Raw genomic sequence first — 288,358 nt, forward strand, 5'->3', positions numbered from 1 at the left:
GCAGGTCAACCAGACATGGTACAAATGTCAGCAATGAGGTAATTACTCGTACATTACTAACAATCCACTTCTCCCGGCTTTTGTTAGTTGCTTTAGACCCTGTAGCACTGCGACTTACATAGATCTCTTTTTCAGACTTCGCTACCCAGACCCGTCAGGGACAATTATCGAAAGATATTCTTAGGAGCGATGATTTTCTATCTCTTCAGGCTAGACTGTATATATTTTTTTATTTTTATTTATTCTTTATTGCACTTTTAAAAATTGTACAATTTGTACGACAAGTTTAATATGAGCATTCTGCCGGGAGCAATTACTCGAGAAGCAGGTCGTGCTAACCATTAGGTTAATTGATGGGCAGATGGGGAACCTGCTGCGGCTGCTGCTGCTCATAACGATGAAGGTGCGGCTTTTTACATGGTATACCTATAACGATCACTGGTGCGGCACCAGATGCGGATGAAGCTGCTGCTGCTCCAGATGCTCCGGATGCGCCACCTGCTCCACCGATTCCACCGAGTCCGGCTGCGGCAGAGCCATAAGCATTATCCCGAAGCGGAATCATGGGCGGCTGCTGCTGCAGAATTGTCTTGAGCTACTGCACACAAAATTTTATATTTTTACGCTTATATATATATATAAAAAAAAATAAACATCATTTTCCGGCTGCTGATGATTTTGTAGGACATATTAATGAATGAAAAACCCAATAGTATCCGAAAACATATAGTTATTCTGCTTAATTGCTCTTCATCTCCAGCTAATCCAGCTCCTCCTAAATAATTCCGTTTAAAGAGCTAATGGCTGATCCCAATCCTCCAAGTCCTAGTCCGCCAAGTCCCGAAGCTGCAGATCCTGCTGGGCTGCAGAAATAAATGATGGTGAACACACAACGTGATTTGATTGACTACACCAGCTGAACCTGCTGCGGCTGAGGATATTGTCCTTCTTCGACGAATATAGTTGAAGCTGCAGGTCAATTGACCCATCATGACATATTGCACCAGGAATCCGCCAATTCCGGCACCAAATATATAAGCTGCAGATCCTGCTGCGGCGGCTGCTGCCAGAATTGTCTTCGATAACGATGAATTCCGAAGATATATTGCGGATCCTGGTCCTCCTACGACTGCTGGTCCGACAACGTCGATTCCGCCTGCTCCGGCTGCTGATGAGGCGGCCGATGAGGCTCCGAGTGGTCCGAGACCTCCGTATGGTCCCCATGCTCCAAGTCCCAATGGGCCAAGTCCAGATGCAGCTGAACCTGCTGCTGCTGCTGATGCTGCTGATGTGTCCTGCTTCGATAACGATCACTGGTGCGGCACCAGATGCGGATGAAGCTGCTGCTGCTCCAGATGCTCCGGATGCGCCACCTGCTCCACCGATTCCACCGAGTCCGGCTGCGGCAGAGCCAGCTGCTGCTGCGCCTGCGCCTCCAGCTCCTCCTAATCCTGATAGTCCACCTGCACCGAGTCCGCCAATTCCGGCACCAGCGGCGCTAGCCGATAGAGCTCCAAGTGGTCCGAGTGCTCCATGGTCCCAATTCCAAGTCCTAGTCCGCCAAGTAGCTGCAGATCCTGCTGCGGCGGCTGCTGCTGCAGAATTGTCTTCGATAACGATGACAGGTGCGGCTTCCGATGCGCTAGAGGCAGCTGCGGCTGCTCCTGCGGATCCTGGTCCTCCTACGACTGCTGGTCCGACAACGTCGATTCCGCCTGCTCCGGCTGCTGATGAGGCGGCCGATGAGGCTCCGAGTGGTCCGAGACCTCCGTATGGTCCCCATGCTCCAAGTCCCAATGGGCCAAGTCCAGATGCAGCTGAACCTGCTGCGGCTGCTGCTGCTGCTGATTGTCCTTCTTCGATAACGATCACTGGTGCGGCACCAGATGCGGATGAAGCTGCTGCTGCTCCAGATGCTCCGGATGCGCCACCTGCTCCACCGATTCCACCGAGTCCAGCTGCGGCAGAGCCAGCTGCTGCTGCGCCTGCGCCTCCAGCTCCTCCTAATCCTGATAGTCCACCTGCACCGAGTCCGCCAATTCCGGCACCAGCGGCGCTAGCCGATAGAGTGTCTTCTCCAAGTGGTCCGAGTGCTTATATAAGTTAGTGCCAAGTCCCGAACTGCAGATCCTGCTGCGGCGGCTGCTAGCTGCAGCTTTAATGTCTTCATAACGATGATTGCGGCTGCTCCTGCGGATCCTGGTCCTCCTACGACTGCTGGTCCGACAACGTCGATTCCGCCTGCTCCGGCTGCTGATGAGGCGGCCGATGAGGCTCCGAGTGGTCCGAGACCTCCGTATGGTCCCCATGCTCCAAGTCCCAATGGGCCAAGTCCAGATGCAGCTGAACCTGCTGCGGCTGCTGATGCTGCTGATTGTCCTTCTTCGATAACGATCACTGGTGCGGCACCAGATGCGGATGAAGCTGCTGCTGCTCCAGATGCTCCGGATGCGCCACCTGCTCCACCGATTCCACCGAGTCCGGCTAAAAAAGCCAACTGCTGCTGCCTCCAAGTAATGCATAGTCCACCTGCACCGAGTCCGCCAATTGGCGCCTCCGATAGAGCTCCAAGTGGTCCAATCCGTATGGTCCCAATCCTCCAAGTCCTAGTCCGCCAAGTCTACGAGTCGGCACTGCAGTCCTCCCACGTCTGCTGGTCCGACAACGTCGGGATGAGGCGGCAATCCGTATGGTCCCCATGCTCCAAGTCCCAATGGGCCAAGTCCAGATGCAGCTGAACCTGCTGCGGCTGCTGCTGCTGCTGATTGTCCTTCTTCGATAACGATCACTGGTGCGGCACCAGATCCGGAGCAGGTCGTGCTACACCAGAGCTCCTCCTAATCCTGATAGCTGCTGAAGAAGCGGCCGATGAGGCTCCGAGTGGTCCGAGACCTCCGTATGGTCCCCATGCTCCAAGTCCCAGCAGAGCCAGCTGCTGCTGCGCCTGCGCCTCCAGCTCCTCCTAATCCTGATAGTCCACGCAGAGTCCGCCAATTCCGAGCAGTCCCAATGGGCCAAGTCCAGATGCAGCTGAACCTGCTGCGGCTGCTGCTGCTGCAGAATTGTCTTCGATAACGATGACAGGTGCGGCTTCCGATGCGCTAGAGGCAGCTGCGGCTGCTCCTGCGGATCCTGGTCCTCCTACGACTGCTGGTCCGACAACGTCGATTCCGCCTGCTCCGGCTGCTGATGAGGCGGCCGATGAGGCTCCGAGTGGTCCGAGACCTCCGTATGGTCCCCATGCTCCAAGTCCCAATGGGCCAAGTCCGGATGCAGCTGAACCTGCTGCGGCTGCTGATGCTGCTGATTGTCCTTCTTCGATGACGACTACTGGTGCGGCACCAGATGCGGATGAAGCTGCTGCTGCTCCAGATGCTCCGGATGCGCCACCTGCTCCACCGATTCCACCGAGTCCGGCTGCGGCAGAGCCAGCTGCTGCTGCGCCTGCGCCTCCAGCTCCTCCTAATCCTGATAGTCCACCTGCACCGAGTCCGCCAATTCCGGCACCAGCGGCGCTAGCCGATAGAGCTCCAAGTGGTCCGAGTGCTCCGTATGGTCCCAATCCTCCAAGTCCTAGTCCGCCAAGTCCCGAAGCTGCAGATCCTGCTGCGGCGGCTGCTGCTGCAGAATTGTCTTCGATAACGATGACAGGTGCGGCTTCCGATGCGCTAGAGGCAGCTGCGGCTGCTCCTGCGGATCCTGGTCCTCCTACGACTGCTGGTCCGACAACGTCGATTCCGCCTGCTCCGGCTGCTGATGAGGCGGCCGATGAGGCTCCGAGTGGTCCGAGACCTCCGTATGGTCCCCATGCTCCAAGTCCCAATGGGCCAAGTCCAGATGCAGCTGAACCTGCTGCGGCTGCTGATGCTGCTGATTGTCCTTCTTCGATAACGATCACTGGTGCGGCACCAGATGCGGATGAAGCTGCTGCTGCTCCAGATGCTCCGGATGCGCCACCTGCTCCACCGATTCCACCGAGTCCGGCTGCGGCAGAGCCAGCTGCTGCTGCGCCTGCGCCTCCAGCTCCTCCTAATCCTGATAGTCCACCTGCACCGAGTCCGCCAATTCCGGCACCAGCGGCGCTAGCCGATAGAGCTCCAAGTGGTCCGAGTGCTCCGTATGGTCCCAATCCTCCAAGTCCTAGTCCGCCAAGTCCCGAAGCTGCAGATCCTGCTGCGGCGGCTGCTGCTGCAGAATTGTCTTCGATAACGATGACAGGTGCGGCTTCCGATGCGCTAGAGGCAGCTGCGGCTGCTCCTGCGGATCCTGGTCCTCCTACGACTGCTGGTCCGACAACGTCGATTCCGCCTGCTCCGGCTGCTGATGAGGCGGCCGATGAGGCTCCGAGTGGTCCGAGACCTCCGTATGGTCCCCATGCTCCAAGTCCCAATGGGCCAAGTCCAGATGCAGCTGAACCTGCTGCGGCTGCTGCTGCTGCTGATTGTCCTTCTTCGATAACGATCACTGGTGCGGCACCAGATGCGGATGAAGCTGCTGCTGCTCCAGATGCTCCGGATGCGCCACCTGCTCCACCTCCACCGATTCCACCGAGTCCGGCTGCGGCAGAGCCAGCTGCTGCTGCGCCTGCGCCTCCAGCTCCTCCTAATCCTGATAGTCCACCTGCACCGAGTCCGCCAATTCCGGCACCAGCGGCGCTAGCCGATAGAGCTCCAAGTGGTCCGAGTGCTCCGTATGGTCCCAATCCTCCAAGTCCTAGTCCGCCAAGTCCCGAAGCTGCAGATCCTGCTGCGGCGGCTGCTGCTGCAGAATTGTCTTCGATAACGATGACAGGTGCGGCTTCCGATGCGCTAGAGGCAGCTGCGGCTGCTCCTGCGGATCCTGGTCCTCCTACGACTGCTGGTCCGACAACGTCGATTCCGCCTGCTCCGGCTGCTGATGAGGCGGCCGATGAGGCTCCGAGTGGTCCGAGACCTCCGTATGGTCCCCATGCTCCAAGTCCCAATGGGCCAAGTCCAGATGCAGCTGAACCTGCTGCGGCTGCTGCTGCTGCTGATTGTCCTTCTTCGATAACGATCACTGGTGCGGCACCAGATGCGGATGAAGCTGCTGCTGCTCCAGATGCTCCGGATGCGCCACCTGCTCCACCGATTCCACCGAGTCCGGCTGCGGCAGAGCCAGCTGCTGCTGCGCCTGCGCCTCCAGCTCCTCCTAATCCTGATAGTCCACCTGCACCGAGTCCGCCAATTCCGGCACCAGCGGCGCTAGCCGATAGAGCTCCAAGTGGTCCGAGTGCTCCGTATGGTCCCAATCCTCCAAGTCCTAGTCCGCCAAGTCCCGAAGCTGCAGATCCTGCTGCGGCGGCTGCTGCTGCAGAATTGTCTTCGATAACGATGACAGGTGCGGCTTCCGATGCGCTAGAGGCAGCTGCGGCTGCTCCTGCGGATCCTGGTCCTCCTACGACTGCTGGTCCGACAACGTCGATTCCGCCTGCTCCGGCTGCTGATGAGGCGGCCGATGAGGCTCCGAGTGGTCCGAGACCTCCGTATGGTCCCCATGCTCCAAGTCCCAATGGGCCAAGTCCAGATGCAGCTGAACCTGCTGCGGCTGCTGCTGCTGCTGATTGTCCTTCTTCGATAACGATCACTGGTGCGGCACCAGATGCGGATGAAGCTGCTGCTGCTCCAGATGCTCCGGATGCGCCACCTGCTCCACCGATTCCACCGAGTCCGGCTGCGGCAGAGCCAGCTGCTGCTGCGCCTGCGCCTCCAGCTCCTCCTAATCCTGATAGTCCACCTGCACCGAGTCCGCCAATTCCGGCACCAGCGGCGCTAGCCGATAGAGCTCCAAGTGGTCCGAGTGCTCCGTATGGTCCCAATCCTCCAAGTCCTAGTCCGCCAAGTCCCGAAGCTGCAGATCCTGCTGCGGCGGCTGCTGCTGCAGAATTGTCTTCGATAACGATGACAGGTGCGGCTTCCGATGCGCTAGAGGCAGCTGCGGCTGCTCCTGCGGATCCTGGTCCTCCTACGACTGCTGGTCCGACAACGTCGATTCCGCCTGCTCCGGCAGCTGCGGCTGCTCTGCGGATCTGGTCCTCCTACGACTGCTGGTCCTCCTGCTCCGGCTGCTGATGAGGCGGCCGATGAGGCTCCGAGTGGTCCGAGACCTCCGTATGGTCCCCATGCTCCAAGTCCCAATGGGCCAAGTCCAGATGCAGCTGAACCTGCTGCGGCTGCTGCTGCTGCTGATTGTCCTTCTTCGATAACGATCACTGGTGCGGCACCAGATGCGGATGAAGCTGCTGCTGCTCCAGATGCTCCGGATGCGCCACCTGCTCCACCGATTCCACCGAGTCCGGCTGCGGCAGAGCCAGCTGCTGCTGCGCCTGCGCCTCCAGCTCCTCCTAATCCTGATAGTCCACCTGCACCGAGTCCGCCAATTCCGGCACCAGCGGCGCTAGCCGATAGAGCTCCAAGTGGTCCGAGTGCTCCGTATGGTCCCAATCCTCCAAGTCCTAGTCCGCCAAGTCCCGAAGCTGCAGATCCTGCTGCGGCGGCTGCTGCTGCAGAATTGTCTTCGATAACGATGACAGGTGCGGCTTCCGATGCGCTAGAGGCAGCTGCGGCTGCTCCTGCGGATCCTGGTCCTCCTACGACTGCTGGTCCGACAACGTCGATTCCGCCTGCTCCGGCTGCTGATGAGGCGGCCGATGAGGCTCCGAGTGGTCCGAGACCTCCGTATGGTCCCCATGCTCCAAGTCCCAATGGGCCAAGTCCAGATGCAGCTGAACCTGCTGCGGCTGCTGCTGCTGCTGATTGTCCTTCTTCGATAACGATCACTGGTGCGGCACCAGATGCGGATGAAGCTGCTGCTGCTCCAGATGCTCCGGATGCGCCACCTGCTCCACCGATTCCACCGAGTCCGGCTGCGGCAGAGCCAGCTGCTGCTGCGCCTGCGCCTCCAGCTCCTCCTAATCCTGATAGTCCACCTGCACCGAGTCCGCCAATTCCGGCACCAGCGGCGCTAGCCGATAGAGCTCCAAGTGGTCCGAGTGCTCCGTATGGTCCCAATCCTCCAAGTCCTAGTCCGCCAAGTCCCGAAGCTGCAGATCCTGCTGCGGCGGCTGCTGCAGAATTGTCTTCGATAACGATGACAGGTGCGGCTTCCGATGCGCTAGAGGCAGCTGCGGCTGCTCCTGCGGATCCTGGTCCTCCTACGACTGCTGGTCCGACAACGTCGATTCCGCCTGCTCCGGCTGCTGATGAGGCGGCCGATGAGGCTCCGAGTGGTCCGAGACCTCCGTATGGTCCCCATGCTCCAAGTCCCAATGGGCCAAGTCCAGATGCAGCTGAACCTGCTGCGGCTGCTGCTGCTGCTGATTGTCCTTCTTCGATAACGATCACTGGTGCGGCACCAGATGCGGATGAAGCTGCTGCTGCTCCAGATGCTCCGGATGCGCCACCTGCTCCACCGATTCCACCGAGTCCGGCTGCGGCAGAGCCAGCTGCTGCTGCGCCTGCGCCTCCAGCTCCTCCTAATCCTGATAGTCCACCTGCACCGAGTCCGCCAATTCCGGCACCAGCGGCGCTAGCCGATAGAGCTCCAAGTGGTCCGAGTGCTCCGTATGGTCCCAATCCTCCAAGTCCTAGTCCGCCAAGTCCCGAAGCTGCAGATCCTGCTGCGGCGGCTGCTGCTGCAGAATTGTCTTCGATAACGATGACAGGTGCGGCTTCCGATGCGCTAGAGGCAGCTGCGGCTGCTCCTGCGGATCCTGGTCCTCCTACGACTGCTGGTCCGACAACGTCGATTCCGCCTGCTCCGGCTGCTGATGAGGCGGCCGATGAGGCTCCGAGTGGTCCGAGACCTCCGTATGGTCCCCATGCTCCAAGTCCCAATGGGCCAAGTCCAGATGCAGCTGAACCTGCTGCGGCTGCTGCTGCTGCTGATTGTCCTTCTTCGATAACGATCACTGGTGCGGCACCAGATGCGGATGAAGCTGCTGCTGCTCCAGATGCTCCGGATGCGCCACCTGCTCCACCGATTCCACCGAGTCCGGCTGCGGCAGAGCCAGCTGCTGCTGCGCCTGCGCCTCCAGCTCCTCCTAATCCTGATAGTCCACCTGCACCGAGTCCGCCAATTCCGGCACCAGCGGCGCTAGCCGATAGAGCTCCAAGTGGTCCGAGTGCTCCGTATGGTCCCAATCCTCCAAGTCCTAGTCCGCCAAGTCCCGAAGCTGCAGATCCTGCTGCGGCGGCTGCTGCTGCAGAATTGTCTTCGATAACGATGACAGGTGCGGCTTCCGATGCGCTAGAGGCAGCTGCGGCTGCTCCTGCGGATCCTGGTCCTCCTACGACTGCTGGTCCGACAACGTCGATTCCGCCTGCTCCGGCTGCTGATGAGGCGGCCGATGAGGCTCCGAGTGGTCCGAGACCTCCGTATGGTCCCCATGCTCCAAGTCCCAATGGGCCAAGTCCAGATGCAGCTGAACCTGCTGCGGCTGCTGCTGCTGATTGTCCTTCTTCGATGACGACTACTGGTGCGGCACCAGATGCGGATGAAGCTGCTGCTGCTCCAGATGCTCCGGATGCGCCACCTGCTCCACCGATTCCACCGAGTCCGGCTGCGGCAGAGCCAGCTGCTGCTGCGCCTGCGCCTCCAGCTCCTCCTAATCCTGATAGTCCACCTGCACCGAGTCCGCCAATTCCGGCACCAGCGGCGCTAGCCGATAGAGCTCCAAGTGGTCCGAGTGCTCCGTATGGTCCCAATCCTCCAAGTCCTAGTCCGCCAAGTCCCGAAGCTGCAGATCCTGCTGCGGCGGCTGCTGCTGCAGAATTGTCTTCGATAACGATGACAGGTGCGGCTTCCGATGCGCTAGAGGCAGCTGCGGCTGCTCCTGCGGATCCTGGTCCTCCTACGACTGCTGGTCCGACAACGTCGATTCCGCCTGCTCCGGCTGCTGATGAGGCGGCCGATGAGGCTCCGAGTGGTCCGAGACCTCCGTATGGTCCCCATGCTCCAAGTCCCAATGGGCCAAGTCCAGATGCAGCTGAACCTGCTGCGGCTGCTGCTGCTGATTGTCCTTCTTCGATAACGATCACTGGTGCGGCACCAGATGCGGATGAAGCTGCTGCTGCTCCAGATGCTCCGGATGCGCCACCTGCTCCACCGATTCCACCGAGTCCGGCTGCGGCAGAGCCAGCTGCTGCTGCGCCTGCGCCTCCAGCTCCTCCTAATCCTGATAGTCCACCTGCACCGAGTCCGCCAATTCCGGCACCAGCGGCGCTAGCCGATAGAGCTCCAAGTGGTCCGAGTGCTCCGTATGGTCCCAATCCTCCAAGTCCTAGTCCGCCAAGTCCCGAAGCGGCAGATCCTGCTGCGGCGGCTGCTGCTGCAGAATTGTCTTCGATAACGATGACAGGTGCGGCTTCCGATGCGCTAGAGGCAGCTGCGGCTGCTCCTGCGGATCCTGGTCCTCCTACGACTGCTGGTCCGACAACGTCGATTCCGCCTGCTCCGGCTGCTGATGAGGCGGCCGATGAGGCTCCGAGTGGTCCGAGACCTCCGTATGGTCCCCATGCTCCAAGTCCCAATGGGCCAAGTCCGGATGCAGCTGAACCTGCTGCGGCTGCTGATGCTGCTGATTGTCCTTCTTCGATGACGACTACTGGTGCGGCACCAGATGCGGATGAAGCTGCTGCTGCTCCAGATGCTCCGGATGCGCCACCTGCTCCACCGATTCCACCGAGTCCGGCTGCGGCAGAGCCAGCTGCTGCTGCGCCTGCGCCTCCAGCTCCTCCTAATCCTGATAGTCCACCTGCACCGAGTCCGCCAATTCCGGCACCAGCGGCGCTAGCCGATAGAGCTCCAAGTGGTCCGAGTGCTCCGTATGGTCCCAATCCTCCAAGTCCTAGTCCGCCAAGTCCCGAAGCTGCAGATCCTGCTGCGGCGGCTGCTGCTGCAGAATTGTCTTCGATAACGATGACAGGTGCGGCTTCCGATGCGCTAGAGGCAGCTGCGGCTGCTCCTGCGGATCCTGGTCCTCCTACGACTGCTGGTCCGACAACGTCGATTCCGCCTGCTCCGGCTGCTGATGAGGCGGCCGATGAGGCTCCGAGTGGTCCGAGACCTCCGTATGGTCCCCATGCTCCAAGTCCCAATGGGCCAAGTCCAGATGCAGCTGAACCTGCTGCGGCTGCTGCTGCTGCTGATTGTCCTTCTTCGATAACGATCACTGGTGCGGCACCAGATGCGGATGAAGCTGCTGCTGCTCCAGATGCTCCGGATGCGCCACCTGCTCCACCGATTCCACCGAGTCCGGCTGCGGCAGAGCCAGCTGCTGCTGCGCCTGCGCCTCCAGCTCCTCCTAATCCTGATAGTCCACCTGCACCGAGTCCGCCAATTCCGGCACCAGCGGCGCTAGCCGATAGAGCTCCAAGTGGTCCGAGTGCTCCGTATGGTCCCAATCCTCCAAGTCCTAGTCCGCCAAGTCCCGAAGCGGCAGATCCTGCTGCGGCGGCTGCTGCTGCAGAATTGTCTTCGATAACGATGACAGGTGCGGCTTCCGATGCGCTAGAGGCAGCTGCGGCTGCTCCTGCGGATCCTGGTCCTCCTACGACTGCTGGTCCGACAACGTCGATTCCGCCTGCTCCGGCTGCTGATGAGGCGGCCGATGAGGCTCCGAGTGGTCCGAGACCTCCGTATGGTCCCCATGCTCCAAGTCCCAATGGGCCAAGTCCAGATGCAGCTGAACCTGCTGCGGCTGCTGCTGCTGCTGATTGTCCTTCTTCGATAACGATCACTGGTGCGGCACCAGATGCGGATGAAGCTGCTGCTGCTCCAGATGCTCCGGATGCGCCACCTGCTCCACCGATTCCACCGAGTCCGGCTGCGGCAGAGCCAGCTGCTGCTGCTGCGCCTGCGCCTCCAGCTCCTCCTAATCCTGATAGTCCACCTGCACCGAGTCCGCCAATTCCGGCACCAGCGGCGCTAGCCGATAGAGCTCCAAGTGGTCCGAGTGCTCCGTATGGTCCCAATCCTCCAAGTCCTAGTCCGCCAAGTCCCGAAGCTGCAGATCCTGCTGCGGCGGCTGCTGCTGCAGAATTGTCTTCGATAACGATGACAGGTGCGGCTTCCGATGCGCTAGAGGCAGCTGCGGCTGCTCCTGCGGATCCTGGTCCTCCTACGACTGCTGGTCCGACAACGTCGATTCCGCCTGCTCCGGCTGCTGATGAGGCGGCCGATGAGGCTCCGAGTGGTCCGAGACCTCCGTATGGTCCCCATGCTCCAAGTCCCAATGGGCCAAGTCCAGATGCAGCTGAACCTGCTGCGGCTGCTGCTGCTGATTGTCCTTCTTCGATAACGATCACTGGTGCGGCACCAGATGCGGATGAAGCTGCTGCTGCTCCAGATGCTCCGGATGCGCCACCTGCTCCACCGATTCCACCGAGTCCGGCTGCGGCAGAGCCAGCTGCTGCTGCGCCTGCGCCTCCAGCTCCTCCTAATCCTGATAGTCCACCTGCACCGAGTCCGCCAATTCCGGCACCAGCGGCGCTAGCCGATAGAGCTCCAAGTGGTCCGAGTGCTCCGTATGGTCCCAATCCTCCAAGTCCTAGTCCGCCAAGTCCCGAAGCTGCAGATCCTGCTGCGGCGGCTGCTGCTGCAGAATTGTCTTCGATAACGATGACAGGTGCGGCTTCCGATGCGCTAGAGGCAGCTGCGGCTGCTCCTGCGGATCCTGGTCCTCCTACGACTGCTGGTCCGACAACGTCGATTCCGCCTGCTCCGGCTGCTGATGAGGCGGCCGATGAGGCTCCGAGTGGTCCGAGACCTCCGTATGGTCCCCATGCTCCAAGTCCCAATGGGCCAAGTCCAGATGCAGCTGAACCTGCTGCGGCTGCTGCTGCTGATTGTCCTTCTTCGATAACGATCACTGGTGCGGCACCAGATGCGGATGAAGCTGCTGCTGCTCCAGATGCTCCGGATGCGCCACCTGCTCCACCGATTCCACCGAGTCCGGCTGCGGCAGAGCCAGCTGCTGCTGCGCCTGCGCCTCCAGCTCCTCCTAATCCTGATAGTCCACCTGCACCGAGTCCGCCAATTCCGGCACCAGCGGCGCTAGCCGATAGAGCTCCAAGTGGTCCGAGTGCTCCGTATGGTCCCAATCCTCCAAGTCCTAGTCCGCCAAGTCCCGAAGCGGCAGATCCTGCTGCGGCGGCTGCTGCTGCAGAATTGTCTTCGATAACGATGACAGGTGCGGCTTCCGATGCGCTAGAGGCAGCTGCGGCTGCTCCTGCGGATCCTGGTCCTCCTACGACTGCTGGTCCGACAACGTCGATTCCGCCTGCTCCGGCTGCTGATGAGGCGGCCGATGAGGCTCCGAGTGGTCCGAGACCTCCGTATGGTCCCCATGCTCCAAGTCCCAATGGGCCAAGTCCAGATGCAGCTGAACCTGCTGCGGCTGCTGCTGCTGCTGATTGTCCTTCTTCGATGACGACTACTGGTGCGGCACCAGATGCGGATGAAGCTGCTGCTGCTCCAGATGCTCCGGATGCGCCACCTGCTCCACCGATTCCACCGAGTCCGGCTGCGGCAGAGCCAGCTGCTGCTGCGCCTGCGCCTCCAGCTCCTCCTAATCCTGATAGTCCACCTGCACCGAGTCCGCCAATTCCGGCACCAGCGGCGCTAGCCGATAGAGCTCCAAGTGGTCCGAGTGCTCCGTATGGTCCCAATCCTCCAAGTCCTAGTCCGCCAAGTCCCGAAGCGGCAGATCCTGCTGCGGCGGCTGCTGCTGCAGAATTGTCTTCGATAACGATGACAGGTGCGGCTTCCGATGCGCTAGAGGCAGCTGCGGCTGCTCCTGCGGATCCTGGTCCTCCTACGACTGCTGGTCCGACAACGTCGATTCCGCCTGCTCCGGCTGCTGATGAGGCGGCCGATGAGGCTCCGAGTGGTCCGAGACCTCCGTATGGTCCCCATGCTCCAAGTCCCAATGGGCCAAGTCCAGATGCAGCTGAACCTGCTGCGGCTGCTGCTGCTGATTGTCCTTCTTCGATAACGATCACTGGTGCGGCACCAGATGCGGATGAAGCTGCTGCTGCTCCAGATGCTCCGGATGCGCCACCTGCTCCACCGATTCCACCGAGTCCGGCTGCGGCAGAGCCAGCTGCTGCTGCGCCTGCGCCTCCAGCTCCTCCTAATCCTGATAGTCCACCTGCACCGAGTCCGCCAATTCCGGCACCAGCGGCGCTAGCCGATAGAGCTCCAAGTGGTCCGAGTGCTCCGTATGGTCCCAATCCTCCAAGTCCTAGTCCGCCAAGTCCCGAAGCGGCAGATCCTGCTGCGGCGGCTGCTGCTGCAGAATTGTCTTCGATAACGATGACAGGTGCGGCTTCCGATGCGCTAGAGGCAGCTGCGGCTGCTCCTGCGGATCCTGGTCCTCCTACGACTGCTGGTCCGACAACGTCGATTCCGCCTGCTCCGGCTGCTGATGAGGCGGCCGATGAGGCTCCGAGTGGTCCGAGACCTCCGTATGGTCCCCATGCTCCAAGTCCCAATGGGCCAAGTCCAGATGCAGCTGAACCTGCTGCGGCTGCTGCTGCTGCTGATTGTCCTTCTTCGATGACGACTACTGGTGCGGCACCAGATGCGGATGAAGCTGCTGCTGCTCCAGATGCTCCGGATGCGCCACCTGCTCCACCGATTCCACCGAGTCCGGCTGCGGCAGAGCCAGCTGCTGCTGCGCCTGCGCCTCCAGCTCCTCCTAATCCTGATAGTCCACCTGCACCGAGTCCGCCAATTCCGGCACCAGCGGCGCTAGCCGATAGAGCTCCAAGTGGTCCGAGTGCTCCGTATGGTCCCAATCCTCCAAGTCCTAGTCCGCCAAGTCCCGAAGCGGCAGATCCTGCTGCGGCGGCTGCTGCTGCAGAATTGTCTTCGATAACGATGACAGGTGCGGCTTCCGATGCGCTAGAGGCAGCTGCGGCTGCTCCTGCGGATCCTGGTCCTCCTACGACTGCTGGTCCGACAACGTCGATTCCGCCTGCTCCGGCTGCTGATGAGGCGGCCGATGAGGCTCCGAGTGGTCCGAGACCTCCGTATGGTCCCCATGCTCCAAGTCCCAATGGGCCAAGTCCAGATGCAGCTGAACCTGCTGCGGCTGCTGCTGCTGCTGATTGTCCTTCTTCGATGACGACTACTGGTGCGGCACCAGATGCGGATGAAGCTGCTGCTGCTCCAGATGCTCCGGATGCGCCACCTGCTCCACCGATTCCACCGAGTCCGGCTGCGGCAGAGCCAGCTGCTGCTGCGCCTGCGCCTCCAGCTCCTCCTAATCCTGATAGTCCACCTGCACCGAGTCCGCCAATTCCGGCACCAGCGGCGCTAGCCGATAGAGCTCCAAGTGGTCCGAGTGCTCCGTATGGTCCCAATCCTCCAAGTCCTAGTCCGCCAAGTCCCGAAGCTGCAGATCCTGCTGCGGCGGCTGCTGCTGCAGAATTGTCTTCGATAACGATGACAGGTGCGGCTTCCGATGCGCTAGAGGCAGCTGCGGCTGCTCCTGCGGATCCTGGTCCTCCTACGACTGCTGGTCCGACAACGTCGATTCCGCCTGCTCCGGCTGCTGATGAGGCGGCCGATGAGGCTCCGAGTGGTCCGAGACCTCCGTATGGTCCCCATGCTCCAAGTCCCAATGGGCCAAGTCCGGATGCAGCTGAACCTGCTGCGGCTGCTGATGCTGCTGATTGTCCTTCTTCGATGACGACTACTGGTGCGGCACCAGATGCGGATGAAGCTGCTGCTGCTCCAGATGCTCCGGATGCGCCACCTGCTCCACCGATTCCACCGAGTCCGGCTGCGGCAGAGCCAGCTGCTGCTGCGCCTGCGCCTCCAGCTCCTCCTAATCCTGATAGTCCACCTGCACCGAGTCCGCCAATTCCGGCACCAGCGGCGCTAGCCGATAGAGCTCCAAGTGGTCCGAGTGCTCCGTATGGTCCCAATCCTCCAAGTCCTAGTCCGCCAAGTCCCGAAGCGGCAGATCCTGCTGCGGCGGCTGCTGCTGCAGAATTGTCTTCGATAACGATGACAGGTGCGGCTTCCGATGCGCTAGAGGCAGCTGCGGCTGCTCCTGCGGATCCTGGTCCTCCTACGACTGCTGGTCCGACAACGTCGATTCCGCCTGCTCCGGCTGCTGATGAGGCGGCCGATGAGGCTCCGAGTGGTCCGAGTCCTCCGTAGGGTCCATATGGACCATACCCAGTAGGAACTACAGCTGGTGCTGGTACGTTTCCTGTTGGACCGTTTCTTTCAATTACAACAGTTGGTCCAGGGCTTGGTCTTGCTGATGTCACAGCTGAAGCTTGAGCAGGACGACGTCCAGCAGTACTCCTTCCTGTAACACTTTGTTGTCCTGGTTTTTTCTTTATTACAACGTCTTCCTCATAGACTGTTTCGTGACCAGATGCATCAGTTTCTATGACGAAAGTTCTGACGATCTTGTCTTCACCAGAAATATTTGGTGTAATGTCTCCATCTCTCTCGAACTTTTTGATTGTAGTCTCTTTTTCGTATACAGTCCCATTTTCGACATCAACTTCTGCTGTAGTAGTTTCACCTATCTCTATGAAATTTTCATTTTTAAAGTTGAGAAGGTTATCATCGATGGCATCTGCAGTAACATACTGAAAATAAAAAATAATGTATATTCTTATAAAAAAATATTAAAGAAAATTTGTCTTCATAGCACAATCCACACGCAGGTTGTTGGATTGATTTTATTATAGACGTTATAACCATATGACTTTTAAAATATACTGCGGACATGTCACATGTCAAGTGTTGCGTTTATTAGGCGACCCCTGATAATAAACCTCTGATTTTCTTTAGGTAACATTTGTCACTTGAGATTATATTATTAGAATAACAAAAGTACAGTATTAGAGGATTATGCCTTGTACCTCGTACCACGAGTATCACTCGTGTTACGTTGACAGATAATTTACCCAAGAGATTAGAGCAGTCGAAAGCACCCAGAGGCTACTCTCATTAGATATGTAATATCCGCGATTTCCCTATGCTTCTCAGGAGGCAGAATGTGGTGTTTTTTGCGGAACTTAAGATACATAGAGGAATTATGAACTCGTAATATGTAGGCTAAGAAACGAATAAAACTCTTTTGGATATTATCGAGACGTAGTATGTAGGATTTGTATCTTTATTACAAATCTATTATTCAAGTATATTTTATATTTAAATATCTGAGAAATGTTGAAGAGATTTAAAAATATAGGCTGGACAGTGGGTACATCTGTACCAAATACGATTTAGAACAGAGTTCATTACAAAATTATGTAATAGAAAATATGAATTTTTAAAAGAATACATAGCGAATTTAGACGATCGATATTAGTTTCAATGAAGTATTACTAACCTGCAGAGCACAGCACAAGATCACAAAGGTTGTGACTCTCATTGTGTGGTGAGAGTGGAACCGGACTGATGCCAATTCCTGCCTCTCCAGGCCTTTTTATACAACAATTCTGCTACGTTATTGACGTAATAGTCATACATAAGATATAAAGTAAATATTGACGTAATTAAAGCAAGAAAATGCTCATTTATTTAAAACAATATATTAAACGTCTGGAGAGCTCGAACAATAACACAAATTAAGGTTTGATTCAGTATTGTCAGGTTGTCAATATTATCTTAAAACTTGTTTACGCATTCGATTGTTATGCTGTACCTACATAATTTTCTAGAAATGTATAATAAATAATTCACTAGTTTTAATATTACATACACTCGACTCTAAATACCAAAAAGCTTTAAGGGCTTTTTGGAGAACCCTGAAAACAAGAAAGTAATAAGTGATTGTATTTATAAAATAATTGCGTAAGCGACTTAGTAATTTATTTAATTTATAATTAAAGAACTACTAATCAGATCATCCCCCTGATCCTACTAACAATGCGAAAGTTTGGACGGAAGGATGAAGACGTAACTTAATGGTTGTTCCTACCTTTTTCACACAAAATACCACTAAACGGATTTTGATTAGATTTTATAGTAAAGTAGCTTATACATAAGAAAAACATATAGGCTACAATTTAAAATTATGTATTATGAAAATAATAAAAATAATACATATATATTATGTATTGTGTAAATTGATAAGTATTAACTTTTAACTAACGTTGAATAATAAATGAGTCTTGTTCATGGGAGATAACAAATATTTCTCAAAATCATAAATACCACTTTTAATTTGAAATTTACTTAAACGGTAGTTAACATAAGTAAGTAGAGAATTTATCCATTTTTAATTTAGTTATTTGTTTGTGTTTTATTTAATTTGTGTCGGTAACCATTTACTATCAGATGGGCCGTAGGCTTGTTTGCCACCATAGCAGTATAAAAAAAAATAACTATTTGTCTGTGTCTGTAGCTCTATTACGCTAAAACTACTTAACCGATATATGTAATTTGGACAGATGAACTTGAACAGATGGTCTGAGAAAGGATAAAGGCTTTCTAATTAAAAAAACGGTTGTAAGGGGTAGAAAAGAGTGATTAAAGGTTGTATGGAAGTATCATCATTTTTAAGAAAATATTTTTAAGGTATTTAGTCAAAATATAAGTAAAGTAAGTGAGTAAATATAGGTCTGACAATACTTTTGTAATTAATTTTTATCCCCTTAAGTTAATGGTACCTCAGTTTCTAATTGCAAATTAATAGCTTTTCTATAAAGCATACGATGAACGTACATAATATTTCTTTTCTCTGTCTATCTGTCTGATTGTCTATTCGTTCTTGCTAATTTCTGAAACGGCTGGACCAATGTTGCCCGGACTTTCACTCGCAGATAGCTAATGTTGTAACTTAGGATAAACTTTAATTTTAGAAAGAAAGAAAGAAAGAAAGAAAGAAAAATATTTTATTCAGTGCAATGTAAAAAATACAATATAAACAACAAACGGAAAAAAAGAGCAAATAAAATGTACATATAATTAAACTTAATTTACCATAATTAAAAAATAAACATAAAATAAACAATTTTAATAATACTATTTACAAAAATCATTCTACCGAAGTCACGGGTACCAACTAGTATTTAATATAGGTCACTAAGGTCACACAATTTTTTAAAATATGACAAAATAAAATAGAATATAAAATTCTTTATTCAAATATACTTCATTTATTAGCCCTGAATCATCTTATTTTTTTTAATCTAACTATCATTGTAAAAGCTGTTGCATCACAAGACGAAAGTGCAAGAAAATTATATAATTCTTATACTTTACATTTTAAAGTTGAAAACAAACTGCCAAATAGCTTTTTTTTTCGGACTACTCAAATCTGTTGGCCGCAGCTGGCCTTTACGGCTTCACCGAACATTAGCGGGCGAGTGCCGATGGCACTCCAAACCCGCGGAAGGACTTATGGAGCGGCTGAAGGCCAACTCCTGTCTGATGGATACGACTTTAGTCTGAGGGCACCACTAGGGGTTCGAACCTCGGCTCAGGCCGTCGTAATGTGTGTGTAAAAGTGTGGTCTGGGTGGAACGGGTGTGCCAGTGGGGAGTTTGCCAAATATCAGTAATCCAATGGACACAAAAATATTTTTTTTGTTAGTATGTCCATAGTATAGTATTCGCTGATAAGTCTTAACCGATTTGAATGCGGTTTTCATTCTGCATGAATTGGAATAAACTATACCTACCCATGACATTTATGGTTTGTTTGATCCACAGAAATCCGTTCATAAAGAAAAAAATACATTAATAGGAAATAGGTATATATTAGAAAGATCCAGTCTCCTAAAAATGTTATAATTCTTCTTATTACGCTGTCATAAGAGATAAGAAAGAAGCAGGTCCAAATGAATGAGATAAGGAAGAAGCAGATGATGATTAGATAATTACAATAATTAACTAAGTACGTCGCGTAAGTTTATCAAATTTATTTTGATCAAAACACACGCAAGCTGTTCACACAAATTTAAATCTTATTGTGAACAATACAAATATAGACTTGGTTGATTGTGAAGCATTGTATGTTATGATTATGACTACAGATAAAATCTTTGTATGATATTAATATTTTACGAAATTGTAAGTCTGTTCGTATTGAGTTCGAAGTATAGTGTGCTGCACGTATACAATCTGTACTCAACTTCCAAATAAACTCTAAAATTGACACTTCGCCCCGTAATTATGTAACAATGTTACAACCATTTCTTAAGGGGAAAAGGGATTATTTGTAATGTGATCAAATAAACCTATTGTTATCAATGTACCATGTCAGTTTCCCCCTGGAAACTAGCATGACAAATTTCTGATGAATTTTGCATGATCCTCCACTGATGCCCCGCCAGCGAATACCGTTACCGCAAGCGGATGCAATTAATATTTTTTTTAATGGATGATTATGTTAACTCATACATTAAAAAAATATATTGTAACGAATATAAATCTAAAATATTGTACAAAATGCAAACCAAACCAAATTAAATTGCCTTAACTTAGTTTACATCTACAAAACTGTTAAATTTCAAAAATCTCAATCCTTGGACTTTCAAACCGTTACAATTAAGAATTATTATTAACAGCGTTACAAAATGGTAAGAGCTCCATCGACAACGCGCTATTTATTAAGAATGAATGATAAATAGACTGCAAATACCTATGCATTAGGTATATTCTCTATTAGGTAAATAAAACTTCGTATATAGTAAAATTAATTCTCTTTTAAGTCGAATTCCAATCTTTATATCTTTCTCTTGTTATGACATTGCCATGTAATACTGAATTGACTTTCCTTATGTTTTAAATTTCCTATAGAATGGGATCACACTTATTGTTAAAAAAAAATTAACAATAAGTGTGATCATGTCAGATCATGTGACAGTTTTTTCTTGTGTGCCTTCCGTTTCCCCTACCATGACAGTTACAAAGACCTTACCAAAGGGCCTGATACGCACGCTCGACGTTCTTAAAATATAATTAAAACTTCAGTGCTAGGCCCAGATATGTGCTGAACAGCACTAAGAAACCCTCAAAGCATCAATAGATATGACTGACTTAACCTCATACTTCCACATTTTCCCCTAACATCCATAAAACCGCGCGAAAATGTTATATTCCACATACAAGAATAAGTTTCATTTCTTCAATACATTTGTTCAAATATGTCTGATTGCTGTATTGAGCTGTCTCTTAACTATATATTTGCGCATGATTTTACGCATTTACGAGAAAACAAAAGCGTAATTTCGAATAATATCTTTATAACGAACACAGCAGGTATTATTATTTACAAAACAAACGAGTTATCGGTATATACTAATGTGTATTATATAAAAGCAAAAGATTCTTGATACTTCGCTTTTCATATCGTGTAAGTGGGTAGTAGTAGGTGCTTTAAACTTTCCGTTTCGCCTACTTTAATTTCGGTTTCAGTAGTTGGTAGCAATATTAATTAGCTCAAAATAGATGTGAAAATGTAAAATATATATAATTTAATATAAAAAATAAAATAAAAGATTTTATTGCCACACTAAGTTATATGGTTTTTAAAATATTATATAAAATGTTACTAATCGAAAAACGGTACAGCGTGTCTTCCGGCATAGGCCTCCTCTAAAGATTTCCATTCTGTCCTGTCATTTGCTTTGCGAGTCCATACTGGACTCTAACTTCCTAATATCAACTCATAATTTAATATTTATTATCTATATAATTAATCTCTATTAATGACCATCTCTCATTAAAATACAACGTTTCGTAGCTATAACAGGTAATATTTTTCAGTCTTAAAACTCACGATTAATTATTAATAAAATTGTATCAAATACATTTGTTTCGTAATTAATCCATAATAAAATAAATATATACAAAAACATAAATAAATACCATAAAGAGTATGTAGTGACTGCCCCGACTACCATCTAAATCGTCGTGAGTTTAAATATAACCCACACCAAAAAGAGCGTTGTGTGTGTTAACAAATGTCTCCCCGGCGTAGGAAACAAAACCAAACAACAACCAAGTGATAACAAAACAAAAAAAAACCTCGTGCACATTGCAATCAAAATATATCACATCAAGTGTTGCGTTCAGCATGACATCTACAATTGATAATTTCTCCTCCGATCGATCCCCGTCCACTTCAAACTAGGATCGAAATTACGACAGCCTGAGCCGAGGTTCAAACCCCTAGCGGTGCCCTCAGACTAGTCGTATCAGTCAAGCGGGAGTTGGCCTTCAGTCGCTCTATAATCCTTCCGCGTGTTTGGAGTGCTATCTACACTCGCCCCCTATCGTCCGGTCTAGTCTAGGACTAAACTAGCCAGATGTGGCCAACAGCATTAGATGATTCGAAAAAAAATTACAACGCCTCTGGCTATGCCATTCGTGAATATAGTCGTGACGGTATGTGTTCTATTGTACAATTTCAATAATATTATTTATACTGTTTACCGGGTCCTAACACAAATAATTTTACGATAAATAAAGATATAAAATTTTTTAACGTCAAAGATGTACTCTCGAAGTTATAAATTTCAATAATAATCATTATACATTGTACACTGTACATTTAATATCTTCTAAATGTAAACACTATTTACTTTTTAAAGTAAATTCGATAACGGTGAATCGTCTAACAGCCCTCATTGATATTTGTTACGTTTTCCCGTTGAATTTACTCAAATTTTGAGCGTTCAGTGACTGGGTAAAAAGGTTGTCACTAATGTGGAATAATGACCTCATAGCAATGTACCATGTTAAGTTGACCTCCACGCGTTTCCCCCTGGAAACCATCGTGATTAATTCCTGGAGAATTAGTCACGATGGGCTAACTAATGGTGCCCCCGTAAATCGTTAGCGTAGGCGGGTGCATCATTCCATTATCAACCATACTGTACCTTCAAAGTGTCGAATGCTGAAGTCGCGGTGAGAATGTATATTGGTACTCACTGGAGCGCCATTCGATACAGAGAGGGTTGGAAATAAAACAGGCACAAGTGATATTTTTGGCGTATTTTACATGTAGATGGCCACGAAAAAATACTAGCTGATCCCGCGACGGTGGACGTACGCTCGGTGCGTTACCAACCAATACGATTGATGTAGAATATTTTGTTTATAAACTGATAGAAATAAAACAAACACTAAATAGAGCTTACTAAAATACGTTAGTGAAAACCGAAATCAAATGCAACCGTTTCAGAAATTTACACTGAAAAGCTGACAAAATTCTAACATTCATTGTGTTAGGTTTTATACCACGTATAATAGTTTTTTGCATATATATGCAGTTCAAAGTAATAAAAAAAATACAAGTATATTACGAGTTTTATAGCGGGATTTTCTTTTATCTTTTTTTATATTTAAGTTGATTTCCAAAGTTGAAAAAATAAATAAGAATGCCGTAGATCGGTCTAAATTTGAGTTTCAACCTTCATGAAGGAGGACTACTGGCCGAAAAGGATGGTGCATCTGCGCTACGGTGGCAGATTGTCGTCATCAGTGCCGTGACCACACAGACAATTTATATGTATATTAATCTATAAGGTATTTATAATGTAGGCCATTACTCTGAATAAAATAAATAAAAATAAACTATACATATACTAACTAACTAAGTATATACAGTATAAACACATCAGAACGCCATAAAATTAAAAAAACGGTCCTTACAAAGTAAGTTGCAAGAAAGGTATGCAGTTGCAAATGTGAAATGGTGCATGATCCGAAAATTGAGAATTAAATTTGTTTCGAATAAAAATTATAGGGAAATGTCAAATAATTAAGCCTTTGGTAATACAGTAGATTATTGTAGGGAAAATGTATTTATTTTAAAAATGAAATTGATGTTTATAAATAACTGATGTGTTTAGTATCTTGACTAAAAAATTCCGGTCAGCCAGAAATATAAGTAAAAACTCAAGTCAATTTATATTTCTAACTAACTTCACAGTCATAAGAAATACTGAAAACAAACTTAAGTAATCCGAGAGACAATTGCAAACTCGCGCCATATCTATATTATCCATATATATCCGTATCCGTAAATTATCCATTTATATATGAAATACTAGCTGACCCCGCGAACTCAGACTTAAAAGAATTTTGAAGTTTGGTTGTGCAATAAATTTCTGAACGCTCCCTTTTTGACAATTTGTATGGGAAAACAAAAATGTTGTTTTTACCATTCTCCATACAATTTCTTCATATTTTATCACCGTTTAAACCTGGACTTCCATGAATACTAAAATTATTCATGGAAGTCAATTTTTTTTAGTGAAATTTCAAGACTAAAATTAGCTCAATCGGTTCAGCCATTCTCGAGTTTTAGCGAGACTAACGAACAGCAATTCATTTTTATATATAGAATATTATCCCGTTCAATTCAAATACACATAACGAAATAAAGTCAAAACAGTATTGCGATTACATTTGACAATACCTCTAACTACCTCATCTGTAATTATATCCGTGAAGGTAAATTTTAATCTCCAAACAGGTGGAAACAATAAACCACCATTTCTACTACCATTCTATTGCAGTAATCTGCAGTTTGAATCTATTTTGTATGTTTATCTGATCGAATGTGTCAGCAAGTCATACACTGTCACTAGAGCTTTATCTATCTTTCTATCAAATTGGCGAGACTCATGTTCGGTATCAGATTTTTAGTTCGTCTGCTAAAAAAACACAGTAGAACTGAAATGTACTTACGAGTAACTGGTTATATACATAGCGTGAATGAAATCAATTTGAGTGCTTTGAAAATGTTGATGAAACTGGTATTTATATTATTGGTTGGTATTTATACCACAGATAAAATTGACCATGGTTTTTTATTTATGATTATGAATTGGATTGTATGGCGGTGCACCTGACCAGTGGAAGATAGGATGAGAATGATGTGAGGTCTGTTATCTCATTCCAGCGGGGACCACGTGGAGGTCGAGATAGTAGGGAACATCTATACATCTATATCTACATATAACTAAAATTGGAGTGTCTGTTTGTAATATTGAAATAAACGTTTTTTACTACATGCGTATGAATATAAATACACCAAATTAACATTTTTTGTCTGTCAGTCTGGCTGTTTGTTCCTGCTAATCTCTGAAATGTCTAGGACCGATTTTGACGGGACTTTGTCAGGTAGCTGATGATTTAATAAGGAGTAGCTTAGGCTACTTTTATTTAAAAATAAGTTAAGTGCCACGCGGACGAAGTCGCGAGTACCTACTGCTAGTTGTTAATAAAGAAGTAAGTAATAATTCTCTCCTCCCCCACTAACCATAGTCAACTGGATTCAAATCTTAATCAGTTCTAAATGCTATGTGTATGTAAACTTTAATCATGATGTGTCAAGCCTTCAAGAGGTGAAATTCTAACAAAGAAACAAATAAGAATGAAATTCATATTTACCTATATTACTAGGATTCCATCACTCGAATGACAGTAAGAATGAATTTGGTGACGGCAAGATTCGAAGTCCCGACCATTTTTGTCTATGTGTGTGAGATAGTCACTAAGTCTCGACCCACAAAAACAAACCATTCTCAAGGATTATCGTTTGGATTTTTTATACCCGCTGGATTCGAATACCAATAATTTGCCTGTGATAAATTATTATGAAAAAGAAATACATGACTCGTATAACATATAGAAAATATTATCAATAGGTGGTATGAAAAATAGATGTTGACCGTTTCTCAGATCTACTGAATATGCATATAAATTTTCATAAAAATCGGTCAAGCCGTTTCGAAGGAGTATGGTAAATGGTAACTAACATTCTGACACGAAAATTTTATGTATACCTAAGATATTGAAAATAAATTAAAATGGAATAATCAGGTCGAAAAATGGCATATCCATTCTGCAGGATTAAAACGTTATGAACCTGTATACCGTAATTTCATTGCTTTATCTGAACCTACAACCGAAATAGCTCACAATGTTTTTGACAAAATTTAATCAACCCTCTATAGATTGTTAAGATTGTTTTAAATTAACACTACACATATGCAAATTATATCGTTCGAAGAAAATTGAACGGGTTCCGTGCAAGATTAAGAAAGGTTAAGAGGACTATTACAAAATGATGCCGCTCAACTTTAGGTTTAATCGCATGGATTTACGCACACACACAGCAATACACGCACACAGACGCAAATAACCGTGTAGCTCAATCGGTGTGGATTTAGTATGAACCATTTTGATCCTTGTAATATTTTAATTAATAATGTGATATGTTTCTACTTAACTGAGACTACTTATTGGATTTTTTAAATAACGTTATTTATCTTAATTATCAAAGTGCTAATAATGACCATATTTTTTTATTATATTATTCCTAGAGGGTTGATGTCAGGATGCTGGCCGATTGTACAACTAAAAGCCAAAACCTTAAGTAATATGAGTAACAAATAATTGGGATAAGGACAGGAAGATGAAATTACTATAACATAAATTTACTAATTAATTCTTCTTACATATTAATTCAGTTTATTTATTAATAGATACAATATAATTTATTATAAGAGTCGGATACATTATTGCCATATTCACTTGTTCTAAATATTATACTTAGCAAATAATTATTTTATTTATATATAATAGTTGTGTTTTCAAGGCTTTGTTTTGATTTAAAGGTCCCATCCTTATATGTATATTAGGTGTGTCCACGACTTCGTCAGCGTGGTATAATGAAATTGACCAAATAAAGGAAATATATTTAGATTATAACCTAAAAAAGTTTCTTTGTTTCAATTAAACAATGACGATACTTTTATACAACCTTTCATCTCCGCTTTTAATCCCTTACAATACTTTTTTCGCACTATAAAGTAGTCTATGACCTTTCTCAGGGTATACTATCTGTGTATATGTATATCTATCTATATAGACTACCTGTGTATATATATGGTAGTGAATTTACAAGGTACAGGGGAATAACACCCGAGTTTTCAGGAATGGCAACGCATGAGGGAAACAATGTGCTGATATGAACATGGCAGGTACTGCTCATGTATATAGGCGACGGTTACCCCTTTCCATCAGGAGAGCCGTCAGCTTGTTTGCCATTCTAAGTTGTAAAAAAAGCTTCAACTGCTATCATTGCTGTTCCTGCATCATTGACGTCGCCGCATGATATTGGCTGATATTGCAGCTTCTCGTTCTTGGTTGGCCGATTCTTGATTCTTGATAAATAATTAATTGTTAATGTCAAACCTTTTTATAAATTATTATAAGACGCCTCATTGATTATATGTAATGAAATCACCATGAGCTATAGAGATTTTGGACAGAACCTTAAAAGACCTTAGAAACACCTCTGCTCTCATTGGCGGGATTACTTTTATACTTTTGTTGGAGATTTCTGAAAGACTCTCTGTGTCATTAACATCGTCTCCCTTATGGACTTTAATTGAAAGTTTAAAACTACTGACAAATTTGAGAGCTCATTTTTATGGAAGCACAGATAGTGATTTCCCACACTAAATGCTCAAACTTGAGGAAGGAATTTCTCAAAAGCATGATCCAGTCATGAAATTTAAGCCCGCCGAACATGTGCAATGGCGTCCCATTGGATATATTGCTTACTAAAGAATTGAAAGACAATTTAATTGTAGACCATTATAACCGGTACGTTAGCTGGGCAACCAGCTTATATACCAAGAATACCGATGATTCCAACTGATCTGCCAATACCATTTTAACGGCTTCAATTTCCGGTTAAAATATCATCTACACATGTAATAGATCATGTATGTTTTGATCTTAAAAAACTACGCAGATTTTGATTCGTTGTTATTTAATAGACAGAATAGATAACTCAAGAGGAAGGTTTATATATAACGTCCCAATACTGTACACGGATCTTTAAACGCGCGATAACCTATATATCCCATATTCACGCGGGCGAAGCCCCGAGCTAAAAGCTAGTCTCTAAATAAAAACATTTATAATGTTGTTGACTTTTCACCCAAACACGCATAATTATTTGACATAACTGTACAGTAATGAAAGTCCAACGAGTATAATAACAGAATAGCTGCAATTTATAAATATCTGTATTGTGTAAAATAAAATAAAATTGGATAAAATATCTCTAAACATTAAGGAATATAATTTATATATAATTTGGTAATTTATTTACAATCCACAATGCATACTAGATGATATACACTATATAACACAAGACAAATGTACGTAAAAATAATAATGGTATTTTTATGAACAATAACCCTATTTTAATTTAGAAAAAAACTACAAAATAAACATAGAGTAAAATTGGTTTACATTTTTCTCTCAGATAAGCATTATTTTTAAAAATACTAAAATGTTCTCTTTTTTAATTTTAACAATTAATTGCCATTAGTGTGACGAAATACCATGCTCTTGTGCTTTTCATAGTCCAGCAGGGTAGGTAGGTTTTATTTGTAGCATAACTGTACTTTTGTCTTGGCATGCTAAAATAAATATTATTATTATATATATATATATGTATATATATATTTAACAACAACTTTAAATTAATATTCGTAGAAATAAGTATATATTAGCAAAATTAATTAAATATTACTTAAATTATCAAAATGGTTTAGTCGCTCTATACTAATGTTCACTGACGAATGTCTTATCTTAGCGGTGTTGTAAAAAATGGCATAGGTCCTACCTCGACGAGCGCTAGCGCAGCACTGAGAATTTACTTTTGGCGCAACGGAATTTATACAACTTTAAATTATTATTATTGTTTATTTTTTTCTTAGAAACTTATATATTTTTTTTATATTTCTAATTTACAAGTATATTAACTTTATTATTATGTTTTTTTTATGCAAAAATTTCGTTGTATTTATGAGAAAATTAGAAATGATTATGGCAAAGTTTTGTTGAAATTTCGGGTTTCATTATGATCAATTTTTTAGATATTTAAGTTGAAAATGAAAAAAAGGACGATGCTGTCTCAATTTATAAAGTAATTATCAAGTTTTAGTACAAATATCATATCAATTTATGTTTGTTTATTAATGAACGACGACCCCAAACTTCTGTCTCTTAGCGTTTTTGAATAAACTATTTTAGAAATTAGGAAGACTAACAAAGAGAAAATTAACATTTCAAAGATGTTGTTTTTAAGATTAGATATCTATCTATATAATTCAGGAATCAAAATGTATATCCGACTCTTAATTTCTTAGAACCAGAACCCCAAAGACACTGCTTTTAGGCCAAAAAATGTGAAAGGCCTCTTAAGACGAAGGGTTATCGGAGATCCGATCTGTTGCAAGTAGGGTGACCAACTCTCAATATAATTTTTTCGGGGTTTATTTACTTAAAAAAAACTCTTTCGTTTTTAGTTTTACTCCGTAGTTTCAAAACGAATGCACTCAGCAATGGCCATTCACAATCTTTATACTTACAAAACCCCTCCGATCTATCCCCCGTCCAATTCAAACGGGGATCAATATTACGACGGCCTGAGCCGAGGTTCGAATCCCTAGCGGTGCCCTCAGACTAAAGTCGTATCCGTCAGGCGGGAGTTGGCCTTCAGCCGCTCCATAAGTCCTTCCGCGGGTTTAAGTGCCATCTGCACTCGCCCCCTATCGTCCGGTGAAGCTGTAAAGGCCAGCTGCGGCCAACAGCATTAGAGTAGTCCGAAAAAAACTTACAAAAAAAGGTCGCCGGAGGTGTCTGTCTGTATGTTTAGATGTTTTAAACTATGTATAAGCAACGGATTTTAATGGAATTTTCAGCAATTGATAGAGTGATTCAAGAGGAAGTTTTATATTTATAATTGATGTGTATCTACACAAACATGTGTACATATATACACAAGTACAAATAATTACACTAATGATTACAAATGTCTGTCTATCGTGCGAGAATCAAACCGATCATTAGAAGTAAATAAAAAAATGTATCTAGACACGCGGTAGCGTGTCAAGCCGAGTTTCAAGTAAGGGAACTGGCGAGCAGCACCGTGTGTATATTTACACGAACCATTTGGAGCCACTTTTGACCCCCTCATAACTCAAAAACTCTTTCACATAAACCTTTCAAATTTGGTTCATATATTGAGACTTGCGAGATAAATATGTGTTCCAAATTTCATAAACATATCTCAAACGGTTATTTAGACATTAACGTCCAAATATCGTCATTTTTATCATTGATCAACTATAGATCAAAATTATAACCCACATCCAGATGACCTAGGAAGTTCAAATTTGGCATCATCATCATCATCATCGCAGCCCGGAAGACGTCAACTGAGGCCTATGTCCAAATTTGGCATGCAGATAGGTAATTAGGTGAATATAAAGGAAAAAATGGTAAATTGAAATTGGTAAATTGTTATCATTTTATTATAATTTTTCACTTTAATTGATTCTATTTCAACTTATATTGGACGATTACTAAAATTCTATGAAAACGTCGATACCACCAATTAACATTGAACCCTGGCAAAAATAGCTCATCTTGTACTGGACGGAAAGTAATATTGTATGAAAACGTCGATCATTACCAATTTACGTTGACCCCTTCACATCAGTGTCGATAACTAGCAAACTTCAAATATTGCATTGAGCGGTAAACACTAGTTGCTATAATTCAGATTCTGTCTAAAATATACTCGTACTTATAACTAAGAGTATAGTCGAATTTCGTATTTATTATGTTATTAACTGAGATTTGGTATTAATTATTGTTTCAATATTTAGCGCACATCGATAATCAAACATTTAAAAGTTACAAGAAAATATAGAAAATAACACAAAAAAAGACAATTATACCCCGTAAACATATGAAAATACAGTAGTTTATCAAAAATAATTTGGTATTAATTTAGTTATAAATAAGTACCTCGTATAATTTATGTACAAAAAGTAATGATATCCCATCAAAAACATTACAACTTACTCACATAATCCGGACAATTGACGCTCTTACGGTACGCGCGTAGGTCTCGGGATACATCAACGCCTAAAATAGGGATATCCCATTTAAATTAGCACAGTTGGTTACCCTAGTTGTAAGTTATCCGGTCAAATGGGAGTCATTGTAGACACTTTATGACTTACTTAATAGTTGAATTTTGTTTCCATAGCTTTTGTTCTTGTGTTTTAAATTGTCATTAAATTTAAATGCTATATTAGAAAGTGTCCAAGATGGCTCGATGATACGATACTAAATTTAAACAAACATGAAATGCAAACAGTATTTTTTATTATCTATACATATAAATAAAATTGAAGTGTACCGTTTTTTACTACATGCATATGAATATAAATACGGTACATACACCAAATTAACAATTTTTCACCTTTTGTCTGTCTGTCTGTTCCGGCTAATCTCTGAAATGGCTGGACCGATTTTGACGGAACTTTTTTGGAAGCTAACTGATGGAGTAGGCTACTTTTATGTTAGAAAAATAAAGGAACGTTGCAAAATTCCACACGGATGAACTCGCGCGTACAGCTAGTAGATATTTATTATAGACATAATAAAAAGAAACTTATTTATTTAATAGTTGAATTTTGTCTGTATATTGAACATAGGTTTTGTTCGTGTGTTTCGAATGGCAAAATCATTAGTCTTTTCAATCTCTGAGATATATAACTGAGTTTCGCTCTAACTTTTTTTCAATGTGATTCTTCAGAGAAAACATGTACATATATAAATTTTGTAAGGCATTCCGCCCTTGTTTTATGACATATTTAATAATAATCTCAGGACAATTCACAAAGCGCCATCTAGACCCAAGTTAAGCTAGCTAATGCTTAATTGATACTAACTATCTAACTGACACAAATACATAGAATATTTTTCATAAATACACACATATTATACATAGCAAACACCCAGACCGATACAAACAATCATGGTCATGAATACAAATATTTCTGCCGTACTAGGAATCGAACCCACGGCGGTGTGCTAAACCGTTAGATCATCGAAGCCGTCATAATGGGAGCCATAGTCGAGGTACCAACGTACATTAATTTTATTAATACCGATTCTTACGATGTACTTATAACTAAAATACTCAAAAGCCCTTATGTTTCTTATCGTTACATTCGAGTTAACAGCGACCGTTAGTTACGGAGCGTTACTCCAAGGAACCACGTAAATATGACCCCTTGGTCCCTATCGTATTGTATGAAGTGTAATGTGTGTGCAGAGGTCAGTATACGCTGGCAGATGTAGATAACAATGCCAGATGCGTGCGTTACTCCTTAGGTGACAGCTGGTGCGTTGTCTTGTCCTTAAACAAGACGGCTGTATCGAAAATAGTAGATTTGTATATTTAACTACATTAAATAATGTTTTTTATGCAACTGAAATGATAAACAGGCTGATCGTTCACCTGATGGTAAGTGGTAACCGTAGTTAATTTATTTATTATCGACGATCTCGGTGGTCTAGTGGTTTAGCACATTGCTTTACTTCCAATGGACCCGGGTTCGATTCCTCGGTAAACATTTGTATAATTGTTTGTATGTTGTTTGTATGGTATGTATTTACAAAAAAAGGTATCTATATATTTATATCAGTTGTTTAGTATCCATAATACAAACTCTGCTTACAGTGGTACTAGATGGCGCTGTGGTAATTGTCCAGTATTATTATTATTATTATTAACTAATGTACAAGTTACGGTGAAAAACTTTATTTTGAATATTAATACGAACTATAGTTTTCATAACGAAAGGTACAGGGAAACAAAAAAACAAAACAATGGTCATTTTTTATAACGTAACGTATATGCTTCGCCAACTGTTTTTTAATGATCAATCAATAGTTATGTGTCAATACAATAATACCCTACACGACGTGACGACTTGACAGTGGAATCATCAGTAAAAAATATTATTATCTTTTTTGTTTAGAAACATTCTTTTTTGTCTAAAAATTGAAAATTGCTTATGAGAAATCCCAAGCGTAGTGTTATAACTCTGTACACGACTAGAGGACTTGTTTTTCTGTAGTGGGTGATTTTTTATGATTGATAATAGAATGGTGCTCTCGTTTGCGATGATGGTTTACGCTGGCAGGGCACGACTGAAGGATGATAAAGTGAGTATGAACAGGTCAATTAGCCTATCGTGATAAATTCATAAGGAATTTATCTTGATGATTTCCAGGGGACACCGCGTGGAGGTCAACCTGACGTGGTACATTGCTAGCAATGAGGTTATTAGACCACATTACGAACAATCCACTTTCCCCTTGTAGAGGATCATTATGAAATAGTGCACCGCCTATGCTACCGGTATATGCTGGCGGGGCACCAGTGGAGGATGATAGAGTGAGCATGAGGTCAGGTCAGTTAACCCACCGTGGTAAATTCACCAGGAATATATCGCAATGGTTTCCAGGGGCACCCGCATGGAGGTCTACCTGACATGGTACATTGCTAGCATGGGGTCATCAGCCACATTTCTAACAAATTCCTTCTACTATTGTGTGTTTAGTTATAAGTAGGGCAAGATAATATAAATAGATATAAAAACAATAAATTTGTGTAACGTGCAGTAAATGACCTCAACAGGTTAGGGTTGCCCCACAAAAAAAACGGATACCTGGGTTTTGGCAAATTCCCATTAATAATAGTCAAACTTGTGAAATTTTGAATAATGAGTTGCAATATTTCTTGTAACGGTATCACAAGTGTCGAAATAAATGTAATAAAACGTTTTCAACCGAATGTCAAAAAAGCGGAGAATCCGAATTAGAACTTTTTTATATGTAGTATGAAATGAAATTTATTTATTTAAAAGTTTGCCACCATCGTAGCATAAAAAAATGGTTTAAAAAAAATAGGAGACAGTACAAAGAGTAGGTGAACTAGCCTCCTACATATGTTAATCAATACCTGTGTTTAGGAGTGTCAGCTCCATAAACATACAAATACAAACGATATCTGTATTTAAACTAAACGGATTTTGATAATTCCTGACTTCTAATTTTGTAACCCCAATTGCATTTGTAACGGACTAATATTAAAAAAAAAACACAATTCGTTGCAGAATCGGAGTAAATACACATACCATATATTAATGATATTATCATATCTTCTCTATTTTAATATCAGCTAAAAACAAATCTTTACTTGAAAAGAAATTTAAAAGTAAAAGTAAATTAAAAGACAAGTTAAACAAAAAAAATCGTCATATGTTTTGTTTAACTTGTTATTGGTATTTCCATCACTGGAAAGTCTGCCAGAATCAATAAAAGACAAATTTTATACACATTTTTTTCTATATGCTAGATTCGAACTCAGGAGGTTCGGGGGGTTCTATAAGCCAAGGAAACAACTACGCCACGACGCTCTCGACACGTAATAAAGTAAACTAAATCGCAACTAATTTTAGCGACTAGTCCAAATATTTTGCTAGTACAGTCAAGAATATGTTTGTCCATCTGTTTGAAGAGGCACACAAACATCGTAACCGAGTTCTTCGCTCGTAAACTGACCCCTATTGTCTCGACTCCTCTCTACGGGACCTTAATTAAGAGGGAAGATTTATTGCAGACTTAAGTAAGCAAGATTCAATTCCAGTATCTTTTAATCAATTTACGTTTTTAATAGAATAGTGATCGAAATTCGACAACAATTAATTTAATGGTCCGTAAGACTATAGACAAATAATATTAAAAACAAACAATATTAATCTATTCTCGATTTAACCACAAACTAAAATTTAACAAGAGAGTATACATATATGTGTGTGTATGTCAAATACATGGAAATGTTTTTTTTTTTTTATGATTTAATATATTTTTTGCATAATTTAAAAAAATGTTATATTAGTATTCTGCACTCCTTCTCTAACTATATAATTAACTAACTATATAAGTGTGCGAAATTTCATATTCCTCCGCCCGCGCTATTTTAGTCGGGTGTACAAAGTTTTTGATTCACGTATTAATATATAGATAAATTAAGAGCTGAAACATGATTATTCATATACCTAGAAAACATCTAGATCAATACAAGCAATCATACTCATCGTACGAGGAATCGAACCCGCGACCATCGGAATTAAAGCGATGTGCTAAACTACTAGACCAACGAGACCTTTAACAAATATATGAATAGCTGAAAGAACGGTTATATTATAAGTTACAAATGTTGTAAATAAGTTTCTTTTCATTATGTCTGTATATACATCTATACATACAAATAAAATTGGAGTGTCTGTTTGTAATATCGAAATAACCGTTTTTTACATAAATACGGTACATACACCAAAATAACATTTTTTACATTTTTGTCAGTCTGTCTTGTCTGTTTGCTCCGGCTAATCTCTGAAATGGCTGGACCGATTTTGACGGGACTTTTTTTGGCAGGTAGCTGATATAATAAGGAGTACTTCTCGAGTCTACTTTTATTTTGAAAAAATATTTTAGATAACTTTGAAAAATAAAGTTAAATTCTACGCGGACGAAGTCGCGGGTACAGCTAGTTAGAAATAGATATAATATACACAAAAACATATGTTTTTATGTTTAATGTGGAACAATATTAATGAGGTCACACCTGAGCCGTGCACTTGTCTCTAATGAAGTCATCTACGTCCAACATATGTCGCCCCCGTACTATGATAATGATATCCATACTTGTTCCGTCGAACGACAGAAATTTGATTAATATACGACTAGCTGTACTCGCGACATCGTCCGCGTTAAATAGTGGCCTTGAGCAAAAAATTAAAAAATAAGATAAGAGCCAATAAAAAATGTCATCGCTCTATCTTCAAAAATGACGATACTTCCATACAACCTTTAAGAAAAGCTTTAAGAAAAACAAATTCAGTTGAGTTTCTTGCCAGTTCCTCTCAATTGAATCATGCGGATCACCTGATGGTAAGTGATTACCGCCGCCCATGAGCACCCGCACCACCAGGGGAATTGCAAGTACGTTGTCGGCCTTTTAAAAAGGAATAAGCTCTTTTCTTGAAGGTTTCAATATCGTATCGGTTCGGAAATACCATTGCTGGGAGGTGATTCCACAATGTGGTTGTGCGAGGCAAAAAGTTTCTAGAAAACCGCAAAGTGGAAGACCGCCATTCATCCAGATGATCCGGATGGTATTTCAGTTTCTGGCGAGTGGTACGGTGGTGAAACTCAGCAGCTGGTATTAATCCGAACAATTCCTCAGAACACTCCCCGTGATATATGCGGTAGAAAATGCACAGAGATGCAATATCATGCCGCAAAGCCAATGAATAAATGATTTGTTACTGGTGATGATGTTTTACATATGAATGTGGATGGTTATAAGGGTAGAGGAAGACCGAAAAAGAGATGGACTGTGTGAAAGATGATATGGTGAGAAAGGGAGTAAATAACGGGATGACTGCGAACAGAGATGAATGGAAGAGAAAAACATATTACGCCGACCACAAATAAATGGGATAAGCAAGAAGCAGATGATGATGATGTTTAACTGAGCGGTTAATTTCTACAACAAATTGCCATGGCTTTACAAAGAAACTGTTTTATATTTACTTTTTTTTAAATAATATTCCATGATCTCCTTTTTGAAGTTGGCTAAGAAATACAAACAAACGTACCATTATAATAATATCTTGATAACATAATATAGGGTTGTCAACAACCAAATCGTTACTAATCGATTATCCAACTGCATCATAAACTGTTCATCAACTTTTACTGTGACTAATCAGTATTTCAAAAAAAACTATCACGTACACACCATCAAATCTCAACCTTATTCCTAAGTAATACAGAATAAAGTAGAATAACAATGATGAAGGATACCACTCCCGAATCCGTTGGAATAGATTTTTTTTTCAATTAATAAGCTATTTGCAGTCTGTTGCGGCCATTCAGTTGTAAATTGGTTGTAATGGGCTGCTACGGCCGTTATAATAATATCTAAAATACCTTAAGATACCTTAATGATTTGTTTTTTTAACCGACTGTACGACTCAAAGGAGGTAATGTGTTTATCAGCTATGTATTGTTTGTACATATGTGAGACTTTGAAGAATCTTACAACAATTGATTCTGTCAACGACCTCGGTGGTCTAGCGGTTTAGCCCACTGCTTTAAGTCCGATGGTCGCGTGTTTGATTCTGGCACGGTACTCACATTTGTACTCATGAGTATGATTGTTGGTATCGGTCTGGGTGTTTTGTATGCATCTAAATATATATAACTCAAAGGTGACTGACATGTGATCTATCAACGCACAGCCCAAACCACTGGACGGATCAGTCTGAAATTTGGCATGCAGGCAGATGTTATGACGTAGGCATCCGCTAAGAAAGGATTTTGATTAATTCTATCCCCAAGGGGATAAAAAAGGGGATGAAGGTTTGTATGAAACTTAAACGAAACGAAACGCGGGCGAAAGCTAGTACTATATATGTATTTACAAAAAAAAATATCTATGTATTTATATCAGTTGTCTAGTACCTATAACACAAGCTCTGCTTAGCGAGGGACTAGAAGGCGCTGTGTTAATTGTAAGGGTTATTTATTTATTCATTTTGTGAAATTATAACAGCAGACAAGCCGACGCCACACCTTATGATAAACAAGGATCTATAAACATTAAAAGCACTACGATATTCACGTTATCAGGTGACTCATGCGTTTGCACTTCCCAATGATTAAGATGTCATACCGCTTATCCTATAATTTCACTACCTAATCTCATCCATCCATCTTGTCCCTGACGGGTCTAAGTAGCGAACTCTGAAAAAGGACGAGCACATTAGATCTATGTAGGTTGCAGTGCTACAGGTGCTACAGTCACCTGACAATAGCCCAAACAACCCAATAAAAAAAAATTCACCCAAAAACCGACACAGCTTTTAAATTGAAGCTGCTTGGCTGAAATAGACGATACTTAAATACCCGCATCAAGTGTCATTTTACAAAGTCTGAGTTTAGACTAAATAAAAAGTTCCATCAAAATTACTTCAGCAACTTTATAAGGACCAACAAACACTAATACTTTCTTAGAAACTGTCAGGTTTATAATATTAGAAGGATCTGTCCGTTTGCAGATGACAAAACAGTACCAATTAGAACTGGGATGCTGAAGTTAGTATTAGATCTTGATACTGGAATTGAATCGATTGCTAAAGTTAGCAATACTGCCTGTATTGCTAACTTTAGCAAATCTGCGGCAAATCTGAGAGTAATTGAAGACAGTTTAAGTTCTTAACTAACTAAACTCGCTCAAGTTACGACCAACAGAGCAGTGTTTGATTAATTGTTAACTGTTTGTATTGACAACAATACGAATACAAAATCAAAATCATTTATTCACATAGGACCTTTCGGCTTATTGTAGAGGTCATATCTTTTATCAGGATCCCTACCGTCCAGTTCGGATAGTTATTTCGGGTAATTACCAATTTCAATTGAAAAGCAATGACTACTAATTACTGAAGTATAAATTTTGTACCCCTTTTTAAGAAAATTGTGCGGATGGAAGAATATGAAATTTCGCACACTTATAATTCATATAAGTAGAATAGAAGTGCAGAATGGTAACGTTTTTTTTAAATTATGCACATAAAAAGACATTGGGTAAATCAATAAATAAAACATTAAATACAGTACTTTTATTTTACATTATTATATTAGCCACCTGTCAAAAAAAGTCCCGTCAAAATCGGTCCAGCCATTTCATAGATTAGCCGGAACAGACAGATAGACAAAAATTGTAGAAAATGTGTTATTTTGATGTATGTACCGTATTTATATTCATATGCATGTAGTAAAAAACGGTTATTTCAATATTACAAACAGACACTCCAATTTTATTCATACGTATAGATGACTGATAACAAAACGTCAAAGTCAATGTTTGTCAAATCAGCGAATCGAGGTTTGTTTCTGTGCTGTTATCAAAGTAATATACTGAAGCAAGTCTTTAACATTAGAACTTTAATAATATTCAAACTTATACTTTAAATTAATTATGGTTATGGTCGAATTTCAGTCACTGTGCGAGTCGTAATAATGCTCATAGTACTTTTGTTGTCAGCCGGAATTGCTTCAGATTGAAAACAAGTCGGCCGTGTGGACTGTATCAAACATTTTTATTTGAGTGTCGAGTCGCGTCATTTGGTGTATATATTTACATATATATATATAAAACAAAGTCGCTCCCACTGTATGTTCGATTAGATATTTTAAACTACTCATTTTATTACAGTTTTCAGATATACATAAAATATATCAAGAGCAAGATTTATATTAAAAAGAAAAGCAGGGAAATTCTTAACTTACCCCATTTCCATTTTTGAATACGGTGAAACCGGCCAGTTTCATTTTCTTTTTAAAAACAAGGCCATATTTCTAACCACAGTTTTTGCTAAGATGATAGACGTCAAATTTTTTGACAGTTGACAGTCTGAAGTTTTCATGGGATTTTTACTTATGTATACCCATATTTAGAAGTTTGGGAAGGAAATAAATATAATTATTTAAACTAACTTAAATATACTTAAATATAATTATTGTATATAGATAAGTACATATGTAATTATGAAACTGGCGCGAAAATATTTAAGAATGCTGTTTGAAATGAGTTACTTAACTGATCATTAAATGAGTTTGCATAAGAGTTATATTCATTCTTCTATTTTAAACATCAGTTAGGTTAGGTTAAGTACAATTATTATTATTATTACTTATAATAATAATAATTGTACTTTGTAACTTATTATTTTCAAACGTCTTAAAAATAGGGTTGTCACCCTCGACTTAAGACGCATCCTGCTTTCTTGTAACTTGTAACCGTAGACTATGACGGCGCGTGCTGGACACGCGGCCAAAGACAACAATTTACTTTATGCTCTTGCAATATGGTCTAATTTTAATAACAAAAAAATTAAACTATAAATCTAATATATACTTTATGGTTATACTAATAAGGATTATATTTGTATAGCGTGAATTATTAAATGAGTGCCACGTTTATGGAAATTAGACACTTCCGTTCGTGTGCCAAGCGCGAGTCTTGACGTGCATTATGCCTGCATATGTTAAAGTCCAGGTGTCGGTTATGTTTGAAAATGAGCAGTCAAGTCGAAAGAGTTCTTATCGTATGTCTCATATAAATAATAATGTACCCAAACGAAAATGAAAAACGGAAAGACAGATTCATGATCCTACCACAAGATCCGATATAGGCTAATTTTTATCTCATAATAAGCCGACGAAATCGTGTGTGACAACTAGTTAATCTTACCTACAGTAAATGGAGAACAAAAGAAAGATCATAATAATTTTCTAAATAAAATCAAGAAAATAAAGAAAGTGACTCTGTTTGTCTGTCGCACTTTCACGCCAAAACTACTGAACCGATTTAAATGTAATTTGGTACACAAATAGTCTAGACTCCGTTAAGGAACATAGACTACTTTTTAATGCGAAAAGGGATGTAAATAAAAAAAGTATAATACAAAATAACAATCAAAATATTAGATCTAACTTCATTCTTCCAAATCCTGTTTACTAAATCAATATTATTAAAAAACAATATTGTACCGAATAAAACACAAAAATACGTTACAAACATTTGTCTCGTTCCAGCGCGCGTTTTTAAATTTCGAAGGCTCGTGCCATAACGTTCTCTACGCCTTCATTCAACATTTCAACAATATTCAGTAAAGGTAAACTCGGGGTCGGTAACTAACAATTTATTAATACACTAGACTAGACACACTTTTGGTAACAAGTATCTAATTATTTTGACAATAATGTATCTTTAATAATATGTAAATGTATTCTTAAATGTGAATAGTGACATTTCTACACTGTAAAATAATAAAAGAAACAATTTAGTTTAATAAATAGGCAGGTACATAAATTTGCCCAATTGATTTAAAAACAAGGGGTAGATTTATCTTATATTTAACCAAATTTACTTTCCTACCAGGAGCACGAAATATATATATTAAAAAATATATATATATAATTTAGTACAACATAAATGAAATAAATAATATAGAGTCAGTTGTACAAGACCAAAATTATATATTTTTTAAATAATTAAACTGTTACCGATGGTTAGTGCGATAAGAAAATATAATAGCGATTAACCATCACTTCTATTTTTAGTTTTTTTATATAAAGAACTTCATAATGTAGATTATATTCACATAAAATTTCATTAAGATTCATTTAGCCATTTAGTCGTGAAAAGGGAACAAACAAATAGACTGACAGACACTTTATATATTAAATAAGTATTAGTACGGATAACGTAATTTCTTTTCTTATTTATTTCCAAGTATGTACAATGTATTACATATTAAAAAATAGGTATAATTATTTGCGGGCCGCAGTTTGTCTTATGCCGCAACCTGGTATGACCGTTAAAATAAGTCACCGTGCAATACTTCCTAACCCAGGGACGTATTTAATATAAATATTTTATGTATTTTGTTTGCTTTCTGAACGAGTGGTAGAATGAAAAAGTGTTTAAAAGTTTTATTAAGTTTATTTGAATAAAGAATATTTCTATTTCTGTATTAAGTTAGAAATCCATATCAACTTTTTTGAGATTTTTTTAATAATAGAGGATTTAGGATTATTGCATAAACTTTTCAACAACATCCACTTTCAAAGAAATAAAACCGCATATACACAGATATATAGATACGTAAAACTTATAACACTCCTCTTTTGGTGTCGGAATTTGGTGGTCAGAATAGTGAGTTGTTCTTGTTCACTATTTCATAAGTAGGTATAATTTTCAAGTACTACATTTAGTATATGTTATTTCTCCAATATTAAGTGGACAATTAACATGACATCAAATCAATCAATATAAAATATCTTTATTCGTATAGGTCTATTACAGACTTATGATATGTCAAATCTACCGTCAGTTCCGAGCGCTTTCGAGCTAAGAAAAACTGACAAGAATCTCAACTCTTATTCCTTTTCTTAATATTATACACAGATACACAGATAACATAATATTACATAATATTATTAAATATTTTAATATATCAACTCTCAATGCAGCCCTGTACAAATAATCGTCTTTATGTTTACGAACAATATTAGTGATCGCAAAGAAAGCTAGCACCCTACGAAATAAACCTTTTTATAACTACTTGGCTTAAGCATATGAACTTTATTGTATAGGTCATAAAAGTTAATTTACAACACCATCGACTAAACATGTGGCTTGGCACCTTAACTGGTTGGAGTTGATATCAGAAGAACACGATTATGACCGTCGCCTTTTTCACAACAACCAAAAAGGTTAGTATTCTTTTAAGTTTATATACTTATTCTGATGTTGAATTTATTATAGTATATACTAGTATTCATACATATAGTAGTATAAAACAAAGTCGCTATCGCTGTCTGTCCGTCCCTATATGTATGATTTTGAAGCGGTTTTTTTTAAATAGATAAAGTGATTCAAGAGGGAGGTATATATATATACTATACATGTACGTGCGAAGCCGGGGCGAGTAGTTAGTATTACCATACCAAAAAATAAATTACTTTAATGTAATTAACATTGCTTATTGTGAATTCTGTTAAAATATAGTCCTAGTGATTATTAAAAAAATATCGATTGCATTAAATTTATAATAATCACCTATTACTAAATTCATAAATGGTATTTATACTTGAAATTAAACATTTCTATTTTATTTTATTATATAATAAATGTATTTGTTACAATATTTTTAAAGTAACATTAAATGTGTTTTCTTTATACTTTGTAACCATTAGTTTACAATAACTTCTTATTCCTAATTATAATAAAAACATACATCCAGGTAGAGTGAATTTTATTCACTCACTACAAAGCACCACACGGTTATCACCATTCAACTAACAAGCCAAGGGGGATTGAAGGGTCCAACGTAACGTCTTTTCGCCCCTCAAGATGCCACGCCGAGTTCCTTGTCGACCGCCACACGAGCGGGCCGGGTCTTTACCACTCCGGCGATCGGCCGCCAAATTTGAATTCGGAATTCGAAACTGAAAGGAAAATAATCAGATAAACAAACCATGTTTTAGTGTTCTAAATTTAAATGTTATTCATTTTTTCTGTGCAATCATTGTGATATTAGTGAATTTATAGTCTGAATAGGTGCTAATAAGTGTTGTTTTTTTTATAATTGTTTATTTAGGAACTTGGGATTTTATTATTTTGCGGTAAGTAAAAACTTTATAAGCGTATTTTGTTTGTCCCTGTTTTAAATATTATTAATGTGTAGTGGTTTAGCAGTATGTTTTACTGATGGTCGCGGGTTTGATCCGTCAGGTCATTAGAAACATTTGTATTCATTAATTATGTCTATTAGTGATGTAGTAGGTATCAATAATAGAAACACTGATTAGTTTGGGAAAAGATAATGCTGTATAAGTAATCCAAGGTTTTTATTTTATTATTATCTATGTATTGTCCTTGTTATAAACAAATAATATACGTGTAGCATATTTATATTTTTGTACTCGGTGACTAGCAAGTAAATGATCACTGTGTTAATCTTCTTAATCGTAGTGGTTAATAATCGATTGGTACATTTAGTCGATCGTATTCGAATACAAACCGAATAGAGATCGATTATGATTGGTGGGGAGCTTACAGTACTGTTTCGCGATTTAGTGTAGATATAATTTATACTCAATTTTGAAATTAACAATCTGGGTGATTTTGCAGTTTAGCACGGCGCCTTTCGTACGACTGATGATTGTTTGTATTAAAAAGAGTGTTTTGTAATGTTATGTTATATTAGTTCCCGCGGCCATTGTGTTTTTTTCTGTCAACAGACAAACGGGTCGCCTTTTACGAATTGATGGTTTTATTATACATAGTCCCAAACGTTGCAAAACATTTATTAAGGACTTCGGGTAATAAACAATAGTAATAGATAAATACATTTTTGGTAATGCATATAATCATACTCCAAAATATTGCACAAATATTTGTATCTTACGAGAATCGAACCCGCGACCACCAGAAGTAACGCGTTGCAGAAAACAACTGCACCACCCATCAGTTTGTTTATTTTTTTTGGTTTGGCCCATTGATTGTGTATAGACTTGTAGCAATGCGACCTATAAAGATCTATTGGGCTTGTTCTACAATATTTTAAATTTTATAGGTAAAGGTGTTTGTTTGGTAAAATTGTCGCTGGATGAAAATAGTATCTGTTTTTTTCTTATTGTTTCTTCTGTGTACACAATAAAGAGTTTATTATTATGAATATAATACGACCCTGTATTACCCTACCCTAGTTTAGATATTAGTGGTAAAGTCTCTGAAATACATGCTGCGTATTTAAAAAGAATGTATAAAATAGTTTGAGTTTGAGAATGACTGTACATTAATAAAAGCGGGGTGTTTGGGGTTCTGGTTCAATAAAATATATTATTATTATATATTAATTTGCTTAAAGTCCATCTTTGAAAATAATTTTCCATTTAAAATTTCAAAACGGGCGTTCTTAATTTCAAAAATAAAGACAAGCGTTCTTAATTTAAACAAACATGTAAATTATTGTAGATAAAACTTGATAATTACTTTATAAATTGAGCAGCATCGTCTTTTTTTTATTTTCAACTTAAATATCTAAAAAATTGATCATAATTAAACCCGCCAACAAAACTTTGCCATAATCATTTCAATTTTCTCAAAAAGAACGTTATTTTTGCATAAAAAAAAAATAATAAAGTTAATATATTGTAAATTAGAAATATAAAAAAAATATATAAGTTTCTAAGAAAAAAATAAACAATAATAATAATTTAAAGTTGTATAAATGTCCATTGCGTCGTAAATTGTTCACTGCGCTAGCGGTCGTCGGCGGACCTATGCTATTTTTTCACGCTACGGACATTGTAAACATTTGTCAGTGACATTTTTCGATACAAATATTAATTTTATTATTAATTATTAATGAATTGAAACTTTTATATATATATAAATTTATGAGCAAGACAAATGGAATTGTTCAGTAAACCTTATTATTTGAAAAACATGGTAGCATGGTATTTTTATACAGCTATTTTATGGAGAACATTATATTATATTTATTACAATCTTATTAGATTAGGTGTCTTATAAAATTGCTCTGGATTTATTATAAAAATACCATTATTATTTTTATGTAACATTTATCTTGTGTTATATCATCTCGCACGATAAAAAATTCAAATTATATATACATTATATTGCTGAATGTTTAGAGATATTTTAGATTGCAATATACTGATATTTGTATTGCAAATTTGTTATTATTCTTAATATAATTTCAAATAATTTAATAAATCGATAAGTCAACAAGTACCTTTAAGCTGGTAGGTTCACACACAGAGATATATAAATCGGCGTTTAAACGATTTTTTAACGTTATATATAAAATTTTATCTATCTATTTATATTTTATATAAAATCTGCGCAATTATAACCATCACAAATAGAACTAATCTATGTAACAATTTTAAAAAAATGGTATTGCACAGTTTAATACAAAAATTGTATTGTTCTGTTGTAAGTTTGTACACAATGACAAAACTCTCTAATTCCTAATACAAACAAAATAATGTGATAAAAAAATAGTATTAAAATTTCGTACAAAATATATTTTGATCTAAATGCCTCATACCTGTATCTGTTATATATGTATGTTGGTGAAAATGATCAATGACAAAATAATTTGTTAAAAAAAACTGTATTTCTTATAAAAAAAATCTAAGTAGGTACCCAATGCCTATATATTGTATGTCCATATAAGCAATGAGGCGTCTTGTAATAATACAAAATTTGAATTTATTATTTAAAAATCCTTTAATAATTAAATAAATAATTTTTTATTCAATCATGCGGCGACGTCAATGATCAGGAACTGTATGTCACTTGAGCTTTTTTTATAAATTGAATGGCAAAACAATATACATTTTTTAAAAATATTAGTATCATAATTTAATATATAAAATATTGATATAGATAGATATACATATCTATATCACCCTGAGAAATTGACCAAAGACTACTTTATAGTCGAAATCGGGTTCCAAATTCAAATTAATGACAGATCGTATTCAAGTATCGTCATTGTTTAAGTGAAACAATGAAACCGGGTTATAATCTAAATATATTTCCTTTATTTGGTAAATTTCATTTAATTGTCCCCGAGATTATACGATAAGGGAACTTTAAATCAAATTGAAAGTTTACTATATATATAAATGGAAAATAATTACGCGTTAAGTTTAACATTTAGAACATGTGATTTATTAAATCCATGCCGACTCTTATAATAAATTATCTTGTATTTATTAATAAATAAATTTAATTAATATATAATACGCCATAATTTACTTATGTGATAGTAATTTCGATTCCTGAAAAATTATTGTTTTCATGACTACGATTGTTTTCTATGTAGATTGTGTATTTCATTAGGAATAATATAATAAAAAAATATTTCTATCAGTTGTTTAATATAAACACAAGTTATTTAAAAAAACAATAAATATTTATGGTCTCAGTTTAAAAACAGCACACATTATTAATTAAAATATTACCGATCAAAATGGTTCATACTAAATCACACCGATTGCACTAACACGTTGTATTCATGTGTATGATTACTGTGTGTATTTGTATTAAACTGTGGTGGCATCATTTTGTATAATATGTACCTAGTTATTTAATAAAATATAATTATTATTATTAATTTGTATTTGTAAATAAAATTTAAAACAAAACGGGCGTTCTTAATTTAAAATAAAACAAGCGTTCTTAATTTAAAATAAAACAGGCGTTCTTAATTTAAAATGTATTATTGTAGATGCGTACTACACCTACAGTGTACGCCGTCACCATTGCTCTTATAATGCCAATAATTGGGGCTCATAATACTGAAAAAAGAACGTTATTTTTGTACGAAATAAAAAAGTAATGTGCTATTGATTGGAGCGCGGGGTTAATGCGCCGGTAATAACTTTATTCGAGTGCAATGTCAAGGTCGCTGTTCACGTACTACGGCCGCGGCGGCCCATTCACGGTGCTGTTCGACATTTTTCGATACAAATATTAATTTTATTATTAATTATGAATGAATTGAAACTTTTATGTAGATGAAATGAGCAAGTATGGAATTGTTCAGTAATTATTATTTTAACCATTCGGTATTTTTATACAGCTATTTTATGGAGAACATTATATTATATTTATTACAATCTTATTAGATTAGGTGTCTTATAAAATTATTGGATGCTTAAGACCCTATATTTTATATACGATTTATAATTATTCAACAAATTGAATGCGGGACTTTCATATTAGATGTATTGCAAACTTTCTTAATATAATTTCAAATAAGTGTAGTAATCGTAATGTCCAGGAGCATAGTACCTAAGGGTAGGTTCACACACAGAGCAAATGGCACGATTTTTTAACGAAAATAAAATTTTATCTATCTATTTATATTTTATATAACAGCTTTGGCAATTATAACCATCACAAATAGAACTAATCTATGTAACAACCTAAAAAAAAGAGCTTGCACAGTTTAATACAAAAATTGTTATGTTGTACGTTTGTACACAATGACAAAACTCTCTAATTCCTAATACAAACAAAATAATGTGATAAAAAAATATATTTATTTTACAAAATATATTTTCATTGTGAATAATTTGTTAAAAAAAACTGTTTTCTTATAAAAAAAATCTTTAGGTCCCAATGCCTATATATTGTATTATATAGACCAAATACAAAATTGGAATTTATTATTTGTGTTTAATAATTGAATAAATAATTTTTTATTCAATAACTTCCCCATTCCTGTATGTCACTCGAGAAATTGACCAAAGACAATATACTTTTTTAAAAATATTAGTATCATAATTTAATAAAAAAAATATTGATCTAAGCGTCCCATGCCAGTATCTATATCACCCGAGAAATTGACCAAAGACAATTCGGATCGCGTTCCAAATTCAAATTAATACGCAATCGTATTCAAGAGCGTCCAATGTTTCGTCACGTTTAATTGTCCCTCGAGATTTACATCAAAAAGGACAACATTGAAAGTTTACTATAAATTAACTGGACAATACTAATGTACGCGTTGCGGTTTGCACTAAACATGTGATTTATTAAATCCATGCCGGTATTGGACATCGACCTCGGTTGTATAGCGGTTTGACACGCCATCTTACCTAGCCTGTGGTAGTGGGTTCGATTCCTGAAAACATTTGTTTTCGTGACTACGATTGTTTTCTATGTAGATTATGTATTTCATTCACAAAGTATTTCTATTAGTTGTTTACTAACACAAGCTCTGATTACGACGGCCTCGGTGGTCTAGCGGTTTAGCACACCGCCTTAGTTCCGACGGTCGCGGGTTCGCTTCCTCGCACGGCACTAACATTTGTATTCATGAGTATGATTACTATTTGTATTAAACTGGGTGGTTTCTATGTATAATATGTATCTAAGTATTTACGAAAAAAATATCTATGTATTTGTATTCAGTAATAAATTAAGTTAGGACTAAATAGCGTCGTGGGAATGTAAATCACAAAAAGGCAGTTGGTATATCTGAAATCCTAACCTCACCATTGCTCTTATAATGCCCCTCATAATAATGTAAAAAAACCATCAACTAAATTAGTTACTGACAGTTATTAGTTCACCTACTACGTCGAGAGAGGTAAATACATTTATTTACCATAAAATTACTATAAATAAGCTCGAGGTGAATAAATTAAAAAAAAATAGATAATCTAATTCATACACACAAAAACTTAGTTACAAAATTATTCACTTTAAGACTCTATATTTTATATCTATTTATAATTATTCCAACAAATTGTTTCATATTAGATACTCTTTGAGAAACAATAAGTGTCGATTGTGCCCAAAACAATAGTAAAGAGAGGGCCAAAATTACAAAGTAAAAAACTTTCATTAAGTCCTTCGTTAAAACTGCATTATACTTTCTCATTTAACATTCGAATTGAAAGGAAGGTTCAAACTGAAAGAACCACAATCCCCTCTTGAGTTCTTTATAGAACTTACTTCGTTACAAAGTATTCGTAATATTTATTTTAAGGATTATTCCCCCCTTTTCATTGTGTTTTCTTGGAAATTTTTCATATCATAAACTTTATCTCGCAATGAAATTATATTTAAATTTGGAATACTTATGTATTTAAAAAGAATACGTAACAATTCCATTTATAATGTCTTAATAAAACCTCATTTTATTGCAGCTTCCAAATAAAACAAGGAATAAAAACTTCGATTCATTTTCATGCACACACAAAGGTCTCATAGAAAAGTCATAAACGGACTTTAGGTTTATCCCTAACATTATAAGAGTACAATGTTTCGTCACAACTCGACACATCAAAAAGGACAACATTATGCTGTAACAAAACGTGAGACTTGAAAATTCGTTTGCCAAACCGTAATATAATTCCTATATTCATGTTGAATACAATTGTACTCTAACCGTAAAAACACAAGGTTTATAATCAAATAACAAAAAAGGAACATATTACGTGTATGAGAAAATACGCGAAAAGTTTTTATTTTGTCGTTCTTACTCAATGCTTGGGTTACCACAAATTGATCTAATCTCTATTGTATTTAAAATAAGGACGACAACAGCTCGTAGGTGGTAAGAAGTAACAATAAAACGTTCGGAATTCAAACTTATTCGAAATGCGAAACGTTAAAGGTGGGCCAATAAAAAAGAAGTTAGCATCTTATGTAACGTGCCCATTACAAAAAGTGATAAAAGGATCAAAGGTGACGAACTCATTTTATTTTTTATATGCTTTTTAAATGGATTTCCATAAAGTTAATAAGCTTATTTTTTTATAAGCTATAGTTTTAAGACATTAATATAATCTATCTACATGTTTCTAATTTGTTATCCAAATAATTTGTTCTTGATGTCTAGTCAATTTCTAAAAAATGTTATTTTTTAATTCGTTTTAATAATTATATATTTACCAATTAACAATACAATTATAATTATAATAGTACGCCGTCACAGTACTAAGTATACATTGTTAATACTGCCTTATTGCTAGCAATGTCTGTCAGGTCGACCTCCACGGGGTTCCAACTGGAAACTGTTACTGGTGACTTCATCACGAAAGAATAACTGTTCTGACTTCATCATCAGATCACCATCTTCCATCAGAACTACGCCAGTATATATCATAAACATAGACAAGTGTATTATGCTAGTATCATCACTATTTTTTTTTATAAATTGTTTTAATACTTAATATGGATACAGCGTCACAGTGCCCACCTTTGTACAGCTATAATCGTAAACAGAACATTCTAGAGTTTAACGTTAGAAGCTAAAGCAAGCAAATAATAAGTTATTCCCGGCTTGAGGGTAGTCAATCTCACGCGAGTTAAGGAAGGAATTGACAACAGTTTTACGAGGTACTTTTCGGTTAAAATTACAGGGGTGACAAACTTTATGAGCGTCATGTTATCTTCACGTAAGAACGGGGTGTTCGTATTATTGACGTCACATTAGATACTGAATTGTGCTTGAATTTTATATAGTAACTAGCTGTCCCGGCAAACGTTGTTTTGCCATATAGATTAATAACGCTATATAAAAATAGGGGCTGGTGATAGAAGGGTGAAAATTTTGGGTAGTAATAAATTTTATATAAATAAATAAATTTGACCACAATATAAAAAAAAATATGTTAGGGGTGGACGACCCTTATCACTTAGGGGTATGAAAAATAGATAGCCGATTCTCAGACGTATTGAATATGCATATAAAATTTCATAAAAATCGGTCAAGTCGTTTCAGAGGAGTATGGGAACTAACATTGTGACACGAGAATTTTATATATAAGATAATATTATCCCTGGACAATTCATACAACGCCATTTTTTTTGTAAACGCATACATAATAAACATGGAATACACCCAGACCGATAAAAACAAGCATACACATGGACACAAATATTTGCACCGTACGATAAATCGAACCCGCCACCATCGGAATTAAAGCGGCGTGCCAAACCGCTAGATCACCGAACCGTCAATGAATCTCAATTAATGAATGAATATATTATTTATTTATTTAAATCTCTGTAAACATAAATGAATATAAAAATTCTGATATTATGATAATAACAATAACAATGGAGAAAAAATAATTGTTGTAGTAATTTTAATAACAGTAAAACTCGTTAAAATTAAGTTTCGTAAAATGTACTTATTTTTTAATATAAAATTAAATAGAAAAGAAATATTTATTATAATTCAAGATAAAACTAATCTACTATCAGTTCGGAATTTAGAATATCTCGGAGTATAGAAAAGAAAAACTGGCAAGAACCAGCTCTTACTTTTTTCAAACAAGATTGGACGTAATTATAATAGCAGATATACTATTTAAAAACATATTGTAATACATATAAACAATCGTCATAATTATTAAGCATCATTAAGTATCTCTTAAAACAGAATAAAGGTTTACTTTATTCTGTTTTCAGAGATGCTTAATTTTTTATGTTTTTATTTTTCTGCATTAGACTTTGCACGGGTGCATTATTTTTTTTATTAATTTCTCTACTTTTCTATATGTAGTATATATACATGAATTTATTATTCATATATAAACGTTTCTCTTGATCACTCTATCTATTGCTAAAAACAGTATAAAAATTCATTATGTAGTTTAAAAGATCTAAACAAACAGACAGCGGAAGCTACAATAGAAATGTCATTATCGCGAGGAGCCCTACACATAGTTCCTCTTGAAACGCGCGATGCCGCGGTTTATTTAAAATAAGTAATAGCACCCGCGGTTTACGACACCTGCCTTTAGTGCTATAGCAAGATGTCTTTTTTAACCACCTCCGACAAAGTTGTTGTCGATTGGAGCAGAATTTTATAATTTGTTGCAAATTGCGTTATTTTTATTGATAAAATTAATATAGTATAAATTATATATTTCATTCGCGTGGAATTTTATCTTTTTTTACTATAATAAATAAAATTAAAAAAAAGAAGTCTAAGGTATTTCTTATAACAATAGCTTACAATATTTTTTATAATGAAAATTAGTAAAGCAGTTTCAGAGATTTGCAATAACAATAACAAACAGACAATTTTTTTTAAATAATTATCCTATATATGTACTTTCTTATGCATTTTATGAATGACGGTTAATTTATCTATAAATATAAATAAAATTAGTGTTTGTTTGTAATATTGAAATAACCGTTTTTTTACTACATGCATATGAATATAAATACGGTACACACACCAAAATAATAGGTTTTACAATTGTTTGTCTGTCTGTCTGTTTGTTCCGGCTAATCTCTGAAATGGCTGGAACGATTTTGACGGGACTTTTTTGGCAGGTAGCTGATGTAATAAGGAGTAACTTAGGCTAATGTTATTTTCAAAAAATACTTTTATTTTAGAAAATTAAAGTTAAATTCCACGCGGACGATGTCGTGGGAACAGCTAGTAATTACATATAATGAGACAGTTTTTTTTTGTTTCTATAGACAATAATATAATTTTGAACGCTAACTTTTTGCTAAAAGAATACGCTGTATGTGTCTGCTCATATGTACCATTTTTTGGGAAATGTGTGCTTTTTTATTATAATTTTTATTTCTGGTCTATTCGGGTTACGAGCACTGATTACACTGTTTCCTTTTGTCAAAATTGCAATACCATATCCTGATAGTGACTGTATTCTCCCAAACTTGAATTTAAAAATGAATCTGTATTTTTGTAAACATGCACAACCTCTTTTGAAAAGACTAAGAGCTGAGTTTCTTGTCAGTTCTTCTCAGCTCGAAACCACTCTGAACTGACGGTATATTTGACGGAGAGTCTGTAATAGATCTACATGAATAAATATATATTGATAGATTTATTAATTTTTTAAATAAATTCACACCTTTGAATTTATATTTAAACTAGCTGCACCCGCGACTTCGTCCGCGTGGAATTTAACTTTATTTTTCTAAAATAAAAGTAGCCTAAGATACTCTTTATTACATCAGCTACCTGACAATAAATGTCCATTGAAAATCGGTCCAGCCATTTCAGAGATTATCCGGAACAAACAGACAGACAGACAAAAATTGTAAAAAACGTTATTTGAATATTACAAACAGACATTCCAATTTTATTTATATGTACAGATTATATGTATAGATAAATAATATAACACAAACTTATCCAGTTTATTTGTCTTACCCTAGCGAATACTAAATCAATTTTTTTTAATAAATTATACTTATTACAATTATAAATATTTTAGAAATTTTCATAAAAAATATTTCGTTTCTTTAAATATTGTATGAAATACGGAAAAAAGATATGAAGGCTATTTTTTAATGGATGATAATTGAATGGGGCACCTGCGCTAACGGTTTATGTAGGGGCACCAGTGGAGGTTGATATGATGAGCATGAGGTCACGTCAGTTACCTCATCATGGGAAATTCACCAGAAATTTATCACGATGGTTTTCAGGGGGAGCCGCGTGGAGGTCAACCTGACATGGTACATCGATATATACCAATGGGGTTATTACTCGTAATACGCGTTACTAACAATCTCCTTCACCGCAGATTTCTTAATTTGTTTTCATATTTTAAATAGTAATGTTTTCTAGGGTGAAATGGACTAGCGGCTCCCCCTGGTTTCACCTGAGTGCAGTCCGACTAAGCTAAGAAACATCATTATAATAACGGTGAGTATTTAACAAACCTACCTATTACGATAATATATACTTTAATATATTATACTTTTAAATCGCAACTGTTTGTTTTTTATTTAGGCAATATAGTATACAGCCTTCCTCAGTCTATCTTCGTGTCCATAATATACGTGCAGGTGCTAGTAGTGAAAAGGCAATAAACAGATAGACAGATTCACTTTCATATAATAGAACTATCAGACAACGAGTGATAATGCTATTGAAGTCGAATTTATCATAGGCTGGACATTTGTACATATTCTATTTTATTAAAGTTTCTACTACGGAATCGAAACCGTTGTAGTATTTCCAAACACGCAAGTATTTTATTGAATGTAAACAGGGTTGTTTAGAACACCTAACGCCATCTATTGTAATTAGTGTTTAAACTAGTCATTATGAATATGATACTTTTATTCTCATTTTGTATTTTACTTGAAAATTTATATTCATAAAAATGTACAAAACACTATTTACATCGATTAAAAACTTAACAAAACAACGTAGTAAACCAATACAAAAGTAACAGATAGATTGTCAATAGACAGCTACGAGAGGAGATTCGAGAACATGATCAAAACGTCTGTAAAAAACATTGAAAAGGAAAAAGAAAATGCAAACGAAAACTGCTGCTGAATGGCCGGCGAAGTGAACGTTGCACTTTCACGATTAATAAAATGAAAAAAAATAACCAACACGAGTTAGGAATGAACCATTGAGCGATAGTTCCTAGTTGTGCCGCTCGAGCGCTAATGTCACTGTTCCCTCGCACTGTAATATTAGTTCTGCTATCCGACGCTGCGCTGTAGTGGCAGCACCATCGTTTTTCATTATATGTGTTTCGTTAAAGTAATTTTCGTTATTTATATTTTAGTACGTTATCTATTGCCCCTAAATCGTTTATTATTTTTTATAATAACTATAATAGTTTTTCATTTATATTTTTAAGTGTTCGTGTAAGTCAAATTATAGGCAACGATATATCTCCTTTCGATATATTTTTTTATAAGAAAAATAGATAGGTAAGTACTTATATAGCTGACTTATTTATGTTATATCCATTTTAATTAGTAATCTGTGTTAATCGACTATTTAATTTAATGTTACGAAAAATATTGATGTTAAATTACAGAAATAATAACGGAATGCGATAAAGTTTTGAGAAACGCTGATCACATGATCGGTCGACAGATCGAAACGGGTCAAGCACAACAGGTGAGTTGCGGAGCGCATCAACTAAAAAATAAAATATCGAAATGCGAAAAAATAATAAAAATCAGCAAATATAGTAAATTGAAAAAAGTATAGCGACGTCCTTTTCGCGCGCACCGATTGATAGGTATCGGCATCTCTGTCGTGAGTGCGCGCACGTGGTTTCCAGTAGCCGGAGTGAGGCGCTCGGTGCAGGGGCGCGGTGTGGGGGCGCGTGTGGACTCGAGGGCCACATCCCGTCGCGGCTCGCGCCGACCGGCTGCGTTGCCCGTAACCTCCGAATGACCTGATTTTTTTTTCTCCAATGTAAATATTCGGCTCGTTTTGCCGCATAGTCTATAAGTGGTATTAAGTTCCTTCGACGGTTCGCGTTCTTTTTTATTTCGCGGTTAATTAGTGGACTCTAAATTGACTTTAGCAGTGTTGAGGACTTGTCGTTAAGTGTACAAAAATTAATATAAGTTTAGACGTACGGATTTTGAGTACTGAATTAAATTTTAATTGATAGTAGAGATATGTAAATAATATTACTGATTTGTTAAGTTAGATTGACTACTGAACTATTTGTTGCTGTTACTGTGGTGTTGGACGGGAAAATAATAAAAAAATAATGTTTATTATATTTTACTGTATTGAAGTGTTTTCGAAGACGGAAGAATTATATTAAAACTCATCACAGGTAATTAGTGCGAACAAGTGAAAGTCGTTTGTTTTTCAGTTGCGTTTTCACTGTGCATGAAAATATAGTTACTTTTGTTTATTGTATTTAAAATTTAGATATTTTCATTAACGGCCTAACTTTTAATGACTAATGAAATTGTAACAAAACTTTTAAATAAATAAAGTTGTATTTTTAAAATATGTATCCATTGCAAATTTTGTCGAATTGATATAAAAATAACACCTAATATATAATTTACCATAATTAAAATTATATATTAGGTGTTATTTTTTAAAAGTGATAGACAATTTTTATTATTCGCAAAATTAAGATACTAAAGAAATTCTAAATATTAAATTAAATCTGTTTAAATCAATAAAATGCAGTTAAATGTAGAAAGCTTTATTAAATACAGTATAATTTTGAATTTATGAGTCCGTGATAAATTAACTAAAATCTCTTATATTAAATAGTAGTTTCTGTACATTCCTATAGTATAATGTCGAAATATGAAATAATTGGTTAAACAATCTTTTTATATTGATTTGCCAGCTAGGTAATATTCAATTAATGGTAAAATATTTTAATAACTTAAAAAATATCCGGATAAAATAAAATAAACACTATTTTTATAATATTCTATTTCGCTTTTTTAACGGAGATCGTAAACCGTTCTTTTAAAAGATATATTTTGCTATTCGACCAGTAGAAGTCAAGCCACAATATTATGTTTGTAATTAACAAAGATTTCATATTTTCAGTTATTTCAATCCTTAATTTTACATTCCTTAAAAATAAAATATTGCCTAACAATTTCAATGCTATGAAAAAATATGAAAATGAATTAAACATAAAATATAACGAGTGTAATCGGTCTACTGAAATTTAAATAAAGTATATTTTGTATATAAATTTCTGATTATTTTCGGTTTGCGTTAAAAGTTCTGGATTAATTTGCAATTACCGTCATATAATATATTTTCGAGTTAATATTAATTCCATTATTTGTTGTATAAGTTAAAACTGGTTGAGTTGCAATTAAATATTGGCGAATTTTACAAAGTTTTTAAAGTAGCTAGTCGCCTGAATAACTGATATATTTAAAATGTTAAAATAGGTGATCATAATATTGTCCAAATTTTTGATAGGTATATAAGATTTTACCCGATCCCGTTCTGTTCACATTTTCGTTTACAAAAATGGTAAACGTATTACTCGGTAGTTAATACTAATCTATCTACATTGATACTCAAATAATTTTTGAAAATGTCTTATTAATAAAAAGAAATAAATTCATTTTCAACGTGGTTGAGAGTACTCATTACTATGTTTTTTCCATGTTACATGAGAAAATCTTACACAGGAAATGATTTATAAAACTAGGGTTTTTTACCACTTGCCGTTCTAGTTAAACGTAATGAAATTACGATTTAGATATTGAATTCTCAGCCATAGATTGTGTAAATATCAGGCGAGGTTCATCGACCCCGAAACAACGACAGCTGGACCGCGCTCTGATAAAAGAATCATATTAATTCATACTCTCGTCCGGTGCTCATCTGTTTACGTGTCGGCCTGCCGAGTGGCGGGCCTCGACACCGCTAGGGGTCTGAGCAAATGTTTCATTGAATTTTTTACGCTTCCATTATAATTTTTGGGAGAAAATCAGTCCGTCTGTAAGAGATCTTTCGATTAAATTTCTTTTGAATAAAGTATGAAATAAACCCTTAAAATTAAATTATACAATATATGATAAAGCTTTCGAATTTCGAAAATATTTACTTCAAAAGTGTTATAGATATATTCTATGGTATATAGAGAAAGTAAACTAAAATAAGTTTTTACCTCTGTGTATTGATAAAATTTCTTTTGCAAAACAAACATTTTTCAAATAGAAAAGTATTCCATAGCTAAAATGTCAATCAAACAAAACTATCTGATTACAGAAGTCATATCAATACAAAGATAAAAAAAGAAAAATTAAAACTAAATGATGTCACTCAATGATTCCATATAGGTATCAAAATGTAAACTTCTGCTCACGCCGAAATATTCACTGATGTATTGTTGATTACGATAATTTTTTGCGAATGACTGAATTTTATTTACAATTAACTCGGACTCGGCTCGTTGAAAGTGAAATCCACGATTCAATACTATTTAAAAATAAAACAGCTCGCCGTCATAACAGTTGAATGTACTTACTACCTATTTTTTAACAAGACGTAGGTACGTATTATATGTTTATCATATATATTACCAATATTTAAATAATATTAGTAGCTGTAGTACATGGGAGTTGTGAAAATCAGTATTAGACGTCCAAAAATATAGAAAAGATGAAGTTGCTTGTTTTAAGAATTACAAGAAGATGATCAAGACGATCAGAGAAGGGGGGCGGGCGGCCCGCCTAATTTGTCTTAGGCGGAAAAATCGCGCGCGATTACAAGTGGCTCGTAACGAAGTCGGCCCCGGGGCGGCGGGGTGCGGCTCTGGCGGCGCTGTTCGGCACCCCGGGGGGCGGGGGGGAGGCGAGCGATCAGGGTGGCGCGCCGCGTCGCGGACACGTCTCAGTCGTCCGTCTGGAGTCGCGGCGGCCGGCCGGGCCGCGCGACGCAATACACGTTCCTCGTGCTCTTGTGATTATAAATTTTAAATACATACAAAATTACAAAAAAAAAGTTAATACAAAATTAACCGCGGCTAATCGGAAATATTTTTAGGCTAAACGATTCCCGACCCTAAATTTTTTAAACCTAAAACTGTTGGCAGTGGATGAAAGTTTTTTGCGAAATTTTTAATATTTATATCGGTTACATTTGTAAAGAGATTAAAACTTTTGGCCGTTATTGAGAATATTTTTATTTGAGAATTTATTTTTCCTATCTAACTAGCGACTACTCGTGTGAACGATTGATGATAAATTAGAAGTTAAGCGTTGAATTAATAATAAGTATTTAGTCGTTTAGTAAAGTAATTATTGACTGCCACAAATATACTTGTTTAACATAGGAACTATACTTACTTTACTGATACTGTGGTTTATGGACTCTGAACTTTTTGTGCGTCACATAAGAAAAAATCGACTACCTACAATAAGGTTGACTAATATTTTTAGTATTTCTTAAGTAGATCATACGTTATTGTAGCTAGTATTAGTTTAATTTAAACTATAATTTGTTTTTGTTTTAATTTCGTAATTATAGTGCTCTTTAAATGATTCTTTTTATTTTAATTTGTATACGAATTTAAAGAAATATTTTAATGTGTAAAACTCAGAACTGTCAATATTATATCATTCATTAAATCGGCTCAATATTACTCAATGGCCGACGGATCGCAACGATTTAAATACTCTACGGAAATATTAATGAACTTTCGTTAATATTTTTTCAACGTATCGTTTTATGAGCACAATAATTTTTACGCTGTTGAGATTCATTGAATAAAATGTTATTTTATTTTGCTATTTTCATTTTCATTTGTAATGTTGTATTTACTGTGTTGTGTGTTAAATGCTTGAAATAAATTATTATTTTTCTTTTTTGTGTATTTTTTTATTTTGATACCTTGAGCTCTCGTTATTTTATTATTATTTATTGGTTACGTTGATATTAATTAGTTAATAGTTCTAGTCTTTAATTCTACATGTTCTTATTGCCTGATAAATAGATCTATTTATTAGTTTCAATTTGTAGAAATTCTATTTCGATTATCTTAAGAAATTAATGTCAAGTGTATTTTAAACTTATTCGTACTATATTAAATATTTATCTACATTGAGTTAAAATTTGGTTTCACAAGCAGAAGTTTATTTATGGTATATGGAATATTTATAATTTTGTTTTTATCAAAATAATTTTGAATGTGTAATAAACGCTAACAATTACCTTTTCAAGTTATCGAGTGTCAGATTTTTATACAGTCACTAATTTTTATTTCCTTTATCATATTTTTTATTAATTTGGCACATTAGATGTAAATTTTATATTTACTTTCCGCTTTTGTAGACGGTTTGGGACAAAATATGTTAAAATGCTGTTATGCTTTTATAGCAGTATCCGGCGGCATTACCCGCGTAGAGTTTTTGAGTTTATCCGTTACAAATAAACATACAAAAATAGTCAAATCTTTCCTCTTAAACATTAATATAAACTAGCGGTCCGTCCTGTCTTCGTATTGTATTCATGAATAGTTTTTTTTTTAATAAAATGCAACATGTTTCTGCTAATAGGTTTCTAGATGTGAAATGAATTTTATAATCGGTTTAGATTTAGTTTAGCTTAACCGTTACATATAAAACATAAAATATTTACTTTGCATAATATTTTTTTACATGTGCCTTATTAAATTATCAATCTAATAAACTTCAGGCATACAAAACCATGATGTGTAACATTCAGTATGCATCTATTAATAGTTCCGTAAAATACTAAAAGTTCTGAATAATATTATATAAGTATAATATCTCCATGCGGTTAATAAAATAAATCTTATACAATCTGTAAATTAAAAGAGCCTCATTTCCTTTTACATTCTTCAAGAATATGTTATTACAATTAATACCTATTATGTTCTCTGTGTTACTACTATTAATGAGAACAAATTAGGATGATAGGAAACAGAGTTTCATTTGATTTTATTATATTATATGCAGACTTTACTAAGGATTAAATAGAGTAGTAAGTAAGGAATTATAATTAGGTTCATTCGAGAGACGTAGAAAAGGCCTTTATATGAATACCATTTTATAAAAGAATGTTTCATTATAATCTTTTATAAAATCGTAAACGCAGTCGATTACTAATATATATATGTATATCTGGATTATTAGAGATTTTAAACGTAATACAATTTAAGAAAAATCACATGCCAATGCTACAGTTATATTTAATATTAGCTGTGCCCGCGGTATCCGCGGTATCCGCGCACCCGCATGAAATTTAATTTAATCCTGTAAAGTTTCATCAAAATCGGTTTAATCAGTAGTTTTTGCGTGAAAGAGTAACAAACATCCATCCATACCTACTCACAAACTTTTGCATTTACTTATAATATGAATAAGATATCTATCGATTACAAAACTGGCATATTTTTTCTTGATATAGCAGATATGAAATTCCATTAAAATGACAACCTCTACTTAGGTAGGCACTTACTATACGGTGTTTGAAAAAGTACAGAAATAGAATAGAAATGTAGATTTAGTTTTGATATAAGTGAATATAAGTGTGAAAAATTGAAAATAGGCATTAAAATTGTGAGTTAGTTCGAAATCAAATTTCTACTAAATTCTAAATATAACGAAAATAATAGGACGACTTATTTCCGTTGTTTGGAATACCTAATATAATGTAAATTACTAAACTCTCCGTTATGGCAATAGTCGATTACACTATTAAGTATAAAAATAATAAACATATTTGTTTTCAACTTAGGAGATATTAAAATGTCAAGTAGTATTTAAAAAAATATATTGGAAAAATAATCTAATTTTCATATTATCAAAATAGCGCCATCTTGTGTCGAGAAGTTAAACTACGGTCACCAAATTTGTACAGATGTATTAGCACAAAATAAATAGTTTGATGTTCGAAGTATAGATGGCGCTGTTTGGGCAGTCGCAAGCGCAGAATATTTAAATTATTAGCATGCTTCTGTCCTATAGATGGCGCTCAATATGGACGTAGTATTGAGTAGTATACATAGATGGCGCTTGATTAATATAGCCGCAAGCGCACGGTAATATTTAATATATATAGCGGTATATAGATGTCGCTATCAATTATGTTCTGTTAGCAACAGCTTTACGATTTATTCACACTTTCAACAAGTCTAAGTACCTATACAATATAAAGTACGCTTATAAAATGTACTATTAGTTGTTTATTTATTCATTAATATCAGTTCATTCAATCCACTATTGGATATAAGCTTTTCTCTATGCCTACCATCATGTACGTTTGCGTAATTCGTTAGCGCATCGGTTGCACTATTCCCTTCTCATTGACTTAAAAATGCGCGTTGATCTAGACAGTACTTAATGCAGAGTCTAACCTATTGCTACTTTGATATTTCCCTTAATTATTTATAGGAACATGTGTAGGTCGTTTTCGTCAAAATACGAAAGCTACGGGTTAAGTACCTACGTACTATCTTACTAGTATCTATTATAAACGTGGAAATTTGTGAGTGTTGGTAGATTGATGTTTGTTATTCTTTTACGCAAAAACTACTCAATGGATTTTAATGAAACTTTATACGTATATCAGAATAAGACATAGACTATACATTTCACGCGAGTGAAACCTATAGTTAGTATATTATAATACATGTAACGCTGTATTTTCTTTCTGTAAATGTCTGAAATTCTATCGTTATACATTATTTAGGTATGTAGTACGATTGGTCACAAAGTTATTGTAGTACATTGGTCGGTTTCTTGACTGGGCGAAGGCGATACGACTTGGGGTGGATCCTAAACTTCTAAGAAAGGCGTGGCAAGACGTAGGCGGCTCTTTGTCGTATTGGTTCACGATATATTTGATTAGGAACTTAAACATACATTTAAGTATGTAAGCGATAACAATATTTATATTATATTTATGTAAGGTTGGAATGTTGAAATTGTCTTGAACTTTTTGTAGTTACTTAAGTATACCGAGTAGTTATAAACATAAATATTTTATTGAATAGTTATTGAGGTAGGTCAATACCTATACCTATCAGTAATAACAAAATAGGATAATAAAAAAGCTATAGTAAACTATATAAGAGGTAGTACGTACCTCAATAAAAATATTAATAATAAAAATTATTTGAAAAGGCAAGAAGACACCTAGAAATATTTTTTTTTGTGCAATTTTGTTCAGTGTCAGTTTTAATTTTCGGCTAACTCTGCGGTGATGGAAAACACCGATAACAAACGAAGTTGGAGTGACAAGCATGTTGATAGTTTTATTGACGACTTTATTTATTTTATTTATTTTGTAGAATTTGTCCCTCTAGAAAGTCATGCGTTTACCATAAAACAACCACTCGTACTGAATATAATTTAAGAATGAGTGGTAAATTAAAATAAAATGCTAATTATGTTGAAAATATTACATCTACATGTTGTCACAAAGATCTGTTGGTATATTTAAATGTTGAAACGTAAATAAATAATATTGTTATATTAGAAAGTGCCTAAATTTAAGTTTGTTTAAATAAAAACTATTTAAATTTTATAACGTCTAATAAGATAGTACTAACTGTCTTATTGCTGATAACAGTCGTAAAGATAACTGTATATACAGTTTTAAATGTGGAACACAATGGGCGGATGCGGAAGCTAAGTTTTCGCCAAGACAGTGGGCGTGTGTGCGCAAGGCGGCGCCCGACGCTAAGTTACGCGCAAGACGTAGGCGGGGCGGGGCCTAAGTTAAGTCAAGTTGTATCGATGATCTATCTTCGTAGATTTTCGATCCCTATGATCAGATACCCATAATCGTAATATATATTATGCGTTACGTCAAAGAGGATTTTTTTCATTTATTTTCAAATAATAAACTAAATAAATATATAAAAAAATATATATGTAGAAAGTTACATTTTGAATAACGACTGTATATTAGTGTATATTCTACGAGGTTACTTTTGTCACTATTCTGCAATTATTTTAATAAATATTATTTCTATTTCTATCTAATTGTTACCTACGATAAATACAATTCAGACTATAACGTACTTATACCAATTTTCTTTTCAGATCCCGACCAACAACACCGAGTTGTATCAACGACGTTGTATTTAACATTGATTTAGGTAAGTTTTTTAAGTTTATTACCAAAATAGCCATTATATATAGGTATACCTATTCTATAATGGGTAGGTATAGGTATAATACCTTTAAGACAATTGTATCCATCTCGGAAAAATAAAGGAGAAATACTTCGCATGGTGCAAACATTTGTATTCATAGTTAGATTGTTTGTATTGGTCTGGATGTTTTCTATGTATTTTAAAAATATATATTGAAGTATTTATAGCAGTCATCTAGTACCCACAACACAAGCTCTGCTTAGCTTAGGATTAGATGGCACTGTGTGAATTGGTCAGGGTTATTGTGAATCATAAAATTATTCGTGTTAAAACTCGATTATCTATATTAATAGAAATAGAAAGAATATACTTAATAGAAACACTTTTTAATAGTCATAATTTTTATTCTACCAGAACGCAGTATCATCATAAGAACAACGATTTTGGTTTCACAAAGAATGAATGCGTATAGCGGTTTCTATGTCGATTATCGCATGCCTCCTACATATTAATTTATTTTTATTTAAAATAATATTTATTGGCAATTAAATAAAAAAAAATATTATTATTAAAAACTGTTTAAAATGCTTTTATTAGTGTAATCGCTAAGTCTTTTGAAATCGTAATAAATAGGTAGGTAAAAACATTGGTAGTAAACAAAGAAAAACGAGGTCGTGAGCACAGCATCTTAATGTAGAACGATGCGGCTGAAATCGCATCTCACTCGCCTTAAGTCCCTCTTAGTCTTAATGGAGAGTCAGATGCGGTCCTTTGCGTCCACAACTCCGTGCCTTTTAAAATAGTCTCTTACCTAGTGATGGAACAGTTTTATTTTCCGTAATTACACTGAACGATTCATAGTCCGTTGAAATTCTAGAAACTTCGTACCGAATTAAATTTTGAAGTATTATAGAAATATGTACTTTAATGTGAGGAGGACAGATTTGATTTTTGTTTTATCGACCGCATCGGTGGTCTAGTTTAGCACACGGCTTTACTTTCGATGGTCGCGGGTTCGATTCCTCACACAATGTAAACATTGATATTCATCATGTAGTTTGTATTACGCAAAAACCACTGAACGGATTTTTATGAAACTTTACAATAATATTCCGTATACTTAGATCAGAATAGGCTACAAATTTCAAGGATGTGAAACCGCGGGCACAGCTAGTGCATTATATAAACAAGATACGACTTAATTCGACCCGTGTTCAGGACGTTTATTACAGCATCGAAATATCGGGAGCTATAATTTTGTTTTTTCTTATATTATATTCTATTAACTAATATTATATCGTTTATATAATGTCCACAGTAATGGATAAACTCAAAAAACACTTAATCGATATTAAAAATTCTTTTCTTTTTATTTTTTTTATACAACAAATATCTTTCATGTAGAGAAACCTTTATTTTTAGCAAGTAATGACTGTATTATATTTAAAAAATACTTTATACGTATTAATATATATTTTTAAAATACATACCTACATTGAAAATCATTCACATCAATACTAATGTTTGTATTGAGCACGCATCGAATTTGTGACCACCTGATTGTAATTAAATCATTTGAGTTTGTTACCTATTAAAGAAAAGTTATTCTTATAAATTGTACAACAATTCTTCTTGTAATTTCTATTGTTTGTGTGTGAAATCATAGAGGCCTCAACCAGAGACAATAGCTCACTAACGAAATTAAAAAAAAATTGAGAGCGTTCCGTTTGGTGTAATCTCGTGCATCCACGTAGAATCATTACTTAAACCGTTTCTTTTGAATCCATAGGGTTGAATACGAACGACTCTTGAAACAGTTTAGAAAAAAATACGGGACAAGCGTGAAACGGAATGTTGGGAATGTGTTCTGTAGAAGAATTTACCTACGAGTAAAAGTTAATAATTTTGTTTTGTTTGTGTTGTTCAGATATAATGTAGCCAATTTCCATCTGTGGTACAATATATCTTTACGAAAAAATCATTGGAACATCAACGGATCTTCGTTCAGCTTAAAAGTTCAAAATAGCCTAAAAATATTGTAGGTATAGTAGCGCAGACAGACAAACAGCAATAATAATGGATGAATATTTTCCAATTAAAAAAAAAACAATTTTTAGCACACCAGTTTCCCAAGATTACGAGTATCTAGATAGGTATAGGAAACGGCTAATTGATAAATAAAAAAGCCTATTCCTTTTTATAACATTTCATGTACAGATTTCTCAAAATATTATTATTAAAAAACTATTTTGTGCCGTAAATACAGAAAATATGTTATGACTACAGAAAATTCCATTAAAAAAACACAAAACTAAACTCTACACTCCTCTAAGTGCATATAAATACGAAACACGAGTACGAGTTTTATTTTGTTATTTTAAAAAAGGAATTATTTCTGGATTACATTTTTAAAATAACAAAATAAAACTCTACAAGTATGTATACATATGAGCAGAAAAAGAACCCTAAAAGTTAAAAAAAAAGAAGTTCACGCATCGCGTCGTATTGTACGTAGACAGAAGGTGGATCTCATTAACGGCAGTAGGCAGTATGTTCGGAATCAAGAACGCGGGCGATGGAGCGGGATCTTAGCGTTCATTATGACCGCCCGCTCTATTGGACATAGTTTTATCTATGCCGACTTTTATTTTACATTTTTAAATTTAGAATGTCGTTATTTCTGTCGTATTGCAAAACAAAACATTTTTTAAACTAGTAGTATATACCAATACTTCTAGTTTAAAAATATGTTTTGTTTGTATAATATGTGTTTGTTATGTACCTATCTACAAAATATATAAAAATAATGTTTATGTAGGGGAAATAGTACTATGTGAAGTATTTGTAAATTTGCCAAATTAATAAAGAGGTCTAAATGCAAATGTGGAAAATATTGGCCACTAACAAAAAAAAAAGATGTAACATGATGATATCATAGACGGACTTTTAACACTAGGAACAATGCAATTATTATGGCATATATTAATATTTTGAAGATTTTGTCCAGCATATGCAATTAAAACAAAATATTTTTTTATTACTTTATCGAAACCAATTTATGTTTGAAATTGTGCAAACTATTATGTTTAAAAGTATTACAGGTTGTTAAATGTTTCAATTCTCATAAGGGCGGTGCTAACACTTTTAAACTGCAGTGTTAATTGTTCTATGATTATAACTAATATATAGGTATACGTATGGCTTTGGACGAGTAGTCGTCTAAATCGTAATTAATTAAAAAGGTAACATATTTATTTCATTCAAATCAGATGTAATGAATATTTGTTGTAAAAAATTAACCATATCTTTAAAGTTGTAATCAAAAGTCTGTTTATGTTTATGGTTATCTTATTTTAACTTCATATATCGCAAATAAACACTACATTTTCGAATTGTACTCTTATGAGGACATAATCTACAAAATTAACATATGCAACAAATTGTTTGCAAAATGTAGTGCTACAAAAAGTGATTACACAGATTCATATAAAAAACATTTTGTTATAATCGTCGACTCTAAGGTTTTCAAACATCAACACTATTTCATTCAGAAGTTTACATAAATCAGTTTAAAAGTACAAAAACTATTTGAAAATGGAACGCACAGAGTATTTAAATAATTAATTAATTAAATAATAAGTAAAACAATGTAGTCTATTCTTCATCTTGAAAGACACTCCGTAATCGCTTTTTCAATGTCACCGTGGGCCTAATGCGAAAACTTTGCAACTCTTTGCGACAGCTATTCGTAAGTGTCGACGCGTGAGGTGTTGTGCCCAAGTTACCGTACTAATGTGTGCTCACTTAACAGCAACACACGGGACTGTATTGCTACCGCGCACGCACTAATAATTGAAGGTAAAGAAATTAATAGATATTATAGCAACATCATCTTTTTCATTTAGAGGAATTAGAGGAAATTAATTATTATAATATTGTGTATATATACGTCATCTTTTTTTCCTATATCATGCAAACAATCTTCCGTCCTTATATGTATACTGACTTAAATGTATGTTAATATCAACGAATCAGCTTATAAGCGGATTCGTTGATATTAACAAAAAAGTAAGTCATCCGTAACTACCGTTGGCGTATGCACTCTTCCATATTTATTAATTAACAATTACTGCCTTATTGTAGCTAATTATAGATGTATTAGCTGTGCCCGTGGTTGCACCGGCATGTTATTTAACTTATGTCATATTCTGAGGTATATTTAAGTTATATTATTGTAAAGTTTTTTAAAATCCATTCAGTAGTTTTTGCATAAAAGATTAACAAACATCTATTCACACGACTGTGTATATAAATTTCGCGTTTGTAATATTCGTAAGTTTCTTTAATATATAGTGTAAGTCATGTCTTTACTGTATGTTACAAACAAAGTATATTTTATCTATCCAAAATTACCCGCAGCGGTAGCGTACAGAGTTTAATTCCGTATGTTTAGCGCATTCCATACCTCACACCTCCGCATTCAATTTGCGACGTTTCGCTCGCTAGCAATTTGCAACTTGCGAACTTGGGCCATTGTCGTATCTTTTCTTTTGTGAGAAACCGCTAACTCATCTGCTTTGGTAACGGTATGGACTAATACAAATAGTTTAGGAATATTAATTTACATTTAAACTAACATTCTAAAGAAAAATATTTGATATTTTTAGGTTTATAATGAATAAACTTAAAAAAATACTTAACGGATTTTATAAACTCTTTCACATGTAAACTAGGTTTATTACCGATGTATTTAAACCCTAGGTTTTTCTCCTTATTTTCCGCTATGCGTCTATGGCAAAGTTTATCATCGACTATTCCTCAAAGACATATGACCGATCGGAATTTTTTTGAATGGTAAAAGATGGAGGTACGAATGTTGACCTTCGATGAAGTTTTGGTCTCGATCGATCAAGCCGTTTCGGAGGTATCTATTATTTTTTTACAATGTGACATTAAAAAATTTTCACCTATATTCTATTACCAATCCCTATTTTACTAAAGCGATTTTAATATATATACCAAAACAACGTTTGCGGTGTCAGCTAACTACTATATAGATAGTATTTTATCTTCCCTTATTGTTTTTAAATAACTAAAAAGCACTGAATAAATATTCTTCTTTGTCTCTTTCTAGTATTATAAATATTTAATATCAGGTTGTAAACCGGATTTTTCATCTTACTCTATACTTAATGCGTGGCCATCGGCTCGCAGGCCGTGACGGCGCGCGATTGGCCGGCTCGCTTCCGTTTCCTGAAGTCACGGCAATTATATTGTAAAGGTTGGCACACCTGTACATAAGGATGTGTTATAATTACACGTAATTGTTGTACGTATGTAATTGTCAGTTGTTGTATTAATGGTGTTGGTAACGAGTTGGCGATTATTCGATTTTGCATTGTCATCCACAGTTATGGAGAATTGTTTAGTGTGTTTTGTTTTTTTTTTCTATAGAAAGATATTATTGATTTTAAAGTGTTTTTTTTAATTCTCTACCAATTAAATGTCTATTTTCGTAATAATACGCATTGGTTACTGGTACTATATTAAAATAATTTGTTTTCGAATTTTAATGTACGAGGCAGAAATATTAAAATATACTACAAAGTATTGACAATTTTCAGAAAATATAAGAATAAAAATATAAAGATAAGTAAATAATTATCAATAGTTAGTTAATTATAATAATATAAACATATTTGTCGGATGTCTAATAATTATTATAAAAATTAATTTTATTAAAAAGCATTATTAATTAAAATAGCAGTTGCCTAACAATTTATAGTATGACCATGCATTCTCAAATAGTTTCAGTCCACAATATCATTTTGGCCAGATTTCTGAAAATTGCCATGTTATATTTTTTTTTTATATATAACATTTAAACCCTAAAAATGACAATGATAATGCTTCACTGTTAGTAACAAACGAAAGTGGAACAGAACCGCGCCAGGGTAGGGTACTTGGCCAGGTGTTAAAGACAGATGGCAGTGACTTACTCGTTCGTATACAAAGAACGCATAGGGAATTATGTTTTCATTTGTGTTAAGTTTACGGGCATAGTGGGGTCAAAGTACATGTCGTGGTTTTATTACTTAAATATTTACGTGTTACAGACAGGTGGCAGCTTAATAACAACTTTGAAGCGTGAAGTTACAGCTTTATTAATAATAAACTTAATAGTATAGATTTAATGTAGTCAATGAACTTCCATAGACAATACAAAATTCGATAGATAAATTTTACATACATGTGTAAATGTTTTCATTTATTCTCATATTTTAATTCCCGGACCATAAATTTAAGAAATTATTTCGCTGTTTGAAACGTAAATCTTTCTGAATGACACGGAAACTGTCTGGTCTTTTCAGGACCGTCTACTAGTTTCAGTATGACTTTTTCTCGATTCTTAGATAGTCAGATTATTATTTTCAATATAATTCGTAAAGAATAATCTCATTTTATCATTATTCTAACAATTATGCGAATCACATTGAAGCTGAAAAAGAACAATAGAAGTACCAATAATAAAGTCATAGTTTTTATTATTTACAATTGTTTAAACAATAGCTGAAATAAGCAACATCAGATCTACATCTTTAACCGGGCTGGTATGCCACCGAAAAAAAATAATAATCGGCAGAAGTTCTGAGGGGGCGCCGGGCGCGTGTCCCGCCAGGTGCGAGCGGCGTGGTCCCCCTAGCTGTCATCTCTAACACAATAATACTTATTATTACCAACTCCTTATTATTTCTTGTTTTAATTGTGCCCCGACTTGCCTTTTACTCCTTTTGTTCGCGGTTAATGGCGTTTATTGTTTTGCTTCTCGTTTTTAAACGCACGCGTGCCGGTCGCGTCTGCAAGATTTTTGTTTATTATTCCTTTTTCTGTATTCGAAATTTAAAAATCTAGTCTGAAAGTACTAATTATTTTTTAATTGTATAAATAATAAGATAAAATAAAATTATTGAATTAAAAAAAATATTCTATTAACTTGAGTTTTATATCTCTATTTCAAATTAATATATAACTTACATTTGCCCGTATGTTTGTTTTTTATTAATTATATTTGTTTCTCTTCTGTTGTCTTATTGGATATGTATGTTAGTTAATATAAATATCCAATAAAAAATTAAAAGGCTTTGATACAGCAATCTTTGTCTGTCTGTCTTTGAGACAAAAGTCAAAATCTGTCTAACTACACGTCAAATTGTAGTCATTATATGGTAATAAACATACAAGATATAATTTTTATTACATAGACGTTTTTTTAATAAAATATGAAAATCCGGCATATTTTTTAAATTAAAATCACACACGAGAAAACAGTGAAGTGTAATAGATTGCTCATTAATAGTTTTCAGCAATAGCCCGCCCCCACATCTCAAGATGTTACCAACTTTAATTGCTAAATTCCGCCTACCCGCAGTATGCTATTACTGGCAACATATCGATACGGCCGTAGATTAACTATAAGACGGGTTACTCAAATATTTGGCGGGAAACAAGCTAAATAATTTACAAAACAAATAGTCGAGAATACAATAGAAACTGGGAAAAATTTGTCACAATCAGTAATATCAGTAATATGTAATAGATATAAAAGTAATTAAAAATTAATGAACAAGTTCGAATGAAACCAAATAATAATTAATGGTACATTAACATTGCCAGATGGTGTTTGTGTGTCCCTCTAAACGATCTTGTTTGTACGTCTGGTCTGCTCGTATCTCGGGTTACCGCGGCGGTCATAGAGTAAAGAGGGACCATAGGTTAAGTTTTTAATTATAATTGTATATACGTATTTACATAGTTTCAGTAAGAACATTTTTTAATGTATAATATTTATTACAAAAAGAATCATCAATATCGGTTCAGAATTAAGTGCTGACTCGCGGATTAAGTTCATGATGAAGATGCTGCTTATCCTGTAATTCTCCTGACTAATCTGATCCTACATTTGAAACACGGCTTATTTTTTTTAACTCTAGACAATTAACATAGCGCCATTCTTGTTAGTTGATAAACTAAGCTTATCATTATGGGCCATATTTATATATATATGTCTAGTACACATAACAACTTATTGTTATGAGTGTGATATTGCAGGAGCGGTGGTGGAACTTGTATATTAATTGTTACATCTTGATTTATTCTAACTTAGACTAATTATTAAGACTATATATAGATATATTAACAACTGCTTGCCCTACGTGTCGTTAGATAAAACGTACACTGGTATAATCTACTAACGAACGTGCTGATTTGCATCTCTGTATCACATGGGTATCAAAATATCATAATTGACATGAGTTAAGATATTTTGATTTGATTTAACATAATTTCAAAATCTACCGTCAGTTCGGAGTGCATTCGAGCTGTGAACTGAAAAAAACTCAGCTCTTTTTTTCAAATGAGCTTGTACATATATACGAAAATACTATTATGTCATATAACATATATTTACGTGTACAATAGATATGATACAATGAAATACCGTATTCCATTGTAGGTATAAAAAACTAGAGTTCAACGCTCTGTGAAGTGGCCTCCGCTTCACAGTGTGTTCCTGTTTGATCTATCAACAAATAGTTTCGGTTGTTCAAATGGCCAACGGTTTTGTGACTACCTAACTATGTTATCTTCTCTTTACCACCCCATTTGATATAAACATATACACATATATATGTATATATATATGTAATGATAGTTAGCTGATCGCTGTCTGTTCATGGAAGGTAACGGTAACTAGCATTTAGGAACTTTATTAACGTAATAGAAACAAGTGAGAATTTTTGTCTGTCTGTGCGTTTGTGCATGCTAATCTCAGAAGTATACGGTGCGGATTTAACTGATGTTTTTTTATTAACCAATTGGATACATTCCACCAATCGGTGTATAGCAAAAAAAAAAAATACGGCTATCAAGTTGTGAGGTTTAGTGGTCCAATGGTTTAGCATCGACTTCCTATCGTTGTAAGTTCGATTCTTGCAAACATGCAAGAATCAAACTCACAATCATTCCAACAGGAAATATTTGAATTCAAAAGTATTATATCAGTTTAAATGGTTCTAATGTATATTATGTAGGTATGTGACAAAAAAGTTTGGTAGTATGTATTTACAAATGTTTTTTAAACTTTTGTACAAAATAGCAACTGCTTGTTTCTTCCTCATTCTTCTCAAACGGATGGTAGAATACAAAAGTGACTATTCAAGAATTACAACTCATTTAATTTTACTCATCTCCTTACTCTTATAACTGTGAAAAAAAAATCTTGCTTTGTAGATTTGAGAAAAACTGTTTATTAACTTATGGCTGTATGTAGTTAGTTTCCTTCGTCTAACTTTGTAAATATGGCGTCTGTTAAAGTGCTGAACAAACATAATAATGCAAAGAATGCTGAGGTACAGTCCACCCTGTAATTAGGTAGAGACTAAGTTGTAGTACAGTCGGCTCGATATATAATATAATAGCAACGTCGAGAATTATAAATACAGTTGTTTTATATCAATAATAAAACAACTGTATTTATTATTCTCGAATAGTCCAAATACATACTAATATTATAAAAGCGAAGTGCATCTTTGTCTGCTTATTACCATTTCACGACTAAACGGCTGAGCAGATATTAATGAAATCTGACATGAAGATAGATTGCATCACGTGTACGGATATAGGCTTTTTTATCTTAAAAGTAGAGCGAATCGCGGGTAATAGCTAGCATAAAATTAACTTAGTTTTCTTGTTGTTAAAAAATGCTTTTTTTATAGCGGTTTAAATTTTTGTCAAAAGTTGTTCTAATTAGAAATAGCTGTTTATATTTACTTTTAATTGTATAGTACATAATTTATTAAGTTTAAGAGGCTGGATAACGGGCTATCACAATACCTGACATAATTTAATGTGACAGACGAGCAAAGAGATACATTCGTTTACATATTCGATTTGAGGCCCTAAAACGTATTATATGTAACATTCAAACATTACAGCTGATCTTCATTCACAAATGTCGGCAAGGTGTTCCGTTGTACGCACGAGATATCCAAAACATATGTTACAAATACACGTTGGCGGACTGGCGGCCAATACACAAACATTTGCACAAAAAACTGAATACGAAAGGTGCGTTATCTTTTTGCGGTTTGCGGACTAAACATTTTTTAGGCGTTCCTTTTGTAATCTTTTTTTATATATTTTTTATCGCGCGTGTTTGTTTGTTTGCTTAATAGCTTCCGACCGCGAAATCGTGGGCGTTTTTTTTGTGCTATCGATACGTTTTTTGGTTGCGTTCAACCCTTTACTTCCGATTTTATTATTTTATGCAGATTTTGTTTTAAGGATAATACTTTAAATGATTGCTTTATTTTCATTTAGTATGAATATTTAACAAGATTATATTTAATATTTTAGTGCTGTTACGTTATGGTATATTACTGTTTTATTGTATTTTTTTACTTACATTATCAACTAATATGTTATAAAGTTTAAATATGTATAAATAAATAAGAATAAGTGTAAATTAGCACGTCGTGTCATTGAAATGTATATTTGTAAATATATTTTTTATACAATATTATAATAGGATTTACCTAGTATGTAAACTCATTACTATACTCACTCTAATACAAAAATATATGCTTGATTTTTCCAACAAAAAGACATATAACAACTTCAATCTAATCTTATTTGAGTATTATTAACTATTCATTAGTGGCCCACTGCAGAGCACGGGTTTAATATCATAGTCAAAAGATTATCACCATGATGGCCAAGTTTTTATAAATAATGAAATAGTAGGCACCTAGTATCCAATTTAATGTAAAGTTAATACCTGAAAAAGCTACGTTATTTTTAACCTTCAAAGAGTAATACGGCTAATTTAACATAATCCAAAGTGCGGTGCAGTTAACTAACCCTCCCACCCACGATGTGATCTTAAGGAGCACATGTCGCGCTCCCCCGAGCATAAAAGACCCACTTAAGTGTTTGGGTGGGGTCACACTGCTAGCGGTAGACAAATTATGAAATAAGATCGGAAAGAATTAAAATTGTTATATAGACTTAAAGATTTATTTATGAGTAAGCCATAATTAGTATATTAAGTTAACTTAATGTATTATAAGTTGCACAAATTCTTTAATAGGTATGGATATGCATAAGGGCAGTCTTTTTAAATAGACAATAAGAAACAAGGATATAGGATATAAATTAAGCAAAAGGTTTACGCCTTATTTTTTTTGCTAGCGATATATAAATAAAAAAATAAGAAAGATATAAAATTGTAATATAGATATAAATATTTATTTATGAGTTACTTAATGTATACAAATTCTTAAAGAGATATGTGAATCTGCATAACGAGAGTATTTTTATATGTCTGACAATAATCAACATTTATATTAAACTCCGCAAAAGATTTAGAACGTTTTACTTTTTAAATTAAATAAACTAATAAGGTAACTCATAAATTAGCATATTGTTGTATCAATAATATAATCATGTTAATTTTTTCTGTAATGACGCTAAAGATATATTTTTTTTATTAAATGTCTCTTTTTTATCACAGAAAATATTGAAATGTTGTAAAATCAAACATATACTTATAACACATACTTGAACATATACTTGAAGTCAAAATGAAATTATTACCAAAATACAAATTTTCATTCAAGGCACTACATAACTGATACCAATTATCTTATATTTGCAACAACTTATTATATATTTGAACTCTCCTGCTAAATCGCTGACAGTGAGCACATACAAGCGTTTATTGCTGTTTACTCGGTGTCTTGAGAAAACCGAGGGTAAGACGATAGGGTGTGTAGGGTTGTCACGCGATCGTTTTGCGGTCTGTCCGTTTGTTTTATTACACGCGAACGCGTTAATGGCTTGTATTTACGGTAATGGGTTTATTACAACGTGTAAACATGATTTTACGATAATATTAATGTGAATCGGTAGTGAAATGCAAACGATATCTGAGTTATATTAATTGTAAGGTCGGTCTGAATTTGCTGTGATTGGTTAACTGACTTCATACATCTTAAAATCTTCCATTGATGTACTACTCATGTATATAGGTAGCACAGTCAGGTACTTCAGAGTTTGTTACTGGGTCATCATCATCATCTCAGCCCGGAAGACGTCCACTGCTGGACATAGGCCTCCCCCAAAGATCTCCACGACGATCGGTCCTGCGCTGCTCGCATCCATCGTCTTCCAGCGATCTCGACCAGATCGTCGGTCCACCTTGCTGGAGGCCTTCCTTCTTACTGGTTGACCATCTATTAAGAAAACCAACTAACTGCCCATTTGCAATAACAACCGTCACGTGTAATATTATTATTTTGTCTTTAATAATGGCCTCGGTGGTCTAGCGGTTTAGCACTTCCGATTGTCTCGGGTTTTATTCCTCGGACGGTACAAACATATGTTTTTTTTTTGCACCAGCATTAGCTAGCTTAACTTGTCTAGATGGCGCTGTGTGGATTGTCGCGACCATTGGAAGTAAAGCTGTGTGCTAAACTGCTGCTGCCGTCGACAGAACAAAAATCAAATCTGTCCTCATCACATTAGAGTATATATTTATATTTCAAACTTCGATGTTTATAATATTAGTAAGATGTGAGATTTAGACATAGATAAATGCTACTCTATACAAATTAATGAGAGTAATGGTTACTAATATATATATATCAATTATGAAGTGACAACCCTATGTTAAGCATATTTTATTTGTATCTTTGAGATTTCCTCTTCGGTGAGGGTCTTGTGATATTTTCGAATGATTATTTAATCTCACTCAATTGCCACTTTTTATAACACTTGCAGTGACAAATAAACTGGCAACCCACTTGATGGAGAGTAGGATAGCTGAGCAAAATTGGTATTAAAGATACTCTATACTAATATATAGGTACGGCTAAAGAGTTTGTTTGTTTGTATGAGAGCGTTGTTATAAACTCAGGTACGAATTTAAAAAATCATATAGTGTTGGATAGCTCATTCGAGTAAGGCTATTATATCATTATATAGTATAAAATAAAGTCGCTCTCGCTGTCTGTCCGTCCCTATGTATGCTTAAATCTTTAACTCAACTGCGATTTTTTTAATAGATAGAGTGATTTAAGAGGAAGGTTTATATGTATAATACATGTACACACGGGCGAAGCCGGGGTGGGTAGCAAGTATTATTATAAACGCGAAAGTTTATGAGTATGGGTGGAAGCTTGTAACTCTTTCATGCAAAAACTACTGAACGGATTTTGATGAAACTTTACAGTAATATAACTTATGTATCTATAAGAATAACACATACATAGGCTATATTTTGTATTGAAATTTAACGGTGAAACCGCGGGCACAGCTAGTTTCGCAGTCTATCGCAGCTACAATTGCAGAATCACTACGTACAGTTGCGCCAGCAAAAGATGATAAGTATAGAAGGAAAGTCTCAGAGATGCTGGCTGATAGGGATTTTTTTTTCGGACTACTCTAATGCTGTTGGCCGCAGCTGGCCTTTACAGCTTCACCGGACGTTAGGGGGCGAGTACAGATGGCACTCCAAACCCGCGGAAGGACTTATGGAGCGACTGAAGGCCAGCTCCTGTCTGACGGACACGACTAGTCTGAGGGCACCACTAGGGGTTCGAACCTCGGCTCAGGTCGTTATAATTTCGATCTCCATTTGAATTGGATGGGGGATCGATTGGAGGGGACTGAAAGGGATCAGTGAAAGATGACATACAGCATCGATCAATAATAATGAGATAAAAACAAGGAATAATGATGTCCGAATTACTACGTACAATACTTTCCCCTTGCTTTTTCTTAGTATTAAAAAAAATCTATTTCCGGTGAAAGTGAAACTATTTAGATATCTAAAATTGAATCAGTATAGTTTTTAAATAGGTACTTTCTAATTCCATCTCATCCCTCGAGATATTTTATGAAGATACATCCCCTTACTTTCTCTTACGTAGATTTTATTTCATAAGTAATAGATTTTAATTATTATTACTTTTTTATTGTAGATTTTTGCTTATTATAATAATAATAAGACTGGACATTGATATATTTTATGAAAATACATAACTTTCAAAATATTCTCCTATGTAGAATTGACTTCATAAGTTAATAATAGATTATAAATACTTTTTTTTATCGATTATTATTTACACTTATAATAATAATAATAACCTAGGGAAATTCATACAGCCCGATCTAGTCCCGAGCTAAGTAGAGCTTGTCCTATGGGTACTTGACATAAATATTCCGATATAAATACTCGGGTATTTTTTCTCATTATTCTTTGTAGATTTAATTTACTAAATGCAATAGATCTATTCATACAAGAATATTATAATTTAAATTAACATTTTTTCCTAATTTTTATCAAGGTCGCCAACTTTTTATATACCTATATACCTAAATCTTCCTCTTGAATCACTCTATCTACTGCATTTAAATATGTTGCGTAATTTAAGAGATATAAGCGAACAGATAGCGACTTTGTTTTATACTATGTACAGATATATTTATACAGATATATGCATTTACACCCTTTCACTTTTTATTGAAGTAAAATTAACGATTTGTTTAATTTTTTATTCTCATTCAAATCTATTCATGTTATAAATGAAAATACCCTGTAGGATATGTAGGTTTTGTTTATGTATGTTCGCGATATACTCAAAAACTATTGAAAGGATTTTCATGCTGTTTTCATATATTAATACTGTAATTTCCAAAGAAATTGTGATGGTATTTGTTTAGATTTTTATATAAATTGAAATGGTTTAAAGGTAACGTACAACATTTTCGCATTTAATTTATATATTATACTATATGTATCATATTATATATAGCATGAAGCAGCGCATAAAATAAATAGCATATAACATTCATTATTATTTAAAAGTGTAACAACCGAGCATTATGTATATTTTTATTCTACGCCGCTGTGACGTCATACGCCACATATCAAAAGATGATAAAAAAGCTAAAGCGCGCACCACAAAAAGGCAAATAATAGAAACAAAACCGAGCCGCGAAAGTTTCTCGGCGGCGAGCACATTTTGCTCGCATTATCTATCACAGATTGTGCTTCTGGGCTCATATTTAGTGCAAGCATTTATTGTTGTGTCGTAAATCATAAATAATTATTTTAATCATATCGAGTAATCTACATCACTTATGATATTCAAATTTCGAATGCTAATTTGAAATATATAAATAGAATAGAATGGAATAGAAATAAATAAAAAAATAAATATAAATAAAATGGAATAGAATTAAAATACTTTTAAAATGTTCACTTTCAATAGTTGACTATAGAACATTTTAAAATTATTTTCGTTCTATACTCTCCAGGCTTGAGTCACTAGAAATAAAATATTTTTTGTGTGAATCTGTGATACCAATATTTAGAATGTCATGTTTGTATAGATTAATTTGTAGAAATTGAAAGTTTCGTCCTCAAAAACATCAATTAAATCATAACAATTTTTGTACGAAACTTTCCTTTTTCAGGTGTAGGTATATAGATTAATACAGTTTTTTTTTTCAATTCTCAAGATAATGTCAAGTGCTATAAAATGTAGTTTGTCAGTTTACTGATACGTTAAAATAGTAAAACTATTCGAAAATTATTTTTATCTGTTTGAAATAAATTATCTAAATATTTTTGGGTGGCAGTAATATTTCAAAACAAAAGTTGCCTACTTGCCTATCTTTCTTGTCTTTTTACTTTCTCATCAAAACGGTTCTACATGAAATTTACTGGGAAGATAGATCACAAGGACGGTCATACGCTATCTATTATCTCAAAACAAGCAAGTGAACCCACAGGTAGCACCTAGCTCTAATATTACCTATTTTAGCTATTATCTTTTCTGTCTCGTTTCTATTTGAAGAAAGTTATCGATTTTATGTAAAAAGAGATTAATATTGATAATTGTTAAGAATATAGAGTTTTTCACATTTCTACAATTTATATCAGTTAGTATCGATAAAAAATAACCCAACACTATTGAGAAGACACGCTTTTAATATCCGAGGAACGATGGAGACAATCCTCTTAATCAGGGAACAGACATTGTGTGAAATCAGGCCACGCACATACGGCAATGATTAGCCGCTTTGTTGGCCGACTACCACTACCGCCCGCCGCCTACCACCTACCACCTACCACCGCTCTTTCAGTTTATACCTACTTTTGTTGTCAACTGTTCTGCAACTTTCTGTTGTGTACGCGTTGCAGTGCGTTTCTCTAGCAACTAGTTTTAAAGTTATAATGTTAATTGATAGAGTATTATAATTTCCATTGTGATAGGTGGTTCCTGATGACTGAGGGGTAACGAGGGTTTTGTGAGGAAAAAAATATGATTATAAAGTTTAAAAATTGATTGAATGATGAAATTGAAATGAAGTTAAGTTAAGTTCTGCAGGCGGGTGCACTGCAGAACTTAACTTAACTTAACAGATTACGCTGGCGGGGCACCAGTGGAGGATGATACAATGAGACTTAATGATAGTTAGCCCATCGTGGTAAATTCACCATGAATTTATTCTGATGGCTTCCAGTGGGAACCGTGAGGAGGTCAACTTGGCAGAGAACATTGCTACGGTTATTAATCCACATTAATAAATCCCGTTCTCCTCTGTCTATTATTATTACTTTAATCATTTACAAATGAAATTTGCACCAAACCATCTGTTTCTCTTCTTTACCATAAATACTCCGACACACCAAGGAAGCACAAAGAAAAATTAATACACACGAAACGAGCACATGACACTACCAAAAAACTAATTAAAAATCAAATCTCGTCAAAGACAAAGAACGCTCACCGGCGGAGAAACGTTTTATTGCGAAAAAATCATCAGAAAAGAAAAAGCCGGGTAAAACATAATAAAGAAACAATGTAAACAAGTTACGGTGTACTTGAGTGGCTCATTACGCGGCAGATGCAGCGGTATTAGCTGGTTGGTTCGAGGCTAGGCTTGTGTAGTTTGCAAACCATCTAGTTCAAAAAAGCGATCCTAAAAACGAACTACGAAACCTAAGCTAAGCAAATCTTTTGCTCTGATAAAACCGAAGTCATTTTACCAAAAGAAAAAATAAGAAAATATCTTTAAGTGAAATATACTTATAGGATGTTTACCCAGAGGTAAATCGAACAGCTAAAGCGATCCTATGACTGACACAAATAAGAATCTCACACACTACAAGTCTGGAGATTTTCCACATACTATATTTTACGCTTAAAAATATATTCTCCTTTTTTGTTAAGATTTTTCCTTTTTGTCAAAGCAAAACATCTGCAGACTATTATGCGCGTAATTAGCAAGAGATCTGCGAACTACACTGAGTGATCCCGGTCGCGAACTATTTACGCAAGACTATACTAGGTAACGCGGCTGGTTGAGCCGGGCTCGAGCAGCACGGCTCGCTTGAGCCGCGAGACCGCGAGCTTTGTGTAACCCATTTCGGTTTAGATTCCGCTTTTATTGTGATGAGCATTAATTAATCATTTTGTTGATGACGATGATGAACTTATTACTTGTTTTATAATTGATATAGAGTTGAGTAGAGAGTAGAGACTCTTAATATATTAATAACTGGACAATCCACACAGGGCCATCTTGTCCCGAGCTAAGCAAAGCCTATGTTATGGGTACTAGAAATACTTAAATACATACTTCCATTATACACACAAAAAATACCTAGACCAATACGAACGTTTGTACTCATGAGTATAAATATTTGCATCGTCAGAGATTGATTCTGCGACCATTAAACCGCTAGTCTACTGAGGACGACAGTCTTATTATCTACATATACTAATATAGTGGAGGATAAATTGTTATGTTATCTAAACTTAAAACTTATCCGCCTTATTATATGCTCACTTGACCTCCTCATTATAATTCCGGGTAATATGATATTACTGATCTAACTTTGAAAATTATTTTAATTTTCGATAGCCCATTTACCGTGAAAGACATTTCATCGTAACATCATGCTACGCTTAATAGGAACCGAACTGCAATAAAAATATTGCAAACAGTAGATGCGTAATATATTTGTGAGAATATTTACATATCTTTTTTAAATTTACATTTTAGTTTTAAATATCGAATACATAATCGTTTAAAACACAGTTGAGAATAAATTGATAGCATAATGCTGTCTACCGGTTCGTATCTCGATTGTGTCTGTACAAGTTAGCGATTAATCGAATAAGTAACTACTCGTATTCAGCTCAGTGTATTTTTAACTTGGATGCAATGTTTTTTTACTCTCTTTTGTACGTCTAACGACAATGTTAGGTTTTGTTCCGAGTGCCTCGCCTCGTTCATTATGTAACGGTCATACAGTTATTTTGATGTACGCTCCTGGAATTAATTAGAAGAGGATTTTTGTTTGCGAACTAGCAGATTTTCAACTGTATGTAGGTACGCCATTTTCGTATTGTTTTATCTTTCACAATCGAATTCACATTGGAGATTTCACGTTGGAAATGTCTGTCGTGGTCGACGTATTTTGATCCCAAAAATACGTCTTTCAATGTCGACAAAAAATAAAAGAAAATGTATGGCATTGAAGCAACTCGGTAGTGAGTTCTATCGATTGCAAAAAGCATCATAGAATAATATTTTGTGGGTTGATTTTCGACGTGATTTTATCGTAATAACATATACCTAGGTAGTAGATGACTATGTAAGACATAAGCATAATCGAAGTTTTATTTGTGTGTCCGTATTTATTGTGTTAATTTAGAAACATGATTATGAATCTATATTCTATATTAATGAAAGTATATTTTATGCGATTACAATTCTATTTGATTAAATGTCTAATGACTTTTGCTTGCAATTACTTACATAGAAAAAACACACTCGACTTGAGATATTCATTAATTTGAAAGTTTGCTGATAAAATACATATAAATATCTATGGAATTAAGAACTTCTAATAACTTTTGCATATGGATAACGTTGCATTCCGCTATATAATTTTTAATCCATCCAATTATTAATCATACTCGATGTTGTTTAACTTTGTTAATCGATTCTAGCGTCTACATATAATATAATAAAACTGAAGAGTTTGTTTATTTGTACGCACTAATCTCTGAAATCACCAGTCGGACATTTTTTTATTTACAGTAGATAGTCCACTTCTTAAAGAATTGTACGTATTTTGCAATATATTATGAACCTTATTAACCGAGCAACTAGATTAATTTTGAAGCAACACTATACACGAACAGCGTCATAGTAACGTATGCGAGTGCGGACAACTTGAGTATAATTCGCTAACCATAAGCATTAACATAACTATAAATCCCAAGAAAACAAGCGTTAACAGGTGATGGAGTAAGCGATAAGCGGCGAGCGGAAATGGCCGGACGTGGCACGGAAGCGGTAACAATACATGGCGACACTTCCGGCAGTCTGAGAGTGGAGTCACGCACCAAGGAGTCTAAAGTGACCGTGCGCGGGAATGCACAGATTACTATAGAAATTCCTTTTTATTACGATAATAGACTGTATAACTGTTATCTCTTTATATTATAAACTTCTTTTTATTTTATAGTTATTATTTACAAATATTTACTTCTGACAGACGGACATATTTTTATATTAAGTATAATTTTGGATGAATATGTAATTTAATTTATTTTCACGCCGACGCCGCTATCTTGGATTTTTTTGGGAGTCTCTACGACCGGGTGTTTCAACGAAATAGATCGATCGAAATATATGTATTATATATATGACATATATATAATATGTTATTAATATTATAAAAGCGAATGCACGCGATGTTTGTTACTCTTTAACGCAAAAATCATACAACAGAATAGAATACAACTTAGGCCATAATTTAAAAATGATATTATGTAAATTGGGCGACACATAAATATATAAATAAAGGTCAAGTAAGCGTGATACAGACAAATTGTGCGTGTAAGTAATGCATAAACTCAAAAATAACTTACACAATCAAAACAAAAATTCACCGTAAAGGTACACCGTCTCAGAATGACATAGGTTCTATTAATAGATGTATACAAAACTCACTAAATTCCGAGCATAGTTGAGGCTAGTGACTAGTAATTACATTTTGATACGAATCTTCGTGAGTGGGTAATGAACTACAAAAAAAGTATAAAAAACACCTGTTGCATTACGTTTCTACTATCTGTACAATCAGAATTTTTAAATATTATTGCACGTATTACGATATTACGAGGGTACTATGCCAGTAACTGTGGGAACGAAATGACCAGTTTCTACAAATCGTTTAAAATAATAATAATAACCCTGTATAATTAATACAGCGCCATCTAGACCCTGTAGGGCTTTAATACACAGTGTTGATAAATATAGTAAAAAACAAAAATAAAATGTGTATATATAATTAGTAAAAGTAAAAGGATCACAATATGTTAACAGGTTAATTCATGAACAATAGAAGACACCGAATACACTATCTTTCTAAATATAAAATTCTAGTTATGACTTCTATTAATAACGGCCAGATATAAATTTAACAAAGTTCCATTAATCCGTAACGTAACGTAACGTAAGCAGAGCTTGTGTTATGGGTACCTACTCTAGTTTTCATATTTAAAAATATTAAAAATATACATATATCTATTGCCGATATCTACTTTGTCCATTAAAATATAACTTGAAGATTCCCTTTTAAATAATAATTGATTAATAATAAATTTTTACCACCTGTAAGGCAAAGGGTGTTGATACTTTAATAAATATGCGCCCTAAATATTCATATCAAATTAATAAAGCAAATAAAATAATTCACCTAACAAAAGTGTTGAAAAACAAGTTTATATACAAAGTGTAGAGGAAGCGGCAAGTGTCTCACTTGTCATAATTTTCTTCATCATTATCATCATGTATTGCACCATCACACTCGGTTCCGTTATGCGATAAAGTAATTATATGTTTCTCCATCTTTAAAAATATTATACAAGGTAAAATATTGACATATACGTAATTTGTCCATTAAAATGTTACTCTAAAGGAGCGGATACCTAATAATCGATTCCCGATTAAATTATAATAGATTTATGATATAAATACCAGCTGTAAGGTGAAGGGTAAGTACTGGTTTGATACCTTAATAAACTCCCTAAACATTCATATCAAATTTATTAAAGCAAATAAAATAATTCACCTAACAAAAGTGTTTGAAAAACAGGTTTATATACAAAGTGTAGAGGAAACGGCAAGTGTCTCACTTGTCATCATTTTCTTCGAGTATCGCACCATCAATACTCGGTTCCGTTCCGTTATGCGATAGCGTAATTATATGTTTTCCGCTCATCTCTTTTGTTAGAGTCTGTGTGTACCCACCGCTTCCTGTCTTGTGCGAGGGCTGGTTGTTGTACAAATTACAAACGTTTGTGTTTTCATTTTATTATATAAAAAGTTTATATAATAAAATGTATATATAATAAATGATTAATTATTTCATTTACGAGTATGTATACATATTTACATACAATATGTATTATAATTATATCTAAATAAAGATTATATCAAGATTAGTAAAAAATGTAGATATTATATATATTAAGTTGATTTCTTTGATATGTTTTGTCAAATTATGTATAAATATCGCAATCAATTCCATTACTTAATGAAATAAACAAAATAATGTAAATCAATTAAGTAATGAATTTTTAAAGTTATTTATTTATTCGTACTAAGGTTATAAATACAAAAGTATGTTTTCAGTATGTCTCCTTTCACGAGGAAACGGCATTGATTTTAAATAAAATTTGACGTTAAACTATATTATTTTATTCAATTTTTTCTAAAAAAAGCTTACCAAGCTTTTCGTAGTAATACAGTATTACTTTATTTATAATCTTGTATTGATATTACATCGCTAATAACAATACATTTATTTAACATTACATTAATTTCACAAAATAACAAAATATATTCGGGGCATAATATAACTCCCTCTCTCCGGAGAAAAGAGGTTGCATAATTTTCAGTAGTACAAAAATTTCCGCTCAATTCGCTTATGACTTGTACAACACCGCCTATAATGAATGTATGCAGTTTAATCGAAAGGGGCGATGTGATTTAAGTTATTTTATTAGCGTCGAGTATCTATTATTGTTATAGTTGTTCAATTAATTAACGATACAATTACTAACCTACTAAGAGGGGTATTATGAATTTGGAGTATCTAAACTCTAAGCCGGTTATAGATATCAGAAATCCACAATCATTATCATCACCATCATCATCAACATCGCCGTCGTCATCATCACCATCATCATATTGTTATGTTACGTTGTCCAGGAGGCGTAATATGGGAATTTAGTTATCTATCTGTGGCTTCATAGCTATATAGATGGACCGATTTTGATGAGATTTTTTTAGATTTGACTTGATCGAAGTGGTTCTTAGTTATATCTTAATAAAATTTCTTTAGGTATTTGAATTTTCTATTCCGACAACTTTATATGACCGGTGATCTTATAACCTTTAATTTAGGTATAAAGTATATTTGCTTTATTGTATAGGAATAGGGGCAGCGGGCATCAGGGCAAAATAATATGCAAATAAAGGTATCCAATAAACAACATTGTTATTCCAAAACCGTAATGTTCAATTAAAAAACTTTCAACGAGCATTTAAGGGTTGCACCAAATGTCACACTGAGACATAACGACTATTCAACCAGATGCTGTGTAACATACTAGTATAAGGGTGGTATTAGACAATCATAATTTGACCTGTAATATCAAATTGTTACTTTAAAAAAAAAGGTCAAGTGTATTTGGTCATATAGGTTAATCGGGATAGATTAGAATAATAAAAAATTAAGCTATATGTTGTTAATTATAAAGTTGAATTTTGAATGTTAAACAATATATTCCAGGATATCAGAAAGATTGAGATAATGTTAAATTAATCCATATAACGTAAATAATAAAGTTGACTTTTGAATATCAGACATGCAATCTAGGATATTCAGAGATAATTTTGGATAATGTTAAATTAGTTTATATTATGTAAATGATAAAGTTGACTATTGAATGTTAGAATATTGTTTGTTATCGATTGTCGGATGTGACATACTGACATGCTAATGCATAACCTTGCAACATTTAATGCATGCCTAATCAATTAGTGATACTAAATTATTGTTTGCAATTAAATAGTCGTAATCATTATATTAATAAAAGAATAAAACTTTGTACCCCTCTTTATGAAAATTGCATGGACGGAGTAGTATGAAATTTCGCACACTTATAGTTTATATATTTAGAATAGGAGCGCAGAATGCTAATATTGTTATAAAATTATGCATAACAAATACATAAAATCAATAATAAAAACATAACACACTACCATTATATTACCCGACTGATAACAAAACGTCAATCATTACATAGTATAAAACAAAGTCGCTGTTGCTGTCTGTCCGTCCCTATGTATGATATGCTTAAATCTTTAAAACTACGCAACGGATTTTGAATCGGATTTTTTAACAGATAGAGTGATTCAAGAGGAAGGATTATATGTATAATACATGTACACCCGTGCGAAGTCGGGGTGGGTAGCTAATGTTAAGTATTTTTTATTTCTCATTACTATATATCTACAGTAATATTGTAATTAAAGACGCATTAGGATAATAATTTATTAAAAATTATTAAATTACGGGATTTTGTAAAAATTCGAGAAATATGACTGTGTATAACGCACCTTTTTATACATACCTAGGTATAATAATAATTAGTTTTTAAATATAGGTATTTTAAATATTTTCTTCCTTTATTATATTGTTGTAATGTACACGTCTTTACCAACGGCAATCATTGTTTTTATTCTCGTAAAAATCTTACAATTTTTATATCTCTTTCAATCTTGTAATTTTTAATGACTACGTTCTTAAGGACTGTATCCTTAAGAACGAGTTAGTCATTGAAAATTACAAACTACAAAAAACCAAGAATATAAAATATTACATAACGAGTTCTCTATGAAAATTAGACTATAGATATATATAGTAAGCTAAGAAAATATAAAAATGAATAGGAAAATATAAATAAGGATGAAATAACTAATTTCATCAATAGGTAACAATTCACAAATATAATTCGCACAAAGATGTGATCACCACTAGTCTTATTATAAATATGAAATCCATATTTAACTGTATTCTTAACAAAGCTATACCATTTACGGAATAAATCGGTCATAAACGCACCATGTGCCATCAGGCACGCGACGTTTGGTACCGGCATAGTAAAGGTGCAGACCCCTTTCTCTATTATGTCGTCACAATCGATGGATCGACCCTAGAAAGTATTTAATGCGAGAGGGTCTAACAATCGATCGAATCAGCGAACAATGGCACATCCCTAGCTTGCTAATCTCAGGAATCTTTTATTCTTATTTTGAATTCTTGCGATTGTAATGTTCAGTATACTTTTTTTACGTAAATGGAATTACAAAAAACTGACAGCCCACCTGATAGTAAGTGTTAACTGGCTATACAAGAACAGCACCAGATGACTAAGATGTCCATACCTCTGTACCCTGTAATTTCACTGCCTTATCTCACCTTTCAACCGAAACACAACACGTAAATGACTTCGTAGACAGTGTACATCAATAGCTACTACTAATGCTTGTATACTCAAGAAAACAGCTGAATGGATTGTTGTTAGCTCTTTTTTTATTTCTACAAACTTCAATTTATTCAATTACTTAGTATTTGTATTTCTTCGATTGTTATTTTTAATAAGTGAACTTATTAGTAAGTATAACCTGGAAATTGCATAAATATTGTTAGGTATTTTTATATTTCATCAAACTTAATTTGTCCGATTACTAAAATATGGAAATTGCATTAAAATAAAAGATTAATCTTCATAATAAAACACTTTTTAATACTGCAATATATAGAAACAATATACAAAGATGCATTTACTGAATGTTCTGCATTCGGCGGGAAGGCGAACTGAATCTGATTGGTTGAATTTTGTTTATTTTTTAATTACCGTATAGATAAAGGACCATGTAGGCAAAGGTTTTAGACTATAGTATATATTAGACTGTATAACAGTCTAATTGTTGTTTGTCTATAGCTATAATGTAAGTAAAGTTGCGTTTAGTTTTTGCTTAAACGCAATAAATATTATATACGAGTACTATAGTCATTACGTTTGTTATTGTGTACTAGATAAATTGAATTCACACAATGGATGCCCCAATTTCTTCGAGCGAATTCATTCAAGAATTATTATGGAAAAGCAAAAAATGATTGTACCATGCGGGTACCGCCATATGTCGGCAAGGTGTTGTCCACAATAGAAACTCTTTCTTATAGAAAGGTGCAAATTTCAAGTAGGTCATCTTGATACAGTATTTTTTGCTCCCAATCTGCGTCCTGTCAAGTTCATATTTAATATCTACCTCTATTTGGGTTTGATTGCACGTGTTCCGAACTTTTTAATACTAGTGCACGGATTCTATTTCGCATATGTATATTGATTGTAGATATATATAAAAATAACCGCAGAGCTCTATCTATTTTTTTTTTATAAAATACAACTTATAATAATTGGTGATGATTATGTAGGTCAGTTGTATTGCTGAAAGAATTATTAAAATTGGTTATGTATTTGTATATTTATCTATTACTCACAAAAGAACCTAATTTTTCCGGTGTATAATATTACTCTGTATGAGAAAAGCTTATTTAGTTTAAATATATATTGTATATATAAAGGTATGAAGACGAAATTCGTCTAGACAGTATTTCACAATTGGCGTGAGTAGATGCTGTGATGGCGATTCATATTTGGACCACAACAACAAGTTTACTCTTTTGTATACTTAAAAAATATGTACAAAAAATAAGATCAAAAATGTATCAGAATTTTGTGCTAGATAATAATTTGTATATATATCTATCTATCTATGATTCATGATATCTCTGCATAACATTAAATTATATCCTCAGAAATAAATTGCAAGAACATGTCGGCAGATGTGAAATCAATATGACTATAAATTAGCATTTATTCGCATGTTGCATCTCATTCAATAACGAGTGGTATAGGGGCGCAGTGCCTGTATAGAGAAGATCATCTTAATTTTATTTATATATATGCAAACAGTATACCCTGATTTCGTACGTTCATAATTCATATTTAGGATTTTTGCGACTGTTAAAATAAACGCACAGATCAAAAGACAGAAATTCTAAAAAACACTGCTTGGGAGTCAAGAAAGTTGTTAAAAAAAATCATATATCTTTCGTGTATAGATGAGTAATCTTCACCAAAAATATGCATTCGCAACTTGAATGGAACGCATCTGCACGGGCGCGTGTTCTACGACTTTTTGCTAAAAGATGTTTCGCGCATGATGGATGAACGATGGTTTTGTTTGACGTCTTCTACCATGAAACAGATCGAATTTCTGATGGCGATTGTTTATGGTATAGTATAATCGAATGTAAATTAATGATCTTTATCGATATCGGCCATTATTTAATATTTACTTTGTATAATATAAGTTATTTTTTTCATATTAGTCATACATGTTTTTAGTTAATTTCTCTGTGTATTTCATATCTTTTTTTAATAACTAGTTTGTTTTCATAATTTTACCTATACAACACCATTTTCTGTTTCGATGAGAATTTTAAAGAATTCTTAGTTGCCCGCTGTTTTGGAAAATAGTAGGGTCATATTTTCCAAGCAGTTTTTTCCACATACTGGTCTTAGCTGTATATTGATAGATGGTAAATACATATAAACAATTTTATAAATATACCTAAGTATATAAATCTAAGTATTAATTATAAATTTTTATTCTTGAATCTTGTTACGTCTCACAGTTACTCAATTATATTAGTAATTATGCCTACTTCTTTTGATTTTATGCTATAAATCACCGAGAATGCTACTCTGTAATACAACAATCGTGTTTATCGATCGCGATGCACTCCCCTGCCGCTGGTAGCCATCTTGCAGCTGCGTGCGCGCAGGGTCAAAGGTGGCAAGTGAGGGGTAAGTAACTATTGTACTTTGTGTAGTGGGCGCCGAGTACTTTGTCTACAGGATTACCGCCATATTGGATCGATATTTTGAAGGGCGCGTTCGATTTGTAATTCTTAGTTACAGTTTAGTTTTTTTTTTATTTTTGTTCGGATTTTGAATGTTGTATATTTTATTCTTAATGAATCGCCAAAGCATTTACGTATACTTCTTTGTATTTCTTATTAATACCATATACTGAAGATATTTAAAGTGTAACAGATTATAAATCTTCATTACTGACATACGTAATATATTAACTTTAATTATTCTCTAATCAAAATATATTAAAAATCAAAGTCAAAATAATTTATTTTTATAAAATAGTACCAATAACTTTCTGCACCTTACGTACGTTAAAATTTTGGGACATTATCCCTATCACCCAGTTACACTATCTTAATTAAAAAAAAGCTACTTAATTTTAGAACTGTCAAGTTACACAATTGTTATTATTTTTATTTTTTATCAATAGAAAAGAAACAAAAATTAAGACAATGCGTTCTTACATTACCATCACGGAAACAGGATATCTTTCTCTTTTTAACAGATGACCCAATAACACCTGGTCTGGTCTTAGGCGCCGCTTACTATGACATTTGATACGCCCACAAAACACATTAGATAGCCGGATCAAACAGCATGTGCATCGATCGTATCTCATAACACGTGCCTTGAGTTTACCAATCGAATATAAATCTTAATTCCAAAGAACAGAGTTAAGAATAGAAACTAAAATAAACTTAAGAAATTGACTGTCTTGCAAGGTTTATTGAACGCAAACGATTTCAACCTTAATGCTTTTGTATACGGTTTAAAATAGTTTTCAGTATTTGTACTATTCAATATGTCTGTATGATAACTGTATGAATATTTTTCTTTAACTCAAAGTTACAACGATGTAACAAAAAACTCTACATTAGGTATGGATATGAATACTAAGACGATTCCTACACTTATTTTTATATCCATTTCTTTTGCAACTGATTTAATATATCTATTGTCTTTCTATGCAGACACCCATGCCTTATCGCTATTACCTAGGTATACCGTATTAAAAGTATTGTTTTTAAAATAATTCATCCTAATAATAATACCAACCACTAATATAACCTTCAATAATCCAAACATAATAAATAAGTAAGAGCATTACATTACGCACAACTCATTTCTGTTGGGGTGGCCCTCTTACGGACATGTGCGCACGCGCCGCTCATACAATCACTGTAATAATATCTAAAAAATAATAATAAATCCGGGTGAAGAATAAAGAAAGCTCACCCCCCGACTCCCCTTGCCTTTATCTTGCAAACAGACTTCAAAATGTTAAAGATAATAGGGTGGTTGGACCCCCCCATTTGTGAGCGCACCTTTCGCGGGGGTTGCATCCACGCGTAATAGGGCGACGTTTGACGCGACGCGAATTTTGGCGGTTAATTTCAAATTTGGAATGCGGCGTACCAAGAAATGTTACCGGCCATCAATGACGTTACTGTATATTGTTATACTCGTTTATTGTTGTTGTTTTAAAATTCGGACAGGCGAAGCACACGGCACAAACTGCCTTAAAATATTTTGTAAATATTATGTTTAATTCTTTTTAAACTACTGATACTATCAAAAAAGGTAACAGAAAGTACATAATATAAATAATAATTAGTTATAAACAAGCACTGTAGTTCTATTAAATTAATTTTGATGTGTCTATAGACTACCGCGAGATAATCTACCTAATATGGAGAATACCCGATATTATTCATATTAATATTATATGTGTGTCTGTCTGTTACCCTTTCATGACTCAGCGGCTGAACGGATCTCAATAAAAGACGAGAAGATACCTAACAGGTAAAATAAATACCGGCTAATAAATAGATATTACAGGCGATTTACTTTCATATTTTTTAAATAAAAGAAAGCTATGTCCATTCTCTTAATAAACATTTTCGAATTTACATTGTTTCTTATTATAGTTTGCGGTTATAGTATGTATGTTTTGTTATACAGAATGTAATAAAAAACGATTCAAAATAAAAATCGTATAGAACACTCAAAGTCTATCTAAATCGAAAGTCAATTACTGAGGCATGAAACATAAGCAACACGAACGAAGGACCAAAAAGTACGAGATAGCTTTGTCATCCCATCCACCTTTGATTATCTGTGCGCCGGCCGGTGGGCAGCACGCGGACCTGACAAAGACAATACGGATTACCTTTACTTTTTTTTTAATTTTCACTTTTATGAAACTGCCAGTTAAAGCAAGATGTGTGAATTCATGTTTTATTCTGTTACTAGAACTTTTCGAATGGTATATTTTGTTTAGAATTTAGAATAATATTGAAGAGCAAATATCCGATAAATTCTTTATAATTGATTAACTTCAAATATACTGTTTTTACATAACTAGAATGGAATAAGCTGACAGCTCACCTATTAGTACCTAAGTGGTAACCATCGCCTAGACACATGAAAAGACTACGGACATCACGTGATGCCTATGATATCGCTAAGATATAATACATCCGTGTCAGAAAACGGATAATTTCCCTGTTTTATCTCACTCTTCAATCGCAATATATTTAACAAAGCGGCTGAAATAACTGAGATGTACCCACGTATACGATTTCGTTCAAAGTTTAGTTAAACATTGTTTCATCTATAAAAAACATATAATATCTAATAATTTCAGGAGAATTCACACACCACCCTCTAGACGCATGTTAAGCTAGATAAAGCTTGTGTTATTGGTATCTACTAGGTAACTGATACAAATACATAGTTTTTTTTAGTAAATACATACATATTATACATAGAAAATACCTAGACCGATACAAATAATCATACTCATGAATACAAATGTTTGTATCGTGCGAGGAATCGAACCCACGACCATCGGAAGTAAGGCGGTGTGCTAAACCGCTAGACCATCGAGGCCGTATATTACAGATCAATTAAGAGCTGGTATCATTATTTATGCAACAATTAATTTCGTCGCTTGTATATTTCAAGGAAAGAATTGACAAGCCGAACGAAGTCTGCCATTCATCTCGAAAGCATTAATTAGTCGGCCCCGATCTCGTTCCGTAATCAAGCATAAAATTAAAACTTGGCACACGACAAGCGCCCAACAAAGGTAAGGGTGTGTCCACACCGCACGTACCTTATGGCACGGCAATTTGTTCAAGACATCTGGCCTCACACCTGCCCGCGCCCCGCCACTGACACCCCTCGTTACCCTCTTCATACACACACAACAATCGAAATTCTAACACTTAACATATAGTTACTGAGTTCAAATTAGTTTGAAAAGAAATTTACGGACGATCTGAAAATTCTGTAGGTGTAATATGGTTTTGGCACGAGGTCCAATGCCCCCATCACTCATATAAGCGTTCGCTCATTATAATTCGGAAATGACTAACAATTTTCTACATCGAAATTGTCGTAAAAGCGCTCGAGTGAGACATTACTGCGAGTTTGTATTCGTATGTTTCATTAGTCAATAGTTTTTTAAAACTGGTGTGCTCAATTTATACGACGACCGGAAGTATAACGGACATCTTTCAATTAGACGCATGTTGTCTATCGGCTTTGTTTGTCTACTGGCAGCCGTCAATCTCAATAGTCTGAATCTCGCAACACAATCACGACGTAAACACAACGCATACGTTCATTCACACACACACACACACACACACAACAGTCGTATGCACGAAAATGTGTGCGTTCATTCAAGACGGCGACGACCTCCTTACGTCACTTCCGTCGACGTCACAATCTTACAAGTGGGCGTGTGAACGCGCCCTAATAACACGATACATTTTATGTTATGACAGCTTGCATTCGGATGTATCAAATGACGAGATAACCGAAAGGGTTGTACAATAAAGCGATCTGGTAACATGTAATTTATCAATTTACATGTTTATTCATTTAGGCCAGTTACTGTCAAGCTTCTTTTAATAGTTGTGTAATTCTCGGCTTCCGGTGCAACAATTCCTTTGCCCGGTTTTGCAAAAAAAAAAACATTAAGAGTCAATTTGTTGGTGTCGCGCCGGGGGGCAAAGATGCGGGACGGTATACTGGTAATTTGGGCCAAGTAGTCCAATTTTAGTGGTCTATTGTGGCTCAAGGGGCCCAAGAATTGTTCCTTCAATTTGTACAAACGCCCGCATGTCAATGCGAATGTGTATTACTGTCGGATGCTGAGTGTCCTTGTTATTTTTCCGGTTATTATAACGCTTGAATTTATATACTACATTTTACAAATTTATATAATATAATAAATAAATAATATATAATATAATAAATAAAATAAATTTACATAATACTTAATAAATATAGATTATTTATTAATACATATTTGATCAATAAAATGTTTATATTTCGTATTCTCTACAAACTATATTTTTTTTTATAGTACATACTTAGATAGTGATGTATGGGAGCTATTAGATTAAAGAATTGGATACAAATTATGCACTAGTGACGTTTTACGTCGATTCAATGACAGAATTAACTGACAATGGTATCTGATATCTTAGAGATACATTCGGTTCAATTTTGATAGGTTTATTTAAGAATAATAATATACATATAATAAAAAATAGTACAGATGTGAATTGTATTAGACTTATTGTGGTTATATTACAGAGAAGGAGAACAGTGCTTCTTTTTTTTTACTAAACAACAAAGTTATTATATATATCGGACAAATAATTTAATCAGTTAATTGATATCATGTAGAAATTGAATAATGTTATAAAGACCTCATCCTCACAACTTTGTCTGCGTTTCATTTTCCACCTTTTGCAATATTTTTAATTGCTGCTCCGCTCCTATTGGCCGTAGCGTAATGTTATATATGTAGCTTAAAGCCTTCCCTGACAAATGGACTATCCAACACAAAAAGAATTGTTAAATTCGAGCGAGTAATTTCTGAGACTGACGCGTTCAAACAAACAAACAAACTCTTCAGCTTTATAATATTAGTATAGATAACCATTACCATTCAAAATATACATTTTGAATTTAGAAGCAATTAATTTGAATACTTTATATTTTATATAAAAAAATCCAATTTAAATTTATTTTCTAAAAAAAATTTTGAATTTGGAAGCATTTATTTGAATGCAAAGAAAATGTAATGAAACATAAAATTAAAGTTACATAATATTTTTAGGACAATTTTTTGAATTTAGAATCCAACATTCAAAATACCAATACAAATATAATCAACTTTTTTTTGGGAACATTAAAATACTCATTATCATTGAAGAATAGTGGTTGAGTTTAATAGATTTTTTTTCATTGCAAGGTGTCGATATTTATTCTCAATCGTCTCGTGCTTACACATCCGATCACAATGGTGGTACGTGATCCAGTATAGTTAATGTGGATCAATATATTGTACAATTGAATTTAGAAATTCTATTATATTGCACAGATGTTTGGTTTGGTTTCGATTTCGTTTCGCAACTGAATTTGTCAGTTAAAGATGTTTTCTTAATCGTCTTAAATATATCGTATTGCATTGTTTATGTCAATCTCTGCCAGAGGTTATATTTCTTGTTTTATTCATACTAATCTTATTAATATTATATACGCGAAAGTTTGTAAGTATGGATGTTTGTTACTCTTTCACGCAAAAACTACTGAACGGATTTTGATGAAACTTTACAGTAATATAGTTTGTATATCAGAATAACATATAGGCTATAAATTTCACGCGGGTGAAACCGCGGGCACAGCTAGTATTATAAGTTTGAAAGTTTTTGTCGGTTACCTTAATGAAAATTTATACGAATATAGATTGTATCTCAAAAATTAATAAGCTATCTTTTATCAAAAAAGGCAGACGAGGTCGTGGGTAACGGCTAGTAGTATAAACGAGAAGGTCTGTTACCTTTTCACGACTAAACGGCTGAACGTATCTTAATTGATATAAACATACGCAGTAGATTATATTACCAGGACGCATATAGGCAGTTTTTTATTTCATAAAATTATCGGAAAATGGGTTGAAATTTTATGCAGACGAAATCGCACATAACAGCCAATAAATATATATGTACATATATTTATACAGTTCATAGTGTATTAGTTAGATTATATCCTTTGAATTTCTAAAATATTAATTGTAAAATATTAATCTAGATTTAATCAAATTTCATTCGAAACCATTCAGGAGATTGAATAAAATTATCCAAATATACAAACACTAGTAATCCACCCCGACTACGCCCGGATGTTAAAACGGATTTTGTTGTAAGGAAAGTAAATTCAGGAAACTACGGATACAGTTATACCTACGGATGACTACACAAAGAAATATAAATACACATTAATTTATAATATAAATTACTTTATATTATTATTAATTTAATTACAATGTCATATAATTTTATACTTACCTATATAGGTACTAGAATTGTAATTCATGAAACACTAGCTGGCCGCGCGGTTTTTCGCGTGCTATTCCGATATCTTTACATAGTACAAAATGAAGTCGCTTTCGCTGTCTGTTCGCTTAGATCTTTTAAATTACTCAACGGATTTTAATAAGTTCTATTCTATTCTATTCTATTCTAATAAGTTTAATTTTTCTCTTTGTTACGCGATCGGAATTAAACAAATTAAATGTTAAGACAAGCTTCTTACTACATGTCAGTGAAAACCGTAATCAAACCGTATGATCACCGTCGTAATAAAAAAAATGTATATGTTTATTTTTTTAATATTTGATGGATACAGAGAAGATTCGATCGTTGATGATTTTTACAGTCATACTAGAACTTACGTAATTAACAGTAAATCATTCATTTCATTCATAAATCAGTCTTCAAATATATACTGACAGTATCACAAAGGTTAAGTTAAAATTGCCTACCAGGTGTCGGAGGCGGGCGCCTGCGCATCATTGATCGTTTATTGCCACTTCTGAAGTAGTTAATTGAAAAAACCGGAAGCAATTTGTACTAACATGCATACATTGTAATGTCTAATATTGTATATTAAGATTTATTAGAAAAGTAATACACAATTTTTATTTTATTTTAGTATTAAAGGAATTTATATTTCAGTTTTACAATCATCATTATCAGTGATAAGTAGCAACTTTTTTTAGGTACTTAATTTATATTCAAAAAGCAGAACTCGAAATTTGAGAGCCTTTGCTGTAAATTCTTGAAATTTCAAAAGAAGGTAAGATTTGTATGTTTAAATTGGCAAAAATAATAGTTAAAAAATAAAAGTTTTAAAATCGAACGCGGTACGTTCGCTTTTCAAATTTGGAATGTGTATTTTATTAATAAAATGGAACGCCAAGAATTTTTACAATATTCCAAACTTAAAGTCCCTTTACGAATAAATTCGATTTTGTGTGAAACATAACGGTCTCTATACTTGATAGTGCAAACTGAAATGGTCGCTGAAAATATAATTTCGCATAGTTTTAGAATACCTGAACAAAAACAATAGATACGCCCAAAAAGTGATAAATTGTAATTCACAAAAAAATCTAATGCAGCACTTTCATACGGGCATCGAACCCAAGATTGTTTCGGATGTAAACAAAAAACGGCGCGCGCGCACGCGCCCTCGCCGGGTGGTCGTACACGTGCTCACCCCTATAGATCGATATCGATAAGTTATCGATAACGTAGGGAAGGTAAGATGGCTTAGTTATATTACACATGCTACTTTAGCAGCTTTGGCAGTGGACACTTTCTATATATAAAAATAAATCAGAAGGGTGTGTTTGTTTGAAAGCGTTAATCTCCAAAACTACTGTTTGTTATTGAAACATTTAATTTAATATTTTATAATGATTAGTTTAGGCAACTTGATATTATAACAAAATTGGCCTATAATATATATAAATGCAAAGAAAATAATAATATTGTCTTTGTATTTTTTATTTGTATACTCAAAAATTTATAAGATTTTAAACCATTACACGAGTAGTAAACGAGTAAAAGAAAAAATTGACAGAAATGCTAAATGAAAACAAAATAACTGCAAGATAATCTACGGGACAGAGCTTCTGATTTACAAGTAGTGCTTGTTTTGTTCCAACAAAAAAGACTTCAAAAAAGATATATTTTAAATCTATATCTTTAAAGTCACGTGACAAAATCGTAAAAAAAATCTATTTCTGTCAGTTGTTTACCTTGAGCACAAGCTCTACGTCTGAATTAATGACTCTATCTAATATGTACTGAGTTATTTATTTAAAAAAAATAGTTTACTGATAGTTCTCGCGCGGTGTTAAATTTGTTAACTTTATAATGACGGTATTTTTTTTTTATTCCAGATCCATCGCAGGCCTCTGGCGTATTTCACATCGGATAGGTGTACAAAAATCATATTAATGGTAAGAAAACATCTATGTAAATGTAGACTTTACTAGCAACTTTCCATATTATTTTTATGTTCACATCAAGTTTCACCTATATGCTTGTAACTCGTAATACGTCATATTATTACTCATAGTAGAAAACGGTTGATATATTTTTATTTGTTGCCGATTTTGTTATAACTTCTTTCCTTTCTTCATAATATTTTATTACGTCACATATATTTATTTTAATTAATATCTTTATGTAAAATTCAAAAGTTCAAATTGTTTTTTCATTCTCAATTTGAATTTTGAATTTGCTAGTTGCCAGTTAGTAATGTAAAACCGTTAAATCGAACATTAATCAAGAACGCAGTTTTGAATATCGAATGCCAAAAGCGAAGCTATCGCATATCAATGCAAACCCATCGCAACTCGACGTGCTTTGTGTGGCCATAATCAACATTAGGAACTAACAGTCACCAACTGTTTTTGATGATGTATATTAGTAATATTCTTTTATATTAGTAACTGTTCAAGTTCATGAATAATATGAAGAACAAGTATACCTAATAATAAACAATACTTCTAGGCGGATATCAGTCAAGTAAACGTATTTAAAAAAATTGCGGTTTATTATGAAACCTACTGGGTATTTATTGTTGAAACAAAGCGACTTTGTTTATCAGGAAATAGTTTATGTTGCACGATATTTATGTATTATATATACCAAATAACAATAATAGCAGAAAATTGTAATTATAAATAAATTAGAAACGAATTTAATATTTGTTCAATTTAACTTCCATAAAATAACATGTGTTATGTTTTTACGCAAAATTTTACTATAATAAAGGAATTTATGTGGTCTATAATCAGTATAATCACACATTGATCCACAAGTATTTATACTATTGGCAAAATAATAAGCTTAAATAACATATGGTTAATAACAATACACCGAGTTCGCTGAATTGAGCTTCCATTTCCTTATTTCGTGGCCCAACTTTTCGCCTCCATGATAAGACATGACGTGTCCGTTATGAGTTTCTGATCACCTTCAGTTGAATGATGTCCAATACGCCCCCAACGCTATGCATGTTCGATATTCAAACCGTGAACATTTTTGAAAATTATAAATAGAACACAATGAAAATAGTGTTTTAATTTCGGAACCTGGTTTTTAAAGATAATAATAGAACAATATTTGGAAATAGTGTTAAATTTTGGAACGTGATTTTTTAAAGAACGTTTTTTATGTCATACGAGTGACAAACAACGTGACAACCTACCTGATGATAACTGGTAACGTCTGTACACAATAATACTTATAGATATCTTATTATTACATCTACAGACGTTACTATAGTATATAACATTCATCATACCTTTAATCCGTTGGTATTCCGGAGTAATAAGATTTTATGCCTCTTATATATCTATACTTTATCTGATGCTTTAACCAAAATACAGAGTACAAAGTAAGCTGCTAAGCTGAAATATGTGAGACTGACCTTTTACCACTGAGACAACTTTTTACATTTTTGCCTACCTCGTAGCCAAATCTAGGTAACGTCTAAAAAAATTAGACTATAATTATAACATGGCAGTCGTAATAGGTACCAGACGCAATTTTTTTTCACGGTTTATAATTGTACACAAAAAGGTAATCATGGTAAATATACCGTTACACATAATAAGTACTTTATCATACACACTGAAATTAACATGCCGTATTGTGGTAATTTTGTGGTTTAGTTCTTTTGTTTTCTATGCTTATTGTATACTGTAAACAACTGAGTAAAACATTGATTTATTATTAATATTTGAATAGGTATAACCACTATCTAAATAACATATAACGTGTATATATACATATTATGTAAATGAAACATTTGACCACCCAATTAAAATCAATGTCAATAATAAATGTAATTAAGAGACTGCTATCAATATCAGATTATAATTTCAATGGCAACACTCGAACAAGCGCTGTACTAGAAGACTAATCAATATAAGTAGGCACAACTCATTCAGACGCTATAATTCCGTTAATAAAAATACGGAGAGGACGGCTCAAAGGGGGCTCGGTGGGGGTCGGAAGCGCAATGGGCTTCGGAAAATTCACCCGGTGAATGGAAAACGCGGCGATAGACAAACAGCCAGGCTGACCCCGTACCACTGCCCCCATCACCCCACCTAACGTACATTTTGAAATAATGGCCCCAACTGCTGCGTTATGCCCACTACGTAGCCTTCCATTTTCGAAATTCGTTGCGTGCACTATTTTTAGTAGGTACAGATTATATCTAAATCTTCAGATATATCTATATTTTGAATTTCGAATAACATAACAATAGCGAGCGTCATGTTTTTGTATTACTACTTACGCCGAAATGTAATAATTTAGAATTTGATCTATACAATAAGAACTTTTTTGATCACTTTATAATTTTTAAATTTATTAACTTTCGGGGATGGAAATGACAAACTAAATTATTTTAAGAGACGGCGGTAGCCTATCCTTCTGCTACGTTGGATACCTATACTCACCGAAATGTGCCATTTCAAGTGTTATGTTTGCTGCGACATCAATAATTGCCATTACTTTTGACTGCTATTTGGGATAACAATCTGTAATAGTACATTTTATGTCTTTGCAAATAATTATTACAAAGCCAAAACAATGTTACAATTTAAATTAGTTTTACAAGAAAAGAGTTCGCATTACAAATAATTTCAATTTGTATACCCACATTTTTGGTTAGTCACCACACTAGGCTTACGTGTCGTACTGACCAATTGCACATTATGACATAATAATTGAAAATCGATTCTAAATTTAAAAATGTTTTTTTAATTAACGTTCAAGTGCGTCGATGAAATAAACCTCCCGCCAACATCGAAATGTCAGTTGCAAACGTATCTTACTGAAGTTAGCGTTCACAGAGAGGTTATAAATCTCGTCGACACGAAATGGCTGACCAGCTCCATCCCCCTTTCACAATTCTATGTTGCCATAGCCGAGCTGCTGCAAAAGTGTGCGCCATAAATTTTATAGGAGCAGCAGTGTGCGGTAAAACTGAACTAGAGGCTGTGTGTGTGTGAAAATTCGTGTTGGGCCCGTCAGACGAGTGGACACTACGAGTTTTGCTTTGTATTCGTATCGTGTACTACGGAAGTGACGTACCTACGAGTACTACATATAGGAGTAACGAATTAATCTAAAATAAATGGATAGTGCAAACAATGCATTTAATTTGAGTCACTTAGCGGTTATTTTGAGTAAGCAGTCGTACGATACACTAAGTTTTACTTTGAATAATTAATGGTAATTTGGTTTAGTTATAAGTAAGAATTGTTTATTGTACGATGAATTATGAATAATAGGACACAATTAACTTATTACAATGGCGGACTCATATCAAATGAAAGATTGTATTGTATTATTCAATAATATATCCATAAAAATTTTGATGTTGATAGGTAAATTGTTTAATTTATATATTGGGGATTTTTATACTTATATTTTCGAACGTTTCTAATTTATTTGTGACAAACATATTTCATTAGGAACCATAATATACCTATTAGTCATTAAACTTATTCCATTTTATATATATTATTGACTTTTTTTTATATTAATTTCTTTGTTTTTAATTGGTATCATAGTAAGTAGTTTTCTCTACAATTTAGTCAGCTAAATTAGCTTATGAAAGAACGGTCATCCATCAAAATATATATTTTTTAAATTAGTAATAGAGAAAGGAGTTGTCTCCACAATTTAGTCAGCCAACTTGACTAACGAAAGAACTGTCGCCCATCAAAATATTTTATTTCAATAGTAATTGAGAAAGTTGTTGTCTCTACAATTTAGTCAGCCAACTTGGCTAACGAAAGAACTGTCACCCATCAAAATATTTTTTATTTCATTAGTAATTGAGAAAGTAGTTGTCTCTACAATTTAGTCAGCCAACTTGGTTAATGAAAGAACTGTCACCTATCAAAATATTTTTTATTTCATTAGTAATTGAGAAAGTAGTTGTCTCTACAATTTAGTCAGCCAACTTGGTAACGAAAGAACTGTCACCTATCAAAATATTTTTTATTTCATTAGTAATTGAGAAAGTAGTTGTCTCTACAATTTAGTCAGCCAACTTGGCTAACGAAAGAACTGTCACCCATCAAAATATTTTTTATTTCATTAGTAATTGAGAAAGTAGTTGTCTCTACAATTTAGTCAGCCAACTTGGCTAACGAAAGAACTGTCACCCATCAAAATATTTTTTATTTCATTAGTAATTGAGAAAGTAGTTGTCTCTACAATTTAGTCAGCCAACTTGGCTAACGAAAGAACTGTCACCCATCAAAATATTTTCTTCATTAGTAATTCAGAAAGTAGTTGTCTCTACAATATAGTCAGCCAACTTGGCTAACGAAAGAACGGTCACCCAAATTCCGGCTGTGTGCATATTTTTCGCGGTCTTTTTTCACTTTTTTTCTTAGTGACGACGTAAGGCCTTTCATGTAGCTTTCCATTCGGCCGGTTCAAAGCGCTGAAAGAAGTGTGAAACCGGCCGTGAGCATCGGCAGTCAGGTGTGGTTAACTCACAGTACTGGACTTCCCTCGGCCTGAAGCCACTTAGTCTGCCGACTGTCACTAAAAATATCTATTCGTTTATTTTTAAAAAGCCTACCTAACGGTCCGCACAGACGACCACGCAGACTTTCCACAAAGCCTTTTATGTAATTGTTCAACTAATGTTTTCTACGTTTTATTGCGGAAACTCTTAGGTCTATGGGAAAAATGTGAAAGGCAAAATGCTGTTAGGTCTATGGTAAAAGGCGTAAATAAAGCAAAGGCTACACTGCTATGTAAAGTGTTTGTTGGATCATTCTTATCTCTGGAATTGGTCAGGTTTCGTTGCCTAATTTTTGTAAGTTATACGCTGTTAAACATCACGCTACGACCCTTAGGGGCTAACAAATAGAAAAAACTCTAAAGCCTGGCCTATAGTCGATGGGCATAGAAAAGTAGACGAAATCGCTAGTAACAACTAGTTATCAACTATTTATTATTTTTATATCTCCTTCGATATTCATTCTGTTACTCTAAGGTTACCTTGAAAAGATACCTTTTACCTTGAATTTATAAAGTATTAACCTTGATAATTTGCAAGGGCGACCGCGTGGAGGTCTATTCGCTAGCAAAGAAGCTCTCAATCCTACCTCTCCTATCTATCTATGTGTAACGCTATCGGGTACGCATTCAGAAGTACATATTTACTTATAAACGTAGGTAAAGTGGAGAGTACAGCACAAAAACGCATCTTTCTCCCCACAGCCACCCCAGCGGCCGGCGGGCGAATACATTCGACTAGCCCATTTGCAATATCGCATTGTGTGTGTGTCTGTATATGGACGGAACTGGCCGTGTGTGCGTGCAGTTCCACACAAACGAGAGTTTGCTTAGCCTGTGCGTAGGTTTACTTAGGGATGTGTCATTCGATAAAAAAAATCAATGATCTTGTAATAATTGATTGATTTTTTTTATAATATTTCAGTTTTCTTAACATATTTAAAATTTTTCAGCCCATTGGCCTCTGAGTGTAGACAGTTGTACCTACATTTTTGTTATTAAAGTGACCATTTAGTTTATTTTTATTTGTAATTTTTTATAAAAAGTTATATTCCAGAAGTCTATTAATTATTCAATAAGTTCGATTAATAGATTAATAGATTTTGGGAATAATAAAATCGATTAATAACATATGCTATTAATATAAATGTAAAAGCTTTTTAAAATATTTTTATTAAATAATAATCGATATTCCCGTAATCGATTATATTATTTTTCGCATCCCTAGCGTTTACCACGTACTGTACCTACCTACGTATGTACTCGCTATTGGTTTTCTGCAGTACCGTTGGGCTTTAACAAATTTCAAATTCACAAAATCGTGATTGGTTGGTATTTTGTTTGAATAAGCGGACACTACCGACGCGGCTTAAAATTTGCTAGCCCGTAATTCGTTTAGGCATAAAATGATGAGTTTTATCCAATTTGTTTACGTTAACAACGTGATTGTTATGTATTTCTGTCGCCCAATTGCAGTCTGTTTGTTTTGCACTCAGACTGATATTTTATCATTAGAAATACATCAGCCAGTCGAGCTGTAGTCTATTTCTGTGACTAATCATAGACTAATATTATGAAGTGAAAAGATTTGATTTTATGGTTATGGATGAATAAAAAAAACATATCTATAAACTTACTATATTTATTAACATTTAAATATATAAGACGTATGTTATTTTATATATAACATATAGCGAAGTACTTATTAAATCGTTTATCCTGACTAAATATTATTAATGGATAACCGAAACTGTAGAAACTGAAATATAGAAAGCTTAATTTAGTAGTTTTATTTAATAATACATCCCAAAGAAATCATTTTGGAAATACTCGTAAGTTATAAATTTCAACAATAAGCGTACCAGAACACCTTAAAGTAAAGATATTAAAAAAAACTACATCGATCACGCGTCATTATTGAAAGCATTATCGCTACAAATGAAGCAATTAAGTGTGCACGCGCCACTACACCTACGAAACCGGATGACAGACGCTCTAATAAACATCTAAGATTCCAAATATCAATTTCTCTAGACTCATTCGACCACATCCACGTCACTATCGTAAAATTTGAATTCGGAACCCGGAAGTGCGCTACAAAAACTCAACCAATCAACCCTTGAATTCGATATTCGAAATCCAAACTTGCCTATTCACGACGTTGTCAGCCAGCATGACGTTGATAATTCGAACTTTGAAATAGAACAATGTACGGCTTCCTTCAAGACGTCGTTGTTTAATTGAGAAGGGCACCGAATTGAAACTGATCGTGTAAAGGAGCATCATCGTATTGACTAATGAAAGTTCATTTTAATTCTTATTTCCTTAATAATAAGGTGTTAATTTTAAAAACAAAGATAGTAGGTATTTGCTAAGTCACTACACACATGGTAAAACGTACTAAACATATGCTATATAGAATTATATAAATGTTAATTTGGGACCTCATTTTGCATCTCTACATACGTATATAATATGTAGCAACCCACTCACACAAATAAATATTATGTAAAGGCTACGCATTGATGTGATAAAAATAATTATAAACATTTTCTTAAAACAGTCCGTCTCTTAGATCTCGGAACTGTGCTATTTTTTTCTTAAAGCTTGATCATAGAAAATATTATTACGAGTGCATTGGTTGATAATTTTCAAATTCGTAATATCCTACAACTCTCTCCGTATTAATCAACAATGATTGTTTTTTTATGGGGAACAATTTTTAATTTCGAATATATTGGGTCCATTATAAAATCAGAATTTTATAATAAAAAGCAAGAAAATCTAGCAATACCTCTGACTACCTCGTCAAGGATAACAGTCGTGAAGGTACGTTTTATTCGTAACGGAACTAATAAAATAATATGGAGTAAAGATAATGCCACACCAACGTCCAGAACGCGGCAGATGTGCAAGTCGCGCGCGGCGACCGGTACGCCACCGCGACAGCTTGGCAGACCGTTGTAATTATAATATCTAAAACTGTATATGATATCGCACCGATGCCAACACTCTGTAGAATTAAGAAAAAATAAACATAGACAATTTTGTATTTGTTTCATAACGGTGTGAATAGTTGGAGGAATATTTTTATTTTTATTTAGTGTTACTCTAAGTAGAGACTAGTTAGAGTTACAATAAATAAATATAAATAAAAATAACATATTTAGAGAGATTTAGAAATGAATTATGTAATTTATTGCTGATATTTATTAAATAGTAATGATAAAATTAGGTATAATATTTTTTCTCACTTAATTCATACAAACATTTTCTTTGACAATATTTAGATAATTCAAAATATTTTATCAGTTTCATTGCTACGATAGTATTGTTACGAGTAATAATATTATTTTTATTTCTGTGAATTTCATACCCTCAGAATACATATAGTTAGTCATTAAATTAGTTCATATTTGGGAATTAAGTATTTTATTTCGTTTTAATTTGTTATACCTATTACTTGATTATTTATTTTTATTTATTATTTGATACAATGCTATCTATAAATGATTTTAAATATAACTATAAGATCCTTTTTTTATGTATGCTAGTCTCAGAAGTAAATAAATATTATATGGGTCATAAAACTGTTCGAAATAAATAAAATTAAACTTTTCTTTAGTATCAACAATAACTCCATATATCTTTTCAGATATGTTTTATTTTAAACTAAAAGAAAGCTATAGTTTTTAGATCGTATCTATCAGTTTGTATGTCTATCCTAGCTGTCTACTCGTACGTCAAAATGCCAACCCAGTTAGGGAATGAACGGTAATAATTTTCGTCGCAGGACATACCGCGTATTATGGCGATGTGTATACACCCTAATTACTTACAAGCATGCAATGATCGTAATCTTTTTATTGTCTTAAAAAATAAGATAGTATTATTATATTTTTTTTGCACGAAGACAATTAATAAATAAAATTAATTATTGTAGTTCTAAAATAAATAAAATTCAGTTATTTTTATGTTTTATGCTCATGAAATATATGATTTTTAAAGTAAATTGTCAAAACTAAATGAAAATTATAATATCTAAATATACGAGTATGGTCTCCCTGACAAAAAATTGTTTCCTTCATGTGATACATAAGTATTTAAAAGAGTTAAATGAGTTTTAGCATATAATACTAATACAAAAAATATATGCTGCCGGTATTTTTTTTTCTCGTTTAGTTTATTTTTATAATAATTATTTTCGTTTAAAAATTAGCTTTAAATGATTCAGTTTATTAAAATTATTACTAAAACTACTAAGTTTTTAATGAAATGAATCTAGAGTGTAATATTTTTTTTTTAATTTACCATTACTAAAGTAAGATAAGAACTGTCATCCCAAGTCATTTTAAACTGATATCTCGACATTTATAAAAACAAATAAGTAACTGTACAGCATGTAACAAATGCACGAAATGGTCCCTCTGACCACAGCACGGAGACATGATCGCAAACATTCCAGGAACTACCCCTCAACACCATAATCGCCCCAATATCCCATGGGAACGGTGTATTTGAACAATATAACATTAAAACAATGGCTGCCGTCCCGTGGCTTGTTTGCTAAGATACCGTGTGACCGGAGATAAAACAATAGTCCTTAGCCACAAGCACAAAAGAAAGACTCCAAGGAATCGCCGGCCAGTGAAGGGGTTAAATGTATAAAAAGGATTGTAACTTTCATTGTTAATTAAAAAATATTGTTCACTATCATAACGTAAAAAAAATATACTTTTGTAAGTCAATGAATAATTCATTAATGGGTTGGTTATCTTAATCTTAATATTGGATATAGTCATGTATTTTTTTTTTAATCTAAGTTTTAGAACAGTAATTTGAAACGACTTAATTTCTTCCTTTTTTTACATATACCTGCATTTAATAAAAATAATACTATTTTATTAATGATACATTTTTTATTATTAGTTGCAACCTCTAATAATTAAATATTGGGCAAAACATACGCCATAATTTATTGTATTCGATTTAATCGTATTTTTACTGTATTGAGATATTGAGATCAGAAAAGAATGAGATCATGATTCTAAGGTTCCTGGTGATCGTGATGGATGATGAATTATATACTACTGAGTATTTCTTCAAAATGTAGTATTTTGTTTTATTTTCATAATAATTAAAATAATTTGATACCACAATATATATTATAACATGAAGCACCGGACACAAAAATCACTTGCCCTCTCAAAGCCCTCTCATTACCGCACTCGGCCCGGGCGGCGACTTCCCAACTACGCTTCCTAACCATAGTTCTCACAATCAAAAAAAGATTTGTCACTTAGCTGTTAAGGGGCGGAAGGAGCAGTTCCCGGAGCGGTCGCGCGGCAAACGATTATCGCCCTTAAGTGTATCGGTTACAACCGCCGAGTGACCCTTGAGGTTGATGCGTTCGGATATCTAAACAAAAAAATATTTTTATATAATTCATTATTTTATATATTCATACTGAAAAAAATACTACGCTTAATTTTAAAGCGTGAAAAAGACTTCAAAGTTACATACTTAATTTATATTATACAATAGCTATAGCTATACAATATATATAGCATTATGTAATTTAAATAATAAAAAAATACGAAATCGCTTTAATAATAATAATAATAATAAAAAAAATACGCATACATAAAATCGCTACAAAACAATTATGTGTCTTATCGCTTTAGTGTGTTATGTAAAGTATATTAAATAAGAATTTTAAATCAATCAGCTTAAGTAATGTCCGAACAAGCCCGCACGCGTATCCGAACAAGTAAAGTCAGACGCAGGGCCCACAGGAAGGAAGTGTAAGGCGACCGCGTGAGAAGTGCGCGCACGTCGTGAGAACCACAGGTTCTATTTCATTATCCTTAATACTCAAGATAATTTATACAACAGGTAATTTATGATAAAGATGTTTGTCATATTATTCAGACAAATATACTTATAATGACAATATCCGTTTATAAAAATAGTGTTATTTCCGTATAGAATTAATCTTTTTAAAAATTGTCTTGTTATTATTACAATGATAAATAATTGAAATATGCATCAAATATGCACAGCGTTCAATATTATAATAAGAAAAAATAATAAAAAAATAACCATACCTATATTATACTGAACCAATATGGTCATTCAGAATAGCGCTAGTTACGCAGATCGCATAAATCTACATTGTTGTAGTATATTAGTAATCATATATACTAGTAACTATTGCACTATGGCCTGTACTTGTATTTGGCATGTATTAAAACATTATTCTTCTTTTTATTCTCAATAATGATTAAATGATTTGAGAAAATCTCTTTATCATAACTTGTTCTAGTTTACGAGTAGTTTCCGAGATGAGTCACTAACTGGTACACGAGGGGTTCAATAAAAAGAGATCACCGCCAATCGTTCCGTACTGAAGATCAGGGTGCGACGACCTTGCTGTATGGGACATGCGATGAGAGGCTGCGGAGTGGATGTCGGGCATTCGAATTAATTATCGTACAAAAATTGAAAATAGAATTTCTTAACAAAATTGTAGTAGGTACTCACATTTTACTTATACAGCTATTAATTGATCAGAGAAGGATTATAAAAATTGACGAAAATATCGCGTAACCTCCATCGGTTAAAATGTTACTTAATTAACAATATACACATTTGAAATCAATTAAAAAGTTCTTATTGAATCCTCTAATTTAGGGAAGTTAAGTTTATTATCTTATTAAATTCTTTATTATTATTGCTAGTACTAAAACAATCCGTCTATTTTTTACTATAATCATGAGAAAGATAATGTTCTTCTCCAGTGACATTTAATAATTTTTATTAGACAAATTCGTCACAATTGGGAAAGTAGGTAACGATAGGTAATAAAAATGTAAACATAACCTGCGTTAACAAGACTAAACCTTGTTATAACTTCAGACGTCGGACCTCCCATCACTTGTGCAGTACGGTTTTGAAAGTGCGAGCTCCCGACCGGAAGGTGCGGGGCACAATCTCGGCGTCCGGTCCGGACGACTTCCGTCAAACGCGCCCGCCCGTGACCTGCGCACGCGACGGTGGCTTCAATTATGTGACGATATTGAAATTTCATTGGTTTCAATTCACGTTTAAACCATATTTTAATATTTTTTTAAATAAAATATAAGGTAATAATTAATTTAGAATTTTTGTTAATTATTAATAAATTCAAAGGTAATTAATAAATACTTACCAAATTAATAATTATTTAAAAAAAGCTACAACATTTTAAAGTACAACATCAAACTTTATTTTTCAAGAAAATTTTATGGCAAAATTATCTAAACAAATTTGAATGAAAACTTATTGAAATCTAAATTCTATCACTAATATTTTTATTACTATATTTTTCTAACCCTCAAAACTGCTAATACGACCCGAGTCACCGTACAAATGAACTGAAAATACCCAGGGTGTCTTTTATAAACTGTAGCGGGATATTTCCGCTAAAATCGTCTCTCGATCCCCACAGAGATCTTATTCCGTAGTGCAGCGGGAGTTTTTAACCCAAAATAAAGAATAAGCCGAGGTCGAGACGAGGTGAAACTAAATAAGATTTTGTTTACATTTTTAACTAAGTACAGTTAAATGTAAATAAACATTAGATATTACGTTATATTGCTAACATATTACTTACATTATATGACTTATTAATTCGAGGATTTCTATGACGCAGGTATAATGTAAAGTAACGTGTTACATGAGGTCTCATGTTCGATTATTATTTCTGTCACATCAAGGAACAAATTTATACGAATTGGGTCCATACTGGATTGTATAGTTAGTTTACCCGTAATATTCTTTCTTCCCTTAATTGATTATACTAAATGTATAGTATCCTCGCTTGAGGATTAGTTAATCTATGTGTATAAGCAGTATGTTTAAGTTGAAATATTTTACATCTTTCTTACAGGTTTTCTAAATTCTTCTGAAGTGTTCTTAGATGTTATCTTGTTTCTTAATCTTCTAGTTTATCTCGTTTTTCATAACAAATGATACCCTAAAGGAATGAGCTTTGAACAGGAACAGCTTAAAATAAAGGATCATGATTCAGCAATCACTGTTTTAGGCTGATCCGCGGAACTGTCATTTGTGACCACTTCCCTACCGATATTAAAAATATCTATTATGTATACATATAATATATATGTATACATAATAGATATTTTTAATATATTATAGTATAGGTTTATATATATCGGTATAGAATATAGTCAAGCAAGCACGTCCTAATTACTTACCTTATTATAATTGGCGCGTAGGTGCGCGCATTAATTATTCATTACCTGTTCACCCCCCATTTGACCCGACTTGAGAAACGCTAGTTAAACTCACGAGGGCTCCACTATTTTTGTATTGGAAGCTTATTTTAATTGCATATTATTCTACCAGCTGACCCGCACAACTTCTGCTTCATACTTACATGACATTTATCATTATATTTCACCCAATTTACATGAAAGTGTATTTTTCTGTCTATTCATTCTTATTGTCACTTTTGAAATATATGTGTTTTTACCAAGAGCGATTATGTCTTCACTATAAAATTATTATACAGTCCTCAAGAATCCAGTCGTTAAAACTTTTAGTAAGTCACGATTGCAGTATCTAATTAAGATACTATACTCGTAACTTCTAAAAAATATTATAAAGTAAAATAAATTAAAAATAATACTTTGTACAAATTATACAAAACTATTTGCTCCAGACTGCGTTTAAAAAGTCGATGTTGTTCTTGAGGTGGCGTGGGGTTGCTGGGGTGGTCAAGTGTCCCCACCCCCATCCCTGTGCGTAACCAGATGCCGCGGAAAATGTTAATGTTAAATTATGGGGAAAAATAAAGAAGACTTAACACAGACTCGCTAAGACGAAAAGTACTTTTCAACTGTTGGAAGGCGTAGTTTAATTTCTTTAATATTTTTGTTTAATGTCGTCGTTAATTTTAATGATGTTGTAGTGAACTCCTTAATGGATTTTTAAATTTTAATAATCATATATTTTTGACATACTCTTTTTGTAATAGTATTATATATCGCTTATATTATATATGTTATAGTATTATATATCGCTGTCGATTTGTCGCATTTTTAATTATCTCTAAGTTTTTCCCTATTTTTCTCATAAAACCATTAATACCTCTCTCTTATCAGATCAGATGTCATATATAAGCGTACAGTATAGTTTTGACTTCTGCTAAGTACCGAATACATTACAGTCGTCCTTCTTTGATGAATTATATGTTTAAACAAAACTACAGTCTGTTTAATTTAATAGCGCAATTATTGCATAATAAAGACATAAGACTGTGTGCTGTCTTTAGAAAATTTATTGAAATATATAAAAAACCATACATATACTTTTTGATTAAAGAAATGTTATAACAAAATCACTTTAAAATAGATGCTTAGAAGCCTTTTTTATAATCCTCTTTCTTTAAATACATTACTAGAAGAGATGGACTGTGCTATGATCAATTAATTCATTAATAAATAATTAATTGTTAATAGAATTCAAATAAACTTATTACAATTAATAAATTACAGCATCCTTATTTATCTTTATTACCTGCAAGTCATTAACAAACATTCTGATGCTCAAACACGTAGCTCCAAAGGTTGGAGACAGAAATACAAGTATCTATTTAAAGGGGACCAAGAAAGCGTCTCAGGTGGAAGACAAAAGGTGTGTCATGTCATGTAGGTGCGTGAAAGGGCAGACAATGTCATGTATCAAGTTCACAGCCTGTGCAGGTTAACCGAGCGTCCTTTATGTACACTGCGCCGCAGAGATTTGTGTATTATCGTGTAATATATTTTACATACATCACACTTTTTAATATATGTATATTTCTTAATTCTTTAAAATAAACAACGTCTATTTTCAATTATTTTCTAATAAGTCCCCCCGTAACAAATCTTTAAATTTTTAAATAATAATTTTAAAACATCTAATAATAATGTTCATAGATATTCTTCATAATATATTTATATTAAACCCATGTCATAATTTAACATTATTTTAGGATATAATCTTAAATCACATCTGTTTTAAATTGCTGCAGGTCCGATACATATACATATAGATACTACAATTATATTGTTATACCACCTACAAATTAATTTACCCACAGAGTTACTCATAAAGCTTTATTCCATTCTATTCTAAAAAAACCTCCATAGATCCGCAAATTTTTTTCTCCACTAATTGCTATTATTACTTACGAAAGGTACGAAAATCAATAGAAAATAAAGTAAAAAGGAACAAAATTTCCACCTGGATGGCAGATTAAAGTCGTCAGCGTGCAATCTAGTGATCAAGTTTTAACGAAATTTGGTAGCATCGGTCTCCGGATAAACAAATAAGTCCTCGGATACAGACTGGGTGCTGTCGCAAAATGTTATTTGAAAATTTAGTGACGGTAGTTGAACAAACTACTGACATTGACATCGCTGTACACCAGTCACCTCGTGACCACGGCTAGTGCAACTCAGTCGAAACTATTTGTGCTAAGAGTTTAAATCTCAACTAAATTATAAAAAAGTGTAGAAATCGTAAAGGTTTAAAAGCTTTTTTAAACTTACTGGTATGTAATAAATTTGTAACAGATTTTGGGTAAATTGCATATATGATGTTATTGAAAATGTGGCACTTGTAAAATCTGCTTATATCAAGCATACAAATCTAAAAATTAATTAATTAATCTTTAGGTATTAAATTATCAAATGTTTATATAATTATTAACTAGTCTATACGACAATTTGTATGTAAATCTAAATCGTCAGGTATCATTTGTCATTGTAGTTTCCATAAACTCCTTAATAGAGTAGAAACATATGGAAACTAACCATTTATGAAGTTTTCTTCTAAATAATATTCTAGAGAGAGCTCTTATGTAATAAGAAAACTTATTAAATATTTTTATCGCCAAGCAAAATGGACTTTTTTGTGTGTAGATAGTTTTATTGTAGGTACTTTTATTTTACTTGTATGACTGACTTTTACGCATACTGATTTTTTGATCGTTGTCTGCTTTAATGGAAATATTCAGCTTATAAACTGAAGTATAGGTTACAAGTTAAAGATCCACCTGACGGTACGTGGTTACCGTCAGTATATATATTTCTCATTAACTGTACATGAAAATGAATCTTTGCCACTAAGATTTAGAAATCACACAAAGCGTCAACTGTACAATACGTATGTAACATAATATTATGATCCAAGTGTGGGAATTAACTAGAGCATTGCCTTCTTCGGTTTTTACTAACAAAGACATTTTGTTTTTGAAGCATTGAGATGTTTAATACATTTTGTCTATTTATATGCCGTTATAACAATGTAACAACAAACAATTACTTAGGAAATAATTAATAAATCTTACTAATATTATAAACGTGGAAGTTTGTGTAGATGGATGTATGTTTGTTACTCTCTCGTGCACTACTGAATTGATTTTAATGAAACTTTACAATAATATAATTTATACATCAGAATAATGCATAGCCTTTAAATTCTCGCAGGTGGGACCGTAACCACAGCTAGTTTGTAATAGAACAATAATAAGTGTAATGTACTTAAATAAAATTAATTTCATTTCATGATAAATATTGAGAAGTACAACTATACCACGTAGCATCAATTGAAATACATATATACATATCTTCTCTATATATATATCTCTATATATATGTAAGAGATTAAATCATCTCGGCTATATTTTTCCTTCCACAAAAGTCTAGGCTGAAAACTTGGTGGGCCCCATCTTACCCCTTTTAGGGGGCACTCGAGACCCTTATCTGTTGGAAGTTTGTACAGTATAGTGCATCGTAGGGGGCCCCTTCAGTGTCGTATCTTGAGTTGTCATGTTGCAGTGCAAGTGAATGATGAATATTTACAACTATCAACCCATCCAGACTTCACACGGGTTATACGCATCGCAATTTTTAAAAATAAATTACAGATAATTGTTACGTATTGATGATAGATATAATATTTTTATATAGCTAAAATTATTTTTTAATTTAGTAAACTGTTTTGAATTTAGTCCTTACTAGCGCGACTTCTTGACATTTTTCCTATCGGCTATCCAACTCTAAAAGAAATTTTTTTAATCAGTTCAGTAGATTCAGAACCTCCTACAACCTCACAAACCCGCAAACTTTACCACTCGAGTACTCACTTAGTATAAGAAAATTATTCATGTCAGCTTATAAGCAGAAATTGGTAATTGGCAGCAAATATATTTATTATTTATTATATATATATATTAAAATTTTTATATATAAAGGTATTCTTTTTTGGTTGTGTATATATCTTTTTTTTGTAAATATAATTATAATAATTTTAACAAATTTATAAGATACCGTATATTCAGTGCTCACCAGTTTATATTAAATGATAAATTGCTCAATATGAAAATTGCCATAACTTACAAGTAAAAATACTGTAAAGTATCCTTCTGTTCCTTTTGAAACGAAATAATTTGAGTAACTATTAATATAAAATATATTTTATAATTTATACAGTTATTACAATTACAGTATGCTTCTCTTCCCATTTTAAGTTAAACTTATAGAACATGGGCATTTTGCAAATTGTCCAAAATCATTCCGCTGTCATTTTCACCGCGACATCTGCCTATTTATGCGCGTATGAAAGTTGAGGGCATTTTTTTTATTTGCGTCTTCCCCCTGGTGTCTGGTCTTCATTTTCACCGGAACTTCAAACAGCTATAGTGATTAATGTGCAGGCAGACGACGGAATATTCTCGGACTTGTAAAAGTTTCGTTACATTTATATTTTACAATTTGGTAAACTCTATTACTGTTTCGTAATTAACAATCGATAAGTATGTACCAAATACAATATATCGTTAATTAATATCTATACTGAAGAAAATATGTGAGGAAAGTAATATCCGGATATCCTAGACCGATTTAAGATTTTCTTTTTGCTTTAATTTTTTTTAATTTTTCGGAAAATTATAATACCAATAATTCTAAATTATATTAATTAAAAAGGGGTAGGTACTAAAATCTTAAAAAAACAAGCTTCTATTTAGTAAAAAAAATCTATATAAGTAATAAGTATTGAGTAGTATGTAATGAGGTGCATTATTCTAAACACAAAAATTCAAATAAATTTACAAAAAATACAAACTCATTAGAATCCAGAAGAAGCCGGGACAAGCCAGAAGACAGGGAAAACAAGAAGACAAATATACACATACATCAGTAAATGTGTAAAAAAATCTTTTGCTAAGTTTAGTAGTATGGATTACACAGAGCTACGGACAGATGTGGACAGCTATTTTGCTGTATACTATTAATAGGTCTAATCGATAGTGTTCGATACGACCTAGGTCTTAATTAATTGCTCATTTGCATACAAATTACTTCCTATTAGTATAAATTTCAGGTATAAGGTATATTTCGTCTACTTTTTTTGAGCTAAATGTTAGACAATATTTGTTCTAGTCTATCTTTACGTCAAATTTCATTATGATTGGTTCAGCAGTTTCGACTCAAAACGGTAAAAAATAGACAGACGGTTGGACTTTCGTATTTATAACACTAGCTGACCCGCGCAACCTCGTCTGCATCATACTTACTTGACAAATTTATATAATATCTATTAATGTATGAGTTATTCTAATGTATAAGTAAATTAAGTAATTAAGTTTTGATTAAACGTTACAGTATAAGTACTGTAACGTTTAATCAAAATATTTTTAATCAAAATCTATTTTTAGACAACATGGTCCATTTAGCTGGCAACAGCTTAATAACACGATGTTAGTAATAAAATATAAAATAAAAATGTAACCTGTGATGAATTACCCCACCCAGTGTCTTAGAATGTGACAATTTTACAATTACCTACAGTTTTTACTTGAAAGAGTAACAAACATCCAATATTAGCGTAAATAGATAAAAAACCAACGATGTAATAATTAAATAATACTAAAATTTCTGTATATTATCCAAATATTACAATTCTACTTATATATAGTTATACACAATTGTGCACAAATCTACAGTCTCCCATCGTCATCGATTCATTTTTTTTACTCTCATTAACTGCGAAAGTAAAATGTAGGACCACTACTGAACTCTGTAACCGCCTTCCCGCCTTGTAGTTAAGATTGACAGACGGAAGGGTAGGGGGGTTGGGCGATAAGGGGAGGGAATTGAAAGAGAGTGGAAAAATTATACGTGGCAACAGACGCATCTTAACTTCCGAGCTGCTTTCCGTGGTGATTTCGGACTTGGGGGATGCTCGATAAAAATATTAAAAAAAATATGCTGATTAAAAATAAATACAAAAAAATCTGAGAAATATTGTCAGCTTAGCTATATATATCTTTTATGATAACACGGATAAAGATTGACATTGATACCTTTACTACCACTCTCTTTTAAGTTACAATAATTAATATATGGTGTTTTATTATAAAGATTACTAACCTAGATATTCGTATATAGACAATACGAGAATAAGCATTATCGTTTGCAAAATGAATTAACAAACAGAACAAACGAATTTATACATATAAATTATGTATTATTTATATGTATAAATTCGTTTGTTCTGACTGGCTATCAATACAAAAGCAAACCTTAAGTATAGAAATTATACATATACATTTTATAAGATTTCCACTATGAAGATGCGTGCAAAGCAATGGACATCAGGTAGTGCTATATAGACATATGTTAAGTTCTGAAAAAAAATTTCCGCATGGTGTTAATTCCACCAAATGTACTGAAATATTTTGTAATGCGTGCATTGAGTAAAATAAACAAATCAATAATCTAATTCTATAATTTCTACCAATATCTAAATAAACTAAACAAAACCAAAAACAGCATTCAATAAAAAAAAGTGTACACGAAAAAAAATAAAAATGCATGTCAACTCCTTGCACTTTCCTAAGTATAAATTATGCCGGTCGGTGTATTCGTTAAGGGGCGGATCCATTCATTCTTTTTGTCCGCTTGCAGCAGTTAAGGAGGTCCGGAGAAGGGTAGAACCACCCCACTCCCCCTGAACTTGCGACTGGAGAATATTTTTTCTAGACTACTCGACGACGCTGGAAATCGACACACTTGGCGGTAGTTTGTTCCGCTCGCTACAGCAATGATAGCTCTAGTGACGCTCCACTTTTGAAGCGTTCCAAATATAATTTCTCTTTTCCTTTATTACTTTTTTCCTGCAAATAGAAATTTTACTTACCATACTGACATAAAAAATGCTTTATATACATTAATATAGATCTTTTACATGCACGATGATTTGTAAATTTAGTTTTCGCAAAAGAAAAAACTGATCAAATTTAAAGGAACTAATATTAGTCTATTTAGAAATTATATTAGAGCAAACATTATTTTTAAAATTATTATTATGACAGAAATAATTACCTAATTCATAAATTAAAAACCAACCACTGATAAATAATAACATTAAAAAAATATTAGTTGTATTTCTAGCTGTTCTTCTAAACTGAAAATAGTTAGCTGAAATGAATGCTAGGGATAGTAAGCAAAAGTATGACGTCCATAAGTGACCGAAAGTGTCCTATTTGATTAAATGATTTTGACTTTGAAATAAAGATAATTTTGATAATAAAATTAAATTCTCAAAAATAATGTCACAATTAGACTTCTTCTTCAGAAGAAGAAGACCATTATTTTAATCTAAGACTTGTTAATTATGTAAAATAGAAAACTATATTACAGTGAGCTTTATTAATCCCATTTATATATAGTTTTTTTTATACATATATATTAATCTTTTATATATCTTTTTATACATATATCATTTATCTTTCAATATTCTTCCACTGTAGTAAAGCACTAGTGGACCGCCTTGCTATACCTGTGTGCTCATAATTACATATTTTTCAAATTGGTATAATGCTTTCGGAGTTTACATTTTTCATAACATAATCCTCTCTCTACTATCTACTATATCTATACTAGTATATATAAAAATGAAATTAAAAAAAAACTTTTAATCATTAGCAGGTATCGTACCATCACTAGTGCAGCAAGGAGCTTGTAAGACGTTAATGAACTGAATTCGTCCGCTCTTTGAGTCCACCTCACACCTTGCCTCACTCTACCGCTCACCACTCCACCGTCACTGTCTTAAGGCACTGGTGCTCGTCTTTATGTAATTAAGTTATTTATTTAATTGGGAGTTATAAAGTAATAAAAAAATATCTTTAGAATATTAAAATTAATTATAACTAACTATAAATTATAGTCTAATAATTTACACATATCAATACATCAACATTGAATTGTACTTCAGAATTGATTGTGTATCTATGTATAAATAAAATATTATCTATATATACATATATTTATTTATTGGATGAAAATGGAATGGTGCAACCCGCCTGCCCCAACGTATGTATGCTGGTGGAGCATCAGTGAAAGATGATATGATATAGGAAAGCATGAAATGAAATGTATTGATTTAATCAATAGTATTGTCAAAACATATGTGGACATGTTGCCATTGTGTTAGCATGCAAAATTTTAATAAACATAATAATAGAATCATCTATACATATAGGACCGTTTTTTACTACATGCATATGCATATAAATACGGTACATATGCCAAAATATCATTTTTTATAATTTTTGTCTGTCTGTCTGTTTCTTCCGGCTAATCTATGAAATGGCTGGACCGATATTGACGGGACTTTTATTGGCAGTTAGCTGATGTAATAAGGAGTAACTTAGGCTAAGTTTATTCTAGAAAAAAATATTTTATTTTAGAATATTAAAGTTAATTTCCACGCGGACGAAATCGCGGGTACAGCTAGTTGATAAATATAACTGACACATAAGTATTCAGTCAGGTCAATTAGCCCATAGCGGCGAATTCATCAGGAATAAAACACCATGTTTTAGAAGAGCGAGTTAGTAAAAATAAATAGATATGAGTGGAGGTTCGACTATAATTAATTTCATGTTGGTTAGTGAACACGTGACGGTGACTTTATTATAAATATTACAACATTAGTTAATATTTAAAATTTCAGAATCGTCGGAATTAATGTATCCACAGAAGACGATATATGTAATAAGTTAAAATACACGGCAGAATTGAAAAACTTATCTTTTTTAAAGTTGTTTGATGAATCCATTAATTTATCACCACTAAATCAACGTGTAATGAGTTTACTTCCGAATTTCCAGTACTAAATGTTCTTATCTTGTTTTGTACTTAAAAGCAAGTGAGATCGTTTGATTGATAATGTTGGTTTGCACGAAGAACCACAATTAGAAGTGCGTTCCCTACTTTATAATAGTTAAACAACACCCTATGGGTTTAAGTCTGTAACTATTACAGATGGTTGTTCAGACTACGTCACCTGGGTTTTTTTATACTTCAATGGTGGTAAACAAGCATACGTCCCATTTGATGGTAAATGGTTACCGTAGCCTATGGACCCTTAGACAATAACAACAAGAACCCTGGTTCCATGATAATACGTCATAAAACATGACTTTATAGTACAGTATATAAATTATGTACATATTGTAACACATGTATTAAACATGTGTTTGAAGAATTTCTTCAAAATATACATCTTGTAAGAATGTAAAGTGAAACATTTTTTCTTGTTATTATATCACGACAATCGTTTCTATTAAAATGTTAGTAACAAACTATTTGTATATATAGAACACAAGTTATATTCATGTATGTAATTTGTATACCCGTAAGTCGGTACATGGCTCTTTAAATGTATGTATTTTATTACTGTATTTTCAGCATACCTACATTAATATAAAATGTATGTGTGCTGAAAATATAGTAATGACAACATAAAAACGATATGTACAATTATGTGGATAATTGTATATATCTTTTTTATGTTGTCATACCATATCATAACAAACACACGAACCAAAATAAATGTTTTAATTTATAAATAAGTGTGGCTTATTTATAAATTAAAACATTTATTTTGGTTCGTGTGTTTGTTACCATTTCACTACTACACCGACGGCAATGAAATTTGCTATGAAGACAGTATCACGAGGATGTAAATAGACTCTTATCTCAAATTATAATAACCTGTAACGGGGTGAAATTAGGGAAAGTTTGTACAGAAGAAGCCAACAGCTAGTAAGTAAATTATAAAAAAAAATTATGCAAAAGATCGTCATCATTGTTACATAACTTTTATAGATTTTTGAGAATTTCTATTCAAATACTTTTATGCGGTACAAAACACAATTTGTTTTATTGTTCAAACTGTAAAGGACACTTACATCTTACATCCTATTAATAATTACGACTTCTTGAAACTTAGACGGTCCCTAAGCTTATCTGTATAGTACTTTAAGTTGTCCGCCAACTTACCTTGCACTTAACGTTGCCAGCAAGTTAAGTTGTAGCTTCACTAACTTGTCGATATTAAGATCGTTGTCTTGAACTTAGTTTAAGTTGGGTTGTTTAGGCCATTCGTGTCAAGGGGTCGCCTGCGTTTATTTGCCTTTGGTGATATTCAGATTGTATGGGAGGTAGGCAGCTGTTTGTATTTGAAGTATTAAAAAAAAATTAATAGGTTCAAATTCCATTTTTAAAGTATTAAAGGATATATATACTGGCTATATATAATATTACTATTTTATTTAATCATCTGTATGATGATATGATATGAACTGGCTGGTAAAGAATATTCTAAATTTCTTTTTAGAATATTTGAATGCACTATTTATGTGTCTAAATAATCGTAGAATAAATCATCTGAGTATTTAAACTGTACTGTCCGATAAGGCAGAACATTCAAAATGTTTTTAAAATATTAGAATAAGAGATTTGTATTCTAGGCGTCTCTTATACAATAACAGTGACGAAAAAAAAATGGTGCCCAATGTGCAACACAAAAAAAATAATTATAAAAATAAAGCTCGTTCTTTTCGAAGTCGGTCCAAAATTGTTGGTCACTTTCCATAATTAATACAATTATAAACATCTCAACAATGGCGCCATCGTCTCGTCTGGCATCTTTAAAACGTTTGTCACACTCAAAACAGTCTCGCCCAATCCAGCTTCTAAGAAATCCGCCTGACTCCTGAGTCACCACTTAATCCTTGCTCCAATTATGATGTTGCGTCAAACCAAGACGCCATAGGATGTGACAAAGGTTAAATCCATATCGCACATCCTCGCGCGTTTCCTGCTTAAACGAACCCGCTAATTGTTTGTGCTCGTGCGCTTTTTGGGTCGTTTGTTACATCTCGAGCACGCCGAACACAGTGTAGCAAATGATACAAATTCTCGATAACGCAATAATACAAATTCTCACTCTCACTCTCAGATTTAGTTTCAATTAATTTTATTTAATCACTCTCACTCTCAAATTTAGATATAATTTATTTTATTTAATAAATACATATTTTACCTGTTTATCACAAATAGTACATATTTATTATAAAAATGAAAATGATGAACTTTTCTCTATAAGAGCTTTTTTTATATTTATTAATATTATTATTTTTGTAATGTGCAGTTACTATTTATTAATTTAGATGTGATAACTAGAAGTGACTAAGCTGAATTATCCAAGCTCAAGTTTGTAAATAATGCGGTTTATATATACCTAGATCAAAATTTAATCACAAGTAACGGTTTCTTGTTAAACCATAATATATAATTTTATAGATACGCAAATTGAGTAAAATATTTTCCATATTACCATTGTCGATGTATTTTCTTTTTATCAAAGAGATTTTTAGGTCTAGATTTAGATCAGTAATTAATTTAAACTAAATTAATAAATTTGGTATTCTTAATATATATACATATATATATTTTAACATGCAATTTGAACGTTAATATACTGATATTTCGTAAACTGTGGCAGCAGTAGCAAGTGTTGTAGTTGATATGTGTACAAACATTAGGCGCGAAACTAAACCGCTCCGCGTGAATTGAGCGCGCTTATTAATTTGTAAAAAGGAAATATCCTTAATGAGTGATTAAGCAAGACTGTTGTGGACATGTTCAGAAGTACGCCATTCATATACTCTGTGGTGACACATTATTGTGATGTCTGTGTCTAATCCATTTCAAATTCTTCAAGAAATAAGAATAGATATAACATATATACGAAAAACTAACAAAAAAAAACATAAATAAATTGGTAGTGTGGAATATCCATTCGAGTATTTTATAATAAAAAAGTTAACTCAGAAAAACTGGTATAAAACAAAGATGTTTGAAATTGATTACAAAGAGAATCATCTGATTAGCGGAAGTAACAAAAAACGTATTGTATGTCTTTATTATTGAGTCTCTACAGAAACTACTAACTCAACGGTAAAAATAGTGATACTTTTTAATATCTCATCTATATTAATAAATAAATAGTTTTAACTATGACATTAAAACCCACATTGCCTAATAATATCCCCTAAATAAATAGTAAAAATATAGTAACTCACAATTTTTTTTAAATATCGGTTATAATTCGATGCGAGGTCAATTAGAAGAGTTAATTACATTTTTCGTAATTTACCGACGGCAAACAAGCATAGGTTAATAGAGTATAATGCGTCCTTCCAGTATTAGACACTACTAATTATAGCAACAATTAACACTCAGACAGTTTCCGACCTCACTATATATAACGCCACCTACTTTATTTGCGCACATGTTTTCAGTTTTCAGCAAGAAGCGTTCAATTAAACGTGTCACATCTAATTGTGATGATTAAGTTTATAAAAACGATTTATTTCTCTATCTTTTATTTGTCTGACAAATAAAAAAAATATTTTTGATAACCTCGGTGGTCTAGTGGATAGCAGACTTACTACCGATGGTAGCGAGTTCGATTCGTACGGTACAAACATTTGTATTCTTGAGTACGATTGTTTATATCGATCTGGATGTTTTCTTATATATGGATTTACAAAAAGAATGTAAGTGTCGGTTGTGACAAACGAAAATAAATACATTATAGGAGTCGAGACTATATAAATATATTTCGGATTTATTTATCTTGTTTTCGCCAGTTATTGTAAAGTCAGAAAGTTCTGATATGTTAATAGACAAATCACTTTTTGGTTTATAATGTTGTAACATGGGCGTGTATAATTTTTTGCAATTACAAAGTAATTGAGATTCCTATCATGATTATAATATAGCCGGATGTATTTCCCATATTAAAATTATAAATATAAAAGAAATGTTTTTTATGTTTTTTTGTAATGAATTCAAAGAATACTGTATCATACTTTAAATTGAGTTACATACAGAAAACTACAGTTACTATAAATAGGCGATACAACATTTATATAAAATGTAAATTAAAGTGTTGCCATAAACTAAGTGACTATAAAAATTAAACACAGCAACACTTAAATCTACAAGTACAAGTATTCCCACTACTATAAGCGATACAAAACTTCACCTGAGACATTAAATACCCCAAAGCCGTGGGCCCTGGAAAACCCGAGCTACATCGTTATTACCAGATATTACACTTACCAACAACCCCCATTAAAACTGCAAGGAAACTTATCCCGTTACATATGCATGCAGTTTCGAGCTGAGTTTGTACTGAAGTCATTCATAACCCCAAAGTCTGACTCGTGTGACACACGGCAGCATAGAACGCCGAACATATTATTACAGTAGTTAATTTAAATATCATTACATAGTATAAAACAAAGCTTAAATTTTTGATTTTTTTTAATAGATAGAGTTATTCAAGAGGAAGGTTTATATGTATAATATAAAACATGTACAGCCGAGCAAAGCCGGTACGAGCAGCTTGTCAATTATAACACAAATAGGTTGGTTATCTATTCAAAACATAAGTCACAAAACATAGAGTCCTTTAAATTTATATAAACTTGTATTAGAACCAGACCTCTTACTCTTTACTCAAAATATTATTGTCGGTCTTCGAATATCACACCATAAAATTAAGAAACTTTCTATTTTAATATTACAATAACTTCTTTATATCATTGACCGAGAGAGACTTTATACAAAGTAGTCTGCGTAAACATCTTTACAGCTTATTGTAGAATCCTTTTTTATGATAACTTCTATGGGTATTTATTTTAAATCGGTTCCATTGTAATTCCATTACTAGTTTTATTCCGCGACACTGTCCAAGTAAATACATTGATAATGTAACATTCTATAGGTAAAATAATGATTACGAAATTAGTAGTCTTCTTTTTTATCCATTGAAAGCAAACAAACACAAAAACAAAAATCAAATGAGAAACTTATTTATTCATCTACTCTAATATTTCCCACTTATAATATTAGTACAAACAAATAAATAAGTATATGTGTACATAATTTTTTCTCTTTAAGTATTAGTTTCCTACAATTATGTAGACAGATGAACCAAATGCTCGGCATGTCGATATTTCCAACAATATATAACACAGTACGTACCTATTCTGGAATAGTAGACAGACTTCGACATACTTTGGACGGTGGCCAGCAGTCTTTTTGGCTTCAAGATGTCGTTCCCAACTTGGGTAATACGGGAACGAATATCTGTTTAGCGGACTGTAACGTAATTGAACCTCACAATTGTTGTAAGTTTAGTTTTGAGAATGCAGGCGTACATACCTACGTGGTTTTTTTAATAAACAAGGTTAGAATGGTGTGCCGTAAACAGTATACGCTGGTAAAGACAGTAGGATGGACATAAAGTGTGGTCAGTAAGTCCATCGCATGGCAGCGAATACCTCAGGAATTATACAGAATAGTTTTCAAGAAAACAGCGTGCGAACTAATGATGAACAGATGATGATGATGATGAATTAATTGTTTTTAAGTTAGTTATGTTTTCGTACCTTGTATATTTGTAATTCTCTCATAATTCACCTATATCTTATAATTCACCTAAAAGTTTTTGCAATTTGACGTTCATAAGCGGCTAATATTTCCTACATAATTAAATAAAATCAATTGAAATTATTTCATTTAGAACATAAAAAAAAACTTATTTTTATTAACATTGAGCAATTGTTTTAATTTGTTAATTATATAATTGGCAATTGATTGATTCACTTATTTGTTTATAAAACCACTCATCTCGGTTACATCCGAAAATATGAAGATCAATACGAAACAACGCGTACGCACTTGAACGATCAATTTAACTATTAGGGCCGTGGTTCCGCAGGCAAGGAACGGAACCTTGCTCAATTGGTCGTTTAACGAGGAAACAATCTTGTACGCGTTACAGTTACCGACGGAACTCTAGTCAATCTCGACTGATTTAATGCCTAGAGCACAGAGATGGGATATATGCATCAGTATGCATCGGAATAATTTTTTTTTAATAAAAAAAAGTTGAACTGAAAATATACTTACAATTAAATATTAGTTTCTCCTCTAATCAGAGAAAAAATAGATATACTTACAGTTAAAAGAAATAGAAATACTCTTTATTCAAATAAATAAATACACAAACAAGACATGCAATAATCAATACAAAAACCGCTACGCACTCTTTCTTAGTGCAATTATGTAGATAATTGTAAGAAATTGTAAGCGCTATCAATTTTGAGTTTTTTCTATAAAAAACATCATTATCTTTTACAAACTCTTCAATTTTATAACATGCATTGTTACAGAGAAAGTGTTTTATACGACATATGAATCTTTTTTTCAGTTAAATGAAATAAATTTATAATTTTTTCTTCACTATCTCTAGTGTGTACTTGGCTTGTTTTTGTTTGAAGGGAAGAGACAATTTGTAAACAGTTAGATATGGAAGTCTAGTGATGTTGTACAATATATCACATAAGATAAACACTAATGGACTCTATTCCATTGCAGTAAGGGTTACATGTGATAAAACGTTGTTACTTTGATTGCCGACTGTACGTAATGGGTTAGGGATGTTTTGACTGTTCGCTAGGATGTCTCTATTGAAACAATTGAAGAGACATCTTGATTATTACTTAAAACGTTTATAGATTTGGAAATATAATCTATTTATAATCCATGTTTGTATATAAAAAAGGTTTAAGTATTTATAATACTGTTTTGTTCTTTACGCTTTACCAAAAGGTTGGTTTAGGAAACTCTCAGAAAAGTCATAAACTGCCTGCTTATACCTGTCTCTCGGGTTAATTTAGATTGTTAATGGTATTTAACATCACTGGAGAATTATACTAAAACTTTATGTCCCTGGAGCAAACAAACTCAAATATATTGTCGTCTTGAATTTTGAAATTTATGTGTATTTTGTATGATCTGGAAAGTTTCAAAATTACCATTTACTAATTGCTTGTAAAGACAAGATTCAAGACGACTGACGACTATGTATTTGAGTCAGAAATATTCCCATAGTGAACAAAGGAAGTGATAACGCCCAAATTTGAACTCACATCCTATGCATTCTAAAATCGGGACAGTAAACCGTTAAGCTACGACGTCTTTCAACTCCCAACAGTCAATATTATGGGCTTATTGACATAAATATCACAGAGTAATACACTAAATTCTATGGAGGTCATAACACTTAAAAAACAACTCGTTTCTCGTTATCTGCAGGAAACGGTTATTAAAAAAAATGTTATTCCTAAGTCGAGCCGTAAAATTAATTTCAATTCCCTTATGACTTTAGAATATAAGGACGGAAATGTGAATAATAATGCTGATAATGGCCAGTGTTTTCCTTCACAGCACAATGGCTCGTGTTTCTGTTATTGATAAGAAACGACCAGATGTGGTGTTGACTTGTTGCCTAGTTGTGGTCCAAGGCACGGACTTATTAAAGCGGCGAATTTTAACAACTGTTGTCAGTTAATGAACTTCTTCACTTATTATGTATACAGCTATTTATATAAATAAAATTGGAGAGACTGTTTGTAATTTTGAAATAACCGTTTTTTACTACATGCGTATGTATATAAATACGGTACATACACCAAAATAATATTTTTCACAAATTTTGTCTGTCTGTCTGTTTGTTCCGGCTAATCTCTGAAATGGCTGGACAGATTTTGACGGGACTTTTTTTGCCAGGTAGCTGATGTAATAAGAAGTAACTTTTATTTTAGAAACATACGTCAAATTCATGCAGACGAAGTCGCGGGAACAGCTAGTTATCAATATAAAAGAAAATGATGTTAAAATGTGGGCACATTTTAACCTAATTTTCTTTCTTAATCATTATTTTGATATTTGTATTATTATGTAACGCTAATAATGCAATATCATGCATAATCAACTATATCAATCAGTGAATGAGTCACCGTAATGCAGCTTTTTATATTACAAATATATATGAATAAATAAAAAATAAAAGAAAAAATTTGCTAATACGTTACGATGGTCTAGCGGTTAAGCACATCGCTTTACTTCCGATACTCGCGAGCTCGATTACCGCACTAAGTCGTGATACTAGTGATTTTAAAAAATATTTGTTTTTGTCGGGTGATTTTCAAATATTTGTATCTAAGTTTACCTATTTATAACAGTTGTCTATTACCCATAACACAAGCTCTGCTTATCGTGGGATTAGATGGCGCTGTGTTAATTGTGCAGAGTTATTTATTATTATTATTATATTATGCAGTATGTATGTTTCAAGAGTCCATAGGCTACGGTAACCGTTTACCATCGAATGGGCCGTATGCCTATTTGCCGCCTACGTAGTATAAAAAAAGTGTAGTAAATTGAATAACATACGGACGTTAATACATAGAGTATGTTTGTAATTACTAGGAATCGTAATCGCTTATAACTTGGGCGGTAATATAAAATTGTAACCAGATATATTTTATCGTTTTTCTGTTCAGTACAGACGGACAAACGATAAGAACTAGTGTGAGGCCAAACATGACGTTTCGCAACTCTGACAACTGATATTCCGCTAATGAGCCAGTAACGATGGGTGGCTGCACATGCTGAAAGATTTATAACAAACAGACAAATAGATAATTTACATGTAGGATTTGATAAGAGGAAATAAAAAAATACTTACCAAAAATAACGTTCCGTTTATATAGATTTTTAATTGAATTTAGACAATTAATAACAATTCACAAAACGCCACGTCCCAAAGTAAGGAGATCTGGTGTTATGAGTAGGTATAATACTTAGAATATATAATAATATAGTAAATATACAAATACATATTAGTAACAAATAGATTAATAATAATAAATACATATAGTATTTTTATTATTATTATTATTTACTAATAATAATAATAATAAAAATACTTGAATAATTATAAATTAACAAATAGTGATAAATGATTCTAAGTTACTATCACCACAATTTTATAATAAGCAAGAAATAAAAAGGCTTTTTTATTTTATTTTATTTATTTATAATACTTAGAATATTTTTTACGTACCGAGACCGGTGGTCGAGCGGTTTAGCACGTCTTTACCTACTTCTACACACACGCTCGCGAGTTCGATTTCATGCACGGTATAAACGTTTTATGAGTATTTCTTTGGGCTTTTTCTATGTAATTAGAAAATATATATTCTAAGTATTTATGTTAGTTGTCTAATACCTACTTATCTTGGGATACTCAAGCTCTACTTATCTTGGGACTAGAAGGCATTGTGTAATTTGTTGAGAGGTATTATTAGGCATTGTCTAAATTCAGTTAAAACTTTACATTAAATTAAATAATGCTAGAATAAATATGTGTTTTTATTTTCTCTTCTATTAATTTTTCTGCCTTGTCCCTCTCTTTCTCTGACATATTACCCGTACTCGTTTTAGCATTCAGTCACAATATCATTTACTTCTCAATTCATCCAATCGCATCTAACGCAGACTCACTACAAATAAAAATAACCATCTCCTCTTCAAAGTCTAAAACCAATAAACCTTTACCGAGGTAGATTTTATAAAAACTCGTCAGCCTCATGTCACTTGGTTTTTCGTCTGTCACATACGTTAAAACTGACGTTATTTTCAAAAGTTATTTTACATAAGTACCTACTTACTGTTGGTTTATAAAGAATAGTAGTTTTACTCATATTAATAAATTTATGTGTAACTTAAAGTAAAAAAAATGCAATTCAATCCCTTTTAACATTAGGATAGATTTCAACAAAACTATGTAAATACTTACAACTCAAATGAAATCTAATAACTTAATCTAAATGTACTTTTATTTAAGAGCTCACTATAAAATTGTAGTTGTTTTTTAATACATAAATATATAGCATATGTATATAGCATAAATGCATGTACATAGAAATGTCAAGGGAACCAGAACAGATCATTCTAAACACAGGTTATGTCGATTAACATCTAGAAGATCAGTGAAGATCACTATACATACATTTTTCACTGGCTCCTATTTATTTTTATATAATTATATCATTTATTTTCATATTCATTTATTTATCTATGTACAAATACAGTATCTACTTTTATTATATTAATAAATTTCAATTTCAAATGAAATAAAAAAATATTTATTTTTATACGACCTTCCGACCTCGTGTCACTTTGAAATGCAGTAGTTATCCATCTAAGGGTGGATAGGCGGATAACTACTGTATTTCAAATTAACGTATCCTAGTAACTTTTAGATAACTTGGTACTTAAGAAGTTACAATTTACACAAGGTTCATCAAAATTGATTTATTTTTAATTATACCTTTGATAGGTATAATTAAAAATAAAATAGGTATGCATTAAGTTTCTAATTATTCATTATTACACATATTACACATTTCATTTCTGAAATTTCCAGGTACTACAGGGAAATGAATACCAAATATCATAAAGAAATGAATACCCTATATAGGTATAACAATGACCACAAAACATGACTATGTATGCTACACAAACCACACAAGTTTACATATTTAGTAAAATTGATAAATGTTATGTATATTAGAAAATACCCAACAAAATTCTCTAATACAAAAACGGACCGATCATTGCTAGTAGAAACGCTCTGGATGCTTTAGCAAGTAGACTTGATAAACACACTCGACCAAGTCGATGAACACTTGACTGACACACTCGTGCCATATGGACCTTATATGGCATTTTTATATACTTTGAATGGCCACACTCATCAGGCCTATCAAAGGTCAAGTCAAAGACACTGACATCATATTTATAATAACAACTAAAACTACCTCACGTAACATACATAAAAATTTATATAATTTAATGATCATCTGGATGACTAATCTCCTTCCGTGGGTTTATCCAGTAAAATTTTGCCACGAACAACCACATTGTGAAATCACCTTCCAGCAATGATATATCCGAACTAATATGATATTGAAACCTTCAAGAAAAGAGCTTATTCCTTCTTAAAAGGTCGGCAACGTACTTGCAATTCTGTCTGTATTTCGGGTGTTCCTGAGTAATTATAATCACTTAACATCAGATGAACCGTAAGCTCGCTTGTTTCCTATGTTATAAAAAATGATTGTTGGAAATTTAGACTTTGTATAAAGTTACCTGCTTGAGTATATAGTATAGTATAGTAGTAGTCGTAATAAACATATCGTCACATCAATAATGGAATGACGGATAATATCCTCGCCCTCCTAATAATAGAATTAAAATTAATATTTGAATCGAATGACCTGGTTTTAGCACGGACAGAAATTATCAAGGATTTCCATATGTCCATTTAATTTGTGTTGGTAGATACCAACTCAGGGCTGGTAGTTGAACAAAGAGTAATTAAAGGTGGTAGGTACCACACGACTGGCGTGGCGTGGTGAACTCTCGCATGTTACCATCGCAGATATGACTCGTGTACTATATTGGCCATATGTCAAGCGAGCGGTGTAGATAATGACAACTAATAAGTGCCTGTCTTCTACCACACCACTGTAGTGCTGCACTGATTTTGACAATATCGATAATTCGATACAATTCGATGTATACATCGAATTTTTATTTTCAAATATCTTTCAGACAAACGTCGGCAAAGGAGCCCATTAATAAATGAAATAAATAAATAACCCTGGACGATTAACACAGAACAATCTAGTCCCACTGTATGGAAAGCTTGTGCCATAGGTACTTGATAACTGTATAAATACTTAGATCTTTTTTGTAAATACATACATAATATACCTGGAAAATATTAAAACTACCCTCGGGTCACAAGTCCCGGGAACTGTTCGGAGTTTCCCTCTCTGCCACACGATGTACCCCGTAAATGTACGGTGAATCTATGAAATGCTAAGAAGTTCATCTAACGTACGACGTATCGAAATATTAATATAATAATTTGCATATTTTATACTTTATTTATTAATTCTTTATTACACCGTATTAACGTAAGATAACATTGTAACCAAAATGACGAATGAGGAAAATATACAACATTTCTGTTTAAAAAGTCATATAATTGACTTTAATTATTTAGTTAAATCATACTTTACTTTATATGAGGAATTTACTTACTTGAAAATAATTAAAATTAAATCATTTGGTTAGGTTTATGTATTTATATACATATTATTAACTGCCAACTCTTTTTTACAACGTGATCTTCCATTAAGGAAAATTTAAATAAACATTTTATAATTTAATTTGTTTGTATACTTTTATCGATATCGACATTAATGACTGAAATATTGATTTAACTATCCACATATATATTATCGATATAAAAAAATATAATAATACTAAACCCTAGGCGATCTTATCGCCGTTTTTATTCTCGTGATACCCACCGATAAGGGTGAAATGTCCTTTTTCATAGAAGCACGGTAATGGCCCAGAAAGCACGCCATCCGAGCTTCATAAGTTATGCATGCTGATTGCTTCGACTTTACCCTTTAGCCACTGGACATACTCTATTTTAAATGTCTTTCGATACTATCTGTTTGACGTCATCTAAGATAGGAAATCTATTGTACAAAGTTTCTCTAATAAAATAATGATTGCTATTCGGTACAGGCCGTTTATTTTTATATCTGTGTACATATCTATTATCTATTTATGTATATACATAGTACCTAGTTGTTGCCGCGACTTGATGTTCGTATACATTTATATAAGTAATTTATTTATGACAATCAAACGCCTACAATGAATAAAACAAATATATAATGCTCTATATATATTATTAGTGATTAGTGAAATAAAAACAGTTCTCTGTAACCTATACTTATTACTTTATTCTATGAAAATTGCCATTCCTCCAGTCACTTTTAAGTAAAACACACAACAGATTAAATGATAATAATGTAGTCGTAAGTAAAATATGATAGATATATATTAATAGACAAATTCTTAATATATACCGTGACGAATATTTAGATCATTTTATATAATACTATTTATACGAGTGCTATATTTCTGTATATATATTCTGTGTCTGTGTATATATTCTTTGCCTAAACTGTAGATCAAAAAACAAATATATAAAAAAATCTTTGGATATTTTTTTCATTAATCAAATCCAATATTTAATCATATTAGTGGTGTAAATAATACACTATTTTAGTAAATTTTTAATACTTTCTATGGTCTTCATTAATATGAACACGAAACATAGTTTTAGAGTTTGAAAAATATATTATCAGATACAATTTCAATGTATTAAAATTACCAATAACACGCGACGAAGGCTGCAATTTCTCCTTGCATGCAACATATTAGTCTAACCTGTTATCTGCAACCTTCAAAGTTGATATAGCCACGTATTTAAATAGAAAATAGTGGATATAAAAAAAATAATAACTAATCTAATATAATATAGACGAAAATGGGTCTGTCTATCAATTGATACTTTTTCACTAAATAGTTTTTATTTAAAGCGAAGATTGATATTATGAAAATGGACATACAGGCTGTCTTTATGTCAAAAAGCAGACCTTTTTCTTTGACTTTATTGGCTGATAAATATGAAAATTATCTGCTTTGAATTTCAAAAATATAATTTTGCTAATAAATATTTAAAGTATGTTATTTAAATTTCAAAAATATAATTTGCCTATATATACAGCTGCTTTGCGATATCTGTTACTAATGAGATCCAACACAGATAATTTTGGCATGGCAATGTGTTCGTTTAATTCGGTGAAGAAATTACATGCGAAATTTATCTTTTTGTCTGTCTGACAAACCTAGACATTTACTACCCTCTGAAAGTAGCATAGCGTATCGAAACGACCATATGGCATAACTGACCATAAGTCACCGGCAAATTAAGGTGGCACAAAGAATGGGTAAATAAACGTAATTGTGTGGGGTGGAAGCATTTCCCACGCATTCCTACACTGCCCCCGGGGTGGTACCATATGGGTACGATGCTATCGTTATCTTATTATTATACATTAATAGACAATTTAATGAGCTTTCCGACATTTGAAGTAAGGAACAATATGTCTATACAATAACACAAATGGGACTTTCTCGTGATCTGTTCAATGCAGACAATAATGAATACTAACTGAGCAATTTCTTCTGCATCACACTTACTTAGTATTTATCAATATATTTCGCCCAATTTACATAATATCTTTTTAAATTATAGCCTATGTGTTATTCTGAAGCTATATTACTGTAAAGTTTCAACAACATCTTTTCAGTAGTTTTTGCATGAATAATTAATATCCATCCATCTATACTCACAAATCTCGCGTTTATAATATTAGTAAGATGCAGTATAGTAAGATGCATTAGTTTAGTTCTCATTCCAATTACATAAAAGAATAATTACTTAAGGGGATATGAACAATTATTAGCTATAGGATATATCTTAATTAGTAAGATATCTTGATTCATATATAAGATTAAATATATCGAGTTCATGATCGATCGATTCGATCGATTCATTTTATGTAAAACTAATTCTCATTAAGTTTCTTTCAGCAGCTAGCTACACTATTAAATCATATTTATAATATAAGAAAGTCTTGTTGCAAAAGAACAATAGACTTTCAACAACCCTTCGAATCTTATCAATATTTCCGACATTCATTCATTTCAACAATGAATATTTTCCGGACATTCTTATAAGACATTTCCATTCTCGTGGGAACCACTAGCGGAAAGGAAAACTTCAGTAAAATTAGACGCAGGCAGGTCACGGGAAGTCAAACAAGGGCGAGTTGCGGGACAAGTGTTGTATGTTTAAGGGATGAAATCACAACACCTGTTGTCGATAAATATTTATATATATCGACATATATTTAAAATGTCGATTTGTAGAACGTAAATGAGTGAGATAAAATGAACGGAGGAAAGTTACCTAATATTGTACTCAAGTTATATAGAGATATGATGCTAATTATTTCTTATCTAACTAATATGTAATGCTTAAATAATTTAATTTAAACACATAATTTATATTAATTAGGCATATTCAGAACAGGAAATTCCTAACAAGTAAGCAGTTGGTATTAGCACTTTCTGTGTTAATTTGACATATATGATAGGTATTTTATTAATTGCAATTATAGTTATGCTAATTTAATATATGTACCTACATTTTATCGATTGTTATAAATTTATAATTTAATTTAAAAATATAAAAAATTTTGTTGTAAAACCCATTTTATATATTGTCTATTAATTAAACATCACGTTCTATTTTAATTACATATATTGTTACAAAATGAACATATAAATCGAATTATATAATATAAGATGTACCCGCAGTTTCACCCGCATAAAATTTATAGCCTATGTGTATAAGCTACATTACTGTAAAGTTAGTTTTTTCATGAAAGAGTAACAAACATACATTAATCCCTCCCATCCATACTCACAAACTGTTACGTTTATAATATTAGTAAGATTTTCACAACCCTTATACGTGCAGATAACTAGAATTAAATTTCATATGACAATATCGGTCCCAGACAAATACCGATAACAATAATTATAGTGTTGTATTAGGGAACATCACTATTGATGTTAGATGGGTGGAAATCAACAGGTCATGTCGACCATATGTCGTCACTATCGTCCGTGGAGCGCTGTATATCTTGTAATGTATGACATCCACGTCTGACAAATATCTGTTTGTCTATACGTCGATTACTGTAACAGATTTGGGTATGATTTTCACTAAAGTATTATTGTATTCTGAAAGGTTTTATAATTACAAAACTTATATGAGTACGAAACCACGATCTCTGTTAGTCTTATAATAAATACCTACCAGAGTTAAAAAAGCTTAAGTACTATCCCTAGTTAATATATTTCATAAAAATATCTAATAAAATTTAGTTGTTCCTAATTCAAAATAAGAAAAAAACCGTATGAAATGCTCAAACACCGGTATGTATAACAATTTGACAGTACATTGTTTATTCATGATCCGGTAATTACCGGAATTGTTTCCGGTACGATAGAATTACGATACACAAGTTGCACGAACGTGGGGTGAACGGTTCTAGTAGTACCCACGGAAATCACCCTTAATTATATTATTTTTAAAACTTACATTCATTTCTACATCAATATTTTCATAATTATGTAGTGGAATTTAATAAATTTACTATTTATTCGTCTTTCGCAGTAATTGACTATTTCATAAAAAGTGAATGCATTACGCTCTAAAGATTTCCGGGTGAAGTAGAAACAATGTCGCGAAAGACATTAATTATAGTAGTCATAAAATTGCTTTACATACGTTATATAAGAGTATATAAGAGTTTATATCAGTTCTCACCCATGACAGCAACTCTGTCTAGCTTAAAAACTGTATACTATATGTTTTTTTTTTGTTTGTACTGGATGAGCTCAAACAATACCTAATTTTATCGTATTAGTTTGTATTTTATTTTCAAGAAAATTAGAGAGCTCTACTATAAATTCGCCCGTGTGAAACCGGGGCGATCGCTAGTTAAGGAATAAAAATCTCAAAGTTGGTGTTTACCTATTTCATACCGGCATGCCTCTTGTAATAAAAAAGCAACATAAAGAACCGGATACACCGGAACAATTCCGAGACGGTTCAGCGACTCACACGTACAGTACGCCCAATTGTTAACTAATGTTCTGTAGGTATGGCCACACATACGGACATATAACTTGAGTAGCCATCATTTAAATACATGACGCAGTAACATTTTTACATACAGAAGTGTCTATAATACGCAAATCTTATTTATATTTTTTAGTTAATGAGCTGAATTTCACGCACTTTTGAATAATCTATATAGAGAAAATGCGTGAAAAATAAATAAAACAATATCAAAAAATATGCACACATGAAAAGATAAGTTCATGCTTTTTAAGTAGGTTAAATATCACTGTTTATTGTTCAACTTGTGTGGCGATTTGTACACATCTCGCAATCTCTGCATAGTGTTGCAATCGTACCAAAATGACCATATATTAGCATAATAGTTACAGTATGAACAGGTATATATTTATTATTAATTTGGACACTTTTATATTAATGAATATAGACAAATGCTTAAACAGCTATCATTGCAATGAAGTTAAGGCTTGTGTCACAGGAATCAGATATCTTTGAGTACAGAAATTTTAACTTAGTACAGGATCCACTTCAACTGGTTATAATATTGTATAATAATAGCAGTTTTTTATATATAATATAGATCTGTACATTACTTTCATTCATCATTAATTATCTGATGAAACATTTCATTGAGACTTCTAGTAACCATGAATGATATGCTTTTTCAGTTTTCTTGACATAAATTAAAACTACTAAACATGTTTTCAAATATTAAATAAACGTTCTGCTGTGATGATAATCGTAATAGATCTGTATTTTTTTTATTTTTTGTAGTAGTCTAAAAATATATTCGTATTCTATCTAATTACTTTCTTTTTACATTTTCACGACATGTTATTGAAATATCACATAAATAATTAATGTTTGTCATTCATAAAATTCATTTATACGATAATAGTTATTTTCTAATATTTCAAATTGCAAAATCTAATAGAAAGTTGGACATAATCATGTTTTCCAAATAAACCAGTTCCACGGTGACACAAGCAGGCGAGCCGTGACGATGGTCGCAAGTGGTTGGTCACGCCATCATCGGAAGTCATCCGCCATTGATATCATCTCATTGTGCCACGCAAATTGCAGCCGGATGTTGCCAGAGACGGGAGATGAACCTGTGTCCATTACCCGAATCTTCTACCTCACTGACTCTATGCTCTAACTAGTTTGAGGGGAAATCCTTTTATGTAAAATTAATAGTTAGGTCAACGTAAATATTTATGTTAGTCTATAAAGTATTGATATTATAGATAGGTTATTTAGTAGCCTTAAATAAATAAGTCAAGATTGAGGAATAAAAAATGTATAAAAAAAATAATACTGTACCTTCACGACGGTCATTCTAGATAGTGTGGTCAGAAATATGACCATTAATCATTAAGAAATAAATAATAATAATAATAATATGCGTGACGAACGCATTACTTCCTCTTTTCACTGAAATATAAGAAACAATGACATATCAACTGACCAAGCTGCCAACAACATCTGCTCGTAAAGGTACGAAAGGTACGAATCTCTGTAGAGTTCAGATGAATCACCAAGAAACAAAGTGGAAAATATGTAATTCTATTTTGAACTTGCACAGTTTGTATGAAGATTTTAATATTCTTTAAGAAAGTTTCAATCTCATCTTACATTATCATTTACATACGACTTGGTAGAGGTTTTACGCCTGATCCTGTAGTATCGATATTCCCTATGGCTGTAGGTCTTCCTTTTTAATAGCATATGTATGACTAAGTGATTTGACTATTGTTGAAGCCTCCTGTGTTTATTGAGTATTACTTACAAATTTACCTTTTTCTCTTATTCAATCCGTCATAGTTTTTTTTCCAATTAGTCAAACGAGTATGTGCCTCTAGTTGAAAACGATACAACAATTTCGTACCGTACCACGATGTGAACACGCGCCCTAACAACGCGTGTCTCACAGAATTATTTCTGACTTTTTTAGCTTCATTGTACTCTATGAAAACGGAGTCACGCTCCAAAAGGAATTAATGTTGGTAGCCAGCCTTTGTCATGTGTACATATACTGTTTATCTACACTTTTTGATGACCAGGTGAGGTCAGATTACTAGCATTAAATGGATACCTATCTTTTTTCTCATTATAAGCACAGAACATTACATTCACTAACGACTCGTCTCGACATCGTATGTGTGCAATTACTGTACAAATGTATATTTATATTATATTTAATGTATATTTTAATAAAATATAGGCCATGTCACAAGATAATTTATCTTTTTAAATGAAGAAATAAAATTAATATCTGTTAAGTAGTTTTTGGAAACGTTTATAATTTCTTAAATTAACTACTAACTGAAAAGCTTTCACTCTTCAGATATAATAAATTATTGTACAAACCTAGTTATATCTGTAATGACTACCATGAAGCTATCGTACTTCTACTTAAAGTATTAGATAAGTACAAATATATAAATTAAATTAGTTAAATAAATTATTGTTCTAATTAGAATACTCCAAACAACGAATAAGAATCTACAAAAAGCTATAATACTTTAGCAGCGTTATGTTGGTCTTTATTATATCTTACACGGTAGTAGATCATAAAAGCTCAGTAAAAAACTGAACTATCAGATTTACATATTTATAGATTAGGTATATAAAAAAATATGTATTCAATTACTTTATGTATCTATGAAAGGTACCTATATACTTACTATAATATATGTCTTTATAAAAGTGATCACTAATCTGAGAAACAACGAAAAACATTTTATCTTTAGCCCCAATCGCTTTCCTTGTATTAAGCCAGTAATTTTGTGATATTGCTCTACATTTATAGATCGTCGACCATTACGAAAATATTTAGAACAAAACAATAATGCTTCTAACTAATAAGAACTATTATAAAACTTGACTTTTGAGGTAGATTGTTATCTCAAAATCAATAATCTAATAGTAATGTGTTGGAATTTTATACATGTACGGGTATTATCAGTAATTACTACGGTACTCTACTTCCTGAAATGAAATCTAATAAATTATTTTATATCATATCATAAAGGAAAGTTGCTAGTATAATTTTGATGTATGACATATTCATAAGATTGTTTCGCTGTAAGTCATGGAACGAGCGCGCGCGACGCGCAAGCGGCACGCTAAGAACAGGTGTGATCGTGCTCCCCTCCTTTCTTGCAGAGCGGGCGATGCGGCGCGAGTAGCGCGGTGGGGCCCTGCCCGCCGCCCGCACGGCCAATCCCGGCGCGCCTCGCCTATGATGTCATCGGAGGAGGAGGCCGACTCACACGCGCCCTACTCGGATAAGCTGCTGAAGAAACAGAAACGTGCGAGACAGCGCGTTGACGCCGGTGAGCCGCGCAATTCTTATTCGACTCTCGCGACGAACGGACCCGCGCCCGCGCGCGTCGTACACATGAGCGGAGGACTTTACGGCGCCATCTTCGAGGGCCGCCAACACTTCGGCCTTTTCGGTCCGGGCTACCCGCCTGCGGAAATGTTAAACGAACTGCTTGGGCGAACGCCTATGCAGGACGACGGTGAAGAAGCAACTGGTGCGGATTTAACACACCGTGTACTTCGGGATATTCTACAAAATCGCAAGAAAGAGTTATTGAGACTTTCTCCAGACAATAACAACGTACTTGCGAATAATAATAATGACGAGCCTAAAGAGAAACGGTCTCCAGAGCGACCTATTTCGCGGGACTCTCGACCTGACCTCGACGATGCTCTTTTAGCATTAGACAGTGCCGGTGACTCGCGTACTTCACCACCTCCTGGGCCTCCATCTTCTGAAGCTCTGCTAGCTCCGAAATCTGAGCCTGAGGATCGTGACAGTGACGCTCAACGTTCTTCCCCGCGACCTCTCGATGTGAAACGTGCTCGTGTTGAGAACATTGTGTCGACTATGCGTGCTAGTCCTGCACCTCAACAGCCACAAGTGAATGGTTGCAAGAAACGAAAATTATATCATCCACAGCAGCACGACGGTGCAGCGGAGCGCTATGGTACTAGTCATGGCAGCAGTGCACAGACAGTAACGGATGACTCCGATGACGATGGTGAGAAACCACCTATTCAACAAAAATTAGTAGAAAAGAATGCTTTAAAATCACAACTTAGAACTATGCAAGAGCAACTTGCAGAGATGCAAGAGAAATATATGCAACTGTGCAATCGAATGGGACAAGAGTCAGAAACAATCGATAATGATGGTGCTTCTAGTGATATAGAACAGATTGATGATCCTGTACCAAAGTCAGAACCAGCGTCACCAGTGAAAGAGGTACCACCTCCTATACAAAACAGTGCTACACCTAACATGCTTTCGCAAGTTATGAGCAAAATGATGTCGGCAAAAATGCACGTCCATGCAGCAGCTCATCAGCACCTTCCACCTGGGTTTAATGGTTCGCTACCGATGATACCTCCTCTACCTCCAAGTGATCACATACATCCACCTCATCCACATCCGCACTTAAACAGTGCTGCAGCAATGTATTTAAATGTTAGTCAAAAACTATTTCTAGAACAACAAGAGGCTCGTATGAAAGAAGTATCTGAGCAACAACAACAACACAATAACCAACAGCAGAGGTCTCTGTCGAACCAGCCCTCACCACAGCAGCGGCAACTTGGTCCAACACCAAAACCCCCGTTGTCTTCAGAACTAGCTGAGAGGCTCGACGCAATTAGAAATAGTACAGGCCCTGTCGGTCCGGTGTCCGGTGCTGACCTCGAGGGATTAGCGGAGGTGCTAAAAAGTGAGGTTACAGCTTACTTGGTCAGTCTCATTGACTCTATTGTTACACGTTTTGTGCATCAGCGACGAATAATTGGGAAACAATCGGAGGCTGCAGCAGCAGCAGCGGAACAACTCAACAAGGATCTGATGCGAGCAACTAGACTACTCGAGATAAAGTCTCCGACACCGAAGCCACAGGAGCGGCCGTCAGGGCAATTATCAGGTAACACACCCGTCCATCATACTGGCGCGCCTAATGGCGTCCCGTTTATTACACATAATCAGATGCTGATGAGCCAGATGAACGGCCCCCGCGCGCCAGGTGGAGCGGCATTCCCGCTGCACGCCGAGGCGGGCGGGCCCGTGCATGGCACTCATGTGCGGCCTCCGACAGGCATGTTCCAGACGCCGCCAAAACCGCTCGCCAACCTCTACGGGTCCATGAACGGGCACTTCGAACGTGAGCCGAATCCAGAGCAGAACGAGGCACTCAGCCTCGTAGTCACGCCAAAGAAAAAGCGGCACAAGGTGACGGATACACGAATAACGCCACGAACCGTAAGCAGAATTCTCGGAGAGGGTGTAGGTCACTCCCCCGAGAGCAAATTCCCAGAGTCGCCATCCCCGCGGCCGTACCCTGGCGGGATGGCGTTACCTACGTCGGTAGCGATACCTAATCCGTCGCTGCATGAGAGCCAAGTGTTCTCACCGTATTCACCGTTCTTCACGGCGGGAGGCGGACTAGCGCGGTCACCACCGGCGCCGGAGCGCGATTCTCCACCACTGCCGCATGCACCTGTTCTGTTACATCCGGCACTGATGGCAGCAGCGCACCACGCGTCACCCGACTACCTGAGGCACCATCACGCACACGTGCCTCATCATGGTGGCGCCCCGCATCATCCGCACCACATGGATACGCAAGACCCTCATTCAGACAACAATTCAACAGACTTGCCTTACGATGGAGTCCAGCCTACTATATCCTTTTCAAATAGATAAATGACATTAATACATTTTATTTCACAGCTTGAAAATCAAAGTGAACTCGACACAATAAACGAAATCCGAGCTAATTCGACTCATAAACCCCCGACCGCAAACACACAGATATCTTATTTCTGTAGTATTTAACCTTACGACTGCCACCGCCTGTTTCCTACTTAGTCGTTACGTGTTACGACTTTTGAAGCTCTACAACTGTTGCGGTCTCTACATTTTCCTCGACAATTTTTAATAGCTACGTTATAGCATTAGTCGGTTAGTGTTGTATCTTTAGGGAGAGATTTTCTTAGATATTAAAATTGACTTGTATATCTTGACTGGAAATCTAATTTATACAATTTCAAGTCTACCACTTCTTTTTAATTCATACTTTTAACATAACATATAAATATCAATATATCTAGAATTGTCTATGCTCGTAATATTTTTTTCTGATTTCAATAGACATATAAAATATACCGACATCGGCTAAGGCACGTTATAAGATTAGAAATGTAAATGGATTAAGTATTTATGGTGCTTCGTTACCTACGATATGCCTACGACATAAAGAATCTAGAGACATATCTACCTACGATCAGATAATATTTATTATACCTATGTATAAATTAAGACTTACTGTCCAATATATATTTTAATACTACAATAAAACTATTGTTACTTAAATTGTCGCGAAAGTAAAATGCAAAAACCATGAAAGAAAATCCTATACAGTATTATGAGAATCATGAAAAGAACATACCTATACTCTCAAACATAATTTATATATAAATAGTTAGCAACATTGAAATCCATCCTTCTAACAATAAAACTCTAAATTGCAAACATGTAATAATTATGTATCTACAACAAAAAAGTATCTAAAAATAATGCAAAAAACATTATTATCAGTTATTATTTATAAAGTATATAATTTATTCTAATCTTCGTTTGCAATATTACCCGTATATAATCTCGTTTGTTTTGATGATTAACTGCAGTTTCCTGGATATGTATTCGTTAAAATTATCGTCACCAACGATAAATAACTTCGATATAGTTTATTATACTTCGGTTATCTCGGGTTAATTTCGTTAACTGATTTGTTTTTCGGGTTTGATTCGGTTCGTTAATTAATAGGCGCAACGAATTACCACGTCAAAACATTTAATTAGATTAACCGATGAAATTTAACTGCTATCGAGTCGCGGGTTCGATTTCCAAAGATTGCAACCATTTTGATTATTTGGTTTGTAAAAAAATATATTAAATTCTGTCAGTACACATAGTATCAGCTCAGCGTAGTTTAGCTTGTGTGAATTGTCCAAAAATGTTTACAACACTTGAATTTGAAAGTTAAACAGCTAAAGTTAATTGCTATAATATAGAGTAACTTATTAATTTATAACTATCGATGCGTCTTTACTTGATATGGAATAAGATATTTTTCTGAAGTAAAATAAGATCTATAAGTATATTTATTTTCCATTTATTCACAATTCTACAAGATTGATACACAGAGAAAATTAAAAAAACGTAATTATTGTGTCCTGTTACTTTGATGACGATGTCCAATTTGTTTTTATTATCATTCTATAAGATACAGATAATTTTATTATGTGTATAAATTTATAAGCCAACATTACAAATACAACCTTAACTCCACTGCACTCCTCCACATTAACGCCGATGCATCTTCGTAAAGCGAAGCTGATGTTCTTCTGGGTGCGGTACCCGAGCTCGGCGGTCCTCAAGATGTACTTCCCGGACATCAAATTTAACAAGAACAACACAGCTCAACTTGTCAAGTGGTTCTCAAACTTCCGGTAAGTGATTATTTCATTAGTACTCGTTTATTTGTAACCAGTGGTCGAAATTTGACCATTATAATTAAGTTAAATTATATGTGTTAAGGCTCTATTGTCAAAGACGATACTTCTATAATTACATATTTCCCAAAACACTGTTAATTTATAAATGAATTTGTTATGGTTATGTTTGTCATTCAGTAAGACTACAGACAAATTATATTAAAGACAAACGATATTAATCTACTCTCAATTTAAACACAGACTTTATCAATAAACAAAAAAATATAAATGTGTGTGTGTCAAATACAGTAATGTGTGTAATGTTTTTTATTAATTTAATGTACTTTTATGCTTATTTTAACAAAAAATATTGGCATTCTGTACTCCACCTTTATATAAACTATAAGTGTATAAGTTTACGCGCAATTTTCGTAAAACGGGATATAAAGATTTTGCTTCACGTATTTAATATTTGGATTAATTTGTTGAGTAATAAATATTTCAATACATTTTAGTAGCAGTGGGTTCGTAATGAATCATTTTATAATTAATATAGTAGACTCCTTTGTTATTTCTGTATTAGATTCTCACAAGTAAAATTGGTTTGTTGGTAACTAAATCCTGAATATAATGACTAATTATTGCTTTCGATGGCAGTATCATATATATACACTCATATATCAGTGTCACGGCCCATTATTGGTATATTAATTCTGTTTTATTCATTATTATTATATATTATTACAAATATAAATGACTTATTTATGTTTGTGGGTTTGATTAATATTTATATAAATAGATATAGATAAATATTTGGAAAGGTTAGTATATGTTACCGGAAAATGATGTTATTTCAAATAATATTTTGTTTGTTATTTTGCTATTTCTGAAATTATTTTTGATATTTTGCGGTTTTATCAGAATAGGTACCTAATAATTAAGGAAACTTTCTATTAATTTGTTGAGTGAACTCATACCTACATATTTAAAACGCAATAGTTACCTATACACTACACTAAAATTAGGGATAATATCGGAACAGTGATTGGGAGAGCCACATATCGCTTTCTAGGTCGCTTCGTCTGTACTAAAATAAAGGCCAAGGTAGCCCCTCAAAAAAGAACTGGCCTTTAAAAAAATTATTACACAAAATATAAAATTGGATTTATATAATTCTTTTTAATAACCGATAAGACTTTAGATCGACTAGGTCTTGGTTGCTTTACTTATTGGTTTTTTTATTAACTTAATTGAACAGGTAAAGATAATTTTTTGTGAAATTAAATTTGGATTTCGTCTTTAAAATATATTCATTTAAAGACGAAATCCAAAATTATCTTGACGTTTATAATTCGCTTAAATTTATTAATACGATTGTTTAATAGCAATCCCATCTTATTCCGGTTAGTCCATAATTTAATAATAAAGTAAAGGGTGAATTCACTATTTCCTAATTAACGTGTAGGGGTGGCAACCCTTAAATGTTGATTTGAATCGGATGAAGGTATGTCACAAACATATCTCGTCTATTATAGTTTTAGTGCATTTTATAATTATTAGATTCGTTACGATACGTTACGACTGCTAACCGTATTGCATAATTTTTAGGTTACTTTTGCTTAAATCATTGGCGCATTACAAAATGTTATGTAGTGGTCATTTTACCTTAGGTACCTATGTGATTGTGTACCTATGCAATTAACAATAACTACAAATAAATAATTAATATACATGCTATTGTTATTATGTTTTGGAATAACGAGATAGTAAGGTTATAACATTTGTGCGTAATAAAGCTTTTAGTGGAAATTATTTTAGCCTAAATTTGTCATTTATTTGTTTTAATACTGATAACATACACATCTGACCTCGGTGGTCCAGTGGTTTTGCACAACGCGTCTTTTCTAATGGCCGTGGATTCGAATCTTCGCTCGATGCATAAAATTGTATTCATGAGTATGATTGCTAATATCGGTCTGAGTGATTTTTATGAATATTTTGCATTTACAAACAAAAATTATATAAGTATAGATATACTTAAATACTTTTCAGTTATCTAGTACCTACCGACAGCTCTAATTATAATCTCTTTTATATATAGGTATCTTTATAATTTCCATATTCCACAATTTTTTATACTACTTATTGGCTCAATTTATTAAAAATAAAAAACGTCCCACATAGCTGTCTGATAATATTATATTGTTTTATATGTGAAAGGATTTTTAAAATGCGTAAAGTATTATTTGAGTTTATTCATTACAAACAAAGAACCAATACTTTCCTACGTATAATAACAGTTTAGATAGAATGTGTCACTAGAAACGATAACACATACATATTTTTAAATTATATAAGGAAATGACAAATAACAGTGCCTCTACTGTTATTTGTCATTTCCTTATATAATTTAAAAACATGTATGTTTTATCGTATCGTACAGGACTGTCGTCCTTTAATTTGCTGCGTAGGAAATAGTCTACAACTGGGAAAATTACATACTTATAGAAAAACACTTGCCTATTCATAGAGGGAAATATAGAGACAAATGAGTAGTTATTACGTAATGTGTTTGGAGAAATAAAGTCAAGAAGAAGGGAATGGATGGGTTCATAAAATGTCTCAAAAAATCGAGTATTACATTCAGCTATTCTTCTGACTCAAACGCAAATTTTATTTATCTCTACTTTTGAAAATATCTTCATTTTTAATTTGTTGTATATTGCGTGCATTTTTAACGTAATTCCGCCCGCTGCGTATGTCTGTTATTTATATATTTGAGACCTCAAATACTACTGAACTGATTTTTCTGCGGATTTCACTCATCAACAGAGTAATTTCTGAGGAAACCTTCCTTAGAAAAACGAACTGAAATATCACGCAAAGTCGGTTCGGGTCGCTAGTATTAACTATAAACTTAAACTTCGTCTATAGGGGTGTGTCGTAGGTCTATTCGCGTGGAATATGATATTAAATTACTTTGTCATAATAAAATTTATTTATGTTGACATTAAAAAATATATGAAATTTTCAAATTACCTACTAAAAGTATTTAATTATTGTTACGTAGCGATTTGTAACCTATTAAACTTTCAAAATCTTTGGTTACGTCCAAAATATTACAGTTAATACTTAGATAAACAGTTTAAGTATTAATTAAAATAAATTTTGTCTGTTTCTTTTTGCTCTCACTCACTCAATCTCTGAAACAGCTGGACTCATTTTGACTACTTTTCATAATATACTGAAAAAGCTAAGGCGTGTTATCATAAAGTTTTACAATCATTGTTTTTATTTCCACATCCATAGATAGACAGAGGGGTAACGTGGCCCAATTATCGAGTGTTGATTAGAAAATATCTGCCAGATATCGACAGTAGGTACCTAAAGAAGGGGGACTTTTATCAGAGGTGTACGCGGCTTATGGCAGGTCTTATCATGGACTTAGATAGCGAAAAATTAGTCAAGTAGAAATCAATACTCCAGCTGGATTTTTCCATATAAATAATATAGCATATAAACAACAGCTCGTGTTGTCTTCTATTTTTCACTTGAATTCATATATACATAAATAAAGTTAACTCTCTGTCTGTAACTTCAAAATAACGGCTTTTCACTAAATGCATACTTGTTTTTAATATAATTAATATTTTTTCTAAATAATAGTAGTCTAAGTTACTCCTTATAACAATTGATATCTTAGAGTGAAAGTCGCGTCAAAATCGGTGCAGCCGTTTCAGAGATTAGCAAGAGCAAACAAACAGACTAAAAGTATTAATTTTTTTATGGTAGTAGCGTGTATTGTTTCATATGCATTTAACGTAAAGCTGTTCTGTTATTTATATTGATAGATACCTCGTGTATCAAAAAATGTTTATTCTTCTATTTCTTATTGTTAATTTGAATGTTTGTACTTCAAACAGAAGATTCCATAATTTTCTGTATGAAGTACTATTAAATTTTGTGTGCTATCAGTCGTCAAAGTATACGTCAGTGTGTACTCAACACTTCAGTACCGTGTTATATCAACTTCCATATTATATTAAAGCTTTTCGTCGCTATCTCAAACTTGTATCATATCTAAGTTAGATAAAGGAACTTCGGTAAAAGCTTTGATAATAATGTTTGCATATGACGACTAGGTATTTAGATATAATATGAAAAATATGTGTTCTCGATATCTTTCAAATGCGAAATACAAGTAAATTGTAATCAAAGTTCAAACAATGTTCTTTTATATGGCTCCACCTGGGCAAAGCATTAAGTTACCACTTAGTCTGGAATTTTCTGTAGTTAAGTTAATCTGCATTCTTTGAATAGATAATAAATGCTAAAATGTTTACTTTCATCAATAATATATTCCTCGTATATATAAATAGTAGTACAGTATATAATACCTAGTATACATAATTAGTCATAAATAGTTCCTCAATATGTACAGTTTCTTGGATTGTTACTATTATTTTAACTATTAACCATACAGTTAAGTCGAGAAGAACTGGCAATACTTAAATGGTGCATAATTAATAAATGCTTACTTTATCGAACTAGATAACTGTATTTAAAACAACATTAAAGTACACAGCCATATATAGAACAGTCACAACTAAAAGTTCTAACATTCACATGAATTTTTCTTCTGAATCTTACAGAATTTAGTCCATTTGTATTGTCCACTAATGGAGGCATTGTGGACAACGGAAAACGGCCATTTCCTTGCGATAAACATCTGAATAAAACTGAAAGGGTGAGGGTGCTAGTCACATAAAGGCAATTACCAAGGTGGCCGATCCAAATATAGGTGTGCACGGCTTTAAAGTCGGAAACTAGCAATTTGTTTCTCCAATACAATATACAATAAACATTTTCTTTGATTTGCAATTCAAATCTGCATAAAACAAGTTGTAATACAAATACATGGTGTTTAGAAAATACAAAGTTAAACGATATTAATATTAGTACATACGGTCACCTACACAATAGTAGGTACATACCTACCTTATACCATATATACCATACCTTTCTTTTCGTTGAACGAAACCAATAATGCCGTTCTACGCAGTAAGCCTTCGAAGAGCTGGTCCATTTACCAGATGATTCATGTTTTTCCAAACACTCCAATAATTCTCTATATGTTCGTAAAAATATCTAAATAGACACAAAATTTAAAGAAGATGAAAGAATTACAAGTGTGTTTAAAATAGCTGAGAATAAAAAAGATAATATAAATTAATTTATAAACCAAATATTACCTGATTTGTTATAGCATCAAATTTTAGAAGTTTGAACCTATATGAACACACAATAGGAACGAACTGTAAGTGTATTTATCTAAAAAAAAAAAGCTAAAAAGTAATTATTAATACGAGGTTTATATCCACACAAAAATATTACAGTTTTAAGTATCACAATGTTGCAACTTTCAATTAATTCAAATTAATATTTTTTTTAATGTTTAATGAGATAAAAATCCTAATCGAGAACGCGATTGTAAATGTCAAACTTCGATAGCCTTTCAGATATTGTTGAAAACATTAGTTAAATGATTATGAAAATTAAAGCTTAATTACTTCAGTATTTTTTTCATTGTAAAAAATTAATTTTAGTAAGTAGCCTATACTATAAATGTGTTGTGACAATCTGGTAGATGTAGGTAATTAGAATATCTAAAGTTAATATATATTAGACTATAAATAACGTAATATTTATAGTCTAAACAATGTGTACCATAATGGTTTTAATCTTAAAATTCTACCACAGCATTAATAAAATTTGAAGACCAAGAAACTAGTGGTAATAAATTCTGATTTTATATTTAAACAAAATCATCAAAAGAGTCACGTGACTTAATTGTATAAAAGTTACATCAGTTATTTTATATCTACTATTTAGACCAACATTCCATTTTAATACATATATTATCTCTAGATGTCGTATATATATATATATATATATATATATATTTTAATTTAAACACTGCGTGTTGATTGTCATCATTACGAGACCCAATAATAGCTGTAGTAACATTTTTCTTAAAAACCCCAAATGTTTTATTCAACTCGACGATACGTTACCACTTCTAACAAGAAACACAATTGACTGAAGTAACACCAGCCCGTCAACAGACTGCCGGCCACTTGTTGAAGCGCAGGACATCTCAAGAGTCCTAGCACGAAGAGCACTCACATCTTTGAGCGTTCCGCACATGTAGAACCAGCTGAAAACTGTTTTTAAACATTATTTGTATAATAAAATAAAATATAAACTCTTCTGGTAATGCAAACATACTTTAAAGATGCAACAAAATTCTTTGAAAGTCAAAGAAACGCGCGCAAACAAAGAGCCGCTCGCAAAATTAGCCAAAGCGACGATAGGACTAATTAGCAAACGGTGACTCATTTGAGTTATTTCGCTTAATTAAGTTGCTCAGAAGTGGTCTGCGGCCGGGCCGGCAGCGGAGGCGTCGTAAATTGTTAGAACACGGCACTCCAATTAATCTTTTTACACATACAACTAGGCGCACGAGGGTGTACACTTGGTCTAGGTTGCCTTTTCAGTGTTTACACGGCAGCGACTGACGGCGACACTCAGATTTTGTTTCTTTACTACGAAAATATACGCTGCAAAGTTGAGTAACTTTGTAATTGAGATACTATTTTTTTATGTAACTGTAATAGAAAATGAAAAAGAAACTGACGACCTATTTTTCAATAAAGCGATACTAAATCCTCCCTATATACATACGTAGCTCCATAGACATCATCATACCTGAGGACTATGGTATTATACCAACTGAATAAGTAGGTAATATAACCTATAATATACAATATAAGATGACTTCTGAAAGACACTGCATGACCAACCATATATATGTAAGAGTCAACATGTTGAATAAAATTCTTCTTTTTATGATATTGGATTGGCTAACAAGCTGATGGTAAGCGGTTACCGTCTCCTATATACAAGAACAGAACTACAGACATCTTGTTAATATCTGATAGCCGCTATAACATTCCAGAACACTAAGAAGTTTTGCCTCTTATCCTAAAATAATTTTATATTGGAATATCTTTAGGATAACGTGTAATTCCTATAATATGGCCTATCAACCATGTTTATGCAGACATAGTAACGTGAAGAAACTAGTGCAGTATAAATGGCATAAAATAATTATATTTACGGTGATATGTTATCATGAAAATAGAGTAAAAATATAAAAGTTTTCTCATTCGAGAATAAATTTTCTCTTTCGTAAGTACACTCGTATACGAAAATGTTGGAGGCCTTACGTCGCAATTTCGATATGCCCTTTTAACTTACCGTGTTTACTACGCAACAACTTATAATATTGAGCATATTTTTACTAAAAATCTTAATAAGGTTGTGGAATTAAATTGGAAAACCTCTAAAAAGTTAGCGTAGCGAATATTTTGTATTGCACAAAAACAAACTGTAGGATTGCGCCATATATCCAATCCTCAAACTATTTTGTAATTAAATCAACTAGATTGCAAAACATATTCATTTTAGGCAAAAATATGTCACATATGTTCGATAAAAATAAATATGATCGAAAAGTATAAATGTACTCTGTAAAGCGGCTTTATAATTACAATTTCGCAGTCATCTCTCAGTCTAATTTACGTGTTAACATTTTTAATAAGGCCCGGCGAGGCTAGGGCGCCAAGTGGCCGGCCATTTACATCGCGCCACGCTCGTACAAGCACCTCCAGTAATTAATACGACCCTTTTGAGAAAGTACAGGAGTAGTTTTCCTTCAAAAACCTGCTAATTAAATGTTACACAAACTTCTTGTTGTGCGAAAGTGACGCTGCCAATCCTATTAGCGCGAGCGCACTACTTCGCTTTTAAGATATCGTAACGGTTTTAGTGACGTCACACCTTGCCACTAAATTCTCACTAACGTATCTTTACTTCCGAATTAAAGTTCACACGCACGCAAACGAAGTAGGTAATAGGTGTAAGGGCGCGGCAGAATATTTACATATCATTGCGATACGCAGGCCATTATAAAATATTAGCCTTTCGCCGGCCGTCGTCGTTAATAATATAATTAAAACACGCGAAGGCGCGGTCTCTACTTATCGCATAATCAAGAAAGTGTCGTGTGTAGGGGCTGTGATGCCTCGGACGGGCTTGTCCCACTTCATCTAATTTTCAAATTTGGAACGCACTTTTATATTTCTTGTTCAATTTAATACTAAAATGCCGTTTTAGTAAATGCTTCTGGACAATAGTGAAAGTATCGTGTGTAAAGGCTATGATGCTTTGGGCGGACTTGTTCTAGTTTACCTACCTAATTTTAAATTTGGAACGTGTAATCTTATTCCTCTGTAAATTTAGGTTCTTTATAAAAACGCTTTTAATAACAAACAAAGAATTATCTTATATCGGAGCAATTTTTATTTGAACGAGCTTCATCTAATTTTTATATTTGGAACACGCCTTTCAAACTTAATTTAGGGTCTTTTATAATGTCACTATTGTAAATCTTTTTAATTAATAGGTATTTTATTAAACCGTGACGTTTAAACTTAAGCGTAAAATGAGACACTAGATTTCTAGCTCTCGAAGGAAATCTAGCGGCAACTTGACTATTCACGTCCACCACTAACCCCATGCGTACAATCCATCAGCTAATGAAAGCTTAATTAGAAAAGTGGAGGTTTCTTCCGACCGTTGCGTTATCTTGTCTTCGATGGGGCATAAACTTTTTTAATTACTCCACCCTGCGTACTGTAGGGCGTCATTACTATCTCGGTATCTATTTTTAGTCTTTTGTTTTGATATTGAGAAACTGGGACATGCGTGATATGAAACGCGAAATGACTCAACAAAGGCTTGTTTCAAAGTGCAATATATAATTATAAAGATTATATTATAACATACTTGTACTTATGTATAAATATTTTAGTAATGTACTTGAATACAATTAAGTATTCATAATTAATTAACACTAATTCTATAAAAATCTCTTAACGTTGAGAATATTTTTATCAAAACTATTTTCGGCATCTTCTGCAAAATACTCAAACGCATTTTTTTTATAATATATAATAATCCGATGACATCATGTAGGTTAGGTTATCTATAAAGCCTATAAACTATCAAAAATTGTAACTACTAATATGAATCAGGTTTCATATTAGTGTTTTCAGGAAAACAAAACCCTCCTTTTTATTTATTAAAATAAGCGCTTAGCCGATTCCTTTTTTAAATCCTTGCTTAATTTGAAAGAATATCTATAGATAGCTGTTTCTTTCTTTTTTATGACGAAACTCCTGAACGGTTTTAAATTAAATTTAACGTGAAGATAGAGTGTATCACGAGGAAGGACAGTCTATTTTAATACTCAAAAAAGCAGACAAAGTCAGGGTTAACTAGCCATATATATATATAAACAAGATTGTTTACTAAACAACCTAATTAGATGTCACGATGAAACCGGGATACGGGCCATATAAAATAAGTTATAAACTTTTATAAACCACGTTACATGACTACGGATGTATGTACCCTTGTGTTGTTTGTCATGCGAGGCCGCGACACGCCTTGCTTCGGTCTCGAAGGAGCGGGCGCGCCGTTCTTTCATTAGTGTACATACGCCTTAAAAAACCTTATACGCCACTAATGACGCGAGTTTTGGGCGGGAAAGTCACGCGATTTTTTATCACGTATAATACGTATGCACACACATATGGTACAGGCTTGAAAATTATAAATTCGCGGCATTCAAATTAAAAGTTTTATAGTAAATCATAAATATATTAATGGCTAATTTGGAGTATTAATCAGCCAGTACGTTTTAATAGATATAGTTTTTTAGTATCTCTAGGTATAAGATTCTTATATTTATTATGTGTAGGTATATACACGATCTAACTTGATGTATCAACACAGGTGTATGCTGTTAAAAGTAATTTTAATTTACCGTCTACTTTATTCATGTTAGTGATCGAATCTATGAGAACCTTTACTTAGTCTCTGTCTCCGAAGTTATACTGTATTCAAATACCTAAATTTGTTTATTTAAAAATAATATAATTTTATTAAAGAAAAACATAGACCATCATAATTAATAAAGGAAATATATTATTAAAAATTTTAAATACTGGCAGTTTATAAAAAATCATATAACTGTATGAATTTATTACCTACACATTATCAAAGTACAATGTCATATTAAACCAAATAGGTAGGTACTCGCACATTGTCCTTTCGGCCACTATCGCAATGGACGGAAGCATATAACGCTTGTGCAGCCTTATCTCTACTGAAACTGGAGACCAATCAGTCAAGACCTACAACTACTTTGTTACATTTATAAATATTTAATTACAAAGTCACATATCTGTGTATCTTCTTACACTGGTTCATTGTCAACCGAAGACAGCCACAAACACACTTGTTACAACAATATAATTTTTGTTAGGTTTAATAATTAAATATAAATTGTTTTTGACAGTAAATAATTAAAATATAAATAACATTATTGTATTATCATTTTTGTTTAGTAATTTATGGTTTTGCGGGTGTAATTAATCCCTTATTGTTGATTTGTGATTTATGGTTAATAATACTTAAACTCGTGGTTGGGAAATAAATTACTTCTTATCTATATATATAAAAGGAGAATCTGACTGACTCTTCAATGTGTAGTCTAATCTGTGGAATGTAAAGACAATAAATATAATTAATTTTTAATTTTGTTAGAGCCATAAATGGATTTAAGGAAATTAAGTAAAAGGTAGGCTTTCGTAAGTAGAATAATATATTAAAAAGTCGACAATATAAATTTAATGTCACGAAAAGATCCGATTAACTTTAATGTTATCGATCGAAAAACGAATCATCGAAAACCATACATACAAATAATATCTATAGTCTATTTAAAATAAATAACGGATTAATTCATCTATTTCGTCTTTTATTAATATTTAATTTAATATTTGAAATAAAAAAAATAAAAAATAATAAATGATGAATGATTCTGAGATATAAAACTATAAAAATATACGAAATGCGGACCGCTCTTTTTTTGTAGTCGGTTAAAAATGTCAAATGTCGTAAGGACTCAGACGCCTGTAACAAAGGTGCGGCATAGGCTGCGTTCACATGGGAAATCAGCGAAGTGCGCGCCACGACAAGTCGTCCGGAAACGCCCTAAGACGCAATTAATTAAAAAACGTGTCGAAAACTATATTCACCTATTTAAAATATTATTAACATAAGAAGATACTGGAAAAGGCGTATAAAAAATAACTTAAATATTTAAGATCTTATAAATAAATATTAAAAGATAGGCGAATTATAGTTTTTTTAATTATAATGCATAAAGAAAATTGTTATTTCATAATTAGAGAATAATATAACTTCATCTGAATGCAACTTTGAAATCTATTATTATATAAATTAATATATACAATCTGGACTCTCACGATTAAATTATAATACAAGCACCCCTTGGTTCGCGTCGCTGCAATTATTTTAAAGATCTTATTCTTTATTAATTAAATATAAACTATATTATTCATAGTAAATAAAGGTTTCTATACCTATGTATTTTTTAATACTTTAACTGAATTGACTTCATCAAATAGAAAGAAAAACCATATTTTCTTTTTTTTATTTTACTACAGTTAAGGTTCAATATTAATAGATACAAACTTTGTCACTCTGGAATGAACTTTTCAACCAATAAAAAGAAATAAAAATCAGTCAAGTATTATGTACTTAACATCGTTATATACATATATATATAATATACAATATACTATAATATACATATATAATAAATAAATATTAATAAAAAATGTTTCCTGTTCACACTCTTGTTTATTTAATTCAGGCTACTAATGACCTATATTATAAATACCTTATAGACTAACATATATATGTAATAATAATATAAATATAAATAATATTACTAACAAGTTTAAATCTTAATAAAATAGTGATCAAAACTCATGGGAAATTACTTGATTATAGGAATGCAAGCGGAGAAGGTTGATATAATGTCACGTATAACGTAATTATCGTTAGACATGAACACTCCACATATTAAAATGTGCTATTACCAACCGGCTATAATAATATTTTCATTTGCATAAAATTAAGACATCACTGTAACACAACCTATATTTACTTTAGTTGACTTCCAAGTATCTCTTATTCTATATTCAAGATTTTAATTATTAAAACTTTAAGAATTTATTAACGTATTTTCACACAACTTTTCTAATCTTGAAGAATACTTAAAAAACAAAACAATATAGAATATTGGAATAAGTACACTTTCATAAAATTCCACTAATATTATAAATATGATATTTTAATCAATATTCACTTGTTTGTATGTAAATACTTAAATAGCTAGACGGATATGAATGAAATTTCATACACATATTTATTTATTTATATAACTTTAATGCATATAATACAAAGTACATACTTAAACGGTACCGACTTAAAACCTTATATTTTCTACCAGTCAATTACGAGTGGTGCAAAGATAAGTTGTTGGAGGAGATATATAGAAATAAAATCCTGTAGAACACAGGCTATTTATCAATATCACGTACGCAAATCCGTGGGATACAGCTAGTTAACTAATAAAATAACAATAATACGTACACCGTAGTTTTGACCAAAACAAGGAGCAGAAACAGTTTTTGTCAAAGCATTTCACGCGACCACAAACTCGTAACGAAAGCAAAACGAATCCAAAGAACACTCACAACTGCTTTTGAAACTGTCTCCCAACAGTAATTAGCGTAGTAATCCTGTAATCAAGTAACCGTGAACGGTCAGATATTCTGAATGCCCTTAAACGGCCACGCATCTGTTTTTACCCTTTTTTTAATTTTTAATACCAACGCTAGTAGTTGGGGGCTAATAAAATCTCGGCAGGCACTCAAATGAGCTGAACTTTCGAAGCGGGTACAAGACAGAGGCAGGTCAGCGAGAGGGAGGGGGCTTCATTACACAGGGAGGTACTCCGATTGATACCACAATATTACACTTTAATTTATTCAAGTTACAAGTACCAAAAACCCAATTTTTAATTGTTGATAATGAAATTATGCATCCGTCTGTTTATACACTGGCGAGACACCAGAGAAGGCTGAAGATGAAGTCAGGATAGTTACTCGATATAACAAATTTACCAGGAATTAGCCCTGATGGTTTCCAGAAGCACTCACGTGAAGGTTAGCTTGATATGGTTATATCGCTAGCAATGTGTTCACTAAAAACTCCTGATACTACTAACTACTAAAAAACGTAATTGGACTTATTCTTAAGTAAATATTACTTTGCAATATGATATTTTATTTAAAAGTGTTACTTCTGTTACTTCTTTCTTTGTCTTTAACTGACATATTTAATAATTGTCGAGTTATATCTGTGATACTTTATTAGTAATATTTATATATAATAATTCTTTAACACTTTAATGATATAATATATGTACTATACTTACAGAATTAGTGTGCAATAACTTCTATTAACGACTATAATGTAAATTCATACACTCAAATCAGATATGTGAGAAAGTGTCAACTACGGTCAACTACTGCGGTTGATAACACATTTTTTTTCAACCCTCATACACTTAGTTTCTTAAACTATAACTGAATATGAATCATATGTTAGGATAGTATTCAGTAGTACTACAACCTACTATGAGTAGTACTGCGGATAGATTAAGAAAGTAGGTATTATATACAAATGTCATCATGTAAATATTTTCGTACATATTTAAATTTATGTAATTTGTATGATATTTAGTTGTGGTTAAATTGGACTTCCCGTTCATTGTATATTTATTTATACTCTTTATTATTAACATGCTACATTTCCGATTTTGCGGTTTTTATAGGAAAATACTATAATACTTTTTACTGAAACAATCTTTTAAACAACTTGGAATAGAAAATAAGATGAAGCCCCACCTGATGAAATTTCATTAAGATCCTTTCACCTGTTTTGTAGTAAAAAGGCAAAAAATAGATAGACACATTTCGCGTATATAAATATTAGTATGGATTGTATAATAGTAAATAGACATTCTACATTAAGCGATCCTTAATACACCCCTGTAACGGACGGTGCAGTCTGAAAAAAGTTTTTTCACTAACTGAAGCATTAATCCGGCCCGGTATTAGTTTACTCGCTTTTACCCGCGCCTGTGTGTGCGTCATGTGAGTGTGTGTGTGCGCCGTCCAACTTTTTTTCATAGAGCAAGTAAAATGTAGAGTCGTGATATTGAAAATTTTAAATATTTTCACTAACATAAAGACATTATTTTCATATTGTTTTTACATATACCAATTTACAATATAATTATTAGAAATTACGCAATAATTAACATGAACGTCTAACAATAACTTTAATATTATATTTTAGATATAAGGAAATATTCTTAGTGATTTATATTTAGTTCACTTATATAATGTTTATTAATATTGGCATATATTAAAGAGCCAGACAAGAATTTCAAACTTAAACTTTATTCCGCTACACATAAAGTATTTTTTTCTAAATTCAAGATAAAATCAAAGGTTATTCATATATACATATATATAACATTTTTGGTCACTTAAGTATGTCAGACAATATTGACTTAGCGGGTAACAAAAGTACCTACTTACTAATTAAGGGTAATTAGGCCAGACATTTTAGTCTTCCAGCGTGGCAACGCTTTAATGGTACCACAGGCATCCCATTAGGATTTGATGTCTCTTGTGCTAATCATACTTATATATAGGCGACGGTAACCATTTACCATTAGGGTATTTTTCTATTTAATTTAAATAAAAAAAAAGTTTTTTTATTAGGCATGTCTGCATCTTTCGCTACTCTAGTTTTTCAGGCAGTGTCGGCTCATTCTCCCGTACTCCTCGAGAGCTGGACGCCGTCCACTCACACACACGAACGCAAACAAATACATCCATACATTGCATTACCTTCCGTAGCCATCATCCGGAGCCGTCAAGCATCTGCTTTTAATAACCATTGTATTTGGCAACGATCGAAATGAGCACGTAGGGAATGTCCGACGGACATGTCTGGAAACTAGTTTTTTTTTTTACCAAAATTTCGTAACCTCAACTTTTTTTATGAGTTTTTCGCAGTTTCGTTGCGCGATGCTGTTATTTAAAGATGCAATTTAGCTTTGTGGTTATTAGTTGTGGAAAAGTGGGAGTTAAATTGAAATTTATACTTTTAGGGCTTATATTTTGTATGTTAGTTTTTTTTATATTAATTGTTGATACCTGTACTTCATTATATAGCGTTCTATATATAGGAGGCAATTTTCTTTGCCGACCGTTCATTAAAAAAAAAAACAAATTTATGACTAGAGTCACCAGGATGAAGTAGGTAAAAACTAGGAAAATAATAATTATTTTAATTAACAGGTAATAAAAATAAATATGTGGGTAATGAATACAATGTCACCTCTTTCGGTATATACATAGTTATTCTATATTTTATCAACATCTGTTGTTCTTGGTCGCTTGTAGGCACTTATTAAGTACCTCGAAGTATTTTCCTTAAGATTAACAAGAATACCTAATTAGGAGTGTTGTTATGTAGGTTATGGAAAATCCTTTGCATACACGTATATAATTAGTACTTTAATTTCATAATCTACATACTATAAATGTAGCAAAACATAGACCACAAACACTAATTGTAACTCACTAGAGTTATACGATGTAGTTTTAAATATATTTACTCAATTACAATATATATTCAATTATTATTATATATTAAAAAAATATTCGATCAGACATAAAAATGATGACTAGGTAAAATCTCCAAAATATTAAACTTACTGAGCCGCAGCAACTCATAATCGGGTGATATTACATTTTTTTTATACTTCCGAGTGTTATAATGAGGAATAAGAATATTTTTTGGCCGTTTGTTCCTAATATGGAAACTAAAACATAAGTATTTAAACGTTTTAGTTATATTTTTACCTATAGGTGAAAGAATTTATAGTATATCATCAGCAAACAATATAGGCTATTTAACGCAAGTGATCCTGAAAACTACAGCTAGTATTGAAATGTTTGCAAATGTACACTGCAGTATTCTAAATTAATTTATTAATTTATAATCATTTCATCGCGCATAAGTGACCGAAGGGATACGAATGATATTTACTACACAGCTAGATCTTATCCTTGATTTAGACATTGGATGCTTTATGCGTACAAAGCCACGTAATGTAGCTAGTATTCGACTATATATGAAGGGGACCGTTCTTACCCCGTTATCGCATAGCGGTATTCGCCCGCATAGTCACAAGTATGGAAATAAAGAGAAGCCCGATGCCTCAATACTGCGACCTACATTCAATAATCTTGCATTTTAAACACATTTACACTTTCTAGATTTTCAATTCTCTATCCACGACCAAAAAGAAATGTTTGTTTTATACCTTCACGACTGCAATTCTGGATGGGGTAGACAGTAATGTCATTATTTCTTGACGTAGTGAAGAGCACACTTGACATGTCTACAGATCAAAAAAAGATAATTCTAATTAATACATTTTATAAATAAATGATTTAGAAATAATGTTAACAAAGGAGGACTTTTCTCTAAAAGAGATCTCTTCCAGTCAACCTAATAGAGCGTGGCACAGGAAGTGTTGAGTGGGTCAAAGATTCGTATGTAGTATAGATCCTATTTAGATCTATGATTTTTTTTTGTTGTATGTACCATTTTCGAAATCGCTAATTATGTAGTCTATGAATCGACTTAGTTAATCACTGCCCACGCCATAACTATCTCTATCGGCGCTACCGTGGCAGATTGCCGTCGTCAGTGCCGTGACCATTTTATTTTTCATATTTTATTATTGTTTCTTATGTATGTTAGTCTATAAGGTATTTATAATATGGGCCATGTAGCCTGAATTAAATAAATAAATAAAATAACGCTCTGCTTTGGTCCTCAAAAATTCTTTTTGGAATCGAGAACTTTTATTTGTATTTGTATAAGTAAGTATATATCAAAATTTCAAACTAAATCGCAAATCTTTTATGGCCACTAATGGTAAAGAATTCAAGTTTCAAACAAAACATACACACATTCGCACGGAGTAAGTCAACAATGAATAGAAGACATTATAAAAAAAAATAACAAAAGTCTCACCCTCCGAGAGTAGCGTCTTAGCTCCGCTAACTTGAAAGAATTGTAGAGTTATAAACGTTTATAAACGAACAGAAAAATCATAAAATGAATCTACAATAAATTTACTAAATACACAACATATAATTAATTACCAACCAACCAAGTACTTACCAACTAAAAATTGCTTTTAGCGATATATTTTTGTTATTGTCACTGACAATCAAATAGGTACAAATTTATAGAGGCACTAATATAAATTGTAAATTAGCGGTAATTGAAATACTTTGATTTTATTAATACATTTAGGCATATAAACATTACAATATAGGTTATATATTAATTACATTAGAGATATGACTACTGTTTTCCGTGACAATTGTAAAACAATAATTCGTTGCACATGTTATGGTGAAAAAAAATACCTTCAAATATGATTAGTTGTCTGTGAGATTTCAAATTCTATGGCACCGTTTAAGCGGGTTTCACACGGGAATCGAATGTTTTCTTGAGGGGAGAAACCACAGCGAGTAAAGATATGGTATGGTAAGGTATTGCTTATGTGATTTATTCTTAATGTTGTTCTCTTATTGTCTATGGGCAATATTGATAATTAAGTAATACATAATTTTGTAGATAAAAAAAAACAAGAAATATTTTATTGTCAGTCCAATTCCATCAGACTGTGTTGTAAATGTTATTTTTTAATTTTCTTTTAATACTTACCACTTCTGGAATTATTTTTAACCAAGAAGAATTATTAAGAAAATCTGTATATTTAACTAACAATCCTACTTCACGATATATATTGTAGGCCTGTATTTTTTTTCACTATATATATATATAACCCATATTATCTATTGATAATGAAACTTTCTATATGTGAAACAATTAATGTAAGTTTAATTTATTACAAATAAACAATCAAAAACTTAATTTTTACAAGATTAGATATTAATAAAAATTTAAATAAGTTTTAATAAGTCATATATTTCACTACACTCCAAGTCTCATATATATATTTTAAATCCTACATGAACAAAATAGAAGATTCATATTCAATACTCATTCCTTAACTTTTAATTATAATCTTTTAACTTTTATTGTTTTTCAAATCTTTTGTTGCAAGATGCAACTTCTTGAGAGTTTCGCTACGTCCAACTCCAATTCCGTCCCATTATAAAAGTTTGCTTTTATAAGAATCTTGCAAAAAAACAGCAACTGCTGACAAACAAACGACCAAGTCTTTCAGGTAAACGCAAGATGCTTCCAACGTCTTAAGAAAATCCAAACAATAGATCGCAGATGGCGAATAAAATTAAACCCTATGACCCAGTAATAGCGTACCACTTTCATTGATATTATCAGGTATCCCTTACAATTCTTATAACTGACGTTGCCATTCGGTCTCGATTCATAATTACAACGGTAAATGCGATTTTCGATTTTAATTCCATAATGGTAGAGTATAAAATTGTTTGAGTGTTCATTACCAAAACCTGCCAATACATTGAGGGTGAATATAACAATTGCGAATCCAAACAGCTGATTCCCACAGTTGTAACGGTTTTTGGGAGATTTTACTACTTATTTATTCTACTACTTATGAAGAAATGTGAAAGGTTCATAAAGTTACATGAATCTGCGTCTAGTTGCATTTTCATAATTGTATCCTAATACACTTTTAATTTAAGAGTCTCACCTATTTTAGCTGCCAAGCAGCTTGTTGTAAGTTATGTTTCGTTTGTAGGGTACAAATTGGGCAGGGAAATTACAGGATAAGAGGCATAATGACTTCTGTATGACAACGCATGAATGCTAACTCATATAGTCGGTTAAAGTGAAAAATACACCTAAGTCTAAATTATAGATAGATAGGTAGATGGAATATATTTTATTTATAACATACAGTAAAGGCTTAAACAATATATTAAAGAACATATATATACTTACAATAAGGCGGCCTTATTGTTGAAAGCAGTTTTTTCAAAGTAACTTTTTAGGGAAACTTTACTTACATACTTTTTATTACTTTTCTCCTGTAAAGAAAGTAAAAGAAAAGTAAATAGTAACAAACATATAATGACGATGAAGATAAATTATATTGTATTTATACTAAAAAAAACACAACGGTGTATTTCTTTGCAAGTTTCCCCTCGACGCCCGCATGTTCTCAATAGACATACGCGCACGCCGTTTGCTTACCAATAACGTCATCATTACGTGATGATTGCTATCGTTTCGATTTCGCCAACACTTTTTTTTAATGTACATTGAATGACGAACAAGTTTAGAATCCGTTGATGGAAAGTATCAACCTTCGCATTACACGTGAACAGCACTACGATGTTGTATAGCTCTTCCTTGATAACTCTGCTATCCATCACTAAAAGATTTTTTTAAGTTGAACCAGTAGTTTCTGTGATTTGGGTGTTTAACGAAATAATCTAGTAAACGGTTCAGCCTTCGGTTATAATCGCCCGATCGATGCCCCGTCCGATTTGAAAAATTACGACGGCACGAGCCAGGGTTAGAACTCACAGTGGTGCCCTAAGACTAAAGTCGTATCCATACGGCAGGACTTGACTTCAGCCGCTCCATAAGACCTTCCATGCATTTGGAGTGCCATCTGCACTCGGCCCCTGTCGTTCGATGAAGCTATTGCCAGTATACGATATCGTTTCAATCTAATATTAAGTATTAAAAAAAAAACAGCTCAAAAAATGCGGTATAATAGAATACAATAAAAAAATAAATCAATCAAATGTATTGATTGGTTGTAAAGCTACATTTAGACGGTCATTTGACAAGTAACGTAAGATTCAAATTTATACTTTCTTTATATGAACTATAGAGTTCTTAACAAAATACATTAATTTAATAGAGAAGGCCAGCTGCGTCCAACAGCATTAGAATAGTTCGAAAACAAAATTTTATTATATTGGTATATTAGTGTACCTACATATAGGTAGTAAGATAAAAGTAGTTAAGTTTAAATATAATGAAATTGATTAATTTAATTAGGTACCTGCCACATATGACGCAAACAACTTCGAAACAATAGTTTAGTGTTACTTAGCGACACGATAGCCGCACTGAAAGTTATATTTTTAGGTACCTATGAAAAATTCCAACTACTAATAAGGAAACATATTTTCCTTATTAAATAGCCTTTATCGTGGAGTACAAAGTGTATTTAAGTTTAATTAACATCAGCCACTTGGACGGTTAATTATAACTCGCACTTGACATGTAATAATGTCTCACACGCTTCGAAGTTATCTGGATCACTTATACTTATTAAAGACATTAAAAACCATCTGAGAACACTTCAGAGTTAGTCTATACTCTAAATAAATTAACGCATGGTTGTCATTATAAGTTATTTATATGGAATGAAATGTATATGAAAGTATTTATTACTAATAGTCAGTTTCGGTTACGCACAGATGCATTTATTGTGGGGATTTGTATATTAAAAAAATGTAATTCATGTTATTAACTGATTACGTAGCTATATGTATGTGAAAGAACTTTTAAAATCAGTTAGTCGAGTTTGTCAAATGCAAAAAATGTAGTTCTTTTAATGTATTATTATATTAGATATACATTTAAATTATTCAATATTTATCATTTCAATGATAATCTAAATAAGGAATAAAACGATAGAATCTAAAATATATTTATTTTCCCCGGTTGAAAATCTTAATAAATTTAATACATCTTAGAGTTTATAAATACAAAACACAGAAATACCTAATTTAGCTGAAACCATTTTTTCAATATATACCAGTATACAATGTATTAACACTTAACACAAGAATAGCTATAGCTTTAGACAATTTGTACTGTCTTATAATAAACAAGGAAATAATAATTTAAATGAAACGGTTATAAATAATGACCTCGCATGGTGGAGTATTATAAGCAAACACGTGACAAAAAAGTAAGGTGATTTTGACTTCATTTACTTATCAATTAGTATGGCTTCAATTTCGCGCCGAGTGCCAATTAAAAAATAATAGAAAGCTCTACTGCGGGTGAGACGAGTGCCTCTTTTTCTGGAAGTGGCTTAGAGATGATCTGCATCAATTGAAAGCAGACTGATTCGTGATTTAGCAATTGTTATGTTCTTTTGGAAGCCTCACAATTGATATACTTAACAATGTATAATATCTAAGTATTTGATTAGGTAATTTATGGATTTATGTAAATAGAACAAACAAATTGGAAATACCATTGAAATGTTGAATAAAATAAATCGAAAAATCTCAATTAACGAACTTCCTGGCATACTATTCTGACATACAAATCCAAAAGATCGTGAGTACGAATGTAACATACACCAAAAATTCTATGCGTGAATTAAATTTCCGATTAAATCTTCGGCTATAGAAAACCGTTACAAACTAAGATGATACGTTGCGGCAAATATAGCGAAATATTCAGGAAAATGTGTAAATGTCAAGTACTTTGTTTGCTACGACGTAGTCCGAGGCATATTATAATTACCCAGCAACATCATTTTAGTTGATAAATATAAAATGACATAATATCCTGCATAAAAAACAACAGGGGGCGTAGACGAATATGTCATATCAATAATATTAAACAGACAAACATCTGTCATAAAACAGTTACATAAAGATAGGTGATAGAAAGAAGCAAATATACCAACGTATGTAGGTATGCATATTGTAGATGTATGTATGCAAGTACCCAACAGTTGCCATTTTCCTTTTGAGTCTCGTAACCCTTGAAAACCTGCAACCACGCGTCACTTGCAGGAACGCGAAACTGAATTAGCCCGGTCTGAATGCGAACTCGTAAGTAATTAGCCTCGCGAGACTCTCGATTCGCTCAACGCGCTCTCGTAAGCGAACCGAAGCGAAGATAGCGAAACGATGCGACACGCCAAGCGGAGAGAAAATAGCTAATCAAATCCTTTCCCGCTCTCCACGGGATTCAAGTGCTTTTTATTTTCATTGTGCTGTGAAGTGTCACCCTGTAGATACTTGATGCCATCACGTATCCACAGTCTACGTACACATAGCACTAGATTAATTGATGCCATCACTATCTATACAGTTAATTTCATTCTAGATTGACATCGAGGTAGGCTTTATATAGAGTTGCATGTCGATGTATCTCTGTCTCATCTATTTCTACGGCCAAGTACCTAGCTTGCGTTATTTCAGTTTGGAGACTAAGATATGATAGCAAATTACAAGCAAACTTATTCTTCAAGAATTGTTAGGTACAAACCTGATACGTCATTCCAGTTACGTAAAAATTTAAGACTCATTTAATTTAAAAATTATTAATATGTAAGTTTACGAATATTGTATTATATCTAAAATGATGTGTTGTTAATAAGCATCATTACTAAAATGTGTATTTCTATCTTTGCAGGGAGTTCTATTATATTCAAATGGAGAAGTACGCGCGGCAGGCGATCAGTGAAGGTCTAAAGGCGGCTGATGACCTCCACGTCGCTGGCGACTCAGAACTGTACAGGGTTCTTAACTTGCACTACAACAGAAATAACCACATTGAGGTAAGTAAGAGAAACATCATCATTATCTGAAATTTTTCCCAAAATATTTATATTTTCAATAACTAATGATTTCTCATCCTATAAATCTGCTCCCTAATCGTATCCTACTAATTTCTCGCCTCGGTTCCGGATGGGTGTGGAAATAATTAAAAAAAAAAAATTAGAAACTAAACATCGGTAGATTTGAAAGTCAATTTCTCAATAACAATGTAAGAACCTTAACAACTAAACTTCAATTTATCAATTTATTCAATTCTGTCAGTATTTTTATATACACTTTTTCATACGTTTTGTAGTACTTTCTTACAATTACAAAATCACCTAAAAAAAAAAAGAATTAGCCAAATAGGTGCAGTTGTCCTCAAGGGAAGCTCTAAAACTATTTTCGTAATTTTTATTTATATGAGTAATTTTCAATTGCAGGTGCCGCCCAACTTCAGATATGTGGTTGAGCAGACACTGCGCGAGTTCTTCCGCGCCATCCAAAGCGGGAAGGATACAGAACAGAGCTGGAAGAAATCCATCTACAAGGTGATCTCGCGGCTCGACGACCCGGTGCCAGAGTACTTCAAGTCACCCAACTTTCTTGAACAGTTGGAGTGAGCGCCGCCTCGATTCGATGCACATTGTTTCGGCATAACTAATTTTATAGACAAAATATGAAATTCATTGGACGATTGTTTCGCACACCAAAATTTTACGACACTCGCATTTAGGCCTTCAGATTCAAAATTATCGATAAAAAAAGTTAAATTTAAATTATTAAAAAAATTGAATTTGTACGTTGCACGTCGAGCGGTGTGGCCGGCTCCAGCCGAGCCACGCCGTGGCCCGCGCTCTCCTAGGAAATTCATTAGGTTAAACGAGTAAGAGAAAATTTAAGTCACCTAGAATTTTATTTCTGCACATAATATATTTCGCTATATATAATTATTATTATATTATTATTAAGTATTATCTTAAAATGGTTTTTATAGTTGTGTATATCATAAAATCATTTATTGATTTATTCTAAGGAAAAAAACGATTAATATATTAACTGCTTAAGTTTTGAAAGTTTTGTTGTTTTTATTTTATTTTTTCCTTGTTTCCTAGTCCTTTGGATCACGTTTAAGTTTATTTATTCCTGGTAGTGTTTGATTATACAGGCTGCCTAGTGTGGCCCAAAATTGTCAACCTTTACCTCGTCATAATTATTTTAGGAATAATTAACGTTAACCATAGTCGTTAGTACAATAGAGCAGGGTTATTTTTCGATCCACAAACAAAGATTTTTAAAGATTTTTATTTTTATACTGATAGCCGGTTTTAAGTTCTTGCAGAGAGATTATCAATACAATAAATATAATACAGCCACAAAATTCAAAAATAATTTTATACATCATTATTTGAAATTCATGTCAACATCTTGATTTCATATTTAGTATTTCGACAAGATTCGGGTCGCATTCTCAGTTAGTCCGGGATATTTGCGAAATAAATTTGCTCCGGACATAGGGTTAAGTTTATTTGTTAGATAAAATACTATTTTCCAAAATGATGCGTGCGCGCATTACTATAACATCGTAATTTATATGCGGAGCGTTACATTATTCCCCATATATTATGTAATTTAGTTCAGTTTATTTTTAATGTCTGATTATTCTAGCTAGATCTATACAAAACTTATAATATTACATACAACATAGTACCATATATACAGTAATTTTTTTGACAGTTTCAACTTTATCATGATATATTTTTGCCTACATTTTTTCAAAATACCTCAGTGGTAACGCACTCGCTCCGCACGCGTTTGTTTCGCGGCGACTCTCATTGACATAGACACGAATACATAGCAAAACAAGGACAATAATCGAAGGCAACAAATTCTAACAAACAGAAATCCTTCCGAAATCAATACAGTATAAAGCACTCACAACATTTGGCATGAGTCAGATATCCACAAACTTGCACTGGGCCACCTCGTCCGATCAGAAGTGCCTTCAAAGAAATGTTGATTTTTACGAGAAAAGTTAATATGAAATTAATAACAAAGGGCCCTCAATAGAACCTACTGCCCAGCCGAAGTCGCCGCGAAGTACTCACGCTACATAACCAACACGCGCACGCATTATTTGTTCACCGTATCGAACAGTCAGTATATACTTACTACTATACTATAGAAAAATAATTAGTTTGATTCGTAGATATATGTAGCGTGGATTCCTCGAAGCTTGTTCTCTAATGATAGGTATGCTTTACACAGGTGAGAAGTATAGAGTGGTACCGAATATGAGATGCATAAAGTTATTAGGTAGCAAGCTTCATAGGACCACATATCTCGATGTATTTGTTATAACATGTAGTTGCCGGCCGTCCTCCTTGCTACGCGGTCACACTTTCTGTTCACATCCTCATTTCATCAGGACAGAGATATATTATTTCGCTTCTCAAATAGACTTAAACTAATAAGATAGATAGTTGTACAGAGATATCATATTGTATGTCATATATCACAAGTGTACATAATACAATAGTTTTAATACAGAAAAGATGATAATCGGTAAACTATCTTAGTGCTAATGGTATTTACGTAAGGCTCAATAGTAAACAATGGAAAATTGCGAATTGATTTGCGGAATTGTACAAATATTAAGCCATCTTGAGTTTTTGGTACTGTAACCTGCGCTAGGCAGACGGCCGGCCTTAGCTAAGCAAGTGTAAGCATTTTTCATTTGATATTACACGATTGTTATCGTTTCATTTGTAACCATTTTGATCTATTACAATAATATAAGGTTACCTCAGTTTAGGATGGACCAGGCGTCGACTGGTATGCTTAGAATATAGTTCAGGTTAGCCGAGAGATACGGAACTCTTCAAGACATAGACACGTAAATGATTACACGCAGCTTCCCCCCGTCGTTAGGAGAAATGGTTTTTAGTTCGAAATTCTTCCCGGTCAATATTAAGCGATCGAAACAGATATTTCGATTGCGTAGTGATGACCAATACCCAATATCAGCCAAATAAATACAGAATCAATAGCCCGGGTTAATTTTCCACGATTCGCGTCGTTTAGTAAGCATGCACGCAGTCGCCGCAGGGCTTATTCGAGATAGAGCATCGTTCCATGTTACGTTACCATTGTGTTTTGTTATATGTTGTTTGTTTCAATCGTACCATTAGATATCCCTTTTTAGAGCTAAGGAGAGGATATATGACGATTAGACGATTACTGACTACATTATCTCAAAGTAATTTGAATTGATGGATGGAATTGATTACATTTAAGTGAGTCGGTATGAATTCGGTGACTGTTCAGTCAGAGTGAGGCTTCTAACATATAGTAATTGTGCTGGAAAATAAGTTAGCTGGTAACTTTTTAGCTCTAAATTGGTATTAATCATGTACTTAATTCCTTGTATAGTAAGTAATATCCGTTATTCCGATCTCTCCATAGATTTCTTCGTATCTACTAGAAGTTAATGCAGGCTTTACAACACATATTACAATAGAAAAGTATTGATTTTCCATCAACAGTATATAACCGAGATGCCGTAATTTGCAGATACTTGGAGCCGTTAATGTTTAGGATATGTTTGGATAAGAAAATCGTGAGAATATGTAGTTTTAACTTTAATTTGTTAAATTATTGTTTACATCTTGATCCGGATTTTATACTTGAGTGATGCACTGTGCAGCAGCCACTACGAGACCACAATGGATATGTGATCGAACCGATTCAAAATTAATTGGTGTACGCATTATTTGTAAGTTATGGGTTGACAATTTTTCTATATTAATGTAAAGACTCGAGTTTAAAACATCGAAATATTTAGTCCGCAGTGATCATGGGGGCTATCCCACAGTAAAAGTACAAAGTTCGGTGTTGACTTTAAAAAACTCACGTTTATATATATTATTACCTATGTATGTAGATTTATTGAAATTGTCCTTTTGGCGATATCGGTTCTTATCCTTTATGGAAATTATGTATTTAGATGATAGTTTATTTCTGTTTCAGATATTGTATCTAACGTTTTTACTTTACATTTTTAATATTTTCGAGTCCGTCTACGAAATGTTTCGATCTATCAATGTAGTATGAAATAAATATGTATTTATTTCCAAAATTTATTATAAATATAACAATATAATGTAGAATGTGTTTGGTTTCACGTTTGGGTATTATGGTTCCTAAATTTTCGAAATTGTAATAGACTCTATTGTATGTAGCGATTCATTTGTGAAAATTAGAAAACATTTAGGTGTACCAAATAGCTGTATCAATATTTCTATACGTGAAAAATTTCAATAAGGGAAATTCTGATGAAATTAGGTAGTTATGATAAGTATCATTCGTTTGTATCTGGTTAAAATTAAAAAAAAAAACTGAGCACGGATATACTATTAGAAAGTCTTATAACAAATACTGCCGACGCTTATCATATAAATTTAGTACGATAAGCTCGTTTACCCAAATTTTTGATTGTACGAACAAATTATATCAACATTTATCAAATTATATTGTAAGACCAGGTAGGTCTTCTACCTATGTTCAATATGTTCTATTTTCCCGAAAGTAATATAATAATATTGTTATGTTTAATATCCTTGTGGTCTTCATTCGTAACAGCGATATGTTCATTTTGAATTAATATTGTGTACAATGTATTTAGTGTATTAAATTCGGTTTTTGGTGAAATGCAGTCCACGTTTGTGGCGCCAATTCGTTTTAATATATTTGTAAACTACGGCGAGCTGACGTGGATACCTCGTGATAAAATTAGTTACAAAATTTGTAAAACGAAATTATATTAAGGTGACTCCGAATTTTGTGTCCACGCGCTGCGCCAATCGCCGCACAGTGTCGCCGGAGACCGTAAGCGTGGTGGGCACGAAACCGCGGGTCATCGAATTGAAATTTGACTAGTGTTTAGGCGTCGTTTCGGTATCCTCGCATTTTGGCTAAGTGATATGGTTCCGCGTCTGCTCGTTGCGATATATTTAGTACAAATTTCATGATGTTAAGGTTACGAGGCTCAAAGCTTTTCTTTGGAGGCGGCCGCGCCGTCGCCTCGCCCCGGGCCGAAAATGTAACGAGTCGTGTATAAAATTTTATTCAAAAAGAGTATTTTTGTATTGAATATTTCTAAAGTTGGTGTAAAGATCAAAATTTCGTAAATTATAGCAATGACAAAATGGGACATTAGATAAATTTAGAGTGTCATGCGTTTTTTGTATTTAATTTTAAGAATAGCGTCGGATATTAAACGTTTAGGAGCATTAACCATTTGTAAATAAAAAGTTGACCGACTCGGCACCGGGGCGACGGAGCGACCGGTCCTTTATATAGATAAAAAAAATATATAAATAACTCAAAGATGTTTATATGGTTCTGGATGTAAAAAAGATAAATTTAAAAGCAATTTTAAGGTGAAAGGTAAACAAAAATAAATTGTAAACGATTCCTCGGTATTTGTCTTAGAATGGCTGCTAGATGGTCACTATTGTAATCTGTGCGCCTGAGACAAGTAATACCTAATGTCACGCACCACTACTAACCTAACCTAACTACGCATTAATTATTACGGTTCTTAATAATACAACAATACTTATACATTAATATAATATCACATTGTCATAATGCTTATAATTTACGAGCGTGTGTCTTTGTCCGTGAATGTTTTAGGATCTAACCACTGTTTGGTGTATTAGACATAAAGATGAGTAATTTATTGTGAAACAAAAATTGTATCTAAATTGTATATCTGCGGTCGCGAGACCGACAGATTGTTACAAACGTTCGTATATCGACATAATATTGGCGGTTCTAAATTTGTTGATCAAAATTATCAAAATTGTTCGATTGAGTATTTGAAACGGTGAAACATAAGTCGTATCTGTCATAGTAATGTCAGCATCAGAACTTGTTGATGTCTAACAGTGAGGGATGTTTCTTCGTGAATATAACGAGTAATAAAGCTAAGCTTTTATTTGAACAATGCCTTTTATTTCGTTGGACCAATATACCCTTTCCACTTAAACTTATACTATGTAAAGATTTTTTTTACAATATGATGGTGGCAATGAAGCATACGGCCCATCTGATGGTAAACGGTTACCGTAGCTTATCGACGCCTGAAACACCAGGGCAGTCACGTGCGCGTTGCCTAGTTGATATAGTAATAATTTATATTTTATTCTTACTTACCCGTCTGAAATACAAAGAACTTTATACAAAAACAAGTCAATAAACTGTATTAATATTGAGGGAGAATTGAATCTACGACCAATGGGTAAGGTGTGATGAAACGCTAGACCACCACGACCTACCTATATTAATTATAAAACAACAAATTGACAATAATGGTATAGAGTCATATAAACTACTTATCTCTGCAACTTCAAATCGATTCGACTTACTTTACTATAGTTATTCAGTTCACAAAAGAGTAAACGTTCTGATACATTTGGTACATTGAATTACTTTGAAAAATTAAACGAATAGAGAATTCATACCATTAGGTACTAATCATTTATCCCGGTGTAGACTTTGAATTCAGCTTCCAAGCAGCTTGCCATATATATTGTATTTTGGTTGTAGAGAGGGTCGTCTGAAATAAAAAAATAATAAAAAGTTATGCGATATGCAAAATTATATTAAATCCAATATTTTTTTATTTGGTATTCACTCGTCTAGACTAGATGAATGTATTATATATCGATTACTGTTCTATACTAGACAGTCGTATAGATATTTAGGGAGTACTGCAGACACTAAGCGGTATCTATGTACGAATGTGTTTCAGTGTTTATGTGGGCCAATCCCGGCGGCACTGCAATGCCGGGCCGACCCGTGACGGGAGTGGAGCGAGCCCCGAACATCCCGTCGATTTACAAAAATCAGTTTAATATACTGGTCCCTCAGTGAGGGAACTTTCAGATATTAAGCTGAAAAGAACAGATACTACACTTTGATCTTAGCCAAAAGGCCGAGAAGCGATAACTAGCATTTACCAAACGCCGGTAGTCATTCAAACCGAAAAAATCTTAACATCGCGATGTACGAATTCAGTGATATCGAATACAGCGACATCTAACGTAAATGCCTAGGATATTCCGAGTACCAATTAACGCGCTAGGCGTATATCTACATTAGCACGTTGATCAGCGCCATCTATTTCTGATATACGGAATTAATAGCACGTCACTCCTCGTATCTCGCTGCTCAGTAAATGGATTCCTTATTGGTTGTTTCATTAATATCCAGATGGAGCTATGAGTAGAACAGCAAATCCATGGTTTAAAAAAAAAAGTGTTACATTGCCTGTGTCGACATTTATAAAAATAAATATTTTTAAGTTATTAAATTGGTTAATAATTATATGAACAATTAGACAGAACTTATAGAGCGCCGAGACAAGAGAAATGACGTGCTTTTAATTCCGTATATCAGAAATAGATGGCGCTGATCAATGTGCTAATGTAGATGTAATGTAGCCTAGCGCGTTTATTGGTACTCGGAATATCCTAGGCATTTACGTTAGATGTCGCTGTATTCGATATCACTGAATTCGTACATCGCGATGTTAAGATTTTTTCGGTTTGAATGACTACCGGCGTTTGGTAAATGCTAGTTATCGCTTCTCGGCCTTTTGGCTAAGATCAAAGTGTAGTATCTGTTCTTTTCAGCTTAATATCTGAAAGTTCCCTCACTGAGGGACCAGTATATTAAACTGATTTTTGTAAATCGACGGGATGTTCGGGGCTCGCTCCACTCCCGTCACGGGTCGGCCCGGCATTGCAGTGCCGCCGGGATTGGCCCACATAAACACTTGTACACAAATATACCGCTCGGTGTCTCCAGTACACTGAACAGTAGTCGATCGATATACATTCATCTAGATAACATCGCATAACTACTTTACTACACTAACTTTTTTTATTAGGTGTTCAAGTATTATTAAGAAGTGAACATGATTATTTATCGATTATGTCTAGTGTAGTATAGGGATTTGACAATCTGTATATTATTAATAAATAAATCTTTATTAATAATCTATTTATCTATATTCCATTACTTCGCAGATCATGTTATTTAAGTCTCCATTTGGTCTTGTTTTTATAACACTTAAAGGAAAATTAATAGTCTGTGACGAAACTCGATTATTTATATTTATCTTTGAGATTGGGACCGCCTCAGGCAATTACGTTTTTAAGGCTAATAGTTGTGTTAAGTACGATTATGTGACAACTCGCAAAATGAAATCTGCCTACGTACTGAATGTTTGTATCATAACGTTGTTACTTTTAAACTAAAATTCAGACTAATTGATATAAAATAATAATAGATATTATGTCCCACAATGCAACTGTATCCGTGTGATGTTCTAATAATTCGCCAACATTTTATACTCAACATAGTTCATGAGTAACACTCCAATATGACCCAAAGAGGGAAAGGTGATTGGTAGTAATGTGGATTCATGACCCCATTACTAGCAATGTACCATGTCAGGTTCAGGTTACCACGCGGTTCCCCCTGGAAACCATCGTGATGAATTCCTGGGGAATTTGTTACGATGGGCTAACTGACCTGACCTCATGTTCATCCTATCATCCTCCACTGGTGCCCCGCCAGCGTAAACCATTAGCGCAGGAGGGTGCAGTATTCCATTGAAAAAAAAACACTACACTTATTCACTAAAAAAAAATATGATCCAAAGCTTTTGACAAAACGAAAATGTTACAATGTTTGTGTAAACAAGCTAATCATTAAGACCAATTTTGCTCAGATATTCTTTCTCTTTTTAAGAGCATATTTGTATAAAAAGATAATAAAGAATAAGCATATTTGGTCTAGCAGCAAAATGAAGCCTAAACAAATGCTATTAAAAACGTTAGCCCTATCTATCTATAAATATCTATTTGAAACATACCTGCTTACTATTATATCTGTATTTCTTCACGAGTTTCTATAATTTCAAATTTGGAAATGCTTCGCCGCCGCGCCGCCCCGCCGTGTGGGCTGTGTCAAATATATTTGACAGCTGTCAGTCGTCAGTTCGTAATTTTTATTTCACTGGATTATTTTGCTACTCTGGATTGCAATTATTCGGAGTTTTGGGAAGAAAATACTTATAATTATTATGTATATAGGTACCATATAAAACAGCTGTTTAATAATCGATAATATAAATTGCTTTTTCTTTATTTCTTTGTCTTTATTCCCCACTTCGTTCATATCTCAACCGACAACAACTTTTCGACCATCCTGTTATTTTCCCGTTTTGATCATAAAGTTTTATTTAAAAGAATGACTTTGACATCTGACGATTTGAATGACATTGACCTCTAAAGATGTATGTCAAATTGACGTACATCTTTAGAAGGTAAGATTTAACATTACAGATTATATTAATCGAATAAATATCTATTTTAAATATATGTATGTTTTATACAAAATAAATTATAATTAACAAATAATGTTACAGTCGGCCATCCTACATTAAACGAGGCCCTTCGTTTACATGTTATATATATATTATTATACATATATATATTTTTTAATAACAAGTACATAATTAAAATCTTAATGTCAACATCTACTTCAAACTAGAACAATTAGTAAAGAGCAAAACATTATTTTAAAAATGGTTTTAAAGACATAGTTATTTTGTTATAGCAGAACTCTATTTATAAATATCCATTTTACTGTGTTTTCTTAATAGAAATATATATAAAAAATAAACAATTTTAACCATGGCATTATTACAATATACCAGTTGTATAACGTCTACAAATTACAACATAAACTTAAATAATTGAAATAAAATAACAATCAAATGCAACTAAAATTCTCTTTCTTTGATTTTACAATTAAAATACTATATTATTAACAAATATATTATTTATTGGTACTTAAGTTATCGGTATATTTATCATAGATTACTTAGTTTCATTTACATTCTTATTCGGTATCATATATAACAATCATCATTAATTATTTTCTAATAATCCAAAAAAATTACTGTTATTCATTAATTGAACTGTCACTTAATTTATGAACCTGGCGGAGTGATCTCCTTCACTTCCAGCCTGTTCGCGATACCACCTATCAAATCCTAGGCAACTATTTTGTATGTCATCATTCTGCCTTGATAGGTGGACCCATCACTAATTTTCACAAATTCACTACTTACATCTATGGACATCCAGTATGGGGTTACTTCCTTCACCTCCATCCTGTCATGCCCGCGATACCACTTATCAGATTGTGGAAGACAATTCATATGTCTACATCCCGTTGTGATAAGTGGACCCCTCACTGATTTTCATAAAATCACTACTTATATCTATGGACATACAGTACGGGGTTACTTCCTTCACCGCCAGCCTGTCATGCCCGCGATACCATCTATCAGATCATGGGAGACAAGTTCGTATGTCGTTATCCCGTTCTGATAAGTGGACCCTTCACTGATTTTCATGATGTCCTTTCACTAATTATTTGCTCAATTACATCCAACATAACTAAATCTTATGATATTATTCAATATTTCTTCAAACTTACTCAATCATTATCAACAATAACTATTGTGGCAGAGACACCATCCCTTATATTCATTAACTCATTCGCCTGCAACATAATATCACTATATGTTTCAATCTCTATCGCAGATATCAATTCAAGATTCTATCCTACATTATACTTATGTCATTTTAAACTATCTATCTTCACAATATTTTCCATGATACTACTTATGAACATAAATAATCACATGTATAATCATTTTACATTATATTCTAGTTTATTATTTAATTAAAATCACTCCTCCTAAAAATCCTCGTCACTGTCATTGTCGTCTTCATTTGATGAGCAAGCGGGGGCATCATAGCTTAACCATGGGAATATCTTATCAATAGCCACAACACTCTCATACCGTTTCCCCTTCCTAGTCAATGGAGTGTCCTCCACTAAAAATCGATCATTTGGCAACACTTTTTTGATCCTATATGGTCCTTGACATTTTGCCTCAAGTTTTCTCGACTGACCCGCTCCGCCAACGATAGTTCTTGCTATTCGTACAAGTTCGCCTTCTTTATATTCTTTACTTTTCTTCCTATGGCTATCGAACCTCCGCTTATTAGCTTCTTGACTTTTCCTTATCAGTTCACCTGCTTCAGATCTCATTTCGTGCACTGAGTTTTTTGGTATGTCGCTCCGGATATCATCGACTAAGTTATTAAGTATGCCATCTGCTGGGTTAGTTATTTTCTTACCGAACAATAACTCAGTAGGGGTTTTCTTAGTCACTTCATGAACCATAGAGTTTATGCCTAATTGGACTTCTGGCACTAGTTCATCCCATATTCTATTGTCCTTTCCATGACACATCGAACCGAGTGAAGCTAAGATCGTACGGTTGTAACGTTCAACCTGGCCATTTGCTCGAGGTGTAGCTACAGCATTCAAAATGTGTTTTGCTCCCACTGAATTGACAAAAAGCCTAAACTTTTTGCTAGTGAAGCTTGTACCTCTATCAGTAATTATACGAGAAGGACTACCGAAATAACTAAACAAGTTTTTAAACGCTTTAATACTTTCTTTGGATTTAGTACTGCGTACCGGAGTTAAGTTTATATACTTTGTGAATGAATCAATTATTACTAATATATACGCGTTTCCGCGTTTACTGCGTGGAAATGGACCAAGGTGATCAGCATGAATGGTATGGAATGGAATTTCTATTCTTTCAATTGGGTAAAGCGAACCTTCCTTTTTACCTGATGGAAGTTTATGGTGGGCACATTCAATACATGCGTTTACATATTTTTTTATGAATCTACGCATTTTCGGGAACCAAAACAAAGACCGCACTCGCTGAAAGGTTTTTTCAAATGCAAAGTGGCCAACCTCATCATGATTAGCCCGCAGCAGTTGCCAACGTACTCCTTTTGGCACCAGCCATCTCAAGGAGCCATCTTGTAAAACCCTAAAAACTCGTCCGTTTTTTATCTTGTACTCCTTGTGGATTTTCGCAATTTTTGGTGTATCAGGGTCTTCTATTATATCCCTAAGACGTTTCACTTCTTCATCTGACGACTGAACCGTTGAAATCCAGTCCTCCGAGCTTATCTTTAAAATATCCAAACAATGTTCTTTAACTGGTTGACCAAGAATGGGCCCTCTACTGAGGGCATCTACATGGGCCATTTTGTCTCCGGGGCGATATTCAATATTACAATCGAATTCTAAGAATTGAATCCACCATCGGGATATTCGTGTGACTAAGTCTCTTTTTGTGAATGTAGAGCGCAAGGCATTACAATCGGTTACAATAGTAAATTTAATTCCTATTAGATACGTGCGGAATTTATTTAGAGCACTGACCACAGCTAATGTTTCCAGTTCGAACGAGTGTAGTTTCATCTCGTCCGCTGTAGTTTGGCGACTGTAATACGCTACTGGTCGCCACGGCTTGAGACTCTCTTTTTCTCTTTGCAACAATATTCCCGCAACGCCAATTTTACTCGCATCGGTATGCAATTGGGTTTCAGCATTATGATCATACAAGGCTAAAACTGGTCGACTTACAAGTAGTACTTTAATGTTCTCGAAAGCTTGCTTTTCTACTTCTCTCCATTGCCAGGGTACATCTTTCTTCAATAAGTTAGTCAACGGTCTCGCTATCATAGCAAATCCTCTTACGAAACGCCTAAAGAAGCTAGCCAGTCCAATAAACCGTCTAATTTCGTGCTGATTGCGTGGTTCTGGGAATTTTGAAACCGCTTGTATCTTCTGTGCCCCAGGTCTGATACCAGCTTTATCTATCTGAAATCCTAAGAAGTCAATTTGCTCTTGAAAAAATTTACACTTTTCCATTTTTAGCGTCAGACCTGCCTCTCTTAAGTGAAGTAATACTTTTTCCAGGCGCTGTAATCCTTCTTCAAATGTCTTTGATGGTACTAGTATATCATCCATAAATATAATGACATACCCAATTTTAGACTTATTAAGAACTTTATGTATGGTTCTTTGAAATACTGATGGAGCATTCGCCAACCCGAATGGCATACGATTATATTCATATTGCCCATCAGGCGTGACGAATGCTGTTTTCTCTTTGGACGCTTCTGCTATAGGGATCTGGTGATAACCAGATGCCAAATCCAATGATGTGAATAAGCACTGGCCCGCTAGTTGGTCCAATAAATCGTCAATCACCGGTAAAGGATAATGGTCCCTCTTTGTTTTGCTGTTTAATGCTCGATAATCTACACATAAACGTTTTTCTCCCGACTTTTTCTGTACTAGTACAATTGGGCTGGCATAGGGCGAGCTTGACTCACGTACTATCCCAAATTTTAACATTTCCTCTACCATCTCTTGAACAAGTTTTCTTTCCGAATGAGCTAACCGGTAAGGTCTGTATACAACTGGAGTGGAATCCTTAAGATGAATCTCCATTTCGGTGACTGTAGTAAAACCTAGATCATGCATTCCATTCGAGAAACAATCTGTGTATGTGTTTAATAATTTTTCACACTCTTGTCGTTGTTTCTCTGTTAACTGTTTACCACATTGTAAATCTTTATAACCTAGGATAGTATTATCTCCCTCTGATATTTGGTGAATTGCTTTACTTGTTCCTAAATACCGTGCTCGTGTTACAAGAGATCCTTCTTTAATTGTCACTATTCCTGTTCCAACATTTTGTGCTAGCAAAAGGCATTTTCCTTTAGTAATCTGAAACTCTCCTGGTAATAAATAATACTCATTTCCATTAATGCTTCTAACAGTTCCACAAATATAAATGCTTCCACTTATAAAATCCTCAGATCTGACTGGGATAGACTTCATTGCACCAACATCCAGTACTGCAGTCTCGAATGCAATGAGTGGCAATTTTATGATATTGAAGGGATCAACCTTTTCAAACTGCAACTCGGTTGCTGTTTTGATAATCCGTAGATCTGGCCGTTCAGTAAAGCTGTGCCCAAGTAAAATGTTATATGAAATGAGTTGGTCATCTACAATAAACACTTCAACGTCCCGTTCTAATACATCTTGAATAGCTATGTTAACCGTTGTACGCCCCAATGGTAGATAGGGTATGTTACCGAGGCCCCTTAAAAATGGGCCTTTAATTCTTTGCCAAGTTAAACCTAATTTGGCTGCGTCACTTTCGCGTATTACGGTTGCCTCACTACCTAAATCGACAAGACAAGGTGTTAAGATGTCATTAACTTTGATATAAATTTTATATTTATCACTAGGGTTGTCTTCAATGAAGACTTTCAGTACAGTCTTTGCTTCATCCACTATATCCACTTCATCTAATGCAACCTCAAATATTTTTTTCTCTTTAGATTGGGTATTGTCCACATTGTCTTTTCTAGAAAATTTAGGGCAGTATTGTGAAACATGGCCTAATCGATAGCAACTGGTACACTTAACAATTGGCTTGGGACACCTAAAGCATGGATGTCCTACCTCTTTACAGTTAAAGCAGGTGAGTGTCTCACCACGACCCCGAGTCTTATTACTAACATCATTATTTCCTTTACTTAGGGGATATGATGAAGACATGTGAAATCTTTTGTCACGGTTACTACCATCTTTTCTGAGGTCGATATAATCACGAGAATTATTCTTAACAGATTTAAAAAATTCTAGAATATCTTCAGTCTTTTCAAACTTTGCAGCTTGTGCCCCAACACGTACACCCCTATCATCAACCCCATGAACTATGCAATCCACCGCTTGCTTACCAAAGATTTTACAACGGTTTAATAGATTAATTTTAGAAAAATAATACAATTCTAAGGACTCAGACGGGCGTGCTCTCCTGTTGAGCATCTCTGTCAATAATTCTGCATAATTTTCAGTAGCTGGAAATGAACCTCTTAGCATTGCTTTCCATTCAACCCAAGAGTGCTTAACAGATGGCAATCCTTGATACCAAGACCGAGCATGGCCAGTTAACTTAGGTAGGGCATAGTGAATCGTCTGTCGTTCGCTCCAGCTATAGATATCTGAACATTCATCAACTTTATCAAGCCACACATTAATAGTCTGTTCTTTGGACAGTGGATCAAACTCGGGTATTATATTATTAAGTGCTGGGTAAGATTCACGATCCCCTACTCTACTTTTTAAAGCATATAAAAATTCCTCGAACAAATCAGAAGTGTTCATTCTCTGTTTCTTATTCTTATTAGAATCAGATTCAACAGCTTCGAAATCTCCATCGCATCTGCTTTGCCTCTTTTCAAATAAAGTGTGATCGTCTTGTACCTGCTCATGTGGAGTTGCAGATCTCTCCCTCACTCTTGATGTCTTATCTCTGCTATGGCAGCAGCTCGGCGGGGCCTTATCACTGTTGACGTGTACAGCTCGACGTCGTTGAACATCATGGCAGCCGCTATGGCGACTTCGACTGCGGCTATGACGAGGGGTAGTACCCTTATCATTATCACTGTTCCGAAAATTATCTCGCTGTTTTCGAGAATCATCTCGCTGTTTTCGTCTCATTTTAACTGGAACTTAGAAACATTTTTGTATTAAAGATGTGTTCTGTCGTATATTTTGTATTCTCAAGAGTCATTAATAGTAGCATACACTTAATTAATAACAAATAAATTCAATTTTTTATTTTTGAAAAATCGATTGCGTCATAATTATTCAATATGGCACTTAAACTATGAACTTATTTACTCACTCATATTAAAATTTCATTTCTAACAAACCAAGAAAGAAAGAAATTAGAAAGAGAAGAAGAGAAAAAAAAAAATAATAATAATAAATCATGAAGGAAATAATACACTATTCCGCAGCATTTCTTGATATCACTTGTAGACATCTTTTTTTTTTTTTATTTTTGTATCTCGTTGATTCCCTGTCTATTCGTCTTATGTATTTCTTAAAACAATCCAAGTAATTACCTTACATATCGCTGGTTCCCTGTACATTCTTCTTATGTATTTCTTAAAACAATCCAAGTAATTACTTTATATCTCGCTAGTTCCCTGTCTATTCGTCTTATGTATTTCTTAAAACAATCCAAGTAATTACCTTAAGTTTTATTCCGATGGGCGTAGTATTAAACGCAAATTAGTTTATTTGCACTAATCCCAGTTCTGAACTAAAACAGCTGTTTAATAATCGATAATATAAATTGCTTTTTCTTTATTTCTTTGTCTTTATTCCCCACTTCGTTCATATCTCAACCGACAACAACTTTTCGACCATCCTGTTATTTTCCCGTTTTGATCATAAAGTTTTATTTAAAAGAATGACTTTGACATCTGACGATTTGAATGACATTGACCTCTAAAGATGTATGTCAAATTGACGTACATCTTTAGAAGGTAAGATTTAACATTACAGATTATATTAATCGAATAAATATCTATTTTAAATATATGTATGTTTTATACAAAATAAATTATAATTAACAAATAATGTTACACATATATAGATTTGTGATTACCTGTGACGCGAAAATATCAAACTTAAACATTTCTTGAGTAGTGTATTTCTTGTTAAACACTAATACATTATAAACGGCTCAGTCGTTTTAATTTTGTAACGCACAAAATATACAAAAACCATTCTATCCACTATGTAGTGTCTTTTCTCTATTTGTTAAATAATTAAATTTCTCATGTGGATGGAAATAGACTATCTTTTATGTAAATACACACAAAGTTGTAGGTAACTGCCAGTATACTTACCTATAAAGAGGATTTCAGAGACTACATTTACACTACAGCTTTCGCTTTACGATTCCATTATGCTAATTAAATTCAATTTTTTCCGTCACTTGAGCTAACGACCAGCCCTACCTTTACCTCAGAAAATTAGGCCTGCACAGATAAGCCACTGAATACCCATCCTGTAGTGTACTTTATAATACTCCAGTCAAGCTTAACACTGCACACACAAGGCACTATCCTCGATGTAATTCAGAGACAGACAGATATTTGCACTGCATAATGTTTTATGCATCTGATTCTTGATATTTATCGCATATTTATTATTGGTTAGGAATATTTAGGAACCTACCTACCTTGACTGCGTACAGGCATAAAGTGTGTATGTAATAGGAGTTTTTTTAGAATGATAATGGAATCTGCCTGCGCTAACGGTTTACACTTGACTTTATTCTCATCACAGATGTTATTGTATAAACGGGCCGTTTAGTCTACTTATTAACAATACCGTAGGTTCAGTCTATGTATAAACATGTTATACGTAGGTTGTATCTATGTATAAACACATTATACATACATTCATATAAACTTGCAAGAATTAAATTCTCGTAAATCATAGTGAAAACCGTATCAAAATTGCCTGTCAATATTTTAAAAAAATGGGTCTGTTTTTAAGATCGTCTGTAAGCGAGTTTTAAACTCGATTAATTAAATCAACCCTAACAGCTTAGAGCAGCAGAATTGTAATTCATTGTGAGTCTTGAAACTTCAACAACCACTTTGTAACAATGTTCTGAAGTGAGATGAGGTACTTTGCTACTTATTGGGTTCATATTGAACCTACTTTTGAATAAATTTGAATTTTGAGTGACAAGGGGAAGACATTAAATAGGTAGGTATAATTCGAGTAGTTATGGATAAGTGTTTGCTAAGGAGGAACAATGAGGACAATCAAGTTCTCAATCAAATAAAGAAATAACAAACCATATTTATTAGAAACAGATTAAAATGTACAATTAAATTATACCTACATATTGTATGAATAATTTCAGTTACAATTTCAAGAACAACTTTGTGCAGAGAGTGCAGAGTTGCATCTGCAATTCTCAATGATTTGTACAAAATTTCTAAGCACACAATTTGAATGTTACAATAAATGTATAAAAAATATAATATAGAAAACCCACATTATTTACCAATAGTAATATTATAAATTTGTAAGTGGTTGCATATCTGTTTACCTTATTATTGTATTTTACCTTTTCACAACTAATTGGCTGAATCCATACTTTTGATTTAAAGTTAGTTTGAATCACAATGACAAGCATAGATTATCTTTTTATTTTAAAAAAAAAAAGTGGTATAAGAGGAATATTATAAAAATCTGTATTAATGTTGTATATATTATACATTAGATATTTAAATAAAAATGTCATAAACTTATTATGACATTTTATAAAAATATATTTTTTTATTAATTAATAGCAAAAGATTTAATTGACTTGGTTAATAAAAACATTAATTAGTCTTCATATGGTTCAGATAAAATTACAAAACTAGATCACATATGACTTGTTTTTTTACAATAGTATGACAGAAAGAAAATTGTCATTGTCTATGCATATTACATACAATCTAGAAAGACCTAATTTCGTAAGCAAACAATTTTATATGGACAGTTGTATAACAAATGAAATCTAGGGATTGTGGTATAAATGAAAATTAAAATATTCACAAGAACTCCATTCTTACATAATCAATGTATTTATTATCACTTTATTTCAATTTTTATATTTTACTAGCTGTCCCGGCAAAAAATAGGGGTTGATGATAGAAGGGTGAAAATTTAGGATTGTATGTATTTTGTTAGAAACTAAAAATTTTGTCTAAAAAATAAAAAATAAAATTTAGGGGTGGACTACCCCTAACATTTAGGGGGATGAAAAATAGATGTTGGCCGATTCTCAGACCTACTCAATACGCTCACAAAATATCATGAGAATCAGTCAAGCCGTTTCCGGAGTATGGGAATGAAAACTGTGACACGAGAATTTTATATATAAGATGTTGCTTTAGGCTTGGTCACCTTGTCACGTTGGACAGAAATGTACCAAGCATAATATTGTCACATCAAGCCTTGCTTTCACCACCATAGTTGACAAACTTTTTATCTATGCCACTGGGATAATAATAGAGAAGGTATTGTTTATCAACTATTTTTCCCTATTGCATTGTTTTGTAACTCTGCAATTCCAAATAACATTAATTTTATATGTGCCTTAATCTCAGCGGCATTCTGTTGCAATTCCTGTGCCTTCTTCTCATAAGCTTTTATTCTTATATCTAAAAACCTGTTTGCATCGTCTATACTTAATTCTAAATAGTGATTCAGACCAATGTCCATCAATAAAGTCGAGGTATCAGGAACTTCTGCTTCCATAAAAAAGTTGCAACCAATATTGACCTGTGTTTTAAAGCCATGTGGATGCATTTGCTTGTTATTAACAACTTTTAATGTGTGTTTCTGTTGGATTAAATCAGACATTTCGGCGTTAACATACTGCAGTCGGTCGTGCAATTGTCGCAAATCTTCTTTTAATACGTCGTTGATGAAGGTCTCGTATTTGAGTATAGTTTCATCTATTTTTAATTCTGTCATCTTTATAACTGTTGTTTATATGAATATATTAAATGAATAGGTTCTACGTTTTAACACTTTTCAAACACTACACTTGATGATATAGGTTATTAAATATTAATGTAGACTTTCCATTTTTGTTCACTCGTATATAAGTCTACAAATATAAATAAAGTTATACTTATGTAAATTTGTTAGTTGATAAAAAATTTTAGACAATAAACTTAAATTATGAAAACAGGAGTAACTCTACAACACAAACATTGACTTTGACATTAACGCTTGACCTTGATTGAAAATATTACCGATTTTGTTAATTTTATTCTGAAAATCAAGACTTTATTTAAAAAATATACAAAATAAGTATATTATTTTTAGTTTAGATTTAAGGGTTAAAAAGGAATCTTTAAAAATGAAATAATGGTTTGGACAAGCCAATTTAATTTCTTCATTTAGCGCCATCTTTGAACAAACCATGTAACTAGCATAAGAGGTGTAAATGTGTACCACTTACTCGAGACTGTCGCGACTAGAGCGCAAGCTGTTGATTTATATTAGCAACTATACCTAAAAGATGGCGCTGGTCGTATAATAATAAAATAAAGTCGTCTTACACATTTCAAACCAAGAAAGAACCTATACTTTTTTCCTTCTAAAATTATTTTCTATTTTAAATGTTGAAATAACTTTTGAAGAATTATGTTTTGGGTACATCAACTGAAACGTTAGACATTAATAAATAATTAGAAATTGCTATATAAAAAGTAAGGTATTCGTACTAAATATAATAAAATATTAATACACACATACTTATTATACATTATTACTTATTCACAAATAATCTGACTAGATGAGTAGGTGGTGGTTGACTTGTTGATTTTTTTTAAACTACGACTTTGGCGAACAAACGTTCAGCCCATCTGATGGTCCCTTATGATGATAGAAGAACGGATTATTGAAATAATTTATAAGCGATCTAGGAAATTGAATAACGTACTTTAATTCTGTTATTTTATTTTATTAACCTACAGAGGAATTATTTTTATTCTATATTTTGTCATTCTGTATAAATAATTTTATTAATCTCTCTTATCATCAATACCAACCATTATATTTGTGATCCCAGCGTGATATTAGGTAGGCATCTAAATTAATGTATAGCATAAATAAAACATAGTAAACGATCATGGAAATCGTTTATTCGACGAGAAATAGTTTAAACATCACATTCGCATTACACTAAAAACCAGCAAACTTTGTTCTATTTACAATACACTTAATAAAAATTCATAAAAATTAAAACATTTCATGTGAGAATTATCTACGTACAGACCTTAAGTAGGTATCTTTCGATTTACGACTAAAAACTTGTTCACATCATTATTTAATGTTTTTTGTTAGCTATAAGATATTTATGATTGTAATGGACTGATAATTTATATCCTTTGCACCCATAGATTTATAATGATCTTCACTTAGAAGTACCTACCTACCTGCATAATGTATGTAGGTACATACCTTTAATAGTAGATAATAGTAGATAAGTAACAGAGACACAGAAACAGAGAAGCATCTACTCTGAATAATAATATTCAACGATAGGTAACTCAAACCTTTGTGTTGCAATTAAAACTTATTATTTATCATCAGGCAGACCGTAAGCTAAATTCCTACTACCATTTCCTGAATAAAAACGTAAATAATTACATATATAAATCCCATATGGTAGAAAGAAAGTAGATATACGTTAAGTATATATTTCTAAGGATAATTTCTTTCGGATCTTATAAGGTGTAATTAAGAGAGAAATACACTTTATAGGTTTAGTTCCTATAATAGCTGCTGATTTTACTGATGTGTGTAGGATGTTAAAGACAAAAAGTCTCTGGGATATCAATGCATTTTATGATAATGATGGTGAAAATAAATTTTCTTACTAAGTACATACATACAAAAAGATTGATTGCCTAATTTGATAAAAAAAATATATTCATCTATGGGTACGTAGTTACCTAAATAGTAGATAAACTTTCGCATTCTTTTTATCTCCAAAAAGAATAGTACTTCATTATAATATATTTATTATATATAAGTTAATTAATGCTATTTCCTTTGCTGTAGTCAGCACTGACGAGAAAACTTGGTCATTTCCAATGTCCGTTATCACTCGTTTAAAAAAAAAGTATAAGAATTTATTAAATTTTAATGAACGGTCACAACCATTTCCAATTCCCATAGATTTCGATTAATGTAGGTAACAAACGCCACAATGACTACCATGGACATTATCACTTCCATATTTATTTGTAAAATGAAATAATGTATTTAATGTTACAATTTTTATAATTATATTGCAATACAAATTGAAAAAGACTACGTTATATTAAATATATACCACACAAAACCGTTAATCGCATATAAAATGATTGATTGATAACTAATTGATTGGTTGATCTACTAGCTGCTTCAGAAAATTATCGGTTCCGACTTTGCCAAACTGATTGTGCCAAACATAAGCTAAGCGGCCTATCATCAAGCTTAGCAGTGAAATGATTGATTTTGGGCTGGACTTCATAATTATTAAAATCGTGCGACAAACTTTGGCCTTTGTTGTCTTCTGGAGATATAGCGCCATCAGGATATAGGAGCCATCAGGTATGGCACCTGTTCCCAAAATTTTGGAATGCTATTAAATAATTTTACTTTAGAATACTATGGAAAATACGGGTTAAATTATATTTATGGGGACTTTGGAGTCACTCCTTGTATTTTAGGAATCATGCAAGCTCATTTGAAAAGAATAAGAGCCAAGGTTTTTGTCAGTTTTTCTTAGCTCGAATGCTCTCTGAACTTACGGTAGATTTGACATATCATAAGAGTCTGTAATAGACCTACACGATTTGATTAGCATTTAGTTAGTAAAAGGTGAGGTACACTTTGTACTAAGTCATTTGCGTGAGTACCCTAATATATAGTAATCATGCTTTGTAAGATGCGTTTCGGTTAAAGGGTGAGTGAGATGCGATTATTTTCTAAATGGCAACGATGTGTTGTACCACTGGTATCTCATGTTAACGTGATATCTGCAGTGCTCCGTCCGTAGTCCGTGCCGTATGTATGTAGATGATGGTTACCATTTACCACCAGGTGGCCCTTTATCTTGTTTCCAGTTACATTAAAAAAATAATTCTACAATTGCGTTACTCCATTAATCTATTATTGGATGCGATCTTGTTTATTTTTTATAATAACTTCTTTCTTAGTAGTTAATAAATAGAGATCATATTAAAAACGGACATTGGATTAACATAAATTGCTTTTTAGTCTGTCCATCCATCTGTAAAATGAGCTTATATCGTATAGAACAAGAAACAATTAGGCACAGTTTTCCGAACACGCGAACGTAACAAGTTAATCCCAATGAAACCGTCCATACATACTATGTTTCTGAAAATTATTTCCCCAACTAATATCTAATCTTAAATAGGTTTATTGTTTAATTTGTTAAGATATACTAATGTGATGGATTCTCATTTATTATGTATGCTTGTGATGCAGTAGGGGCAATTCATACATGTCACACGAATTTAATATTTTTTATTCTCCCTCTTCAACTTATAATTTGCAATTTTACATCTACAAATGATTAAATAAACAAACTGACAGTAGTCTCAAAATTTGTAATATTCATTGATATATAAAGATTTTGAATGTCACGAAATTTATGACTCCTGTCGATTGTGACCTAGTCACCACTGCGTCAGCTGTCACACTTTCCCAGTTCTTAATGTGGCATATAAGTTATGGACGACCCCTAACATGCTGTTAGATTTCCTACTTACTATATAGAAGAAGATAAATTGTATATCATAAAATTTTTACACTTTTAAGGACATTTTACACTATCATATACATAATGGGATATGCGTAGGAGATAAGACCATGTTTTAAAGAAGGTAAATAATGAATTGTAGTGGATTGACTTACAGAGCCTACGGATGAGGATAATGAGGCTGATGGGACAATGGCAGGGCAATAAGTATCATATATAGGATTTATATTATACCTACAACAAACATTAAGTTTCAAATATAAGAACATTTGTTATCATTGCATATATCAAAAGTGCGTCTATATACAGCTTTATTAATAAAATTTATCTACACATGGTACATATTTGATAGTGTAATAAGACCCTTAGGAAGATTGTGACCTAAGCACCAGAAACAATGGACGACTTTCGATTATAGTTACATAGAAATTTATTTTTTACAGAGCAGCTACATAGCATAGAACTTTGAGATTTTATTGTGACGGAATAATATTAGAAATCTACATTTAAAAATTGTCATCTACTAAATTTGTTAAATGGACTCATAATCGGACAAAATTGTATTATCTACATGTATATATATGTTATTGTATTAATTAATTTATCACAAATAAACTTGTGATGCCTCGTATGTATATATGGGCGGAGAAAAAGTCCAAAATAAAGTACTTAGTACCCTAAATATTACAATATTCATAAATAAGTAGGGACAAATACTATATGACTACCTTAATATTAATTACAAGACCTTAAACATTACTAGGATTCATTCACAATTTACAACTAGTAACTACAGTGTTAATTATTAAATTTCAGTTCTTATGTCACTAAATCATTTAAAATAAAACATATTTATCATTATTTTCTCTTAGAATGACATAAAGCATTTCATGGTGAGATAGTGTTTCACGAAAGATACCATTGGGCTATAAAATAAATGTTAAAATATTGAATTCATTAGTAGAATTTATAGCTGTCTCTCTCTTAAACATAAATGTCAACTTTTAAAATTAAACCATATGTAAAAGACGTCTGAGTGTATATTTAATTTTATCATCCCAAATAATTTTTCGAGAACACAGTATCAATTTACATTAAACGGAAAAAAAGAATTCACAATATTTCATTACAAACATTATTTATTTCTACTTTGAGCATTCACAATGCTAAGAAGTTTCGTTATAATGTAATTTTATTAATTATAACTAGATTGTTGAATAATAACATCAAAATGTATACACGCAGGTACATAACACATTTACAATTCAACAAATTATAGGCAATATGATATAATAACACAAATTGGTAGTAATTTAGACTCGTCTGCAAATCATTTAATGTTTTAAACGCCCTTGATACTACACTGATAAACATATGTAGGTACATAAGACTCAATACCACAGTAATTATGTATCCCGTTCCGTCACCCAGTTAGGAACGAAAATTAACCTCACCTTAACATTTAATTATTATACATATAAACAATATATTTACACAATGAAATTATATTAATGACGTAGTTTGAACAACGTTTAGAACTTGCAGTCAATTGTAAGACTCACAAAGAATGGATGCGTTTAGTTCGTTATCACGGGAGTATTTTCTTTTTTCAAATTTGGTAATTCGAATTGTTAAATATTTTAAAATGTACCTAACCGACAAACGTAATCATATATCATGAAAGACTTCTTTTTTAATAACAATAAACTAATGGACGTATTATTTTATTACATATGTAGTTATAACATGGAAATATATGAATACAATGGACGAACATTAATGTAAATTAATATTTTATGACGACATTAAAACGTATATACTGGATGTCATTGTCACTGGCTTTCAAAGCACTAATTAAAAACTTACACAATACATAGGCGTACATTCCATATTTAAAATTTAAACAATTGGATATTTTAAGGTTTTGACTAGTGACCTTTTTATTTCATCTAATAATAGACCTACGTCATAAATTATATAAATTTATTATTTTATAAAATTAAACAAATTGAGCCGAATAGAAAATTTTGAGATCCAATCCATTTAAGTATAGAAAATACTTACGTTTATGTAATTTTTAATATTTTTTTGTCAAGAAATCTAATGGAATGAAGTTCCATATAATTTTTATTGCTAGATAATTAAGAGTTCTGTTGTAAAATGTAAACAAATAAAATAATCTACATACGTGATAGATTAACAAGTGAATAATAAAAATAGATAGGTAATTACCTAAGTACCTATATATCTACAAAATGTCGGATGGATGTACGTTATAACGTCTGGATGGCTGATTTATTTTAAAGTGAATATCTCTATACTAACTACATCTAAAAAGAGGCGCTAATTTAGATAATTCTCAACATTCTTGAATTTTGTATTTTGTAACATTATATTCTATTTAAAAAACAAAGTATTTTATGTGTATCATCTTTTTTATCTGGCTTTCCTACAATTTGTGAGAGTTGTTTTATAGTAAAAAACGAAGGCTATTTGATTTGTCCAATAAGCGACTAGCCGGGAAGCGCGCGTTATTTGATTAGACCAATAAGGACGTAGCCGTTAAGCCCGCGTTATTTGAATTGACTAACGAATACGCAGCAGGTAAAAGCACGCTATTTGATTTGACCAATAAGGGCACGAGGTGATAATGTCAGGTAGTATGTAGCTTATAGCCAAGATGATATGTTAGATATCACACGTCAAATGCGATTATTATAGGGCTCGCTCGTTTTTAATATTATGTTGATACAGTTGACTTTCTTAAATAACTGCTAGGTCTCACTCACTGACTAAAACATAGATATATAACTGAATAGAAAGAAAGATAAAGTGTATGATAAAAACAGCCAACAATAGTTAAAAACAAAATTCATGTAAAATTATAGACAAAACTAGTAAAATATGTGCGCATATTAGATACATTGTAACTCCACCATGTTTTCAACAAAATGAATAAACTGTAATGAATTTTGTATTCATATATATATGTATAAATAGTACTAAAGAGCTATAATATAGTGTAAGGTACGTATACATTTGGCAAATATTTTAATAATTCTGTCAGTAAATTTAATTAAACACTCTTAGAATATGTGGAATAGAAGGAAGCAAACATTTGTCTCACGTTGGTATAAGCTATCCAAGTTTAGTACCAATGTTTGTTCAAACATAGTACCAACATTTGTCCAAACTAGTAGATAAATATCCGGCGACAATAAAACGATACTAGTCGGTCCATAAATACGCTACACAAGCTATACAACTTGTACATTATGTAGAGGGCGGCGCTACATACGCCCCGCCCGACGCCTGCGTGCTATCAGTATTAAAATACCAACCCCTAGCTTATTTATATGTATAGATACCATTGAAATGATTACTCTATATTAGCAGTACTAGTATTATAAATGTAAGTGGGTTCGTCTGTCTGATTGTTATTTTATGCCAGAACCGATTTTAATTAAACTTAGCGAGATTTATTTTAGATAGAAGAGAATTAATAGGTATACTTAGAGTATCGTTTATCTCAGAAAATAAACGGACGACGCAGTTGTATCAACTAGTTTTGTTATAAATGTTCATATGAACACTCATTTGTTTTAATTACAGTATTCTATAAATGTCTACGAACCCAATTATTCGTAATGCAATATATTCCTTTAATTAATTTTACTAAAATTATAAACGCGACAGTTTGTCAATATGTATGGATGTTTGTTACTCTTTCCCGCAAAAAATACTGAACGTATTTTGATGACACTGTAGAGTAATATAGTTTGTATGTCAGAAGAACACGTAGGCTATAATTAAAAAATAAATTATGTAAAAAATGCACGGATTAGAAAATTGTTTTAAATAATAATTGCTGCATTACTATTTTGTTTGCTCCAAATAATAAAAAAACTCTGTTAAATAATTCCCTACTTTAATATAAAACTATATGTTTATGAAATATATTATGTAAGATGGTATATTAAAAAAAATACATTAAAATCAGTAAAGCGAGATGATCACTCAATATTTTAATAAAGTTTCACTTCTTGTATTATTAGTAAGTACTAATTTCGTACAGCCGAATGTTGGCAACCCTAACGATAATATTTTATCCAACTGCATACTAAAAACTAGTGCTTTCAAAACGGCTCGACAAACATTCGGTATCGATGCACCGCATCTCGATGACAGAATCGTGATATTGTATCGAGTTCTACAATCACGCGTCGTATCTGTACTCGGCCGGTCACAAAGTAAAATGCGATTTATACGTTCGATTTATTGCATTTTTTCGAATAGTTGTCGCTCTTGTAGATAACTAGTTGTATCCCGCAGCGCCGCGTGAAATAAAGCAAAAAGTGTACTGTGATAATCTAGGTTACGATCAATCTGTGCACGATATTTCATTTGAATCCATCCAGTAGTTCTTACGTCAAAGAGCAACAAACATTCCGTCTATTCAGATATTGTAACAAAGTTACATGCTCATAACATTGGTAGGTTATCTGTAATATGAAAAAGTTAGTATTGTTTTGTATAAAAATATTTAAAGACAATTGTAGTAAGTGACGGTGATCTTAAAATTAAAAATGAAAGACTGTACTGTAAAATGGCGCTTAAATGACGATGACTTTGGTTTAAATTTGAACAAATTAATACTACAATTACTAAATTAGTACTGTCCTTATGATAAAGTAACTTACATTGAATGTATACAACTTTTATAGTGTAGCGCTGAAATGTTATTGTAAAATAAGTGAAAGCAAAAGAAGGATTAAAAAAGTTATTTTGTTAAACATATATTAAATATCTTATTAATTGTTTAGTCAGATGAAGCTGTAAAGAACAGCTATAAAGCCAACAGAATTGGAATAAATCGAAAGAAAATAAAGCGAAGTCTATCAGGAAAATTCATTACTAATCAATAGCTTGCTATCTCGGACGAGTCATGAACAGAATTCAGTTGACATAATAACAGACAACGTCATATAACTAACTAGCTAAAGCGTACAACTGCATTTGCGTAATAACAAAACTCCGTTTTTACACCATGAATCATTGTTATTCCGTTTCTATTAGAAATAGATTACTTGAATGACGAGCGTGCATAGCAATAGTTGTTCATGCACGGGATTTTCATTTAATGTTAGACATAGACACCTACGTAAGTAAACAATATGGCATTTAAAAAAAGAATATCATTTACAATGCATATAAATATGCATTTATATGCATTGTAAATAAACTGTTTTTATTTTTAAATAAGTAATTCAATTACTTGCCAGTTCTTCTCAATTGCATCTGTATACTGAACTGGCCGGTAGGGAAAAAAACATACTATATACATCTAAACTGTCATACACGAGTAATTTATTTTTTATTTTTATTTAGACAAGCATGATGTTATGTAGCATATCATCTTCTAATTGAGTTTCCAAGACTAAAATATTTTTTCCCATCGAATCAGTTACTGAGATTAACTTATTCATAACAACAAATAAACAAACAAACTCTTCTGCTTTACATAATTAGTAAGCTAACGGCAGAGCCTGTTGATAATGAAATTGTACGGATTGTAAATTGATAATTTGAGGCAATTGTATTCTCAATTGTTTTTTTTTTATTTCTGACGGCAGTCGGTAGGTACCGAAGAACAACATTGTAAAGCCTTGGTCAGATCAAAGGCGGCGTGGCGATCAGCATGCGATGACAATGACCCGATTGTATCGCTACCAATGCACAAACTAGCCAATTAATCGTTTTACCTGTTTAATAATTAACGCAATCCTAATTTTTATTAATTAGATTTTTTTTTCTTTTATATGTTTCACAGATTAATTTTTTTATACATATATATTTTTATTAATTAGATTAGAGCGTTTTTGTGTGACTTTGGAATTATTACGTCAACACAAAAACGGGGAGTTTTGAATTTAGGCGGTTATTAAACGCGGGAATTTTATGAAAATAACTAACTGACGAGTTTTGTTATTGAAATTTTAGATTTTAAACTTAAGATCTGGTATTCTACAATCGACTTTAAAAAATAGAGCCCCTGAATTTAATGGTTTTTTATATCTTACGCGATATTAATATTCCTTAATTCTCACTTCCGATGTTCGAGAGTTCGATTGCTCGCATGTTACAAATATTTGTTCTCATAAGTGTGAGTTTTTTTTTCTGACTTTATTCTCTAATACTGTTGGCTGCTGACCTTTACACCTTGACCGGATGATATAGGGCTAGTGTAGGCGGCACTATTTATATTATTAAGCGAGTCATAACACAATTATATTACGGTAAATGAAGGTATCGCCTCTCTCTTATCCAACCTTTATTTACCATAAAACAATACGTGTTAAGACCCGATTAACAATATACATAATAAAATATGTTTATTACATAATTGGTGTATGATATTATAAGTACCTACATAGACTGATCATCATTGGGGGTAACATAAGCAATGAATAAATAAATATATACATAGATATATCAATTAGTGCCGCCTTTCAATAAATATCCTGGACGGGGAAAAAACGGTACGGTTTATAGTCGTGATGGACCTAAAACAGTTTAATTAAGAGCCAATATCAACACAATTAACATAATGGGCTGTAGAGAAAATTGCCACATTTAAATTACAATTTACACACTAAAATAGGGTTGCCATCTGAAAATTTATTATGTTACATTTTTAGTTTCGTAATTATATTTTCACAATTATTTTCATATTCTGTAGGATGTTTTTAAATCTGTGCTTTTTAAGGTTTTCATTTCAATTATCTTATTCTTTAGTTATTAAAGAAAATACATTTAAAATGTATTGTTATAGTGTAAAAGCCTGCATATTGTTTCTACATTTTTTTAAAACCGGAATAAATGGACAGATGGTAGCCCTAGTAACTAATATCAATCGAGTGGAAATATATTCAAGTACTGCATAGAATTACGAGCTAGCCACTTTATATTTATTAGCTCTGTTTACGGATGCAAATAATATTATCGAACGATCAAATTAAACGATGCGAAATTAATATTTTTTGTTATATTCGATTGCAGCCCTAGCTTGCGTGATATAGTGCAACTGCGTTAAAATTGGTAGGAAATTGAATTAACTAGTTTACTAATAAACACCATCACGTATGGAGTTACAATTACTATTATTAAATATTATCCTCCGGTGCTTTTCGTTTACAACACTTATTTCACATAGTAGGTACATCACTATTCGCCATCTATGGTAACATTAAAAAAAATCACAAAAAGTAATTTTTGTGTGTGAGGTCATCCATAAATTATGTCATAAGAATATACTGATTTTTTATTCAACACCCCCTCCTCTCCCTCCTCTGTTTTGGTTACATTTAGAATATTACACAAGTTGAACGTCAACAAAACAATTTAAACCTTATGTTTATACGAATAAAGTAATAAATGTAAGTTGTAATTGTAAATGTTTCTCGTTACACTTTGTCGACCCACCTTAACAAATGACATAATTTATGGACCATAGATTATACATTTGAAAAAAAAAATAAGGCTGTATGCAAACTATCCATATGACTTGTGCTCCCGTGGGTGTCTTCATTTAAATTATATTTTACAGATTAACACTATTGAAGTCCTATTTTCACAATGTGGTGCGGTCCCACTGCGCAGCGTGATGGTAGACCGGGTGTTTACGAGCCTCCAGTGCTGTCCCCCCTTGTAGACGTTGATGGGGGTTCGGTGGGATCTGGCGCCGTCTGGAATATAAAACAATTTTTTTTAAATTTCAACGAAGTGAAATAATCCATACATCCATTCTCAATATTATAAATGCGGAAATATGTTATAGCTTATTAAAAAAAAACATTTATTAAAATATTAACTGAAAAGACCCATACTTCCATATTTAAAAGTATAAATGTGAAAGTGTGTTTGTTTGCTCATTTAATTAATATCTTATCACGATTAAACAACTGAACGGACATTACCCAGATTTTATATGAACATACAACTGTATTGTCCTTGTAGGACGGGCATAATTTTATCTCAAGTAAATAAAGATTGAATTATTTTTAAGCTATAATGGCCTGTAAGGCCATTTTCATAAATTAATTTAATTAATAATGTAAGTACAATCTTTAGTCTATACAATATCAGTTTGAGGAAGTACTAAACTGTTTAGGTACATATTACTGCAAATGAGTGTACATTAACACATAGTTACATATTAAAGATATGTTATGAAATTTCAATTTACAATTTACATGACTTCATCATTAATGAGCGATTCATATAATTTTGTACGACACAGATTTGGCAAAGAATTACAATGTCATAACTTGATTTTGTAAATAAAAGTAAATTTGTATTATAAAAGGCATACATGCGTCCTAAAAATATATTATTAGATATAGAATTTAGACATGGTGTTTAATAAAATTCTTACAAATAATTACTATGATATAACCTATGAAGATAAGGTAAATAAAAAGTTATTATTACCTCTATAAGTACTATTTTCTAATATGTGGTAAATAAAGTACACACTCTAAAAATATTGCGCATGAAAAAGTTATGAAACAAAACTCTATTATACCAAGACGTGTGGCCAAAGTAAAATAGTAAATAATTTTCCTTTCTTTAGAAAAATGTTTTCTTGTTAGATGTTTTATTTGTTTGTCTGTGCGTTAATCTCAGAAAGGGTTTAACCAATTTGTGTGCGTTACACTAATGTATTATGGGAAGCTTCACATAAAATATGTTTGTTTTATTACAAGCGGTTTTAAAGTAAAAAAGTTATAAGCCATTCTTTTTCTGACTACCATAGGTATGAAGTCGCGGGCTCGACTAGTATCTGCAGCATACAATAATAAAATGCACATAACTGACTGCAGCTTACACTAAATCTCACACTGTTATAGTACCATATATGAATACCATCACGACGCAAAGGGCCCATAACCTCTTAAAACATGCTCCGACTAATAATAGTCATCAGATACAAAGCAATTCAAAGCACATTAATTTAGCACAAAGTAAGAAAACTATTTGAGAAATTTAAATGATTAAAATTTCAAAACGCACACTAGTTAATTAAACTCGTTTCGTCTTCAAAGCGGGCGGTTAATCAAGATCAGTGAATTAGCGCCATAAAAATTCTATCTCGTTTCTTATATGGAGTGGAATCGGCCATCTTGCGATCGTTGTCTCATGGGAGACATTCAGTGCGTTCTCTTCGATTTGATTCAGTCGAAGTCGCCAACGGTCTCCTAATTACAAGAACCGTTGATATATGTTTGGGCAGCGAATTGGGCAGCAAATGTTTTTTATTAACATCTCTGGTCAATTCACACAGCGCGGGGGATGGGGATTGTTAGTAATGTGGATAAATAACCCAATTGCTAGCATTACCATGTATGAACGATCCCCTTCGCCCCCTACGTACATGGTATTGTTAGCTGGGGGTTGGGATTATTTAACCCCATTGCTTACAATACCATGTAGGTACGTACAATGACAGGTTGTCCTCCACGCGGTTCCTGTTGGAAACCATCATGTTAAATTCCTGGTGAAATTGCCACAATAAGCTGACTTGACATTCATTATCACCCACTATACAAAACATCCCTCCCTGTGGGGCGTGGGCTCCACGTTGGGAAACACTGGTCTATCAAATAGAAAGTATATGCTCAATTTAGCATAGGTGAATTTAGTATATAGCGGTCTTATTACTGAAAGCAATCTTTTCAAGTAACCTGTTCGATAATTAAATCTGTTTCTTATAGAAGGTAAATAATATGCAGAAAGGGGGAAGGGATTGTTAGTAATGTGGACTCATGATTACTAGCAATGTACTATGTCAGGTTGACCTCCACGCGGTTCCTCCTGGAAAACATAGTGATAAATTCCTGGTGAATTTATCACAATGGGCTAACTGACCTGACCTCATGTTCATCTTATCATCCTCCACTGGTACCCGGCCAGCGTAAACCGTTAGCGGAGGCGAGCGCACCTTTGCGTTATTATCCCTTCAAAAAATATGCAGAAAGGAGAAAAGAAAATAATAACAAATTAATAAGTATAATAAAAATAAGATATATGTAAATAATTGTAATTGTATATTAAACTGAATACACTTACATGAACTACATATTATAAAGTTAAGCAATGAGATATTAATATTAATAAATTCGTACCGAGTTTTTGCCGCGGTATATCATATAGACGGCTCCATATACTGTTTACGTCAGCAAACTGAGGTAGAACTGAGTGCATAAAGTACCAATTAAGTAGGGAAACAAGTCGGTAAGTTTTATTGTATCAATGATTCGATAGCCTTCGCGGGGTGACATAAATTTATTGCGACATTTGCCAGGCACCTAAAAAGCGTTTTCAGTTCGGCACGCCATGCCGTCTCAATGCCGTTTCCAAAATTACGGTACTTCGTGTGCGCTCGAAATTCATTTAATTATTTAACGAAACATCTCATTTGGGAAATACCTTGACCGAAGTAGAGTTTGTAAAATATCGTATGCGTGGATACCAAAGTCACGCCTATTTGGAGCCAAGCAACTTACTCTTTAAGGATCACTGCCGTAAATGCACCCCACACTGGAAACACTTCATTATAGGGTGCAATTACGGCAGATATTACAGGTTAAGAACCATAACATTTTAGTTCTTCGAGTTAGCAGTGCATTTGTGATATTACTTGCGTAACATGATAACGTGTCATACGATGTCGTAGGCATGTCCAAACATGTGTTTTTTTTTAATGCATGATAATGGCGGGTCCATGCGGTAACGGTAAATGCTGGTGAGGCAACAGTGGAGGATGATAAGATGAGCAAGAGGTCTATCGTGAGAAATTCACCAGGAATTAACCGGGACCACAACGCGGTGTCTCCTGGAACACAACGTTGTAAATTGTCACTTGCCAAGATGGTGACCTCCCAGCGTAGACCGTTAGATATTAGGTAGGCGGTTTAACCATTCCATTATCATGGACTAAAAAAATACAACAAGATAACAACAAAAAGGTACATTTTAAATGAGATAAATATAATTAGAGCTTTCAATCAATTTGTTACATATAAGTCTTATCCGTTCTAGATTTATAGATTAACCTGACTTACCATAGATTAGGATCGTTTATACAGAAAAGGGAATAAGTAAATCTGTTGTAGTACTAATTAAATTAATTATACAGACCTGCTGACTTGATTTATGGTATAATTAATTAAAACGCTAAGTACTAATCAAACATATATTAGTTAACTAGGAATTGTAACTACTAATGTCTATAAAGAGTTATAAGGAAGTAATGAATTCTTATTAATATTAAAGCTTATAATATATAAACAAACATAGTTTTTTTTATGGATGATAATGGAATGATGCCCCATGCGCTAACGATTTACGCTGGCGGGGCATCAGTAGAGGAAGATAACATGAACGAAGTGCGGTCAGTTAGAGCCCATCGTGACAAATTCACTAAGAATTTATCACGATGGTTTCCAGGGGGAACCGCGGGGAGGTCAACCCAACATGGTACTTTGCTAGCAAAGGGGTGAAAAGTCCACATTACTAATAATCCACTTTCCGTATAAACATACAAACATACTGTGACGTCTGTTATTTTCCAGATGGGATAGTAGATTTTTTAACTTAGTAGTATATATTCAGATTAGTTTAAAAGAAATTTTATGAAATACCACATTTTTCATTTTTGTGCACATGTGCACGATAATCTAGGAATAACTGTTTTACCGTATACACAGATCTTAGCGTAATTTTGAGTATTTCTTACGTCACATTAAAAAAATTATACCGCTTTACTTCCGATGGTCGCAGGTTCGATCCTTGCATGGTACGAATATTTCTATTAATAAATATGATTGTTTGTTTTTGTCTGGGTATATTATGTATAATTTGTATGTATTTATAAAAATATGTATCTACGCATTTATGTCATTTGTCTAGTACCTATAACACAACTTCTGGTTACATTAGGACTACATCACTACATATATAGCGCTGTATGAATTGTCCTAAGATTATGTATTATTAAATATACTCGTATATTTCTTAACTGATTCAACAATTTGACACGGGCTTGGCAATGAGTTTGACGTTGATATTTAGGGTTCTATATTCTACATTGAAATAATAATTATTATAATATTGATCTGCCAGATAAAATTATTTACAAGTAATTACTTACAAGCGTATGTACAAACAGAATTCGCAACATTTGCCACAATTTAAATTAGATTTAAACAATCTTTAATAACATTGCGAATGTTTTTTTCGTTAAATATATTGTATTGTATGTGTGTGTAATTGTTGATGGGAATAAGGTATTTATTTATAATTATTTATTGCACCAATATTAAAAGCAGATACATAAAAAAATATATATAACAATATATAAAAGAAAGAAGAAGGTATAGAAGGTATAGCCTTATCGCTAACGCAATCTCTTACAGACAACCGTAGGAAAGACAGTTATACTAAAAATAAAGTAGGCGGCACATGAGTGAAAATAAGATAATAAAATTAAAAAAAAACCACTGAAAACAATTATTTACACTTATGTAAATAACTTAAAATTAAGTGTACACATGTACACCGGAATAGCTTTAAATAGTAATCTACACTAAAATAAACCATTAATATACAACTAAATATAAATACACACATACATATATACAAATATTCATACATAAACAGTACATACATATTACATTTAATATAGTGTGTTATTTATATAAATCACAGACTATACTAAATGTAATAAGCAATTGTAGAGGAGAGGATGTAAACATAGCATTTACAGGGAGAGAAAGTAAGATTTAACTAAAGATGGCTGAGGATTGAGCATTACGATCTCAATCGATCAATCCAAATATCTTTATTCATGTAGGTACATATACTATTACAGACTCTTATAATATGTTATATCTACCGGCAATTCGGAGTACATTCGAGCTGAGAAGAACTGACGAGAACCTCAAATAAGTATGTTTATAATACGGATTCATTTTTAAATTCAATTCAAAATAATAAAAATGGTATTTTGTTATTTTGTTATGGGGCAAAGCAGCTGATATAAATACAATATTTACTTTACAAAAGAGGGCCATTCGCTCCATTTATGGTATGGGTTCCAGGGAGTCATTGCGAGAGTGTTTTAAGGAATCAAATATCCTCACCGTTGCTTCTCAATACATTTATGAAAATATCATCTATGCCAGAAGGAATATAGACAGTTTCAAAAGAGTTAGTGATTGCACTAATAAAAGCTTACGTAGCAATAACAAACTGATTTTACCTAAATGTCGTTTGGCTAAAGTTAGTAATTCGTTTTATGGCAATTGCGTAAGGTTTTACAATAAAATACCAGAGTCTGTTATAAATCTGCCAGAAAAAAGATTTAAATGTCAAATAAAACAGTTCCTTTGCAAAAAAGCTTACTATAAAATTGAAGAATTCGTTAACGATAATAATGTTTTTATAGAAAAACTTTAAATCCATAGCACTGACAATATTATCTGATTACATTAATAATGAGTGCGTAGCGACTTCTATGTTGATTATCGCATGCCTCTTACTTGTTATACTGTAATTATTTATATAAAAAAAAAACATCTATTAAAAAGAGCAACACACAAGTTTCTTGCTCATTCTTCTTGTGATGAATCTGCATTCCGAATGAGTGGTAGAATCAAAATATGACTATTCAAAAGTGCTTGTAATGAGTTTATTTGAATAAAGATTATTTCTATTTCTATTTCTATTCAAATTTGTAAGAGTAGAGTGGCCACAAGTACATGCTATTGCAATTTTGTCAAAATCAAATCAATTTTAGTCTAATCAGTGTTCGTAAGCCGAACAGACCAGTCCCCACAAGCAACAACCGTTCTCGAGAACGAGTGTTGCTTATGAGTATGATTGATATCAAAGAACAAAGTCCTTCGCCGGCTCTGTATGTTCGGGTTAATCTCAGAAACTACTGAACCGATTTTTATGCGGTTTTCATACATTAATATATTATAACTTTAGTTATTAAATTTATATCAAGCCCTTGTAGATAGAAGACTTTTAATCGGTATGATTTGTGTATTGATTCGCTTAGAATTTGAATTAAACAACTGAAATACTCGTGGCTGCTGATATATATATGTCCCGGGAAACGTTGTTTTGCCATATAAATTAATAACGCTATAAAAAAATAGGGGTTGATGATAGAATGGTGAAAATTTAGGATTGTATGTATTTTTGTATGTTGTATCATAAAAAGATAGAAACTAAAAATTTTGTCTAAAAAATAAAAAAATAAATTTAGGGGTGGACTACCCCTAACATTTAGGGGGATAAAAAATAGATGTTGACCGCTTCTCAGACCTACTCAATATACAAAACTTCATGAGAATCGGTCAAGCCGTTTCGGAAGAGTATGGTAACGAAAACTATGACACGAGAATTTTATGTATAAGATATATAACTCAAAGGTGACTGACATAGTGATCTATCAACGCACAGCCCAAACCACAGGACGGATCAGGCTGAAATTTGGCATGCAGGCAGATGTTATGACGGAGGCATCCGCTAAGAAAGGATTTTGATAAATTCCACCCCTCAGTGGATAAAAAACAGGGATGAAAGTTTGTATGAAACTTTATCAATTTTAAACCTATCGGGCTGAGACTTTGCATGTATAGTATAAAGTACTATAACGTAGGCATCCCCTAAGAAATTTAATAAATTCCACCCCTAAGGCGATAAAATAACGCGAGCGAAGCCGCGGGCAAAAGCTAGTATAATAATAAAAACAACACATCATAAACCGAAGCTAAATTAAAAGGAGAGAGACTCATCTGCCGAATCGATAACTGGCAGGTTCTTTGCTTAATATAGGGGATTCGAGTCTGATTATACAGCAAGACACCGCCTCTATCATTTTAGGGGCATGCGAGTACAAAAGCATTATATATAATGGGTCTTTTTTCCACCATCGCCAAAAGGAAGTAGAGACTGCCATATGGCATGAACATCGGCTTATGTACACGTTTTATTCTACAATAAATATTAAAACAAAGTTTGAATTTGATATAAATAATACCAAGTATTTAATTTTAAAAAAACTATTTAAATTATTTATTTAAAAAATAGATTTCCGCCAAATTTTCATTAATTATTACAATCCAGGACAATTCATCGTCATCGCAGCCCGGAAGACGTCCACTGCTGGACATAAGCCACTCCCAAAGATCTCCACGACGATCGGTCCTGCGCTGCTCGCATTTTTTTTTTGGATTTCAGGACAATTCACATAGGGTTATTTAGTTACAAACTAAGCATATGCTAAAAATATTTTTTTACGTAATATACTTACTATATTTTTTTTACATGCAATGTTCAGAATAATAACAACAACTTATAAATAACATTGTTTGTATTCTGTAGGAATCGAAATTGCGATAATCGAAAGTAAGGCTAAACCGCTGGATCACCAAGACTGGTGGTTTGAAAATTGAAAGCCTTGGTCGTTAAGGTAGCCGTTAGGTCAGTCAGTCAGTCACTACTGGTTTATCTGATAAATAATCATACGAATTATATAAAAAAATATTTTTAAGTATTAATACATTTTGGTAACTCAGATGGCTAACTCACGAGTGTTTTTTTGGAATGTATGTGTTTAATGCAAAAATTGAATAGATAAATAATACCAATTTTACAAAAAAAAATGTCGTTTCTAGTATTAGTACACTGTGATAACACACGATATGTGTGTGTAATGTGAAAATTGGAATGATAAATAATTATACCTATTTAATAAAGCCATTTCTAGTGTTAATATATCTTTGATAATGGATTTATATGGTTAGTGCTTACTTATCCAGTAGTATGAACACATACAAAATGAACTGCTCACACACATAAATGCACTGAGGTTTTTGCACACAATTCCTTAGTTGCATGAACGCTAACATAGTAACGTTGTTGAGAATTGGTCGTTTTTTACTGAATATAAATAATTATTAATATTATGTTAGAATATTGTTAATAACTATACTCAGTAAAAATGATCAATTCTCGAATTAGTAATGTATCAGTAATTGAAACATTTTTATAATAAAATAATCAATTTTAATATCAATATTTTAAAAAGATTCTTGACATTTAAATTTAAAAAATATATATTACTATAGAACTATTACATTTTAATAGTTTTGTGGTTAGTGTAATACCTACCTAATCTAGAATTCCGTGACAATTTTCAATTAAATTGAAGTTTAAATATAAATTATTCTTTTAAAATTAAGTCCAGATCAAAGCTCAGTGACTCTGAATGACCGAGTATTTTAGTTGATATTAGTTAGAATAACATGTGTAACATATGCAAAATGTATATAGTTTTTTATTTTAGTTTTTTTGTCTATATATAAATCTACAAACGAATTAATATGACTAAAAACAAAATAATCTGTACTGTACGGCTTCATTTCGTAAGTAATAACAGAATTAAGATATTACTGTTAAGTATAAATACATACATTTAGCATTTTTATATTAGTAGTAATTGGCAACTATAATTGTTGTCTATGATTGGTTCTATATTGTTAACTCTCTGGTTTGTAAAGTGTGAAACAGTAATGACATGTTCAAGAAGAAACAATTAAATATAAATATAAGAAAGATCGTTTTATTATAAAATTATAAATATTAACATGGTAGCAGAGCGTGGTTTAATAAAAAAGGATAAAATACATAAAATTTATAAAGTGAAGTGAATTACAACAATAAAAAAGTTGGCGTGCAAAAATGGCGTCGTCACGGAACGGGGACATTGGCATACCTTTGTTTGATGGAATGGAATACAACAATTGGAAAATTCGATTATTAAAATTTTTGGAGTACAAAAAATGTAAAGATGTAGCCGTACGTCAAATAACAAGTGATGATGATAAAATTAAATGGATTGAAATGGACATCCAAGCAACAAATTATATCTACAGCGCAATTACAAATAAACAACTAGAATATGTAAGTGATTTGAACTCTGCGTATAAAATCATAAAGAAATTCGATGATATGTATTTAAAAGTCTCCACCTCATTACAAATCGTCTGTCGAAATAATATCGAAAATATAAAGTTAAAGAATTACACAGACTTGAACCAATATTTTGATAATTTTGAAAAATCTGTAAATGAATTAAAACAAGCAGGAGCAATCGTAACAGAGCAGGAAAAGCTGAATTATATGTTAAAATCTTTACCAAAACATTACAGTCACATAGGAGACATTATTGATGTAATTCCCGAGAAAGATCGAACTGTTGATTATTTAAAAGCTAAAATTAAGATGAAATATTTGGAAGAAAAGAATAATGGATCAGAAGAGGAAGTGATGGATAAGTCAAATGTTTTTAAAGTTGAAACTAAAAGGAAAGAAAATAATTTATGTTTTATCTGTGGAAAGCCAGGACATATAAAGAATGCCTGCTGGTATAAAAATACAAATCAAGGATGTGGCCGAGGATTCTCAAATTTTAGAGGTCGTGGTTTCTCAAACTATCGTAGCCGTGGGACATTTGCTAATCATGGCAAACGAAACAATTATCAAGTATCAAATATCAAGCCCGGCAGTAGTTTTCATACTACTATAGATATAAATATGTCAAATTTAAACAAAAATCCTTTAAATATGGGTGATATAGACTGGCTCCTGGATAGTGGGTGTACAGACCATATAATAAACTGTGACAAATATTATGAACAACAAGAAATATTACAGAAACCCGTTAAAGTAAAAGTTGGAGATGGTAGAATACTAGAAGCGACAAAGGTTGGTCAAATTACAGTATATTTCCCAATTTATGGCAGTAAATCAAAAGTTATTTTAAAAAATGTATTTTATGTAAGTGAAATGAAAGCAAACTTGTTGAGTTATTCAAAAATTACAAATAATCATACTATTGTTTCAAAGGGCTTTTATACAAAAATATATAAAATAAATGGACCATTAATAGCCATAGCTAAAAAGGAAGAGGGACTATATAAGATGAAAAGTTATCTTTCAGAATATAATACACAAGTAAATTTGACAAGAAGTAATAATAATAAAATGTCTATGAAGGAAAAATTACATAGAACTCTTGGACATATCAGTTTCACACAGTTAGATATTTTATGTAAAAATGAAATGATAGAAGGGATACCAAAAGAATTAGAAGATAACTATGTAAAATGTGCTATATGTTGTGAAAATAAAATGCATAACTTACCTTTCAAGAATAATAGACGAAGAGCTGAAGGTATATTGGAAATAGTGCATACAGATATAAATGGACCACATACTACAACAGGATATTGTAATGAAAAGTATTTTCTGAGTTTTATAGATGATTATAGTAAGTTAGTAAAAGTATATTGTATCCAGTCAAAAGATCAAGTATATGAATGTTTCATTGAATATGTAAATGAAGTACAAAATTTAACAGGAAAAAGGATTAAAGAATTAAGATGTGACAATGGCAAAGAATATATAAACAGGAATATTTTAAAATTTGCTAGAAATAACGGCATAACAATTAAACCATGCCCACCATATGTACATGAACTAAATGGGACGGCAGAAAGATTTAATAGAACAATTATGGATATGGCCAGATGTATGTTGGCAGAAGCAAAGGTAGAAAAAATGTATTGGACAGAAGTAGTAAAAGCAGCGGCATATATAAAAAACAGAACATTAGCAAATACAGTAGAGAAAAAGACACCATATGAAATATTTTTTAATGAGAAACCATCAATAACAAACTTGAAAATGTATGGAAGTAAAGTATTTGTTAGAATACCAGAAATAAAAAGAAAATCTAAATGGGACAAAAAAGCTGAGTTAGGAATTTTACTTGGTTATACAGAAGTTGGATATAGAATATTGGTGAATAACAGAATAATAGTCGCTAGACATGTTGACATTATAGAAGAAGACACTATGTTTATTGGTTATGATGATGAAGATGAGAGAAATGAGAAGAAGAAATCTGAAGAAGACACAAATAATTCAAATAATGATGAGAATGAGAAAATTGATGATGATGATGATGACAAAATAAGAAGTGGAAGAAAACCAAGAAGGCAAATCAAACCACCAGTGCGATTTGATGAAGAATTTGGATATTATTGTATAAGTGCAAATTTATGTGATGCTATGATTCCAGGTAATTTTGAGGAGGCGACAACATGTAAAGATGCAGAACAATGGAAGGATGCAATGGATAGTGAGATAAACAGTCTTGTGAAAAATAATACATGGACACTAGTGTGCAAACCAGATAATAAGGAAATCCTAGATGTGAAATGGGTGTACAAAAGAAAACCAGGTGATATTTTTAAAGCTAGGTTAGTCGTTCGAGGCTTCCAGCAAAAAGGTATTGTTGATGATATATACTCACCAGTAGTTAAAATGCAAACTTTAAAATTGTTACTTTCATATTCTTGTCAATATAGTTTAAATATTCATCAAATGGATGTTGAAACAGATTTTTTAAATAGCAAAGTATTATCTGAAGTGTATGTAAAACAGCCACAAGGCTATGATGATGTTTCTAATAAAGTTTATAAATTAAACAAAGCACTGTATGGATTAAAAGAGAGCCCACGTGCTTGGTATGAATGTTTTAATGAGTATATTGAAAAACTAGGTTTTCGTAGAAGTAAATATGATTATTGTCTTTTTGTTAAAACTGAAAATAATATAACTGTATATATCCTTTTATTTGTTGATGATTTGTTAGTATGTTGTAAAGACATAGAAATATTAAATTACATAAAACAACAATTAAGTTCCAAATTTAAAATGAAGGATTTAGGTAAAGTAAAGAAATATATAGGTATAAATATTGAATATGATTACACAAGTACTAATATAATGACATTAAGTCAGGAAAGTTATATAGAGTCATTAGCAAAACAATATAATATTTTAAACTCAAAATTATATAAAACTCCAATGGAAATGAACCTAAAATTAGAACAGTGTGATGTTAATGAGAATGTTAAGTATAGAAATCTTATTGGTGCACTTTTATACATAAGTTCACAAACCAGACCAGATATATCATTTAGTGTAAATTATTTGAGTAGGTTTCAAAATTGTTTTAATGAGACACATTTTAAATATGCTTTAAGAGTGCTGAAATATTTGTATTTAACAAAAAATCTGAAATTAACATATCGCCAAAATAATATAAATAATGATGTAATAGATTGTTTTGTAGATGCCGACTGGGCAGGTGATATTATAGATAGAAAATCCACAACAGGCTTTATAATTCGTTTATTTGGAAATGTAATATTTTGGAAATCTAAGAAACAAGTTAGTGTGACAAAATCATCCACTTTTGCTGAATATGTAGCTTTGTCAGATGCGGTAACAGATATATTGTTCTTATTGAATTTAATAAAAGATGTATTTATGAACGTTAAACTTCCAATTAAAATTTATGAGGATAATTCTGGAGCAATTGAAATTGCAAAACATGGAAATTTTACTAAAAATTCAAAACATATAGAAGTACAGTATCACTTTGTACATGAAAATTGTGAAAATGGAACAATTCAGGTTTGTAAAGTAAATTCAGAAAATAATATAGCAGATATTTTTACAAAGTCATTAGGGACAGTTAAATTTACAAAATTTAGAGAGATGTTAAACTTAAAAAGTAAATATGAATGATCTATAAAGAGTTAAGTTAATTTTAATTAATATTAGATATTTAAAGATGTTATAGTTATATAGGTAAAGTAAATAAACATAAATAAGTTAGTATATATAAGACAGTCTGTATATGAAAAGTAAGAAGGTAAATATATAAATAAAATTGTAAATGTAAGGAGGCGTGTTAAGTATAAATACATACATTTAGCATTTTTATATTAGTAGTAATTGGCAACTATAATTGTTGTCTATGATTGGTTCTATATTGTTAACTCTCTGGTTTGTAAAGTGTGAAACAGTAATGACATGTTCAAGAAGAAACAATTAAATATAAATATAAGAAAGATCGTTTTATTATAAAATTATAAATATTAACAATTACTATACAAATACCGTAAATTGGTGATTTGCGTATTCAAATAAAAAAATGGACAATTAATAAAAACATTATTAATAATATTATTGTAGTTTAAGCGATTTCAATTGATTGTTGTGTAATTACTTTGGGAGTATAGATGTTATATATATATAGTTACTAAGGTAAGATAATAATTATTTATTCACAAAATTACATTATTATTAACAAATTTTAAATAATAATGCATATACTTAGTTTTAAATTTTCGCGTTAAGCAAAAACACATTATTAATATAATTAAACAGGTTTAACGGGAATAGTTTTATGGTCTATTTACCATAAAATTATTCCCGTTAAACCGGTTTAATTATATTAATAATGTGTTGGTTTTACAATAACACAAATTATAAAACATAAGTTCTTCACCGCATTTATTCGTGATCATCTCAAAAACTAGTGAACGGATTTTCATCCAATAATAGAGTGATTTTTCAGGAAGATATAGGTATAATTACTAGGTAATAGTATTATAGTATAATTTGTTAAAGTTCTCTGTAAATCGAATTAAAAATTCTTGCGAAGCCGGTGCGGATAGCCAGTTTAAGTAGAAAATAAAATTATGTTTAATAATAATAACATTGCTGAAAGGATTACTTTAAAAATATTCCCCTTGCTTTATAGTTCATTAAAATGATTTCATTTTTTTCTTGTTTTTTATCAATCTTTTGAAGAGCCATATGGCAGCAAAATTATTGAATACAAGACCTTCATACCTAAGGATCTGCAATTCATAAAGTGTTGCAAACATTAAAAAATTGGATGATTCTATCTGGCGAAGAGATATCGTATTCACCTTCGTAATAAAAAAAAATACCCCATACATAGACAATATAAATATTGATATAATTTAGAATGCTGATATCTAAACGGCCCTGACCAAATAGACAAATAGAATATATATAATTTACAATAAAGAAAAGACTAACTATGTACAAGTTACATATATAATTGCAATAAGACGACCGAGTTATGTGTTAGTTACTACTAGAATCACAGTTAACATAATATTACATACAATTATAGTATGTAATATATTATATCCTTCTACCAGTAGTTACTAATAAAAATAAGACTATAGACTCTTTGTTATAAAATTAGAAAATAATCTTAAAATATCTAAAAATTAATTATAGGAGCAACATGCTAATTTCTTCCTCGTTTTTTTTTTTGAAGACAGCTTTCCAAATAAGTGGTATATTAAAAAAAAGCAGTTATGACTATTCAAAAGTGCTTCAACGTCAATTTTATTTTGATATACAATTTTCTATTTTATGAACTTAATTAAAAAACATAATAATTACTTATAAAAGTTGGCAATACTCAAACAGTACTCTCGTCTTCACTAACGTTATAATTACGATTGAGTGAAAAGTTACGAAGGGCAATCGGTTTATGGGCCAACGCGCAGCGCTCGCATCACACCCGGCCGGCCGTACAGCTGGCCGCAAATAAAAAAAAACAATAAAACAATCGCGAGGCAACTATGTTGCAAACAGGTTCACTGCATGGGCCGCACTCAGACGGCGAGCATATTTTATTTGTGAACATATAAAATTTTATTGTAAACTAAATGTCAACATCCTGTCACGTATGTTCAGTCGATAGTTTAAATTACGGTTAATATACGATCAACGAACATTATTTATATCTTTTTTTAGTTAACTTTTATTTAATATTTCTTTATATATGTGTTGTTTCCATTTTGGGAATTTTGTTGAGTAATTCTGACATAAGTCTTATCAGGATCTAACGATACAAACTCATCAAAAAATGTGTGAGACTTCATTTTAATAACCTTTTAATAACTTTTTAAATAATGTTTTTTGTTGTGTCTATATTATCTAAAAGTAATTATTTAGAAATCTACTAGAGCCATAAATTCTTGTCAAGAAAACACATGTAACATGTTCTAAAATATAGACGTCACATGTCTTAGTCAGAAATGTGCCATAAACAATAGCACTACCTGCTCCGATCTATAAAACGTTCAACAGTTGTAATGGCAGCCTGTCACACTGTTGCGTAACAATACCAACAATATCCCTTCCGTATCCAAATGCCAGTGGCCAACATTCGTCGCTAACAAAAATAAATAGACAAACGAAATTTCTATATAGTTTACGTGTACTAAATTTCAGTACAGTTGTGTGTACGATGCACGAATCGTAACCACAAGTATAGACGGTATGCGACACATGTTTCTAGTGAACTGAATATAATAATACATGTATTTCCATTACTAAATTTATGATCGAATGAAACCCACGTGTGCCCTTTTAACTTGTGTTGTTCGAAGAAGAAATTGGAATACCAAATTGCACATAGGTATGTATAATGGTTTTGTTTGCTTTAATTCTATGGTACTTCCTTTAATTAAATCATGGTGTTATTTTACATCACACGAATGTTTGTTATTCCGTCTGAAAGGGCTTCTAATGGCTCACACAAGATTGAATCCTGTGTAAATAGATTTAAGTGTTAAATTTTATCAAAACACATTAGGTCGATTAAGAATACAAGTCAATATATATAATTCAGATAAACTTTTAACATGTAAAGTTATTATTAAATATCATATATTACAGTAGTAATAAAAAAATAAAAAATAAATTTCATTTAGTCGGTATTCGTACGTAAAACTTAAATTCCAAATTCGATAGAGTCGAAATCCTAGTGTGGATCACTACCCAGTCCGACCCTGACACTTTAAAAAAAGGAAAAATGCACGGCTTATTACAATAACACAATATTTCCTACAATATTGAACTTTAATTAACTTGACATTGGCTGTCGCTATATTGACTTCTGTCTGCCAAAGTTTTTTATAATTAATATGTTTATAAAATTTAACAATTTCGAAAAGAAAAATAAGCATTAAGATTTAATTAAAACGGTTCTTGTTACATAGCGTGCTTCAGTGATTGAACAAAAAGTTGTACTTACCGGTAAGTATATAATTTTAGTAAGTGCTTTTTTTATAATTTGTGTGTTAATTACTGAGGAACAGCACTATGGTTTAATGTTAATCATATATTTATATATAATTATGCTAAATAATTATGGGTGCATATATATAGCGCATATGAATAGAAATGTATCAATATCATAAACGAGCCATGGAAAGAGCTATACTTGGATTGCAGGTCACCTGCATAAATTTCATTCCATATATTATAATAATGAACTACAGATGATTCCAACATTGTAATAATAATAACAAAAATAAAATAATTATTATTTCAAGAGGTTAAAATTAATATATCTATCATTAAAAATACACATACAGGTGTACTACTACTATTACACGTTGTGCATAGAACTTGTAAATTGCAAGAATTATTTGTCACTATAAAAACCAACAACCATTTTGCCAAGTTTTCCCTTTCAAAAATAAATCGGCGAAATCCTCCGTCCAATGCAAACAGGAGTCGAAATCGAAACGCGAATCGACGGCCTGAACCGAGTTTCGAACCCCTAGCGGTGTCCTCAGACTAAAGTCGTATCCGTCAGGCGGGAGTTGGCCTTCAGCCGTTCCATAAGTCCTTCCGCGTGTTTGGAGTGCCATCTGCACTCATCTCTATCGTCTGGCGAGGCTGTAAAGGCCAGTTGCGGCCAACAGCATTAGAGTAGTCCGAAAAAAAAAACACTGCAGCACTAATTTTCAGTGGAGCCAACTCCCGAAAAAAAAATTGTCTTATTTATATATTTTTTACTATAAATATATAAAATGTAATATAAGAGAGTGAATTAAATGGATTAATTAGACGTGGGTATGTCAATTGTAAATTGCAAGAATTATTAGAACTAACAACCATTTTGCCAATTTTACTTTTACTCCTTGAATAAGCGTAAGTTGATTAATAAGACTATATGTTTCATTCAGTATTGTAGTCATTGTCACTTTTATAATATAAATAAAATATAATAAGTAAATTATAAATATTTTAACAACAACAGTTGTGACGTAATTCTCTTTCGGCGCAAGGTTTTAAAACCGGTTCTGAACTCCGTATCGAGTTTTTGATCGGAATAAATACATCTTTTTAACGCATACACGGAAGTTTGATCGCATTACTAAATCAATTTATATGAACTATAAATCATGCCCCTTATTTAGACCCTGTGACCGTGGCCTGTTTTGGCTGTCTCAAATACTTTAAGAGGAACGCGATCACGAATACTGACTTCTCCTGGACACACAGTTTCTATACCTATAAATAATAATAAATAGTGGTCTACCAGTGGTCGAATTTCTACCATAATAATAAATACAAAAAGACTTTGAATCAGCAATAATTAAAATAATAAAATAATAAATGCGTGTGTATGTGTTAAGTACATGTTAGTGTAGATATATATAAGTGTCCGAAATTTTATAGTTTTCGCAATTTTCATAAAAAGGGGTTGGTACTAAATTTTTGCTTCAAATATTAGTATAATGTTAATAACCCAGGACAATTCACACAGCGCATTCTAAGCCCAAAACTAAGCAGAGTTTGTTTATGGGTAGATACTAGACAACTGACCAAAAATAAACACTGACTGATTGAAAAAACAAACCAGACCAGTGAAAACAATCATACTTATGAATACAAATGTTTGTATCGTTCGACGATTCGAACCCGCGACTATCGGAAATGACACATTGTGTCCACGCGATGAACCACAGTCATCGCATTGTAATATATTAAATTAAATATTCATAATACCTAGACTCGACGGGGGAAGGGGATTTTAGTAATGGAGACTAGTAGCATGTACGGACTTTGATGAAACTTTGCAGTAATATAGTTTATACATTAGAATATCACATAGGCTATAATTGAAAAAGATATTATGTAAATTGGGCCCAATATAATAAAATAAATGTCAAGTAAGTGTGATGCGGACAAAGTTGCGCGGATCAGCTAGTATACAATAAGCACCAATATTTGCAATTTTGTTATGTAAATAAGTAAAATAAACATACAACGTAGTTAAATCAGTTGACGCTAGATGTAGCCTCAATTATATGTAAATATCGTTAATTAATACGATTTCGATAATTATAACATTTGCATTATAATTCCTTTCGAATTAAAATGTAATTATTCATCACGAATACATCGTACCACATGAACGAATATTTGAATCAAAATTTATTAAACGAGGTTACAATTTAGTTGCGTGTATATAATATCAATCGTGTAATACACTGTTATATTATAAATGCGAAAATGTGTCTGTCTGTTTGTTACCTTATATTTAGTTCATATTATTTTATAGTTATGATATTGTTTATAGCATAGAGGGCAAACGAACTTGCGGGACATATACTATCTCTCGACACCGCACACAGTGCCATCTAGTCCCAAGTTAAGCAGAGTTTGTATTATGGGTACTAGACAACTAATATAAATAGACAGATATATATTCTTTGTAAATACTTTCATAATATACATAGAAAACATTCAAACTGACTCGAACCCATGACAGTGTCGAAAGTGGCAGTGTGCTAAACCGCTAGACCACTGGTGCCGTCAAATATATGATGGTAAATTATTCATGAGTCACCCATAACACCGGAGAAATTCAAGTGAATCGCCTTTTAAAAAGTGATGAGAAAGGAAGAGGATGGAATTAGGAAAGGGATAGCAACCGCTACACCAGGGATATTGTAAGTAAGTTTCCTTTTAAGGAGTGGGTAAAGGAAGGAATTAGAAAAGGGAAAGCACTCGCAACACTAGGGAAATAATAAATGAGTTTCCTTTTAAGAAGAACTGGGTAAAGGAAGGAATCAGAACAGGGATAACATCCGTAACACCAGGACTATAATAAGTGAGTTGCCTTTTAAGAAGGAGATGCTTAAATTTTCTGTTATCTGTTCTACCTTCGGATGAACTCAGGTGTGACAAATAAACTGATAGGAAGTGGTAATTGCCGTCTTTGTAAACTTGAACAAAACAATATCAATGAATGTATGTATGACCTTTGAAACCATACGCTTTGTTTCAGTCACGTATTGCTTAGTGGTATTACTAATATAAGTAATACCACAGATTATTATAACAATATGATATAAAAGTTATGCGAACCACAAAACCATATAATAATTATAACCCTGGACAATTCACACAGCGCCATCTAGTCTCATGTTAATCAGAGTTTGTTACAAACATCTGATAGAAATACTTCAATATATTTCATACCACTGCTTTTTGATAAGATACCTTAGAATTGAATAATATAACAAAAGCTTTCTAAGACTAGAGATGAATAATCTTAAATCACCAAGACAAATCCATGAAATTAGTCAAGTTCTTGAAATTCATTTCGCTATATCAAAACAGTTTTCTGTTTCACGAAAACGCGATGTAAAAATATACCTTGTTGTCTCACGAAAACTAACTATAAAGATATTAACGCATAAGTGTTCTAGTGGATTTTAATAACTTTTAGAGTTAGGTACATAACTTTGTGAATTAATTTGCAAACATTACAACACTATACGTCGTAAAAAAACTCATGCACGATGCGTGAAACTATTGTAGTTACGTAATTAGAATCGATTATTAAGGTTATAAACTAAAATAAATGGCGGGAAAACAAATCAACAACTTTTTTAAATTACAATTATGTTTGAAAAGAGGTTCAAAGGAAATCGTTTAATTCTTACTTTTTTAGCAGTCATCGAACATTTTATTTTAAAACGGCTTCGTCCCAGTTAATTTACTCTGGATAATAACATATAATTGGAGTTAGTAAGTGTAATGATATTTTAATGGTTAAAAGTTATATTGAAATAAATGGTCAATGATAGTAATGGTATACTCGTAGAGTAGACTTGAATATCCGTTGTAAATGAGGTACAAACGAATTAAATTTCTCACTAACGATATTATGTTAATTTGGCTTTACCGGCATTAATTCCTTTGTCTGCTGTATACATGCCTCTATTGAGTACTTACAGCTGTGTTATAAAATATTACAACAGTACGCTTTATATGTTGTTGTTGTTGGCACCGCCCTTATGCAATACAAACTCATATTCAATTGCATGTATTATTGTATCGACCCCAAGAAAGATCTTGCATATTGCCAAATCCTTATTAAAATTACTAAGCCAAACCAAATTGAATCTATACATATGTGTCGTGCCAAAAAAATGGTTAACAAATTCATACAATCGTTAGGTTGTAACTCATGAAAAATTAAAATTATTAATTTTTATAATGGAAGATGACAGCCTTGTCGTCACCATTAATATGAAATGCTTCCCCCTCCCTGAAAATGAATATTAAGATTTAAAAATTAAGTATGTCCACATACTAGCTATCCACCCTGCTTCCCCTATTATACTACATTACATTTGTCTACAAAACAATATAAGTACGAATTGAAACAGAATACATACAACTACTACCGGTATTCATATGGCTTAGTGATTTGGACAAACAGACATCATATAACTTTTATTAGCCGGTCAATGCCGTCAGACAGTCGAGAGAACATTCACAACTCAAAAGTTGATCGTAAAATAACACATTTTGATTTATTATACGCTTTGTTCCCGAACACTTTGAGAGCAAAAGTTTTTAATGTGGAGTACGTGTCAGTGAATTATTTATTGGTTCTTCCAGTTCATTTTAATGACGTGTATAATGAAAATAATTCATTTATTTGCATTACAGACAGATACATACATACTTTGGATAATATATAAAAATAATAGAGGAAATGTATCATTAGTAATTTGCAGGTAAGCATACAGTTGGAGTATTTTAGGACAAAATGAGAGCCGAAATAAAATAGTAAAATAAATAAATAAAAATAAATTTGTACTATCTCTCCCCCTCCACCAAAATTTCACAATAGTGCCATATTTTTACAATTTAAAAAACAAAAATCATTTTAATAAAAAATAGAGACAACTTTAGCGTAGACCATCTAATGACGTTAAATGAGTACAATGTATTTTTTACTATGTGACATATAATAATGATACTAAAGTATACAAATTCTATATTACTTTTATACAAAGTTAATCATAATTGTAATAATTATGGTGGATGTTTCCACAATCTTCAGCGATTGTCCTATTAGTAATATTAGACGGTGTTTCTCAAATAACTTTACTGCAAGTTATGTTTAATAACATCTGTGTAACGATGTATTATAATTTACATTACCACGTAAATGTATAAGGCTAAATGTAAACATTCTTGTGAATGTCTCACTGTTTAACTTTACGAGATCTGTTTAGTAGAACGACACGTTTTTAGATGTATAACTTACAATATCTATACATATACTATATACCAACTCAACGAGCATAATGCCAAAAGATAGATAAAATTGAAATACTTTTATGAATGAAATCAATCAAATCAATATATCTTTATTCATGTAAGTCTGTAACAAACTCTTATATGCCAAATTTACCGTCAGTTCAGAGTCCTTACGGGTTAAGAACTGAGAAGAAACTCAGCTCTTATTAAACAATAAGAACAGCTTGTACATGATTCAGAGACCACCAGCATATGCTGTTGCAGTTCTGCCAAAAGGAAATAGTCTAATCAGTGGCTATAACTCAAACAGACCAATCCCCACAAGCAACACCCGTTCACAAGTTTAACGGATGAGACAGCCATCTTAATCTAAAATTTCATCATCAATATTTTGAGCTTTTTTCTTAGTCCGAAAGAAAACAATAAAAAACACTGTAATAGTCAAAGTGAATTCAGTGTAGATTTTAGTTTATTTTTTATGAAAAGAGGTTTAATGAAAAAACAAACGTCACCCGTAAAAAAACACATAAACGTATTCTGTGAAAAAGTATTGTGAACAATCATGACGAAAATATTACTAACAATAATTCGAGATATTGTAATTTTTATATACCTATACAAATATACATTTTATCCCGACATTTACTACTAAAACCTTTTATAGTAACATAAGTTTTTTTTTCACAGTTTTTTAAGTTTTTTTAATTTAATTTATTGATAGTCTTCAATCTTCTCAATTGCAGTGTGACCCACTTACTTAAAACATGTTTAAAATTAACCACATTCGTATTTATTAAGTATTTATGTTTATAATAAGTTAAAAATAAATAATGGTTAATGCATGAATGATTAATAAATCAGCCGCAGACGTACCTACTGCCGCGTAAGTTATTGGCGATTTTATTGCAATAAAAACGAAATATTATGATTCGATTTTAATAGTACCGCACCTTGACGAATTTAATCTCAGATGGGGGTATTCAGAGGTATGGCTTACCGCAGATATTATGGTGGAACACAGTTAACAGGGTAAGTGGTAGATAACATGAAAAGCTAGCCTATTACCGTCTATTTGATTAAGTTACTTTGTTTTTATGTGATGTCCAGAAAAATACAAACAAATATTTTGATTTCTAAAATACGCATATTATTGTATTTATATGTATTATTTTATATAATTACATTTACATACGTTGTCAAATTTTTATTTTTCCACTACTAAATATTACTTATAATATAATAATAACCTAGGACAATTTATGCAGCGGCATCTAGTCGCAAAATAACCAGAAAATTGTGTTATAGGTACTAAACAACTAATACAAATACTTATATACATTTTTTTAATACATATGTAATATATTATACATAGAAATTAGCCAGCTCGATACAAATAATTTATTTATATGTATAAACACTACGAGATACGCTTCAGAACAATATATGTAACATTGTTTTGCCAGTTTATCATTCGTCATTCATTATTCGATCATCTGAGACAAAAAATTTGCCAAACAAAGTTCTGTCGCCCCGATGCAGTCAATAAATTAAAGATTGTTTTAAAATCAACACGTGTAATAAAAACGGATTTGCGGCTCATTCGAACGTCAATTATTATATGAACCGGCAAAATTCATCAGCATAAAGGCACACTTTCGATTTTGTTTGTAGATGTTATATCTTTGTAACTTTTACGACAAAATAAAAACTTAATTAAAAATCTGTTATCATTGAGCGATATTATTAAACGGAAACCAAAATAACTATACACACCACTTGGCATTCTGAGAAACTGGACAGCGAAATAAAAATGTCATTTATGAGCTAAAATTTTACGATTTCAAATGATCTAAATTACAATTCGGCAGGAATTTTATGTCTTGTTGTTGACTTGAGGGTAAAAGATGATATAAATAAGGATTAAGGATGCAGGTATCATTCCTTGAGTCATGTTGCGAGAATGATAATTTTTGATGTTCGTCATAATAATCTATCAACATGAAAGTATTTACGATGGAGTAGGGCTTATTCTTTTTATCTCTATTCAATAAGTTATCGCGTTCATACGGATAAAGTCAAGGAGTAACGATAATAAATAATACTAGAAGTTTCAGATACGATATCCATCTCTTTTTATGACTTTTCGTCTACGTTCTGCTAATATCATACTTCCATTAGATATATAATAAAGTAAAATACAGAAAATATAAACCTTCCGATAAATTGAGTATCTACTTCTTCATATTGTTAGTCAATATATACTAAGAACAAAATCGAACTTCATCATAGTGTTGTTACTCGTACACACGATTGCTCATAAAACAAATGAAGCAACTAAACCACATCAAATGAACACTGTCTAGAGTAAATAAACAACTCGAAATTAATACTGCCGAATGTAAATTACTATATCATACAAGGTAAATATATAAATTCAAATGAAATTTAATTTAGTCAGGTTATATTGGTCGTATTGCATAGTTTAATCATGGAAGCGCCGGATACTTCCAGTTATACGAAGTCGCATAAAACTGGGCCGTAAAACTTGCATCCACTTACTTTTATTGGTTTCAACTACCTACAGTGGATGTTTCGACGAAAATCTGAATTATAACTCAATATAGGAACGTTTGTTATTAGAATTCGCGAAATTGCCGCCGGAACGGCTAAACGGCGAGAGAGAGTGCCCACTGGCGATCGTGTATACAACATATCAACTAAATTGTTTTGAGGAATTAACATGTGAATATGAAATCTTTAACGCAGTAGATAAAGTTCCTTTTTAGTCAACTTTAAAACGAATATTACCAATTTAATTGTACTTTTGTCGATATCTTCGCCAAATATTTTAATGATTTTATTTTTTAACCGATAAGGTTTACTTTCATTGTTTTATACTAATTTAAATAGTAGTAGTTCGTTTGTTTCAGGGAATATAGTATTAAATTGATATCAAGACGTATTTTTAGATTACTAGAGCCGTTTCTGATGTAATATAGGCATTAGCATACAACCAGGAATGAACCGTAAAGTTGAAAATCTAATGGTGCACTCGCAATGTAAGGATAACATGCTAGGATGATAGGATAAGGTTGAAATCACTTAAGTTGAATAGGGGTGGGGGGGGGGGTGAAATCACCAGGAATGAACCAAAATGGCTTACCAGCGGACCACATTGAGGCCAATCCGACCAATGATCGCTAGCAATGTAAGGAAAGTACATTTCTAACATAATTAGCAAATAATTATAAACTAATCCACATTCCAACACACCCCTCCTCCGCAGACCACCGATGTTTTTTTAATGGAAACGCTGGTGGAGCACCAGTGGAGGATGATAAGTTGAACATTACGTCGGATCAGTTACCACATTTTGATACATTTACCAGAAATTTATCATGATCTTTCCAGGGGAAACCGCGTAGAGTCAATAGTGTCAATAGTCCACATTACTAACAATCCCCAACCCATAGACCACCGAGATTGTTTATACATACTTTAGAATATTGTAGGGCACATTGGTACTATAAGTACATAATAATACTCCAATTTACGGCGATTGTTGGGGCAGGTCGGGTCTAAATCAAACTGACCCGAGCAGTTTTACGAGCGTCGCCGGCTCTTAACATAAATTGTTTGAAGTGTACAAACGACGTAAGAAGAAATGCCAATTGCAAGTGGGGTGGCAATGAAACATAGCTAATTTTAATATTCCGAAACAATATTGATTAAAATAAACTTATTTATTACAACTTTATTAAAGAAATGCGACAAATGGTGGCCAACGCGGAGTTAATACTTGTGACATATTCTCCCAATCAAGCATATGACAAAGAGAGATTATTTTTTGTTGTGATTTTCGGAAATAATTATTAGGATTTTTTTCGAATTATTTCAAGCAAGCTGGAGTTAATGTCCGCAAGCTTAGTTGTCCCCAATCGCGTAAAAATATATTTACACATATGTACCCTTACAAGTACAAATATACGAGTACATTTGTAAATACGGAATTACAAAATGTATAAATATATTTTTTATAGCATAGGGGACAAGCGAGCTCGCAGACTAAAGACTAAGTTATAATGTCTCGCCTTGTTTGTCGAGAGATTACGTGGGGTTTTCAAGAAGGGTATATTAAGGTTTCTTAAGGGGCTGTAACGCGCACGTGATACCCTGGTGTTTCAGACTACGGTAACTGTTTACCATCAGATGGGACCATTGCTTGTTTGCCACCTACGTGGTAAAAAAATTTACTTCTTAATACTGATATCAGATGTCCCTCTTACAGTAATAACTTGCAGTCACTATTGAAATAGTTAACCTAATTTTATTTTATGATGTCTTTGTCGCTATTTCAATAGAGGAAGTAGTATATATAAACATGCAATACATTGTATTGCATCATTGTTGTGACTATTATTGCTGTCCAATTGTTAATTCAATATAGGTATACTATTTCTAATTTTCACAGGTACCTCTTTATCTCACTTATTTTAAGGAGCCATAAAGGAGCTTATTTTGAAAGCAATTTCAATAAGGTGATGAACCAAAATATTTATTTAAAAAAAAATCATGAGCATCTACATGAATACATAAATGATTTTTGATTGAATTTGAAAATAGTTTGGTATGGGAGCGAAATTACTAGACAGGTTTTTTTTTCGGACTACTTTAATGATGTTGGCTGCAGCTGGCCTTTACAGATTCACCGGACCATAGGGGGCGAGTGCAGATGGCACTCCAAGTTCGCGGAAGGACTTATGGAGCGGCTGAAGGCCAACTCCCGCCTGACGGATACGACTTTAGTTTGAGGGCACCGCTACTACTACTACTACTGCTAGGGGTTTGAATCTCAGTGCAAATCGTCGTAATTTCGATCCCCGTTTGATTTGGACGGGGGATCCGGGGACGGAGGGGTACTGGGTAGGTAGGTACAACATTTTAGTTTGTATTACTGGCGTAACCTGATGACGTGATGTCTATTTACCATTCTCTACCAGGTGCTGATTAGGTGATGATTGCCAACAGCGTGTTTGTCATTTCGACGACGTAAAAATGTCAATTTATATTTTTAGGGTTTTACAACAAAAAGAATCGTAGTAAATATCATACAATTGAAAAAGTAACTATCATAATCGGTTTGCAATCAAAGATTATACACAAGTCCCCTTCGGCTGTCAATAAACCGTAAATGTAATTAGGTAGGTACTACAAGTTCAATTTTATTTCAATTCCCACTGAGTACTAATAAAAGTCAGTTGTAACATCCCTACTTACTCACATTTACTTTAATTTTATTGACGTGTCCATCCATATATATTTGAAAGTCTGTCTGTTTGTTATGATTATTCATTTTCCATGTGAGATTATGAAAATATGGATGAAAGTTTATACAGTTAGTTTTGTATAATTTAAAGTGACTGTCCATATCGAGTTCTATAGCAAATTATCAGCTTTACGGTTAATGAATAGATATTTTTTATTACCTCCGATGAACGAATGTTTCCACGCATTCACGAAACATTTCCTAATGCTACGGCATTTCATGAAATCATCAAGAAAATGACTTCATGATACAATCAGTTCTACATAGTTGAGACACGAGATATTGCAGACATAGCTTTAGTTTCACGCATGAAATTTATAGCCTGTTATTCCGATGTACAAACTATCAGGATCACAGAAACAGCTCAGACGATTGAAATGAATTTTATAGTAAAAGTTTATTTTTCAATTCTATATGTAATTTCGGGAGTTACCGTTTTAATTATACTTGAGCGTTAATATTTTGCTTGTCATCGACAACTATTTTTGTAAAAAGTAATCTTGGACGTACTTTTTACTTTTTTTTAAAAGTAATCGCTTATGTTTTTTTATTTTAATTTGAGTTTTGAGTGAAGTTTATCTTATATCTTTCAATAAACTTCGATATATTATCAAAGTATTTAAATATTCATTAGAGCAGTATATTTTAATCTTATTAATATAGGTACACGTATAAACGCGAAATTTTCTGATTATGAGGATTTATGGCTGTTTGTTACTCTTTCACCCAAAAACTATTAAGCGGATTTCGATCAAATTTTACAATAATATAGTTTGTACATCGGAATAACACACAGGCTATAAATTTCACGCAGATGAAACCGCGGTCACGGCTAGGGTTACCGTAAAAGAAATTCCCTTTGGTTTGCAATATGGTATAAATCTATACAACAATTGTTATACTAAATTAGACTCTACTTAACAATACTTTAACCAAATAGAACGTTCTCGTGTTATGTAAGACTGCAATTAACGTGAACAAAGTTACGGGCTCAGTAATCCAATTAAAATCGGAAACCATCGACATTGAACAGTGTAGTGTTTAATCGTTTGTAATGCATTGTTGTATTTGTAAACTTCCGGTAATGAAATATGAATAATTATCATAGATGGAAAATATACGCAAATTTACAATTGATAGATTTTTCACGGACTTAAAAAAGAAAGATGGATCCAATTCGATTATATTTTTGTGTAGTGGCATTCAATTTTTTATACTACGATGGTGGCAAATGAACATACGGCCTATCTGATGGTAAAGGGTTACCGTAGCCGATAGACGCCTGAAGCACCAGGGGTGTCACGTGACCGTTGCCATCTATTAAGAAACCTTAATATATACCCTTCTTGAAACACCCCATGCTGCAGTAAAGATACATTTTGAGAATAAAAAAGAGTGAAGGCACTGTATACCATTAATTAAATTGAAATTACTTGCTTATGCAAGTATTATTGCTCATATATTGTAAATATTTATGGCGACTATGTATCTATTATAGGAAATGTATATATTTTTTAATGAATCAGTAGTGATTTATGTCAGTAATATTAATATTGATATATCGATACGGAATTCTTTAATAAACATTTATTTTAATCATTAGGTGAGCATATTCAATGTAGATGTGCTTTTATAGAAAAAAAAAACTAGGACAGAGATAATTTATAATATATTGCTTGCATCGATTCTAATTAATCGAATGACCGTATACCACTTTTTATGTTTTAAATTACAAAAGTAGTTTAATACAGAGTCGTCTATGGACTTCAGTCTCACCTATTTCAGCCGTCAACAATCTTCTTGTATGCTTTGTAAGATATGTTTCTGTTGAAGGATGAGAAAAGGTAATAAAGGCGACGTGATAAATGAATATTTCAAAATCAGGTACTGTACCCCCCGCATATTAGAGAGGCATGACATTTTAGTCTTCCAAAATGGGAACCCATGAGTGGTATCACAAGCGTCACATGATGACGGATGTCCGTAGTGCAGTTCAGGTATACAGCGATGGTGACCACTTAGATGTACTGTTAGCTTGTTTGCCATTATATGATCTACGCATTTTTATAATTTTGTTGGTTTACGATCTCGATGGTCTGTTACCGTCTCTGTTTACCGTGAGTCGTAGTCGTGAGTCTTACTTTCCCATGGTAGTGGATTCGATACACGCGCATTACAAATCTTTGTTTCATATAAAATCTGTTTGTTTATATTGGGAAAATGTATTCATTTGTGCTTTTGTTGTTAAGTACTTATATTAAAAGCTCTGCTCTAGTTTGAAACTATGATTGGTCCAGGATTATTTATATATTTATTTAACAATCTAAAAATATCTGATTTAGTATTATTACCTTATTGTTTTAGCCTTCCTAACCAATACGCGTTTGCATAAAACTCGTTTATAGCTTTTTTATCCTTATGATTTTGTTGTGCATTCCAATAAAATCATAAGGATTAAATATAGGTCATCGATCAAAACTGGAACTACGCCTATGGCATGGTCCATGGGCGTGGATGCTGCAGCCTCCTCATTGGTGGGATCATGACCAATAACGACTATTCAATTGATTTGTGAACATCCGATACGAGTCGATACAACCTCGTTAATGTTAATTAAAGGTCGAATAACACTATGGAGATATATGGCTCGTTTAGAAATAGTTGGTACGGTCGATACTTTAATACTGGTTTATGGAAACAACCAGTTGAAGCTCGAAGCTTTATCTACACGAACCAGAATATAGATAAAAAGACAGATAACAGTTTATTAATGTTCATATTACGACATTATTAACAATGAAAAAGTAGAATATACATTAATACGAATATGCATTAATAAGCAAAAACTTTGTACCCCTTGTTACGAAAATTGCGCGGACAGAGTAGTATGAAATTTTGCAAACTTATAGTTTATCTGATGATGGAGTGCAGAATGTTAATTTTTTTTTTATTATGCATAAAAATACATTGAATCAATAATAAAACATTATATAAACTATACGCGATAGTTTGTATAATGTGAAATTATTGATTTTGATACACACACGCATATATACTCATAAATTTATTATTTTTATTTTTTGTGACCCTGGCGGTTTTTGTACACCTAATTTGTGTAGTCTTATTGAATATAATGAATGAACTTATAATTATAGTTGAATTTCGACCGCTAGTAAATGTAAAATGTAAATATACGTGAACATGTAGAAAGTAGTTAAATATTTATTTGTAAAAGTAATAGTAGTCGTATAGATATAAATATAAAACAATTAAAACAAAATTATTAATTTTTTATTTGTTTTCGAGTGTGTTCAGGAAAATATCCGTTATTTATTTATTTAGTTATCTTTTTTTCTTATCTTATAACAATTATCTTGTTATCAAAGTTCACAGAGATGACTGTTACAATCTATCCAAATTCTGAGTCCTTATCTACTATTTTTAAAAAATCATCAACAACAATCTTTTGTTTTTGAAAAGATTTTATATTGTAGTCATTTACTGGCAACCCTAAATGTATATCATGTAATCTAATAGACGTATCATTATCCAATTACAAAAAAATCAACAGATAACTAGATGTAAATTATAAAACCACCTAGTATCCCCATATAAGAACTGTCACTGTATTATATGGAAGACCAATTTTAAAGTGGCAAAGTGGAGTTATTATAACTGCGGACATACTATATATAGTGCAGGATATCACTAGAGACAACTTTGATTTTACATTTATAATAATTATGATATTAGAAGGCTTTCTCTTTCTTGCGGATTTCTCTTCATGGCTTTGGATATCAAGTAGCACAACTAGACATGTTTTATAATTTTATAATTATATTCAATTTAATCTTTTGTAATGAAAAATATAATGAAAAATATTATTATCATTTACACACTTCAATTTTATAATATTTCAATTCTATAGAGAAAGTATTTTATACTATATTTAAATCTTGTTTCAAGCAGATATTAAAGTTTTAATTATTAAACAAATTACCTAATGAAACTTCTCCGTCACCAATTTTTAGCAGGTTCACGTGTAATGTCTGTACTACTAGTCCTACAGGCGAATTAAAAAAATACTGTAACTACTATACAAATGATTTTATTATATAAACCGTTAACGAAGGAGAGATCCGTACACATTGCGCACTGGAACACGGCAGAACAGAACTGCTATACGGCAGAAGTTAGTGAAGAATAAGCAAACGCAGACGATTTTGTAGTTTTAGTACCTAGTCCTATACTTTTTTTAATGGATAAATATAAAATGATACACTAGCCTACGGTATATACAGATGGTGCACTAGTGGAGTACGATGAAGGCAGGAAAGTTAGAGTATGGTCTACTTATAGTAAACTGGGATAAAGGGCATTGTTAGTTACGTGAATTGATAACACCAATGCTAGGAACGTAGATACCACGTCATGTTGACCTTTACGCGGTCCCCCTTGGAAATTATTATAATAAATTCCTGGAGAATTTATCCCGATAACAATATTCCAAAGTATGTATAAACTACTCCCATTACTAGCACTGTACTATGTCAGGTCCTCCAAGCGAGAGGAAAGGAAGAGGGAGAACTTCCTAGAAACCAATCCATCACGATTGGCTAACTGACCTAACCTCATGTTCCTAACTTCATCTTCTTTCCTTAATGTCCCGCCAGCGCAAACCGGAGCACCATTCCATAATCATCCACTATAAAAAAAAAATTTTTTTGTAGACTCTAGCTCTTAGACTATCGTATTGCAATGATATATTGACGCAACCTTCCTAGATTGAAGCATTAAATAGATAAGTAGGAGATAAAATGCATCATAATTCCATGCATTACGCTCTCCGTACTGACGCAAAAACTTATTTTATGTGATGTTGTCAATATGTGTAAAGTATTTAGCACCTTTATGTAAGTATCAGTCCATCTCATAAACTATTCGGTTCTTAAGAAGTAATAATGTATGGCTAGGGTTGTCACCATCTTAAAAAGTTGAAATGAATAAGAAAACAAAACTTAGTTCATATCCGACTACGCAATGAAGCTATTACGTTCATTTTACATTCGGTCCTTGGGTAATGAATGCTAGTTAATATTAGTCTTAATTTATTGTACATTATTTAACTTCAATCTGACAGAAAATATTGTTAAATTACGGGACTTACATCTCTCACTGGAGACAAATACAATTGACTCCACCCAATACAAATCAGGATGAATAGGAGCCCTATGTAATCAATGCGCCATCTAGTCCCACGGTAAGCAGAGCTTGTGTTATGGGTACTAGACAACTGATATAAATACTTATATTTTTTTTTTGTAAATACATACGTAATATAGAAAACACCTAAACGGATACGAACAATAACTCATGAATCGTGCGAGGAATCGAACTCGTGACCATCGGAAGTAAAGCGGTGTACTAAACTACTAGACCACCGAAGCCGTCATTATATCTTCCATCAGATATAAAAGTATACCAAGTATACCAAGAATTTTTAAAACCTTTCACTGGTGAAGCTTTGTCGTGACCTAACCCAACAAAAATCTAGACGGCTAGCAGCCCTATGTCATAAATACAAGTAAAGCTAGAAAGGAAACGGCTCATTAAAGTTTTCTAAAAACATCCAATGCATTGGTAAATGAAAAGCTTCTAGATAGAATATACACCTTAGACAATTAAGTTTTTTCTTATCCGGGTCACTGATACCAGTCGATTATTATCCGACTACAAAAAGGAGTTTCCCAATTCTGTCCATTCCAGTCAAGGATCTGGATTCTTGACTGGAATTTATGTTAGAAAATTCTTTTATAAAGAAAAATCTACAAGAGTATTATAATTTATCTAGAGTTTTTTTATAAACGTTATATTCTAATTACTCTTTTTTGACTTAGAATAAAAATTAAATTAACTAAAACAATAAGCTGAAGAAAGTAAAGAAGATAATACACAAAATTATTACTTTAACCGTCACAGTAAAAAGCTTTTAATTCATGCAGTAAACAACAAAATACATGTTATTCAAATCAACTTGAAGACACAAGAAAGAAGAAATTTGTAGTAAAGAAAAACTCAATTGCAAGTTTACAATTTCAATGTTGCAAAAGAAATCTTTCAACAAAATATATGGATGTCCACAGATCTAAATCCTGTTTTTAGTCACCATCATCACCTGTTAAGAAAAGCACTAAAATGTGTTTCAAAATTAGCAACATAAGCAATTCACGAGCCTTTTAGGTGTTGGACATTGTCGACATAAATTTATGAATGCATAAAAAATTGCATTGCAGAAACGAAATTGTAAAGCGAGACGAATATATGAATCATAGTTTTTGCGAGCAGAGACAGAGGTATCGGCATAATCAACTGCCATCGATTGTGTATTCAGTTTTTGCCTTCCCCGTTTTAGTCTCGAGTCAATAAGTTTTTGAATCATCCTCTTTTATTGTATATTATTTAACTTGTATCTCATACAATGTTGATTTCAAATTAATATATTATTGAAACGATGGAAAGCAAAACAGCAGGATTCTGTCCAGTAGAGTTACTATTAGATATACTGTGGGAAAGTGTAAATGTCTGTAACATTGTATTGAGTTAGACTTTGTAATAGGTCATCCGCGGGGGTACCGCAGTCTAATCTACATCAGCTGCTAAGTGATTTGCAAGATGTAATTAGAACCTATTAAAGGATGAAATAAGACAGTTAAATGACAGGATAAATGACATGACATCTTAGTCTTGAAATAAGAACGCATGAGTGGTAGTACCAGCGTCAAATGATAACGTGATATCATGAGTGTTGTTCATGTATATAACAGACGGTTACCACTTATCACAAGGTCGGTAATAACGTTGTTTGTCATTCCAATTTAAAAAAAATATAAGTAAAATCTACCTATTAATTCATTCTCAGTTACTATTATATCTCTCCAAAGAGCTCTTTACTGTGCTTCCAGCATCTGCCATCTTTATTCGGTTATGGATCCATTTGGAACGAATGATTTGGAGAAATCTATAATATTATGTTACGTGGACGGAAGAAGGGGAGGAGGTAGGGCATCTGCACGATGGCCTGATGCCATTCGAGATGCAGTCAAGCGATATACACATGGATTTGATGGATTTGAAATAAAATAGATATGACTGGAGAATACTCTCCAAAGAACGAAGGTTGAAAGAACCATTTCTGGTGATAACGATCATCAACCTTTAGGAATCGACTAAGATGAAGATACTGTTAAATATTCATTCAAGTATAGAAATATGTGTAAAGTTAGAGTGTAAGTCCTTACACACTCGCTACTTACAACAATTTCTTATGAAAATGAAAGCCGCAAGTATTTATATAGGCAATATTACATTGAAACAATTGAAAACGGCAGTCGGATGGTTGCCGCGCCGCCGGGCCACCGTCCCCCGGATGTTATCCACCAAACACGATGCTAAATCAGGGGAAAACGGCGAACTCCTTAAGGTGGGGATACATGGATAAAATTAACAAATATTTTATATTAGCTAATACACGCCAACTTCGTCTGTATCACACTTATTTGTGTAAATGTTACATTTATCATTATATTTCTCCCAATTTACATAATTATTACATAGTATAAAACAAATCGTCCAGTAGTTTTTGACTATAGCCCACCCCACGTGCTAATAACTTTGATAGTATATATTAGCTTTTGACTCTCAGAACTCCTTTTTTATGAAATTAGAATGGCAAAGAAACAGACGTCTGACTGGCTGGTAAGTGGTTACCTATATATGTATATGAATAGAATGAAGATTTTTTGTTTCGTAAAATAGTGAAATAGCTTCTGGAGGACACCCATAAAAAATCCACTCTTTCTCCTTATAATATTAGTATAGTTAAAACAATTAAATTCAGCCAGACTTAAACTGTTTACTTGGCGCCTTATAAACTAGATTAGTTGTAAATTGCTAATTTTAAAATGTTACTTACTATATCTATTACTACAAAATCTAATAATTGAGTTTATAAAAAATATTTTTTAATGTGTTCAAGAACTAATACATAATTTTAAGTATTTAATTCCATTTTCAATAATACTTTCATTAATAATTCGTCACTATATTCTGCTCTGTGCATTATTCAGGGAGTCGAATCCGCGACTGCTTGATTGTTTTAGAAATAAACGCTTTGGTGCGGTCACGCGCGCGTGATTTTAGCGTAAACAATCCGCCTCGCCCGCCGGTGTGCCCTACGCTTAGCAACAAAGGATGATTTATCATGTTTTCATAATTTTTATATGCTCACAATAAAAAAATATGCATTTATTCATAATTTAAGAGCTGTGCTCTTGTTGGTGGAGCTCTCGCCACCTTCCATAATCTTCTATCAATCTTTTTAGTTGTTGATACGACACAACTATACCTTAACCAGATCTAGCGATATAGCTGTGTCTTGGTCTTTCCATCTATTTGTCATTCAATAATATTATTAATAAGTTCGTCGTGTCATATCAAGTGCCCAAACTTTTTTCCCCGCTTTTTCACAATAATATTTATGATCTGTCTCTTTTCTTTAACCATGTTTATTAAATTTAAAAATATATATTTTTTAATTTGTTAATTGTTACAAACGTTAAATGATAATTGTTACAGGTAACTAGATAAACTTTATAGGACGTAGTCTAAGTACGTACCCTTATTGAACCTAATTCAGCTTGCAGTATAACCTGTGTATTTGCTTAAATGGTGGGATAAAGCAGTCAAATAACGGGGAAATGAAGAATGACATCGGACTCCTCTACAAGGGGCTTCACATGAAAACGTGATTTTTGGGGAGCTTTAAAGGGTTGCCATTTAACATCAGCTTTTGGCTGTAAGCTTGATTTCCTATAAATGCGAATAATATATAATAATACTATAAATGTGAATGTTTGTGAGTATGGAGGGATTGATGGGTGGATGTTTGTTACTTATTCACGCAAAAACTACTAAACTGATGAAACATTACAGTAATATTGCTTATACATCAGAATAACACATAGGCTGTAAATTTCATGGGTGTGAAACCGGGGTCACAGCTAGTTAATCATACTTATATGTGGAACAGTATGACTTTATAAATTAAAATAAAACAAAATTTATTTTAAAATCGAAACTTATTTTTTTATTACATAGGTGTAAAGACAGAATTGTTATTTTTATGCCATACCATAGAGTCTGGATACTTGTGCTATAATATTTTATATTGAATAGATTTCGTTTAATACCTGCAGTTCTACGAATCACGGTCGTTAAATGTACTTATTACGTTTACGAGCGCAGCCGCCGAGCAAACAATGTAAGACGCGTTGAAAGGCAAATGTCTTTTAATTTACTACATGTAGTTACTAATTGCAAAAAAATCTATAGCAACAAAAAAATCCATCTCAATTTTAAAAAACAAAATAATATTAGCTCTACCACACGAGTCATAATGGTAAAAATGTATTAATCTACCATATCCATTGCAAAAAGAATCATTAAAATTCAGTTTAGTTATTCGTTACACATAAACACACACTCTTAATGAGAATTTTGAAAATCTTGAAATACGAAAATCATATACAATTTCATTTTGTGAAACATTACGGTAAGAACTAATATCATTGACATATACACACAGATATTTAGAGGGAACGATAGATGAATAATTACTGTAACTGGCCTAGATATGCGCAGTTCATTAAGCTACTAAAATCATAGTTTGAATAATTTGTTATTTATAGAATAAGATTTTTTTCCGGAAAACTTTACTTAAGAAACTTTATCTAGGCTATGTCTAAGCCGTGGAAGTAAAAATTTCATATAAACAATATATTAACAGATTGCTCCGATGGATTAGGTGCCAGTCGTGTCATAGGTAACTTACATATTTAACTTACATACAATAAAACATAACAGGGTTTTATTAAATAATACAATAATAATAATACTTTGTACTTAATTATGGATGAATAAAAAAAGGTTCACCCACCAACGCGAACCGGTGGTAGATATAGGTCAGTCAGCCGATCGTGATGAATTCACAAAGGCTCAGTAATTAACCACTTTGGTTTCCAAATACCAGTGTATAACAAACAGATTAATATTCTCCAGGTAAGAAGTTTTCATTACATCAATGTATCATTTTTGACGGATGATATACTCGTGTTGACGGTCCCAAACATATAAAGCACTAGCCCTGTCCGTGGTTTCACCCATATGAAATTTAAGGCCTATGTGTACTTATGATGTATAAGATATATTATAGAAAGTTTAATTAAAATCCATTCAGTAGTTTTTGAGTGAAAGAGAGTCCATACTCACAAATTTCTGCGTTTATAATATTAATAACATAATATTTAATTTATGTAGTATTTTAAAATATGGATATGATATTTCGATGGTTTTATAATATGTACTTCTTTGGTTATATTAAATACAACAAATATAAGTTGAGCGCAATTTTGATGTAACGTGACCTGCTCATAAATAATTTTATAATTATTACGCAACCTCATTTGTCTATGGTTTTGTTCGAGTAGTTTGCCGCGACATTTAATTATGATATGAATTAATTTATTGGCATTCGTCCTTGGTGATTAGACTACTAGACACTAGACCTCATTAGGTACTAATAATTCTCTTTAATCCCATACTATATCCTATAGATAATATGAGAATATTGTCACAATGTTACTGAATATATATCCTGGTTCCCGTTCTCCCTGGAAACCATCATGATGAATTCTTGGTGAATTTGTCACAATGGGCTAACTGTTCTGACTTCATGTTCATCCTATCATCCTCCACTGGTGCCCCGCCAGCGTAAACCGTTCTTCCATTGTCATCCACTAAAAAAAAAAACTCCTCCGAATCGACAAAATTTGTTTTTTTAATGCGGCATGGAAAAATACATACAACCTTAAAATTTCACCATTCTACAATCAACCTAATAGCGACTTTAATTTATATTGCAAAACAACGTTTGCCGGATCAGCTATTACTTTATATAATCCTACGTAATATGCTAGTAAGAAAGAGATGGTAAAGGAAACAGTCGTCTCATTCTAAATACACAGAAAACAAGTTACTCATAAGCTGAAATTAAATTAATGAAATAATTTCATATTGTGAAGATGATTTTCACCTTAGGCAACACAGAACTTGAATTGCCATTGATACAATATAATTTCTTGTACATTAGAACGAGTGTGTTACACATTCGAAGCGGCGCCTCGTTTATAACTTTTATATTAACATAATGATGATAATATACACTGGCCTTTATATTTATGCGTTATAGCCTTTAGCAAGAACATTAAAAGGTAAATTTAGCAAATTATTTATCCACCACTATATATATTTATATCTCCATAAAATAAAGACGAGGACACATCTGTTCGTTTCTCTCCTTACTTCTTCCGGCGGCCGCAATGCATTTTGTTTTTTACATTCGTAAATCGCGAGTTTTTCTGCATTCTTGAGATAAAATATGCTTGTCTCCGTCTTTATGACACAATCTATCTTCACGTGAATTTAATTAGAACCCGTTTAGCTGTTTAGTCGTGAAATTGTAATAAACAGACTAAGAAATACAGACAGACACACTTTCGTATAATATTAATAGTAATATATATATATTAATAATAACGTAATTATACCTTTAGTTGTAAAATCAATTAATAAAATATATCATTAGTGTTTTCATTATTTAAATATTATGTTCAGTTTGATAATAAACCAATATTCTTTTCTACTATTACAATGATGAATGTAAGATCATAAGTGTAAAATTTCACAGCACACAAATTGGTCTCAGGAAAATAAATATTTTAATAAATCGTTGCTAATATAGGTACCTATATTACTATATTTATTGAGGAAATTTATATAATTTAGCATTTAAAAAGGAACATGTAATAAATTTTTCTTTTAAGTAAGAATACGTTAGCACTGTACACTTTAATAATGGGGCGAAATTTATTATAAAAAAACAGCATCTTTTATAATATGCTGACTGTACGTTTGCAGTACCCTCTTCTTAGCGAAAATGGAGACGTCATAACATTGACTTAGTTAGTACAGTCATTTATAATAAAACCTGAAACATTATCGAGAATGTCAAATAAAAGCAACTATCGTATAATTTACAAATAATTTCTTATACAACCAGCGGCGGCCATCCATTCTCTAACTGCGGGAGGTCCACAGTAAGATTTGGGCTACTGTTTTAAATCCACATACGTCATGTAGCCGCCACAAAGAATACAAGGTGACACGACTTTATTGCGACGTCGTTAAATTTTACGAGCGCGCTAACAGAAGGGTGACTTCTTAAATCGACAAATTTTAACGGTGTTACGAACTGAGCATCTACCATCAAATGAATTTTTGAATTTTCGGACCTAAATGATTTATGATTGAAATACATTTATTCTGAAATTGGGAATATAAAGACATATGAACTGGAGTACTACAATAAAAAGGACTAGATAAAGCAAATTAAGGACAAAATTTGAATCGTGTTGTAACAACATTTAAAGAGCATGATGAAGATCGTGGATATTGGTAACAGCTCCACCGACAAGGCTCATAAGTTATGAATGAATGAGTTATTGGTACCAAATTACTTAGAAACACATGTATCTTAAAATTTGGTCCATAGATGCTATTCTTTCTTTTACTGACACTGTACTTTAAAATATTTAGACATCAATTTGTAATAATAATGTATAATGAATCATTGCAATGAACAGCACAAATGTTGATCTTCTTCATCATAACCCTACCTGCAGTCCCCACCACATATAGATCTTGGGAGACCAAGTAACACCCAACGGATGCGATATTTAAGAATCAACTTTCTGCTTTTTAGTTATTACCAGCTATTGCAGAAAGTCTTTGACAATTCACAAGATAAGATGGATTTTTTTAACGTATCTGTGTATGAAAATAAAAATAAAAAATTGTACACCATTTACACTATTTCGTTGTCATGCCTCATTATCTTCATTACAAAATTGTAGACAACGAAATATGGGGTAAAGAGCTAGTTATCTACATAGAATAAAATAATCAAACAAAAAAATTGAACCTATTTAAAGTAGGTCGAAAGACCGTGACTGTTATACACTCAGTTCATACGGAATCCTAATAAGAACGTTTACTATTACAGTAGGTTGATCGAGAGAATTAATTAGATAGCTACATGAATTGTTAATTAATTATAAATAATTCCACTGAGCTTATCTTAATACTCGGTACTATGATCTGCACTTCATAAATATTTATTAGTTTCAAATTAACAAATAATTAAATTAATTAGTTTCAATGTATTGATATGAAACTAATATAAATACATTAATATTATAATAACAATTACGATAAGTACTAATAATATCACAAATGGTGAAGACGAGTATGAAAAAGTAATTACACTGCGCTATAAATTTATTTAACATAATGTATATTAATGTCTGCGTGAATTCATTTAAAATAATACTGTGGACGCCATAATACACCACCCATAAACAAATGCTGCACTTTTTTATTTATAATAATATTAGCAGTTTTAATCAGGTTTTGTCTGGAAACATAATCCTTTTTTAATATACGATTTCGTAGATATGGGATGTTTTTAAGTGTTCTTAATCTTAGATCATAATCTAAGAAAGGCATGTATCTTCTGGAATTGCAACGCATGAGGTTATTGTTTATGTATATGCCTATATACATGCTGGTTACCACTTACCATCAGTTGAGGCGGCAGTCTGTTTTTCAAATTCAATATATAAAAAAATATTAATATAACCTCTCTATTCAACACTTCTGTGTTACCTGTAACTTCAGCACTAAGATCTGAGTCCTTCTGACTGCTTTTTAATTAGTTTGACTAAACTGTTAATAAATAATGTTGCTCTTGAATCAGTAGTTCCATTCTAATATAATATTGTATACAATTTCACAAACATTTTAAGTACAAAAATTAGTTAAAAAAGCAATTGTGTGTTCCATCAGTTATTTTAACACCGTAATTTGCTAATTATCACGAATTTAAATGTAAATATAGACTTTTCTAACATTATATAAAGTGGAAATTTATTTAAGTTTAAGTAATCACAAAAAAGAAATATAGCAGCAAATAAGTCTCTGATTTAACATACTATATATTACATCTTCGGTATATTTATTACCGCCATGTTAATAATATACATGTATGAATTAAAAAATAATACAGTGTGTGCGTTCTTTATGGTGTTCTCGATGGAGCAGACATAGACAAAAAGTGTGTTTTATTATTTTTTTATCTGTGGTAAATGTATGCGACAGGACTGTTTACGACCGGACACACGTGATGGCCGCGACAAAATTTCGACTCGCGCTCGTAAATCATGCGAATGGTGCCGCTGTATGGGATGTATGGGATTGTAACTCAATTATGGGGTTCTTTGTACGAAGGGCCGACTTGTGTAATCGGTTAGAATCGATTAAGTGGTTCCGGCTCGTTTGACTTTAAAACTTGCAAAGCAGTTCTGGAATAGGGTTATTAAAATATTATTTATGTCTTAAAGTGTTTCAGACAAAACGTAGTTTATACGTAGTTTCATTTTTTTTATAACTGGAATATAGAATAAGGGGTCATCTGATGGTAAAATAACAATCGTCGAATATACGAGAACCCAAATACATATATGAGCCCTTGACTTCGTCTCTTTTTTTAGGAAACAGATATTTTTTATTTTTATTTTTACTGCACAACAAAAAGTGTACAAAAGGCCAGTTTAACCTTAAGGTAGAAATAAAAAGCGTTATAGCACAGTGATGGGAGTGATAGTCCTATTGATAACTTTATACTAACCCTTCCCATAATACCATGTAATGCATACCAGTCTCATTGATACGTTTAGTTGTGATAAATTAACAAATAGACAGACATACACTTACATATACACATATTCTGTCTATGCTGTTCTTAAAAGTTATTATTTTCCGTAGAAACATTATAAATGCGCACAGAGACCAAGGTAAAATCAACAAACAGCCATCATTCAGGGCGAGCTGTCAAGTTGACACAGTCAAAGAGTCACATTGTGTTCATTTTATCTGGATTTTTAATAGTGAAATAACAAGCGTGGCAGTCTGTGGACGCGATGAAGTCGACACGCGTTAAATACATATAAAACTTTAACATAACACTGAATATTTGAAATTTAACTGCCACGGAATAACCGAGACGCAATAAAACTAACAGTGTTCAGTTTCCAGCGGTTTGTAAAAGGTTATTAACGAAATGTGTACGAATACGTGAGAATTGTATGAATGGATGATAATTTCAGTATATTGTATTGTCAGTCAATATGTATATGTATAAGTTGCGTGTACTGTTTGTTTATGGTGGTAATAATTGTGTTAATTAAATTAAAAAATGTACTTACGTTATATATTAAGTTTGTATTAATGCCAGAACAGTTGATGGCGATTAAATTGATCGATATTATGTATTTATTTTAGTTGTATATTTTATATCGTTTTAGGGTTCCGTGGGTGTATATAAACAACGGAATATCCTGTCGTGGATTATTTCATTTAATTTTGAAGTGGTCTAAGAAAACTTTGTTATTGCAAGCAAAATATGAAATGTTAAGATTTATGTTCAGATTTATTATATACTATTTGTTATAATGTTGATGATTATTTTCGAAGTCAATAAAGATCACGGTTTTGGTGTCACACTAATGTCGTTTTACTTACTAAATTAAAAAGATTTTTGTATAACCAAAGTTATCTTATACAAAGCTTAGAAAGTATTATTCAGTAACAATATAAAAGTATATAAAATCTCGATAATAAAAATAAGTACATGTTAAATTTAAAACGATATTTTCTAAATATATTTTCTAATTTCGAACTATCATTTGAAGACAGAAGTTAAGTTTATTATTTTTATGTTTATGCCAGGATTAAGATTATTGTATTTTTCTTTTGTCTGTATACGGAACCATCTGTAATCGAGATCGATTCTTGCTTAACGATTTTTTTTCAACAATTTTCATACAGTATGCATGGAACCGGTCCTACAATTGAAACGTACAGCCCTGTTATGTTTCACAGTGTAACGAGCCAGTGTAACTGTCAGTTTTTTATATATTAATCATACACATTATCCACAAATAATCTCGCTCCTTAGTGAGAAGTTAGAAACACCATATTTATATGACATAATCGGGACTAAATTAATATAAGAGTAACTATAGATATTTACTGTTACTACTTGTTTTAAAAGTAGCTCTAACCTGTGACTTCGTCCACTTTTATTAAAGTCAAGAAGTAAATGTAAGATTTCTATCATCTAGTACCCATAACATAAATGATTGAAATATATTTAGAAATTATTTTCAATTTATCTTATTTGGAAATGATTAAGTAATTGTTTTTATTAATTTATAACGGAATAGTTATATAGCTGTTATTTTTTTTTTAATTAGAACTGTAAATGTTTAATTAGACGCATTGTATTATCTACCTTGCCTAACTGTGCCAATTATAGCTAAGTAATACCTTTATCTAAATCTATCTAACTACAGTATCTGCAGATAAGTTTATCTGTAAAAACTATCCGTGCAAAATCCTTGGATTTTATGTGTTTCTGTTAAAGCAAAGAACGGCAGTCTCATAAACCTAGTGACGTGGCTCTTTCGAACCGGATTGGGTTTTACTGCCGAAACTTGGATTGGATCACTCGGATAAAGGTTCACTGTGAACTAGACTCATTATTGTTGGAACTGAATCTACAACTTCCTTCATACCAGTTTGGTGGAAGAATATTGCATAAAGATAAAAAAAAATTATATTGTTTTCCGCGCTCTGGATGAGGCCGTGACAAGAATGTTTAAGGTGCTTTTAAAAAATAAACCAAAATTGAAACTTTAAAAAAAAACTGTTTTTTGTAAACTTTTGTGAATGGCGGCAAATACTTCAAATAAAAATATGTGAACAGTTGCTTGAAAATACGCGTTAAAAAATATTGATATACAAAAATATTGTTTCCTAGTGACCCAAACCAATATACATATATTTTAACAAAAAAAAACAACAAGATGGCGTTACTCTATTTTCAATCTAACTCTATTATATTTCAAAATTTACTTTATATGAATACTTAATGATTTTGACCATTTCATCAATTTATATAAGGCTGAAAAATATAGTATTGAATCTACTAAGTTGTTTTTAATAAACTAAATAATACGATGACAGCCTTACTGGTCTAGCATTTAGCACATCGTCTTACTTCTGATGGAATCGGGTTCGATGCCTGGTACTTAGTCGGTCTGGGTATTTTCTATGTAATTTTATTTACGATAAAAAAATATATTATTTAGTAAATAATTAAAAGATTATTATTATTAAATAATATTAGAAATAGGAATAATTAGATAATCGTATTTATGTTTGACATGAACAGTTCAATTATATTATGTAAAAGGGATCGGGAAAAGTTTAAAACATTGTTGTAAGGGAAAATACTATACTCATATGTGGAAGCGTTAAGTAAAAGGTCAGTAAGGAACCTGAATACTTCTGATAGGATTTCCTGGGCTCCTTAACACTTCTTAACACGTAGCAGCATCCAGGTGATGTATTCACTTACTTTCAATTGTTAATTACTCACTTTTGGAATTTATTTTATTGTAATTAGGTAACGTGTATGCGCGCGAGACAAGGCGATACGTGTAGTCATACGTATATAATCTGTGCTTAAAATGGCTATAGGGTTGATTTTAAACATTGTAATTGACAAATGCATTATGTTTTTATCTAAATAAAGATATATTATCAATGAACAGTATGTTTTGTATTTAACATAATTACGTAACTCGGAACTGACTCACAACACCGGATTCAAACACGTAATCATCGCAAGGTGCTAAACAGCTAGACCAGTGCGGTCTGTTTTATTTATTATTTCATTTACTCGTTTTTATAATCATTAAGGAGCAGGCGTGGCCATGTTATAAGTGATTAGTTTACGATCCAACTTCACTCCTTAATAGACAAATCTGCATATCCATCGGTCTATGAAAATTAATAGTTGTTAATCATACATTATCATAAATTGTTATCAGCGTGATAGGTAGTTATATAACAGATGTAAAAACTCGATTTTAATAAGATGACCTTTAAGACTGTCGGTGATATAAAAAAATAACAACCCCACTCATACAAGAGCCATACATTTAATATTTGATTGAAGAAACACGGCTTCTAAAATTTATAGAAATACTTATATTTTATGTCCAATAATAAAGTCATTTACATACAGATGACAGAACTTTTATTTAATACATACATACGTACTGTCTATACGATAAACTTAAAGCGACTAACCGAATATATGTATAACTCTTACCCGCGACTTCGGCTGCGCAATTTCATCCCCTATTTTGTCCCTTCAAATTATTTACAGTTAAAATATAACCGATGTTACAGATTTAAGGTACATTTTATCTTCAAGTCGAATTTCATTACGACCCGATAAGTTAAATAATGACAAACATGTTGGTGCATACTTATGCATTTATAATCTGTTCCCCGTGATTTCAACTTTTTTTAGATGGATAATACATATTAACATAGGATAGATGATTGAGATAGGTCATGTTACGTACGAATATGGGTACAATCTTCATGCAAGATTTCTTAAGCGTCGTTCATTTAATCGTGACCAAGTAATAAACAGACAGAATGACTAACTTTCGCTAATTTTAATATTGATAGTTACTTGCCTTTCTATAGAATGTTTGGTATACATGTATTTAAGTATTTTTATATATATATACATCTAGAATACTATAATAATAATATATATATTTATGTAATAATTATTATATCACTTATGTATATTTTTCGTTCTGTTTATGTTTTGTTTGTTTGTTTTATCATTTTTTATATTAGCACCACCTATAATTATTTTCTGCACTAACTATGGTTGATTGGTAGGATATGCCGCATAGTGCTAAGTCCGCCAAATAAACGTGAATGAATAAGATCGGGGAAATAGTAATATTTCCGTGTATTTTTCACCATATTTGATTCACGAAAAAAAACTTATTATCTATTTACAACTAAATAGCAAGGGAATTATCATATACAGCCTAAAAATACCAACACTTATTGTATAACAATACACACTTATTTGTTATACTTCATTTGGTATTGTGTCCATTAAAGTTAAAAGAAAAAAAATCTAGACAGAATTTGGCAAAATCTGAAGTAGGTATGTATGTTTTGAACGACCTGAAATCAAAATCAAATGTTTCCTATTAATATTATTTGTAGTTTATACTTGTACCAACACATGGCCAAAACACTTATACATTATATGTATACTAGCTGACCCGCGCAACTTCGTCTGCGTCACACTTGATATTTATTGTTATATTTCGCCGAACTTGTATAATATCTTTTTCAATTATCGCCTATGTGTTATTCTGATTTAAAAGCTATATTACTGTAAAGTTTCATGAAAATCCGTTATGTTAGTTTTACGTGAAAGAGTAACAAACATCCGTTCATACTCACAAACTTCCACGTTTATAAAAAAAAATTGTAAGACTAGCTGTACAAGCGACTTTGTCCGCGTGGAGTATAACTTTATTTTTCTGAAATAAAAGATTTTTTCTAAAATAAAGATAGCCTTTTCAGAGATTAGCCGGAACAAACAGACAGACAAAAATTGTAAATAATGTTATTTTGGTGTATGTAATTTATTTACATTCATATGCATGTAGTAAAAACGGTTATTTCAGTATTACAAACAGGCACTCCAATTTTATTTATATTATATGTATAGATGTCTAGATAAACCGCTTCCGTAGAACGCACCACGTTATCGCTCCCCGCTAGTGCCTTGACCTTGTTTATTCGTGTTGCAACAATGTTGCACCGCCGCCGCCGCCCACGGCATCGCATATGCCCATCTGTGGTACTTCTTTATCGATATATCGAATGATCGACAATTCTCGTTGCGTGGAATTCACACATGTAAATTCTTTTGAACGCCAATCTTTATAAATATAATTAAATGAAAAATGAAAATGTATTCGTGATAATTAGAAATACCTACATTTTCATTTTTATTTAATTAGTACTAATCTGTTATTATGTATTTCAGCCGAGTTTAACTAAAACCTAACTACATAATTATTATCATTATTATTACATAGTATAAAATAAAGTCGCTGTCGTTGTCTGTCCGTCCCTATGTATGGTTAAATCTTTAAAACTACGCAACGGATTTTGAAGCGGTTTTTTTAATAGATAGAGTGATTCTAGAGGAAAGTTTATACATATAATACATGTACACACGGGCGAAGCCGGGACGAGTAGCTATTCATACATAATTCACACAATTAATACATCATCTGCTTCTTCCTTATCCCATTTATTTGAGGGTAATATGTTTTTCTCTTCCATTCATCCCTATTCGTAGTCATTATGTTCTTCCTTTCTAACTATATCATCTTTCATACAGTCCATCCATCTCTTATTCGGCCTTCCTCTGCCTTTATAACTAACAACATTCATAATTCCAGACACTTAATACATTAACTGAAAACTTACAAATTTTAGAAAAGCTAAATTAAATTAACTCTAATTTCAAACATTCGTACAAATACTTTGAGGTACTCCAGTACCTATTGTATTAAACGTTCAAATTATAATAAAATTTTAAATGACTATGATATTTTTTATAATAATTTAATAAGTACTTATGTAAGTAAAAAAAATGTCTATTTGTCTGTGCGTTTGTGAATGCTGATGTCAGACATAGCTAAACTCAATCAATTCGATTGAATAAAATAAAATAAAATTTTAATTAAACATATTTTTTTTCTTTATAATTCTTTATTGTCAAATCTATCGCCCGTAGGGAGTGCTTTCGAGCTAAGAATAACTGACAAGAAACACAACTCTTATTCTTTCCAAATTTTTTTATAACTGACTACAAAAGTACAGATTCATTTATATATTTTTGTCAAGAAGGTCATATTAAGGTTTCTTAAGCGTCAGCAACGCGCGTAACACCCCTGGTATTTCAGGCGTGCATAAGCTAAGGTAACCATTAACATCAGATGGGCCGTATGCATGTTTGCCACCATAGTAATATAAAAAAATAGATTGTAGTAACTACCAATATTACATCCGACCATAGCATTTTGACAAATTTTCGTAGGTCAAAAACATGTATCTTAGTACGGGTAGGAAAAAGTAAAAATCTATTTATTAATCTCGTATTTGTACGAGAACCCTCGTAAGGTTGGTACCGGCTTTTTATTTGAGATTACAAGCATTATTTTAGCATCCACCGACCAATATCCCCTTACTATATAGCGGCAAAACCGGTTATAACCGGTAAATAAAAACCGTATGGTTCATTGATAAAATTAGTTTGGAATGCAAATGCAAACGTAGTAAACGATATTGTTGCGCGAGATGCAGCCTCGTGCATGCTGATGAAGGGATGTGGACATTTACTGACCAACCTGTTAATTAAACGTTTTGTTTCACTGTTAACCCGATGGAATGCACCTGTAGGTTTTCTTTTCTATTTGTCCCGTTTTTTTTATTGGGGAGTTGTAGCACTGCGACCTACATATGTATATCTATTGTGCTCGTCATTTTTCAGAGTTCGTTATGTGCCCGATACCGTATAGTTTGTTGCAGATGGAAATATTTTTTTTTGTAATGACTGGTCATTTAGTTCAATTAAGGTAGTAGTTTCTAGTGAACATGTGAAGATGGACCTTAAATTTGATTACTAATTGTGATATCTAATTATTTAAAAAACAAAATTATTTGTACGTTAGAAAAACTTTGCTTTTTAGATGAAATATATTTCTTAAATATTTTAAGAAATATATTTCATCTATAATACAATATTCACTAAATGCATATGAAAGCGTTAAAAATAAAATTTAATTAATCTTCTTTGTCTAACTGTCTGTTCGTTCTTGCTAATCTCTGAAACGGTTGGATCGATTTTGACGTGACTATCACTCGCAGATAGCTAACGCTATAATGAGTAACATAAGCTACTTTAACTTAGAAATCGTTATTTACAAAGAAAATAGTTAAATTCCACGCGATCGTTTATAATATTAATAGGGGGTAACACAAATAATATTATAAACGTGAAATTTTGTGAATATGGATGGATGTTTGTTACTCTTTCACACAAAAACTACTGAACGGATTTTGATGAAACTTTACAGTAATATAGCTTATACATCAGAATAACATAGATATGGGCTATAAATTTCTCGCGAGTGAAACCGCAGGCACAGCTAGTATAATAAAAATTGATAATAAACTGTATGGTTGGTTTACACAATTAAATCTACAACAACAGTCTATCAGCTGTCTGTATGAAACATAAACTCTCGGAAACTATTCAGTTAATGTAAGAGGTCCTAGTCGTGTACTCCACAGTTTAGTGGTAATAAATCCGAATGATTTCCAAGATTCCCGCTTCGATGCCAGTGAATAAATTAATTTAGTGCTTCGTCTAGAGATGTTACTCTTCCTAGTAGCATTATTTGGTAGGATGTGGAGTTAATCAATTTATTTTAGTTGGTGTGTAAGTTGTAAAAGTTAAATACATACATACATACTTATGTATTCAGCCAAGAGAATTATTATTATCCACTGTCTTACTTGTTGTTACACGTTTTATTGCTTCTTTTGATATATTTATGGTTATAAAAAAAACATTATAACTGCTGTAAACGGAAAAAAAATTGCATAAATAAAAAACAATAATTTAGAATATTTGCACTCATGAAGATAATTTTCTTACAGATAAGATTAAAATTTGAAAAAAATAGATAACATTATAAGACTGAGATGACGCGATGTTCAACAATCCCTACATAAACATTAAAAAAAGATAAAGCTTTAAGATTATAAAATTAAAGAGAAAACTAATATTCTATTGATAAAGAAGCTACTGTAAACAACAGCCATAAGTCCATATAAAATAATCTTTCCATACAAATGATATCCATCTATATGAATCATCTAACGAAATTAGAAATCTGCATTAAATTAAGTTGAGTAGTAGTTCTCTCACACAATACATTCAGACGCGGTCATTTTATTCCATACTATGTAGTGATTTTATATCACAATGAATTCAATCACACAAAAGTATCTACTCATATAATAAAGTTCAAACCAGAACTATAAACTCTTTTGTCCAAAAACAACGAACGTTTATTATCCTAGTTTTATTACTCTATGGTAATAAATAAAAAAAAATATATCAGTGCAAAGATGTCATTCAGTCAGGGCATTGGTCTTTTTGAAATACCAGAAATTTAATCACTTTTCCGGGTTATATGTTAGGGTTACCACAAACGGTATGCTATTTCTAAATTTAGAGATTGAAAAAATCAGGGATTATGTCTTATACTTTGTCAAAGTCAATTTATAAATTCAATCATAACTGTTTAATATATATGTATATATAAGACAAAAAAGAAGGAACGTTAAAAACAGCCCGGCGAAAATTATCGGGATTAAATAGAGAAAAATCAGGTACTATGCATTAATTTGTCAAACGCTATTTATACTTAAATTCATTAAATAAAATAATTAATTCAGAGATAAAAGATGAAACGGAGAATAAATAGTATATAACGATAACGATAACGATAATGATCCGTAAAGTACATTCAGTTTCGACATCTACCATCATCTATATCTAATCTAATTATCCATATATATGTCCAACTTATGTCACTATTTATAGTGATGTCCGTTTACTCTTTCTTTCTGAAGTCGAACAACCTTACCGGCCTATTCTAAAGACTGCGTGCCAAAACTAGCTAAAAAAACAAATAGATGGGAACAAACGTTGTCACATGGACACGTAATGTGACAAGACAGTAACCGATCTCTGAACAAAACTTAACATTTATAGATCAAGTCTAAGATGTGAACAGCTATTAATCATTTCAATGCGAGTCGAGAAGTTGATCCTTCTCATTTTAGTAGGTAATTAACCGTGGCTTTTGAAGCGAGATCGTAAAACGATGACGAATAGAACGCTACAGTGGTAATACACAATCTACTAAAGGAAGCATTGAAATATTTGCAGTGTTGCCGGCAGAGATTGAGGAAAAAACTAACGAGAAATCATCAAAATAATTAAATTCTCATTAAGATCATGCAAATTTTTTAATAATACAAATACTAGAGTTTATTGAAATAATTCAGTAATTATTTAGTTTAACTATACCAATTTTATAAACAAAATCATTTTTGTTTGCAATTTTTTTAAAAAATCGATTTGTTTCAGTATATACAAATTCCGTTAATAGTAATACCACAAAGATTTTAAAAACAATACCATTTAAATATCAGCCCACATTCATTTCGTGTCTTCGCTGTAAGAATAGGAATTACTAATAAAATGTATACCAAAATCTCTCTACAACCTGTTAAAAGACCTTGACTTGCCCAGAACGACTTATTACAAGTTGTATACTAGAACAACCAAAGCTACGTTATCAGATTTGGTTGGGCAGAGGGCAACATTAGTAGTGAAGGTGAGTGTTTATATACATTGCAAAGGGGCCCTTTAACCTACACCCGTGACACAAGTCTCGGGTTCAATTCCAAGATTCTCTTCTTGCCACATTATGGACCTGGAACCCACTAATGAATCCAAGAAATGGTAAATGTATGTTTGTTTCAAGTAAATGCCAGATTAAGGACGTTTCCTTAATAGTTGTTAAGAATTTGCTACAGGCCCCGTTGGGCCTGTAGCCAAGTGTAGTAGCCTGTTTTGTTAGTTTCGGATTTAGTTCTTAAGTTGAGGTTTAAAAAAACAACACACCAAACGACCAATATTTAACTTGCTTTAAACTTTGTATTATATTCTTTAGATATTTTTTCTTCGAACAGTTTTATGTAGCTACCAACATGTTCGGACAGTTGAGTGCAGAAGCCGTAGCCTATGCAAATTTTGCTACTAGGCTATTCCTTGGTCGACGTTAAGGGATCAAACTCAAAACTTAATTTACAAATTGTATCGTACCAACCATTGCGCCGGAGGTACTTAAAATTAATAAAAGGAAGTCTGAATACACATAACATTCAATATCTAGTGAATTCATCTCATAAAGGGCCACATATGGGTATAGTTGTATACACTACCAAGTTCCCACTTAACCTGGTCGACGTACTAAAGATAAATTTAAATACTCAGACAATATTTTATGGCTTATTTTAGGTACGTTTTACGACTGGAGACGAGGAACGGCTGGATGAATGTCTGGCTAGATTTTATAGGAAAGCAGTACTAGTACAAGATATTCCTACGCTTGCATCTAGAATTATGTATTGTGATGCATTAGTTTTTTATTAATATACGAGTACGTGATTTGATTGGCAGGGTTTTTAAGTGAATCAGATAATGTTGACGGGGTATTAATGGAATAAATATGAAATCATGTCAGTTAGTCCATTCGAGTCGAATTCACTAAGAATTAAACACGATGTTTTCCGGGGGCAATCGCGTGGAGGTCGAGCTACTCGATTTAATGCTACCAAATGGACTACTAGCTTACATTTCGCCACGCCGTATCTGCGATTAATTTAGTTTTTTATAGATGTTTCCATCACCTAGGAGTTAGAAATGTTAGTTTATTTCATATTTAACTATATGTATAAGGAAACATTGACGAGGCAAGTTCGCCATTCCATTATCATCCATAAGAAATAAACAAAAATATAAGAACAATTGTTGAAGCGACATACGGATAATTGAGTTACCGTATTACTATTTCTCAAAAAGTTACACTTATTACGCAAGTAAAAATAAAAATCAACTGAGTAACTTAATTTCGGCCGGTCATCGACCCGGTACGATATAGACGGATATCAATTTTTAAAAACCATACATTTGCAGCATAAATCAATATTGTTATTAGACGGTCCTAACACAAAGGAGCGCTGTACAGCGCTGCAGCTGCTAGCCAATGTCAATGGTGACGTTTACGCGCGAAAAGTTTTACGATCCGCAGACGACGACGCGTCAAGCTAATAGTGATGTAACATCAAATAAAGGACATTCTTATCGAGTGTCTTAATTTTAAACTTGTATTTGCTTCCAACGCGAATAATTTCAGCTGTATAAAATATTACTTTCAACAATGTTAATATCTAATACTATAATAGATACCAAATATTGCTTACAAAATATAGTAGCATTATTGAAATATGCCTATAAAATTTCAATAAACATCTTGTAATATGATACTGTAGTTATGACAAGAGACTTATTTAGTGGTCCTCAAGCTTCATTAGAAAATTAGCAATTTAAGCACATATTTATGTTAACTAATATAATGCGATTGAATATAAATTTAAATTCAAACATCATATGGAAATAGACATTAACTTTTAATAATTGTAAGAAAATTTTTAATTTTAAATGGATTTATTACATATTTAATATACAAATCTAACAAACAGTAAAGAAATTAATTTAACTTTATATTGTTCCAGATTTGATCATAATATTAACATCTGTTTTTATCGATAAATTAATATTACGTGTATACATCACTTAAGGGTACGTTTTACGACTAGGTGTCGTCTCGTGTTCCATATTTAAATGGGTGTCAACTTGTGGTAGGTCACTTATGAACAATATGGCATCTACATTTCGCATGTTACAATATGGTTTTATTGTATGACATTTACTGATGATTGATTACTGTTAATTAAGTTACAAGTTATTATTGTTATACATAAACATATAAAAAAATAATGTGAAAGTTTAAATATTAATCTGTATTATTCATAATTAGCGCTGTAAAAATATGTGCTTAAATTTTTCCTGGCTGGTAAGAACTGCGTAATTTACGAGTAGCCAGTAATAAAAGTTTTTGTTGCGAAAAGCGTTGGGTGCTATAAAAATCGTCTATCCCTCTCTAGCGCGAGTTTACGAGCGTGAAAATACGAGATAGCTATATGCGCCGGTAGTTTTATTACCGCGTGGAAGTGATGTGAGCGTATGGACCAAGAGTTAGAAAGTTTGATGTACTAAATCTATAATACGGGATAAAGGTGTAGATGAAAAGTACAGCTTCTAAAATAACTTTACGTCAATAAAAATATACTACAGATGCCCTTAAACACGATAGACTTGAAATTAAATAAATGTTATTCTTGAATACATAAATTCTAACTCAAATTATAAATATTAATAGAAAATTACATATGAGTAAAAAAATTTCGTTAATACTACAAAAGAACAAACATTATCGGTAATACTCATTTATTAATGCAGATCCAATAATTAAACTTAATGGTATGTGGATAGTAACGATTACAGTTATTGTATAATATAAATATTGCAATATTTCTAAAATAATAATAATAATAATAAACTCTTTATTGTGCACATAGAAGAAATACAATATGAAAAATATTTTTTTAAATATTGTATGAGATATACGCAAAGCAGAACCGGGGGATTTAGAGTGAAATAAAAAATTTGTTTTTAGATATTCTGGAGTAGAGGGATGGAAAAGAAATGTGAAAATTCCTGCGAAGACGAATGGGAAGCCACTTGAGTTGATTGCGAAAATTGGAAATGTGGTCATACTTACAGAGACCAAATATGAATCGTATGGACATATTTTTATTTAAATACACAATAATACTAATCTTTATGAAATAATATCGACATTTTATGCATCGATAACTAGCCAGCCGGACAACTATTCGATCATTTATTTAAATAATGTTGCCATACGCGTCAGAAAAAAAAGAGTTGCCAGTTATTAATGTTTCACCCATAGACTGTAGTTTAGATACAGATGTTAGATTTCAGCACATTGTAAAGATATTCAACGGCACCTCATTATGAGATTCCTAGAGCTAGGTATCGCCGTGACGTTCGCGTTTAGTCCAGTTCGTAGAATTAAAAACAAGTTTGGTGTGAACTAAGTTATAACAATGTAGGGTACGTATAATAATAGAGAGTAAACACGTATGTACATCGAAATATAATTTATTTTACTCATCTGTTTCAGCTGAAAAACAACGTAGTGAAATTACATAACATTACACATATTGAGGTAGTGTCAGGATTTTTAATTTTTTTGAGGCAGGGTATAGGATACCCCCACTCCCTTAAAACCCTATTGCATTAAATTAGTTAGAAAAAAGTGTATGTGCACTAATACAATGCGCACGAAAAATAATTTACTTGACGTCTCAGTGGTTGTCAAAGACGCCAAGTATGTATTCATCTGCCAAGTTCGAATTTGTCGCCACTAGAGCGCGCCGATCGGGGCATGGGCCTCCCTCCTAGATCCGGGGCTGGACAGTGTACCCAAGATACTGGCAGCATTGCCTCTTTGAATCATTAAGTTACAATTAAGTTTTTATTATTTAAGATATATTCAAATAAAACTTACAGATGGATCATGCTTAAAAATCCAAAATATATTATTAAAAAATGGAGATATGGCAAAGAAAGTAATTGAGGGGCCATTTAATTAATTATATGAACGACTTGCAATAAAGTAGTTAAACTTCAATGAATTTATACTCAAAAATATGCGGTTACGGTTCGGAATGCGGTTGTATATTTAAGTCGTTTAAATTGATGCAATTTGAAACAATGGTGCTCAGTGCGAGATATTTTAATTGATTCTCAGTACTTGCACCCACTTTTTGATAATTATATGCCATTAATGTCACTATTAAAACATATATAACAGGAACACCAATTTTTACTATTCTCTCTCTCTCTTGTCTCTTGTGATGAGACAGCTTTCCGAATGAGCGGTAGATTAAAAAAATGTTATGACTATTCAAAAGTGTTTAAATTAAGTTTATTTGAATAAATGATTTATTCTATTCTATTACATTCTCCCTCTCTCTAACACCTCAAAGGGTTTTAAAACAAAACATATAAGCATGGTTAATGCTTATAGGTATCATAAGACCCTTCGCCGTCGACCTAAGATCAGGACGTTTGTAACAGCGTTATAATATTGAGAGTTATATCTTACATAATATGATAAATGAGATATTTATCACATTATTTAGCTAACTCTTGATATTTATCTAATACTAGCTCGTCCGCGTGGAAATTGACTTTATTTTTCTAAAATAAAAGTAGCCTAAGTTACTTTTTATTACATCAGCTACCTGCCAAAAAAGTTCCGTGAAAATCGGTCCAGCCATTTTAGAGATTAGCCGTAACAAACAGACAGACAGACAAATATGGTAAAAAATTATATTTAGATGTATGTAGCGTATTTATATTCATTTGCATGTAGTAAAAAACGGTTATTTCAATATTACAAACAGTCGCTCCAATTTTATTTATATGTATAGATGAATACATTATGCGATAGTGTAATTCATATCAACGGCCTCGGTGGTCTAGTGGTTTAGCACACTGCCGATACTTCCGATGGTCGCGGGCTCGATTTGTACGGTGCAAACATTTGTATTCATGAGTATGATTTTTTGTAGATTATGTATTTACAAAAAGATAAGAAAATCTATATCAATTGTCTAGTACCTATAACACAAGCTCTGCTTTAGTGGCACTAAATGCTTGGGACGCTATGTAAATTGTCCAGGGTTAATTATTCATTTATATCGGTACCATATAAATATAGATATTGTTGATATTAATTTTGAATGAAACAAATTCACAATTATTCTAATTTCCTTAGCAGTTCCAGTTTGTGTGACAAAGAACTATTTGCTTAATATTAATATGACCTAGTCACGGCAACAATGATTCTATTTATTCAGATGCAGTACAAGGTCCCAGTGAGATGATGAGATGTAACGTAGCAAGCAATTCAAATCATGCAATGTTTATAAATGTTTTATTCAATTTTCCGAACCTATTTTCTTTACTTGCAATGGTAAATGCGTTGCCGGCACGCCCAGTAGAGAGCGAATGTTATTGTCTAAACACGTGGAATGCACACGCAAATCTACTATCGCCAGCAGCCAACAGCATTAGAATAATCCGAAAAAACAGAATATACTTATATATCACCGTGAGTTGTCGGTACTAACTGGAAGAGAAGGGCTGAAGATCGTGCTCAGTGGCGTGCTTTGGGAGAGGGCTATGTCCAGCAGTGGACTGCAGTGAGCTGATGATGATGATGATGGAATATCACAATTAAATTAAATAGAATTGTTTGTATATTATTCCACAAGATACAATCGATGTTATTATTTAAACCTAAAATTAATTACATTAATACAGATAATAATAAAAAAAAAAAAACCTAAAAAAAAACACCTAAAAGTTAATTGCTATGATTGTCCCGTATCGTACCCGGCTTAAAGGTTCCCATAACGCTCGCAGCATTTCCACGTTGAATTGCTAGGGAAATCCTTTGCGCCAGATACAATCCGGAACGTCGATCATGGCCTCTGTCGACAATGCGCCGCCCCAACTCGTTTATAAATACTTTTGCCTCCGCCCCCCACACCCCAGTAGTTTCGAAAGCCACCGGTACGAATAAGTACGTCGTCTCCAAGACCCCGTACTTGACGTGTTTCAGCCTGGCTGCGGACTCCGCTGCTGAACCCGCCCGACTAATGGAGTCCCGCAGATGAGAAGCAGCAAACGTACTTACGCACGTCGCATCCCACAGCAGGGAGCGACCCTTATGCCATGGGATTAAAGTTAGACCATCAGGTCGCTTTCCATCTGTACGACATAACCCTGCCGGCTCCAAAACAGCAGGGATGTTTGCGGTGCTCATGGCCTTATGAATAATATCATTAAGAGCGTGATGCCTTGGAAATCTTCCTGCACACCTCAAGCAGCTCAGTCCATGATGTCCCTTGGAATCCACCTGTGCCCCACATATGCATTGATGCTGCTCGCAGATATTACATCCCAGTCTAAGCCCTATCGCTATACGCAAGGAGTTATTATCTAATAAAGTGCCCAAGTGAGGTGAAGGTAAGGCATGAAGCCATAAGCCAGATTCCTTTACAGAAGCAGCTCTGATCCTGGCCAAGTCGACGTCAGAACTACTGCGCTCCAAGCAATCCAAGGTGATCTTAGCCAGGATGTCATCCCATTTTCTTTGAACCTGAGGCTGTTCAGGTAAATTTTGATCTGGACATCTTAACCGCCACTCAGCCGTAGCCTCATTCACAAATGGTAAAATAAACCCGTCACCATTAGAGGATAAAATACGAGTGACGAGGTTTAGAGCACCATGCGAAGACGCCAGGAAAGCTGCGAGGCCAATGTCCTGTACTCGACGGATACCAAGACCTCCATGTCGAATAGGCAGAGCGTTGCCTGTAGCCACTGATCTCCATCCAACTTAATATTCAAGATTCCCTCTAAGATATTTTTAATAGAGTTATCAATAGAAGCAACTTCATCGGGAAACAACCAGACCGGAGATGTTCTTAAAATATAAATTAAACGCGGCGTGGACAAACAACTTCGAAAAAGACTTAATGCAACATGTGCTGATAGTTTTAATAAAATTTTCTCTGATTTTAAAATAATATTTTCCCTCTCTTTTAAAGACATAGTAATGGCATCGGAAAAAATAGGGGCTCCAAGAAGAGTGAAATTGGTTTTATCTACCAATTTAATACCCGGTAATAGTCGATGTAATTCACCTAGTGATGTTTGTGCATTACAAAAGAATAGTTCGCATTTTTTTGTGTTTAGTACTAAGCCAATCTCTTTAAATTTGTTAATGATGGTTTGAACATCTTTCAAGACTACATCTACTCCACCTCCAATCGTACCGTCATCCAAATACCATACATTCAAAGGAGATTCAAGAGAAGAAGTAATTTTATGTATAGCGAGACTAAACAACATAGGACCTAACGGATCTCCCTGATGTACTCCGACTTGCGATGAGATCGACGTTGACTCATAAAATAATTTACTATGTTGATAGTAACACTGATAAAGAAATGGATATAGACTCGGAGTACAGTCCTTCACTTCCGATAATATCACATCTCTTTCCAAGCTATTAAAAGCATTCTCAATATCCAACTTTAAAATTATGTTATGGCTTCCACACACCTCTTCGTTATCAGTGAATGATCGTGTAGCGTGAATAGCAGCTTCGGCACCTAAAGCTGTGCCAAAGCCAATCTGATGAGGCTGCAATTTAGCAGATAACGTGGGTTTTACAGCGCGACACCCCAATTTAGCGACCAAGCGACGGATTACACTTCCAACGGCAATAGGCCTAACGCCTCCGTCTTTTTTTTTAAGAGCGCAAAGCGAAGCACCGTAAAGTATAGGACAAATTTCGGGATTAAGAAACCCTTTCAGCAAAAAATTACATAAATTAGTTAATGACTTCGCTAACTTGATGCCGTTGTCACCTGCAATCGAAGTCCATCTAAACCAGCAGCTGACCCGCTGTAAAAGAATATTGTTGTTTTGTTTGTTTATTGTTTGTTTGTAATTTCAAATTAACAACTTATAACTAAATGCATATGAAAGTATATACTGTATTTACATCGAACATTATTTTTTCTGTCTGTCTGTTTGTTCTTGCTAATCTCAGAAATAGCTGAATACATTTTGAAAGGATTTTCATTCGCCGATTACTAATATTATAATATTAGTAATCTTAGATAACGCATATCGAAATAAAATATCGAATTCACCTGTTTACGACCACTACATTTTCCTAAACGAAATCACTTAACATTTATTTTAACATCTAAAATCACCGAAATACTATTTTCACAGTTGGCCGTAATGATGACAATAATGATATCAATTTATTAAATGATGCAATTACTACCAACAAAATGTTCAAAAGTGACTACACCTATATTTTATTGCAATAAAAGTAATCTCATTCTCATTCTCAAATAATTACTATGACGACACTAAGGGGAGGGATACAGAATAATGTATTATTTTAGTGTAATTTCTTAATTCCACGAGTATTGTTATTCTTGTATTGTATTGTATGTTGGACTCCAGTCTCCGCAATTAGCCTCTCATTCAGGCCGTTGTGCGTGCAGAGCCAGACTACTAAAGTAGCCAGCCAAGCTCCTCCCAAAAGCGCAGAAGACTTCTGGTGTCTTCACAGGCTTCACGGAGCGACCTCACCGTTCCGAGGATTTGTTTTCGTTGTAGGGCCACTGCCGCGTACTCCAGGATTACGTGAGCCGCCGTTTCTTCAGCTTTAAAGCAGCCCCGACAAAGGGGACTGTCTGTAGCATCAATTGTGTATAAGTGTTTGTTTAAGGGACAATGGCCCGTTATCGTCCTTTATCATTATTTTAAGGTTAAACCTAACTAGATTGAGTAGGCGTGTTGTTAATCGATGGTTTGTTTTTGGTATTGCCACTTTAGATTGTTTGCAATCAGTGGTTAGGTTCCATCTTTGGTTTTGTATCTCGGTGGATCTCTGGCGAATCCAGGTGCGAAGTCGCGAGAAGGGTATTGGCATAAGCGGGAGGGGGCCTGCAACCACCATGCCAGATCCTATTCCCGCTAGCTCGTCCGCGGCGTCATATTGTTATCCTTTTTAAACAACAACATAAAAGCTCGGGACTATCCACAGAGTCCAGTCTCGAACTAAGAAGAGCTTGTATTATGGGTACTAGACTTTTTTTTTAAATTACTTAGAATACACCCAGACCCAGACAAGCAATAATACAAATGTTTGTACAATACTAGGAATCAAACCCACTACTATATAAATCAAGGCGGTGTACTAAACCATTCGACCACCGTCAAATAATAAAAAAGCGAGAAATAGCCGAGATGATTATAGTAGGACATTATTTTAAAAATTATATTTTTGCAAAAACATGTAAATATCCATGAAATGGTTTTAATGGGTTTTCACAAAGAGCCAAAAAGTTAAATAATGTATACACTAGCTGACCTCGGAAACATTGTTTTGTCATATAAATTAAAATATCTAATTAAAAATAGGCGTTTGTGATAGAAGGGTGAAAATTTACAGTTTTATGTATGTTTTAATACCACAAACAAAAAATCGAAAAAATAAAACTGTAAATTTTCACCCTTCTATCACCAACGCCTATTTTTTTTTTAAAATAGAAAGTAGCCTATTCTCAGACCTACTGAAATGCATATAAAATTTCGTAAAAATTAGTCAAGGCTTTTCAGAGGAGTATGGTAACTAACACTATGGTAACTGTCACTAACTTGTGACATAAGATGTCGTACGTAAAATGATAAACCAATTCTACTGTATTTTCTCTGAACAAAATGATGGTTTACAGTTAGTTCTTATAATATATTGTATGTTTGCCAATATGTCAAACCTATGTGCCGTTTCGCACAATATTACTGCCATAACAAAATAATGGGTTGCCACTTAACGAGCACTATAAATGGAAGTGCCAGGTTTGAAGGGGCATACGGCATGACACTGCAGTACACTGTGTGCACTAAACACGTTCTAACTTTTATAGCGTGTGTACCACAGCTTCGCAAATTTAAATTGTGTGCTTTTAGTACGTCTTTATAACCAACTTCAAAGAAAGAACTAAGTTCTCAATTCGCATCTCTTATTTTTTGTCTTTGAAATATGTCATTTATAAACGGATTTGTTATTTTAATATGAATGAGGATGAAGTTTTGGATTATTCTTATAGAAATAATTATAATAATATAAATCTTAATCTTAATAATATTATAAACGCAAAAGTTTGTGAGTATGGATGTTTGTTACTCTTTCACGCAAAAACAACTGAACGGATTTTGATGAAACTTTACAGTAATATAGCTTATGCATCAGAATAACACATAGGCTACAAATTTCATGCCGGTGAAACCGCGGGTACAGCTAGTAGTATAAATATATCTTAGAACAATTTATACAACGTCATCTAGTCCCAAGGTAAGCAGATCTTGTATTATAGGTACTAGACAATTGATACAAATACATGGATACTTTTTTTAATACATGTATAATATAAATAAAAAACACCCAATCCTATACAAACAATCATACTTATAAATACAAATGTTTTATACTGTGCGAGGATTCGAACTCACCACCATCACAAGTAAGGCGGTGCGCTAAACCATTATACCACCGGTCTGTCAACATTGCCTTTATTTTATTAAAAAATAATAGTACAGTTAAGGCATATATATAATTATATCCGCACAAAGGGGAGGGCTAGTCTATAAATCGACCAAAGGCACACTTCTAGAAAGTGTATAGGTTTGTTTAGACCATTTTATAGGCTGTAAAAGCGGTCAGGACAGTCTTTCCCCACATACCTGTTGTTTTATTGTGGTCGTAGGCGCCTTTATAACCTGTCAAAGAGACATTATCTCGTTGCCATTGATGAGGCATAATAAGCGCAAGCTATAAAATGGCGGGATTGCGTGATCCTTTAAGAGATATGATTCGCTGTAATGTTATTATAATTAGCAGATGTAACGCTGCAGAAAAAATGTGTACGCATTACTCAGTGATGCGTTTGATTGGAGTGGAGTTGTCAATTTTAGTCCCCGTCTTACTTCATAAAACCAGGTGTTAATATTTTCACGTCAATTTAATAAAACTGATTATTTATTGGTGCACTGTTGTCCCAACTTCGCAAGGGTGAGTAGTCCATCGTGCCGGATTTAGCCAACTCATAATTGACTTTGTGAAATTTATATATATTAATACAATATATTATTGTATATGACGACCTCGGTGTAGCATACTGTTTTACTTACGATGATCACGGCTTCGATTCCTCGCACGGTATAAACTTTTGTATTTAAGAGTATGATTGTTTGTATTGGTCTTCGTGTTTTCCATGTACATTATGTATATATTTAGAATGTATATATATATATAAGTATTATATCAGTTGTTTAGTACTCATAAAACAAGCTCTACTTAGCTTGAGACTAGCTTGTCTTGAGGTATTATTATATTATAATTATATGATAAACTATTAAACCACAAAGTTGAAGTAATTAAATGTTTCCTACTATCACTATATGACCTTTTATATCTATACATATAAATAAAATAGGAGTGTCTGTTTATAATACTGAAGTAACCGTTTTTTACTACATGCATATGAATGTAAAGACGGTACATACACCAAAATAACATTTTTTACAATTTTTGTCTGTCTGTCTGTTTGTTCCGGCTAATCTCTGAAATGATTGGACCGATTTTGTCGTGAAATTTCTTGGCAGGTAGCTGATGTAATAAGAAGTAACTGCTTTTATTTTAGAAAAACAAAGTTAAATTCCACGCGGACGAAGTCGCGAGAATTTAACTTTATCTATGTAATTTGAAATTTTATTTCCTACTAGCTGAGTAGGAAATAAAATTTCAAATTACATAGATATACGAGAACAAGTAGCTGATGAAATAGTAATGTCTATTTTGTGATCATAATGACGGATGTACTTTACTATATAGTGCACCATTTCTACTGAAATGACCGGATTTCTCATAACGATTAAATGGTGTAGTCACACAAAATGTAATATTAATAGGCAACAGTTTCCGGAACCGGAAAACTATCCAATTACGTAAGTAGCAAATTGAGATGTATCTACTAATAGAAATGGAAATAATATTTATTGAAATAAAATTAATATAAGCAGTTCTGAATAGTCATATAATCGTTTTCTTTTATTCTATAGCTCATTCGGAAAGCAGACTCATTACAAGAGCGAGAAAGAAATTGTTCAGTATTATATACATATATGTTATGTAATAATGTTAGATATATCATAAGAATCTGAAATAGACCTACATGAATAAAGATATTTTGATTTGATTTGAAAACATAATCACGGCTAGTGTAGTCGAAACGAGAGAGAGATACCTATATTATAAAGGGTCAATAACTTTACTTACCATAAAATTACAAGTGTTAAGTCCTGTTTAACTGCATTACTAGGTACTCGACCCAGCCTCGCATGACTCTATCTACTGCTAAAAACTGCATTGAAATCCGTTGCGTTGTTTAAAAGATCTAAGCGAACAGACAGCGGAAGCTATTTCATTTTATACTATGTAAAGATGTGTAGTAAGCGCGAAAGTTTAAAAAGTAATTAAGATAAAGAGCGTTTTCACTATGCCTACTGCCCTTCCGATCGATCCCCCATCCTATTCAAACGGGGATCGAAATTACGACGGCCTGAGCCGAGGTTCGAACCCCTAGTGGTGCCCTCAAACTAAAGTCGTATCTGTCAGGCCGGAGCTGGCCTTCAGCCGCTCCATAAGTCCTTCCGCGGGTTTGGAATGCCATCTGCACTCGCCCCCTAACGTCCGGTGAAGCTGTAAAGGCTAGCTGCGCCCAACAGCATTAGAGTAGTCCGAAAAAAAAAACTATGCCTACTTTTTATACAAAGAACCTGGCATGACGATAATACTATATTTTCTTAAAGATACTTTTTTTGGGGAGGTTTGTGCTGTTGTACTACAGGTCTTAGGACCTAATACTTATGTACTGTATTACAACACTGCGACCTGTATAGATCTATTGTGTTCGCCTTTATTCAAAGTGGCGTTTCCTCTTCTGCTTATCAAAATCTGCAGATTGATGTTAAGCTAAGGCCCAATTTCCCCATGTTTATTTAAATAAACTATTTCAGGCGCCAAGCTGATTGCTTTATAAGATGTATTTTGGTTAAAGGATGGTATGGTAGTGAAATTAGAGGATACGAAAGCATGACGTCTCATACTATATCGTGTTACGTTACTTCGATACTATAGTATTATACATGTAAATGCGAAAGTTTGTCTGTCTGTTTGTTATCTGTTCCCGCCTAAATTGCTGAATGAATAATTTAGTAAATTTCGTAAAGATACATTGTGTAACGAGGGCTGAAACGGGATAACTTGTGTCTCAAACAAAAAGTAGACAAGTCCCAATTAACAGCTAGTACACAATCCACTAGAAAATAAGATCGAATAGAATAATTCCCCCTTTTTAAAATCGGTTAAAAAGAAATCAATTTCCATGCAAGGAATTCTCAGAATTTAATAGCAATTTCTTAATTAGGCACGCACATGTAAGATTATATAACCGTTAGAGAGATAAAGTGCCGAGATGCACGGTAACAAATAGTTTGCTGTTCCCATATTAAGGAATTCTTGCATATGAATAGGCCACTTTAACTACTAATATATCAGTATTAATAATACAATACTCGGCAACGACTGTTGTAAATCATCTAGAGAATTCCATAGTGGTCTATAACAGAATGGCGTATTTATCTACTCATAATGAAATCGTCTATAGTAGTAAAGAATAATCGCTAACAGTAAGTGAAAGTTTTCATAAAATTGAATAACTTTCAAATAGAAGCAAAGTGGAAGAAAAAACAATTTTAACACATATATACAAACAGTACTTTTTTTTAATCCCAAAAAAATATGTACCTTATCAACAGCTGCTTTTCAAAAAAATCATATTGTACGATTGTTGTAAATATTATATTTAATTTTTATATATATTATATTTAATTTTCTTTATTTAAAAAATATAGAGTAATATAACTCTTTATTTTTTATGGAACTAAATATTATATACTAAAATTTTGAATATAATTCAATGCGTTAATATTTATACAAATTAACGAGTTGAATAATATTCATAATCAAACCTTTAATCCTTATAAGATTGTTTTGGAACTAAATCGACTGCAAAAAGAATCATTGTAATCGCCATGGAATTATCCAACTATTTTTATAGTAGTCGATAATCGATACAGCAACAATGACTTTAAAGCAATGTCATATTGTCCCTGGCAGGTCCAGGGACAATATGACATTTTAATTTTAATATAATATTTATAGTGCTCATAAATAAATAGAAAATTGAATTGCGCCGCGTTGTAATTGTAACCAAACCGGTTTGCATATTTTGATATATTTTAAGCTGTATATTGAAAATACTTTTAATACGGTAAAAATGAATCAATTATTTTCAATACTTTCATTAACATAACTTATTAAATTTTTTATTTAAATAAATTACAATAATCCCTGGATATATATAGCATCTTTGTAACTTTAATTTAATTTTTTTTATTGTTGTTGTTGCGGCCTTTTTGGCAGGACTGCTTGCTGGCCGCTTATAAGACGTGACTAGGACAGACGGAACAATTGACGGGACAAATACGACAGAAAAAGACGACGGACGACAAGATAGGAAATTTACTAATTATATTGTACATTATAAAACAAGCTCCCTTCTTTCATTAACGACGACATTTCTTAAGGGGGTCTTCCTATGTGACGGCCTGTTTTTTAGGGATATTTTAGGATTTTTTTTCTACGACCAGTAAATATTTAGAGCTTCAAGTTTTTTATCATTTATTAACATATATTTGGACAGTATAAATATAAAATTTCAGCTAAAAATATTCAGTCAAACTAGAGTTACAGCGCTCTGAACACCCCCGCCTCGAAAAAAAGAGCTCCTACTTCCTCCACGATTCCGGCTGATCGGCTTATCTGAAAAAAAAAAAAAAAAACGGCGTTTTAATTTGTAGGCTTAAAAGCACGGAATGACCTATAATCAAATGAATATAAAAAAAATTGGATTTTTGATAGACATTTGAAATAAAAGTTGCAAATTAGGCGTTTTTTTTTTGTTTTTTGCTATAAAAAAATCGAAGTTTTGAAAATTTTCGATTGATAATAGTTCATTCCATGCGTTTACATATATTGAGTGTGCCCTGTAAATTTCAAGTAATTCGGTCCAGCCGTTTCTGAGATACAATGGAGGAAAGTTTGAAAAACACAGTTTTGAGAAAAACGCGTTTAAAGTTTCAAGTCCGTTAAAAACTATTAAAATATCAACTTACTCTCAATCGGCGATGCCTGGTCCATAGAGTATTCCTTCCTCTTCCTCGTGAAACTCTTTTAAAGCAGATTGTTCAGCTCTTGAGTCAATCCTGGCTTGTTTAACGACATCACTTACGCGCCGCTCAGAGCGTAAGATTCGCTTTTCATCCCGTTTCTCAACATACGCTTGGGCTTCACGACCAACAGGGCATCCCATAATCGACATAACTTTTAAAATACCTTGAAAACCTTCATTAAAGATAATAACTGCTAAGTAGCTAGCAATTTCAACAACTTTGGGACCAGAATGAAGATGTTTAGGAGCGAAAGTCCAAATCAAAGAATTCAAAGATTCGTTATTGTTTTGTGTCTCTGCTCCTAAACAACGAATTAATAATTCGTCTTTCGATAAATCTTCGAAAACCGGTTTGATAGCTTCTTGGACTTGCGGAATTAGAGGTGGTTTATCGTGATGAAATTGGTCCAGTTCATTCTTAGCTTCAGCCTTACGCCATTTACACCAACTGTCTTCGCCTTCTGGACAAAATTGATGCTGAGGGTTTTCATCAGAAGAACATTTGTGATAGTACGTTGCCCAAACTTCCTTTCTCATATCTTCAAGCGAATCTGGATGGCGTCGAATTGCTAATCCGTAGAATTTTGTAAAATATTATAACAATAGAAATTTCTGTTTAAGTCTGTAGAAACGTGTCTAAACTTGTATAAACAAATATATTAATAAAAGGGAGGCCAGGTATAAAGCCGACGGTACACAATAAGCCCGGTCTCTAACTGCCAACTCACCGCTCCGAACCGCTCTTTCTTTTACCTGCTGTATCTTTAAAACGACTTCGAATTTTCTAAAATCGCTTTACTACCGTATTCTAGACATGTTAAGGGAGCAATTTATGAAAAAAAAAAATCGATTTTTTCAACCCATCACATAGGAAGACCCCCTTAAGGGTCGGCCGATCACCACACCGTTCAGGGGGTTTGGGCTATTGTCAGATACTTGGACACTGCGACCTACATATGTAGATCTATTGTGCTCTCTCTTTTTCATAATTCGCTACCTAGACCGGTCAGGAACAAGAATTGAAGGATATTCTTAGGTGCGATGGTTTTTATCTCCTCAGGATAGAGTGTAAACTTTCCAAAAGATATTACTTTTATGCATGAGTGAGCTACAACGATATAGGATGTGTAGTGGCGTTTTCTTTTCAGTTTGGCAAAATCTGAAATTTTAGTACCATTTGTACATTTGTAGTACTTAAAAAAAATTGTGTGTACACAACTTGTGTGATATATCAGAAGTTGTCAAATCATCATGTCAAAAATTTCTGAAATTTGTATCAGTTCCATAGTACCCATAATACTACTTTTGCTTGGTTTTAGTACTACATGGCTTTATATTGTCCTGGGTTATCATTATACACTGAACTCATTTACATAGAAACTAAACACAGGAATACCTATAAAGCTTTTGTTACATAAGATTTTTGTGGTTTTTAAAACTAAAATTGGTATCCGGTAAACGGTATCTGGCCTGCAGAATCGCATGTACTATCCTTACTAATGATATACTCGTAAATGCGAAAGTAACTCTCAGTCGCGCTTTCACACCAAAACTACTGAACCAATTTAAATGAAATTTACAATAGTACACAGATTGTCTTAAGACAATCTGTGTTAAGACAATCTGTGTAAATCTACCTTTTCTGGGCTGTTGATTAAATATAAATAAATATGACATTCAAAGTTTGTAAAAATGTTAGCCTAAAAAGGGGTAAAATGAAATAAATAATTAATTTTTCTTGGCTATTTTAGATTAGATTATAAAATACTTTTTTTTTATTTGGTCAATGTCACTATTCTACGCGGACGAGGTCGCGGGCACACCTGGTGAACTATATTTCAAATAATATTTTATTTACGGTTTCTACTTGGACTATTAATATGTTGATATTGTTGTATTATAGCAGGGCCACTTGCTATATGACTTCTATATTGGTTTTCATTATAACACAAATGCAAGTTTGCAACCGATATCAATACATTTTTGTCTCACCTTCAACACATTTTAATGAAATCGTACCGTTTCTCAGTCACACAATATAAATTATTTATTAGTTGTAAGCAATTTTTTTTTATTGTGTCGTGTTCACATTGTTTTTCGCACGGAATTGACACAGTCCCGGGCCGAGGCGTGCATAGCTCGCGTCCTTTTGATTTGTCAATAAAATTACCAACCTTTTTATATACAGGCTGATGATGTCTACTTAACTAGGGGGAGGAGATTGTTAGTACTAAGTAGTAACAAATTGCCACAATGTATGCTCAGATCGACCACCACACGATCGCCATTGCAAACAATTGTAGTTTCCTGGTCGTACATTATCATCCTCTGCTGGTGCTCCGCCAGCAAATACTATTATCGCAGGCGAGTGCCATTAACGTGTATATTATCATCAAATCCTCAAATTACGAAAATTAAATTAATATACAATGAAATACTAGTTTCTTATTTGAGGATATTTTGATGTAGATACAGGTAGAGTGTTTTTTTATCATCTGAATAGTAAAGTTTCTTAGTTTGTTTTAGTTTTTATTTTGAATTTTCCGACTGACGATATCTTCAATTGCCAAATGCACTCTAGTGTTAGTTGTACCACAGAGAAGATAGTTATACTAATTATGTTACGATAATAAAATTCTTTGCAAGATAGCTGAGACAAATAAAAAATATGCATTTTTATACTGTTTTGGGTTTATTTTTTTGTGAATTTGAAACGAAGCGTTTTTTGAACACACCGTATAATGAGTTAGCGTTGTTCATGCGTCCTCGCGGCCGCCAAACAGACGATACATCAACTTTTTACTGTCCCAGTAGTAGAACGTTGGATTCCACCTTATTAAGTTCTCGATCCGAAGCATCGACAATAGGGATGTGACATACTGCATAAAAAATCGACTATTAATTAATCCACTGTTTTCGATAAAATAATAAACGATTAAAAATCAATCGATTTTGCTTGAAATGAACAATTTTACAGAATTTATTTTTTTACGTACCTAGTCTACTGTGGCTGTTTTCGTGCTTCAGTTTGAATGCAAAGTATAATGTGATGTATTGATTAATGTTATCCATTGATACAGAGGTAAGTTTGAGAGATAGAAATTACTTCATCTCAGTTAGTTGCAAACAACTTGCTTAGAAAAGTATATTACGATTGAAAGAAAAATATTTATTCAATGCCGTTTAGTTATTTACAACAGAAATAAAACTAACATAAAAAAAATATTTAAATAAGATTGTTTGTAGACCAATCTTATTGTGTTAGCTGTTGCTGTGTTAATCGTGGTAGCTGTTTCACTACCTCTTTATCTAGGTAGACTTTGTAAGAAGTCTGTATCATGATAAAGTCATTGTGAAAGAAGGAAATCGAAGACGAGGCGAGCAAAGAAAAGGCACCAGTATAGTCACAAAAATTATATTGATTTACGTCATGTATGTAAAACAATATAGTATTATAAAAAACATAGACAATAAAAAGGTATAAAAAATAGTTCACAACAGTCTTGACCGAAGTGATGTTCGTATATGAACTACGAACTAACTAACTACTACCAAATAAACGTTTCGTGTCATAAAAATTTCAGAAGTTTATCATTTTTCTGATATTGTTATAAACACATAAACAAACGAGCACACTGTTCGGTGATTTTATTTTTATTACAGATATTTACCCTTTTCTTATTTTAATTTCTCTATCCACCCAAAGGTTGGTCCCATCCCATCAGTCAATGTATATTTTCTATTTTAATTGTCTTTTTTTTTTGTTCTGTAATTGGTGCAATAAACAGTATAGAGAATAAAATATAGTTTGTTTTTATTGTATTGTTAAATATTTTTGTTTTATTATCATTTTTATTTAAAAACGCATTATAAGACAAACTCCATAAATTTCAAATTTAAATGACAAGAAGTTAGCTGTCTCAGTAAGGACTGTTGTATCGTGTGACAGACAACCTCAAAAGTAAGCGCCGGCAGCGTAAAAATAATATAAGTTATTTATTTAATGTGTGTAACCGGAATGCTAATATAAATGCGAAAACATTGCAGTATTTTAACAAATTGTTGACCGAATGGAGTAAAAATCTTTGTAATATAAAAAAAAACTGTTGAATAGTAATTACCGGCACCTGTCTGGAGGTAATTTAAGACGTAATTATTTGGGGAGGAATTTAAAGACGCTTTGGCTGTATATGTGAGTTCATTTGCCACTTATTGTTTGTGTTCATTATTTTATCGTAATTTAAGTTTGAGATAGACAATAATCTGTGTTATGATAATCCTGTTTAATGTTATCGTTCCGTAGATGTTTATACAGATGTATGTATTAAAAAACTATTAAATACATCCGATACTTTATAATTTTTGGTATAAAGATGGATAATACTTAATCAAAGAATACAGTCTATATTAAAGGTTGGAATTGATAAACCGTAGTAACAAAAGGCTGATTTGACATCTGGATGTCATTTACTCAATCGCTGTGGTCTATCAATATAGCACACTGCCTTACTTTCGATGGTCGCTGGTTCGATTCACACGGTACAAATATTTGTATTCATGAGATTTATTGTATATCGGTCTGGCTGTTATCACAGTGAAATATGTTTTTTATTAGAAAAAAAAAACTATGTAGTGATTAGTTGTCTATTACTCATGACATAACACAAGCTCTGTTTTTCTCTTTTTGTATTTCTGTAGCTTATATTGTCCTGATATATTATTATTATGTTTAATAGGTATTCATCGTTTCATACTTCACTAGTGTCTTGTCAGCATGCCTAATTATTATACCCAGGCTTGCCATTCCATTATAAACAAAATAAATGGGAATGCTGCCTTGCACGCAACAGAAATGTATGTTTTACTAAGTTGTATGTTATAATCTAATGATTGATACCTCTGTCTCATCTATTACTGCCACCAAGCTACTACTACTAGCTTGCTTTGGAAGCCGTGTTCCGGTTTGTATATGACAGGGAAATTACAGAGTAAAAACGCCTTTAGTCCTTACGATTGGAAACGGATGTCGTTTCGTTGTTTTTTAATCGGTAACAGTAACAAGCTTCTTATTCATCTGGATTGAAACTATTTAACAAACTCGACAAAAATGGAGTTAGTAAAACAAAAACAATATGTGGCGTACGTTTTTTTTTTTGTGTAATTTATGTACGTGAACAGAATAATATATGTTCTATCGAATATACAACGGATTGTATTCTGAAGAATTGTTATACATGATGGCTACAGGTACCTACAGGTCTATAGGGCTATCATATCATACCCACGCATATTGTGGAAAGAAATACATGCCGAGGTTTACTTGCTAAAGTTTCGTAAGTGTCGGAAACATGCGTAACACGTTGCAAATTCTTCTTTAGATTAGAGTACATTTATAATTTATATAAACTGGATATTAAAAAAAATAAAATCAGTAGAGTTTCTTGCCAGTTCTCAATCGAATCTGTATACTGAACTGGTTAGGGAAAAATATTAATAAAAAAATCTTGACGTTCATAAACGGCTAAAATGTCCTACATGAATAAATGATTTGATATCTATAATCTAAGTTATATGATATTTATAGTCTAATGTACCTGTCTCGGCGCAGGGTCGCATCGCTACAAGTGCGCGGGCGGCGGCGACGGCCTCTGCGTGGTGAGTGGTAGAGGCAGAAGATGCGGCGCGTACTCCGGCGCTATCACGTACCGGGGCGAGCAGCACATCGAATACGTGCCCTTCCCTGCTCGTTGCAGTTCGAGCAGAGAGCACAGTGAGCGCTCGTATAACCGCCACTGGTGGACCACCCAATGAGCTGTAACGGAATTGTTACTTGAGACTAAGGTAGAGGCTCTACAAAGTCAGCGTGATAGAGTGGTACCCTATCACCTACTTGAGCCGACAACGGACCGTCCATTAATTACTAGATGTTTTAAAGAGGGGGAGAGGGAGTTTGGAAAAAATCACAAGGGTAAGAAATACAAGTGATATATTACTGCAAGCCCCCTGCAATTCTTTTGCATATCACTTGTATTTCTTTTGTCGTCAAATGCGATTTCTAAACCGAAAAATTTCTAGAATAAAATAAAATTATACTTTATTCCTGTGTTCAAAGATAATATTCTAAAATTTTAAGATTCCTCGCAGGCACTGAAAAATACACGTGATTTTGGATGGGGATGGGTTAGTCTTAAACATCATCACGTATCATCAAGTATGACCCCCCCTCGTGTCTTCCGTGGTTAAAGAATGCTAAAAGAACATCACGTGATAAAAGGGCAGCTATGGAAGATGTGGTTCAGTTGAATTTTAGAATATTGCAGTTTTAATATATTATTAGAATGGCAAATATACTGACAGATATCTGCGGGTAAGTGATAAACATATACATAAACAGCATTAAGATAACATGTGATATCTATGAGAACACTCATGTATTGCCATTCCGTAGGACTAAGATCTCATGCCTCTTATCCTCTAATTATACTGGATTACCTCATCCTTCAATTCTTTCATCATTTTCCGGATTACTATAATACTGTTTGCCGCAGCTGGCTTATACAGCTTCGCCGGACAATAGGGGGCGAGTGCAGATGGCACTCAAAACCCACAGAAGGACTTATGGAGCGGCTAAAGGCCCACCATACTTTGTTTACAACGACGGTGGAAAAGATAAGACACGGCTTTTACCTATCTAATATTAAACGGTGACTGTCCAGAAGTCGATATGATGTTTCTGTTCTGTTCATATATGAATCAACTGGAAGTCTAATGCCATCTATCGTTTGCCATTCCAGTTTCAATACTTTTTTAACAAAAAACTAATATACCCATAGTATGGTGTAGTCTATGGATCTTTCATTAATGATGTCGCTCTAAATTTATTACCTATTATATAACCGGCGATATCCCGCCATGGTCAAGTCATAGGCCAAGTGAACTTGACTTCAACACTACATAGTAACTAACCTGAACTCTATAATACGCATGCGTCATAATATTTTATCTCTAAATGTATATAAATAAATATCGCCTTGTGCATTATTTATCATAATTACATATCTGTAAATAAGCGCAATAAATTTATACAGAATATATAAATACTTATTAATTATATAACATCAATATAGTAGTTTAAATTGATAATTACTTTAAACCAGAGCTGATTATTTATTCTAGTATAAATTATATCATCAATATAGTAACCAATCATTTGTAAGACATTTTTTTACAGTCAAGTATTTACTATTTCTTGAAGAAATAGTAAGTACCTAAAATACGATAAATCCTCGTCTCGCCTTGGAAATTAAACATTAGCATAATAATGTGATATGCAAAATATGTAAAGAATTAATGTTTACTGAATTTATGAGTCATAATGAAGTCATAAAATTATTACGTTAATGGTATATACATATTTCAATCGTTAATACAATATTAAATAATAAAAATAAAAGAAAATTTGTCTTAAACACTCATCAATTGCTTAACCAAGTTATACTGTATATGAAATAGAAGAAAATCCATCACGGTGCCAGAGAATATCAATAATGATAATAATATATAACGAAATATATTATTATCATACTATCATCACGCCATGTCTCTTATGTATAGAGTTAGGAGAATATGGTCGCTTCTTATAGACACAAGACTTTCCACACCCCTAAGAATGCAGAATGGGGCCTCGGGGCGAGCCGCTTTGCCCCAGTATTAAATCCGGAAGCAACAACGTCCGGTGAATTGTAAAAACCATATTTATTTAAACCATATAAGCAGGTAAATTAACTAAAATTAGGAACAACTTACAATTAAATTAAATATATAGCAATATTTACATCTTAGCCTTTTTATTCATAGAGACCTTCATCCGAGAGTCGAACAGGAACAAGTAATTTGGGGACTTTTTAAAATTTATTATTTGTACCAGTAGATACATCTCAATTCGCTATTTACGTAATTGGATTGCTTTCCGGTTCCGGAAACTCTTGCCTATTACATTTTGTGTGACTACCCCATTTAATAGTTATGAGAAATCCGCTCATTTCAATAGAAATGTGCATCCGTCAAAATGATCACAAATAGACATTACTATTTCATCAGCTACTTGTCTTATATCTGCGTCATTAGAAATATATATCTCATATTTTGAAATGAGACAGACGAGGGGGTCAAAAGTGGCTCCAAATGATTCGTGTAATATTACACACGGTGCTGCTCGCCAGTTCTGTTACTTGAACTTGGCTTGACATGCTACCGCGTGTCTCGATACAACGCAAACAATTTAGTACAAAGTCTACCTTAATAATGTACACATTAATAATACTGAAAAAAGGAAACAAAATAGGAAACACAATAAAACAATAACAATAAAAAAGTATATTATAGAGACCGTCAACTATAACGAACGTGTAATAGTGCTATGCAAATATCCATCTAATTATAATATAATGCAAAATTATCTAATAAACATCAATTAGAAGCCATAATTCTAATGGAATAAAGTAGTTTTACAACAAACAAAATTATACAATAGCAAGTAGGTATGCAAATTTTATTTAAACACTAGCACCACGTCCCGGCTTTGCATGGTTGGACATTTACACAGCGAATGCTATGAAAGATTTTCTATGGCAAATTAATAACTTACGCACCTTGGGTTACACTTCTGAAGTTTTGGTAGGGATCCTTAATTTCTTCTAGTAATAAATAGAGGCTACATTACTCAAAAATAAGGCGGCTTTCTAACGGTAGAAGATTTTTTTAAATTGCTCCAGTAGGTAAGTTTTGAGTTTAGTCGTTACGAACATACAAGAATACAAGTCTCGTCTTTACCAGGTGTAACCTGTAAAAAGTCGTCTGCGTGGTTAACTCGATCTCGCCTATATCAGTCGCCAAGTACTTTGTAAAGTTTGTTTCGACTAGTCAGTGAAATTACAGGATTACAGGTATGACCTCTTAGTCCTTTAGAATGGTAAGCGCATATTATAACGCATGTCACATGATAGTACATGTATTTTTTTTTAACAATTCATACAGCGCCATTAAGTCCCAAGCTAAGCGGAGCTTGTGTTATGAGTACTACAACTGATATAAATATATAAATGCATTTTTTTTTGTAACTACATACATACATAATATAAATAGAAAATACCTAGACTGTTACAAACAATCATACTCATGAATACAAATGTTAGTACCGTGCGAGGAATCGAACCCGCGACCATCGCAAGTGAAGCGAAGTACTAAACTGCTAGACCACCGAGACTGTCGTACTAATGTAATATTAGTATAGATTACAATAATGAACTAACACTACGTCGCTGTCACGAGACCGTCCATCTCTTAATATATTCTCGACGAGAGATGTATGGGCTAAGCTCGGAGCAGATATGTAATCATAAGTTACAACGTAGATAAATATATTGTGCTTAGTGGATGCAGACTCCGACAGTCTGCGCGAGGGTTGACACCGAATCACAGTTTCCTTATTAATAGTTACTTGTTACCCGCAGTTTCACCTCCTTTTTTATTTGAAAGATGGGCTCTTATTATAACTTTCAAGTTAAACGTTAAGAACCGTTCATTCGAATATAATCGATATAATAGAATTCGAATATAATATTAGAATGGGTTTCATACTAATCTAAACTAATTTTATAACATTAAATTATTTGTTTGTAATTATAAGAACTCAAAAAAAAATTAAATTTGAGAACATTTTTGCACTTCTATAATTGTCTGTCTTAGTAACCTACTATTTTTTCACTCTCTTTGTAATTATTTTTTTTTTTATATAAAAAAAAAGTTAAATAAAACAAAACTGTGTTTTCAAAAATGTTTAATGTGTGTTAAGTTATATATACACGTTAAAATGAAATAATGCGTTTAGAAAAGTAATTTTCATATATTTACTCATTTTGTTATTTGACTTAAACTTTAACACAATATATAATGTTTTAAATATGGGTCAATATATGTCGTCATTTGAGAATTAAATGTCTTTTTTATATTTTCCAAATATATTATTATTGAAATAAACATATTATTTTTGTATTAAAAATACGAACAAGCAAGTAATAATATTTCCAATAATACTTATTAATCATATTATAAATAATATTATAATAATCGGAAGATTTTATTACGCATTATTTGATTTTTAATGAGTCGTTGTGAACAGTAAATTTTCTTATTTTGTATTATAGCTGGTTAGAACGGAATGATAGTAGTACATTTTTTTGTCGTTGATACTCCATTTTGTCTGAAAAATCGATTACATAATATATAAAATATCGCTACGTACGATCAATAGTTGTCTTCGAATACTGGCAACTGAAAAATTTTTTAAAAAAGAGAGAAATCGAAACGCAGACCATAAAGTTGATTTTCCTTTCTCATTAATATCAGCAGTTTGTTTTTAACATGATATAAATGGTTTGTTTGTAGAGATATCTATATTTGAATGATCAGGTTGACATTACTTTCATACATTTCAAAAATTATATTTTAATGTAGCCCATCGTTGTTCATTTCTTTTAATGTGGTAATATCCACATTTCACGATGAAAAATTTGTGTTAATGTGACTTCATTCTCATAGCATCAACATTTCAAAAATGAACTTTTTATAGTTATTTTTTTCCTCTAATACGGACAAAAAGATTTAATTATCTTCCTCAATTCAAAAAAATCCAATGTGGCCAGACGGTGCTTTCACATTTCAAAAAGAATTTTAATGTTGAGATTTCTTTCATACATTTCATACATGCAAAATTATCTTTTGATATAAACATTCTTTCATACATGGAGCGTATAACGATTATCTTTTAATGTAGGTACATACATTTCTTTCGACATTTCATACATTTCAAAAATTATATTTTATGCAAATATTCATACATGTCAAAAATCTTTTAATGTGACATACATTACTTTCGAAATTTCAAAAATTATATTTTAATGTAGGTACATGATTTCTTTCCATTTCATTGCCAAAAATTATCTTTTAATGGGTACATACATTTCATACATTTCAAAAAGTTTCTTTTAATGTAGGTACAGAACACCCCATGTCAGACCCCTTGTATTTGGAAGAAACTTAAAAATAATGCCAAAAATATTAGATGAATATATTTTTAATACGAATATTGTTTTATTTTTGTTCATCAACTTTATCCCTCACTAACAATACTAGTAGTAGTACATAACCTGGTTTATACTGCTAAAGATATTGAAAGATATACGAGTAATTCAGAATGTTTGGCGTGAAAGCGAGACAAATAGACAGACTGAGTTACTTTAGCATTTATAATATTTTTAAGAATATCGCTATTAAAAATAGGGGTTGGTGAAAGACGGGGGAAAATTTAGGCGTGTATATATTTTCAATGTAACATTATAAATAAAAAAAAAATTGTCCATAATACAAAAAAATATTTTTTAGGGGTAGGCCACCCCAATGACTTAGGGGTATAAAAAATAGATAACAACCCTACCTCAGACCTGGCAAGTATACATATCAATTTTCATCATGGGAGAAATATGGCAACTAACACTGTGATACAAAATTTATATATTGTAATACACAACCTCTAAGTAGATATATATATAGCGGCGCACCCGCCGGTAACTCGCGCTGTTGGCTCGTTGATGACAACAGATCGTCCGGTAGCGGTTGGGTAACGGGAGGCCGGCGGCAGTTGGTCGTTGAATACCGCATGCAGCGCAATACTTAGTCTTACAACTTATTTTAATTATTTTTATGACGATCCAACAATATAAGATATAGCGGAATTCTCATTAGGTAAAAGAGGGGTACATCGTAGAATACATGAGGTATATACCAGTAAATTAATTGTAGCTAAAATCAGTCTCATACATATAACGATTGAAATAAAAAAACTATGCACCGATTTTGATGACAGTAGGTAAACGTATCAAAATCAGGCTGTGGTATAGCGCAGACGCGTTACAACATATCAAAAAAATAGGCATGGAATGTAAAATAAACCATAACATAATAGGTATATACATTGGCACATAAGCCATATCGCGCGGTGTCGGCTAACGGATTATACCGTACACATTTACATTGAATCTTGAATCGTCCCTAATGAGGTACACGATACAGACCACATATCTATTATATACATATCTTTGCAAAACAGATGTCATGTAGCTGAATTGACTGCCATCTATTTTCATGCTTTGTTACTAAGCACCCACTAGTAATCCGACTGCTTCAGATCTAGCGACATCTAGCGGCTACGGTGCGAAATAAAATAGCCCGAAGAATAGCCCGAGTTAGGAAGGAACCATTTTCTTGTATGGGATGGGGTATCTGTATGTAATATTATGTTATCTGTGGTCTTAGTAACCGGCTATTTTTTCACTCTCTTTGTAATTATTTTTTTTTTTATATAAAAAAAAAGTTAAATAAAGTCTAAGCAAAAATGTTTGTGTGTTAACGTTTCACGTAAAATGGCTGTAGGAATTAGTATGAAACTTTAACACAATATATAATTAAATATGGGTCAATATATAAAGCTGAGAAAAACACTTTCAAAAGGACGGAAATAACATATTATATGTGTATTTAAATACGCTATCAGCTAAGTTTGTATTTATTAATCTATACTAATATTATAAAGCGTAAGATTTTGTTTGTTTGTTTGAACCCGCTAATCTCAGGAACTACTGGTTAGAATTGATTTTTTTTTGTGTTAGATATTCCATTTCGTCGAAGAAGGCTTTAAGCTATATAACATTACGCTACGTACGACCAATAGGACTGGATCTGCAATGAAAAATTTTGCTAAAGATGGGGAAATGAAACGCAGACGAAGTTTCGCGGGTCAGCTAGTGTTACAATATAAATGGTTTGTTTGTAGAGATATCTTACTGAAGAAGATCAGGTTGACCTTTACTCAGTCCTAAGCCCATCGTTGTTCATTTATGGTAAATCCACCACGATGAGGAAATTTGTGTTACTGACTTCATTCTCATAGCATCAACTTGATAGTTATTCCTTAATACGGACAGAAAGATTACATTATCTTCCTCAATTAAAAAAATCCAAAGTGGCCAGACGGTGCGGCACAGAATTTTAATTTGAGATTTCCTACGACCAAGAGGTCTGATATAAACATGCCACATGGAGCGTATAACGACTACTTGAGACGGATACCGACCAACTATGTTAGCAAATATTCCATACAAACTGACAGACTGTTCGAAACGAAGTACTGATCAGTGTTGCCAACAATATTTGGGTTAACCCAGGTGACAGAACACCCAAAAACCACTAGCAAAACCATCAAGATTTTAAACTTATGAAACCACTAGAAAAAAAATAGATAATTTTGAATAAAATTATATGCGTATTAAATAAAATAAAAAACTGTGCCAAGAGTAATTTTGTCTTAATTTAGTTTCATTAAATATGAATAAGTATACAATTACACGTTCTAAACTCTATTTTATCATTGGAAAAAAAAAAAAAAAGATGACAGAACACCTATAAAAATTGTTAAATCATCTACCATTTTTGCAAAACCATCAAGTTTTTTTAAACCAATTTTTATGATTTTAACAGATAATGGAAATTATATATCAATAAAAAAAAAAATATATAATTTTGAATAAAATTATATGCGTATTATTTTTATATATAAAAAGGTATAAAAAACGTATAATATGCCAAATATTTTATCATATTAAGTTGTTTGAAATAAATAAAAAAATATAACTGGCACACTAACCAATAGAAACAAATGTTGCCCACCAAAAGGTGAGTCAAAACTACACGATTTTTTGGTGAAACCCCTAAGTTGGCAACACAGATACCAATCCAACTTGGAATAGTTGTGTACAAACTAGCCACCTGTCTTTGTTCATTATGGTCATTTCATTAAAAGGTCCTTGATTATTATGGCCTTTTCACATTAAAACGGCGAACTTTTGAGAGATAATTATTATTTAATACAGATGACAAAACAATTAACAATTAAAATGATTACTGTGTAATTTTATGTACTTATTATAGGTCAATAAATATTGTTATATGCACTGTAATTACGTTCAGAGATCTGTGTTTTCATAATAGATTTACAATAAATTGCTATCTACCTGAAGTGTACTACTACCTGTGTATCTAACACATACAGTATAAATGTATATATCACTATTTTTTACCAAAATTCGTAATTACATATTGAGCTGTAGTTATGACTAAAAATATGTTGTAAACATGTTCGAAAACGAACCAAATTATTCAAAATCATGCTCGACAAATAAAATATTCTCATAACGAAATTGTAATATTTCTTTTTTATGAACTATTCATAATTAATACATAACATGTATTAATTGGTGATGTTCAGTGTTGAAAATTAATTAAGTGCTCACATGACTAACATATTTAAAAAATATATATACATACATATACAATACAATAGTTGCAACCGACGCCGGGGGTTATATTACATGTAAATTTGTATCTATGTCCCATTGTCAGTATGTACATATCGCATAGTCGCATTTCTATTTTATTAAGGTTTTATAAAAACTTGTATTTAAGGTTTATATAATAACTACAAATAATAAAATATTGTAATACAAATATTTTTCAAAAAAAATAATAGTATTTAAGTGACAAATATGAATTTTTTTGAATATTTTAAAGAATAGCTTTTGCCTTTAAGGAATAGCACGAAAACAGACAGTAAAGAATAAATAACAGTAAAAAACACCATTCACCATACCTATCATCAATAATCATACTGTATCGATATCCCTTGAACAATTCGCTTTTTATAAAATTTTTAACAATCATTTTATGAAAAACGGGACGCGAAAATTACGTGCACAATTCCTACAGCCATTGTTTCAAGACAGCCGAAATATCTTTGTCGAAACTCGAACCTACAGATCTTATGTCGATAAATCATTACATATCAAAGGTGCGAGGGCCACATGCCATATAAAATTGTCTTCAAAAGTATGCTTGTCTGTCTTTTCTTATGTCACAGTAGTATCTACAACCTTTTGTTTTTTTGTGATTGGAATCGCAAACCTATTGATAGAGGTAAGGTATAGGAAGGCGTCTGCTCACCTCAGTCTCGCCTATTTCAGCTGCGAGTGTGTTACTATTACAGGAGAGTTAGTTAAACTATTAATTACCTTACAAGTATTTTTGGTATAGGCCATATTCGAACTTTCGAAGCATTAGAGTACACATTTGTCAAATTATAGCAGTTACAATCTTTAATTTGGAAAGGTTATAAAAAACAATTTTCCTTCAAAGAAAAATAAATGCTAAACAGTGCGTAGTGAATTCAATTTTGTATGCAACAATTCAGATAAATACGAATATATGCAATTCAATTGTCAAATTATAACAGTACAATCTTTAATTTGAAAAGGTTATAAAGAACAATTTTCCTTCAAAGAAAAATAAATCCTAAACAGTGTGTAGTGAATTCAATTTTCAATGCACCAATTCAGATAAATACGAATATATGCAATCAGATTTTCAAGTCTCAAACGAGATTAACGCGAGCGGTTCACACCGAGTGGTACTTATCTTGTCCATCAGAGGTACCACTTGATTGCTGACGACATACACTTGACGGATTTTTTATCTGATCTCTCGTGACGATGGGGCAATTATCTCTTACTATGTAGCCGAGTAATTGAAATGTTTCAGAAACATGCTTATTTCTCTCAATTGTTTATTTCTTACTTGTTTTGTTCCGATCACTGCAAGGGCCGCGGCTTGTTAAGGTGGAGTTGAAGCAAGGAAGCGAAAACTGGTTCTTTCCTCGTGAAATCTTTATTGCATATCTTTATAAGCATACTATCAACATTCTAAGACTATTCTGAGAGCGTTCTATCGAATTTTGAGAGTCCCTGGTTGGAAAAGACAAGATATTATCTCATAAAAACAAAGAAATAATACCTTTCGTATTATGTTTTTTTTTTTACTTTTTTGTGAGCCCTCTTGAGATAAATATTTATTTGATATATATGTATGTATATTTATATATATCAAATAGATCTAAATCTATTTAACCTAACATTTTAAAGACAAAAGTGTCTTTTTATTAACATTTGAACAGATATTTATATGCATTAAAAATATATATACTGTGTATATTAGAGCTAAAAGCTATTGTTTAAGAGTATCTTTGAAAAAATAGACGTAATCGCGGGAAATAAACAATACTGTGTAATTCAAATATCCAAATAAAGGAAACAGTCATAACCGTTTCTAGTAGAGACGTTCGTGTTTGAACGTAATAAATTATGGTTTCAGGCAATAAACTGCATTATTCTATAATGATAGGAATTTTAAACAAACCGACGGTCCACCTGGTGGAAAGTTGTAAGCACGATGTACAGTAACGCGACGGACATCACAGAGTATACTGTACTACCCACAGATGTGAAGCTATGTGGATTTTTTTAATAGACGCTTCTAGAATGGTCCACCCGCCTGCGCTAACCGTTTACGCTGGCACCAGTGGAAATAGAAATCCTTTATATACAAAATTAAAGGATGGATAGGAATTATTTATTTATTTAATAATTTATTGAATTTTATACAATAGACAGGCTTAATGCTAATAGCATTCTCTACCCGCCAACCCTAGGGAGTGCAGAGATAGTCGAAGGCAGTTTGGAATTAAGAATGTAAGTAATTTTCAGTAGATAACTACGAATTTAGATTGTATTTCATGTTTTCATATGACCGCGAATAGGCTAAACTAATATTGTACACTTCTAACAATCAGTCCGCTTAAATCACCATTACTAATAAATTGCATACCTTATAAAAATACATACCCCATACCCCTCCCTCTCAAGTTCATACCGTATAAAAGACATATATGTCTTATACTTCGCTTTGGATAAAATATACATGAAAAACGGAAATCGGAAAACGTATGCATACCGCGATCAAAACAAACTCATTACGTGATGACCATCATTGATTGCAGACTCAATAAAGACGAACCAAATGCTAAATATGTATTCTCAACTGTGAAATAACTTGCAAACGTTATTATCAAAATAAGGAAGTTACTGGGCATAAAACGTGCGCCGGAGAGCAACAAGTCGCTACAATGTCTCAGGGCGATGCATATATTTAAATCTAACGTAATGACACTATCAAACCATACCTATTTTTATTACCTCACACCACACATACGTCCAATAAATATTATACAAATGACGACTCTATACCAATAATAAAAGGTACAGAATTAATTGCAGTGCATCCGTCAGTTACGGCAATTTGTCATCGTCGGGTTACGTCAATGTATGCAATATCAATGGTATACATTGCCAAGTTATAAGTAGTCACAGTGTGTACGTACCACGTGCCGTTTTATTTATAGATATACACAGTTCACAACTGCAGTCCATTTGAATGTGAGCCATCAAATTCCTAATTAATTCCCTGCAATCGTCAAATCGTTTGGTCAGTGTAGGGGCGAGGGAGATCTAGTGAAGGTGGTCAATTCGGACCGTAATGATAGGAAATGTTGCATACTCTGATATTGTTTTATTGCAGAAAGATTAACTATGTGTGATATTTCTGTTTAATTACGTAGTCCTCTACCACGTATAATTAATAAATTAATAACACCTACAATTATGAACACAGCGCCATCTATACTAGATGAAGCAGATGACAAAAAGACAAACGAAGCAAACTCCAAATTATAAGTAATAAACAACTAATAGAAATACATGGAAAATACAACAACTATTCTAAATTAGCACAACTCGGAGTCGAACAAACGATCTCTTATTAGTAAAAAGTAATGCTTACTATAACGTGAAGGTAAGCAACCTTGTAAATTCATCGCCGTAAATTTAATGGCTGTCTGTCATTAACTGGTTTTTCAATTAAGTGATTGTTTACTTCATTAAACGATTTTGTAGCTGGTATCTATATATGTGTTGAATTATAATTGCTGATAAGAAAACATATAAATTATAAAGTACATAATGCAAATGGTAATTTCAATGTTTTATCCTCTACTAAGCGTTTAGTTGCCAAGTGTATAAGTCTATTAGTGTGCAAAACAGTTTACATCATACGACGATAATTAGATCTCAATTACAGCTGTTGTTGTGTTACATAGAAATGTACTAGCTGTTCCGGCAAACGTTGTTTTGCTATATAAATTTAAGTTTATTTAACATTTATTAAATCACATATTACAATCACATATTTTTTAATAGTGATATTAAATCACTATTAAAAAATAGAGGTCGTGATAGAATGAAAATTTAGGTATGTATTTTTAATGGCAAATTATAATAATATAAAAATAAAATATATTGTCAAACAATAAAAAAAATTGATTAGAAATATTGATGTGAAGTCGTCTCGGAGGAGTTTGCTAACAAACACTGCGACACGAGAATTTTCTACATTAAATATCATTTACACATACATATATAAATATCCTTAGGACTATAATTCCAGATAGAATAGATAGAAGCAATCAATTCTTGACGATTGTGGTAACTAACACATCACATGCCTTCATTTTTATATTTAATTGGAGTGGCAAAAAATTGTCGGCTCATCTGATGATAAGCGAAGTAACTTTTTACCATGCACAACCACATTGTGGAATCACCTTCCAGCCATGGTATTTCCGAACCGATACGATATTAAGACCTTTAAGAAAAGAGCTTATTCCTTATTAAAAGGCCGACAACGCACTTGCAATTCCCTGGTGTTGCGGGTGCTCATTGGCGGCGGTAATCACTTAACATCAAGTGAACCGCAAACTCATTTGTCCCCTGTGCTATAAAAAAAAGCGGCAACTGTTGCCTATACCTATACAGGAACAGCACTACGGAAATTACATTATAATTGTGACACCCCTGATAACACTCATTCTACCATACCAGATAATTTGACTACTAATCGTCAACAGTAGAATATAAGTTGCTTTGTTATCAACATAATCGGAGAGTTAGTTAGAAAATTTTATTATACCTAATACTATTCAGACGGGCCGTATGCCTGATTGTCGTTATTGTGTTATAAAAATAATCTACTTTTTAGCAAACAATCAATAAATATAGGTATCTAAACATTCTGTAGAACTGTTATTATAAATTGTTATGTGAATTTATAGGACATAGAAAGACTACTCGTACGGCATTCCCGATAACTAAAATACACTGTGTATTTTAGTCATCGGGAATGCCGTACGAGTAGTACTACTGACGTCACATGATAACGTGATAGCGTGATGCTTGTCATGTAAGTACATAGGTGTGGTTGTATAGTTTGTGTGTAGATGTATAAACAGTCAAATGGGCTTTTGCTTATTGCCATTGTAATTACATAAAAAAAGTAAAATTCTTGATCACAGACTAAGTCGAAACGGGTCGCAACTTAACAGCACTAAATATTAACGATGTGAAAGTCATCCACCGCTGGATGCCTCGCCGACTCCACCAATCGTGATGGAATTTGGCATGCACCGGATAAATAGCACAAGACACCATATTAGTGCAATCGCATGGCAATACAAACATCCGTAACTACTAACGACAACTACAAGTGTCGGCAGTACACGTCATAGTTGTTAACTGGCTTACATAGTTAGCCGTGAATACGTCTGCGCGGAATTAAATAAAATTTCTAAAGTAAATGTGGCGTTAGTTAATGCTTATCACATTAGCTATCTGCGAGTGAAAGTCCCGTCAAAATCAGTTCAACCGTTTCAGAGATTAGCAAAAACTAACAGACAGACAGATATTTTTTATCAGCAAAGGAGTGAAAAATACAATTTCTTTTTTAATTATGCATAAAAATAAATAGAATATTACTAAGAAATAACACACCACTCTTTTGTTTATTGTTAACGTCTATGGTCAAATTGAGAATAGATTATTATTGTTTGTCTGCAGTCTTTAACAATAGAACTTTAATAATGCTCAAACTTATAATTTAAATTCATTATGGTCAAATTTCGAACAGTGGTCGATCATTAGTATATATAAAGGGATAAATCATAATCCGTTCATTAGTAAAATAGTACAGTTTATAAATGTTATATATTAATTATAGTAAAATAAATATAGCACGGTATAAAAGGTAGATAAATAGATTTAATTCTAATAACCGCAGTGCACATTCTTTAAACGTAGTATTTATTTGCTCAGTAATGCATCCATCTTTATGCCGACAGTACAGTTCTAATGAAAGCCGCACATTACGACTATTAGGAGCAGTAAAACTAATAATGTGAGTAATTTATTGGCTCGGCTGCTAAGAAAATCGAGTGACTTACTGCGTATGCAAAGAGTAAATGGTGATATCTGCCTGCAAATAGTCTTAATGACTGACTAATTAATTTAACTTAGCAGTCAATTCGCAACACTAACACGACCAACAGGCGTATTAGAATTTTTTAAAATCCAGACAGTTCACTTTACGGCCTTAATCTGATACGCGCACGGGCTCAATATATATTTAACTTTTAAACTGTTCGACACATAATTATAGTAAGTAAAAACACCTTCGCAAATAATGCATCATTTTAGAAGAAATTGTATTACTATAAAAAAGGTTGCAATGAGTTAATTTTAAAAAAGTAGACTTATGTTGTCACTGACTTTTTTTGAACTTTTAAAGGAGACAATTTCTTTATATATAGTTTTTTTGCACAACTTTAACCTTTAAACAACGCAAGTACTCAAAATGTATATTTTTTGCCACATTTTTCATTGCTGCTCCGCTTCTATTAGTCATAGCGTAATATCATATAGCACTCGAGGATAATGTACCTTTTTAAAGGTGACAGAAATTTTTAAAATCAGATTAAATAACCGGAGATTACCCCAAACAAACATACAAACTTTACTTCTTTATAATATTAGTTTATATATAACATTATTTTCTGTAAAAAAATTTTCATTTTATTGAATTTAGAATATGTCGACGTATTGGTAACTAATAATATATAGTATGTATGTATTTACTTTGATATAAATGTTGATAACAAGAAGCAATGATAAAACATGCTCATATTTTAGCATAATCAGAAGAAGCTCGGCGGGTTCACTGTCAGAAAGTGACAACACAAGCTTATTATAATTTATAATACTGTATAGACTGAAATTATATATTTTTTTCAAATTAGACTTTAAAGTTAAATATCTAGAGTGGATTTTCTAATAACTATATTTTATAAAACAACAATGCAGTATTGTATTGAGTGTGAGGTTTGAACATTACACGTGCAGATTCTGAATGAATTTAATATTTCATCAACCGACTTCAATTAAATTAATAATTGACAATAAAAATCAACGTTGAATTGTAGAAAATTAAGGAGAATAAAAATTATACAAATCCAATAATGTGAAATTGTTTCATGATGGGTGTTTGTTGATCTCTCACGCAAAAACTACTAAAAAGATTTTATATCTACTGGCTTATATATTGAATATAAATATATGTATACCTTTTATAGAAGCCATTATAACCAAAACCGAGAACTATTTACCCTTTTACAAAAACTGCCCAGACAGAGTAGTTTTTTAGATTTCGCACACTTGTAGTTTATATAGAGACGGATAAAATGAGTATACTAATGTATTTTTTTAATTATGCAAATAAAACACAATTAATAAAAAAAAATTACACACACTAACAAGTATTTGACACACACACACATAGTAGTATTATAGTCTTTAACAATAGAACCTTAATAATGTTGAAACCTACAATTGAAGTATAATTATTGTCTAATTTCGATCCAGTGGTAGAAATTACTTTTACTGCTAAATTAATAGTTTAAAAGTTACGATGATGAGAATAAATAATAAATAATAAACACGCCTGTTGTATGAATACGCAGGCAGTGTCCATTTTGTGAATTATCAGGTGATCGTAACTAATATAACTGAGCTGTAAGGCCACAAACTATTATTAATTCTTACAAGGTTATGTATTAGAAGATAAATGAGGGTTGACGGCCTTGTATGTTTAGCGGTTTAGGACATCGCTTCATATGGTCGCAGATTCGATTTCTGGTTGGATGCAAACATTTGTATTTATGAAAACATGTGTCTAAATATATCTACCAGCTGTCTATCTACAAACTATGCAGCTATGTACCCTGCATAGCTTGGGACTAGATGGCTCAGTATGAACTATCTAAGTATATTATTTATATCAGTTGTCTGTGCGCTGTGCGCTGTGTGATTGTCTAGAGATATTATTATTTAATTTATAAAAAATTATATGCAACAAAGTCGCGGGCGGCCGATAGTCATTAAGATAATTACAAGGAACCAAACTTCTCTAAGTAAGCATAAAGTAAGTAGGTTATAAATACACATATGCAATAAATAACTAATAGTCCAAGGATTAAGCCACGTAAATGACAGTCATTAATCTAATGTTTTATTGATATAATACCCTATAACATGATCGAGTCTTATTTTTTATTATTTTCCATGATTAATTAAATGACTAATTATATATTCAAATTTTACTTAATGACCACGGTGCTGTTCCTGTATAGATGACGGTTAGCACTTACCATTAGGTGGGTCGGCAGCTTGTATGCCATTGCTATTCAATAAAAAATCTTGATTTGCAAGAAATACAAGCTGATAGGTTGTTATTATAAAATAATTAGTACTTGTATTTTGCCGTCTTCACATCCGGTATGCAACCTGCGTAAGGATTTTTTAAGCACATTATTTTATAACATAAATGATAAAAAGTATAACAATAAACTATTATAACGTCGTCGAACAGTTAACACTGCGCTTCCAAGCTATATTCAGACTATATTCAATGCCTGATGATGCAGTTCAGAGGTGAAACACGTGTGAAACAATATGGATGTAGACTCAATAACGGTAGGGATTTTATTACTATTTGAGAACGTTGTACCGGTAGTCAAGTACCTGCACTGTATGTTTGTGGTCTCATACATGCAGCGGAATTAAACAAAATGAGATACATTATTATTTTAAGTAGTGAAATGGACTTTCGCAAAAGAACACCTCATTTGATAAAATATAAAATTTTGTAACTAAACCAGTATTATTTAATGTATAATTTAGATTGATTGCTAAGAATCTAATAAGTCTTAGTAACATTCCTTCACTTGTTGGTAAAATTGCAAACAGGAAAAAAATACTTCCTATATATTGTGGCGCTAGCCATGCAAATTCGGAAGTAAATATATAAATATCTAAATATTATAATTTACCACCAATAACCAAAGATTTAAATCAATTGAGTACTTTAAGCGGTATTTTTTATCAGTCGATCTACTTGTAATTGGTATAGCCTGTACATAAACAGCACTAAGGACATCACGGTATGATATCAGCTCCACATTTTATGGTTTCCCATTCCGATAGACTAAGATGCCATACAATCATACTAATGAATACAGAAGTTTGTTCTGTGCGAAGAATCGAACTTGCGACCATCAGAAACCACTAAGAAAGACCGTTAATTAAAAAAAAAATAGATTACATGCGCGAATTAAGGGCGGGTCATTTGTAAATAAAACTAATTTATCGCTTTCCCATTACGTTATCATTCAATATTAATTGTAGGTTAAAAAGTAGGTTATTATTACACAATCGACAGTATTGTGTGGTACACACATTTCTTATCTGTACCAGTCAATGTACTCGAAATTAATTGTTCAGAACAATACATCTCTTGTACAGAGTA

General features: G+C 33.4%; 4 protein-coding genes, 1 long non-coding RNA gene and 2 other non-coding genes across 9 annotated transcripts; 2 read left to right on the forward strand and 5 right to left on the reverse strand.

The window, feature by feature from the left end:
• Nucleotides 1–346: 346 nt before the first annotated feature.
• LOC131851741 (fibroin heavy chain-like) lies at nucleotides 347–16,423 on the reverse strand. The gene is given in 11 exon segments (XM_059202286.1): nucleotides 347–595; nucleotides 806–858; nucleotides 923–1,298; nucleotides 1,300–2,091; nucleotides 2,123–2,597; nucleotides 2,683–2,983; nucleotides 2,986–3,444; nucleotides 3,508–5,976; nucleotides 6,047–12,568; nucleotides 12,632–15,632; nucleotides 16,382–16,423. Coding segments are annotated over 11 exon segments (14,739 nt in total).
• Nucleotides 16,424–41,437: 25,014 nt separating this feature from the next.
• Nucleotides 41,438–100,664, reverse strand: LOC131851780 (uncharacterized). 2 transcript variants are annotated; one of them, XR_009357898.1, is made up of 2 exons: nucleotides 100,437–100,664; nucleotides 41,438–41,990 (listed from the first exon to the last, which is right to left on the reverse strand). XR_009357898.1 is itself a non-coding variant. In XM_059202331.1 (2 exons), the coding sequence occupies exons 1-2, from the start codon at nucleotides 54,287–54,289 to the stop codon at nucleotides 41,841–41,843; spliced, it is 366 nt and encodes a 121-aa protein (XP_059058314.1). In that variant the 5' UTR covers nucleotides 54,290–54,635; the 3' UTR covers nucleotides 41,438–41,840. The 2 variants fall into 2 exon arrangements, 1 of the variants encoding a protein (XP_059058314.1); XM_059202331.1 differs by lacking the exon at nucleotides 100,437–100,664 and adding an exon at nucleotides 54,074–54,635.
• LOC131851776 (homeobox protein prospero) lies at nucleotides 97,888–167,790 on the forward strand. Of its 2 annotated transcripts, XM_059202326.1 has the most exons (6): nucleotides 97,888–97,919; nucleotides 139,675–141,464; nucleotides 141,636–142,222; nucleotides 143,897–144,051; nucleotides 166,615–166,759; nucleotides 167,183–167,790. In XM_059202326.1, exons 2-6 carry the CDS (start codon nucleotides 139,751–139,753, stop codon nucleotides 167,360–167,362), a joined length of 2,781 nt encoding a protein of 926 aa, XP_059058309.1. In that variant the 5' UTR covers nucleotides 97,888–97,919; nucleotides 139,675–139,750; the 3' UTR covers nucleotides 167,363–167,790. The 2 variants fall into 2 exon arrangements, with proteins under 2 accessions (XP_059058309.1, XP_059058308.1); XM_059202325.1 differs by having other exon boundaries at nucleotides 139,675–142,222.
• LOC131851782 (uncharacterized) lies at nucleotides 105,982–109,915 on the reverse strand. Its single transcript, XR_009357899.1, has 3 exons — nucleotides 109,733–109,915; nucleotides 109,405–109,563; nucleotides 105,982–107,940 (listed from the first exon to the last, which is right to left on the reverse strand). It is a non-coding gene; the product is annotated as an uncharacterized LOC131851782 (long non-coding RNA).
• Nucleotides 167,791–173,558: 5,768 nt separating the features above from the next.
• LOC131851792 (U2 spliceosomal RNA) lies at nucleotides 173,559–173,751 on the reverse strand. The gene has a single exon (XR_009357900.1). It is a non-coding gene; the product is annotated as a U2 spliceosomal RNA (small nuclear RNA).
• Nucleotides 173,752–174,386: 635 nt separating this feature from the next.
• On the forward strand, nucleotides 174,387–174,579 carry LOC131851793 (U2 spliceosomal RNA). The gene has a single exon (XR_009357901.1). It is a non-coding gene; the product is annotated as a U2 spliceosomal RNA (small nuclear RNA).
• A 10,787-nt stretch (nucleotides 174,580–185,366) lies between these two features.
• On the reverse strand, nucleotides 185,367–186,361 carry LOC131851779 (protein UXT). Its single transcript, XM_059202330.1, has one exon. The coding sequence runs from the start codon at nucleotides 186,123–186,125 to the stop codon at nucleotides 185,676–185,678; it is 450 nt and encodes a 149-aa protein (XP_059058313.1). The 5' UTR covers nucleotides 186,126–186,361; the 3' UTR covers nucleotides 185,367–185,675.
• Nucleotides 186,362–288,358: the final 101,997 nt, after the last annotated feature.

This window comes from Achroia grisella, unplaced genomic scaffold (assembly GCF_030625045.1).
Source record: "Achroia grisella isolate CSIRO2021 unplaced genomic scaffold, CSIRO_AGI_Agris_v1 utg807, whole genome shotgun sequence".
In the NCBI taxonomy this organism is placed as follows: domain Eukaryota; kingdom Metazoa; phylum Arthropoda; class Insecta; order Lepidoptera; family Pyralidae; genus Achroia; species Achroia grisella.

Coding starts and splice junctions, on each gene's coding strand:
- LOC131851779 (XM_059202330.1), bottom strand. CDS start 186,125: ATGACAGAATTAAAAATAGATGAAACTATACTCAAATACGAGACCTTC.
- LOC131851776 (XM_059202325.1), top strand. CDS start 139,751: ATGATGTCATCGGAGGAGGAGGCCGACTCACACGCGCCCTACTCGGAT. Junction 142,223..143,896: donor ACGATGGAGTCCAGCCTACT/ATATCCTTTTCA, acceptor ACTCCACTGCAC/TCCTCCACATTAACGCCGAT. Junction 166,760..167,182: donor ACAGAAATAACCACATTGAG/GTAAGTAAGAGA, acceptor TTTCAATTGCAG/GTGCCGCCCAACTTCAGATA.
- LOC131851780 (XM_059202331.1), bottom strand. CDS start 54,289: ATGCGGCAAAACGAGCCGAATATTTACATTGGAGAAAAAAAAATCAGG. Junction 41,991..54,073: donor ATGCCGATACCTATCAATCG/GTGCGCGCGAAA, acceptor TTTTCCTTTCAG/TTTCGAATTCCGAATTCAAA.